Genomic DNA, 231,124 nt, shown 5'->3' on the forward strand with positions numbered 1-231,124 from the left:
ACGAACTTCTTTTACCGGCATGGTTACGTACTTGGTTGATAATACGTGAAACTGCTAGTACCCCCAAACCCGGACAGACCCGGCATACTATTACGAAATATAACTGGCTTTATCAGTGGCCATACTCTTCGGCAGCTTTTGTCGCTTATTGGTAATTGTCCACAGGCACCTTTGCCCAGAATTGTAAACGAAGCTTTAAGCATCAAGAAATTCAAAATAGCATGTCGACTTTCTACTCACGGTAGTTTTATGCCAATGGCGTTGGCGTTGTGAATGTGGAGTGAAATTCTAATCACAATAACACAAAATTGACGTATATGAGTAGAAATTCGCTGCATTTGTAGGTCTTATGTTTGCATATTATGGCTGAAAATCGAGAAGTGATTCTAGCCGACTTTCAGGTAATATTAAACACATAATGTTTCCGTAATATAGTAAAATGATTTGGTTATGTACGTATCTTCAACGATGACATTGACAATTGCTGTAGTCGCTGGAAGCAAAATTTGATCGATCTGAGACTGAGTTCTTCATTACGATGATATAAAATCTGCCAATAATATCTTACTCGCAATTAGTCAGAGTTCGAAATATCTCTTACTGTGCGTAATCGATTAACGATAGTATCCAGGAATCCGCAATTTTTATGATTCGTTTCAGTTTACGCATTCTAACAAATAAATGGATCAATTTTAATTTCTCGGCCTGCTCTCATTTCAATGGAATATTTTCTTCACTTGGTTGAAAACTCTAGAAAATCACACAATTTTTAATTAATAACTAATCTCTTACTATTTCATAGATCAACAACCAAATCCGCCATGACTATTCGAGCAGAAGAAAAAAAAAAACAAACAAAAAGCTCGGAAACCTTACATGTGACTGAAATAATAACAAAGAGTCGTGAAATTTTATTCAATAAACACGCGATTTTAAGCAATATCATTCAACATATAGAACTTTATTTTTAGCAAATTCCAACTAAATTCAGTGTGTGTAATTACATCGTAATTTTTTCATTTTTGTAATTAGTCACTCAATAATGATCGAAATTGACACTGTAATATTTATTTCTAATTGATACAATTGTATAATCATAGGAACATTTACTCATGTCATTCAATATGATATAATATAGATGTAAAAAATTGTATGTGTTTTAATTTGAGTCAGCAATCATTTTGATCATGCCGGTCATAATTTTTGAAAAATACTATGTGTAAAGTTCTACTTTTAACATTTTTACCATCTTTTATGAATTCATTTGATTTGTCTACGATATTGCAAATGTATTCTCCAGCGTGTAATCAACGTCATATGTAGCTTTTTGTAATTATTTGTAGGCATGTACTGGAATTGATGATGTTGGGGAAGCCATTTTACACCTGGATGAAACCAATTGGGATTTGCTGGTAAATTCATTGCTGCCATACAAGTGAAAACAAAAATATTATAATTTTACTCCTACAATGAAATGATTTTATCGACAAATATTTTATTTGAAATTTAGGCGGCAATTAATAGAGTTATGCCAGAAGATTCACAGCAGCTTCCGTCAGAAATGGGACCAGACGTAGAAATGATACAGGAAATTCGTCGGACTCCAGAAATCATAGACATTGTCACGATATCAAGTAATTCAAGTCCACCGAGAACAAGTGTACCAGAAATCATTCGAGCTGGTACAAGTAAAACAAGAAGCAATACGTCAAAAGTGACTTTTCATGTACACTACATGGAAGTAGTCCTTGACATTACTTTACCAGTATCACACTCTGTTGGCAAGTAATTCGTATACAAGTATAGGAAAAGACCTGCATCAAACTTATTTCAATAATTATTTGTAAATAGATAATAGTATATTAATTTGCAATGTTTTTTCCTTAGCATACTTGAAACACATGATTCGTATACAAGCAGGCATTGCACCTTGCCAGCAGCAGCTACATGGCTGGAAAAAAGAGCCACAATCTGATTCTACAATTCTCGAAACACTGGATTTATTACCCGAAATGACATTATACTTGAGACAGATTACAGAAATTGGTGATTCGGCAAGTGATGTGTGAGTATTTACCAGTTACTGTAACAATTTTCGGAAGTTATTATTTTCTGGAAATTAAAAAAGTTCAGAAATTATACAGTAGTATCGCGTTTGTATAATTAGAAAGAACAACTGATCAAAACTGGAGTTACTAACTTTTACTATGGTTTGGCAATGCGTACCTTTTGTACAAATTACAACTCCAATGAAAACTTGGTTATTGTTTTAGTATCAAAACATCCGACCGATTGGCCCAAGAATATGTGCTGAATATTCATGACGAAGTACACAACCGTGGTTATAAATTGAAATTCCCAGGAACACGTACAGTTCTGGAAGTGAAAACTGACGTTTTCACACTCACAGACATCCCTGTACGAAATCAACATTGGATTGGCTGGCCGCCTACGTTGAAGAATGATAAAACAATGTTAGCTCAAAGTGGAATTTCATATCCGGAGCATGATCTTACGATTGGAAAATTACCTGTGAAGGAAAATGAGACGGTAAGTAAAATTGATGATAACAACAATAACTGTTAATAAGAAGAGCCAATATAAACTTTCAATACACTGATATAATATAACATAATATTCATAACAATAGTAATGATAAATTCAAATTTGCTCTAATACGAAATTATAAAATAAGAAACAAGAAACCGCCAAGTACATGTATCTGGGAAATTTATAATTATAATTACCTAATTTCACAGGTTGTTGTAGACACTATAGATAGCGATAGTTCTGTTGAAGAATTCGAAGACGCTTCTGAAACATTCAACATTGAAGATGATCTTTTCATAGACAACGTTCAATCTATGAAAATTCATCATCTCAGTGAGTCTACTACATTGCATTATTCGTTGATATTCACTTGGTTAAATACTTGATGCAAGATTAATTTTTATGTAATTAAAGCTTATGAGTTTAATGTGTTTCGTTTCTCAGTGCCTGATAATGTGGAAGACGAAACCATAGGTACTCTTCAATTTGCTGAACAATTTCAAAAACGATATGGCGCTGCCCATCCTGACTTCTTTGCTGGTACATTTGAAGAAGCCATAAAGGAATCATGTCTCAGACCAGCAAAAGAGGTAAGAACGTCAATTTACTACTTGTCCCATATTCCGTTGTAAGAATGCATCGAAATGTCTGTTGCTCTTAAATTCATACTGATTCTTTGATTATTTATTGATGTACAGTATATTTAATATTACACAGTGTGAACGATCAATGATGACCTGATACTTTATTTTTAACAGAGGAAATTACTGGCTGTTTATTTACATCACGACAACAGTGTTCTGGCTAATGTGTTTTGCACACAATTATTAGGGTTCGAAACAGTACTACAACTTCTATCTGCAAATTTTATAGTTTGGGGCTGGGATTTCACTCACGAATCAAATAAACAGAAGTAAGTACTTTTGAACATTAAATTTAGAATTGCATCGATTATCAATAATAAAGATTATTAATCACGAGTATAAGTGTTTCATTATTTAAACATTTAAAATTTATTACTTTTTATTCATTTGATGTAAAATATGAGTAAATTATTTTTTTTTATAACAACTTAGGTTTTTGTCAGCAATTAATCGAACACTCGGATCAGTTGCTGCACTCACAGTGAGAAATATTGACGTTGACACGTTGCCAGTACTTATGATTATCATGCGGTCAAGATCAAATACTGAAATATTTACAATTGTTCAGGGAAACATGGGAGTCAATGAACTTCTCACTAATTTAATCCAAGCTGTCGACGTTTTCCAAGTAAGAAACTGTATTCGACTTACAAGCTTCTTTTAGTTTATGACATTTATGTGATTCAAATGACCTTATTACTTTTCGGAGCTCATACATTGTTCTAAAATTTGGCACACTACAAACAGCATTGTCTATAAAAGAGATTATTAAAAAGCTTATATTTTTCTAGGATCAGCGGAAAGCGGATATCGGAGTTGAAGAGGAAAGACAAGCCAGGGAGAGAGTGAAGCATGAACAGGACTTGGCTTACCAAGAGAGTTTAGCTGCAGACAGGTAGCTTCGAGTTTGTATGCTCAACAGAAACTTTATTCAACAAAGGAATAGTTTTTCAATCCAATCATCTTAGATTAGCTCCTAATATCTTTCGAGTAGTGTTGCTTGAGAATATTACCCGCGATTTCGTTTCAAGTGATTTTCAAATTGATCTGACAAGATATTTTCTGATATTTGTAGAGCCAAAGAAAAAGCAAAACAAATCCAAGAGTTCTTGGAAAAGCAGGCAAAAGAGCGAGCTGAGAATGAGAGAGTTGCTGGTGAAGCTCGGAGAGAGGTAAAAATGATGTCGTGCTTCAGTACACCATTGATTTGACCAGTATACTCATTTGGCGTTGAAACATAATTTTTTATCACAGGCTCATAGACAAGCGGCAGAATCAAGCTTACCTCCAGAACCTCAAGAAGGAGCAGGCGATGGTATTACAAAAATACGAGTACGACTACCAGAAGGTACATTCTTGGAGCGCAGGTTTCAAACGGACACCCCACTTCAGACACTTCTTAATTTCCTCATCGTTGAAGGATATCCTACGGACGAATACAAAGTTATTTCTAACTGGCCGCGAAGGGATGTAAGTAAAATGATGTAAGCATTATGCATTATATTTTACTTACGTTGATTTATTTGATCCGTGAATGGATTGATTGTCCTAACCGATCTTTTAATTGACGGTGGTTTAATATAAATTTTTTTGCCTAGAAAATTATTCCGATCTCAAAAATTATTTGCCACTTGTACTCATGATGTTGTACATTGATAGATGTAAATATACATTACGTTTTTACAGCTCACATCAATGGATACGAAACTTACTCTCCTAGAATTGAAACTATGCCCGCAAGAAACGGTTATCTTAGAAGAACGATAAAAACCCCAATTCGTAAACCAATTCTTTATAGAAGTTAAGCATGGCGATGTTTGTAATATGTATTTATTTAATAATTTTGAAATAGCAATTAGTTGAGAGAATTATGTGTTTATTGCGTGATAACATTTTTATGCTGTAATAAAATCATTACCAATAGTAATGATACCTACAACAATAATTATTATTATATCTTCGTATGATTACATTGTAAAACAGATGTAGTTCTATTTTATAAAAAGAAATCCTTTCTACGCTGTTTTATCGTATTTTGTAAATTTCCCGTTCCACATTGCTATTAAGAACAATAAACCGACTATCAAGTATTTGGGACTCGAACTGTTCCTAATTTTGTTTCACACTTTGCCTGACCCTTACAATTAGTATTAGATTTCGAATATAAATCTACTGAGAATTTTTAAATTTCCCGTTTCTTTGTTTTCAGAGAAAATAGAACACAAAGGAAGATATTTTACAGAAAATTGAGTTTACACTAGATTGCCGCATTTTGAATTCTGAAGAATCACCTCCGACCTTTTTCGGATGGATGCTGGGTGCGTGTGTGTGTGTGTGTGTGTATGTGTAATTAATTTGAGTTCGACGATATCTTGAGTGTTAATGAACAGATTTTTATGATTTTAGATTCAATCGACGCGATTTTAAATGAGATAAAACTGACTTGATTTAAAGTCTGATCGGTCCAGTAAAAAATTCAACAGGTCATATCTCGAGGACGAGTATAGATTTGTTTGAATTTAGTTTCAATCATCGCGGCTCTTCTTAAGTTGAAGCTGATTGGATTTTGAATCCGATCGGTCAAGTAATTTTCGAGTTATTCAAACAATAATGATGTGTAAAAAAAACTGGTATGGCTGTCGGAGGACGCCCAGAAAAAGGTACTTTTTACTAGACTAGTACTAAAATTAGAACTATACTAGACTAGAACTAGAATCCGCCTGCGATTCCGTTAGACTACTATAGTATAGGTTTTTGAAAAAATTCTTCCGATTTACGAGAGGCTATCGGACGAGAAACTGTTTTGTCGATGTTCACAGTACAGAACGAAAAACGCGAAAGTGAGCCTGCATAGCCTTATTTAGAATAAATGTCCGAAGAACCCCTGCGTTTTAAAGAAACATTTGCAGATTGGAGTTGAAGAAGCCATAGCCAAATTTACTCATAGTCATGAAATCATCTGCGGTTATGCAAGAAAATACCGATGTGACGATTGGTAATATAACGGAAATCATAGCGCATCGTCGAGATCTGCGAAGAGCGAAAGCAGGTAAAGCTCCGAAGAATGCCACTTATCAAAGACTTTGGAATCGTCAGAAATTATCGTCGAACAGGAGAGAACAAACACCGAAGAAATCCTAAGGTGTACCATATGAGGCAGGCGAATTCTAGGAGTGAGCAAGAAAAGTTTAAAAAAAATACGATCTTTTCATTATATACAAACTTTCCAACATTTCATATAAGAAGTATAAATACGATTCTATTACTGATAATTTATAAAAATAAGTCTTTACGGTGATTTTCGGGCAGGAACCGATTTTCTTTTTTCGAAAGTGTGCTTCAAAAACAGTAACAATTCATTTTTTGATTTGTCTATTTGTTATCAAATGTAAAATTATGTTCTTCAAACTTTTACGAATATTTCTTAAAATACTTCAATTTGGTTAAACGTGAAAAATGCAAAAAAGATTACAAATTTTTTCTTTCAATTTTCTTTTTATTGTCCTCAAATTCCTCGTAAAAAACTGCTCCAGAAATTAGTTTACCGTCACCTTAAAACTGGAACGTAATGTACCTGAAAAGTTGGGTGTACACTTCTCTCAATTTTAACAGAAATTATTTAAATGATGATATCTCGAGAATAGATCCAAGAATTTTGATGATTTTAGTCCTGATCGAAGCGGGTTTTCAACTAGAATTGTTTGAATAACAAAATTATTTCGATGTTGTCGTATATATCTCCAAATATCGAAGTCCACGTATCTCAACCGCAAAAAAGGGCTAAACAGCCCCATTGTATACGTAATTCTGAATAAAAATACTCCAACACATTGTCATTCAATGCAGAAATAAAGAAATGACACGGATTCCATGAAATCCCAATAGTAAATTCGTAGAATTCAAAGCCATTACTTTATTTCTGCATAAAATGAAAATTAATTGGAATGTTTTTGTTCAGGATTATGTATACAATGGGGCTTTTAAAGATTAATATGGATAAAAAATACATTTAAAACTAGTTCAACTGTATGTTAATAATAATTAAGATTACAAATACTGTGTTGTCAATATTCAGTATTCGGACGGAAAGGTCAGCGGTCAAAAATGTTTCTCCGGTAATCTCTAAAAAAAAAACCACCGAAAAAAATATATAAGAATGGAATAAAGATCTAATTAAGACTTGACAAATTTTTAAAACAGATATCTTATGGAAGCAAAATTAAAAGTTTAAAAAAATATAAACAGTAACCAATAGGGGTTTCGATACAGTTATGCTAAAATACACGACGTATAATTCAGCACTTTGCGTTAGCAAATCATTATTTTTAATGTGATAACTGGCAGGTGTCTAATTATTTTCTCTCAGTATATAAATAAATAATATGATGTATAATGTGAGATTTTATTTTAGTCCAAAGTTGTTGAAGAGTAACACTAAAAATGATATCAATAACAAAGCCAAAACGAAGCGAATTAATTTTCTTTTTCGAATGTAAACACGAGATTCACAATAACCGTCAGCGATATTCTACCTAAGTATAACTGTGTGCATTACATATATATTAGTGTTTTTATGGCGAGCTCGGATCAGGCGAGTACCTGGAATTGCGCGAGCACCGCAATCACTTATATATGTATATAAGATAGGTAATATATTCGAGGTTGCCCGAGTTATACAAAAGAAAAGATTATTTTAAAGTGCTCGTGTAAAAGTGGTCAAATTTCCAAGCTACGATCACAGGAGTAACGAATTTCATATCTCAATTACTCAAAAAAAAAAAAAAAGAACAATTTCACAAATTTCTCTCGCCAACAACCGCGACCATCCTACAGCTCGCGTTTCCAACTATAAGTATAGGTATAAAATATATACCGATCACCCGAAGGAGTGTAGGCAGTGTGGCCGAGTCCTTACGCAGGATTGGCTGGACTTCTCAAAGGAGGGGGGATTAGCAGAGTGGGGTTGCAGGTTGATCCAGGGAGCGAAAAGCACGCGCGATACCCGCACACAATTCAACGCGCGATTCCGCGCCGCGCACGCAGAATTTGCGGTTTCGCTCCAAATTTTTTCAATTTTTCTGACAAACAAATTTTTCAAAATCGGAACAATGAGCGACGTCCTGCAAAGTGCGACCGACGGAGTTGCAAACATCTCGAAGTCCGACGATGTGACCAAGAGATTGCTGGCGCTGATAGATCGATGCGATTATCAGCTCGTGCAGGAGAACGGACAGCGAAGATTGACCAGCGCGAGCTCGGTGCCGCGGATCAAAGGTGCGGAAGTATTCCTGGGCCGGCTTCCGCGGGATTGTTACGAGGACGAATTGGTGCCGCTACTTTCGACGATTGGACGGGTCGTCGAGCTCCGTCTTATGATGGATTTTTCCGGATCGACTCGCGGCTACGCCTTCGCCCTTTTCGAAAACCAACGGATCGCGCGTTCGGCCATCGAGAAATTAAACGGCTACGAAATACGGCCCGGACATCGTATCGGCGTCGTTAAATCGATCGACAACTGCAGGCTCTTCCTCGGCGGTGTTCCCAAGGACAAAACTAGAGCCGATTTCATGGAGGAACTCGGCAAAATGCTCGACGGTATCACCAACATTTACGTCTATCCCTCGACCGAGGACAAGGCGCTTAATCGCGGCTTCGTCTTCGTCGAATTCAAGGATCACAGGTCCGCCGCGATGGCCCGACGGAAACTTATTCCGGGAAGAGTCATGCTTTGGAATCACGAAGTCGCTGTCGATTGGGCTGATCCCGAACCCGGCCAAGACGTCGACGACGAAATCATGGAAACGGTACGAATTTCTCGGTTATTCTTATTTGTTTCGCATTTGGACGATTAATTCGAAAACGTGATTATACGTAATTCACATACGCATTAAGCTTGTTTCATATTATTTAATTGTTATATACACGCTGGGTCTGCATTCCCGTCCCATTGTTCAAAATCAGGTGTCCGCGTTGTTCGTGAGAAACTTGAACCTCGACACTACAGAGTCCGAGGTAAAAAACACGATCCAGCGTTCGACAGGCGTTCCGATAATGAAGATTAAGAAAATCAATCACTTCGCGTTTCTTCACTACGAAACTCGAGCACAAGCTCAACGTGTACTCGATATAATGAGACGTAAGTTGAACGCAACATGCCAATTCTTCCAAATTTATAAATGTACAGTGTACATACCTACAAGTCAAAATCTACTCTACGCATAATAAGGTATTACTCGCGTAATGCAATGTGTTTCAATTCATTTTTTTTAATCTTGCCTCGCCTTCTTGGATATACGACTTCGTACATATTTGAGCGCGTAAGTAACTGTTTACACCAAAATTGTTCGATTTGAATTTGCTCGACTCTCGCACGCGCGTAAAATTGCAATAAAAAATTATTCCACGGTCTAATAGTGCCTGTTTGTTGATTTCCCTTTTATATTATTTACGCAACTACGCACAGAGCCTGGACGTCCCTTGAGCGAAACATCGGAGTGGGAATTAGCTTGGGCAAAGCCGATACGCAAGTCGGAGAAGCTTGAGGAACGGTTGCGTTGTGCGAAGAACGGAGGGAGTAAAGCGGCAAGCCACGGAGGTTCGGAATTTTCGGCTCGAAAAATACAGGCTGCGAATTGTAACGAGAAAAACTTGGCCCTCGATGCCTCCGGCAAAAGGATATCCGTTGTAACGACCAAGAGTACCAAGATCACCGATTCGAAACCGCCTCCCAGTCACTCGTACTGCAACGCAATGATGAACAACGACATGCCGTCGGGTAACGTAGTCGTCCCGTGCCTCGAGAGCTGCTGCAATCCGTACTATCGGCCTTTTCTTACCGACCGCAACACGGTTCCGCTGCGGTATAACGTCGTAAACTACGATCTCTGTGCGAAAGCCCTGGTCGAACTTGCTGCTAAGGAGTTTCAGGCGAATCTGCGCTACGAGTGTTTTGCCGACTCGACGAAAGCCCATTACTTTTGCAAGGTTGGACGATACCGATTAATTTTCACTTTGCAAAGAATAGCAGGTGTCGATCGAATTTTATCGCATGTTTCAAATGCAGTAGTTAACTGCGCAGAAGGTTTTGACTGTGAAAGCGTGACAAGAACTAGCAACGAAGAAAAGTTAAAAATCATCGAAGCATCGATTAATTGAGTCCACAAAAATAATCTAACACGACTCGATTAAATCGGTAAAAATTAATCGATCAATTGATTATTTCGATTTTTTTGAAACGGTACATATAAAACCGAAATTTCGTAAATTTCAGTATGTAGTCTTAATACCGGAAAAGTTTTTTAATAATTGATAATTTCATTCAAAACAGTTTTCAATTTCAGGTGAAAATATTCATTCATCTTTCACTTATTATATCAAATAGGTACTTAGTAAGTAAGACGATGGTAATAATTGATACTCTAATCACATAAATTGATATTGTATTGCATCGTTCATGGGAGTGAAAAACAAGAACCGATTGTGAGGAAAAATAATCGAGTCGGTGGATTAATCGAGTTTGCAAATTAATCGATTATTCTCGATTAATCGGCAAAAAAATATCGAATATTTTTCATCATTCTTAGTGAAAACAGCTTCGACATTGAATTATTAAATTTTGCAGATTATACTCGAAAGAAATGGATACGAATTGATGAACTACAAAGGCGATCCCGCGGCAACGGCAGAACAGGCATTTCGGTTCACGGTGAGAGCTGCCTACGAGTCGCTACAGTCAATGCTGATATATGCGACGGAGTACAATAACTGATCTTATAGGTTGGTGAGTTACACGGATATATAAATCGTATATGTTCGATTGTCAAACGTCACGGTAAAGCTTGTATTCTCTGTATTAGACAAAGCATTATATGTTAAATGAGTTAACGAGTGTACCAAGACTAATTATTTGTTACTTGAATTTATAGTACAAACTGGATATAATTATGTATGTATATTGAGAATATCGCATGATATTTGTATATGCATATGCATTAGTTCTATGTATGTTATCGATACTTATGTAGGAAAAACAATTCAGGGAATATATTATATATTAGTTGTAATTTTTAGTGCACTTTTGAGAATGTATAATACTTGGACCAAATCAGTGTCAAAGTTTCTAATAAATATCTAATTTGATTATATTGAATTTTGCACAATTTTTTACCTTCATTAATTTTTGAGCAAAGGAATGAAATGATGTTTAGGGGACTGTTAATTTTGGGATTTAACAATAATGCCGCGTAAACGTAGTTCGCTTTAATACATCAAAGCTCGTGTAAATTCAACAGTAACAAAAGTTTTATATATAATTGTTTCTCTTTTTCATTTTGTTTTCTCCTCCGTTCTTAAATACTAGGAAAGATATATATATATATATATGCTATATATATATGTGTGTGTGTATATGTTATTAGCAAAATAAATTCACGCACGACGATTGCTATGCAAATTCTTGAAATCAGATTGCAACTCGTAAGTAATTATACTTAGGTAGACATATATACTTATAATAAATAATACTAAAATCTACGAGCTCAGGCACAACACAATTATGAACAAATCAACAACGCAAAATTTTAGGCCAATCTTTCAACAATTCATTGCACATGGAGTTTTTACAAGAACCTCCCCGATGATTCTTTCGACTTTATTTAATAACTATTTTTATCATGCGAATAGAAATAAAAATACAAAAATTACACGTGAATATGTTTCTTTCTATTTAATGTCGCGTATAATAAACGTGTACGTAAGCATTTTCACGTGCAAAAATAATGACGTAGGATGTATCATAATATACCTACATAAAATAAATGTTTGCAGCCCGTACGAGAAAACAAAACTTTTGAAATAGGCGTACATTTCGGATCGATTAGTACTAATTATTAAATGCACGTTAAGTGTCTATTAGATATCATTTTGGCATGTGTTAGGCAAAAAGAAAAGATACCTATACATGGTTCGTTTGCTTTCTTCCATTATAATATAAACATCAATCAATTAAAAATACCTAGGGGCACGGTAAAAATATTGTTCGTTCACATAATCGTTCGTCCGCAATGCAAACCTTTTTTCACAACTAATCGTTTGTTGTTTTGTTAAGAATAATTAAGCATTGCAGACATGCAGCAACGATTTAATAATATGCAATTATTATACTAATAATTGAACAAATCTGGGCACGATTATCTTACCCACAATTGCGACTATTATACCCATACGTACATTGTACGTAGAATGTCAGTAAAATATCACTGTATGATGGATTGATAGCACGTTTTATCGCAATCCACAGGTAAAATGATCTTATGGATAAAAGTCACAAGTCATTTATCGCTATAAAATGCTTTTACAACACTCGATCTGTACCATATAAGGTATTGCATGCAAATTGACAATTTACCATTATTAAAATCTGCTGCAATTAGCATATATGTATATTATTCGCGTTGATGTCATATCGAAAAACGACAAAACAGCGAGGTGCGACTAGAGTTAATTGAGTTCAATTTGCTTATAGCAATATTTCCTGTAATTGTTAAGAATCAAGATTTACTACTATTACGTAAATAAATTCTTCAAATGACTCGAGATGGATTTTTAATTAGGTACACATACACATACACATCTTTTTTTTAATTTATAATGAATAACCTACTATGGTTTTATTTACAATATTATTGTATTCATTGCAAGGAGATAAATCTAAAAATCCGTCTCGAGTGGTTTTTAAAGAATTTATTTGCAAAAAAAAAAAACGCAGCTTTAGCAATTCAACATTACGGGATATGTTTGGCCAACTGATTTGCTCTAAACAGACTTCCACTCAATTTCCCCTTCTAAAATGGCGCATCGCAAATTTCAGCAAATTCATCTCGATTAATTTCGATTGCGATTCATGCGCGTCGCAATTTTTCTACAGTTTCAATTTTTTTCGACTGTACCGCCGACGGTACCAGTCCGCCCAACAAATCCTTGAATCTGATAATCAAAGAAGATCACCTCCAGCGAGATACCATTCGACCAGCAGTCCTTGAATTACGAGTAAACAAGAGCTTGAGTGTCCACCATCGGGCAGGCTTCCAGTTTGCCGGAGTCGATGCGTCCGATCACCTGGGTGTCGGAGTTCAGACCTTGGTGGTGGTGAGGAGTTTAACGTACCGGGCCCTATGCGTGATTTCGAATTCCTCAGCGGGCAGGAAGCACTGGCCCTGTATCCGTGTAGGCCTGGTACGGTGTAGAAGACTCCTTCCGGCCCAGAGAGCGGCGACGAGGAGAGCGCAGGCAACGACGATTACAGCGAACAGGACGATTTCGAGGCGAGCGGATTCCCGCACGCCCCGAACCGTAACGTCGACGCACCGGGTCCGCGGGGCAAGCTGCATCTCGGTGTGATCCGTGCCCTGAACTACCGTAGCGCAGACTCTGTAGGGACCCTGGGCGAGGTCGGCGATGGTCGCATATCCCCTGGTGCAGTTGAGCTTCCGCTCTCGAACGATCGACTCTTCCGAAAAAACAACAAGACTGAGATCACAGTCGGCCGGGTCCCGCGGCCCTCCGCCAACGAGATTCACGTCGACGTAGAGAAACCCGTCATCGGAAGCGTTCGTCTTCATCCCTGCGATCCTGGGACCAGCGGCGGCCGGTGTCTTCAACGCAGTATTCCGCTCCAGGGTGAGGATATCGCTGCATCCCGGTACAGGCACGACATGGTCTCCCGATTGGATCACCGCGACGCAGTAGCGGTATCTGTGACCCAACTCGAGGTTCAGACTCGCTGGGATCGTGACGGGAAGAGTGCAGGGGTCCAGCATGTCCGCGGACTCGCAATGAAGCGGCCGCGTCGCGAGGTGGACCTCGCTGTCACCAGTCCACTCGTTCACGATCACCCTGTCGCAGGTGTACGGTTTAGAACAGGGTTCGACCTTCCAGACTAAATTTATCGTCCGCGATTCCTGGTAGTAGACACTCTCCAGCGTGATCTGGGTGTCGGGAATCAGGGGGAGCGATGGCGCCAGGGTCGCGAAGGGGGGTATCGGCTCGCCGCACAGCAAACTCCCCGGGGATACTTGAGCCAGGATCCCGTTTTCCAGAGCTGGGGGAGTCGCGCAGACAGCTGAGGCTCTGTCCTCCTCGGTTAGGCTCGTCGAGTTTGTCAGCCAGCTCGCAAAGTCGAGGAGGGTGCAGTCGCAGTTCAGGGGATTGTCGGCCAGCGATAGTCTCTTCAGTCTTAAATTAGGCGTCAACACATCGCTCGCCACCATACTGATGTCGTTGTCGTCGAGATGCAGCTCTTGCAGGTTCTTCAGTGGTAGGATCAGGTCCGCCGTAAGGGAACGGAGGAAGTTATGGGTCAGGTCGAGGCTCGTCAGTTTCTCAAGATGCGCGAGCGAAGCGCTTGACACCGCTACTATTCGGTTGTTGGCCAGTTCCAGCTTTGTCAAGGTCGACAAGTTCCTGAACGCGTGGTCCTGCAGTACGTCGATCTGTATTAACATAGGAAAGTAGTGAAGTAAGAAGTAAGACCGTTTCTGCGTACAGTTCCCGATACCGATATTTTACCGACATTTTTTGCCGCATCACAGTTCGGACACAAACCTTTTTTTTTAGAGTGGAGGGTTATCCCCGCTCTGGTCGAATACCTCTCACCCTAAAAAAACAGGGTTTTTGTTCAAGCTGTGATACGTCAAAAAATATCGGTAAAATGTCGATATCGGGATCTGTACGCACAAATGGCCTTACTTCACTACTTGGCAATTAGTTATATAAGCCGAATATATTATCTATCGAATTTTCGGTAAGCTAAAAGTGTTTGCGAAGTATACACACAAGTTCTTACATCGGTCACTTTCCTGCTCATAAACGAGATAAAAGTATGAAAATATTTTATTCATCATGTCGTTTCTGATGAAGGACTAAAGACCCGAGAATTCAACTTTGCGAACCTCACTTTCATAAAGTATACGATCGAACGATATCTGTACTATTATTCATAGTTCGTGATTAACTACCCACACTTATTAAAATAACTTACCGAGCCTTTAGTTGCGAAGTGAACTGAATTCTTATAACGCTGCATATGCCTGTTATTTAAATTCCCTATAGTAGATCTACATAATTGCGTAAGAGTAAACTTGTCCTGAATTTTGACTAAAGGCTTGGCTTGGAATTCGTATATATAGTACCTAATTTCAAAATAACATTGTACATATAAATGTAGTGCATACGTGATTATTGGAAAGGCTGAGGCAGGTGAGATTTGGTAGACCTTGAAGCGCGCCACGCAGCACCGTGTCGAGTTGGTTTCCTGATAAAGTGAGGAATCGAAGCGTGGGCATCCGCGGTAGCAGGTTGGGCGTGGCAAGGCCGATCAGTCGGTTACCGGATAGATCGAGTTCCTCGAGATTTTGAAGTCCCCTGAGGGCTGAGAGGGCAGAGACACTCAGTTGGTTGCCGCGCATCCGGAGCGATCGCAGAGATCCGAAACTGGGAAATGCTTGGGGTGACAATTGCGACAGTAGGTTGTCGTTCAGGTCGAGATAGGTCAGATTCGTCAAACCCTGAAACATCGAACGCCCAGCCTTAATAGAGGCAAGATAAACCATGTATCGGCTCTAACCAATTAATTTACAAAATGACCCAGATAAAGTTTTATGTAATATAAGGATTTACAGACTCGAAAGTAAACTTCGTACACCAAGAAAAATTCCTAAAGTAGTATTACACGGTCCTTGTTTATTTCCGTTTTTAACGATAACGAAGATATATGAGTTTCGCAACAAAATAAAATGATGAAGAGTTTGGTTCATAGCAATCGTTGGTACTCTTTTTGGATACAGCACTAGTAGGTGTACTATTTTTTCTGACGAATGTTGCGATAATTTGGTGATGGTGAAGTCCACTTCTTATTAAACCAAATCAATGTAGTAAACTGAACAAATACATTATTGCTGCGTTGATACCAGAAACTGCAGCATTGAAAACTATAATCGCACCGAACAGTAACAATTGTACCACATTTTTGTAAAATCGGAATATTCAGCCGTTGTTGCACCGATATTCATTTGGCTATAATTTCTTAGCAACCAGAGCAAAAATGGAATCTCTCTCACAGTGCGTAAGGAAACATCCAAACGACCAAAGCCAAAAGTGTACGCAGAATGTCTTACTTACCGCGAAAGAATCCGCCTCGAGAGTGGTAAGTTTGTTGTGGGAGAGGTCGAGCCTCTCAAGGCCGATCAAGGGCCTCAAAGCGAGGCTTGGCACGGTCTCGAAAAGGTTGTTGGGAAGGCCCAGAGCTTGAATGGACCGCGCCAAGGCGACGAATGCGTTTTCATTGACACGGCGAAGTTCGCCGGTAGATACGACGAGACCGTGCAGAGGTACGCCGTCGAGGAATCGGGCCGGAAGTATCGATATCTCGGACACAGTTATGTCCAGAAGAGAAATCGTCCCGGCTGGGAAAAGGCGCAGTCGTTTGCCGATCACCTGAAGGCGTGTAGGTATAATTAGATAGTTAAGAATTTATTACTTCGGAATTATTTCAGGAATATTCGTCGAGGGTTGGCGAAGACGTTAACGTATTATATACATATATATATGTATACGATGATGATGTCGCACCTGCAGAGCATTTTTGTCGCCGGTGCATCTCAGGGTGTGGGGAAAATCGCAGGAACACTCTACAGACGGGTGTTTCGTTATGTTGGGACACTTCCATTCGTTTTCTATTATCACGCCCGAGGAACGTGAGTCCTCCGAAGCGATTCTCGATGCTGTCAACAGAACGCAGATCAGCACCTGAACGAGCACTCGGTTTCCGGGCATCAAGGCAGGCATCGTGCTGGAATAATTTAGCCATCTTGAACCACCTGTTTCCGTTTATTTTGGAAACTGTCTGTAGGTTGAGGTGCGTTTATATTAAAGTAGTTGCAAGTTTCAAGGAATTTTATAGATTATTTTATTACGGGATATATTGACAGGGTACTGCTAACGTCAGATTGGTGAGGCGGAAATCGCGTTATTCGTCTCATTAAAATGCGGTAGTAACCTCGCAACAGTGCAGGGCCGGAAAAATAAACTATAAATATTTGAAAAAGTGTTCAAAATTCCAAGTGCAGCCCGAAACCGTGTGTATAAATTATACAACGTTAACTGTCATGTCTCATCAATTTTACTCCGAGTTATGGCTCGCGACGAGGGAAGATGTGGAGAAACTTTTACGGACGGATCAGGATGGACTGCAGCAGGAAAAGAAAGGGGGGAAATCGAAAGATAAAATCTCGGGTCAGCTGTTTACGATGTACATCAGGTAATTGGTTCCCACGTATATACGAGTTATGCAATCAGGTACATATGTACACTACATACACTCGAGTACATAATAGCCTTATGTATATGAAGTCAATTCTTCGCCCAAGTCATTCATGGGATATACATATTCATTTACAAACGTCGATTACAGATATAGGGAATTAATTCGTCGCCTAGCTCTATGTCACGATCAAGTTTGTCAGTACCAGAAACGCGAGCTGATAACGCAGGTGCTTAATTGTGCCATTGGACGAATGTTGGAGTATAAACGACAGTTGGTCCTCTACCAGAATACGGAATCAGTGCAAGTTCAGACTTTTCCACCTTGACGCAATATAATTCTCTTTTTTTTCTTCATATCATTCCAATGCTAATCGAATGATGATCATTTCGAGTTTGTTGGTATACCGAGTGCTTCATACATCTACAGCTACGCTGACGATGTTCTGATACCGCTGAAACTCACTCCGGACGACATTGGTTGGCGAAAACCATCCTACTTTGTTACGGACCGACAATCTCATCTCGACGCTCGCAAGAAATATATAAATGACCTGATCCGGCAGGTAGATAAGCTTATCCTATAGAAATGCATAATTCAGTGAGTCTATATAGCTGTGCGCTGTAAGCTTACGGACATTTGTACGTACCTAAAGACATGGCATACGTTATAAGTGTACACGTGACTCTGATCACGTTTTTCTAAGACTGCGTTTTGTCCTTAGATTTCATTTTCTGTACACCTCATAGCTTATAGCCTCTGAGCACTATCCTGATACTAGATTGGAGAACTCTGCGGAACTTGCTACTTTTCAAACGACTCCTTTCACACGAGCTTATAGAAACTGGCGTCTGCAGCCCCGCAAGATTCGCGGCGAAATTCAACCGTTATCCCGAGCCGGAGCGAATCGGAAGGGAAAATGTCGCGAAAAGCTTCGCGGCTATCTCCGCGTGTGACTGAGGGGGAAATCGAGGTGAACTTGAATCTTCCGATACGGGTAGAAAGCCCGGAAGAAGCTGCGGCGAGGATCGCCCGTGAGGAGCTAAATTCGGCCATTCTGCTGATCCAGTCCCATGACCGGGCCAGGAAGGCCAGAATCGTCGGGGCCGAATGTGAGGATATATAATGCCTGCATCTTTTAACAGCGCGATATAATTCTAATTCTTATGCAATATTCTCCGAATACAACGTTATTTTATTACAGTAAAGAGAACGAGCGATTACAAGAAGAAGCTTGCCAACGGTGAATTGGTGGAAGTGAAACACGACAAGAGAACCAAGGTCAAAGCGGTCGTCACGATGCAGAAATGGTGGCGAAGCTACGCGACGCGAATCCACCTTAAGGAAAGGACCGACCGCCTCGAGGCGGTCCTTGGCATGTCCATTCCCAGCTGGAAACCTCATCAAGTATTTGACCGGGACGCTGAAAACTTTAAACGAATACAATCGATGCAACCGGTATACGCCGCAGCCACTCTTGCGGCCACTTACGCCGAGAACGCCAGGGTATATAACTATATAATTTGTAATTTTATTACTATACTAATAATTGTAAGCTCACCGAATTATTGTGTATTATTTAGGCCTCTGCTTTCGGGATTTTTTCAATGTCTCTCCTCTTCAATTGCGTCGTAGTTTTCAATTGTATTTACTCTGGTAACGGGGTCCAGGGAGGCTGATGCACTCTTGAGGGATCCCTTCGAGGGAGCCCTTCTCAATCGTCTTCTTAACGCATCCGTCTTCTCTCAACCACGGACGCATCTTTGACCTCTAGAACTCTGCTGTTGTCTAGCTATGGAATTTCAATTCAGATCGATTAGAAATATCTGCGTTATATACGGTTCAGAATTGGAGAAACAAACTTCTGTTTTACAGGATGATGAATATTTCATTCGGTAACGTCATCAAGGACACGTCCTATAAAATAAACATGTCTGAATCCAGCCGAACCAAACTTGAAATTTATGAAAAATCAGGCAACATTGAGGTGATCTCTAATTGCCCTTCTAGTTAGAGGCTTCAATTTTCGCACTATATTATTTTTCCTTTCTGTTTCAAAAGATAAGTGTTCTGCTTTGCTGAATTTCGAATCAGCATGTAACTGTTTCCAGTAGTACGAGTCAGCGTGTGAAACACCATAAGCGTATAAAAGAAATCAATTCAAGTTACATAGCGCGTGATGAGTGAAGGGGATTTTATGAACGATTGCGAATGAAACATGCACTTGAGTTTGTTTGGTTAGAGGTATTAGATTGTACAAACAGATCGGCGAATGATTGACCGTGATATTATTGCAGCTGTGAGGAACCGATTCCGGAACACTGTAGTAAAAAATTAACATTCTGAAAATTCGCCCGTGCATCGAAAATTTTCTGCTGCACCGTTGAAATTTGTCAATTAATCAACTGTATTGCAAATCATAAATTTCAACAATTAATCCGTCGTGATAGTGTCTACACCATTATATACTTATAAAAGTTTTCCACGAGTTTTTGGGTCAAGCGTGTCACTTCAATACCCACATCGCCGTTTCACCCACACTAAAATGTAAACGTATGTATGAAAATATATGCCGTAGCCTGACCTCAAACGTCGGTCTCGTATTTCTTTCCTCGCAGAGCCAAACGCTACGCCTCGAATAAAATTCGTCTAATTCACTGGCACGTTACGAATCGTATTAGCGACCATTCAGGCATGCGATTTTAAAGGATGAGTCCGCAGTTGACGCGTGACGCGCATTCCTCTACATGTATAACTCTTGGATCGGATAAATCAAGCGATGAATGACAAGCGTGGAGAGGCTGAGAATATAATATCTACACCACACTCGCAGCAATCGCTTGATCGCTCGATATGCATCACAGAAGTCAAAGAGGAAGTAGGTACCAAGCCTCACGCAATTTTGTTTCCCACTTATAGTTGCACCAAATTCGGGGACCAGGACTGATGGAGGACATAACCGACGAAGTCAAGGAATGGTTTCTGCTCTGGTACAACGAGCTAGGATTTTTCGACGCTTATCCTTCGGCCCTAGCAGGAGGCAGTATCCTAATAGCAACAGGGCAGACCCGCACCCCGGAGGAATATCACATGGAACAGATGAGGAAGGCGGAAGAAGCAAAGAAGGGAAAGGGAAAAGCTGCGGCTGCAGCCAAGGCGAAGCCGAAAGTCAAGCAACGCGGCGATAAAATGGAGGAGCCGAATACCCTCAAAGGCCTGAGGGAGGCGAACGACAACTTCCTCGCAAATTGGAGCCTCCGGGATGAAACCGGGAACCCCCATCAGCGTGAATACCTTGACCTCATCACTGACAAACTGTCCTACGAACTCCAGCTCGAGATAAGGGAAGTCGTCGACGAACTCATGCGCCTCGAACTCGCCACCCTTGAAGCCGCCCTCGCGAAGGACGAGGCCGAAAGCGACGGGGGCGCGAAGGGACAAAAAGATCAGAAACGTAGGTCAATTGTGTTTCACTGATTCGTAGGTGTTGAGTCTACCGATACTCGTTCTGCCACGTGCATAGAATTCAAAATTATCGGATGAACTTATTCCAAGACGACATGTATTATTGTGATTTTTGCACATTAACCATTTCAGTCACAGTGGGATGCTCCGCGTCCTACCTGAAAAATGTCGATGTCCTAATCGCATCACAGTTTATTTACAACTTCAAATGATTTTTGTTACTTCGTATAACCCCAAAAACCCCCGAGTAACAAGTTTCGGGCCCAAAGCATCGAATTTTTATATTTGTTTAGATTTTACACTCGCCATACAGGATCCACCATCCTGGATTTTGAAATAATCAAATTCTGACTTTAGATTCCTGATCAGCGACCCCAAAGTCCCCTGAATAACAAGTTTCGGCCAGAATCATCAAATTTTGATAGTTTTTTCGATCTTACATCCGCCATGATGGATCCACCATCTTGGATTTAGAAATTATCGAATTCTGAGTTCAGATTTGTGATCAGCGACCCCAAAAACCCCCGAGTAACAAAATTCAGGCCAAAATATTGAGTTGAAAAATGTATGCTTAAGAGGGTTAAATCCGCCTGCATTTATGCAATGCAGGAAACATTTTGCCGATCGACATTTGTCTCGTGGCGAAACAAATGTCGATCGGTAGAATCTCTTATCGTTACTTGCCGAAGTGTGCAGACGAATTTCGATAAAATGTGGACTGAATTGCATAAATGCAGGCGGATTTACCGCGAGTTTAAATAATCCGCGGAACAATTGCACGAATTTAACCCTGACACGAAAAGAAGACAATAATCCTCCGCCTGTGGAGCAATGATATATTTTTGTATAATTACGTGTTTGGAGAGGCGTATAAATGGTAAAAAAAAAAAAAAAAAAGGACAATGCTACGACTGTATCGAATCGTGACAAAAATGCGGGTAATAGAGAATTGCTTCATCCTGCGTGGATATTAATAAATGAGCGAAGTGTCTAAAATTACGAGCCGAGCAGAGTCAGTGAATGAAAAGAAGAAGATTCCTGGCGAGCAGAGTGAGCCTGGCCACTACATCGTGGGCGTCGCGGTTTGCGCGTGGGGCGCACCAGGTTCGTTCAGGTATCGCCGAGCTCGCCACCTACTCGTGTAACCTGACGTCATTCACCGTGTATGCTATCGAATATTATATACCTACCCGTCGTGTATAAGAATAATACAGGAATATATTACAAGACTTTGCACGACGGACGTAGCTTCGCGAGAATACGTAGGTATACGTAGTTATATCGGCATAGGTTAAATACCCACACACGTGCAGCTATAATAATGTAACGCACCTATTGTTCAGCAAAATAATTCGTCCTGGTCGAGCGATAATAACAGACACCCGTTAATTTTATTACAGATATATTATGGCACGGGCAAGATTTTTTCGCAAATATTGTTTTAAAAAAATTCAACCTATATAGGAGTGACTTTAAGCGGATATGTAGCGTCAAAAAAAACCTAGATAACATAATTAATGTCAATGTACAGAAATATTCGACTGAATTGTTAACGTGGTGTGAAAATTTGCCTGATTATGTATTTTCGTAAAAGCCGTCCTACCATTCGACTTCAGATGATTCTTTGACCTTTCGGTTGGTTCAAGTGAATTCGAATATAGTTTTGGACAATCTTTCATGCGATTTCGGTTACGTTTTAGTCGATTATTTCAATTAAAACCCGATGAGACCACTGAACTTATCTTCGCATTTCGAATCATATTGAAGTTAGTAACGTTATCGTAACGATTCATTCTGGGGAAAACCGTTATTTCGCCATTTTGGAATTGTCCGAAATTAAGTAAACCGTGATGAAACAAAGCACACTAATATTTCGAAAGCTTAGTTTCTTAAAAATCGTTATATAATTAAGAAAATGGTGATTTTTTCCCCAATGTATCGTTACGATAACGTTATACTAAATTCAACCTCGTCAATTCGAGAATTCTCACGACTGGAGATTTTTCAAGTTACGAATGTATGTGCAAACACAGTTCAGAAATAGTGAGAAAAGAAAGAGGGCACCAAAGCAAGGTATAGAATCACATTTTACGGTACATTGCTAATGGATAGTCTAGCGCTAGATCGGTGCACGATGTAACTCTATATAAAACGTTATACCTACGCCGCACCTGCTGCAAGACCCGAGCTTCACGAGTGCAGCCGCGCAAGATTGGAAGAACTGCAAATCAATCTTCCCTTTTAAAGCCCCCGCTATATGGCGGGGCATGCAAGTTGTTCCTTCGACGGTGCAGAATTCCTACGTACATGTTTCCCCGACGCGTTGTCTAAAGCCTATGTTAAAGCAGCTGAAGATTATCTGCTCAATGTCGCAGAATGCGGTGTAACTCACAAGTACCATAATTCAGTTTTCTTTACTTCCAGATAACAAAGGGACGAACAATAAAAAGAAAAACAAAGACAAGGCGAAGGGCACGGGTAAAGCGGGCAAGAAAAAGGAACAGGGACCGACTCCAACGATTGAGGAACTCTTCACCGAGCTGGTGAACACCGGGATAATCCGCGAATATCCGGATGTTAAAATGAGCGATTGGAAGGGCGACGTGTCCTACCAGAACACGGAGGCTCTTAGGGAATTCAGAGAGCCCAGAAACTGTCTGGGCGACGTGGTCCAGCCGATAATGGAGTACTGCGTGCTCCCGGTTGGCTCGAAGGAGATACACCAGGTCGCTCCTTTAGTCCGCTCCGTTTCTATAGTCGGACTTCCCCGCTCGGGCAAGTCTTTTCTGGTAAACGCGATTTGCAATGAAATCGGCGCCCTGCTTTTCGACCTTTCCCCGAAAACGGTCGCGCAGAGCTACCGGACGAAAAAGGACCTGGAGAGGCTCGTCGGTTCCATCAACAAGGTTGCTCGCGCCTATGCGCCCTCTCTCCTCTTCGTCGACGCCGGACACCAGCCGTGGTGGAAGAAAGTACCCCCCGAGGAAAAGCAAAATAATCCGAAACTTCTCGCTGGACCGTTGACCAAACTCGTCAAGGGAATCCGCCCCGGGGATCAAGTGAGTTACATAGATTTTATACCTACTCAGGGATATTTTGGAGAGCGTCAAAAATATTATTTTCTCACCGCTCTTAAAATCTTCGAAATTACTGGTGAATCAAAAAAATTACAGAACTTAAATCGAAGTCCAAAAATGTAACCGCATGATTCGCGATAAGTAAATTTCCGAGGTACTACTGTTTCATTCAAAAAAAAAAAAATAATAATAAGTCTGTGGGTTCGCATCGTAATTTTTTCGACATTCTCTCGGCTTTAGATTTCACGGACCTCTCTACTAGCACTTTTTACTCTTTAGTGAAAATAAAGGTTAATCTTTCCTTTAACACTTCAAAGTCTGTATACAGCTGCTGCCGAAGCGTAATTATGTATAGGTTTAAGGAAGTTGTACGGTCTTATAACACATTATACACCTATATGTGTAGCTACCGAATAAAAGAGAAAATTAACGGAAGTCCCACACGCGTCTCGTGTCTTTTATATTTCAACTTTATTATACCTGACAGCTGAGCAAAGAACGAGCAGGTTTATCATGTATATATATATACATATATATATATATTTTCCGTTATTGTGCTGTTTGGTGGAGTCCGTTTCCCAAGTGGAAGTGGTGGGTGGTATACCTACCGGGAACAGGGTTACAATGAGCGACACCTGGTCGCCTCGCGAACGATATATCGAATCCACGTACGCATTACGTTACATAGGTGCAAGAAAACCCACAAGCTCGGTTTGTATATCATGGTTATAGCTATGTACCTACCGTTGTTTTTTTCTATTTCAGATCCTATTTCTCACGACAACGGACCAACCGCAAAAAGCCGGAAAAGGGTTCATGAAGCTCCACGACAAGTTCATCCTCATACCGCTCCCCGATTACAACACGTTGTACCTCATCTACAAAGAGTTGCTGATGCGGTATCACGGGGTGGACAGAAACTTTGACTGCTCGAGTCTAGCCAGCTTCTCGGTCGGACTTCCGCTGGAGGAAATTCGCAATGCGGTAGAGAACGTCCTGACCGTCGAGCGCCGAATTAGCCTGAAGAAGCGAACCCTTCAGCCCCAGGAGATCATACAGTATCTGATCTCCAACCGGGTTCAGACTGGGACGAAGGAGTACGAGAAGTTGCTTAAATGGGAGAAGAAAACTCCCCTCGGTAAGCGACATTCGAAAGTTGAAGCCGAGGAGAGGGCAGCTCTTGGCGGCAAGAAGATGCAGAAGGTGCAGGAGAGGCAAAAGTAGACATTCGCATTATTCAATCGGTGTAAGAACTTGACGGCCAGGTTCGTGAAGAAATGGAAGCCGCGACACCGCGGGGGAAAAAGCGGAATTCTTTTCGTCCCGAAGATGCTCTCGGCGACTTTTTTCATTATACCCATACAGCGGAAGGAACTGTCGCGGTTTCGTCGGTCCAACTGAACGGCATATGCACGCAACACGTAAAAGTATGCGTGTATATGCGTACATCCGTACCGTCATACGCTACTGCGGTCGCTACACCTACGCACGTTGCACCTACGCGCGTTGCTTCACCTACGCATTACACCAAGGGAGAGCGGTGGATGGGGGAAAATTTTCAACAGGAAACGAAAATGGAACACGGATTATCGCTAGGAGCGAAATGATAGTCACACGCAATTAGTCGTTTACCCGGATTTCAAAAATCCACCCGGTTCCTGCAGAGCAATGCGCAGGACCGAGTGACGACTCGCTGCAGCGCTTACCTAAGGTCGACGACGATGATGATGATGATGATGATGATCAAGTTCGTCTTCGCCGTTTCTGGAGCAGTTGATCCTCGGTCGCAAAATATCTGCGCTAACTTGGCACTCCGGACATGAGGGATCTCCTTTTCATCATACCCGCAGTTAGTGTAACGAATACCGTATGAGACGAGAAACGTAGGTGGACTGTAGTTAGTACTTAGCTTTATTGTTTAACGATCATTGTACCAATGTTTCGGCGATTCAAATAACGAATAGCGATTATACGTATACTATTTTGATTTTCGCCAGTTCTCTTTTTCCCTTGGATCGTTCCGTTCCTTATGAATGGAGCCGGCAGCCCGGGATTATTCGAACCACGGTCTCCAGTGAACTTTTCGCGCCACCCGCACACACCACGTCGATATTGAGAAACGCCTGTAACGTCGATCAGTAGCAGCGCGCTGGACAAAACGTCGCGCGAACCTGCAGCAGCTCGCGGGTATTAACTGAGAAAAACTGCGAGCCTGGAGCGCCCGTCGGAGTATCAACAGCGCGGAGCAGCAAGTCGAACTCGCGGAAGAAACGTGGGACTTGGTATGATGAGGGAGGGAGTGAGGGGCGGAGAGGAGAGGAGAGGAGAGGAGAGGTGAGGAGGAGGAGAGCAGCCCGGCCTCGGGTCGCGGAGGGAAGAGGAAAGGCGAAGAGACGACGGGAGGGACTCACTCGGTGGGGACTGTGTCTCTTTCAACATAGCATAGCCATGTATGGAACCGAGAGACAAGTACGAGGACGAAGCAGAAGAAGAAGAAGAAGAAGACGAAGAAGACGGCGGGTGCACTGGGCAGCCAGTCCACGCTTCTCCGCTATAACAGCACACCGTACCGCTTCGGTGACAACTACACAACGCAAACGCGGAACCTCGACGAGGAGACGAAGACGACGAGGACGTCGACGAACCTCACGAGACGCCCACTTGTCGCAGTCCAGGCGGGACGAACGCCGCCGCAATCCAGCGACAGATATTACTTGGGCAACTTGTTTCGTTCTGCACCTACGCGCGGATCCCATGGATTCGACTTTCTCGATTTTCACGACTGCTGCAGATGGGCCCTTATTTCAATCCGAATAACATATTTCTCGCTGGGAACTTGATAAGATATACCCATCAGTTCAACTCGTTATTTATTTTTAATTTCTTTTTATTCCGCTCCTTCTTCGTGTATTTTCTGTATTGAATTACAAGTTGGTTTTTTTTTTTTTTTTACACAGGCTATGTAAAGATCATGCTCTGACGGCACGCTGATAGAAATATACCGATATCGTATTTAGCAGCGACACGCTGATTAAGCATGTATACAGAAATTTTACCGGAAAAAGTCTCGAGTTAGTTTGCGGCTGGATATTGAGCTGAATAAAAGGCAAACTTAATTGACGTGGACATTTGAATGATGCACTGAAAAACAGCGTGAGAAAGTATAATAATTTGAGATATTATATCGCGTGAAGAATGGATTAGAGGAGAATGATTGATTCCATGACGTAATGGTTAGGGAAGTAAAAATGAATGAAATGTAATTGAAAAGAAGGAGTATAAATAAATACAATGTCCAATGAAGACTTAAAAAGAGTACCAAAGTAAAGTCCGGTTTGTGTATATAGCGCGGAACAAAATGCGCAAATAAAAATCAATAAAAATCCCGCGATATTTGCTACTGCAGAATGTTACATGAATCGTTCGAAGAGAGTATATAGGTATAACATGTACAAGCATGGGGTATAAGATGTGATTTACGACGCGCTACCTGCACCCGCAGGTATAGGAAAGTTGAGTGCATGATGTATGTACTTATGTACAAGTTCAAATACGATAATGAAGAATACACGTGCGGGTAGTTTGCCTACGGAGTCGTGCGGTTTTATAAATATACGGAACACGAGGTCGGCGTAAAAGCGATACGTTAAATAGATAGCCGCGGCATACGGAGATCCGAACGATTGGATAGGAAGGAACAGCACGCTGGCGTGAGGCGGGCGCGCTCGATAAAGCCACGTGAAAGTCGAAACCGGTCTGCGGGGCTGCACCTTCGGCCACCGGTAACTCTCCGCAGGTTTCATCAATGGCTGAAGCAATTCGGACAGAACGTGAGTGTTGTAATCGGTCCGCACCGCGCCGCGCAGAACGAAGCGTGGGCGGACTCGCGCGCTGTAACCAGCCAACGGACGGTTACACCCGTCGCGTCGCCCTCGGGAGATGCCGCCGAACGAGTCCCGAAACCCAAACCAGTGATCGCTCTCCCATTGAAAGAGAGATAAAACGATCTTCCAATAACCATTACACCTAATGATCCTCATTTTCCTCGCTTTTCAATATCGCCTATTCCCTCTGTACAATTCATTTAATTATCTTGAATTGTTGTCTGATACCCAAATCAATTGCCTTTTTCATAAATTATTTCCTTACCTTTCAATCTATCTGTATAACTGCCGCTGGACGTATCCCATACGAAGGAAATACTTGTAGGGCGATAAAAATTATAGGAACGTTCGGACGTGTTAGCATTAACAATTGGCGAATTAATTGATATTTGTTTTCTTGAAAAGTTGTGTCATGTCTACTGAATTTTTCCTTTAACAATGGAAGAAAGTTAGAAAAATAAAAAAACATCGAATGATTTATACTTGATAGTATTAGGAAGTTTTGGATTCAATAAATTTGTACGAGGCATGTTTATGCTAGGTGTGAACAAACGGTAGCTCCAAGGTTTACGATTGTTCTTAGAAATTCTACTACTGTAAACAAAATTTTACATACATATACCGCATTATGTATACAGTATTCGAGCGTATGTACCTAAACCTACGTATACATAGTAATATGATAACTGTACTCGAAAATTTCGAAACTTCGTGAGATCGAGTTTTCTACTCGACAACTTGACATTCCGTTCATAAAATCGGGTGATATATCTCGCAGGTAAAGCCCACGCCGCTTCCGTGGGAAGGCCCTTTACGAAAATCAAGAATAAAAAATCAGACGGCGCTGTTAATTAGATATAATTTCTTCTCCACGCTTTACGCCTACCGGCCTATATTGATAACCGATAATCCAAACCTTAATTATAATTGATCCTATCAATCTTCGTCTGCCGCAAACGTGACCATGTTTCTGTTCGTCAAAGTTATTCAAAATTGGTATAAGCGGTATCCGGGCTTTTTTTTCACTACAGCATTTCTAAGAAGGTGTAGTTTCAAACTACGATGTCTGTCCTCGTGCTACTGATACTACTTCGGGTTGAAAATTACAGACCGTAATACGGTAGAATAAGTTTCGCCGATGTTCACAGGTGTGGACCTTTCATGTCATGTATCATATGAAAATTAAAAAATGAACACATATACATATATCTAGTATAAAAATGTACGTATTCTATACTTTTCTTCTTAATTAACTTATCTACAATTAACGTCATTATTGCCACCATATTCCAAGACCAATTTTTGAACATTTTACAAGTTGGAAATAAAAATCAACTTACCTAATTATCTTGTAAAATTCACGAACACCTTGAGGACGCTTGGCATCGAGTTACTTGCTTCTAAAATCTGATATAATAAACTAGAGTTTGACAGATAAGTGTCATTTTTCGACAACTAACGCGATATACTCCTTAACGGCGTCGATCCATCTGGTCAAGAATCTGTGATCCTTTTTCACACCGGTGATTAATTGCTTGATATCTTTTTCTCTAAAAAAAAAAGAATATAACATGTAAGTACAGGGTTCTTCATAAATCTGAATCACTTTTGTGCATTATAATTGCATATATAAGCGATATAGATTAAGGGTAAGGACTTCTCGTGTGATTCAAGTGGATAGAAAAGTGTGATGAAAAACTTACTTTATGTTACCTAAAAGACATTCCACGGTTACGTCATTTGGCCTAATATCTTCAAATTGCTCAAGATCTACAGTAACTTTTATCACCAGTTGTACTTTGTAGCTATGAAGTTGAAACGATATCCTGTGAGATAAATGTAAATCTTTATTGCACTATGCGCCGATTTTAAGCTTAACAGGAATAGCTATTTTTCTCAAGTCATTTCCAAGATTAAATGATTTTCTATATTCACCTATTTCCCGATCTTGTTATCGCATGAAAATCCCGCAGCTTATCAAACTCGTACATAAAATCTATCAGTAATTTCACTTTGTTTGAAATCAAGTCTAGCAAAGGTAAAATACCCTGCGTTGTTCGATGTACCAATTTCAAATGCTCAGGATCGAGTTTTTTTAATAGTATATTATGGACCAGAGAAATATCATCGTCTGCAGAATCTGTATCAAATATATTTTTAATGCGAATTGTTATCGGTTTGTTTATATTGGAGATTTGTTGTCTTAAGTCAAATAAAATTCCAACGTACCCGGGAGAAGTGAAATTATTCTAATATGTGTAATTAGATAAGGTGCAGTCAACTCTTTATTTGCTTCAAGATTTATTATGACGACGAGGGATTTTGAAATAAAGTCGATTATGACTTTTTCTGTATCCAGTGACCTTATTTCCCAAATGCAATTATCTCTGAAATCGAAAATGTTATTTCAATAATTAATTATCAATGCAATTTCAGTTTCCTGACTTATTTTTCAGGTCTTAGAGCATCGTCGACTCACCTTTGAGCATACTTCGCAAGTTCTTCACTGAACATCACAAAGCAACAATTGTCATTGTACTCCACACATTTCTTTGGCATCAAGAAACTTTGCGAACTTTTATCACACTCTACTGAGGCTGGTTTCTGTTCCTCACAAACATGCGGCAGCTCCGTAATTTCCAAATCTGAATCGGAATATGGGTCTGTTCCTTTTGCTTCTATGAAAGAATATTCCTTCCCGCTGATGACATCTTTAGTCTGAGTCAGTGAAGCTGCAGGTTTTGAATCGTCATTCTGACTAATCATCAAGATTTCAGGATCTTCACAGAAATTTGGAGCAGGAATTGTAGTAGTCATCTCTTCGCTGCTTTTTTGCTTTTCGTCAGCAACATCACTAACACAATTGCTTCCGATCGTTCTATCTATAGATATTGTGCTTTGTGATTCATGCATAACTGTATTTCTTGATGGAGGTGCGTTGATCACTTGGAAACTCGTATTTTCCTGCAACTCCAAGTTTTTAGTGACAGAGTATTCTTTGGTGAATACACAGTTTTCTTCAGCATTGGGACTTGCTATCTTAAGCCGTTTAGACCTCGGAGTAATCATATTAGACAGACTGTCGTTACTTGTATTGACCAATTCGTTATCAACTAAATGCTGTACTAAGCCATTCTCAGAGTTTTTGTTTAGCAACATTTGATCCGATGATTTGCTTGTTTCCATAATTTCCATACCCTCATCCGACTTCCTCTTCTTACTGAATTGTGGTTCACTTGACATGATGCCTGTGTTGAACGACAAATCTTGCTCTTTTACGTTCACTTCGGCGTTAAGATTATCCAGAGCTATGCTCGGAGAGCTGATGATGCCAGCATCGTGTTCAGCTCTTTCGTTCTCTGAGGAATCACAGCGTTCGTTGTTTTCAATATTTCTCGTGCTCTCTCTAGGTATTCGGTTTATTTCATTCTGTGGTTCTTGAGTTTCAATTTCAACAGAAATTGAATCAGTGCCCAAATGCGTGATTTGCTCTTCTACATGTAATTCCGGATTTATCTGGGTAGTATCAATATTGCAATTATTAAATAGTGCAGGATGATTGATTTCCAATATAAGATTTTCATCTCTGTCATCTTCTATGTTTTTAGCTGTAGTAATTGCTGTAGTAAATTCCATACACGAGTCATCGCATGAGTTTGTCTGATCCTTATTTTCAACTACTAATTCCGGTGCAGATTCTATGCTGCTGGGCTTACTGGTAGAAAAAAGATTGTCAGATCTTTTAAATTTCTGTAACATTAAATTATTTTCATGTTGTTCACTCATAGGCAATTCAAATGGTATAATATGCTGTATGTCATTTATATCGCTAGAATTTCTATTCTGATCTGGACCAGTTCTCAATGTATCGATTGCTTCTGTCATTTCGCAGCCAATGTCACTGAAGAAAATAGTTTTATCCCTTAATTTTGCCATATTTTCATGTTGTTTACTCACAGGCAATTCAAATTTCATGACACGCTGCACATCATTTGTATCGCTAGAATTTCTATTCTGATCTGGACCAGTTCTTAATGTATCGATTGCCTCTGTCATTTCGCAGCCAATGTCATTAAAGAAAATAGTTTTATCCCTTAATTTTGCCGTATCTTCTTCAGACTTTTTAGACATTTTTAACTCCTGATCACAATGCTTTGACAGTATCCTGATGTCTTTTGTCATAAAAGGTACATTGTTGAGTTGATATTCAACAGATTTGTCCAGTAAAGTCTTACAGGAAGTCTGACATTCATTAGACACAGGCGCCATTCTTCGTGATGCCATCTTATCTTCAGATAAATTCCTGACAGGCAACAAGTGTCTTACATTACCGATAGCTTTTGTTATGTCGCAACTAAAATCATTGAAAAATACAGTCTTGTTGATGGCCCGAGCAACTTCATGTTCGTTCATACAACAATTGCTTTCTAAATTATTCTTAATGTGTTGCTCATCATTATGAGTAACTTTGGAGTTGATCGTCATATTATTTTCTTTATCTAAGCCCGGATTTGAGTGTGATTTTGTCAAAGTCAGATCCATCCCTGAGTCATCAAATATTATAGTCTGATTTTCTATAGGAGATTCTATATTCACCTTTTCTGAATGTGGAACTATCTTGATAGGTGTTGAAAACTGCATATTTTTACCACTGATAACTTGGGTGAACTTCATCTCGCCGTCACTGTCATTAAAAAGCATGGTACTTTCATGTTTTTTAATGTCTTTCTCAATAGCTGTATATGTCGATTGAGAGTCAATGGCTCTTCTGACAGAAACTGTCTGCTCGATCCCACCAACCATCTCAGTTGTGTCCAAATCAACATCGTTGCAAAATATTGTTTGAGACATTAAATGGTTCAGATTTCCACGACTACAGGCAATGACATCGGTAAATTGAATGTCCGTGGCTGAGTTGGAAAATACTTTGGTCAAAGAATAGATTGGATTATTTTGATCCATGGTTGTACATGCGTCGGTATGCATTGACTCATGTTCATTGCAAACAAATGCAGAACCCATTTCTCTCATTCCGATCTCTACACTTTTGTTGTTTTCTATATCCAGATTGTTACTGTTTATATTCTCATTTGTAGTTTCCATCGACTTTGAGATATTCTGATCAGCTTCTTCGTAAGTATTATCCCAAATTGTACCCTGCTCCTTGTGGTCACAAAATTCTCTGCACAAATAAACATCAAGTAACCATATTGCAACTCCTATTTAATGAGATCTCATTTAAATTCAGATAATTTATGTTTGGTAACGCTTACTTGACGTGCTTCTTTTCGGCAAAGCTTACACGTCTCTTCTTTATACTATCTGGACTTGTCTCAGATGATGAAGCATTGAAATCCAAATCTTGAAATGGCTGTCGAGATTTTGGTGGCTTAAGGATCTGTTTGAGAGAAATATCAAAATGAGTAAATAAGAACTACTTATAAACTTATCTCTTTAGCCATCGTGGAATCAAAGTGACAGCCATGAAATAGTTACCGAAGATCGTCGTTGGTTACTACCAGCAGAATTTCGGGTGAGCCTGTAAAAAGAATTATATTTATTGCAATCATAAACATATAGAATTATTTCAATACGATTATAAATATATAAATTTGGGCACTCTTGAAAGACATTGATTAGGAGAGATGTTTCTTTGAAAGTAAATTATAAAATTTATTACCTCCCAACTTACAGATATTACTTATTGAAAGAATAATCCAGTCGCGAGATTTTCAATACAGATGAACGATTGTCTGAGAAAAGTTTTTCACACACGAAGAGAAAGTTAAATAAATAAATATACCTCGTAGACTGATTGAATTGATGGATGGGATTGCTTATTTGTCACAAATTATACTCACATTATTTTGTTCTTTGTGTTTCGAATTGCTCCTGTTTTAAAAATGTCACAATTTTATCACGTGATACATAAAGAATTCTAGGTCTCCAGATACCTAATAACAAGAACTATTGGCACTGATAAGCATGGAATATCACAAAAATCTCGGCGAGAATATTTTAAATTTGAACCGTTGCACTTGCCAGATTATAAACAACACTTTCGACTCTGGAATTTTTTCCGATTTTAGGTGGTATCACTGTTTAGGATGCTGTGAGTCATTGCTGCCAACTGTTCTTTAAACCTAGCGAGCCTGGCAGCTGGCGACATTCACTGTGAAATGTCAAGTTGCGCTGCGCGCGACATTGAGAGAAACCGATAAGGTAGAGTCCCTTTTTCTGTAGGAATTCAGTGGGGAGACACACCATTATCGCACCATCTGTAGTGGTCACGACCGTGGTAGTGGTTCAGTAGAGCATGTGTCTATACGTTTGGAAACATTTGGAAAATAGGTTGTTTTTTTATGATTTTAACTAAGATTTTCTTTCGCAAATACGGAACACTCTCGCACTTGATTATAGCGCGGTACACCATTTACAGATTTTGTGTATTCTGAACTTGCGATTAGCGTTCATTAGCAATGGTAAGTTATTTTCCACCTCGCATGTATCGACCAATTTTTTAGGTTACGACCAGAGTACCACTTCCCTGTGATTTTAAAATACTACGTTTCACCGAAAAAAAAATTTGAATTTTCACGAACGTGGTTAATTTAACTTCACAGTTCTTGTTCACAATTGTTTTTAATGTAAGTGAAAGAATTATTGCATTACTGCTTCCGATTAAGCCATACCAAATAGACTCCACCTTGCATGATATGTACATACATACATATTTAAGATACGTCAATCAATTTATGGAATATTTATTTACAGTCTGTTGCGGAATTTCTCAAAGGATTGCCGTCACATGATGAAAACAACTTTGCTAATTTTCATACAGATAATGGAAATCGAACTTGTGTCAAGAGACCATCGGTGTATCTGCCCACTAAGGACTACCCATCCGAACAAAGTACTAGAATATCTACTTCATTATTTTTCCAAACAATTCTCTATAAAGTGAGAAATACTTCTGACATGGTCTCACTCTGTTAACAAGTGAATTTTTGTTATTTGAATAGAAACGAGAAAACAGAAAAATTAATTAATCAAGATTACTACATTGTAACTTATTACTACCAACTACTTTTGAAATACTTACTCAGATTCGCGAATGCTAGGATAAACTTTTTCGTATTCGAACTAAATAGATTTTCTAATTTTTAGTCATTGTGACTGAGAAGACAACTATTCTCCTGAGGTATCTTCACCAACAGTGGGACAAAAAGGTATTACTAATAACGTATAGATAAAATTATTAGCATTGAAATATATTGGTTTTGATCAAGTTGCTGTGACATTTTTTTTTGTCTGTACCGTAAATATTTGCTCACTAAATGAGTGTCCCGCAGAGTGCCGATAAAAAAAGAGAGCTCTTGTCCGGCGGTGGAGAGTCTCAAGAAGAAGTAACAGCGACGCGCAACAAGAGGCCAAGACTTGACTTGAACAACGCACTCTAAATCTGCAACTGTACCTATTAATGTTGAAATATACAAAAAAAAAAAAGAAGAATTTCTATCTTGACAATTTGTATCATCAATAACATTAGAGCTAAATGTAGTTATGGTGCAGATAATGGTTGAAGATTGGGTCGATATTACCCAGAAAGATGTAACTTATTTTGTGACACCAAATTATAAATCTCATTTCGTATCGAAATCCACTGCACACATGTGCATGTCACACGTCCCTATTAATTATCTATCTTATAAATAATGAATTGATAACGTTTTATTTGTTACGTAGTATAAATATTACCAACGTCGTATTTTATATTGTTTACTATGTGTGTAAAGTGTAAAGCCAATCTGCAATACGTAGTTTAAATCAGAGCCATATTCCAATATACTTACGTATTTGATTTAATGATAATAATTGATATGAAAATGAGAAACTAATTCTTGTAGTCGAATGATGTAATTATTTTATGTATGTACATGTTGAACACGGTTGATTAACTTGTTCATAAATTATTTGATAATTTCCGATATACATCGCAAAAATGTTGCCAGATGATTTAGAGAATTTATTGTCTCGAGCCTTCGTAATACTGAAAGTATATACACATGCGGGTTTGACTACAATTTGAAATAATGAGAAAATTGTCGAAGTGTGAACAATTCGCAATACTATTGGCTGCACTGTACAAATACAAAGACGTCTTTACAAAGTATATTGTAAAAATAATTTTTCCAACAATCGTGATCAGAAATCTTGTCAATCTAATGAATATTATGGACAAGCAAAAAGAAAAAAACCAGATGACATTTTCATCGACAATGAATTATAATTACACCCCCCTCTGCATGTGGTTAATAATTTGAATTGATTCTTCATTTTGTGTATTATAATAAGACTGGATCACACGAATAATTTGAAAAATGTCGATGCTTTGTGTTAGCGACATTGACAATGACAAGAAGCAACAAACAGGTCGCATTTGCATAAAATCTCAACGAATCTGAACAAGTTAGTTCTATAGACTATTGTATATGTAGCATCAACTAACGAAAATTTCGTTATATTATTACGTAATTTATATCACCATTGTTAAGTATTTATTCAGCTTTATTATCTCGTGAAATTTTTTCGACTCAGACGCCAATTTCGCAATAAATACTACTATGTGCGAAATTGTTCCGAATTATATTTTTTTACTATTACCACAATCCTATCTCTCTCAATTTCGATGGATGTCGACATGGATGAAGAGTAGCAAATAATTACAAAGTCATAAGAATAGATCTAATTATAACTGGATCTCGCAACCAATACATAATTTGTATCTTATTTAAAAAATGTATTACATAGGTATATTTAGTCATTATGAGTATTTGTTAAAGTTTGATTTAAGTTATCGCGTTTTGACTTGATTGATTGCCGTTCTAAACGAACGTTTATGCTATAATAAAATTTTTTTTTGTACAGCTTAAATCAATTATTTTTAGTTTCAAAGGGTAATGAGGAGAAACAGGTGCAATTGAGGGAGTTTTAGCTATCTTTGCAGTGTCATTGTGGATAATATTCGGCAGTCGATCCTATCATTTGTGGAGTGTGATTTCTGATGACATGCGCATGCGCGAATGTGCAGTGCACCAATGATTACATTTTTTCACGCATTTGCATTATTTATGCATAGTATGTGCATGAATCGACTTTGCTTTGAACAAACTTTGAGCTTTGCTTTTAAACTCGAAAGATGATAGTGATCATTCATAGTTGTCACAGAGAAGTGAAGAGTTCTCGTCTCCGCAGTTGTAAAATGTAAAATTTGATCGACATGTTGTAACAAGACTTGCTTCGTATATTCTAATCTATCTACTTAGATTTCTTCGATTATGTGCCATACATCGGGAAAGAAAAAAAAGTAAACAACCTAACCATTGCGCACATGTGAATGACCCAGTGAGAATAAACAAAGGTAACGATGAAACTGTTTTCAGTGAAATTATATTTCAACGTAATGAATACCGATTTGATAGAACACCATAGATTGGGCACATGTAACATTTTGACAACCTGAATGTGTGAATTACGCCGCATATATTTATAAATACATGCCTATGTGTGCGTGTGCGTCACAGGGGCATTTGGGGTAGATATCACCGCAGTTCTTAATCGCTTATTTTCTTATCATGTGATGTCTCAGCTCCTTGATATTGCTCTATGACCAAGTAGCTTGTCATAGAAATACAATACAATCTGCTCGTATTTTATCCGCGAAAATTTATACGACTTTTCCGATAGTTTCCCGTTTACGTGCATAATTATATCTATAAAAATCCCACAGCAGAGAACTGTCAACATGAACTACTTGAGAAGAGATAACGAGCGCCTGATCGGCAATGAAATTGTTCTCACAACGGCACCCAGCGCAAACACTGAATCTAGCCAAGAATGTACCGTAGGTATGTTTATGCACTAAGCTTACGCTAAGGAGTCCCATACACGACATTGTTTCTGATGAATTTGATATCTGGCATTATACATATCCCGCTACTTATTATATTTTTCTTTAGGTGCAGGATCGTTGGCTACAATCTTTCTAATAGTCAACGCTACACTGGGTGCTGGTCTGCTAAATTTTCCACAAGCATTTGATAAGAGTGGCGGTGTGATAACCTCTATATTAGTGCAGCTGGTCTTTCTCATTTTTATTACAACTGCAATAATAGTTTTAGCACATTGTAGCGATAGCACTAATAGCTCGTCGCTACAGGATACTTTAGCTGGAGTATGCGGACCTAAGTCATTAACATTCTGCGCTATTTGTGTAGTTGTTTATAGCTTTGGCTGCTGCATTACATTTCTAATCGTCATAGGGGATCAATTCGACAGAGTTTTGGCAACCGTATATGGCACCGATTTTTGCCACTATTGGTAATTTTTTCTATTATTAAAGATACTTGTTTGCAATTTTTTAACGATTGTTGTGTGCCAAAGGAATTCGTTCATGATTCATTAGGTGTTTGCGATATAAGATTGCAAGAATTCACTGCCCTTATTTGAAACATCCACCCTTGATAAGAAACGATCATTTAAACTATAAATTGCAATTGACTTCCAGGTACCTTTCAAGAGGATTTACATCTACTCTAACCTGCTGTATCCTCATTCTTCCATTATGTTTCTCAAAAAGATTGGATGTGTTGAGCTATGTAAGTTCTCTTGGCTGTCTGGCAGTAATCTATGTTGTATGGTTGATAGTTTATAAAAGTTACATAATAAACGGCGAGCCCTCAAAGCCGATGAAAATGTGGCCCATCCATTGGACCGAAATATTCCAAGTGGTTCCTGTGGTATGCTTCAGTTATCAGGTATGTACATAGGCGAGGACCCAAAATCTTTGATAATAGATTGACTATAAAAGTTTAATTGTTATTGCTTATTCTACAAAATATTTGAACAAATTTTTGTTATCTTCATCATTCAGTGCCACATGTCTGTGATACCTATGTATGCCTGCATGAAGGATCGAAAACTTGGGAAGTTCACTGTTTGTGCAATCGTCAGTATGCTAGTTTGTTTCATAGCATACACCATAGCTGGGATTTTTGGCTACTCGACATTTGGAATCGGAAAGGTACCCGATGACATTCTGCAGGGATACTCGGATGGTGGGACATTTTTGACAGTTGCAATTGTTGCGATCGCGCTTAAAAATGTTACAACTTACCCAATAATCTTATTTTGTGGCCGCGAAGCGTTCCTTGGCCTTTGCACCGAGTACATTCAGTCGCTTTTTATGTCCAGAGTAATTTTATCTCTGGTTTGGGTTGCCCTCAACTTAGTCATAGCTATCACGGTGTCTGATATTACACCAGTTATAAATTTGATGGGTTCCTTGTCAGCAGCTTTCATTTTTATTTTCCCAGGAATTTGTCTGTTACAAAATACTCTAATAAAAGATCCATACTTGTACCTGAACAAAGATAAGTGTATTGTCATTTTCTCGGCATTTTTGTTAGCCGTAGGCGCGTTTGTTTGCGGCGTTGTCTTTGTAGAGTCCATACAGGATATGGTCAGGGAAAAATCAACCTCGTCACTTGTCACAGGTTTCAGAATCGGAATCAGAGATAGCTTGTGCGTTTGAAATTGAAATATGGCTTTCATAGAGCATTCCAGAAGGCCGAAGGCAACCAAATGATAATACTTTACTACATATACTTAAGATAATGGTATACTTGCAATTTGATGAGAGCTGAAAAAAAACTCGTTGCTCTATAAATATGCACGATATCATTGCAAACGATAAAATATAAGTGATTTTATTGGTAATTATAATATTATAGTGTGAAACTTTTTATAATAATTATCAAATTCAGACTGACATTTTTGTAATGAACTATAGAACCATTGTGATCTCACTACCTACCTATTTTGATAATAAATATTTGCCTTTCATCACTCCGAGTATTATTCATCCAATTTTCTTTGAGACGCTGAAAGGAATTATGGATTGCTGATCGAGTACCTTGGTGGGTAAAATTTATTTTTGCTCATCTAATTTATAAACAATATTTGCAACGACACCCACGTCAAGCCAGTCATGAAATGTAAAAAACTATATGAGAAATTGTATGCTTGGATAAGTTTGTTCTTTGCATACAATTTATAAACATGTCACCTTATTTTTTATCATAACACCGCAAAATTCAGGATCTGTCAGTGGTGATCTTTTCCAGCAAGTAGTCACTAGTGAAGTCATGTAACAATTCCCCTTCAAGATCTGTAACTTGGTTTATGGTAGCTTTGCAAAAAAAACATTCTCTACTGTTCAATAAATGGTGAGCGATGCAGGCTCGGCATGAACGGTGATTGCATGGTTTGAATGTCGCAGAGATCGTATACGCGTAACAAATTGTACAAATATTCTCGTCGTCGGTCAATACTTTGGTCTCAGTTAACATTGTTCTATTCAAGTCCAAGTATCTGAGCATCTCCCTTACACTGTTTATCTCCTGTTCGGTGACGTCCTCTTTATCTAAAAAATGTCAATGAAATGTGATCAGTGAATTTTTCAAATTCTTTCACCAATTTGAAGTTACTAAGTCTTAAGGTATGTTTGAAACAACGGATTGATGAAAAATACCGAGCATCGAATATAGGCGTATTACTTAAAGTTACTCACAGTTTTGAAGGCAAAATGGCTTTATATTCTTGATCTTCTGATTCTTCGGTTTCAAGTCTCCGAGGATAAAGTAAAGCGAGCCAATTTGGAAGCTGGGCTCAGTAAGTAGGGCTCTAGTTACTTTTGGAATTTCTCTGCGTCCGGCTGTAAGTACAATATGCAGAGTGTGTCTACTGATGGTTTTCGATAGTTGATTAGCCTCAGTTCGTACTTTATATTTTAGCAATTACTTTTGAATGTTGATACGTCCTCCTTGAGCAAAATCAGCAGAATTCCAACAACTGCGGTAAGAATTGGGAAGTGGTCAACGGTTTCCAAGTCTGGAATATCGAGTAGCACAACGTGCTGAAAGCAACCGGACTGCGAGCTGACACGATTCAGTATTTGGCAGAGCAGCTGCGAGTGTCCAAACCATAAAATTAACGATTGAATTCATGCCTGTAGGGGATCAAGGAATAGGAGATGAAATATAATTTATTGACGGTGTATTACCTGGCACAGCCTGGCAAGTAGATTTTCACTGGAGGCTTGAGAATCGTCAGTAAAAACGCCGGGTGCCAGAGTAGCAATCATCTCCAGCACCCTCAGCAAAGAAATGGCCAGATCGAAGCAGGTTGCGCATATTTTAAGTTGGCGTGACTCGATTAGGACGCGTTCTGGTCTTGAAGACACGTTTTGGATCTCTTGCAGCATCCCAATGAACTCTGAGAAAGCCCAGTTAAGCTGGTTCAGAAGCGAGTTCAAAAACTGCGTCGTTGTTGTTGGATTTGACAAAAGAGCGTCCCTTACGTGAGCCTGGTATATCAGAGAAGGACATGGCTCTGTGGAAAAGAAACCGAAATGTAACGAAACTTTCTGACCAGTTCTTTATCAGCCATTCAATAATACGTACTATCGCTATAAACTTACTTATAGGCTGCGATATTGACTCTTGCTGAAGCATCTTGGGTCCGATCTTTTTCGCGAGATGTGGACTCTTCTCGTATCGGAAAGCGAATCCGCAGCCCTGCCAGAATCTGACTAATACCCAGTTGGACTGAGCCCAAGCTCTGTTCTCATAGGGCCGTAAAAGACTGTTTACGACTTTGACCCTCGACTCGATCGGGACTCTTTCGAGGGGTCCAAGAGTCAGAGAGTTTGAAACGTATCCTGCTAAGGTGAGGATGAGAGTGTCCTTTGCATTCGCGTGAATAATCCGTGGATCGAGGAAGTGATCACACAGGAACCGTGCAACCTCGACTAGCATCTCTTGATACTCAGGAATGTCTTCAATTGGGGCGGTTGGATGTACATGGTTCCTGATCCCAACACTGAGGTCGGTCATGGCCTCGAGGTAGAAGTCAGGCACGAAGCTGAACATGTTGCCCTCCTCACTCGCGGACGTTAGAGTCAAGGTGACCACTCTCAGCAGCCATGCAAGCTGCGCTTGTTTTTCCTTGGAGTAAACGGCCGCCCTGACCCACGCCATGTGCCTCGCCTGCTCGGCGAGCTTAGTGTCGAAGACTACCATTGTCCTTGCGAGTTCGCGGTTCATCGCAGCAGCATCGGGGTCCTTCGGCTGCTTCTTGGTAATCTCTAGACGAGCCTTAACTTCGGCCATTGCAGTGATGTACTCGGCCATGCTTTCACGAAGGCTGGCGACCTTAGCAATCTGTCTCTTCGCCGCGACGTGATAAAATAGTATTATCCCATCGAGAAGCTCTAGGAGGGACATTGCTGGGTTGGCCGGCCCCAGCCGCAACGGTGTCCTGTCCTCCCGGCTGTAAGGGAAGTAGCCAAGCCTTTCCAAGATCATGGGACTCGCCGGGCCCGACGAATTGACTGTCACCATTCTCGCAAAGGCAGGGATTGCAAGAGGAAGTTCACCTAAACGTGCTGGTCCACCGGAAAAAGGATTCGACGGATCTTGTGCCTGCTCCATTGCAACTAGCACCTCGTGTTCAGGACCGAGAAGATGCAGAAGCTCGTTCTTGTAGGTTTTGTTCAGGTGTGAAAGGACCCCACCGAGTCTGTCTATCCCCGCGAAATTTATAGACGCGTCGTAGAAGGCTCTGCGATAAAGAACAGTCTTAGAGTATTAATGCGATTCAATATATGGGGAGTTTTTACCTGCATGGCACGTATACTGGATGCGAAGCGATTTCTGCGTCCCACAGCACCCTGAAGGCAACCAGCAGCCGGTGGAAACAGCAAAGAGTAATGGGCAGCGGGGTCTGGAGCACCGGCATCGTCTGTAGGAATTCGGACTGAATGCTTGGGTTTATACAAGCCGCATTGCGGCGACTCGCTAAAAGCTCCGACTTACGCGACTTGAGATCAAGTTCTCTTGGACGAAGCGGCGAAACTTCTTGAGGAAGATTGTTCGCGACGTAGGCGAGTATGGAGTTCCGTCGTTGTTGTCCAATAGCGTGACAAGCAGCTCAACCTGAAGTGCCTCGACCTCTTCAAGAATTAAAGGATGACAACTAATCAGTCTTCATGCTATCGGTATAATACGGGGGTATCAAGTGAAACCATGTAACATTTTTTTTCTAGCCCTCAAGTGCATGAGTACGCTCATCGCGGAAATGGTCAATCACTATGCGTCCGTAGCCGTCTTAAGATGTTCAATAGAAACACCCACATTCGCACAAGGGACAAGGGCAACTGCAGAAAACGTTGCCCATGTGTAGTGGGACTATATGCAAACCTCAGCTTGTCGATTTGATACCTGACCGACATCACCCGTCTAACAATCTTGCGAGTAGTCGCTCAGGTCCTCATCGATACGCTGAGGATTTGAACTAAAGTCCTCCCGTTCAGCAAGTCTCGAACGCTACGTGCTACGCTACTACGGTCGGTTCATCACACTTCCCAAAAAGTGAAAGACCAGCAGCATCAAACACACTTTTCAACCGTTCTGAACATACCGGAAATAGCGCTCTTGATGCGGTCACAGGCGTGAAGATACTGCTTCCTATTGACTTCTACGGCCCCATCAACGGGGTCAGTTTCCCACCAAGTACTACCGACGACCTCTGCGAGTCCACTCTCATCCAGAGGCTTAACATGGACGAAGTTAGCAAAGCGAACCCTGTCGAAAAGGATGTGCTGCAAAAGATGTTGCCTCGTCGCAGTGTGCTGGCAGAGATTCGTTAGAAGAATCAGGCTCCTGCACTGGTCAGGATACTCGAGTTGAAGGGATACGTGCCGAAATGAAGAGAGAAGATAGACCACGGTGCTCTCAAGGCAGGACTTCATCTCTTCGTCCTCCAGGAACGTCCAAAGAAGATCGAGGCAGATTCGGACGCGACTCGAATCGGCACCTTTTGCCGGACTTTCGCCAGCGCCAGACAGCTCCCTTAGAAAGCGAACAAAGACGGCCTCTGTCACGTAAGGTATCGCCAAAAGTGGTCCTAGATTTTTGAGGATAGCTCTTGCCAGAGAGGCAAGAAAAGCGTTGCAGCTCATGGTCTCGGAGAAGGGCACTTTACCCTCTTCATCATCGTCATCTTCGACCATGGACTCACGTCCGTTATCGATCAGAAGTATCACCTTCCTGAGCCACTCGAACACAAGAATTGCTTTACTGACTTGATCGGCTGGGGATGCCTGAGGAGTTTCATATCCTTGAACCGGGTAACGCAGAGGTGTCGAGCCAAAGTTAGCCGTCAGATTTTCGGTGAACGCCAGGCTGACTGTGGGAAAGTAGGCCATTCCAGCACCCGTGCAGATCCCCCCGAACGCTTTTCCCATAGACCTCCCGTTTCTGTAGAATTCCACGTCTCCCTGGTCAAGGTCCAGAGCGCAGCCGATTATATCGCCGGAGAGCCAGGGCTCCCCATACTTGTGGGTCGTTACGTTCCATCTTCGAACCCGATTCCCATCGTAGGCATACGAGTTTATGGTGTCGCCTAAAAATCGTACGGAAATCGGGTTCAATTACAAATTGAAAAATAGACGCCACTGTCTTTCGCTGGCTCGCTAGACTCTCTCGTCGCCGTCGTCGCCGTATGATTACCATTCTGTCAGTATTGAGGAGTAAAACCGCCTCGACAAGAGCGACCGAGAGAATCTGACGGATGCTCGCGAGTAACAATTAGGGATATCGAGGACCGTGGACTATTTCACAAAGTTTGGCACTATAGCTAGCGACAAAGGTGGCGTAAAAGTAGCGTTATTCTTGCGTTTGCCAAGGTTGCCAACAATCGGTTATTTTGGATGTTCCTCACGAGAAGATCGCTATTTTCGCGTCGACTTTGCCGTTATAGCGTTAATGAACAAGCCCGCAGAAGAATCCCCGGGAACGCACCGACGCCTGACTCTTGGCTAAACTTGCACTGAGCCGTTCCCCAGCCCACCTGCATGACTCCCTTCGAGCCTAGCTGGAGTTCGTACATCCACTTGCCGGCGAAGAGACCGACGTTTGCCCTCATCGTGCTAAAGTTACTCTGAGAATTGACGCTCAATCTATCCGGAGATACGATGAAGAGACCGTGGTGCGTGGAGACGTCGAAACGCACAATTCTCGGCCCTATTCGACCGGGTCTCGCGTCTTCCTCTACCATTGACGATGAGGCCGACTCATTTTCACCCGACAGCACCATTTTCATGAAATCATTCGCCGTTCCAAGATACCGAACCACCCTAAGTTGTGTGGGAAAATATCATTAGCACAGAATATCTTTGTAAAAAGTGCATAGCGACATTTATTCATCGCGCATAAGTACCTCGCATATCCCGATTTCTCCGGAAGCTTTCCGCGATCTTTGGTATCCTTTGCCGCGCTTTCCTCGGCTAGCACACCTGGTCCAAATACGTTTCGAAGTATCTCTGCCATGTTCATTTCGTCACTCCGTTCGATCGTGCCGATCTGAATTAAATCGCTCCTTTGATCATTTAGGTAAAGCTGATCGTGAGATGCTGTTGATTATTGTACAGTTATTAGAGACTCACGATTCCTTATTGTTAGAGGAAAATTTCTTATAAGCAAAACACTAGAGTACGAAAAAACTACGCTGTAGTTACCAGATTTCACCGAAATTTTGCCAGTTTTAAAAACGCAACATTTACTTCAAGATGATTGTGCGGGGGATCAAGTCTGTTACTCTTTTTTAAATTTGTCACATTATAGATATGCGCTAAACCAATCGGAAAGAGTTCCCACGTATGCTTTTGAGATAAGCTGCATCTCATTTACTTGTTTACGCAACATTGAAATAACGAGAAATACGTTACCTACACAATATTATTTATTTTTTATTCTATAATCCCTAACACCGATGGACGTATAAATATTATACTATACTATTGCTCGAAGCACTGTGTACATATATTCGTAAAGCACTGTAGATTGCGTAAGCATAAGATTGTAGGGTCCTAAAACCTTAATGATTATAAATAAAAATCACAAGATAAAAACACTTGCCTAATTGAGGATCGTTGGAGTTCTCTTCATTCAGTTTTTGAATTATCTTCCAAAAACCTTATCAATTTGTCGATGTGTATTAGGTTCCTCGTGTCAACGGCTACTCGTTAATTGGCATCCTTTTTTTACGTTAATTACTTTCGGATTAGAAAAGCTCATGTAGGCGTAATCGGAGGTGTTTCAACGCCGGTGTTTGTCCGTGATGCTTTTCCGGCGGAATAATTTACCGCGATTTGGGCAGCTCGCGCGTGGATGATTTTGCCACCATTTTAGCTCAAGGTGACAGCACACGAAAAACCGAATATAAAAAAAGAAAAATATCTCGGTCGTAATCACCAAACGTCGAAACGCTCATGCGCAAATCGTTCTGGCGCCGACGCGCCCGAAATTATTTGCAGCTGTATGGATATATTCCAAGACGCATGCGTACCTTAGACCTCTTGGTAAAACGCACTGTTTCACTTTTGAATTTTTTCTGCTCTCACCCGCATGATATTCTAGATACGAAAATACGATACGATTTATCAATTACGGTAAAGAAATTTCGTTGTTTAGTTGGACACGAATGAAATGATAATTCTTTGAGAAAAAAAAAAAAAAATGTCTTTCGACAATTTTTAAAATCTACTAATGCTTTTCGTATACAGCTGGCAAGTGTGAAAATCAAAATACAACTCACTACTTCTCTGGTTGAGTAATCCATATAGTCTGCGTACGTTTGTTTATTATAATTATTTCTGGCTTTGTTATTACCACTATCCATAGTATTGTTGTTATTATTATAACTATAGTTGACGAGGCTTATGATAATCGTAGGGATACAAGTATGTACGAATATGGTGCATAATAACATATATAAATATAGATTAGGTTTTCTCACTTTCTTAAAATCATCAACACGATGTATAATAATTATAGTAACTGGATCATGATGATAAAATTAATTTACTTAAAATCAATGCGGTTTATATTATATGCGTATGTAGTTTTAATCACAATTAAAACAATTCAAGGTGTGTAGAAAAATGACTATACAGAGACGATAATTATTAATCAAAATTTATGAATTATTAAAATATGAATATTATAAAGACTTTTCGCAGAACCGATAAACCAGCCTATAACACATCGAGTCTTTATTGGTTTTGGTAATGATCTTGACGAAGGGATGAAAAGTAGGAAGGGTATAAGGGCTGTGAATGAGTGAGAATGAGCGGGTCTGACTTTGGTATGTTTTCAACCAGGATTGGTCATCAGTTCTTGCACCCACGACAATATTTATACAATTAATAATAATTATTCAATTTAAAAACTGTAATAGTATTAATAATAATACATGTAACGTATTTTCGTATGCAAGTTATAATTATCATTAATTATTAATGTAGCTATTGTTAATTTAGACACAACTAGTAATTAGTTGAACCTTATTCAATTGCTTGACTGAATAATCAATAATTATTGAGTAATTAATTAGTCAATGAATTAACTAATACACTTTTCGTGAATATACTTACAAGTGTAGGCGATTACGCTGTATACGATACGAGTATAGGTACTGTGATTTGTGTTATTAAGGATTATTAATGTTATTACGTTGTTTATCAGAGGGCGGTATGATTATAGTATAATGTAGCTGTTGTAAGACAATATAATAATAATGATTCGTTTAATGACAGTACGCCAATATCGCGACGCCCACTATTGTTATACAATTAACTAATAGTTTATAGTGTACGGTATACGGAGTATATTGTGTGGCATTCTTAGTACTCGAGAAGCATGATAAATGTCTGAAGAATTTTTAGTAAAATTTATGAGTATACATTTTCGTAGGCAGAAAAATGTTATTGCAATTTTGAAACTCTAGATCAGCGAATTATTGTATATATTATATTTCGATGACGTGACTGTCTATGTATTACGTTATCACAGGGACGAATTGAATGAGTGCTCTGACATTTCACTGTAATTTCCCCCTAGACTATAACCGGCATTATAATCGTCGAATTTTTCAATGCTACATTTCCACATATCGAACGTATTACTCCGCATCGAACATTGCAGCAATTACGTATACAAATACTTATCTACTTCTATCTAGCATGTATTATTCCTAGGGACTATTATACTAATTGTAAGTATAATATTTGTGCGTGATACGCTTAATCTCTTTATCCTTATTGTTTTTAGCCTAGAGGCTGACTTATTACACAGAATTTCAGTAAAACGCCGCATCACAGTCACACGTGGCATTTTCCGTACGGAATAGAAATATTGAGTACTGAATTTGAATTTCAATCTCTCATTTATAAAACATACAAAATATACATACAATTTCAATTTTTAATAAAATTGTACAATTAAAGCGGAAAATTTTATTACGGTAATTGCAGCAGTGCGCAAAAATTTGAGTAAAATTGTTTCAATTCTTTTTTTTTCATCCAAGGTAAGAAAGATTAAGTAATTTGTGACCGTCATGTGGTAGTTTAACGAGACTCTGTATGATTTACCACCAAATGGAGCCGTGAAGACTCTTGATCCGTTTTTTGTGTCCCTGTATCGATTGAGATCTTATCACGACATTGATAAAACTTTTTACTTATTGTTAAAATACGAACGCGAGGGTAATTATCTACTCCTCTATCCAAGAAATTAAGGAACATCAAACGCGTCTCAACTGAGAATATGATATAATAATATCCATAGATTTCATAGCACATTTTAGGAGGTGTCAAAAATTCTCCCGTAGTTGTGCATAACTAGAATAAAAAACTCGAGTCAATTTTGTAATTTACACATCTGATGTAGGTATTATTTTTCTCTTCTCGACTTGAAGACGATTTACTTGAAAATTTTTCATGATCCTATACTAATTGGCCAACTTGGTATTGACGGGCACAATAATTTGGAACTTCACATGACAAATTATAATAGTGTTTTTTATCTGAATATATCACAATTTGATGCACTGGTTCTTTAGAAAAATAGTTCGTATAGATAGTCACCTTGAAGAATTTCGTCTGGGAATAATTATAATTGAAACATTTATGCCACGTGAGTTTTTCTCTTGATTACAAGTACCGCAGCATCTACTTGAATAGTATAAACTATTGCCCTTCATTACAATGCCAGCCAATTATTAACCACTCAGCGTATACTAAAAGTAATTTAACGAATTTGCGATAAAATAAATCTTACATCTGAAATGCAAATTCGTTTCAATAACGTATTAATAACGTTACTACATATTAATATAAGTTCGCATATTATGCATAATAATATAACAGTACTAAAACCTACTGTAATTATCGTAACTCGTTATTAATTCTAAATATTTATTGTATAATGTACTTCGATGCATCCTCAACGTACGGTATACCGTTCGCGCTTCTATCTTTCACTCCTTTTTCTACTCGAGTTTAATGACTAGAACGTCTAACAGCGAGTCATTTGGTAAAAAATAATACGTTCAACGGAGGGAGAGTAAAATACCTAACTATAAGTATTAGTTCTTAAAAGGTTTCAAACAGGAATCAAGGACGACAAAAATCAAGAAAGAAAAAAAAATGTAAAATTGGGGTACGGGAAGACGGGATCGCGGACGGAAGCGGACAACCCAGGCCGTAACGACTTGTATAAATCAATTAGCCTGTTCGGTGTTTTGTGCCTGCTTTTCAATCTTTCTAGCAAGTTCCGGGCTCATATGAGGATGAGGAAATGGTAATACCGGCTTCCTCAGTATTGTCGGTTTCACTTTAACTTGTGGCTTGAACGACGACACCTGACTTCCTCCTGTTAGATGCATTTCAGCAAATTTGGCTGCGATTATTGGAGTCGATCGTGGTGGCAACGGGGAGCGAAGTGGCGTTGGAACGTCTCCCACAGCGACTTGAGTCGAACTAGCCGACCTAACGATTCCCTGATTCTCTGCCGGGTCCTGTCCCCCTGAGTTTACACAATCCTCAGTCTCTCGATCCTTAGGCTTCGTGCTTCCCAATTCAGATGCAGATGTTGCGGCACTGCTTTTAGTGTTTTTTTTCAACGTACACTGGTTCTGTTTGGCGAATCTCTCTGCAGCTGTACTCATGTCCGGCGACTCAGGGCCTCCATTCGGGGAAGTTGCAGCTTCTGTACGTGAGGTTTGAGGAGGAGGGGTAAGAACACGGGGCGCTGATTCGTCGTCCGAACTACTCAGGCTGCTGGAAGACGCAGATTTGTTGTCAGCGTCCTGAGCCGATAGTGGAAGGTCCATTACGAGATCCGGTGTGTGTTTCTGTCTCATTTCACGGAACTCTTGCTGGGAGGACCGGAAGGACTTGATGCCTGAAATTGGAAGGCCAGAACTGAGATGGGTTTGGGAAGTTGCACGTCTCTGCCAGAGTTCACGATTCGCAGAGAAGGTGGTCCTCTCCCTGTCTTCATCCTGGTCTTCGTCGTCTGTGACGTTCGCCTGCAGTGGCAACTGACTGGGACTTGTCACATCACCACTCATACTCTGTGACTTCCAGTGCTGCCTTCTTGCTCCCCCTCGTTTTGCCACTTCCAATTCATCGGCAGGTGTGTGGTGACGGTGTCCTGATCTGAGATGGGGGTTGTGATTTTGCAGCTGTTGATTCTGGGAATCGTCTCCTATTACCGTTACAGGATCAGACTGATCTTCTGGGTTGTAGATCTCTGATGGCGTGAGTCGAATGAGCTCTATCGAGTGGTCAGAAGGCAGCGCAATACAGTCTACATCGTCATTGGTCCTTGGCTCCAAAATGGACTTCGTAGGCGTCTCTGAGTCCTGTCGGAGTGACGTTAACTTTTAGATTAAGTGCCAGGATCCGTTTTTAAAAGAGGTACATGTATGTGCAGAAATAGTAGGTGTAAGTGAAACTTTCTTTGTCAAAAATGCCTGTGCCGTAACCATTGACTGTTTGCTATCTGCTCGTCAATTCTTCAAACATTGAAATAGTTATTATTTGAAGATGATTCTTTAATTCTAGTATTTGCTCGTACCCGTGACGAAGAAAGCTTGACGTGTACGTGTTACACACTTAATCTAATCGTAAGAGTTACTTTGGAGGATTTTCTTCGGACTGGTCCAGCCACCTTGGTCGAAATCACAACTATAAACTTGTTTGTACCTTTGATGTGTAGGTATGTTCATGAGTGAGTGACTAGTTTTGGACTGAGTGATAGCATGGATTTGTATTTATGTTGTATAGAGTGCACTGAAAGAAAAATATAGTTCAGTAGATTTTATTTGCGATGGGAAGAACCCCGAAAGAAAGGCAGGTAACAAAGTTAGAAACCAAATTTACAACGTACATAACGTACTGATGGCACAGCACGTGTACATCCCTAGACCAAATCAGATTAGATATACGAAAAGAGAAACGTGAATAAGAAAAAGAATGATCCAGCAGGAGAACGGTAATTAGTTTGTTAATAATAGTATAATAAAAAAAAAGTGTCCATTATTCAATTCTTAATTGGACTTGTTAATTTTCTCCAACATATTTCCAACAACTGTCCAATTCGCACGCAATTCGGCTACTGACACGTGTCGTATACATTGCTAGAATTGAAATCTTTGTACTGTTTTCAGTATCAATTAACCAGTTATTTTCAAATCGAGTTCAACTTATACAGTAGTTAAACTCTTTTCCATATACATATGTAGTCTTTATACATATAATGTGAATGGAATATTTTGTTTCTTTTAGATTGAGCAGGTAGCCGATTAATTATGAGCTGTTGTCAGAGTAGTTTATTTGCTCCAAATATGTTATTACGGTCACTATGCGTATTCTCAAGGTTGTGTTAGCTCTTATTTTCCAAAAAGATATTGAATGTATCTAATCGTAAGGTGTAGAATTAAATCCATTCTAATAGGAGCATCTTTGTATAGTGTATCCACGATTGGGATCAGGCATAGGATTTATCTCCCAATCAACCATTAACTATACAACATGTAATTACAAACTAATAACTTCACAATGGAGACCAACAATACTACTGCCGAACATGTATAGTAGATCCGTAGAAACTGGCCAAGGAAATTTATCCTTATTTTAGCATGGAATAGAGTTTTAACTGCCAAAAAGCAGTCACGATACATTAACCCGTGCATCGATTACAATGATAGAAATTTGGATTAGACATCAAAGGATATAGCATAGAAATAAAGATACAATAAAAAAAGATATAGAGCTATCGTATTCTCCGATGTTTTTCATTCAAATTGCACAACATCCTTCAATGTCTTATCAGGATTTTCGGTCAGGCCGACTTATTACTGTTGATTAAACTTGAGAATATATACCGTGAGTACTTTTTGCAACTACTGAGAGGTACCAGCTGCACGTTACTGACCTAATATCAAAGTAGTATACGTGTACCAAATTCATGCACCAATATGATTTTACTACACAGATTAATAGCGAAAAATTAACATTACTTAGCAACTCCAAAATTACTGCTGCCAATAAATGTATTGCATGAACGTGTAATTATGAGTAATAAAAAAAAAATAATAATAATATAATCGCATTGCACGATCACTGCATAATCGTCATTTCTAACGAGGTACGGCGACGGGATTCATGTTGTTTACGCGAATGTTTATTAACCGATTGTGGATTTTGTTAGGATGAATTTATTTAAGCAGTCTGTCATGATTTTGTACAGGCGAATTTAACTCTCACGTGTACATAGATCTGCGTTTTGGAGAAAAAAGAACTCGTGCCATTATTTAGATGCCCCACTTTTTTACTTGTCATCGCTTGTATGAGAGATAAAAGAATATAATACTGCTTTGTACTTCTTTTTTTTTGAGATCTCGTATATGTATATTTGGCAACACGGAAATGTAGTTAGTCGCGTTGTGCGAGGATGGGAAAATGTAAACAATCGAACGAGGGAGTTTTTGATGTTCGTCATATTACTCACCTAATCTTTAAGAATTCCCATCGCCTAATAGAAGAGGTCTGTCTTCCTCAATCGGCGTGGTTTCCATTGGCCTTGTCAACAACAGACTGAGATTGTTCTACGGGACTCTATGGGATTCACAAACCAACCGAACTGTCAAATCAACACTCCTCCAATGTAAAATCAAACACAAACACGACAGTAGCTGCAGCAGCACACGGGACGTGACAACCAGCACAGTTTCTGATTTTCGATATTTCGTTATTTCTTATTTTGTTTGTATTATTATTTCGTAGTTGTTTTTTTTAATTTATATTTAAATTTTAAATAAGCAATCTTTTGAATTTTTCAAAAACGTATTACAATCACGACGAAGGTTGCGCCAGCAGTAGGTTTTTTTTTTGTATTTGTTTTCATTAAAATGTTTTTTTCTAATGTGTTAATATAGCAATATCATCACGACAAGATAAAAAAAACAAACAGCCGCACGAGGAGAAACACTTCCGAAAAATTAAACGTAAATCTGTAAAAACAACAACCAACCCAGAAATTATAACGATTAATTCTCAATAGTGAATTTTTAGAACAAAACGATTATGATATGTAATATGACAGCAATATGTGATTGCAGATATCTGTGTACTACAGTGTCATACTTCACGACAGACACACTTAAGAGCAATATTACATTACATTACAATTTACAGTCAACATATCTAGCAGAATGTGATAGAACACCACTGAAAACAGTCACAGAAAGAAATACTCGTGTTTATGCTACTATAATAGTTGAGGCAGCACAAGAAGACAAGAGATGAAGGCACATGCATCAACAAATGTGTGTATTTTGTATTTATATTTTATTTACAAAAGTCATTATTGTACAAGTCCAAGTGTACTACTACAACTCTAAATCTATGTATGGAATTTGAGCAATTTACTTTTTACTCAATGATCCCGCTTTTCCTCTCTTCTCATCTCTCTTTTCCTCCTATCCCACACCACTCAAATTTTTTCTTCTTCTCACGTTAAAGCAATTACTTGTATTTATTTATCTTTAATCAAAGGGATTATATTTTTAATAATATTAAGGTAAAAGTATTCGTATTTCATCTCCGGATTAAAATCCCGATTATAACTGTAATAAAATAGTTACAACACGTATATAGATTAAAATGCGAAACCCCCCCCCCCCCCCCTTCCCGCCCAAAATTTTCCGTATGCAGATCATTGGAGATCTCGAGGTGGGCTCTAACTTCAATTTAGTCAGTCTTTTCGTGGCTACAACATGTATTATGTATCGTACAAGTTGTATAATTGTATAGTTTGTTGTGCACACCTCAATATATATGAACTATTAAAAAGTTTAAAGCAAGCTGTGAAGAACATTGAATTCATAAATTGGTTGCGATCAAACTAGGCAGGGCATGAGTTGGCAGGTGCTAGGTGCAAAAAGTGTGTATAGCAAGCAACAGTTCCAACTGCACACGTTAATTGTGAAAGTTGATATACATTATACGATATACTTTAAACCGATCATTCAGATATACTTTAAAGCGTTCATGCACTCCTCGAAACACATTTCATGTTATGCAATGTCTCTACCGCTTTTTGGACTGTCATTTGCTTATGTCATTTAGTCTTGAGTTAATAAACTCTCGAAATAAAATATATGGTAAAATTTGTTATGGCAGTTGAAACATACACTTTCTGTATACTCAAATACATAAACGTGAGTATAGTCAAGCGAATTGTTGAAAACTTATGCAAAACGCCGACAAAAATTGAAGCACATGACGAACGAGTATTCGACTTGCGTAAGCACGATACGACGCCCTGACACAAAAACAACCAACAGTATGAATAAAAACAACAAAAACAACAACAAAAACAACAACAGTAATAAAACAGGAAACTTCGCAAATTATCGTTTAGTGACAGGTATGAAAAAGGGCTCGTTATTTGCTATACGGTGGTTTCCAATACCTCTCGGCTAATGATGGGTTGCGAGCTCGTCACACAAACAGCAATTCCTGGTACCAGAGCGTTTGCTTCCTGTTGCTGCAGCAGCTGCTGCTGAGTATTGGTGCCATTGGTGTTGGCTGTGCATATTGATCCTATTCCAGTTGAGCTAGAGCCTAAAAGTGGTGAATTTCCACTGGAAAGTGCACTGTCTGCAGAGCTGGATGCTCGTCTTCGCATCGATTCTTCGCTGGAAGACTTGAGGAGTTCCTTATCCCGGTCCTTGTCCTCATCCCTTCAAAAAGACGCGAGGATTGCATTTGGGGTGAAGCAAGAAAAAACGAAGGGCATAAAATGCAGAAATAGTTTTTTCATTAGATTAAACTTCCTTTTCGTCACGGTGTGTATCAAAATTACGACGTGATAGATTTAAGTCTTCTACTCACTTTATCTTGAGCATTACGTATTTGTCAGGTATTAGTCCTTCACGACCTGCCAGAGCGCCACGCCACCAGTCATTGCTAACCTGTGCATACAGCGTCAGTGTGTCACCCTTTTTGAAACTCAATTCCCTTGCAGACCGAGCGTTAAAGTCAAACTGCGCGGTGGCTTCCAGATTTTCTGATTCTGCACACGAAAAGAAAGAAGATGTACCGTGGACGTCCAGTATGATTGAGTTTCTATTTTAATTTTAAATTTAGAATAAACTTTCCGTTCAGGAGAACCGTCTCCGGAAACTTTATGCCTCAAAAATGTCACCAATTGAAACAGAATCGTTTTTGTATCGAAGTACAAATTGATTCCTAAGCACTGTTAGAACTTACCATCTTCCGACGGATACACTTCAGAATCCATATCTTCCTGAACTTGGTCTGTTGGCGAGTCGCCTACCTCCCTAAAAAGCAGAATATATATTGTGTCTTCTGCTGCATGTAGTTTACTTACGTTACTTGTGCGCAATATATTTTTTCTTACACATCATCGGGCTCTCTGCTGATGTACTTCTCATACTGAATTCCTCCAATGTCATCAGGGAATATTTCTTCGCAGAATGTTATGATGTTCTTTATTAGATCGTTTACTTGATTCTGGTACTGGACCTGATCCTTGTCTTCAGGCACTGGGACCAACGTTGGTCCGAAGCAAATTGCCAAGTTATAAGGGTCCATCATATTCTCATCAGAGAATTCTGAGAGGCTGAAAGATTTTTAATGTTCAGTTTAACGGAGGAGCAAAAAATGCGTCAATTTTATCATTTATGTTCGGAACATAAAAACCAAAGGCTTGTATTAACAAATAAGGACTCACTGATTGAGAAATGCAAAGAGATATCGCATTACAATGACAACAGGTCGAGGTAAGCTGGAGATGAGCTCCTTCATCTTCAGTACAAATTCCTGCTTGGATTCAAGCTGGGCAAGTTCCATCAGATGCTCAAAGTAGATGATAGGAAAAAGTGGTTCTCTGAGCTCCCTAAGATATAGTTTAAGAACCCCAGCAACACTGTTGATGTCCGACGCGTCAGTTACGTCTGCAAGGGGATCCTCGCCTCTCTCGAAACACTCCCTGAAGTTGTTTATCTCCACCTGTGATCCCGACACCCTGAATATACCCTGATGATGGAGTCCAAAAAGGTTTATCACCCTGACACAACTTTTCACAATTAACGGTATCTCCTGGTTTGTGCTCTCCAAGTATTCTTCTAGTGAACCACCAAACAATTTTGGCTGACCGTTCATCTGCAAGCGACCGATTCGCTTTCGTCTAGCTTGCTTTTGCTTATTCGCCGTTATTGACGGATTTGGACTGGATGCTGATCCGTCGAGCAGTGTTTGGCGAATGTATTCTTGCTTGGCATCAAGTCGTGCTATCCTCGAGGTTCCCAGAAGGTATTCGCGGAATTTCTGAACAGCAATGAAAACGAGGCACGATGAACATGATCGTCATTTTATAGTTCAGAAAAATACATATTACCAGAATCAATTTCTGAAACACACAGTATTGATAAGATGTTGAAAAATGAAAACAACCAAATTTTACCGTTAGGTAAAACTCCTCAGTCTCCTGTCTGTCGGCTCTGAGTTTTATTTGAAGAGTCTCAGGTGGCCTGGAAGTTGGGACAGCGTTTTCACCAAAGTACCTGGAGCAATCGTAGTCTTTTGCAGTGAGCATCTCGAGCAGACTGGCCTCTGCGGTCTCAAGAGTTTTCCAAACTTCTTCAGACTCTGTGCGCAGTGATGTAACGCGCTGCTGCAATTGCGTGAGCCTCTGCTCCATCTCCGTGTGAAGAACTTTCTGCAGTTCCGGCTCAGGCACCTAATTAATAAATATACATCTCCTATTTCTGGTTGCAAATATAATCGTTAATGCGGCTTAAGCCAGAATTCACATCATTCAAAATAGGAAACAGAGAGAAAGAACAAAATACATAATTCATTATTCTACCTCATCGCCACGTTGACCCTGGAATTCAAACTTCTTTGGAATCATGAAAGCCACGTGATGGGATTCGAGAAACCGTTGTTTGTCTGCCCTCGAATCAAGCGACCCAACACATGCAGCCAACTGTTCAGCACCCTGCTGCAGTGATCTTTGCCTACCCTCCTCTGCACTGCAGTGCATTAGAAGAGCTCTTGCAACACAATTGTGGAAGCCAAAATCCATGCACTGTTCAACAACAAAACAATGATTGTTGTTGATGTTTTAAATAGGGTCAGGTGAGTTTGACTATTACATTCAAAATATATTATTATTATTATTGAAGATGAAATTAATCGAAAATTCCGGTCAGGTAAACTTCTTTACCTGACCGGATTTAATAAATAATGCGATTATTCATTAAATGGTACCGAGTTTGGGACTTACGTCAATGAGATCGGACAAGTCATCGACGAAATACTTGTGTATCGTCGTATTCGAGGCCTCGAGGCAAAGGATGTATTCGTTCCGCGCCTTCAGAGCTTTCAGTTTAGATTCGGTATGCTTGGCCTTTCTCTGAAATCACATAATGCAACGAAATCCGTTATGACGGTAACTAAAATTCGGTTTATACATGTTGTCAATCAAGGAGGGTGGGTGTTTTTTTTTTCTCTTAATTCGAATATTAAACATCGTGATAAACGAATGAACGTTTGTTTCCTTCTAATTTAATTATTTTCTACTCTCCTTGGATTTTATTCCGACAGCAGGGTAAGACTTGTCAATCTTTTTTTTTTTTTTGTCTATAAGCATAAAGCTCGAGTGATATCGGATATAGCTGATGTGTGCAGGGAAGCCGTTGGGCAGCGACACACGCGCCGTCGTTTACCTCCACCTCCATCTCCACCTTATCCTCATACTCCTCCTCCTCCTCCTCCTCGAGAATCGGGTTGCGTGCCATCTGCTTTGCTGATCGAGCTTTGCGGCCGGCGTTGCGGTTGGTTTCTTTATTTTTCCACGCAGTAAGTTTGTGGGCGCCGCAAAAAACATACAGATGTTTGAATCTGTTATGAAGGTCTGTTTAATACGTCTTCAGGATTAAGGCAAATAGAAGAAACGATGAGGAGAAAAAATTGTAAAACGAAAATACGTAACACACGTACACGTACACGCACACGCACACGCGCGCGCGCGCGCACACACACACACACACACACGCACACACGCGCACACACGCACACACACACACATTCGAATGATCTTTGAAATTAAGTGCAAAAAAAAGGCAAATGCCTCCGCCAAACGGCGCCATCCAGACATCGATAAATGCCACGCCTAGCTGATTACTACCTTGGCAAAGAAGCGGAGAAGCCTCTTATGCTGTACACACTACATTCACACACCGTACATGACAACTTGCGTACACAAAATTTTATGCTTATTTTGTGAAACTGTAAACTAATCTCGAGACTGTACCCGATAATCAGGAATCTCACACAGACAAGTGATATTTGTTTGACAAAGGCGAGCATAAACATCGTCGAACTCTAGGGATAATATAAATCAAATCATGAAATTTAGACACGAAGAATAACCGTGTAAAATCAAAGGTATGTGTAAGTACGTAAAACAACGCGGACAAGGTAAATAAATAAATCTTCGCGAGCTCATTGTATAGCTATTTCGAAAATTTATATATTTAATATGAGGTATTCAGGACTGCAGGTTAATCGTACGTGGTGTACGTCATTATTTTTACCTGTGGGACCCTTCCATGTTGTTATTATAATAATTATTATTATTGTTGATGTTTTTGTTGGCTGCACAGATGCACAGAAAGCAATTAGCATGAAAGAGAAAAATGGGATGAATTTTGAAAATAGGACACGGGGTAGTTCGGGCGCTATTCCATACCCTTTCTTGTCTAAGTATATTCATGGAGAGTTTGATATATATCTATAAAGATCATCATAACGGTGGCAGAGGTGGTAGAACTGAACTGCATTTCTTCTTCCCTAAGTATATACAAAACTCAACGTGTCTCCGTCTGTCTGTCCGTACGTTCGCTTAGAACTCTAAAACTAACGATCCAACTTTGATTTTTTTTTTCTGTGGATAGCTTCAACGTCTGGCCAAGTTTTAGGCTATATTTCGTTACAAATACCTAGAAAAACCCCCAGTAGCGTTCTGAGATAAGTCTGCCTGCAGGCTGCAACTGCTGCCACGACGTGTCTACTTCCACATTTGCATTATTTGAAATCTTGCATAAGTTGCTGTGAGGAAAGATTCTGCGTATTGACTCTGTATAAAGACTCCCCGCAAAGTCTGTTTAAATTTTTTCAACTTATGGCAACGCTACTAGGGAATAATTTCAGTGACATAAAGATATTTGTAGGCCAAGGCGAAACGGGATCACATATTGACACGCCTAACGCTGACTAAACCCTTACAAATGGAAGAAAGTTACGGTCAAGATTTTTCAAGCTCTCGACGAGAACTACCAAAAAGTCCGGGAGAGCATGTGGTTACGTCGAATAGTTTCGTCGCAAAAATCATTAGAAAATATTCGCGGCCGCTAGTTTAGTCCATATAACATAGTAACTATTATGTAGAGATGAACGATAATCACGAAGCGCGACGTCGCGACGACCGGGAAACAAAAACGAGTCGTCGCCGTTGTCCACATCGGGTATATATTCTGACATACAATAGGTATATGTATACATAGACACTTTATATACACGTACTTATGTAATACATACAGAGAATGGGGATAATAATTGGCACGCAGATGACGCAAATACCTAATTTGGACATCCTGCCGTCGGCGAAACGAACTTATAACCCAAATACCCATAATGCATTATTCCCTCTGACTTCCTGTAACGTCTCAAACACGACACCATATATAACACGAGAACTCCTGCTGCATCAGAAATTAACGTTTTCTCATACATTATCTAGGCAGTTTTACAAACGCACAACTCTCACCTTGTTAACTTCCTTTTCGATCAGCTTGTACTTCTTGCTGCGGGCAAGTTTTTCCGGCGGCGCAATGGCGACCTCGAGTTTAGTCCTCTGCTGTTCAGCGACCCGTAATTTCGTCTCGGCTTGCCTGGACTCCGCCTGGTAGGCCTGATAGGTCTTCATCGTTGTGTGAAGTTCGTGGAGAACCCGGAGAATCTCTTCATGGGTCTCGTACCCGATGTCGCGACACTGCAACGCGTAAAGAAAAGCTCAAAGTTGTTGTCAATCATCGTTACGCCCGAGTTAAATGACAAGATGATTTAAATCTCATATATATATATACCTATACAATTTAATCGCGGACTCGAGCTAGACGCGCTTCTTTTCCTTCTTTTTATACATACTCTACATTTTTCTTATTTCCGACGAGCCATCAATACCAGTCGTTTTTTTTTTGCTTATTATACCTACACACGCTGGTGCAGTTATAGACACATGTCGTGAAGAGGCTACAAAAAGAAGACCGAACTGCACCATTTAATAATAACGATACCGAAAGAAAAAAAGAAATAAAAGGATTACGGATTCTTTTTGTATAGAGGGTCGAAATCTTGTACGCCATATTTCAACGGTTCGAATTTATTATACTTCAATTACTCGTGCCGATCGTTAAACCCGTAGTGACGATAAAAAATTCTCAACCATCAAATCGTCCTCGTCAATATTTATTCAGATTACATCCGTTTGTTATTGTATACAGTATATAACGCGTGTCGTGTCATCCATCTCTTTCAAAATTTAGACGTGCTAAATTGGCGTGTATCAAGCATCACACTCGACGCGGTATTTAGACCTGAGGATTAACCATCATCAGTCGAGCACTGTGTAATAATGACACATTCTGAAGATTAAATCCGTCGTCGTCGTCAAACTTTCGCTTATAACATCAGTTATACATAGTCAATTCAATTTTCGGCATTACTGTACGTTGCTAATAACCAAAGAATCATTCGGTATGTATGTTAATTGAAAAATTTTTCAAAAACAGTCGTAAAATTCTAACCAAAGTTATAAAATTATATTTTTCCATAAAAACTTTGAAACACAGCAACGAACAATAGACTAGAAATATATTGTACAAGTAACTCGATCGCATAGCGCAAGCACAGCGATGACTATTATTACAGTGTCAGTGATTTCAAGTAGAACCTCGTGTGATATATATTCTTGTCCTGCCATCAAAACATCCTTAAATAAAACTCACGGTAAGAGGGTGAGATGTTACCTAAATTCGTTCCCTGGGTCTATAAACGCTGTGGCCCGTAGGTTTCGCCTCGCATTGTCGTAGCTATCCTACTATAGATATACCTAGATAGAGTAGTACTAGGTATAACGTATTAAGGGTCGTGCGGTTAGTCGAGACTCACGCGGCGATTGATGCGCTGAACGTCCTCCATGACCTGGTTCAGCCTCCCGACGAGATGGGTGCTGTAAACTTCCGAAAGAGCAGCGTGATCTCTGCTCAGAGACTTTGTCTCGTTGACTAGCTGTTGCCAGCAGGCGAAGCTGGAGAACAGAGGCCACTGTTCTCTTCTGAAAACAAAAAAAAAAAACATGAATTAAAATTATTACTTCGGTTAACGAATTTCCTTTGCTCTTTTCCTCTCTCTTTCTCGTGTTTTTTCATTTCTCTTAAACTAACTCTATCCGTTATCTCTAACTCTAATTTTATATTTTTCATCTCATTCCTATTTGTACTTTCCACTGTAATCTACTTTAACATCTGCTCTGTATTTTGTTTTCTGATTTCACCTATTTTAAGTTATATTTTTTTTCTGTCTGCTTACTTGCTGTTTCTGTTTCTTTTTCTTTTTTTTTCTTTTTACGAACTGTAATAATTGTATTAATTTTCTGTCTTTAATTGGTACTTGACCAATATCGCTATGAACATAATAAATTATCTACCTATATCTATCTATCTCTCCATACATTTGGATACCATTTTCTTACTATCTATTTATTTGTTTACTCATTCTTTCAACTGTCTACTAATCAAATTTTCAAATCAAAAGCTATTTTTCACACTCCGTTACTTTTGTTTCTTCTTCCCTGCAGCTTGTATATCATAGTTATGTGCACCGTTGTACGATTTTATAGTAGTATTCGTAGACTTACTTCTGCTTCTGTTCTTTGTGTTTCAGCTGAATAGCTCGAGCCATTTTGTCGAGGGATTTGCTGTAGTCGAGTTCGAGCTCGGCTCTCCGTCGAAAAAAGTCCTGGAGTTCGGCAACCAGGGCGACCTGGGCCTCCATTCGAACGTCGAGACATCTCAGCTGCTCGTTCAGCTGCAGTCTTATATCTGAAACGATAATCAAAATACTTTAATTATAGCTATCATATGTTATTCACGCACGGCGAGAACCGTTTTTTTTTTCTTTCCTTTTCTTTTTTTTTTTTACAACTGGATTACGTAAATCCTTGGTCATAATTTTTTATACACACGTGTCTCGATATTTCGAGAATTTTTTATACACATGTAAAGAAAAATCGAAACCACTCTGAATGTTGGTATTTTCAGTAAAAACCAGTTATTTTCAGAATTTATTTACACGCGGTGCGTTGAAAAAAGAAACAATATTTCGGGGATTGAAATCCGGGGGAAAAAAAAAAACAGTTTCCACACTTTTGGAGAGTATATTTCTATTCGAGACGTTTCAACTGTTCACTGATCTGCACTACGAGTGCATCTGCACGAAAGTTTTTACTTAAAATATATAATCATTTGTGGTAAATATTAATGCATCGTATATAATAGAATATGCATAGTACGGTGCGCAACTGGCCGGCAATAAATCGTCGTTGCTGGAAAGCAAGAGCAAGCGATGTTAAAAAAAAAAAAACCGAGTAGCGATTGGCGATTTGGCGATTAGGCGATTAGACGACGCTGCACGACTGATAGTGGCATGTGAAATATATCACTGTGGTGACCTAGACAATACCTAGGTGAGACTTTTATTTGCAAACGCAACAATATTAATTTCTTTTTATAGATATAATAATAAAAGACGAAAAGGTTGGAACTCGTAAAATATTATTATACCTCTCTATTCGAATGAAAACAAATTTAGTAGATTTGTATAAGTACACTTGTAATATAGGGATCTAGTAATAATAAATAAATAGCTAATAAACGAGGCTGACACGATAACTTATGGAAAGAAAAACAGCAAAAAATAAAAATAACAAACAACATTTATAAAAGAAAGTTTGTTAACGATCGATAAAAAAAAACTGTTTAATATCCAATTCGAGAAACGGAAGTGTTATGTACACCGGAAAGTATAGGTCAATCATCTGCAATTTACGATGTTTTTAAACTTAGATAAGTAATAACGTACCGATTCATGAATATCATAAATAACACGTCCGATACTTATTATCGAGTTTTTATTTCACGCAGCGTGTAATTTTGGACCACTTTTTTAACTCCTTAATACATTTGCGTTTATCAATTTATTCTTCAGTAAATAAATTTAAAAATAAATAAATATCAATTTCTTGCAAATTTATTTGTTTTTGCTATAACAAGTGGCACTGGAATGCGAGTCAAATTGTATGCACTTGCACGAGTGTGACAACGATCAGCGATTGCCATCGAAATATCTAAATAATTCCGTGTACACAATGTACATACTTACTACACACTTATCGTGTCAAATGTTGCGATAACAATTGTATATTATAACAAAAAGTGAAGGATCAAATTATACCGCAGGATGATTGTCGGACATAAGTGGAGATCATTTATCATCACATTTCATATACTGCGCGTCGAATGAAATAATTATACATAATATATAAATGTGTATTTTTTATATTCATTGGCGAAAGACTCCATTTTTTTAATTAATATACATGATTCATTATTTTATAAAAATTATTATCCAAAGTACGTTATAATTCTTTTGATTTTGAATAAAAGTCTCTGCAAATGTCCTTAGTTTAAAACAGTACCCTGATTTTTTTCGATTTTTTGTTCATTTTGCACGATTTTGAAGAGAACATTGTTTGAAATTCAGAAAAAATTCTCAAAACTTTTATTTTACACTTAGAACATTTCTAGACTGGTTTCATTATAAAGTTGACAAAAAAAAGTTGCACGTGCCAAAAAAATGTACAAACGGGATGTACGTAACGGGATCGGTCTAAAAATGTTCCAAGAGAAAATGGAAAACTTTTCCGCTATTAAAACTACATACTGAAATTTACCAAATTTTGGTTTCACATTCACCGTTTCGAAAAAATACAAGATAATCGAATGATCGGTTAATTTTGACCGATTCAATCGAGTCGTGTTAGATAATTTTTTTCGACTCGATTAATCGATGCATCGATTATTTTTAGCATTGTGGCCGTCGCGTTAATAGCACTTTCGTATTCCATGAGTACCGCAGTGCGACGCGACGTCGATCGAGAGTCTGGACAAGCTGTGATGTTTGTTTCTGCTGCTGCTACTGCTGCATTAGGCGGCATCATCGTCGTCGTCGTCGTCGCGACGCCACTCTGCAGTGCACGGCTTGCGTTTCCGGCGGGAATCTAAAAATAAACACCACGGGGCGCGGGGTTGTTCTTCTTCTTCTTCCTCTTCTTCTTCTTCATCTTGTTTTTCTTCTGCTTCTTCTTCTTTCATGGTATTTTTCCATCATTTCGACTCTGCCACCCCCCTCCCCGCTCCTTTTTTATTTCTCTCTTCCACCGCTCTGCTCTTTCTCTCGCCTCCTCGACGAGAAAAATCTAAACAACACAAAAAGACACGGCCCGTTTGCGTTGCGAGTATTATATTTAGGGTCGCACTGTTTCCATCCGTTTTTATAATATTTTTCGTCTATAACCTCAAATTTTCACTATGAACTAATTATCTCTTCCGCAGATACATTATATACACAACATTTTTCTCTTGAAAATGTTTCTGCCTTGTATACGAATAAATAAATATATACATGTATGAATGATATTATTATACCGAAAATCAGTCAGAAATATTTTTCATTTCACGCATTGTCAATTGTATTTTATTACACCGACACAATCGTATCCGCATACCTTATAAGTTGATACGTTGCCAAGTTGTATGCCAATGTATAAATAAGAAACGTTCGCTTATTATGAAGCTAACACGATAAAGCGATAAGACCGCATGTAATAATGCCGCTCTGTTATCGCGATTCATATAATCACCCATTCACACCAAATTATTAATTATGCCCTGCATATAACGAATTACGGTAAAAGCACCAAATATGATTACTCGCGTTATTGTACCGTTTGTACGATACTAGAATTTTATTATTGTTACAACGTCTATAATCATATATAACTTGTCCGTTATACAGGAAGACGTAAATGTGTCAGTTATACAATATGGATTGAATTAAAAAAATTAAAGAATTTTCAAATGTAATTATAAACGTTGAGAAAAGCTTATGAGTAGGGCCCTGATAAATGTGTATTAAAAATTACAAATTACGTACGTATAGTGTACTTTTAAAAAATTAAAATATGGAAACTAGAAACTGCATTTTCTGGCTCCAAACATCATATTTTACGTAGAAAACGAAGTAAGGAATCGAAATGATTTAAATAAGAAATATTTATTTACATATAGGGCCCTCTACTGATGAGAAATAATCAAATTTTATCTTGCACACTCGAATTACTTACCAAATATGGCTGAATATATATATGCGTGTGTGTATATATATATATATATATATATATATATTTGGAAGATTCCCGGGAAATCAAGCACCGTGTAGGTATATTATCGATTTATATTCGTTTGGTATGATTCATCATTCCCAACATGGGTATGAGATATAGGTACATACATACATACGCACACACACACACACACACACACACACACACACACACACACACACACACACACACACACACACACACACACACACACACACACACACACACACACACACACACACACACACGGATACCTGTATACATTTATATGGGATAGGTAGGTGAAAGACGCAATGAGAGCGGGAGAAAAGCTACCCTTGCAAGGAAACGGGTCGAAAGGCATTAGTGCAACGAAAACATAAATACATACATACATACACGCGTATATACATACCTATAGTAAATGGTTGGTGCAGCGGAAAAGTGCAGCGTATGGTTACAACACACGCGATACTACACGCATATGCAAGAATACAAGTGAATGCGTCAGCGGTTTCGAGAGAAAGAGAGAGAGAGAGATTGCACTGCATGCGTGATATTTTTCCTTCTCTCTTCCTGCCGGCACTCGCTCATCCCACCAAGGCAGCAACAAAAACCCATAAGCGAGACCGCAGGTATCCATCGTGTTATAGGATTGTCGCAGCATTAAAGTTCTGTGACATGTCATTCAACCACATATTTTTGGTGTGTAAGAAAGGAAGTGTGTGCGAGAGGAGTTAGACAGACAGACAGACAGACATATAGATAGATAGATAGAGAGAGAGGGAAGGCAGGTAAACAGAAAATCCTTATAATTCAACGGTTTTCGAAGTCCGAATACACACTGAAGCATCTTTGTTTGCTTGCTAAATATATGTATAAATATATACAGTATGCCTCGGAGAGTGATGAACCTAAATTCATCCAATAAAAATACGATCTCGTTATATGAGTCACGAGTTAATTTCCTGCCGTACAAGATTATACACGCGTCACGAATTCGGATGAAATTAATAAAGATTTCTCCGAATTATGATATATACACTATTATACGTATATTTTTATTATATACACAATACAAGTATCATACATCTAGGAATTAAGTGTATTACATGTGACTAAAGATTATCTCTTTGTGTCAAGTGTGTGACAAGAAAAACTTTGAAATCTCCAACATACATTATTATATAGTCCGAGTGGTGATAAAAATTTTGTAACCTGACTGCAAAATAGTTAGGCTAAGGTCCGACGGACAAGTTAGACACATACGTGTATGAAACGTCCTCTTCAAACAACCGACCTTCTATGGCCGTCGCTATTAACGGGCGTCAGTTCGTAATAAGACGCGTAATGTGAAGAAATGTAAAAGCCTATTATCCATGAATAAATATCATTCGATGTAATACATGGAAATCCTGTGGGATATTATTTGGGCCGGACGGGAGAGTAACCTCTTAAAAGATGGTACAAAAAATATACAGACATTCATTCGTTGATATTGATATAATATAATACGTTGGATCATTACTGGAAAACCATTTTTTATAAAATGATTTTCTTTTAAATGTACTCCAGCGTATGTATGTATGTACGTGGTTAAAAATAAGTTCGGGAGAGAAAAATGAAAGAGGGTGGAAGAGGAAGGGGAGAGTTTTATACGCCTGCCTAACAACAAGAAACCAGCTGCGTTGGTCGGTCGCTGTACTTCTAGGGACTGGGAATACATCGTATATCTAGATGGGCGTATAAAACTCGACGTCTCTCTGTTTGCCTCCGTGCGTTCGCTTCTAACTCCAGAACTACTGAACCGATTTCCATTTCTTTTTTCCCCATGGATAGGCACAACGTCTGGCCAAGATTTAGGCAATATTTCGTTACAACCAGATCAATAGTTTTGAAGATACAACGATATTTGTAAGCCGATTCGGAAGGGGATGCGAACACTTATTCGAACGCTTACTAGGTCGCCGATTTTAGGTTATATCGGATATTAACCATATTTATGAAAATATTCTCCACTGTGAGCAAGATTGTCTTGCCCTAATAGAATTTTCATGTAATAACATTAAATTTGGATGGGGGTGAAGCCGCGATAAGCTACGGCATTTGAGACCAGACAGGTATAACGTAACACCTATATGCAATTTCAATGATAACATCGGTCAACACGAATTTTCAATCTGAGTTCTAGATGTCAAATTTATGATTTCTTCCACGTAAGTAATAAAAGAAAACATACTTTTATCAGATAAAGTTTGCTTTTTATTTAAACGTGCCACGACCCGCCGCTTATACTATCGCAACCCAAATTTTCAAGACTTATTTATCACCGTGTAAAAGGCAAAATCAAACTTTATATAGGTAATAAATGAAGGTTTTGTTTATTATTCGATGTATAGAATCAAAATTTGTCCATTTAAACATAAACTCGAGATAAAGATAATCATTAAAAAATGTTGACCTGTGTAATCGAATCCTCGGCAGAGGACAAAGACGATCCTGCTGCAGTGTTCTGAAAACTGTATATAGGTATGATACACGTATACGCTTGATGTTATAAGGTTGCAGTTGAGTTCGTCTCTGTTTGTCGGTTGCTAACGAAGGTCGACGATCGGCCGAAGGCGAGAGGGAACCGTAATTGCCGAATTTACTGAGGGCGTCGCTCGGACGGACGGCAAGCCGTCGGCATTCAATTCGCATTAAATCTTGTCACAAGTTCGACGATCTCTTTTAACCATCCGTAATTTATGCCAATTCGACTGACTTTTCACAACCTTATACGTATACGAATCTTATATTTGATACGAAGGGTTAGTTAGCCGCTCTCGTCAGTTTGTTTGCATAAATCAGATTTCATAATTTCAAAAAAATTTTAATATTTGATAGTATTTCGGGGATTTTTTTTTGCAGTGTCAAAGATTTCACGGGATTTGAATGAATTCAACACGTGATTTCAACATATCTTATGGAACTTTGACAGAAATAGTGTAAATCTATTGTGCAAAAATTCTGGACACAATAAAAATGATTGCGTTCTCTTCTTAATTCTAAATTTAATTTCTCTCTACCGAGCAAGTCAGCGACTAAATAGCTCACTTCAATGACCGGCCTTCAACAAATACATATAAGTACAGCAACTATGAATAATCGCGTTAATTGACAGCAATTATTAATAACATATTTCACGTTAGTTCTCTTTGTTCGCACTTGACGCGTCATTACGCAAACGGAAGGAGCAAATCTCCATGCATAATCATTGTAATGCGAGTTGAATGTGTGTGCGTATGTGCTTATCCGATATGCAAGTTCATATTAACGATAATATTGTACAATTTTAAAACTGAGAAAAATTAGTTCCGGTAGCGAAATAACTGTACTCAACTTTTCCATCGGTCATCAAATGATACCAAAATTGCATTATTTTGTTATACTTTACACTTTTCAATGTTGTATTATATGACATATTTTTGACTTCGACAAATGTTTCCAGGTGTTATAGACAAATAACCTAAAACTGTCACTTTGACAGCTGCGTTAAAACTGTTTAATTTTCACTTAATTCTGTAAAACAACAAATATTGTATTGTTAAACATATTCCATGCTCTCAACTCTGATTTGTTTTGTTGAAGCATCCTATTTTTTGTTAACTATTTAGATTTTATTTCCTGAGGATGGTCGGCAGGGCCCGGCCGAAACGTAGATTTTGTATATTCACGTTTTTCAACTATTAAATTTCTTCTTCTTCCTGACCGGAACTTCGACGAATCCTTTCATTTTCAATAGACAAATAACGTCCAAACAATTAAAATAGCACTAGAAATAAAAAAAAATATCATTACGAAAAGGAATTGTTTGTTTACTCTTCACATATCGGCGAGCACTAACAATGTGGGATAAGCGGTAGTTTTTCGCTGAACGAGTTAATTAGATATATATTATTTCCTAGAAATATGTACTAAATTTTTATGAACAACCACAATACGGCGGCTTCAAGACGTCGCGTATACTATTTATTATCTATGAAACCTCGCTCAAGTAATAATTCGATGAAAAATCTAACAATTTCCAGGTAAAATATCAATCGATATTTTTAATTTCCTTGAAATTTTTTTTTTTTTAATTATTGCACCAACAATGGATAATTATACCATAAACGGAAGAAAAATCTCACGCATATTAAGGATGGTGATGTTTCAAGAATGTTGGGCTACAAATAAAATTATGACTAATATATTTTTCCCCATACAATAAGAACACCGAAAGGCAAAGCTTATTTATTTGCCGCATTTGTACAGATGGGAATTGCATATATAATTGCTATACGAATAAGAAATCGCATAATCTATCGTTACACTTTTTTTTGTGTTCAATTTCAGCGAAAGTTTTTCTCATTCGAAACCGTATCATACAGAATAATAAACTCCGAGCCCTTCTCAAGGTTGGATTTTTATATTTTATTTAAACAAACAACTACAATTGGCCGGTGATTATAAAATTTGTCAACATCGCGTCTGGATCTCAGCGATAAATTCTGATTACAGTACATGCCGAGAGTGTAAGTCGCTAGTGTTAGAACGGTGTAAGATATAGATAAGTACATTATTGAAATGTACGAGAAGGCTCGCGTGTTATACGTTATAAGAAAAGAAAAGAAAAGAAAAAAAAATACAAACAAACAAAGTGACCGCGAACGTGCGTGAATGAAATAAACATATTTGAAAAGTAAAAAAATGTAAAATACCTTTCGCCCATGCTTCCCACTCCTGTTTTCCAGCAAGCTTGAACATATTCGCAAAGTGAGCTAAGCTGATTTCACACTTCTTCTCCTTCTTCTCTCTCTAATATTTTTCCGACACGCACCGTTCAGAATCGCATTTGCCGACTAATGGCACACATCCGTCTTCTCTACATCCACGCGTGATGCGTATCATCAATGTAGCGTATTCCAAACCTACGTAAGTAAGTATGCGCAATAACTCAATCGGCATCTGCGGTGTATGATAAGGTCTGCGTAGCAGGAAAAGCGTCGCTGATTGCTCGTCGATTCGTCGGTGATGGTAGCGGCGGCGGAGGCGGCGGTGGTTTGTTTGTACATCACCGTAAATTTAGCATCGCAGGATTAAAAGAGTAGCAGCGCAGCCCCTCCTTCAAACATGTAATCCAGTCTAAATAAGATTTCACCTGGAAGTCATTGGGGGGGTCGATTTTTTTTTTAGTGTTAGGGAGATCCGTGGTGTAAATCTCGATTTTTGGGTAAATCCCCCCATTGCGTTTCTCGCCATCTCGATTTGAAGCAGGATTTGTTGTTTTTCGAATAACTCGCTTATTTTTAACTTCAGAGTGAAAATGATAATAGCCAAAGTTGTGGGAAATTTAATTCCCCATAAGTGTAGTAGTTATAATTTTTAGCCAAGGATCGTATTTGTAAAGTTAGACGGCAAATAGGACTAAAAATTTTTTTTTTAAAAGTTGTCTCGTTTATTATTAAGTTTATTGTAAAAATGGTAATCAATAATCAGGTAGGAAGTTTTATTTCCTGTAAATTTGGTTATTAAGATTTTTACGATGAACTTGATAATAAATGAAATGACTGAAAATAAAACAAAAATGTCCACCCCTGAATTAAGTATACGTCCGAAAATATTGATCCTGGGGTAAAAATTATAATCACCAAATCTGTGGGGAATCATAATTCCCGCAACTTTGGTTATCATCATTTTCACTCTTAAGATGAAAATAAGTGAGTTATTCGAAAAACAAAAAAAACCCTTTAAATCAAGATGGCGGCAAACGCAATAGGGGGGGATGTTCCCGGAATTCGAGATTTCCACTACCGACCACATCCCTCTGAGTGTAAAAAAAAAAAATCGCCACCCTAATTGTTTCCAGGTGGCCCGATTTTTAGACCTATCTCGAGTGGACTAATGTGCTGGAATCCGGTATTGCGCACATCACTATTTCATACACATGTGTGTTTATAAGTATATATATAAACAATAAAACAGACGTCGAGTAGCAACAGGAATTATTTGCTCCTCCTCTACGCGCGTGTGAAATATGTATTAAGGAAAAATTTACACACCGTAGCAGCGGAACCGAACAATATATTATTGGTTTTCGATTTTATGGATTTATGCGACGTGCAGTCGGGTCGGAAAGTGTTACAACAAAAGTATGAGAAAAATGCTAAGCTATGGATGCAACTACTGAGAAAAGCCACCCTGATAATATTACCAATTTTTTCAAAACACTGAATTTGAACTGTAAAATAACCTCATTGTACCAACATCAGAGATCTGATGATTTTTCCACAAATAAACCCATACTACTTCGACATGATTTATTATTCTATGATCGCCCGATTTTAGAATTTCCAGAACAGTATGATGAAATATATTTTATTCTGAAACTTAAGTTCGTCATCTGTAATTTGTAACAACTTTTATACACATCGATTCTTTTTGTTGCCAATTCATGAGCTTGCGAAAAGAAAAAAAAATTATTCCCAGAATGATTCGTCATAGGGAATTCGCTTATAAATAAAATGAGCAATATATCATTAAAATCAGGTTACATGTATTTTTTTGGGTGAAATATAGTAGAATAAATGTGATTTCTCGGAAGTCGTTAATAAATATATGTTTCAAATGAGAATCAACATCATTAGCCTCACTTTTAATTGTAACGTTTTTAAAACTTTTATTCTTTCACATTTTTCTTTGGAACAATTTTGACCCGCGTACACTCGTTCCATATATCCCTAAAACGCGCGTATAATAGATACGTTGATACAAGAGCACCGTGAAGTTTCGCACTTGATAGGCAATGAGTAAATGTACCGTGGTAGAAAAAAAGGATAAGCCAGTTTCCGGTTGGTCATCGGGCTATTCAACGAGAATGATCCCCCCCTTGCAGTCAGAATTATTACTTTCACCTCTGAACTCGCGCACGATCAGTAAGTGTAAAAACAAATCGTTCCGACCCCCGAGGGCTGCGTAGCGTCGCGTCGTCTGCGCCGTTCGACTCGCGGTGAAGCAGCAGCGACAAACTAACTCGAGCGCATTTGACCCTCGATAAATTAACCACAATTAGGTGCGCTGAGGCGAGGCGAGTCGCGGTCCGTTCCTCGTTCCCCGTTCCCCGTTCCCAGAAGCCCCCGCCGATAATACGCGGACCCACGGAGCCTAGATATAAGGAGAGTTACGATCGCCATAGGCGTTTTGGCTTTATTTGCGGCCATAAAAAAAAAGGAGAAGGATCATTTCCTCACAATGTTCACCAGGGTAGCGCTGGTGACGTTAATGTCAGGTTCACGGCGTTCGTTTGTTATTGTTTGTATCACGGCATTCCCCCACTTTCCTCTTCTTAGATTTAAAAAAAACCTGACATTAGCAACTTCAGCGCCTCTAGTGTAGAAAAGCCTTGCTTCAAATTTTCGGCCGTTTCTTATGTACATTATGACCGTTCTCCTTATATCCAAGCTCCGTGCGCGGACCACAATATGTGTTATATACCGGTGGTCCGTTTCCCGTTCCGCGTTTTCCGTTCCCGTCAGCTCCTGCCGATAATACGCGGATGATCACAATACGTATACCGGTCCGTTTTCCGTTCCCCGTTCCCAGCAACCCCCACCAATAATACGCGAACCCTGATTGCGATGTGGTTCGCTGGGTACATACGTGTTATTATTGCAATACCGTCGATGCGCCGCGTCCGCTCGTCGCTCTCGGCACTCGGTGCTACACTAGAGGAGGTTGACCGACGGACAGCGATCGCAGCTCTAACAATAAACGGAGGCGGAGAAACGAGGCGACGGCAGTTATCAGCGGTCCGATCATCGTCGCTGGTCGGTTCTACCAGTTGATCGCGGGGACTCGTGTTCTACCGCGCACCGTCACATGTCAGACGACGGTTTTCCAGGATATCAGGGACTTCGGACCCCTCGACGTTACGTGTAGAATGTGACATGCATGAACGCCGGGGTATAATGGAATCCTGACGGTGGCTGACAATGCGAGGAAAATGCGAAACGCCCATCCAAACAATTTATAGATTGTATAAATCTGGGGTTACTTTTTTTTTCTCCGCATTCAAATTCGGAAATCGTATAAAAATTGTCAATTCGTCGCTAATTTACATACACATCACGAAACCCTCCCAAAACGAGGAAAAAAAAATATATCGATAATTGGCCTGAAAAGTAAGACACTATCGGCATCCAGATTTAGTAGAGAAGCCAGAAAATTGTCCTAATTAATAATCCACTGTCCATAATATATTTTTTTTTCTCCATTCTTCAGCAATATGATTATAAACTTGGTAATGAATGTTCGGTCTCAAACCCCCTTGCAGAATTCCCGAAAAAGTTTCTCAAAGTTGACGGCAAAATTTTATGATTAAAATCGATAAACATGTATTTTTTTTTTTAAATGGCAATTTCCCCAACGCGGTAAATTTGCTATACAGCAGGCTGCGCTGAGTAAAGTTGTTGAAGAATAAAAAGACAATCTCATATTGGTAGAGAAATAAAAACATCGATTACCGCAAACGCATATTCAGAGTTATATTTTTGATCAGGAGTTTTTTCATTCATAACTGATGGGCATGCATGGGACCCATCGTATTAGTTATGAATTATACCGATCGTGCTCGAAAGCAACGAGAGGCACGTGCAGCGGCGGCAAACAGGTGTATGTATGTATGTATATATATATATATGTACCTGCTGTACATGAATATATGTTTACATGTATACTTACATACAGTGAGAATTACACATTACATATAGCGTCGAATCGTCGAGCATCACTAGCGATTTGATACGTGACACGAACCTTTCTTCCACCGACTTCCTTCCTCCTTCCTGTCGAGGCCTCGGTTCACTTGGTGTATATGCCATGTGTATTATATAATATGTGCATATAAGGAAGCCCACGAAAAGTACGGTAACTAAAACGTCATCGTCTTCCCAAATCTATTTTTCCTCAGCCTATGCTTCTCAACCACAAGAGGATAATTTTGTTACCGAGTCTCAAAGTTTAAATTTCCGGTTTGACTGTTCTTTTCGGTTTCTTTTCTTTTTAATTTTTATTTAATTACGCATGCACCGGTACATTTCAACAACATATTATATTCATTATTTTCACAACAACGCAACAAGCAATATTTTCTAAAAACCATATAACCACACTCGAAAGCGGCGTTGTTCTTTCGATCATTATATAATTCGTCTCTCCGCTTGTTGAATTGTAATTGGGCGTGATTCGAAGTGAATCGGGTACGATGAAAGGCCGAGAAACACAAAAAAAAGCCTGCATACATGCGTTTTATCCGTATTAGCTTTTTTTTCACCCGCGCATGACAGCTTTTATACAACAACACTTTGACACAATAATCGTTTAATGCTCCGTGAGAGAGGAAAGAAAGATACAAGGATGATTGCTGCGAATGTAGGACACCATTGCACGCGCGGACGATGCGATAAGGAAAAACCGGACTATACACACGAAGATCACCGGGGAAAATGGTGATACGATAAAAAAATGCAGAGCTTCCTTTTTTTATTTGTTATACGTCTATACAGAGTTTTTATTACGCATTTTGCGTGTTTACATGTATCGCAAGTATCTGACTTAAGCACGATTTTCCCAACACCACCGCGCCTATTGTATATGTATATATGATATATATAGTGCATTCCCATCACGACCCGCGTATGCGCAATCTGGACTCTATTAGATAGAAAACGTGCAGCTAACATTAAGTACATATACGCACAGCATTGATGTTTTACCGCGGCATCGCAACGCTTTCAGGGGTCAGGATGTATTATTTGTGTAATAGTTACGATGCCGCGTCGCATTTCAATCAAATTTTTACATTATACCTATACCTCCATGCATCGAATCCCGCTTCATCGTAAACGGTCTGAACTTCATACGATATATTTAAGCACTAAAGGTACGATATTTTTCTTCTTTTTCTTACACAAATTTCATTAAATGGAAGCAAAATTTATGCGACATAATAATAATAATGATGATGACAGTAAAATGGTTGAATAAAAAAAAAAAAAAAATAGACATAGTAAGGAAATTATTTTTCGGCATAACTTACATAACCAAGATAGCTGAATTTACGTTTAAATGGGTGGAAGAAAGAACTTAGTTTGTAAACGAGAGAAGTGCGAAAAACGATATTATAAGCGTTTTGCAGGAGCAAAAGACGGACACTAAAAAATTTATACAGAGACGTGTTTGAATGCTGGTATTAGTACCGTTTTCTTACAACAAATTGTACTATTCATATAATATAAGAGTTCAGAAAGGGTTGGGGCAGGTCAGGTTACCCGAGGTTAACACAACTGGCCTCCTCGTAATCCTGCAGACGGACCCCGCCGCGTATATTTGACTGCTAATTGCTTCAGAGAATATGTATATACGTATAAAGTCAAGCGTCATTGTTTGTTACTGTTCATATATTACGATTGCAGTGAGATAGAATTGAGGGTGCATGGCGTTGATGAAGTTGCGTATATGAAATTAAGAGCGTGTCCGTTCACCAAATTAATGATAACCGCATTACACATAAATTACTGCTCCTTTTTTTGCCACTAAACGTACATGAGATAATATTTTCTCCGCTAGCGGCGAAAAAGGAGGTCAAATTTTAGAACGTAACTTTGGACAATTTGTTCAAAGGAATTGAAAATAAACGAATTTTATAACGTCGTACAAACTTGTGTGGAAATTCGGGGCGGGATTGAAATTCCGAATTTGAAGTTTTTTGCTTCTTGATTTTTTACACCAACTTGTTGAGTAAACTACGCCGTGTGAGTACATCTTAATTTTCAAAATTTCACTCTATCGTAACTTGAATTTTCGGAATCTTGAGCCGTCGTTTTTCGAACCATTCAAAACTTTGTTGTTTCGTAAAAGTGTGATTTCTTTACACTTTAAGTTTCGCCACCAAATAAAATTCGGAATCAAGCGCCTTCGGAACTTTTCCAATTCGGAACTTCAACCCCGCCCCAAAGAATCGATTCGAAGAATTTCATAAACAGCTAATATGCATAAAACACATACAACCGGGGGTACGCAAAATGTTTTTTCCTCTCTTCAACCATTGTTCGCCGCGATTATTTCTTCTAAATACATATTGCATTCTGCCCAAATATGCGGAGTTCCAAAAATGGGCCGTCCAGGCGATATTTGTTTATCTTATCAACGCACAATTCAACGCGAGACATTGTCATGTAGATATAGGGTTATGCATTTTTATTAATCGGCGAGTCCATTCCAGGCGACATTGTCGTCGATGCCACATTTGGCTTTCTTTATACAGGGTGTCCCTAAATTGCCTCCCACGGACTAGCCAGCATAATACCTCGTTAAAATCCAACCGAGAATTTCTTTTCCGGAAGATCGTCCGACGCATAGTTTTTGAATTATAAGCGATAGCGCTAGGCCAATCAGAGTGCACCATTTCATCTAGATTTGCCGCCACGGAAATTGCTGTTTTGTTCGTCTGGGTGAATTATTATTATTTGTTTACGAATTAAATATCGGCACCTCCCCTCTTTCGCTGCTGTACCCCTTATGCTTGAGGATGCGCTTCTGTTTACACACACAAGTGTGCGCCCATGGATGTGCGGCCGGCAGCGTATGCCGCGGCAACAATACCGAGGTCAGCGCTCGAGAAGGGGTACAACAGGGAGAGAGGGGAGGTGCCGATATTTAATTCGTAAACGAATAATAATAATTCACCCAGACGAACAAAACAGCAATATCCGTGGCGGCAAATCTAGATGAAATGGTGCACTCTGATTGGCCTAGCGCTATCGCTTATAATTCAAAAACTACGCGTCGGACGAGCTTCCGGAAAAAAAATTCTCGGTTGGATTTTAACGAGGTATCATGGTGGCTAGTCCGTGGGAGGCAATTTAGGGACACCCTGTATACTCGACGAGGCTGAAGTTAGTAACGTTAACGTAACGAAACGTCAAAGAAAAAAATGATTATCGTGCAATTTCCGAATGACTTGCAAGGAGTTGACTTTTCGAAATATATAAGTATCTTTTTTTCTCATCATGGTTTACTAAAATTCAAACAATCCTAAATGTCCAAAGTAACGATTTTTTCTAAACATGCATCTCGTTACCGTAACGTTACTAACCTCATCCTCATTATACTCGAAGGTCCGCATATAACACGATTGGAAGAACAATTCAAAAGACTCTTCGAATTAAATGTGTGCATATAAATACTCGTTGTGAAAAATTTCAATTTTAGATCATTTTTTTTCTATCGAGATCTCCGCATAATTTTCAGTCACGGTACGCATTGCTCACAGTTATTACATATATTCGTTATTTATTACACTTATATATCTTTGTTCGTAGAATTACTCAAAATCAGTCATCGCGATATATTTACTTGACGCATATTAGTTTTCTTTTTTTTCCCCCCATCAACGTCATGTGTAAAAATATTGTGTCAGAAAGCAGACGATACTGCTTATTCGTCTAAAATTACACATGTACAACATTCTCACGTGTGTACATTGACTGCTGTATGCGACTGATATTAAAATTGACAATTGGGTTATTGAAAGGCGTGTGAATTGTTGTTAATTAATGGAATGTAATTACACCCAACTCGTGTCGAATAAATTTGACAAACTTTATGTAAAAGTACATTACGTTTATCAATCTTTCTTTAAATTTTCAAATATAAATTCAACAGAGAGTTTATACGCGCGGAAAAGGGATAACACACATATCACAGCTACCAATAACGCAGAGTTAGACGAAAATATCGATGTAAAATTGTCACACCTTCGATATTCATAACGGGAGATAAATCATTCGTAGAACGACTGAAGACCATGAAGATGAAAGATACGTAGAAAGGAAAAGAAAAGACCGACGCAGCGCCATGATGAAATCAAAGTGTATATATATGTAACGAAGAATCGCGCAATAGCTCGAAAAATACAAAACCGTATAGCTGTAGATATTCAATTATAGCACCAATGCACAAAGTACACAATAATAAATACAATTCCAAACATGGTAGAACCCAGACGGTCGTTTTATACGTAATGTGAATATTGTGTGTAAAATATTCGGTACCTGGAAATACGTCTTTCGTGTCAGGACTGTAGGGATGAATCCATCCGTTCCTTTGCTGAATGATACACTGAAACATGTTGCGTTATACGTTCACTTCGTGTTTACATATATACAACGTATCTTTGGCGCGGTCTTTGTTTCTCCGTGCGCACAGATACCGAGTAATTCCCTTTTTCTTTTTTTTTTTTTTTTTTGTTACATCCAACTTTCTCACGCTCTCTCTTCTGTAATTCCTTTCCCTTTTTTCTCTCCTCGTTCTTTCTCTCCCTCAATAGAACAACATATACACAAATATCTCGGGACCTTTAAACGGGATAAAAAATTCCGTCGACCGAATAATAAACCATACAACATAAATAAAAACAATAATCCCCCAAGTAGTGAATTATACTAATCCCTAAACACTTTGATGAAAAAATTCGTTGCACTCATCACTGCACCATCGTCACAGAGAGCTGCTGCACCCACCGTATAGAACTCAAGCCGCACTCTCTCTTCCCTATATTTCTAAATGTGTGTATATATATACATATATATTTATAAATCTTTCAATTCGTTTCGCACGTGTTACGCTTGCACGCACGACAACGCACACGTTGTCAAATCGGAAGCACAATAGTCACATAATAATCGCGGATATGGAATGGAACGAATCATCGCGGTTGTCTCGAAGTCAGAATTCGGCTGATCAGCATGTAAGACGAGAGACGAGACGGACGACGCGTAGCTTCTGACACATCGTAGCTCTTAGTTAGTGTGTGTGTGTGTGTGTTCGTAAATGTGTCTGTGTGTACGACTTGTCTCTCTTCTCTCTACACCTTCCGCGCTCCAGGATCGGAGGGTGATTGGGTCTGAAACCGCCCCATCGTGTCTCTTCCTCTCTTTCCTCCCCCTCCTCCTCCACCTCCCCCGCCCCGCCGCCCCCCTCCCGCCGTCCTCTTCCGCTTCCCTCCCTACTTCTCTCGTCATCGTTCCGCTCTGCCTCTCCTCTCCTCTCGTCCCTCCCGCCCCTCTTGGTGTATGCCCCCGCTCTCCTCTTCTGCCGCTCGTTGTATGTGCATGCGCGTGTAAGATATGTATTAGGCTACTACTCCGGTCCAAGTGTAATGTAATAATCGTACAATGAACGCATAATATAAAATCGAGATATGCGTCAAGCTAATTGTTAAGATCTGCAAGGTCTGATGATCTTCGCGGTTGATTTTTAGACACGGGGATGATCGGTGAGTCCTGGCGAAAGATTCGATTTGATATTATAGGTATGTGTCGACGTATATTACTTTCTCATCCTGGCCTGCTCATTTTGAGTTAGCAACTGCGGTTGCGTCTCTGCACAGGAATCTCTCCATCCATCCATCCATCCATCACTCTCTCTTTCTCTCTCTCTCTTCATCCAAGACGCAGTAGCGGCACCGTGGAATCGGGTGAGGGTGAAGGGTGAAAAGTAGGGATGGAGTTTCACTCGTCGGACGGGATCGAACTGGAGGCTGGGATCCCGGTCGCCAGGCAACCGGATTTTCCCTCTTCCTTCACCCCCTCTGCGCCGCCGCCTTCCTTCTTCGGCTTGAGCGGACACCGAGAGCGAGCTTCTTCGAGTTCCCGCACCACCCGCCAGGCCATATCATCTATACGACACTGCATAGAATCGAAACTGAACTATACTTGTGAAGAATATCCGGCGCCACACCGCGCCGGCATACAATAAACAACGATGCACATGCTAGTCGCTGCGCTGCGGTATAATCGACGTCCCTGAAAGAAAAAAAATCTCCCGTAGTTTTACGGTCTCGACCATTCTTTCCTGTTGGTCCCGAGACGAGCGTAGGACGGGGAAAGCGAAAGAAAAACAAGATACTAGACATAAAAGCTAACATAAATAAGTATAAGGAGTATAACGCAGGATGTGCCCTGCAAGTGATTCGCTCTACATAATATTACTTCTTTATCGGTTTCGGAGTCCCGTACGTCCATCGTCGCGCCGCATCGCCTTCTCCAAATTCTTCCTCTATGGCGATGCGTGCGCGGGTGTTGCCCGAAGGGCGTCGGTGGAGGGTGAGAGGATATTTTTAGGTGGGGGGTAACGAGCGTCCATTGATTCGCTCGGCAAAACGCGAACGGAGCCTCGGAGAGCGTGGCCGTGACTCTGACTTGCTCTGGCTCCCCAACCGAGTTTCATGACTGATCGAGGGGGGGAAGGAAGAAGAGGACGACGAGCCCGTAGGGCGGTTTCAGGTGTGTGGATCACCGGTGTATGCACGTACACTTGGACGCAGCGATGATTCTGAGATGGTCAATTTCTTCGGCGAGTCGGTTACGTTGGCAATGCAGAATTAGCTTGCAGCGCCACCGTCGGCCGCCTGCGAAACAGACTCAATTTTTGTAAACATATAATAACCCATGACCGTCGAACCTAACCTAAAAACGCAAAATTCTACACGGAAAGAAGAAACAGAGCAGATTTTACTCAAAATTGCAGGAAAAGAGGGACGCATCGAGATTTTTGGTAAAAAAAAAAAAAATATCTATGTCATTTATATATAATTACTATAAATGTAGCAGATTTTATTCTCCACGCAGTGGTTCAAACTGTTTCTAGAGTAAATTCGGCATTTTACGAAGAATAGGTATTTTTACCAAAACTGACGTGTCCTTCTCTTCCTCCACTTTCGAGTAAAATCCGATCTCTTATTCTCTCCGCGTACGATCATGGGTTACGTTATGTTAACAAATATTGAGCCTGTTTCACGAGTAGTCGGCGGTGGCGCTGCGGGTTAATTCCGCATTGCCAGCTTGACCGGCAAATCGAAAACATAAGACGTCTCAGAATGAGTGCGGCCAAGTGTACATTGTATGAAATAGTCGGCGGATGCAGGAGCGCTGGCGGCGTCACGCGATCCACACTTAATAATATACACCCGATACACGTTGCAGCTACCGCACCCCATATATCCGTCTATACGAATATCCACTCTTAACTCTTGAGCCACAGCTCTTCGCGCTCGCCTCATTGTCAGCTCTTGTCAACAGTCAAGTTTGGGCAAGGAGCCTTTCCGTTCACCACCTCTCATTCTGCTTAGTATATACTTACAGCCCTTACAGGATCACTTGAACCGAATGCCATCATGCACTTGGGATCTCGCCTTACTTCTGAATCGCCTGCCTGCTCCGGTTCTATGTTCCGCGAAATATACGTAACACGTACGATCATGTGTTCATACGTCATCGAATGGTGGAACGCGTTGAGCTAATATACGTTCGATTTATGATTATTTTCGATGCATTTGCGTAAATCGTCATTTCTGTCGAATCGTTGCAAAACCATATTTATGTAACATGAGCATGTTTTTCTACGCATTTTTTCATTCGTGTTCACCGTACACAAAGTATCCGTTTCTATGTCGATAGAGTGAGTGCGCGAATGCGCACGTGCGTAGTACAGAAAAGACCACTTTTCAGTCCTAGGAGTTGAAAGTGGTTTTTTCTGTTCAGTGCGCATGCGCTGTCGCAAACAAATCTGACGTTACGCGATCACAATTTTGTGCTTTGTGAAAAACCGCGTAAGATACTTTTGTTATATAAAGAATCGCGTGCAACGAGAAGGCCATGGTCTTTTCCCCTCGTGTATTTGCAATATTCGTCCTCGACTTCACCTACGACTTATATTGTAAACTTACGCTCGATCCGTAAGACCGATTTTGACTTCTTGTTACACAATAAGCTATTGACCAAGGATCGATACGTTGGAGTTTGTATGTTATCTTCGTTAGCGTTCTGTATAACTAATACATAATTGTAGATTGGAATTTCCACGCGAAACTGCAGCATACCGTGAATAGAGAAGTGAAACTGACCGACTCACCTTTACTAAAGACTATTCTTTCTAAGCCGACACGTGATATTCGAAAATTTTTATATATGTATATATAATACACATACAAGTAATGTGAAAGTGAAAGGGGATTCGGTACGGCGTCAATTAACAAATGGAAATGGTCTTTACACATATACCATATATATATACACCATATAAAGCACCCCATACACATGACACAGTTGTTACCTCGGTTGATGTTATAGGTATGCGTACAGCAGCGTGTCACTGACAAGCATTAGTTATATATTGTATTTCATGCAGCATCATGGTGCTACTATTGCACCAGTTAATAACGATAAGCGTGAGACCAAATTATTGTTTTTAATATGCGTTATAGTATAATATACGTATAATAGTATGTAGGGCGTGGGTCCCACGGACTAGATTTGGACTTTGGGAGTGCTGCAGTACCTTCTTGCTGCACATTAACGTATTTACATATGCATAATTCATATAACAGTTAGAATGCATACATTGACTTTGTTATATATTCACAGTTTACGCGTAGAGCAGTGCCTATTGCCATTGCTTACTCAATATACCTAAGTATAATATACCATACCTGATACCTATATATAGGATGTATGATGTTTCTTTTCCGAATGTTCCTATCCTTCTATCAGCCTATTTTTAACGTATCGAAGAAAGATCTAAACGTTTTTCCCTACAGCTGTGGTTGAAGATATTTACAATTTTTTTTTTGCTCTCAGTTTATCATCTTTTAAATAAACACAACGTATACAATCTATATTGTAGCTTTTTATGTATATAATACACGTGGCCCGGATCTATCTCGATGAATCACGATTGAGATCACGATTCGGATCGAGGTATAACAATTCCAAATATTTGGCATAATCGCGGAATTTCAGTGTGCTGTAAAAATTTGTATCTATTATACCCCACTCATTATTTTTCACATGTCATTCCGTCGAATGGAAAATGAAAAATAATATTTCTAGCAGTAAGAAAAATTTCTCCAATACCGTCAACTCAATACCTGTTGCCATTGAATCCTTTATAGTATACTATATGTCTCACTGTTCTTGATGAACCTGCTGCCACTCAACTGGCAATTCAATCAGGGTTTCTCGTCGTCAGCTCGACTTGAAAGTTTTACAACCACCAGCACCGCCGCCTTGTTAAACCCGGACGGCGTATTAAATTCTAATTTGGGAGAACGGCGAAGAGCGGCCGTGACTTTGACCCTGTGAGAATCTGCGAAAGGCATTTGAGGGGAGGACGAAGGGGCCCTTCAGAGACACCAGAGGAGGGGTCAGGGTAGGTTTTTGCTGTTGCGCGGGTTAGGGAAAATTTACACTTGCACGTGTACAACATCTATAGGTATACCCACCACCACGAATCTTTACTCTTCGGGTAATGACGAGGTCGAAATTCACGAGGTTGAAGTTAGTGAAATTACTGCAACGAAACATTGGGATAAAATCACTATTTTCATATTTTTTACAATGATTTTGAAGGAACTAAGACTAGAAAATATGAGTATGTTTTGTTTTATCACGGTTTATTGAATTTCAAACAGTTCCAAAATCGCGAAATAACGGGTTACGGCTTTCTCTTCGACATAAATCGTTACGGTAACGTTACTAACTTCAATATGATCGAAATTCCCTAGGGCTATTAAAGCGTGAGAATAATCTGTTTTAAATCAATTTTTGCTCGGTAGTAGCTCAATGTGTAATACGTAAGGTTTCAAGTGCAGATAAACTTCAGCTACGCTACTTTAAATACCACGACAAAAGTCAGAGCGGAGGGCACTGATCGTGGTGTTTAAGTAGGTGCATACAACACTGGCTCGTCGCAACCGATAACCGGTTATACGCGTGTTCAATGTTGTATAGAATGTATAACGTAAATTACACGAAAATATCGACGTAACGTCGAGAGATGCACAAGTTAACCAGCTTGTTAATTCGTTGTACGAAACGTTGAATAAGTATGTCTAATTTTCGTGTAGGTATGTACAGAAACCTATTTTGTACATACCTTAAAGCAGTCTAAAAATAAAAATTATAAAGGACAAATTATCGAATAAGTTACTATACGTAAGAGAAACAGGGATTCTAATATGGAAAAAAGTATCATTCAAGTTTTCAAGGATGTTCTGGTGATTGGAAAATATAGATTGTTTAAATATCCGGGGTCTTTGGGTGATTCCACCCGTAAAATCCGAATCTGTACACTTTATAAAAACAACCACGCCTGGTATCCTATACAGAGAGATTCTCGCGAGCCTGCAGCAACACCAGAGACTTTTAGACGGAAGGTTAAGAGAAGGTGTCTATAACATACCTACGTGTAATAAAGGTGAACATTCTCTGTCTGCATGCATGCATAACACTAGCACGCGTCTATAATACGCGTTATACGTACACGACATACGTATGTGATCATCTACTTCAGTAATAATAACGCTGTTACGGCTTTACGCAACATAACTCACCTTGCTGCACTCATTCGTTTATAATCTACCTGCAAGAGACAAGTTATGTATACATGCTGGACGGTATAACGTATTACGTACGAGTTGTAACGAGATCAATAAAGTTGACAAAAAAATACACGAATCTTTTTGCATGATAAAAGATGTCGAGGTTGTCAATTACAGTTTTATCAATGAAAAAAAAAAAAAAAATTATCGAGCAGCATTTTTGCGGGAAGCTAGAGGAATTCTAAGATTCCTATTTCCAAAATTTGTTTAATGGCAATCGGACCTTAAACATATCGTATTTAATATACACCTTGTGTCTTCTCCCAAGTGATAAAATCTCTTTCGTAAATTTGAAAAACGATACAATTAGGTTTATGTTCGCACCGGTTATTTTACGAAAGAATTTTATGGTTCATGAAAGCATGGCGATAAAAAAAAATTGCTACGATTTGCCGAAGTGGTGCCTCGGCGCCCCGACACATTTCAACTGCATCGTCATATCGTGTTTACATCGGGTCAATTTACACTACAGACAGCGGCATAGCATCGAGCGATCGTCGAAGGTGAAATTCCTCCCGCTGCAAGGATGCTGCATCCCGGGGTTCAGCGTCCGGTAAGTTTCGTCGCTGAATGGTTGTCTATACACATACCTCAAACGCGTAGAGTGCATAGACCGCTCATACGTACCTAGATGCACAGAGTGATGCTGCTGCTGGACTGAATGTCGGATACACTCAAAGACAAAGGGGAGGTGGGGAAGCTCGTTTGAATTCGACCGTGCTATGCCGGAAAGCGTCGTTTGATCGCAGCGGGATTGTGGGAACCTCGTGTGTGTGTCAGAGAAACTGGGAGGGTCAAGGGTGCGGTGGACTCTCGTGTCGCATGGCCGTTTCACCGTCGTTTAGTTCCCGTCGCCGCATGATGAACCCAACGGCATCAGGGCGTTTCCGTCCCTCGAACATCCGATATTTATACCACGACTAAATTTCCCCCTGCATACATACTTTATACACTTTACTTAGTTTGATATACTTTGTTAGGTGGCAATAAATAAATAAATAAATGAATAAATAAATAAATAAATAAATAGATAAATAAATAAATAAGCAACGATAACAATATGTCCGATTTACGAACCGGTGAGATATGCAGCCTCCGTATTTCGTTGAGAGGTTTCATATGTATACCGGAGATGTGATCAAATGCATGACGGATATGATTGTAAGCTGAGGAGGATTTATGCCGTGTACAAACAGACGCTCTCCGAACTCGGCTGGGGATCGAGAAAGAGTAAAATTTAATCCGTCGGTCGGTCGGTTCGGCTCGGCTCGGTTGCGACCGGATCGGATCGGATGGGCTCGTGGAAACCCGGCGAGAATAACGAACTTTACAAAGAAGAGAACCGATTCCTTTCAACGGGATTGTCGGGATTAAAATATGCACCTTCGAACGGTATTGCGGAGATAAGTTTATACCCGCTACGCTGATTAGTATCCTGCAGGAACAAGAAAGTTCATTCCCTGAATATTTTATTGGAAATTTTCCTCCGAACGTCAGAATCTGGTTGTCGGCGCCATTTTATCACCACATAACCTAACTTTTTAATTTCAATGGCGGCAAATCGTAATTCTTGAGCTTTCAAACTACTCACGTCACATAAATTAATGAAATGTAATCAATAATACACCAGTTCTACTATCCACACGCGAAAAAACACTGTCAACGGTTGCAGCTTTCAGCCTGGTTGCATTAGTTTGATTTTTTTCCACCAGATGACGCATTGCAAGACGACAATCTCAATACAGTATACCTGTCATGTATGTCGACATAAATAAATAAATAAAAATAAGAAAAAAGAAAGCAATTTCATAAAAAAGAAATTAAAACCCTTTCTCGTGATCATATTTACCGAGTCGGAAGATATTACGCTACAGATCTAACCGGCTGGCGTCGCAAGACGTCCACGCTAGCGTTAAACTCCCGCTCGAGAAGGAACCGAACTTAGGCGCTTTGTTTATCTGAACCAAAGTAACGTTAACGCGAACCTCTCATCTCTTTGTTGCAATACGTGGTATGTAGATTGTAGATGTAGCCCGTTTGCCTTTCATTTGAAATCGAGGAGGATGATGAGGAGGGGAAAAATCCCGCGCAGCATCTGCTCTTTCCGGCGCGTCATTCGACAATCCGCTGCGTGTCCCCGACGCCATCAAACCTATTATGTATATACCTACCTATCCTAGGGTCATATATATATATAAGTCTGGACAATAGGCATGTACATCTACCACTGCACACCCGTGCAGGTGTACAATGGGAAATCTTTTCCGTTTGAGACACTTGGAAGACAGCCTAAGCTTTACCAGCAACCTATAACGGAAATTGACTCAACAAGGTTTTTCCAATTTTTTCATCCTATATTAGTATCCTTTCCGATTCTTTCGGTATATCTTTGGACTGTATAGCTCTTTTGCAGTCTTTCTCGAATCAGAAGCTATCCCTGATTAATTGGTCAATAATAAAAGTGCATTTCAAAGGTAATTGTTGCTGCTGCATTGGCTGACGCGGTTAGTGTGCAACTGCTGCGGCTTGTTAATCTTGCGTGTCGCAAGTCCAGAGCGAAAGTATAAACCAGGGTATAAACATATGCCACGTTGTATGTATAAGTTATGCGGTGTGTAAATTACTTGTAGTTTGATACATGCTGTATATATTATTAAAATTACGTACAAGGAGTTGTGGAGTAACTGAATGTGTGATGATAATGCAATTATTAAATGCATGTATGTGTACACCTATCTATCTTCAAGTGTGAGATATCAATGTGCCTACATGCTTTCGAAACATTAATTTCGGACTCGTTTTATCTACGTATGAAAAAAAGCTGCGCCCGAAAAATTCGAATTTCGTTACATTTCATTTGTCAGTTTATTCGATCGGCGTTGTTCTTGACAATGGCGATATTTAGCTAATCGTCAGTAAAAATATAGACCTGTTATACCTATATGAGAAGAAAACAGAAGAGGCGAGAATTCTGTACAACGACAAAAAGTTTTCATTGCAAATGTTTACGTAATTACAGTCATACGTGAGGTATGCGAATCGCTACAACGTGACAATACGTCAGACAATACCAATGTAAATAAACGGTTTCTTTATTGCTACGTATTCTTGGGAATATGTTGAGTTTTCTTTCTCAACTCACGATCGTATAAACATGGACAGGTTTGCAATGTCATTTATACGTATATAAATAGTAATTAAAAATTATGCAAAATTACGTTTGTGCAGCGTAAATTTGTGGTTGACTCGCACAATCAGGCACACATAAAATTTCCCGACGGACAAAACATCACCGGAGCCAAATGACAGCGGAAAGACGTTGAATGCATATTTCGTTGTCCTTTCGGCTACGATGTTGTTTCAGCGCTGTGTGATATTTTATCACTTACTGTTAAAAACGAGTAGCTTCCTTGTCGATCCAAGCCGTTTGATCGGCGATTTGATACCGTCGATCTCCTCCTCGTCCATAATAACCAAGTGATCGTGAAATCTTCGAAAACTTCCGACTTCAGCTCGTCGATGTTACGTGAGCAAACCTCTGGCAATATCCGTACACATACGTGAAATACGTAAACAAAAAATATGAAGATATAAACAATCCACTTGTCACAGATTTGAAAGCATTCTTTGGCACAGGCGATCAGTAAGGTTCATCGGTTGACAAAACCGGTTTAAGAAACCAGGTAGAGATTCGAAATTATATACGCACTGCTTGCTGGCAACCGTTGGAATTTTCTTTAACTCTATTTCTACCGTATGCAAACTGCGCGCTCGGTACCGCGTCCACGCACAACACACAATCAACACATAACAAACACATGCAAACGTGCATACGAGGCACTTGTCTTACAGTTACGCCGCGCAGCAACGCGTTGGTCAATTGTTTTTAAAGTTCTGTTCCGGTCGCCGTTGAGGGAAAAGTCGAATGGAAAGTGGCACCACTGACGGCCATGCGACCGACGTTCGTAGGTATACTGTCGTTACTGGTAATAGTGCAGCCGTCGTAGGTAGCCACTTCGAGGATATTCCTGGACTCGGATATAATGTATTAATTCAACTTAGGGGAACCGCCGCGTCGCTTTGTTGCTTAGCAACTGTTGACTACGCAGAGTCGACTGCTCGAAACGCGTGCACCACCTTTCTCCGTGGACTAATGCTACCCGGCCACCTGTTGGGTGCCAGGGAAACCAAGGTGGTACCATTTTGCCGATAACAAAGAACACTGTCGACAAGCTGCTAGCGGAGTTATGACATGACGTGGAAGGGGAGGTTGTGTTCCAATGAAATACCGTTTCCCCAGAACATATGACGGCCATCTTGGATTTTCAACCAATCGCATTTGAGATAATTTGGTGCACATTTGAAAGGGTGGAAACTTCGCACTTTTACATCATGACGTTGTTGCGGGGTTTACATGGCAACGCTAATTTGTACACAAATAAGAATTCGTTCATACCTGGTGAGCATATGACTACCAGGCAATTGTCAAGTTCTACACCTGCAAATCTCATCCTTCTTAAGAATCAATTTTACTGAATTGCTAATCATGGACCTTGATAGACCTACAACTGGTAGAGGTGCTGAGAGACCACTGACGCGTTGGAGAAGAGAGCAGGAAGACGTTTCCAGGCCGCAGAGTAGAATCGAGAGACCTTCTTCGAGGAGAGGGGCCAAAATGGACAGCCAGGAAATGCCTGTATCGAGTAATTATCGCGCAGCAACTGCTGCAACTCCTGGTAGAAGCGTCGTAGGCCGACCACCTTCTGCTTCGGCATTCTCTGCTAGAGTACTTAACTCCGCTAGCTCCCGGGTCAGCGCTACCAGCGGTGGATCTTTTGCTGTCCAAGGAAGACTTGGAACTGGCCTTCCATCTGCAGCTCAGGTCAATCTAGTCGACAGACCGATTACGCAGCAAGGAATCGCCGGACTTCGGCCTGGGACTAACAGGGGACTGCCCATGACCAGGCAAGGATTTTTGACGGTATAATAAGTTATTAAGAACACAGCGAATATCGTGATATACTTTAGATCGTTGCTTTAAATGTTGCAGACAAGTCCAGGATCGAAGATATTACGAAGGTCTCCTACAATTGAAGATACGAGAACTTACACAAGAAATTGCAGTCATAACGCGGCAAGTCGACAGTCAGAGTAGAGAAAGAGCAACTTTTCTTCACTACGATAAACGAGCCAAAGAATTGGCAGCGGAGCTTACAGAATTGCAGGGGCAACTGGCCGACTATAACATTGTTGTTGATAAAATGACTTTAGACCCTGACAAAAACTCTCTGGAAATGGAGGCTAAATCTTTGGCCGTGAAAAATGACCAAACTATGGCTGAGATAGAAAATTTGTTTGCTCATCGTCAGCAAAAAGAACAAGAGCTTCGGGCCATCGAGAGGGAAGTAGAATTGGAAAAGAAGAATGCAGAGAGAATAGTCGAAGGAATGACTATTGAGCAGCGTGCTAAGTACGACGATTTGACAAAACAAAAAATTGAACTGCAGAGTAGCATAGATGTTATGCAAACAGAGCTGGATCGACTATCTAACGAAAAATCGACCATGGAAGAGCAGATTGCACTTTCACAGGCTAAGCAGGAGGCTGTCAAACTTCTTGTTAAGATTTCAGAGGTTGAAGGAAAACGCGATAAACTACGAGAAGAAGAGAAGAATAGACTGTCGCCAGAAGAAGAGCGAATTCAACTCCTGGCCAAGGTAAAGCAGGATAATGCAGATGTCGCTGCAGCTGAGAGGCAAACAGCTGAACTTAAACGACGTATAGCTGAGGCTGAGCATGAGCTAGAACAGTTGGAAACAGATCTCGAAGAGTGCCAGTCAGCAAGGCATGTAAAGTACAAAGAGATGAGAAAACGAGAAGAGGCAATGGAGCAATTCATGGCCACCTTTGACAGGAGCAAACATGAAGAGCTTGAGAGACTTGATAAACTAGAGACTACAATTGTCGAGCATTTGACACAAATATCAAACTGTGTCTCTAGCGATACTCACTTAACTCCTGGTGATGAGTTGGCAATCCTGAACATCCAACATGCCATCAGCGAAGACCCGGACGTTCCTATTAATGTCGACCAAACTATCGAAGGATTGAGCAGCGAGCACACAAGGCTGCAGCAGAATTTAATAAAAATGCAGAGTCTCGAAAAAAGGCTGAAAGTCGAGTTAACGGAACTGAAAGAAAAAATAGGTAAAAAACAAAGTGAGTTGCTTGTCCTTGAAGATTTGGATGGATTGAAGGCAAGGTTTGAACAAAAGCGAGAAGAGATGATCGCAGAACGGGCAAAACTTCGTGAGCGCGAGCCGTCCATCAAACAGGAACTGGCTTCTGTACGTGGAGAGTACGAGGAGATCAAGTCACAGCTAGACAAAAATGAAACTTATGTACAGATAAGCTCGCTGGAGGATAAACTTGAGAAATTGAAACAAAATAATGAAACATTACAGAAATTCATCAGGGAAGAACGCGAACGAGTGGATTATAACGCAATTAAGAGCAGAGCACTCGAACTGGTGGATCGGTACAATGTTAAACTAAGGGAAAGCGTCAAAGGAATACATTAGTTTATGTACAATATTTTTACTATTTAAGATAATTTCAAATATTGTTAGCGTTTCTCTCTTTTCATCTTTGCTTGTAATTCGTCTGGTAATGAAACTTTCTGCGAGTTCAAGAAGTTTATTAAATTTTCAGTAAATTTTGGTAGTGGAATAATGTCCTCTGCCTGCATTCTATCCCATATTTCTAGCGCTGTTTTGTAATCACCAGACCTACCTGTATGACCACAATAAAATAAAGATTAAAGTCATAAATTGTGATCGAAAAATCTGTCTTGAATTATTTCTCAATTTACTTACTGCACAATGTCAAGATTAGATCGTAAATAATCCGTGTGTCCAGCTTCATCACATTTCTACACGCTTTCAAAATCCCTTGTAAGGCTGTTAAATTTTGCTCAGTCATCAAGTTTTTTGCACTGACTTCCATTGTTTTTTGGTTCACAGCTGGCATCTAAAAAATAAATCGAGTTATTTTAGTACAAGAAAGGTAATTGAATTACTACGAGAACTGATTCGTGTTATAGCAACAGCGATTAGAAGGTCACAATTTTTTTTTAAAATTCAGATTAGTCTTACTTTAATAAATGATTGGAGTTCCTTGTGTTTATTCCTTGCCGCTAATGCCGTGAACAAATGAGAGTTTCCTGCTGCTTCTCCAGAAATACTTTTTATCACCATTAGTACATCTGTCAACTGTTTTTGAGCATCAGGGTTGTCGGTAGAAATATCTACAAGAGCACGTAGCAGTTCTTGTTTCAGAGGTGTCAGTTTATACACAAGTGCACACTCTTTGAATTGTTTAATAGCTTCTTCCAAGTTACCATTTAATAAATTTGTCCTGACCAATGGACTGAGGACATGAATGCTCACTTCGCAATACCCTTTTTCGAGTAAGATATCCAACGTTTTTTTTGTGGCTTCCAGATTTCCATCTGCAGCAACTGCATTCAAAAGTCTCCAGCAGTTTCTGATAGTTTTGGGTCCACTCGTAACATTTTCCTGTTCTCTGAGTACTTCCAGACCTTTTTCGAATTTTTTATTCTTTACAAGAGCTGTAGCATAATCAATTACCTTGTAATCATCGATTATAAAGTCTTTGTGATTTGTCTTCAGATCTCTGAAATATACATCAGCCTTATCGATCATATTATTTGTGACATATAAGGAAAACATGCTGGAAATCATTCCGGACGTCCATTCAAATCCCTTCTCCTTAAACAATTCTGCAGTTTCCTCAGCTTTCTTAAAATTATTTTTTCTACAATAAGCTTGAAGGAGTCTTCGCAGAGTACCTCGTGTATTCATACCCTTAGCCGTTAGGTCAATGAGATGATTCTCCAGTTGTTCAAGACTCATTAATTCAGGGTGAGGTATCCATACATCCGGAATTTCATCATTTGTACTTGTTTCAGCAGTGACTAATTTTTTGAGCGTCTTCATTGACCTCTCAGGTTCCGCTAATTGCAATATTCTTAGCTCCAAAGCGTCTGCAACTGTTTTAGAAATCTTGAGATTGTGTTTGTCAAAGGCAAAAATAAGAGAAGCAAGTTCCTCATTGCTTGCTTTTATTCTTTCATTTGCCATTAGGTCCTCAAAGAATTTTCCATTCTGATCACTATCCGTGTTGATGTTTCTCAAAAATTGTACTGTTTCATTAAAACTTTCTGTCACTCTACATCCACTGACAAGTCTTTCTATGACAATGTACAGATCAAGTTTTACCTTGATTTTTTCTGTTAGAGCTATGGCATCCTTCAGGTTTCCTTGGTCTAAATAATTTGTCAACAAGACTCCGAATAGATCGGACATTTTCAAACCACAATCTTGCAATTTTCTAATAATCACCAGGGGCTTTGGTGCGCATAAAAACGGAAATACGTAATGACACAATGTCTCATCATCTAAGTAAACGCCATTCTCAACCATGTGCTTAACCAGCTTGAGCACATCAGTCTCACCTTTGGTTGAAGCTGTGTTGACAAGTAAGGGCCAGTAAAAGTGAGGTCTTATTTCAATGCCTTGATTTTTCATGATTTCAAACGCTCGCAAAGCAATGTCTTGCTTCTGCAATCGAAGAGCAGCTTCGGTAACTCTTAGTAAAGGTGACGAATTTTTCGTGGAAGACATTAGACTTTCACAAATCTCAAATACTTCTACGATCGATGTTTCTGCCTTGACTATTTCGTACAAAAAGATATCGGTAAGATCATTCAACGATGTGTCAGACGCCCCATCCAAAATGCGGAAACAGTTTATCACCTTAAAGGCATCCTTTGCCAACCCAGAATAGGTCAATTCTACAATTGTGTAGGAAATACTCTTGAAGGTTATATCAGTCATTTGTGGCAGGTACTGTATAACACGGGAAATGTAATCCCCGTTACCAGAAAGGCTTAATGTTCTAACGATAGACATGATTTGCGTTGCATTCAGATTACTAGTCTTCAGGATACGTGTTAAATTTTCTATATCACCTTTGTAAGCGTAACCCCGTAACAGAACAAAGAAGGTGTCCGCACTTGGCTCAATCCCGGCAGCTTCCATCGTTTTCATAACAGCATGAGCCTGGTCAATGTGATTATTAATTGAATGTGCTAACATCAGAGAATTAAACGTGGCTTCAGTCACTTGATATCCCATGTCCTTAATCCTTGTCATAATCAACAATACTTGGCTGTAGTCACCGATCTCAGCAGCTGCGTCAAGTAGCAAGTGATAGGTGTCGCTGTTGGGAGGTGCTTTCATATTCTTTAAAAATTCATCCACATTAAGATACTGCGAGTTCTGTTTGTAGATGCTCAGCAAGACGTTGTAATGATCGACGCTCGGCGGTTCGTTTATATTTGCCACTAAATGCCAGATCCGGTTCACCAGATTAAGTCGTGCAGATATTGGAGCATCCGGAATCATATCGCTGCAATATTCCAGTAGACACAGAAGAGTCGATTGATCGACTGATTTTTTCTTACTTTCTTGATCGATGGCTTTCAATACTTCTGCATAACACATGCCGCTGGTTTTTGTGTCAATTGATATCGCTCGCAATTCACTGGCAGTTTTTGATTCTGGCTTTGCGGAATCACTGGTGCTTTGATTGCACGTAATGTTTGACGGTATGCTCGCTTGACCGTGGGATTGGTAATGCGAATTTCTCCTCATTTGCATATCAGGACGGTGAACATAACCTCGATTACAAACGTTGCTCTCGTAGGTGATACAGCTCTGATCTTTCTCCCACAATTTGACGAATCTCATCCGGGTTGGCAGGAGCCATGCACTTCTACGTAGGAGTGCCATTCCAGAGCTGTCAAGATCGTTATCAGTTATCCTGCAACTGGAATGTCGATATTAAAACCAAATTTACCACAGACCCGAATCCGTGTGTTTCGAAGCATCTTTCATTACATAAAGAAGTTGGCGATATACGCAGATATTTTCACCAAATCAGTGACTTCTTAGATGTTTTTTATAGATATCACGAGGTTAACAATCAGTTGTTATTCAGTACCTTCAGTACACACAATCCTACTCCCCTAACCTCACCTGATACAACCTGACCTACCCTAATATACATGACTTAACCGATATAATGCGCGCGTACTTTGAACACAACTGAAAAATAATAAGTTATGAATTTATACTAATTATTCTAGACCGTTGATACACAAGTAGGATGGGAGTTAATACAGTTAGATTCTGAATAACATGAACAGTCGTATTAATCTTTATGTATTAAATTGGTGAGAAAGCTGGTCAATAAAAGCATAAATGAAAGCCTGCTACTTCATAGCGGAGATGAGTGTGCATGTGTTCCAATTTTTTGCAGGTAAAGTAAGAATCGCATTACTGAACAATCGGTTGTTCCATTTCATTTGAATGAATTGATGACTTTCTGTCAAAAGAATAAATGATAATAGAAGATTTATCGTGGTCAAGAATACTGTATGAGTACAACCGACGACGCGAGGGTGAGTGAGAAACTTTTATAGTGCAAGCATTATTATAGGTATATATAGATGTCGTTTATTGATAGTTAATTATTTTAAAATTTTTATTATAATTTTCAATAATAATCAATTTTTTATTCAATTCAATCATAAGTATATATCTCTGTCTATAAGTTTCTACGCTCTACAGGTTACAGGTGTTTCACGGTAAATTGACTATTGGCTATAATAATTCAAATCACTAAGGTCCATATCTACAAATTAATTTTATAAAGTTATCTGTACTTTAGGTATAATATTTTCATTTAATATTATTCATTAATACTATACGTAGTATGTACCATATGGTAATAATGTATAAGATAATGTTTCATCCCCTTAGCGGCATTCGGAACCGCGGAACACATTATATTATTATTATTCACGCGATGCTATATATCGACTACAATAACGCCGAAGTATTGAAACGAACGTTTGCCCCCACGGGTTGAAATATTTTTCCGGCAAAAATGAGTTTACTATAATAATAGTGTACGGAGGTATACATTAAAGGTATAGAATTATTATTTGACACATATGATTGAGGTTTTCGAGCTAGATTATCGCTGCTCAGCTCGCGTCTCACAGCCTAGAGGTGATTTAATTTATTCCCAAATTGCGTATTGTTTCTCAGTTTTTTTTTGTTTTTTTTTTTTTTTTTTTATCTCCGTAATTTACAAACGCAGTACTCGATATACAGTTACAATAATTATTCATTAACAGCGAGTGTTTTTCGCTGTTTCTTCTACAGATCATATACCTAATTAAACATACATACATCATAATTCATATCGTGTGTGTGTGTATATAAATTATACGTGTACATACGTGTATTGTAGGTATCCTTGTGCTGTAGTTTATTAACAAATACGAACATGCCATTAATCGAAATTAAATCACACGTTGGTGAAATTAAAATATATCAAAAAGCAGGCTCGATCAATTACATGTAGAGAAGTAATAATGTGCCGAGTGAACGCGCAAAGGCTGAGGAAGAAACACGGAAAAATTATCACAAAGATGTGAAACAGAATAATTAATTTCATGTGAATCAGCTGTATTCTTGACATTGTTTATGCACGCATTTTTCATCTATAAACTATCTACACAATATAATAACATTATACACATATATTTATATACATATGTACTGCTACTATTATATGGCTAATATTTGGTAAAGGTGGCCTGTTCGACAGCGGCAATGCAAGATGCAAGCTAAGCTTTACTCGTTCAGCGGGCCACTTTCACCATATATATACCCTGCATAAAGTAGATGTGTATACCTATATATAAATATACTCTTTAACACATAATTATTTCGAACAATATTTGACAGACTTTGTAAATTTCAACGTTCAATTTAAAATGTATAATAATAATAATAATAATCTTTATAACGCTGCAATGCCTATTATATAGGCATGTACTTATATAAAATACATTCGTAATCAATAGCAGCTGATGTAATTGTTTTAACGCATTTAAAATGATAAATTATACAAAATATAATATAAATTTATCTTCATTAATACATTAAGAATTTATTAAATTTCTTCATTTATATATAACACATACGGCTTCATAATCACGGTATCGTAATGAATCTACGTGTTTAATTAGAAAAACTGCAAAATATTCTGTCATGATTTTTCGTAATATAAAATAACAAATAAAAATTAAACACGGAACAATCAACGATAACATTATAACAGTAACAATAATAAGAATAAGAATAAGAATAAGAATAAGAATAATAATTTGACATGTATAAAAACCACTTTCATTGACTGGTAATGATTGTATCGTAATATGTGACGTTGACTTATTGGCAAGGTAATGTAAATGATGTGGGCGAGATTCATTCCCTTGCGGATAGATAAGCCTGATAAAAGGATCAAGAATGACGCAGTGACTACTATTCGAGATTTTGCCTCTTCTTCAACTATGTGTAAACATAATAAAGAAATATGACTTGGAATATCACGTAAAATTGCAGTGATCACGACTGTGTTAGAATATAATTTTAAGGTGTTTGATTTTCAACGTGTGTAAGAATTATTCACGATCGTTATTTTATATTATTTAGCGTATTATTTATGTATGTTCATATTTATGTCTATATACATATATATATATATAAATAAATGTTTTTATATATATTTATATATACATACATATATAAACACACACCCATAATTTCACTTATATTATAACGTTTATTAGTATATTATACTCATAATTCATTCGGATTTAAGTTTCTTATCGCAGTAAGTTTTTTCTTTTTTTTTTTTTGTTCGTGTTCCTAGCTATACTATTGCTGAAAAGTTCGTACACTTTACATCGACAAGATTTCGTTTATAGTACGTACGTCTTATACTTCTGAAATATATTTATTTATATACTTATTGAGTAATTTAAACTTGAATTAGAATTTCTCTTAGCCGATTGGCTATCGTCATACCTGGTTAGGGCTTGCGATTAAAATAATATATAATTATTTTTATATGTATAATATATATTTTTACCATGTTATATTAGAAATTTTGCTTGACTGCGGATACCGTTATTATATATATGTATATATTTCAAGTAGATCCCAATGCTCTAATAATCATATAATTATGTGATCCATAACAATTGTCTTTTTCATAGGTAACTACTAGAAGAAATCTTGCGACTGAGTTTCATTACTACATCAGATTCGCTTCACATAGAAACTAACGGTGACGCGGTCAATAATAATCGAGCGCTGAGGTACGCTGCGTACGAATATTGGTGTAACAGTGTTATTATAATCATATACTATAACAATATGATGGCATGCAAACGACACCGAATTGAATTAATCTTTATTTCATTAATGTCCTCTACTCGTTTTGACGATAAAATTCTAATTCCTTACCTGTGTGAACACGTCGCATTTGACTGATTTCGCAATCTGACTTACAGTGGACGTTGCTCTTGGTTTGCCAAACCGCATTTCACAAGATGTTGAATTTTTGCGCAACGGATACATGTATTTAACTATAATTTATAGACGAGATTTGATTATTAGTTAGTCAAGGTTATTGTTACAGTATTATGGCCGGTAAAGTTCACGGTAGTTATAGTACAGCGAGTGAAACAATAGGATGAAGATGAGTTCGCGTATTTAAATATAAAATGTGATAGATAAAGAGTGATTAGGAATAGACGGAAAAAAAAAATAATTGAGTTGTCTTGATGAAAATCGTAACAACATCGTAAATAAAATTTCAATGCTATCAAGTATCTATTATCGTTAATAAAGCATACTTGGACATCCACTATATGGCATGGCTATGAGACATATTCCTAATACTCTTCTAGACTTTATAGATTCTAGAGACTAGATCCTAGACACCATTTACAAGCAGTAGAAGTCTAACTACGTGTATCGTAATAATATAATATTTTACCATTCTAACGACAACGCATGTAGAAAAGTGAGCCTCTCTTGTTCATGTCTTTGGCTAATTCCGAAGCATTTTCAAGAAGTCTGATGCGCATATACATATTTATAATACAGTATATGTATCACGTGTTTGCCATGTATACATACATCGTGGCTGGTTTTACAAATGCTTCGACCCTGGCCTCCGAACAATTTTGATTTTCGTTTTAGCGCGAGCATGTACAATGTACTCGAAACGAGTCGAAGTTTAAAAACTAACTATTGCCTAGTTCGGGGCATGTATCAGCAGCGGGCGACCAGCTGCGTTACAGCCGAAATTCGCACAGTAGTAAATTGACGCTATTACAAAATGCGACGTAAATTAGTAGTCCTCTTTTCAACTAGATTGTCTATTGTATATATAACTTCGTATAATTCGACGGAGTTAACATACTACTACTTTAATAACTTCTACTGCAATCGTGAGAAATAATCTCGTAAACAAATAAACAATATAAAAACAATACGAAGTAATCGTATAGTACGTAATTAACTTATAGTGCGACGCTACGCGTGACGACATCGGTACAAGTACGAGTAGTATCATTGTAAGTACGGTTTGAAGAACAAACTTTCTCAGGGCTGATATTGGTGAAAACTTTATTGTATATCTGGTCCACTTCTCCAGTTCCGTTCACGAGTATATGGTGATCACTTCTCGGCCCCCACCTCGCACCATCAACACTCTCTCAAGGCCTTCTGTCAATACTTCGAGGAACTCCATATCTAGTTTCGATCAGGAGTACAAAGTTAAGGAAGCCATTAAATTTCGAAAAAGAATAAACCTCGGTTTGCTAAACACAGTATATTCAAGGATACAGTTTGACTCCCTCTCCATCCTCGTGTCCCTCGGTGGACCAGGCAGATTCAAGATCACTAACTGAGCGTCGTGACTCTTGTTGACGATCACTTCGTTCAGCTTCACAGAGGTGTGCATTCGTCTCACATTGCCCTCATCTCTGAAACATTTTTGTTCCGTGTTTTTGTTTACATTATCCCGACTATTTTAAATTTTTTTACATGTTTATCCATAAATTATACAATAGATTTGATACTTACGGAACATATTGTTCAGGCTCTGTGTGGTCTGGACTCGCTGTCTTGGTGTCAGCTTCGCATTCCTTTGCCTCTTTTGCGTTGTTTTCTCTGTTATCTTCTTTGGGAGATCCCCCGACGAGGTGAGCTGTTTCCTCTGCGTTTTCCTTGACATCTTCATCCTTTTCTCCTGAATCTCCGGCTTCTAGTTCCTTCGTGTTCAGTTCAGTTTCCTGTACCAATTTTTCCTGAGCCTCATCGAGACCATTGGCTTTATTGGCTGGCTGGCTTGTCGGCTCTTGGAACCTGACCTTTGTAGCCGTTTTAACGTCGACATTGTGATGGTGGTCGACAATTGCTTGTACCTAAATCATGTACAAATCGGTTAGTCTTTTTTGACGCCTCGCTCCGATACTTTTTAAGGATTAAACAAGCCCAAATTGCTAAATGATTAAACTGCAGTTTGAAAGCAAAATGGATGAATTATTGCTAGATGGGAAATAGAGGCGTGTGTTTGAGTGATTATAAGTATTTTTTATGCAACACATTTCGAAACACTAGAGAGTCACAACAGTATAAGAACCAAGGAGTCGTTAAGGGGATAGATAAAGCAGTAGCGTAACAGATATCTTCATTTTTTACTGTGGGTTACATTAGATTCATCAAGATCTTGAATATGCTAAGAATCTTATTGAAAATCTATTGATTGGTATTATTTACCTAATAATTGTTATATTCTAGGCAAAGTGTAACCCATGCAAAGTGACTATAAGAGCTCTGTCGCCTCACTGCTGCCTATAGATGATGAAAACAGTGGTGCAGATCTATTCCCTTAATTAAGTATTCAATCAAGTGTTAGTAATTCTCATACAATTGAAAGGCATTATTACGGTAATAGTGGTTGGCAGAAAATTGTCCAGATTACAAATTATGCTCGGCATATTTTCACGACTGGTCACTCATCGAAATTTTAGCACACAAAATTTCTCCAAGTCTTGAAAAACAATTGTTTAGTAAAATTTTCAGAAAATTCCTCAACATATTATCATTTAAATTGAAGTTTGAGGAAATTTCGGTTTCGTCAGATTATTTGTTTCCGGTTTCGCACTGCGTTTTTTTAAACATTATAAACTTAATCGTTCATAAAGAACACACGTGCCAACCAAGCTGAAGTTGGAGGTGATGATGGTATGAAGTTTGTTTCCATCGAAATCGAAATCAGCGGATGATTATATACCAGAAAGTGTAAAATCAAGGAATTTATAGACTTTGCAAAGCCCGACAAACCTGTAGGAAATTTTGAATCTGTTATATCTGCTGTTCGATTTCTTTTTTCCTTCACAAATTTTTTTCTTTTTTTTTTTTTGGTAAATGATAATTTCACTGACGTGAAGCAAATTATAAGACATAAAGAAAAATGCTAATTATGAAAAATCAAATATCATGTGTATTTCATGACTGTAGTATTGAGCAGTGGACATATGATGACAGAGGAGACAGTCCGTGTGAGCGTTAGGAAATTTCGGGGTATCTGACAAACCGGAGGTAAATTTTCCTCAGTATGTACCTCGTTGAAGTCCACCAATGTCTGCCCCTTATGTCCGTCACGGGCGCGTAACAAACAGAGATATTCGGATCAGCATCTCCGTCTAATCATCTTTTTACAAATATTGGATAATCTATGGTGCATGCATGGTACAATTTCACAGGAATATTGTACATGCTTGTATCTTAAGGGGTAACATCACTAAAAAAACCTAAAAAACGCACTATTTTTTTTTTTTTTTGAATGAAAGAATAGGTAATAAGATAATAATATTTGAGCAAGTTATTAGGCATATATTTAGGTATAATACAAAAATTGTCATCAACTGATATTCATAAATGGTCATACTGGAGCTATTCTCACGAGAAATGTGGCACGCATTGTGACTGGTGAAAATTTGAATTTGGAAAAAAAATCACCCAATCTACGTATTAATAGATACATAAATACGTAGGGGATTTTCGATAAGTTAATTTAAACATTATTTATTAACAAATAAGTGCCCTTCTTTGGTCGAAAATTGACGATTTTCATTCAAATACTCGATCATATAAATATTAATATTTTAAAAATCCGCAACCTATTTCTCTAGCTATAGACATGTAGATTAAGTGGTTTCTTTTTTCTAGATTCAAACATGTCTCACCGTAATTGCACCAGTGTCACCATTTTTCAATATTTGTTGATATTAATTTTTAGTATTATACTTAAATATACGCCTAATAACTTCCTTAAATATTATTATTTTATTACCTTTTCTTCCATCCAAAAAAGTGGTCAAAAAGCGCTTTTCGTTTGTTTTTGGAGTGGTGTTACCCCTTAATCTGTCACTTAATGATTCAAATATTTTCACCTAATATATCTGTATTTTGAATTTAATTACTACTCTTATCAGTCGGATACTTACGACTCCCAAGGACTCCTTTTTGTTCAGACGAAGTTCTCGCAGCATTTGGTACCTCTGTTCCATCATCAGCGTACGCTCGTAGGTATATGCGGAAATATCCGAGTCCATCTGGAATTGTAAAATATTTGAGGGTGTATCAGATCTGCAGTCGATTCCAAACGATATCTCACTCAAAGAATTATGGAATGAAGACTGAACAAGTGCATTATGCAACTGGGGTTAATAAAGTTTAATTAGGTTAAACCAATGTTCCCGCAACGTGAATAAAAGAAGAACCAACGGATTTTTACGGAAAAACATCAATTATCAGCATTTTTTGAGACATCGTACTATATTCTACCACATTCAAAAGGTTTGTCGTACATTCGATTTCGATAAATTACAGCTAGTTTATTCGTGCGAAAATTCAGACATGAATGAAAATTGTACTGTATTGCTGAAAAAGTTTCCTAATGGATCCGGTTCGACTAACGTGACCTGACAGGTGCTTTCGACAGTGAAGCCAGATAAATGATGACCCCAAACCAACCGCGTTGGTTTATACATACCTATATACGATATATGAAGTACGCTTATATGTATACCCCTTAGCGCGTCGCGCTATTTGAGTCGTTGGATTCTAACAAGTTCAAAGTATCGCAGGATTACTTATTTGGATTTCAAATTTGACATTAAGTGAAGTTCTAAGTGTTTCTGGATAAACAAAGGAAGTGAAAAGACGTATCGAATGGGACTGAAAATGGAAGAAAATAAAAAGAATGTTATCATCACTCCTGCAATCATACAACGTACCATTTCGACAACTTCGACCTCAGCCTCGATTCTTAAATGATACAAGAACATCTTTAGATCCTTTTTCATCTGTATAGAATTGTCCTCCATCTGTGCGACGGTGAAGATCCTCATCTTGCAATTTTTCCAAGTACGATGCTGTTTGAGAAGGAATGGAAGCAGCATAAGAAGACCACCGTCGTGAACGATCCACCATACATCGATGTTTCCAACGACCTTTTCCGTCGAGTCAGGGAAGAAGTTTATCCCTTTGGGAACGAGCAGTGCCATGCGAGCAGCGGTGACGCTGCGCAACGTCTGCAAAAATACCTTCCAGGTCTTCTCGTCCTCCGACTGTCTCCAGCCGTAGGGCCAGCCGAGGATGACGGTGTTGGGTTTCATGCCGCCGAGTCCGGTGGTCTGAATGAGACAGCTAAGCCCGTCGACGACGCTGCGGGCGACGAGAACATCGACGAATCCCTTGACCTTCTCCTCGTCCATGGTCTTTCTGAGGCTCTGTTTGGCGGCCATCGCCTCGCCGGAGGACCTGGCGTAATCGCCGCCGATGCAGCTGACGCAAATCGCCAGACCCTTGCCGGCCTTCAGCTGACTTGCGAAGGCGAAAAGCTTCCTGTACTTCGGAACCAGGTCGTCGGTCAGTTTAGAGAGGATCAGGATCTGCGGCCGCCAGTTCTTCGTGTGCGGTGGTCCCTCCTCGAGCCGGAGAAGCGAGTACCTGGCGGCGGACAAGGCGAGACCCCGGATACCATCGCCCCACTCCTTCTCGGCACCGCGGTACTCGATGTACTTGTAGATCAGGCCAGCCATCCCCATGGCAAGTAGGGCGTAGTACCAGCTGGTCATGAACATAATCGCGATGCATAACGATAGCCCGAGGAACGAGAGGCTCCAGTGATAGTACTTGAACCTTGGTCGCCAGTTCGGTGTGCGGAGGAGCGTCTGGAGGGCGCAGGCGAGGTTTACGAACCCGTAACACATGAGGAAGAACATCGAGAGGAGGGGGGCCAGGTAGTCGACGTTCCCGAGGAGGATTCCGCACTGGCATATTACCACCGTCAGCAGCAACGCCCTCGTCGGCTCTCCTCTGCTCGAGCTGGTCGCGAACGGTGAAAGGAACGGGATTATCCCGTCCCGGGCGATCGCCTGGAGTAGTCGAGGTGCCCCGGTTAACGACTGTAGACCGGCCCCCAGAGTCGAGAGGAAAGATCCGACCAATATCACCCACTCGTTCGGCCAGGCGATGTTCGCCACTACTAAACGGCCCCCGATACTCTGACCGAACTTGTCACGCAGCAGGAGGTTGTCCACTGTACCGGCGAACAGAAGAACGGTCGAAAGGTAGACCGTCGAGGTTGTCAAAATCGCGCATATCGTTCCGATCGGTATCGACTTTTGAGCGTCCGCAAGATCTCCCGATCTGTTAGATCCGGCCATTATACCTGCGGACCGTAAACACGTTTAAGGATGTATCATGTGTGCAGTCTGGTATGTAAATAGTGTAGTAATGGAAACATTGAGGAACGCAGGTTTAGAATCAGTAACCGAATTACGTTGTGATTGGCTTTAGAATAAAACTATCAGAAATCAGGTGCTTTTTATAGCTGCTATAATTAGGGATTACTGGCTATTTGTATGAGGCTTGTCCGTGCCCCAATTCTTTGTCTCTCGTTTCTTCAGCGTTTTCGACAAACGTTATATTTCTTACATGTAACAAAATGAGGAGTCTTTTGGTTTTGCGTCTGTGCATGTCGAAGCCGTTTTTCGCGAAATCGATTTTCCAGAAGAGTTTTTAGTGAGATATTTCTACTTAATTAGGTAGGGTTTCTAATTAATAATTGGAGCATCAAATCGTGTTGTAACTCTTGATTGGGTTTGACATAGATTTAGTTTTCGATATGGCTCTGCTAATATTATTCACGTGTATTTGAGAGGAAGATTAAATTTCATTTCAAGCACTTCGCAAAAAGTAATCAACGTCGCTCGAGATGTTTATGCAGTAAAATCAAATGCACCACAAGTAACTATGACGCAGCAGCTACGAATAAGAGAATTATTTTTAATGGACACGTTCGTTACCTCGGCCTGCTCGACACGATCCTTGTTAAAATTAAATTGGTCTGCTCTACTTGGCCAAGTGCAGGCTATTTTGTATGAACCGTGAAAAAATTAATTCAAATTCAGCGAAAAGAGCGTTGAAAGAGGAATAAATAACAAATCATTTACCTTTCTTCATCTCTGTAGCAGATGAAGCCGAGTTTTAATCAACGGCATGCGAAACAAGGTGTGTTTAATTTTTACCTGTTACCGAGGGGAAGAAAATTCCAATTAGAATAGTGAAGGTCGTCGTGAGGTCGGCCTGAATTTGATTATAGCTTGGACCACCCAGGGTGTTGACGTGTTCCGGCTCGTTATCGTAGGCAAGGAATTGGCCTTCTTCCAGAAAACTGTCCCATAGATTCTCTGAAAAACATTTTCAAACTGTCAGCTTTTGTCCTCCGTGTAATTGCAAACAAAGTGCTGTAACGCTATTACAGCTTATTAAATTGGACCGCTCTATAGGAAGTACACTTATTGCTTTTTAACTTTCCTATATTGGTCCCAATACTAAGTATCTCGGCGTTTGATCATCAACCAGCAACAGCAGCAGTAACAGTGTTACTTTCAGCGATCCATTCGGCGGGTCGTTTCATGAAAACTTGTTACTTGACCATTTTCCTTTCCATTTTCCCCTCTTTTCATCCATAAACTTAATTGTATGTAATTCCCTCTGGAAATTCTCAATTCATTGGAGAATTAAAATATGATTTTCTAACCAGCAGTGAAGAGATGATTTTTTAACCAAAAATGACCTCAAAGGATGAAATTATTCGGGTCAAACAGTGCGCGCGGTTATCTTTAAAAGAAGGCGTTCCACAAAAACAGCTGTGGATGTAAACAGAGAATCGACTTTATGAAATCAACCCCAACCAGTTGGGGCGAAAGAACGCGGCTACTCAGTAGCAATGTTTGACTTAGCTCGCGCAAACTATTCTACAACAGGTTGTTCTGTTTGTAGAAGAGCTCCAAGGCTACGTGAGGTTGTGTACTAGGGTGGTTCATTTATTAACGTTTCTTTCTTTCTTTTCAATGAGTCACTGGAAAAATTTGTTACAAATATTGCATGAAACAAAATTGTCGTAAAATCTGGTGGAGGTAGAAAAATATTTATAGGTCGCTACAAATTATTGTTATATTTTTCATTTATTTTTATAACAAGTAAAAGTAGTAAGGTGGACACGTATAGAAATAAATAAAAAATGTTACAATAATTGGTGCCGACCTCTAAATATTTTCCTACCTCCTCCGGGTTTTACGACATTTTTTTTTCAGTACAGGTCAAAAATTTTTCGAGTGGCACATTAAAAAAAAAAGAAACAGGTTTAAAAATGAACCACCCTATTGCGTACACAGTTTCATAGGATTTCGGATTCATTCTTGCCTCAATTCCGCAACCTGATTTAGAGAGAAAGAGAGAGTCTGTAGTATACGTACCCATGAAAACTCCATCGGCCAATCCGCGGATTCCGTTTTTTACTTCGGCCTTGTGAGCTTTATAATACGGATCGCAGCCGGAACTGTTGCAGAATATAGCGTCCAGCTCTCCGTCTGGTCCAGACTTGCAGCCTCCCGTGATGTTCTTCAGATTTTTCAATAACCGCTTGCCGAGCACGCACATCCTGAAATTATACAGAAGAGAGGTGCGCACACAAAGAGTTGTACAAAGGGTCCGCGGATGGGGATTGCAAGGGACGTATGCATGCATCACAGTCAAGCTTTGAGATACGTCAAAGCGTCGAGATTTTCACGGTGTCCAGTATAATATCCGTAACAAGTTCAAGGACATTTCCAGGACCTCAAGGACTTCCAGGACCACTGGAAACCGTGCTTTCCCACCCAGCCAATATCCATTTTAGCATAAAACAAGGATGCACGCATTTCCCGAGCCCAAAGGCCGCAGCTTTTTCCCAAGTCTGATGGTAAAAAGGTTGAATGGGGTTGAAAACCGATTTCGCGCATTGAGCCTCCCAGCTTTTTGCTAGTTAAGCCTTCGCTCGATGAATTTCGGGCTCTAATCCTTTCAGGCATGCCGCTGTCCGGGAAAAACCGCTTCATCCAGAATTTATTGGCCTTTGTTATATAGGTATATATCTATACGTGCATGTATACATATATACCGAGCGCCTCTTACTATCTCACTGCCTCCGAATGCCTTAATCGTCTGTCTATTTCTCTTCTCTTTTCTCCCTTACGAGGAGGAAAAGAAAGAAATTGTGTAGCGCAGATTTAGTGAAAAGGAGGAAAACAACGCGTGTTGTCGAAAATCGACCGAAAGTGCGTATCTGAAGATTGTTAAACGCCTTCGCGAGAATTATTGAACGCGAGAAAGAGGGTCGGAATAGAACAGTAGGGTTCATTGGGAAGAGATTTATCGGACCCAACCCGATTGGCAGCAAGAAATGGAATAAATTGAGGAAGGTCCGAAAGGACGGAGAAAATTAAGTGATTCCAGGGGAGCTCAATTATAGATGCGAATCCGGTTATATAGCTTCGACGAATTGAATCGGTGGACGAGTTTTTTTTTTTTTACGTGCAATTCTCTTTTTACCACATCACACATATGCAACTCGGAGATAGTGAAATAATGAATTCGTCTGATTTACAGGACTCGAATGATAAACCGATGTACCACTATGACTGATTCATTTTACGGTGTTATAAATTCGTCAAATTTTTTCTATCGTATACTTTGTATGACCGCGAATGAACACACTTTGACGTAATTCAAACTTGGCGACTTTAACTGCTGGTAGCAGGTGTTACAGCTACGCCAACGGTGAAAAAGAAAACTGAGCGAACATGATAATGTATACAATACAATTTGCGTGACGGATAGGATCAATGACAGGATATTATGCCGGAATATAAGAGGCACGAGTACCTACATGATTCATGCTTAAAGCTAATCTTGGGGTGAGGGACTTACTTGAGAGCTTCGCTTCCGTTGAAGTTGTAAAACAGACCGACGTAGACGGCGATTATCGAAAATATTACGCAGGCCAGAGCGACCGTGGCGAATTTGTTTACAAATTTAACACCGATAAACACTATCGTTCCCATCACCATCAGCAGCCCAGTACCGTAGACTCGGAAATTGTTGTACATTATACTGGCGTCTTTCGTAAAATCCCCGAATATGCTCATCCCCGGTGCCATGTATGTCTGGAATACCACATTTATTGGATTCGAGTAAAAATGAGAAACACTCGGCGTTACCTATGTTTTTTTTTATTTATTGTATTTTGCCAATTTCTGCGAAATTCAAAACATTCATTCGCGAATAGATGAGTCGTTGAACCAAAAAAAAAAAAACATGTCAGAAAGTAACAATCGTAATTTTCCGTCAATATCACTTAAAGCGTGAAAAAGTGTCGAGTTCGCCGAATGTTTGTGAATCCTTTAATCCCTCATGTGGGCTCATATATCGTTGGTTATTAAACCGCAAGCTTAGATTATCGTTACGATCACATCTCATATAGACGTATCTCGGAGTGACAGGGATGATTAAATTTTCCACGTCATAACGGTAGCAAAATCACAGATTAATTAGCTGATTAGGGACAGTTTGCCGTTCCAGAGTTGAATTTTTTACGGTTCTAGTTCAGCTTGGCACCGATGTTCCGTTTTAATGAAGGTGTACTCTACATGCTTAATTTCTCACGCGTTGTCGCAGATGGTTGAGCGATTAATTTTTATACCAGGGTAAAGTTATAACGCTGTCGATGTTTTATAAATGCATGCGACGACGCGCTTACCAAGACGATTTCAACAGCACCAATGATGTACATGGCTGCCGCGAGGGTGGTTCCCATGTAAAAAAGCATGCCGACCGCGCCTCCGAATTCCGGGCCCAAACTTCGTGATATCATGAAGTAAGAACCGCCAGCTGGAACCACGCCGTTGGTGGCGATGGCGCTCATGCTGATTGCCGTCAACATTGTCTACGAGAATAAGAATTGAATGGTTGTTCGGGATAAGAAAGTATTAATCGAAGGTTTTGATAGATTGGTCGATCATTGAGAATGTATCAGGTGTTCGGCCCAGTCGAAAAAGATTGGAAGGGAAAAAATTAGGAACCAGAGGGAGGAGTGGGGTTTAAATTCAATAACTAAATTAGGTTCCGACATAAGTTTTAACAGAAAACAATCCCCACGATGTTTTTGAGGAAAAATAATTTCAAGCCATGAATTATGATACTTCTATTAATCGTAAGGTTAGTAATTAATCATCTAACGATTAGATAGCTTGCGGGATCCTATATTACGATGTTTCACAGTCAAAAGTTCGTTATACTTGAACTCTTTCGATCGCAAATACAATGATGATTTCTTTGATTCTTCACTATATTAAGAGGCATGGTTTCGATGATGTAATTCATGGTAACTTTATTGGATTAATCTGAGCTGCATTCATTTTCAAATCTATACTTCATAATTCTGCCCCTGAACAGTTTTTGACCGGACTGTCCACCTGATAGATCGTCAAGCCTGAGTGACAACGTCAGGCGCAATTGCAGCGCACACTGTCGCCGTGGCTTGCTTGACCTTTGACCAATCCAAATCCGGCCGCACACTTCACTGATCAACCTTTTATTTCCGGCCCAATCGATGCCATCGGTTTTCACCGAGTTCGGTTTCAATGGTTTACATTATGGATGGCCCACTTTTTCCTTAAAAAGGTAATTTTTGAATTTCGACCGGCTCATCCTCCAAATCGGCTCTAGACAATACAAAAATAATTCCCTCATTTTTTCAGATTGTCATCTCAACTCTAACCCGTGCACCAAAGAGGGTGGATTCCATTCAAACCTTTCAAGGACACATCAAATCCACCCAACGGATTTAGATGAAACTCTGTATAGGGTGGTTTCTTGGGTCACTGACTACGAAATTGAACTCAAAATTTGAAAATTCAAAATGGCGGATCCAATATGGTGGAGCGAAATCCAAAAAGTCATTTGATTTCGATAAAACTCGGTACTCGGACATATTCGAGGTCGCTGATTGTGAATCTGAACTCGAAATTACAAAATTCAAAATAGTGCATCCAATATGGCAATATCAAGTGACTTTTGGGTATTTGGTCCACCATATTGGATCCACCATTACGAATTTTCAATTTTCGAGTTCAGATTCGTAATCAGCGACCCAAAAAATGCACCTGTACCAAATTTCATCTAAACCCGTTCGGTAGATTTGCTGCACGGCCCGCTTCTTGGGGCACGGGTCAGAGTTGAGATAAGAGTCTGAAAAAAATTAGGGAATTATTTTTGAATTATGTCAATCAGGGGAGCGAGCCGATCAAAATTCGAAAATTACCTTTTTAAGGACCATCCTAGTACACATACAACCTGGACCAAATCCAATCCCATGATTGCGTGGAAATATTTGGTAAGTTGTATTATACTCACGACACAGCAGCAGCAGAGCACTATGAGGAAGCCTTGGATTGCCCCGGCGGTACCAACGACCCATGTCAACCTGATGAAGAGTATCACGCCAAAGATGTTCTGGATGCAGGGAAGAAAGACGCCGATCAACGTCCCCATTCGGGCCCCACCACCCGCGGCCTGTGCCGATTTGCTGTCAGGGTCCGTCGCCGCTGGTATCGTGTTGCTGTAGTTCGCGAGACTGTTGAGCAACGTTGATATCCGCGGCCGGTCCTCCATTTCCTCCTGGAAACCGCGTGTTTGCATCGGAATTACTTACTTGCCGAAAATGGTTGATTCGAAAGGCTCCGTTTACAGTTATTAGAGGAGCAACTCCTGAAGTAGGAGCAGTTGTTAGGGATCGGAATGGTTAGACTAGTCGCTATTCTTCCAACGACTCGATGACTATGCGTCCGGGGATTTTCAGTGACGATGCGAAGCCGATTATTCATCTCGTTATACCATGGATGAAAAAACGTCGACTCTCGTCGAGAGCAAAAAAGAAATTCGTTTACTTTGACCGAGTCAATTTTGCTTCTTGAGCAGTTGCGCCACGCCTTATCACTGTGCAGCAGATCGGGGCGACCGTAACGAGCAAAAAAATACCTTGGTTAAATATTTCACAAGCCTGACCGTCATGATTTGACGTCGTTACCTTGAACCGCCTTGGAGGGTTGAAAATGCGATAATTTTTTACCAAAATGAAAGTCTCTGTAGGCGGGAGTAAAGGAGAAATGATTTCGTGGATCTCGAGATGGTGCAGTTTGTAAAAAAGAAGCGTGGTTATTATTATGATAATTGGATCCTTCAACGCGTTACGCAATTCAACCGTCGAAAGGCAAAGTTGTAATCAATTCTCTTTCGAAGTTTCGAGACTGAACGAAGACAAAGTGTATGACGATACAACTAAGTAGCAAGGTGTGAAGACTTCATTCGTCTGAGACGTGAACCAATCCGCCGAGGCAAAGAGGACACAGAGGGCGGCGAGATTAGTTCCTGGGGTGAATTTCATGGATGGAAACCTGTCGCCACAGCGGCACTGATTTAGCGGAGGTAATACGGTGAGGAGGATCCATAAACCAAGACGAGGCTTTCACTTTAGGGGTTGAGGCGGAGACGACGTGGGGTGCTCGGAGGAAACCACTCGAGTCACCGAGATATAAATTTGTATCTTGTGTAAGCAATCCGCGAACATAAATGTACCCAACCACCTAAAAGAGAGCCGCGGCCAACGGCGTCGACGAAAAGGAAAAGCGAAATATACATACCTACACTACGTACGTCATTAACGGCTTCGCGCTTTTCGAGCACCCCACGGTTATACATACACACATAACGGCATTTATTCACGATAAAAGGGAGCCAGGGTTCCAATATAATTAGTGGCGAAGAGTCTCCCGAATCCGAACCGCGTACCGTGCCTCAAAATTCGTTCGAAACGGTCCGTAGAAGGACGTCAAGTACCTTTGATTGGGACTAAGGGATGTTGGACCTTCCATTGTTTTACCAACACAAATTCGGGAATCATGGTTTCGACATGTTTGTTTTTCTTCTTAGCGATAGAATTACTTTAGGTCGATTTATTCCCGATTACAATTACAGGGTTCTTGTCTTTTGTCTGTACCACTGATCTATGTATTAACTGGATGGCTGAATTGGCAGCTTGTGCCGATTAGAAGCCCCAAAAACCGACACTAGCCCTGCAATACGAGGAAGTTAAATTAGCGGATCACGTGGGTGATGGCCTATCAGAAACAGATTAAGTCACATGGTTCTGTCATGTTAACCAATGACATACACGGTGAATCACGTGATTGGTTAGTTCCATCGAGGCTATTGAAGCGCTGGTGTCGATTTTGTCTGCTTCTGATCGACTCAGGTCGAGGACGCTAATCAGCCATCCAGTTAGTACAGAGATCAGTGGTTTGTACTGAGATAGATTTGAAAAATTCAAGAGTAAATAAAAGAAAAAATGACGGTTTATCTATCAATTGGTGGCATGTCATAACCTCAAAACGAGTGATAGTAAGCTGCACGTGTATCTTACACAGTATTTCCATGAATGTTCGGAACTTTTCGTAATGCCTGTTCTCTATATCATTTCCTAAAGTTCGAAAGGATTTCATCGCTGTGAAGAGAAATGAGTGTGAGGTAGGATTTGCTTACTCGGTCGGTGCTCGTTAATATTGAATTACAGTCCGGGTGAGAAGCAATCTACACGTATGCAATGACATTAATTTTCACTTTTTAAAATGAAGAATGAGTCGAATTAGGTAATTCGAGAACTTGCACGTATTCAAAATATGCCCAAACGAACTCAAGCCCTCCATGAACTTTGAACTTTGAAGAGTGTATGTTTTTGCAAGTAGAGTTTTCCCTAGTTACGCCAAAATCCGTGAGCCAGGGTATACGTACAGCATAAACAGTTGTTCGAGCGATGTTTTGTCGGAGTTTCTGTCTAATTTGGGAAAAAGCGTGTTATGCGAAAAGCATTTCGCGAACAGTTATCTTCGCACCCCTCGCCGCTTGCGCCTCTATATCAACCCTCGCTCTCCTTGTAGAGCCGTATTCAAACCGTTCGTGGAAATTTACGATTCTCGAGGTAAACTTGGAGCGCGATTTTCGTATAATTATGAACGTCTACGTCAGAAGAGGCCATTTTCATCAGCGAGTGTTCGAGAACTTGGAAGTTATTTTGTTTTATCAAATTGAACAACTCCTCTCGGCTGCCGGGTCACGGTGGTTGCTTTCCTGCTTGCCTCCCGCCTGCTAATAAGTTTCTTCAACTTATGGAGAGTTACTTGTTAGCTACCTGTTACTCCTACAAAGGATTCATATGTGCCTACGTACTTCGAGCCAAGTTTTACGATGCACTTATCGTTAAGACCAAGTTGCAAAGTAGTTCTCAACTTCCAGAACCGCCCGGCACCTGCCATCGATGGTAAACTAAATCACAATCTTATTTTCTCACTATTTTGAACCTGTGCTACGGAATAATAATTCTAAATAATGTTCCAGGTCGGCTTCAAGCTTGTCTGGAATTATGAAGTATATGTTTTACGGATATTATATACGTAATACAAACAGCCAAGTCATTCTGGCATGAAATCGAATTCGCTACCGTTGACGAGCTTTTCAGCGTTTACAGTTCGGAGATTTGCTTTGCGAACGTTTTGATCCCGGCATTCAACGGTTATCGAACGATATTCTATATGGCAAACAAAATCACAAGCATAACATGAGAGTTATACAATCCCGCACCTTGTATCGAATTCCGAGAACCAGAAGTCACCTGTGAATGTTATACACATTATCGAAAAAATAGGTTTCCCACCAAAATAAGCCATTTTTGAATGAAATCGAATAAGTTTCCTGAATTTTTAACCATTTGACCAAAGCAGTGTCAAGTGAAAATTGATATCTGTAAGTCTTTGTTCGTAACTTGAGTGATTCTTTGTTTGAATCTTGAGGAAAATCATCGTAATCAACCGTACGATTATCAAAATTCGATAAACACTCGATGTGCGACTGTGTCTCGTAATCAAGTGGACAAAGAATATTGATTTTCGCCCCACCAACCTCTTTAAACAATAATTTGCTGTACGCGCAAATACCATGCAATGTACGAATATTCTGTATATACCCAACCACAAATGCTGCCTCGCGGATGCTAACTGAGAAGCATTATTTGACCTGTACGAAACAATTGTCTGGTCAACGAACGATAGTTGGATAAATCAGCAACGTCGACCATTGTTCAATCGACGATTCGCATCGCTAGGAAGGCGAAGGAAAAATGTTCGTGACTAACTTTTCCTACTATTCTTTTCTCGCACCTAGTTAAATATGCGACCCTTGTAGGTGATACTTTCATGTTCCCATCGTTCCTGATCCCCGACTTTCTTTTTCCAATATATTACATAGGTCAACAAGAATTTTGAGTCTGGGTTTTGGATGTCAAATTTTGATTTCTTCTACGTAACTGATAAATGAAAAAATAGTTTTATTAGATAAAGTTTCTTTTTGTAGAAACCAGAACGATGTTTTGGATTCAATGAAAAATTACCTATCTTCTCAAACATTTATTGTAAATAACAACCAAGCAAACTTCAGTTTGGCATTTAAATCACGTTTATTAAAAAATAACAATTAATAATAAACTCGAAATGTAGAAGAATTGATAAACAAAGTTTGAAAACGAATATTTCTCGTACTTCTATTTTCGTATGAACTTTCTCGTATCAAACCTCAAACCTAATCTCCCATCGTGTTCTCATTATACTGCCCTTGACAACGTTAATAACGATAAACTCCATCACATCTTGGTAAAAACGTTTTCCTATTTCTTCCAAATATACACCAGTATTAACTATCAAGCAAAAACTTCCAGAATTATTGATCAACGTAAAAGTACAAATCAAACTTTACAAGTAATAAATAAAGATTCTGGTTATATTCGATGTATAGAATCGAAATTCAACTATCTCAATAGAAGCTCCAAAAAAAAAAAAACTTATTAACCTGTATTATCCCTCCGATCCCCGACAAAGCCGAAAAAATCTCTTTTGTCACGATATACGATATACGGTATACTATGAGCGACAAGGATGACAAGATGCGAAGTATGTAATAAAGTTATAACACCCCGAATCGGACACGTATACAGCCATGCCTATAACCATGCCAGGGCAATATCAGAAGCTATAACCGAGCACAACGCTGATGGTTGTATAATACATATATCGCGTACACCCCTATGTACGTACGTACATGCATTATACATATAATACGGCAGAAATATTCCTCTTGTAATTCCATAGGTTCGCGTCCTTGCACCGTTCACATCTTACCTCGGGTAGACATATTTCTATCATCGACCTGCGCGAATGCTTCGAGGGGATTTCGTCAGGGTATCGAGGCGAGGAGGAATACATGCATAAATTACCTATGTAGGTGCGGATGCTGGTGGCGGGTAAGCTTGCCGACATCTCGATGAAGACGTTATACCCGACGGTAGCGGGATTTAAGCGGATCCAGCCAGATTTTTGTAGATTTAAACCGGGGGTTTCAACAGGCAAATATATATTGCGGGTACAAACAGACCGTCAGACGGATGTTGTTCACCTTATGCTCCTGGATTTTGTCAGTTTTGTCGTAAACATATATTTGCCTCTTGTTCTTTCCTCTTTCTCTGCACATATGTACAACTACTCTTCGAGTTTAACCTCATATTTAACCTGCATTGCACTATCCCGTTTCACATGTATCAGAATTGGATCCTCTTTTCTCGGACAAGAATGTTAATATCGTACATCAAAACGCATTACCTGTGTCAACAGGTTGCAGACCGCGTTAGGTAACGACAATTATGATCTATTCTCGTCGGATAATTAATATACCTATCTATGCGGACGACGTCACGCTTTCGGGTCGAGTGAAATTGTTCCTCTGATTTGGATAGCATACGTACGTAGGTATACAAATTACGGTGGTTTACGAATCCTTTCCTCGCACAATATTGTGTCCTTATCCGCTGCTGGTCGAAAAAGGATCGCAAGCGTGAGAAAAACGCGACATATTGACTGCCGAATTTCAACTTTTGCAGGCGAGGTTGTAGGAGGAGGAATAGAAGTGAGGGAAAGTCGGACGAGAGTCAAAGAAGAACGTGCAGGATGGCTAAAGCTTGCAGGAGCGTGGCAGGAGGAGGATGGTGATGCAGCAAGGCTGTCTCTGATGCTCTGGTCTCATTTCCAAGTGTGGAATTCTACGAGATAGAACACACAGCTCGGAGAGCCGAATCGAGAGCGATCCGTTACCCGATATCTCGCTCGATACCTAGGTATGAATCCAGTATCACGTACGTCACACGTATACATCCACCAAGTACGTTACATTATGCAGGTACATGTAGTTACATACATAACAAGTACAGATAGAGAATTGACCAGGGCGAAAAGGGGACGGATCTTATCAAAGTTCTTGTTGTTATTAAAAACGACTTTCTACAGTTTCGCAAACTTTTTTTATCGTGAGTAAAAACGAGTAGGAAAAACCGATTGTCCTAAGAGGAGTAGTCCTATGGTACTTTCCATTATTTCCGTTGTTTCCAAACATAAGAATTTACGACTAGAAAGATTTTCATCCTCATCCAATTTGGTTAACCTAAACGATCAAATTTCATCGGTGTTATCGTCGAACAAAAAAAATTTTAATTTTTACAAATAACTCAGGAATGACTGAACCGATTTCGGTATAAAACTGACCGGTTCTAGGCTAGGATTAACTGCGACGATTGATATCAAGATCCCCAAGATCGGTTGATTCGGTGTCGGGATATCGTGAGACGAAAAATTGATCACAAGTCCAAACTTATATTCGAAAGTGGTTGATTTTCGGTTTGATTATAACAATGTCCCCTCATAGAAAAGCACGAAGCTAAAGACCGAAGGTCTCCGATCCTCGGCACAGGACGTTTTGTGCCGAGAGCGATGAGGGTAAATTAGGAAACTGGAGGATGGAATTAGGAAAGGGTCGTGCGGTGTAACGACGCGGTGAGACGACGAGGGCAAAAGTTACGTGCAAGCTTACGCCTCTTCATTAAGAGGATGCCTGACTTTCGACTTTAACCGACGAGTCCAGCAAAATCGTATTTTACCTGTTCGCCACTGTTTCCATCTCCTGTGCGGAAAATCGATTGTCAAACTTTGGGAAATTAGAGTTGGGGTTCGCAGTCGCGTTCACGTGATTTGCACTAACAAGGAAAGTATCCCAGGTCGGTCTCTCAGATTTGATTTCTCTTGTAATATGTTTTTGTATACTTAAAACTAAACGACGGATATTTTTTTTAGACTTCTGGCATTAAACACTTTAAGGGGGTGAAACCTCCCTCCAAGGTAAGGCATGTCAAAGGATGAATTGGCAGTTTCATCCGCAACAACATAATATTTGTCAACCAATTAAACTGGAAAAGTTTTCTCATAACGAGAAATGAATAATGTAATTTTATCAATTGGAGGAAAAAACAACAGCCAAATCGCCTCTTGACATGCCTCACTTTGGAGGGTGGTTTCACCCCCTTAAAGTGTTCAATGGCAGACACAAAAAAATACATGTCACTTAGTTTTTAGTCCACTGTAATATATTACAAACGAAATTAGCAAGAGAGGGTAAAAAAATTGACGAAAGAATATAAAAACTATGTAATTCGGTTATGGAATAATGAAGCGTGTGACAATCTCAAAGCGAGTGAAAAACAGCGAATTACATTTACGCTGTATAGTCGGTTAATTTTTTCTCGATGACAATCACGAGTAAAATGGTCAACTCCACACGGTTTTCCAAAACTTCGAAACGCTTTTGTTATACTCAAGAGAAAATAAAAGGTGTAAAATAAGATCTGATTACTCGGTCGGTACTCGGCATACAGCCATCCCCTTAAATCATCGCCTTGTAAAGACACGCCACGGGGCTCGACCTCGACCGAGTCTCCCGCTTTTAGACCCCTCCACCCCTTTTATTGCTATCCCAACGGTCTCGTCGTTGTGCACGTCGCGGGGATAAGGACGGGCGACGATGACAACGACGGCGATGACGGTTCAAGGTGATACAGTTCTGCGTGCACGCACATTTTACCCGGTGGTGGCTTACAGGCGTCGGGGTATTGTGTATACACAGGTATTACAGCTATAACAGCGACGTATATAAATTACGTGTTTAACCCTCTGGGGCATGGCTGCTGATACAAGAGACGTCTTTTTTGAATCGGTTATTCAAGATTTATATTCAATTTTTAGATATCGCTGTCATTTTTTTGCATTATTGGACTTCCAAGATGTCGATGTTGATGCTTTAGGAGGAATTATGATTATTTCGCGAATATAGTAAGCGTTATAAATAAACAAAGTGTTGAAAGTTGGTGGAAGGTTATAAAAAAAAATAGAACTCGGTAATCTTGAGTTTTCGGAGTTGCTAACAACGAATTCGATGTTCAAATTTGAAATTTCAGAATAGCAGATCCAATATGGCGGACCGAAAATATAAACATTGATCCGATTAGCTTGAAATTTCTTACAGGGAGGTTTTCGGAGTCGCTGAAAACGAATCCGACGTCAGAATTTCAAAATTCGAAATGGCGGCCTGAAAATATAAAAGTTGATCCTATTCGCTGATACTAGATCCGTCATTTTGAATTTTGTAAATTTCTCAGATCTGACCCCGTTATTTAAATCAGCGACATCGAGAACCGCTATACGACCAGTTTCAAAGAATTTCATTGCAATGAAAAATGTATGCTTCAAAGGGTCAAGACTCACACTGTAGAGGTAGAGGTTCGTCTCGTAGCCTGACATCTTCTCGGCATTGTTGCTACCGACGAATGGTTCACCATCGCCAGCTGCCCCGCCTCCGTCGCCTGAAATTTTAAGAATATCCGATAACCAAGTGTTATAAAATACACCATTAATCATTCGGGGTGTTGTGACGGGTTAGATTGTGGGGTGCTCGAGGCAAGAATCAATCTGCAGCATCACATCGACTGCGTAGAAAAATCTTAGGTGGTTTAGGTTATAATTTACAAAAAGTACAAGATCGTTCCTCCGGGGTGGTAAAGTTTTTTTTTCAACCCTGTATCGGTTATTCTTGACGAAGAAATATCGCAAGAAGAATGATAATCGAATCGCAGTAAGCGTATAAGATCGTTTCTGTGTACAGATCCCGTTACCGACATTTGCCGACAATGTCGGTAACATGTCGGTATCGGAATCTGTACGCAGAAACGGTCTTATATACGTTATACTAACTCCAAGTGTATAACAGTGGCGGTTGAATTGTAACCCGATAAAACGTTGAAGATTTTGAAAAATCGTTAAGTAATAAGTTGCACTTCGACACCGTTTAAGGAAACTCATGTTATGTTATGTCCATTCAAGACCGATCAGTGGTCACCTTGGCCACTGGCCAAGCCTGTCCCAAGTAGCGGTTATCGAGTACCTATTTCCTTTGGGGTTGAATGAAAATATTTGAAAAGAGAATCTTCTAACATTACGCATCCACGGTCGTCCGACTCTACGTCATATAATGAAACGAATAATCATTGTATCAATTTATCTCTTGAAGTGTCAGTTACAAGTGAACAAATTGCTGATTCGATGGAATTCGTGGTTCGAATATGGATGATATTATGATTAATTCCGGAAGTATAGCAAACGGCTCAAAAAAAATCTCAAGATTTCGTAGAATGGAAAAGCGAATCGTTCTATTTCTTTCAACTGAAATGAGAAATATCGAAGGTTTGAGAACGTTCGTTACGTGCAGTCGTCTGCAGTCTTCACGATACAATACCGCACACGTTCGTGAGTTTATCGCGGTTACACGAACCACTGCAGAGGTGATCTGTCCTAAATCCTATAACGGTGAAGTATCCGGCAGGCCAATTGCCAATAAGATATATCGCAAGTTGCAGGTACTGCGACAGACTTGATGCAGGTGAGCGGGAATTGTGCGTCACAGAATTGTCAGATGATTCCCACTCGCAATTCATCTTGACCTCTGACTATCGGGAAAATCGTATTCTATTATTTTTCACACTTCTTTTTCAAACGGACCTTCGGCAAAACGTTCTTTTGCAAGATGATTGAAATTCATATTTCCGTGCACAATTACAATAAGATTTTCAGATTCTATGAAATAATTCGATATTACTTGACTCTTGAAAGTTGGGAAATAAATTTCATCAATAATTAAACAGAGATTTATTGATTTTGCCAAATTATTTGTCCGTACAATTGTGTCAAAGAAGTGAAATCAGAGGTACAATAACCTACGAAGTGATTCTATAAAATCAATTTACTCTTGATCAATTGAAGGAATTGATCGAGTCAAGTTTTTTCGAGCTGCAAATAAGTCTGAATTATTTCGTACATACATGTATACACGGTTAGAAAATAAATATCCCAAGTCCGCTAAAATTTTTGGATTGATTTGGAAAAAATTACTAAAATTTGTGTCATATTTGTTAACAGAAAAGTAACAAATAAAACCAATATAAATCCGATCTGCTGGAACATCGTGTGTTTAGTGAAACTTTTTCTAATAGCGCAGAATCAAGGAATCACAACCTATGAATGATTATCCTTAGTGTGTATTTTCCCAAGTATGAAATTTGGGGAGATCTCCTTAATAAAATTTACTCTATCACAATTGAAAAGTCGACCTGCCTGTACAGCAGCAGCGAATGCAATAACGAATCGGCAAAAAACCTCCTGGTCTAACATTGGCCTGCCTCTGGTTCGCGTAGGCGTAAAAACCGTGAGCCGATCTTTCCGCGTCAGAATCTCCGCCGACCGTCTGGCCGCAAGGCGTAGTCAGTAAGAATCTGCCGACCGTCATTTTCTGTCCGCTGGACATATTTCGTCTGATTTTTTCCTCCCTCGCAGAGCAGACAAACGTTAATGGGAAAAAATGAAATGAAACTAAGGATGAAGCTGCGATTATAACCTCTGTATCACGTGTCGTTTCAACTGAAGTATAGAAAGCGTTCGGTGCTAATAGACAATCGAAGCACGCGGATCATCGGAGATCATTATTATGTAGAAACACTGCGGAGCAATGTATTGAAAAATAGCACAAACGTGAATTTGGAATATATTTATACGTGTCGTGACTAACGTGTATTCGTACGTTGTTAAGCACGGATGAATAACGCGACAGGAATTGGCGCTGGTCTATTATCACCGCAATCGTTGTTAATCACCGGGAAATTACAGTAGCCGAAGGAAAACGAAGGGATGTAAAAGAGAAGGAGAAATTTTTTATTAAAATGGCCGACGTAAAAAGCCATTTAGCAACTTTTTGCTGAAGCATTCGTAAAAATATGAAACTCTTGGAAGTTTATTTATAAAAAATGTTATGTAAAACAGGTTTACAGCTAATCTCCTTGTTATTGTGTAGTATACCTTAAGTTAATTGTTTTTCTCTTATTTATTCATGAATGGAGATTCCCGGTACGGTTTACGCAGAATACATTTTACAGTTTCGTTTTATTTACGTGTAATATGTATTTATTCATTGTTTCATCGGTATTTAGATTCAATCGACAACTTGTATGCATGTTTCAACAGAACTGTCTCTGCTGATCGTGAGTAGAGTGACCGAATGCCGTGTGTCAAATATAATTTATTTCTTTAATTACAGCCGCTCCGCTGCAGTGGTAGAATCGAATTAAATGCACTTACTCAACCGGGCCATTTTGTAAGTTTTTTTTTTTTTTGTTTTTGTTTTTGTTTCTTTAACCAAGACTGCCAATTTGATGAAAAATGACAAGAATGAATGTAATTAAGCGAAGCTGATACAGTTTTCGTTACTTTTTTTTTCTCTACATATAGCGATAAGAATTTATTATTAGTCGTGCAAAGTTGAACAGAGAGTGATAATATTCAAATTGAGATATAAAAATATCAATTCGTCGATAACACAAGTTGAAAATTAACGAGGAAAAAAAAAAAAATGATGGAATTTGAATTTGAATAAGATCTGCGCCTAAATTATTGAATAAAATAAAATCGAGTTTGCAGAATTTCTTGAATATTCCTTTAATTTAACGGATCATTTGAAATTCCAGCGTTCGATCGGTCGATGAATTCGTAGAAAATTGCATGCACTGCGAATGACGAAGAGTAGTTGAAAGCGAATATGGTAATTCGGTAACAATTCATGCGTTAAATTGAAATTCAAAATTCGTCCATATTCATTATTCATTCATTCCAATTCTACCGCAGACAATAAAACTTTGTTCCTGGTGCACTTCTCTCCTGTATGCAATATTTTTACGCGATTCTTGCAGCCTGCACGTCGCAACATATTTCATATGTAGTTCATGTAATTATATAATAGAAGGTGAGCTTTTATGAGATCGTATAACGATTATTGCTCCGCAATATCTAGACCGTTTAATCTAATAATTCCTGCAACGTATGAAAAAATATCACTCGTTACACTATTTTCTCATCGTGTAGATATAGGTATATAAATATATGTATAATTCGATCGATATTAAACGTAACTGTATGTTATAATAAGGTTATATAAGTTTCTATACTACAAAGTACCGAATTGGGTATGTATAATAATATTCTACAATAATAATTTACATATGGTGAAGTCCATGCCAAGTTGACCCGGTTTTGAGTTTCTATTATTCAAATGTTTAATAATAATGTGGCCGCACATACTCATAAATTCTCAACAAATTGGAGAAAAAGTGAATAAAAATGAAAACAAAATAAATAATAACGTAGTAAAAATCAATTACCGAATCATCTTATCTATATTACAGAATTCGTCGTTTCTACAAGCTCTGGAAACCATCATCGGCCGAATAATTTTCCAACCAAATTTAAAAGACATCAGATATGCAAAACGTAGTCCAGAAATTACCATAATCGCACTCAGCGGCTTGTCCCAAAATCATACACAGCTATAATATTACTTCCGCAGTTGCCAAGTTGCAGAGTTTAGAAAATTTTCATATTATACATCGAGCGAGGTATCGAAGGGGTGTGGGTGCGAGGATGAGGATATCGAGAGAATATTACCGCGAAACTTTATATCAAGGAGCGGCAAGTTCAGATCCTGGGGGGTGGATCGAGGCGCCGACCACCCCCGGCGCCAGGCGGAGCAAGGCTGCACGCTCTCTTACGTAGAGATCCAGGCACCTCGCCTCACCTCACCTCACCTCACCTCACCTCACCTCTCCCACCCTGGCGCTGCCTGCGCGGAAATTCAAGTTAAATATAGGTCGGTGGGTCGCCGTTGGGTACGTCAGGGCTGCGGGGGTGGGACGGGGGTGGTATGGGGGAGAACCGGAGGGAAGCTGGAGCCTCGGCTCTCGGCACTCCGCATTGATCTCTCTCCTGTCCTGTCCCACCGCCGCGCCACGGCGCAGCCAAGCCTCCCCGTTTCTCTCCTTATTCGCCGCCCCACCCACGACAACTTCGCGGCTGTATGCCTCGAGGATTTCGTGCATGTATCAAACCCCCACCCCCAGCCCCCCACACACACACGCGCGCGGGAAGAAATACGCGAACGTATAAGGGCCGTTGCGATTTTCACCAATCATCCTCACTGCGGACGCTAATTGAGCTACTCGACGTCCGGTATTCGAGAGAGAGAGAGAGAGAGAGAGAGAGAAGGAACTCGTTATCAATTGAGTTATTAAGACCGTTTGAAAATCAAATTATAATTACAAGCGTGATAATGATTATAATAAGAATATGTATGTAATAATCGGCAGGAGGTGGTATATAATTTATATACTTGTAAAAATATAATGATGTAATATTTTTAGGAACGCGGGGCGTGGTTAGCTTTTTTTTCTCTTTTTTCTCTAAAGTACTCAGGATAATTACATACCTAGAAAATACTCCGTCTAATTTTTAAGCATGTGCCGAAATCATTTATTTATCGTTCTGTGGAAATTAATTCACTCAATTATTGTATGGAAACGCGGTTAACGTGTCGATATCGTTCGGTTCTTTCAATTGCTTGTACAAGAGGATTGTTATGTTAGTTGGTGAACGGAAGAAACACAAACGCGTTGTAAATTTACGTGTAAATGATTAAACGTTTTTCATTCAAAGAAAGGTATAAAAGTAACGTTATAGGAGCTGAAAAAGCGAATATCGAATACATGTATTTATATCTATACAAAGTTCTGCAAAATCTATTTTTCTTTACTCATCTCTGATCACGCTGTGTAATCGCACCGATAATTGTCGCTATTATACAAAATGTATCACCGCGATAACGATTCGCGAATTCCTAATACAATATAGCCGTACTTTATTGTTATAAAAAAGTATACCTAGAAATTTTATTTCCCCCTTTGCCAAAATTCACTAGTATTGGTTCGTACTCGAGGATAGCAGAAATCGTTTGAAAAGAAGAAAATGATAGGCGAAAGAGCTTTGCATTGTCTCACTGATAGCCGAGGATCGGGGTGAAAGGAGTTTGAAGTCCGCGTCGCGGTGAGTTTGCCGATTTGATTTATTGCTGGCGGGAATCGAAAGAATCTCTGATCTCTTGTGCCGATAAACGGAGAAGATCTTTTTCCTCGTTCAGGTGGCTGGCTGGCTGGCGAATGTCACACGATATTCCCAACCGTCAAGACGCGATCGACGGACGGACGATCCGTCCGCTAATGGCCCTCCTCGTTACTCGAATTGTCGGTGTGAAGCCGACGCCGCGTTTTCGTTCAGCAACCCGATTCCGGTGGATAATACCGACGGTATGGAATCGACGCGAACATAATCTGCCTTTGGCGGTTAACTCTTGTACGCAAAAGGGAGAATCTGGAAAACTCGGGGAATTTCAAAAATGATATTGGAATTTTGAGTCTACTGAAGAAATAAACACGGTTCTTATACGAAGTACTACCGATATTGAGAAAAGAAAGAGATTGCGCTAAAAATTTTGTTTCGTCGCGTTACTTTATACGTCTTATTTATATTACTTTATGCCGAAACTTGTTTCGTTATTTTTTTTTTTTTTTTCTTACGGAAAATCGCAGGCTATTGTATGTAAATTTATATTCGGGCGGTAAGATGGTTACTGGGCAATATTAAAGTATAAAAGAAAAAAATGTTTCATTAATCGGCGTCATATTTTTTGAACGGTTGTTGAAACAATCTTACTTTCAGGTTGGAATATCTGGAAAAGTCAGAAAATTTCAGATTCCAAAAAGCGTACGAACCCTGGTTTAGGAGTGCGAAAATATGGTGCAAAACTCTTTCTACGGGCGAACGTTGATTCATTTTCAAATTCTTTTCAGACGTTTGGGCAGTTTTTGGAATCGCGAAAGGAAGAAAGAAAGAAAATAGTGTATAAAAAAAGACTTTGTTCGTTAAGAACGCAAAACAAAAACTTCGGTATTTCGTTGTTGATTAGGACGTTGAGTTACAGTTATATTATCGATTCGTATTGTATGCGTACGAATGTTTTCGTACACGGGGAGAAAAATCTGTGAAAAATTACCCTGCTGTTACTAATCGTGATGTAAAAGACACCTATTGCAGTTTTTATTGATGCATGTTACAAAAATTATGGGTTTTTATAAAAAAAATTACTACCTTGCTTAGAAACTATGTGTTTCGGTAGCGCAAAATTTAAAATGTGACGACGCATTTTTCTGATGCAGCACGGTAAAAAATGCATTAGGTGTCTTTTACATCACGATTATAGTAACAGCAGGGTAATTTTTCTCAGATTTTTCTCTCCGTGTACGAAACGGGTTCAACTACGCAGAAAGAAAAGTGCCTAAAGCTTCTAAAAAACAAGGTAAACTCAATACTTACAGTGGTTTGATCAAGTTACTAAAAAACTTACAGCGAGGTGTAGAATTAACAGTCTTTTCGTGTAATTTCGATTCGTGATGCTCCAGAGGTTGATAAATTGGCACGAGGAGTGAAATTGAGTTTAATAAAAGGCGGAAATCCGATCAGCGGCTTATCGCAAGATCTGTACGAATAAAGCGGAATCTTAGAAATTCGGGGCCACTTCATTGAAGGAAAATCAAGAGGAGGCGAAGAAGCCAGTTTCGAGAAGAATCTCAGAAACCTCTTTGATCCGAGCAGATATTTTTTCGCCGTCTTCTGCCACCGACGGCAAAGACGAAGAAGAAGCAGAAGAGGAAGAAGAGTGGACTGGAAAATATAAGCAGCCTTCGTTGATTCATCCACGCCTTTCAATTTGTCTCAAGCACAATATTATACGCGCGTGTATAAATCATCATCTCCTCAATTCATGGACACTGTCAATCGCAATGAACGTTGCGGATAATATATCATGTATGAATATTGTGCAGGTCATCACCGAAGAACGGTCGCACTGACGTTTTTACAACGAGCCAAACTGTCGTTGGTAAAATTTTAAAAGCTCGGGAATTCAGCGCGCCTGCACTAAATTTTTATCATTTGTCAAACGCAACACAATCAGTTTGACGACTACAATCAACGATCGCACTACTGTACCCGTTGAAATTTGAGGTTTCGTAACTTCTCGTTATAATACTGTAAAAAAATTGCGAAGAGACGTGACGAGATGATCACTGTACAAAATTACATCTATGATACAAAGTTACATGAAACGTTCAATTAAGTTTCTTCATATTTTTGCAATGGTTTTTTCGACTGTCAATCTACGGTACGAAGATTCAAGTGTCTCCAATCGCGCGTGTCTGTTTTTTTCCCATATTTACTCAGCCGCAAACGGAGGCTTAAGCCAACAGCCAAACGTTCTAATGTACATTTGAATAAGGCAATGAAGTTCGAAAGTCAATAAAACTATGACGATAAAATTGAACAACATTTTTCTATTTGCAAAGAGTTTAACACATTTGGTATCTAACTCTGGCTCTCAGCTTCAGCTTCACTGTCCACGGTATTGGCAATAGAAAAAAAAAAAAGTTAACAAAGCTTCCACGAACGATAAGAAATTTTCGGACACAGTTATCAAGTTCCATAATATTTCTGTACCGACCGGACGTTTTGACCGAGCACACAATCGGACTCCGAGACACTTGAATCTCATCCTTGATGAAGCAAGATGCGAAAGGCTGACACGATTCCTACAAACATCGACGATGATTTTTTAAACCCGATAGATGATCATACCGGCCTCCAGTAGAGTCGCCGACTTGACCTTAGACTTCGCTGGTACTCCCTCGCTCATGGCGCGAACTGATTCCTCTTGAAATTGTCGTTAAATCTCGTTTTTCCACTATCCGCGTTGGTCCTTCAGCCGTCTCCTCCTCGTCCTCGCCGGATTCCCCGGAGGTCAAAGAATCGGTCAGTCGAGTACCGTGAAAACCGCACGCGACGCAAACACGACGTAGGACTTGGTTACAAAATCACTCTGAGAGCAGTCCTGGTGCTCTCCGGACAGTGTACATACGTATATATGTACAATATATATATATCTATATATCTGGCGGCGGCGCCCGGTTATACGGTCAACACTTTTAAACGTATCTTGTGCATGATCGGCACCGCATCTCAGACGCAACCAGGCACAGCTCGTCTCTCTGACCCTTCGACGCGACCCTCGATCACCGGGTCGCTCGCTCGCTCTTCGTGGCTCTGCAAGCCGGGCTTTAAAGCTGCAGCGTCGGGCAAGGAAGGCAGAGGCTTGCGACACCCGCGCGCGGCCTCGCGGTTCTCGGGCGTTGAGCGCGTCCCGGGCGCAGGGAGCTGCCTCCCTCCATCCCTCCGTCTCTCCAACCCTCGGCGACGCCTGCGCCGCGACGCCTTCACCCTCGGCTCAGCCTCCGGCTCTCCCGACGCCCCGTGACGCGGACGCTGCCCGGCGAGGTGCTTCAGGTGACGTCCGTTCGCGGAGTTTTCTTATTCCGTGGGTCTGCCTCGGCGACCTTGAGGACGGGCCGACTTACTTCCGGTTACCCCCCCGCGAATCGCCGAATTCTATCGGGGATGCCCGGTGAAGCCGATCTCGGTTTCGACCTGAGGACCGCCGTCTCACGATTGATTTTTTATTACGATGGGAATGCTCGGGCAGATCCTGAAGCTGTTCGGTACAATGGTAGTTGGATGAGGCGAGGATCGGAGGGTCAGGAAGGCGGTAGATTTTTAAAAACGTTGATTTATCATTCGGCGGGTTTGAAAATGTGTAAGGATAATTAGATCAGAGTATACGGGAGGGATAATTCGACGTCGAGGATGTTGGCGAGTATAATTGGCTGAATTTAAGATTCAGAATCATAGAGAAGTGTGGAAATTTTGACGATACCGGATTTTTGCTTGCTACATCTTTCCGCCTTTTTACACTTCTGTATTTCTATTATTTATGTTATTTTTTTCCCTTTTCACTCAAACGTCGAAATTTTAATGCAAGCATAAGTAAATATCGAAAAATGAGTCGAGTTTAGAGTAGAAGAGTTGAACTGTTAGAGTAGTAGAAGTTGAACTGTAATAGAGTTGAATTGGAAAACTTACAAAGTCGAAAAATAAGAGACCGCTGATTATGTGGAAATGCAGAGAAAAGTAGAAGCTTGTTTTTTTTTTTTTTTAAACATTCTATAACGTTTCGGCTTTTAATTTTTTTTAGCATTCCAGAGGTTCGACGGAACGAGTGTAGAAATGTGGAAGGATACTGAAATTGTGACGATGCTGATTTTTGTTTTCTTTTGTTTTTCTGTCTTTTCACCTTTCTATACCTTGAATTTTCTATTTTTTCATTTTCTACACTTTCAAATCCTCCGACATTTATTTTCGCCCATGCACTTCTATACGACCATTGTATCGTAAAATCGTTCAACCTTTTCACTCAAGCGAGACGGTAAGTCGATTCATCCGACTCTTTGTTTTCCCGAATGCAGTGACTGAATATCTTTTGTATCCAGGATCGTTGTTTTTGAATATCTCTGTATAAGTAACAAAGATATATCACTGTATAGGGTCGTTAGCCTTCGCACCAACTGACTAACGATAAGAGAGTTCAACCTTCCTCGTAGTCTGAGCAGGTGAACTTCCCTCTTAAAAATACGAGCCTTCTCCTGCAAACCTCAACGACGCCCTTCAGACTTTCGCGGACAAATTCGCAAGCGAGAAACCTCGAGAATTTCGTATATTGCAGGATGAGTGAACACACGTGGATAACAAATACGAGCAGAGGTTGCGGGTAAGGTTGTAATTATCTTTTAATATCGAAGAGCGGTAAGGCGGTGGTTCTATAACTTGTAGCTGCAGCTGGATCGCTCATTTATTAACTTTTTTTTCCCAAGTTGCCACTCGAAAAATTTGTGGCTAATAATGGAAAAAAAATTTTTGTAAAACCTGGAGGAGGTAGGAAAATGTTTAGAGGTCGCTACCAATTACTGTTATATTTTTTATTTATTTTTATGCGTACGCCTTTAGAAAATAAAAAAATTAAAAAGTGAACCACCCTAAGCTGCAGCTGCCTCGCTGTCGGAAGACTAAACTGAGAAAGCAATGCGAGTGGAAAAAAATTATTCCAATCACTTAGCTGCAAGATGGTCACGTCAGGTCATATATCAGGTTTTTTTTTTTTAATCACTTTATGGATCTGACAAGGTTCTGATATTACTATAGAAAGATGATGCGTCATATCGTTGACAAATCCACCACATTATGAATGTGGAAGATGTGGACATGGAAACGACTTTAACATTATTACAACTTGTTACTGATTCTACTTAAAACAATTTTCGTAAATTTACGTAACAGCTGCAGAAAATCTTCGTCCTTGCCCAAAATTGATGGCAAATTATTTCTGGTCCTTTTTTTCGTTGTTGTTATTGTTGTTAGAGATAAAGAGAAAGACGATCACGATTCGATATGTCTGCGTGAAATCTATCAAGGAGCTATACTAACATGGGAGATGAGAGAAAACAATTTCAACACGTCATCCGTTATCCGTACACTTCCAATTTCCTAATCAACTGTCCCTCGTCTCTCGGAACAATTAGGCACCGCGTATATCCTGCCAAGAAAAATAATCTACCTTCCGACCTTCGAAGAGACCGTTTAAGGATGTACCGGCGGTACATTCGTAACTAAAAGTGAATCTTGTCGACAATATTGAATACTTTTTGATAAGACGAAAGTCGGAAAAGAATCTACGAAAATAAAAACGATAAGAAAATTAAATTTGAATAATAATAATAACGTCCAAAAGCCATCAATAAATTGTTTAAACAAAACATTCTTTAACAGATTTGGAGGGAATGTCTTTTTTTTGTTTGTCATGTATAATGAATTCGTGAACTTTTCTGAACACGCGTAAATCTTTAAAGAATCATCTAACGGTTTGAAATTTCCGTTTGCGAAAATTTTCAAGCTCGAAAAATGGAGGAAAAATCGTGAATTTTGTATAAATTTTCACAAAAACGTTGTACATTAAAATTCAGAACTTCTCAAGGCATTGAACGAGTAGTTTCGTAAGTACAGCCTTTGCAAATTTTTGAAAACAAAAACTTTAAAATACCGATCAAATTCTTTAAAAATTCATGTGTGTTCAGAAAAATCACCCTATTCATGTTACATGAAAAAAAAAAAACATTCTCTTCAAATTTGTTAAACAATTTATTGATAACTCTTAGCCATTGTTATTATTGAAGTTTAATTTCATCATCGTGTCTCTTGTGCTTAATTTTTTTCCGATTTTTACCTCATCGCAAAGTATTCAATATTGTCGAAGAGACTAACTTTTGATTGAGAATGTATAGCCGGTACATCCTTAACCTCAACCGCAAGGACGTAGCTGGCTGGACCACCTCAATTTTCTTTCTTCTCCCATGAGACACGAGTCCGTGTATATAATGAATAGAACTGCCGTTCCTCCTTTGTCGAATTATTTGGACATACAGCACAAACGGACGACGAAAAAATCCGCAACGATTTTTATTTATAATTCATGCTTCGTAAGCAAAACTCGCGTTCCTCCTCCTCCCCCCCCCCCCTTCTTTGCGAGAATTGCAGGCCGGAAACCAGCCCCGCCATCTTGCTTGTTAGGCTCGAATTGTACCCAACGTCCATTATTCTCATCTGCAAGCCTCGAACGTCCCACAGAGCAAGTGTCGCTGAAGTGGAAGACCTTGGCTCGATTTCTGGGTACATCGATACCTCGATAAAATACCTTGGTGCATATACATTTATGTATGTATATACCGGGACAATCTTTTGAAACTTGAAAATCAACCGCGCACGCGCCAAATAATCAAATCTCATTGGTCGGCGAAATCTTCCCGCAGCGATATTCTTGTCTGCGATGCAGGCGGGCCAACCTAGGCAAAATGTATACGTTTGAATTTTCAAAGAGCGTAAGCGTTAAATTCCGACCGTTCTTTGCAGAATCGACTATCCGACCCAACAACAAATGCTTCCCAAACCTTTCCGAGTCACTGCCTCGATAATTTGAGATTCTAACCTCGAAAATTCGTATCAACAGCATCGCCGTCAGAAACAGTTTGACAGCTGAAAACTCGGGATGGCCAGCCTGCACGAACAGCCGATAAAACTCGCGCATGCGCGGTTGATTTTCAAGTTTCAAGAGGTTATCCCGGTATATGATTACATGATACAGCTACGAGGCAGAAGTAACGCGGAGTCGTGCATCGCTTTTGTGTTTTAGTTGATAACGGATTATACGTATACGTACATCACATCTGAAATATGTATAATGTATTATAGTATATGTGTAATAAATATAGACTAGACCAGGGGTTTAGAGAATTTTTGTCGAGAAGTTTCGATCCGCGGTGAAGTTGAAGCACCGCGAAGGCCTTTGTCTGAATTGACGCCCTTGTCTTGGCGTCAGCAGTTCTTCATCACCTCCCTGCCTCCCTCCCTCTCTTCCTCTCTTTCCCCTATCGCCTCTCGGAAGAATCAGTTAGTCGACCGTTAGAGAATTATTATATACGAAAATTTAGGGTCCGACCACAAAAGGTTCTCCTCTCTTTTTTCAAATCTCTTTCTACCACCTCCGCGAGGCTTTCGTGCCGGCGCTTGAATATCAATTAGCTCACCACCTCGGGGTGATTGAATTAGTCACGCGCGCTTTTGTATCTCGTTATATTATCGCTTCTTTGAAAATTTTCTAACGAGAAATCCTTTTTACGCGGGTACATTTTTCAAAGTATACCGATTATTTAATCACACATGTACAGAAATTTGGCAGCAGCTCGCGCATGGTGCAAGCGGAGAAAGTTAGCAGTTTATTAATTGCCCACTATTAGTTTATTTCCGGTAATTCAATGTCACGGAATCACATTTTCTAGGTCACGAAATTCTTCCGTTGTCATTTTTACTGAAAATTGTGCGAACCGAAGTTAAAAAAAAAAAAAAAAAATTCGTAATCAATCGTGTAAAAGTTGTCCTTAACTCAGCGGATGGAATTGTATTTACCTTTTATTTATATTGATTTAATTTCCCGGACAACATATCTCTGTTTACTTGGTCAAGGTATCCGGAAACAAGAGAAATATTTTCTATAGGTACCGGAAAACCCTTACATCAGAGATTTTCGTCTTACACTTTTACGTAGCGTGACTTGAAAGCACTGTAAGTCAACTGTTGTAACAAAACTGGGTTAGGATAAAAAGATGGAGTAAAGATATACGTTACAAGTATAGGTATAACAGTGCCGTCGCGTCGGTGACACAGAGATACATATATACCTCGTCTCTTCTCTGTATGTATAAAAAGCTCGTCTGCACGGCACGGCTTTTACCGAATTGAATTGATGAGGAAAGGATCAATCTACAATCCTGATAATTAATTCCGCTCTCAGCGAGTGTTTAAATTTTATTTCATTACGTGTACCCGAAGATTGCGCCGGTGGCTGCTCGCGTTCAGAATATATCCTAGAGTGTCTGTCCGTCTGTCTCCAGAAAAGTTCCTTAAAGAAACCCCCGCCCCCAATTAGTCACCCCGGCTGGAAGGCGTTCGCGAAACGGCAACTTCCGGACCTACTGCGGATGAGAAAAGGGAGTAGAGGAAGAGGAAGAGGGACGAGAAGACCCTCGAGGAGGATGAGACGGAATGGGACGAAACTGGGGCAGTCGGTGGTTGCACCCTCGGCTCTTACGTAACGCAGCTCGGCTCTCCTGCTCGTTGGTTGCTTACGTGACGGGGTGAAGGTGACGTCATGTGCCTTGCTGCGAGCGACCTGCGAAATCCTCGGCGCCTCTTCATGGGGTTCGTTCGACCATGTGTTCCACCCCGGAACCCTGCCGACGACCTAGAGCCAATCTAGCGCGAGACGCGGCTCCGTATCCTATACCTATGTTGCGGAGTTACTGCCCGAGAAAACCGAGGCGAGTGACTCGAGTCCTCGAAACTACGTTACACCTGTCAACACGAATTTTCGGAGCTCACTGAGAGAAATTTTTAGTTCCGGTTAACGCTCCGTCCTTGACTATTTTCATTTTTTACCATAATCGAAAAATATAGTTCTAGGTAGAAGATGAAAATTAGTTTTCTAGCTGTTACCGGAAAGTCTGGTATCCGTTACTATTCTTTCTCGTTACGATCACCGTTGCTATATTTTCTTGCAACTGTTGCGAAAATTTGATGCTTGTGCAACGATAAATTGACGTTAAAGCCGTATTTAACTAAAAAAGTAGAGTAAACCTCAGAAACTGATTTTGCGTTGCAATAAATGAAAAAGGATCGACAATAGCGCAAAATGGTTAGGCGTACCTCGTTTTTAGGTCTGTTACAGCTTGAGGGAATTAAAATCAGCCCAATATGTACGTCACACATGCAATCCTCGATTTGGAACCCATTCCATTCCGCAAATCAGTTACGTCTCTAATCTTCAGACCGACATATTAACTAGCAAATATTTAATTGCGGTGAACGCTGATAGGATAACAAAAAACAAACCCCTTCGCGTCCGGAGTTAATTAAGGGAGAATTTTGGGGGGCAGCCCCTTTTCCCTTCGGGAAGTATTGACAAAAACGTGTTAATCGTTCAGAGGTAGGGGACGACTGTGGGCTTGTGAAAGGTATAATTTACGGCTGGGCACTCGAATTAACTACCGATGTTAGTGATCCTAATTATCCAGACTCGAAGAATAATATTATTGACTTATCGTTAGGCCCGAGCTTTAACGCTGATGTTGTTCAACTCTGGAGTGAAACTATTCCTACGTTGTATAAATCATCTTGCCCTACCTATCCTTACGTAAAGATGCGGGTGTTGGGAGAGGAGAGCTCCCTCCCTCTCTCTCTCTCTCATTCTTGCAATGAGGCAAGTTGTTTTAGGCCAAGCCCGCGTTTACTTTTCCACAAATAATTAAGACGTTTGCTGTTAAGATTATTATTATCAACGTCTCAAACTCGGGGAGTAATTATACACCCTTTTGTCGGTTTTCCCCTCTAATATACATATATAACATGGTGCCGCTGCTATTTTGAAAGTCACGACTGCTCACGGATGATAATAAACATCTTGTACTACATGACCGATAATTGTCAAAGAATTTCTCACTCTCTGTGTGTTTTTTTTTCTTTTTTTTTATACCCTCCCTCTCCAACGTTTTTCATACCAGCATATTTCTTTTGTCCTCTTTCCTTTGGCTGGTAAATATCACTGCAAACGAACGTTTCTCCCCGTCGACGATTTGTTTTTCATTCCACAGCCCTTGGTGCGGTATATTTGACTTTTTCTGTCGGGCTTTAGGATAGTCGTAAACAATATTTCAGCACAACTTTAGGACAGTTTGAATTCGTTCCGAAACTCCGTATTTTATAATAATTAGTACAACGCGTTATCTTCAATTGCGTTTATGGCATATTTAATTTCTCCTCCGAGTTCACTAAATTGAGAGAAATTTTCGGGACTAAATATATGCAAATACAGACACTTCGGGGGAGGCTTCCAGCCTCAAGGAATGTTCGTCTGAGAAAAAAATATATTGAATTAACCAAACATGGTGGATCAACGATTGTTAATTGAGATAAACGTATAGTTTACCTTGATAACGCAAATTATATTATTTTTCCAAACATTTTTCTGTGCAATGAAAATATATTTGTTTCGCGATAACTGACCGCCATATTTGGCGAAGTCAACAAGTCTTTTCTGTATGTCATAATACATACATTGAGAGAAATTTTTCATAAAAGTTACGGTTACAATATAGTTCTATAATATCTTTATTTTTATCAATAAATGACCTTATCCTTTTATTGATAAATAAATTAACGATAAATCTAATTCCAGGCATAAAATGAAAATGAGTTTCGTAGGTGTAACTCGTACCATATATTGTCCTATAACTATTGCGCTGTTTTGCTTTTCGTGCAACGATTAATAGATTTTAAGATCTTATTGAATTGAAATTATACATCCAGCCAAACAAACAGCTTCATATACTTCTTGCAATAACCAAATAATGTATTGTAGTTGACTGTAATCAGATTAAACAGTTGCTTGTATAATCACAATTTCCCGTATAATAATGCCAACAACATTTAAACCGTTACTGTAAAAAGAAACTCATCTTACTATACGAGGTGTCTAGCTGTTAGGAAAATCTGGAAAATCGGGAATCGGCAGGAAACTCGTACGTAAAATGGTTTCGTGTACCTCGTTTTTCGTAATTCCAACAATATTCAAACAGTTTTTTCAACGATACTGTTTTATCGAATTTTTCTAGTCACTGTAACAAATGAAATCTTTCTCAGTGTACGTTGTACAGAGAGCTCTGCATCGTGGAGGCATCAATTTTTTATAACGCAAAGTCACGGAGTCCGTGAAATTCAGGGGCGTACGCGACGTAGTTACACCCATGGAGGCAGGGAGGCCGAGACCCGGCACGTCGTTCCTGGTCTCCGTCTGAACCGCGACGCCGCCGCCGCCGCCTAACCGGCGAGAGGGTAAATCGATACAGCGGAGTCTGCGTCTCCTCCTGTATCCAGCGTTTGTACACAAAGAGAGAGAGAGAGAGAGAGAGAGAGAGAGAGAGAGAGAGAGAGAGAGAGGGAGAGGGTCGCTAGCCAGACAAATCGGGCTTCGTTATTACGCGCAAAACCGGCGCTGCTGGGCGGTTTCGGAGCGGAAAACTGGGCCCGGTTTGCGTCGCCGTGCGTCCGGAGGCCGCGATGACCCCTGAGGCCGATCGCCTTCCTGGTCCTGGCAGTTCGCCGCAGGTCAAATCTAGGACCCGGGCGGGCGTTATCCTCCTCCTCCTCCTCCGACTCGTCGATACTCGGCCCGGGTCGCCGAGGACGGATACCGTGCCTACTGCCTACTCGACTTTAGTCAGACGAGAGGAAAATTCCAACCGAAACTGATTGTGAGCTCCAAGGACCGGCTCAACTGTCGCCTAATAAAGCTGCGAGTGACGCCCGAGGAGCGTTTTGTGTCTGCGCGCTCCGTTTGAAGTTGCAGGCTTCTATTCCTCATATGTGACGAAACACTGACAACGAGAAACGTCACTGTGTTGTAGGCTGGTCGTAAAATAAAAAACAAAGCTCTACGGTTTATAGGCAAGAAATTGAAAATAACAAGTTTCGATCCAAGACCGAGATTTTTAGAATGAATTAATCCATGCCGGTAAGGTCTCAAAGATTCCCCTTTAATAAATATGCATTTTTACGTATCTCGATTCAAAAATTCACTGCTAGACTAATTTTGATTAAAAAAAATTTCAAACTATACGAAAGTACCAGGTATGTCTACTGCTGTATGGAGAAAAATCGAGGACATCATACCGTTTATTCTTGCTCATGACGCTTTCATTGTATAAGTTTCGAGTGGAGTGATGAGCAAATTCAACGTAGTTTGAAATTTTGTTAATTAAAATTAGCCTCACAGTGAATTTTCGAATTGAGATCCGTAAAAATAAATGTGTTTTACACGGGAGAATATGATTTCAAGCTCTTATATCACCTTTGTATCGTATACCTATATACAAAATGTATAGTGAGTAGTTTTACTTTGACTTGTTGACTGTATCCCAGAAAATCTTACAAACTTGCCTCATACAAATGTCTTACGTAATTAACGTCACTAACTGAAACCCCATTTCATCAAGGACCGAATCCTCGTTCTCCTTTCCTGTTCGTCCCTTCTTCTTCCTCCGGACCACGCAACGGAATCCGCTCCTTTGTACTTAGCAGGCTTAGGCATGTAACATCCCGAAATTCTACTGGAATTAGGACTAATTAGGCCACACCATGAGCACTTCCTTCACCGCGCAGATATTTATTTCACTCCAAGGTTATCTGGCGGCTTCGTCGACGTAGGTATAAGGGTGGGTTTCTAATTATACACTGTTCGATTTCTTTCAATCTCGATATTTTCCAAACAAAGGTAGGACATCTACGCAGTCCCTTGAGGATATACCACGTTTATACAGTTCACTCGGAACAATATCATAAACGAAACGAACACTTGACAAGTGCAACTGAGGTCCAAACAATGTCCTACCGCTATACCGGTAAGGATACTAAAAAATAATGACTCCATTTTAGACTCCGTTTTTTCAAACTTATTTTCAATTTTATATAATAAATATAAAGAATATAAAAATAAACCTTTAAAAATTTGTTTTCCGTTATTTACAAGTGCTTTGTTCTCAGATTGAAAAAAATCAGACCGATCAGCATATTTTAACCACTTGAAAAAAAAAATCGCGAAAATCAGCCACTTTTCGACCCGTCGCACCATTCTATCACGCGTTTGCATAATGTTCTCAATTAGGGGATGTTACGGCTAATGCAACTCCTATTCCGTTCCATTTGTTTCTATTCCGTTCTACTCTGTATTCCATTGTATACTAGCCTGTAATTGCAGACATTCATTAAACCTAGATACCGCAGTGGAGTTTCACCTCTGTGGTGAATCCGACAGTTCATGACTCTCGACGGGAGATCGGCCGTCATACAGAGCTACTCCAGGACTGCTAATGTTCCATGGCTGAACGTTCAACGGGGTCTCATTAACGGAAACTACCCGATCGAGTAGGGTATCAATCGGTGCTTGTTCAGGCTTTACACGTTTTGGCTTCCAACGATCACGCAGTTGATGCCACACCCACCGTTTCTGGCCACATACATATTCCGAGCGAAATGTGACCGGCCGAGGTCAAAGGGGCGGCGACTTATTGACATCGTATTTCCATTTTCGGGATCTTGGTCCTTTGACGGGGCGGTAAGACGTCGTAGAATTATTTTCTTACGTTTGAATAACCGAGACGATGTCAGGAATTGTTGCTGCAGGTGTTATAAGCGCGGGAAAAGTTGCTTCATTTTTTTTTTTTTTTTTATTAGAAAGAGCGATGTTAAATACACATCGCGGTTTTCAAATTACTGTCCATAACTTCTTTCGCGGTACGTTCTATAGTTGAGCACCCGCCGACGTTGATATGAGAAATCTTGAGAATAAGTGGTTGTTGGGGTAAACGGGACGCCTGCCTTGAGTTACTGTAATTAAATGTACGGTGTAATCTTGTATGCAAATACCAAACGGCGTATAATCCACATAACACTCGGGGTATGTCAGTACAGGGTTAAAACGGAGTATGGGTATGCGTACGTTATGTGTGCCGTTGGTCTGGCATGGTTAATGAAGGGCGCTGCGTAGTTCTGGCCTGAATTCGTGCGGAGCAGACGCGTTAATTAATAACAAATATAAGGCACGTGAAATGGACAACAAACGTATGTGAGACGGTGGAACACGGCTTTCGTTGGCGCCGCATATCTGGACGGCCATACTACATATATATATATATCTTTGGAAGACCTTATACTCAGCGAACCTTGCCCCGGAGACCTTCACCTGAATCACCAGCCCACCTCATAAAAGATGCAGCTACTTCGATCCTGCGGAATATAATTACGCCCAGCACGAAGGTGAATTCTTCCCAGTACGCAACACGTAGCTTATAGATGCCAACGCCGTCTACCCTCGAAGGTAAAGTTCAAATTACACACAGGGGCTCGATTAGTAATGGAACGTAAATGTCGGTGTAACTGCTTCGTGGAGACAAGTTTTGCAAATAGGTCTACATATCTAGGTAGCCATATACATAGCTAGACATGCCAACAGACGGATCTTGGATGTGAGGTCAATGAATTGTTAGTGCTTATTTACAAACATACATGCCAATGAAGTAGTTAGACATTATTGCGTGAATATAGATACAAATAAACGGATCAACGCAACGTATAGTTAGACACTAGAACGAATGGATTTACCTAGACGAATGAATACTTGGACGTTATATCCAAGTAGATAGATGAACTTTCCCTCATATTGTTAGTCGTCAGCTTTGTGTACTCCGAACTTGTACCAAAGTAGTTGATGACAATAAAAAGTATCGAAAATATCAGATGCTCCAACACTACAATATGATTAATCATACCGAAGATGTGATGAATGGATTTTTCCTAGCCTATTCGATTTTCCCCCATCCTCTCACACTTCTCTCTAAATTATTGTCTTCTTCTTTCTTTTTTCCCCACTTTATTTAACGACTCGTGAAAGCCCAGTTTAATTCAACGTCCCGTAGCTCCAGTCGCCGTGGGATGCGATCAGCAGGGTCGGAAATTAAGGCAGGATGACGGAAAATTGGCCGTTAATGGGATCGCAATTCTGCTAACTTTGAGATTCCATATTCCATGGACAGCTAGGTTATGCATCCTGATGTCGCCCCCTCCAACCCATCCTCGTCGTCTGTCCCCAGGGCACCCTTCAGACTTATTTATCCAAGAACCAGACGGAAATTTATCCTTCAAGAGAACCGTCATCACAAGTTTCACCGGACGTTTCCTATAACGTAACGTAACGTAACAACGTACGAGGTAAAAATTTCGTCGCTTTTAGAATACGGGCGAGTGAAACCATTCGAACGAAAAATTACCAATGACAAGAGTCGCTTAGCATAGCGGGAGAGAATCTCGAACCCTTTATTAATAATAAACAGCGAGGACAATAACAAGGATAATAATAATACATAATACAGGATAATATAATCAGGCGGGTTTATTCATAACGCTCCGTCACCCCTGCACATACTCCTCTTACAGATTGTTTAATATTCCTTAACCGATGAATATCGAGCGAGCTGTTTTCAACAAGGGTGAACGGAGCTGAAGAGTCCAAGAGTGCGTGTTGACTCAGAATAAAACAATTATACGAATGTCCAAAACAAATGGGGGCGAAACTCTGTGCAGGATTTTGAAAGTATATTCGCGGGATCTGCAATAATCCGGCAAGCTTGGTGAAATCTTACGCGAAAACCCGGAGCCGATATACGTACGTAACTACATAGTAGGTATAGGGTCATGTGTGGATGTGCGATACATGTGTGCAAACACCTGTTTTATCGATTACCGGACGAAATGATCCGGAGAATACTGCCCAGGTCGGTAAAATCAGTCTGATAAAGCTTTCGAGAGCGAGGGTTGAACGAATCGAGGTATCGATCTGCGATTTATCCGAGGATCCCCAATCTCAAATGTACTATAGTGTCGGAACAGTTTCCGGCAATCGGCCGACCCTCCAAACTCTTATCGTGTAGCTGTGTGCATACCTATACTCTATAGATGTGCGTGCATTGCGATGCTGCGAAGTTAGTAACGTTAACGTATCGAAACGGTGAAACAAAAAATCATATTTTGAACCCTTGGAATAATCGAAGAAGATGAAGTTGAAAAAATTAGTTTGTTGATAATTTATTAACGGTTTACTAAATTCCGGGTAATCCTAAAGTTACAAAATAACGGCTATTTCTAAGGATGCGTTGTTACAAGGACGTTACAAACTTCAGCCTGATTGTACGTCGCAACCAAAGAAACTAAACTTGGCATTTTCTTTGGACGATGGCACGCCAACTCGTATAATTATTATACCTCTTTTCCAGTACCGGCGTGACCCTCAAATTATTATTATACCACATTGAGCGGAGATCCGTCGGCTGTTGGGATGTAAGTCTTTGTTGAGAAGTTTTCGCAGCTAGTTTCAATGGGTGGAAGGTAAAGAAAGCATGGAACAGGTTACGAGTCTGCGGAGGACAATAAATTATGTAACGATTTTTGGGAGGTGGCGTACTGATTGTGAGTATTTTTCAAATTCACGTTCTCGTCAGCTATCAGTAGATATATAAGGCTGGTCCCACGTACATCATCGATATCATCGATAAAGTTGACCAATGTGAGGATGACCTCAACCGGAAATAAAGGGTTTGTCTCCGAGCTGTAGAGTGACTAAAAATGTCGGTAAGATGTCGGTATTGGAATCTGTACGCAGAAGCGGCCTTACGTATTTACAGCTGTCGTGATTTTCATAAGAATACACAAGAAAGAGAAAACATTCGAATTGCGCACAAAAGTTACGTTACAAACCTTTGACTTGTCATTTTTCAAGTTTGTATTACGATCAAAAAATTGCAACATTGGATTGACTGATCGAAAGAAATTATGAATTTTAAAATTTTAGTGAATTGTGATAATGTGTTCTCGAAAAAATAGTTGGCGGTCTTGGATTGAAATCGCTTGAATACACGAGATATTTAATAATTTTACGTTGGTTTAAAGTCAGAAATCGATATCTAAGTTCTTTCTTATAATCTTAAATTTTTTTCTTTTACTCAGGTAAATTGCTGTAACATACAAGTACGTTGATTCGCTTATTGCGAGACTATCTCATGATCAAGTGAAAAACAAAACATTGATTTTCTACTCGCCAACCTCCATAAAAAGTAAAAGCAATAAAAAAAATCAACTTGAATTGTCAAAGTTTTACAGTAACTCTGATATATAGCTAGTAGTAGAAAAAACGATTAAAAACGAACAAGTGAAAAACAAATATTGTCGATAAAAACCGTTACGTATATCCAAAGTTTTTATCTCTACGTACAACAGCCAATTAATGTGCAAAAACGATAATTTTATGAATTCATTTTCACGTGAGCGTGCTTCGCACACTTAATTAAATGTTTCAAATGCTCTTTTAAAAATTACAAAAATCCCGTTCCACATCCATTCAGGCCGGCCTCGTTACCGTCGCCAGGTGCAGATTCGCATACATTGATATATAACATAGAGGTATACAAGTTCACCTACATCAACGTTCACATAACTCGTATATGGAGTGCAGGTAAAGTCGAGGTGATGTGCGAAATTGTATTTCAGCTGGTCAAAAATTCAGCATCATGAAATTTAATGGCTGGTCTTCGGAAGTGCGCGAGAGATCGGAGCTTCGGCGTGTTATAGGCTCCGGAATCACATTTGGCGTGAAGCTCCCGAGAGGTTTTCCGATTTTCATCAATTTTATGGAACCCGGGACTTTTCCACGGTCGAACAAATTCCCCTAGACTAATACTTATACGTAATCGACTGTACGTTAACAACAACAAAATAAAACCACGCCAAGTCTATTTATACATAGAGCTAGCTACACGCTGAAAATGAAAGATATTTCGATAAAAAATTACCGAGCGTGACGTAAATCAGCATCAGGATAGAGAATTGAACCTGTTTTCGATCGTACATGAATCCAAGGTTGATTTTTTGAACCCATCTCAAAAACACCCAAATTGATTTTTGTGAAATAAGAAAAAAAAAAACATTTGTTTCATACCTGTTAAAAATCTATTACAATACATACCGCATCTCCGATTTGATTACTGATTTTTTGAATTGTTTCTCCAGTTCTAAAACACACTTGTGATTTTTATCAAAATTTCATCATAGATTTTTAACAGGTGCGAAAATAGAAAAAACTATTAAAAGAATAGAAACAACTAATCAAACAAATAGAAAGAAACGACTTCCCACTTTGAATCTTGCGTGAAAATGTTTCATTTCGGAAACCAAATATTTTTTTTCACTTTTCAAAAAATCACCGGCTACCAAAGTCGAGTGATTAAAAAAATTTGCAAATTTTTCTCGAAAGCTTTTCAGAGTTCGCACTGACGTAGGAAAAATCCTTGGTGAAATTAAAAAATGTCACGGTCAACCGTTTACTCGTGGAAACGATTTCTCGTGGTATGCCCCATAGATAATAATATAATACATACCTGATTACGGTTACAATAATGCAGCGTATCGCATAGTAAAAGAGCCTGGCATGGAGAAATAAAATATAAGGCACGACTCGATTCGCAGGAACGTTCTATGTGTATATACCTATATATTATATTCGCGATCAGCCCGCACGTTTAACGACCCTGTACATACATATAAATACCTATATGCATATAAATATCTATATATGTGAGTGTGTGTACATACGTAGTGAAGCCTCTATAAGAAGATCCGATGACGTATACGTACAGGTATATAATGTTATCGAATTACAAAGTGCAGAAATAAATTAACGGCATAAGGTATAAGGTATATATATATATATATATTGTACATAAGTATGTATGTATAGCATAAAGTTCATCCACAGCCCAATAATAAAACGCGGAATTGCAGATCGACGGCGCATAGAAATTCCGAAGGATACACGAACAGGTTGAATTAGCCACCCCTGCATTCGTATAATGAGAGGCGTACATTTTGAATAAACTCGCGGGGTGGGTATACATATATACATGTGAAGATTACGATACGTAGGTATACATATACACACATACATAAATACACTCTAGATATCTCGCAACTGGGTCAACGAAATTATACATTACCGGGTAGGTATAGGTATAAACTCCGCTTGACCTTCTTATTAACAACGCTTCTTCTACATCGATTTCCATCAGTCGATTTCCTGCACTGTGTCACGTAAGAAAACGTTTGATTAATGCATTATACGCGCATGCAACGAGGAACGTCGCGATTTATACGGGTGAATGAAATTTCTGACTATCTCCATTCGTTTTCAATTACATATCACCGTTTTGGGTCTTGCGCAAAGTTGGGAGCGTCTGAGTTAATGTTTTTTTTTTTTAATTGTTGACGATCCGTTGAATACACAAAATTATTTCCCAAGTAAATTTTCTTCCTCGTAAGTTTGCTTGGTTAAATATCGCTGAAAAGCCTGAGGCGCGTTAGGCAAAAAGGTAAACATCTTGAAAGTTTTCTACCGCCCGAAACTCGTAGCCTAATCAGCACCGCCATTTACCACAGACTAAGCGAATTAAATAACTTCTAAAAGCCAAATCACACAATTCTTCGAAAATTGTAACTCGAGGTTCTTACGCAAACTTTTAACGGTGAGAATAAAAATAAAGAAATAAATAAATAATGTCGCACAGGTTTTTTTCGAATTTTAAAACTCTTTAAAGATTCACCAAAGTCAATAGCAAGTTCGAAATAAAACTCACCTCATTCTGAACACGTACCACATAAAATTTATTATATAATTTTACAGATGTTAAACGAACAATGCAGTGCAAAAATTCCTGCCATACCTAATTCGGTATTCCTGTCCATAAATCCATAAATTTATGATCAGTAAAATAATTGTGTACCGAAAGAATTCCTTACGTATAAGAATTAGAGACGTAATAAACGAAATTCGCGCAAATTCCTTCCTTCTAAGTTAATGTCGCGTTTCGTTGTCCAATTCCGGGCTTTCATTTCTGTTAAAACCGACGAAAAGCGTCGTAAAAAAGTATACAGGTATACAGAGGTATAAAATATACCTAGATGGAATATAGAAGGGTGTGTAAACAGAGCGAAGCCAGAAGATAATCCGTGTCGAGGGCATCGATGTGCGAGGGTGTGGAGAGATTAGGAAGTAAAGGTGGGTCTAACGTTTTACGGTTAAAAACCGCAAAGCGGGTAGTCTAGTATCGACTTTGAAAACTTCTCCGCCGAAGTTATATTGAAAGATTGATGGCCGACGGAAGCTGGGAAGAAGTAGGCCAGTCAAATCCTGATCAAACCGAGACCCATATTGCCGAACCTTCTACCTCCACCTCGGCATCAAAGTGTAAACACTTGATGGAAGCCCGCAGGTACGTATATAATGCTAAAACGAGCAAATAACTTATCGGAGATAAGTTTTCGAGGGAAATCTACGATATTTCCATAATCCCATCAAGATGATTGTAGCTCATCTATGAGAAATGAATATTCGTCGTGATGGAAGTGTTCCAGATGGTTGGAATCTTTACCGAAGGATCGATATTCGTTCGACTTTGATGCAAAAATTTATCTAAATTTACTAAAAGATTTTAGATGAAAATAATCCATACAAAAATTTAACCAAGTTTAATTCGTTTAGGAACGAGACGAGCTGTTGGTCATCGGAATTGAACAAAAAATTTGGATTTCTCGGTGAAAAAAATACTAAAACGATGCGATTACTCTTACTTTGTTGAGACAGTTTTTAAACATCTGTTTCGTCACGTTTTTTGCAACGAAATTTTTTTTCACCCACAACTATGGGTCCCATATACATCCGTAATCGTAATCGTGGACAACAGAATGAGGCATAGATTACCGATGACACGTTTCATGCGTTGATTGATCATTCTGGTAATTTCTAAATCGGTCTTTTCACGGTTACAATATTTGCGCGTAGGGTGAGTCAATAATTTCGGGTGTCAACATATAGCTTTGTGCTTTGTGTTACGTGGAGTATTTGCACACTCATTTACACACGATGACCCTTTTTTTGTACGAAAAGAGATCGACAGGGGATGATGGGTAAACAAAGAGGGGAAGAGATCTATGCACTGAATCATTTTTTTTCTTTTTTTTTTTTTTATAATATTTTATTAATGGCAAGTTCCAGTCTACTCACCGCATTATATTGCATAAATTATATTGAGGATAAAAATTAATTTCATTCTCTTTTTCTGCTGACTTCTGTGGTCAAACGGAGGTATAAGAATAAGGTATAAGAATCTGCTGCCGGGTATTTCCACTCAACCTGATTTTGTTGCTATTTAATTATAAAAGCATGCGATTGGGTTTTTTTTTTCTCTCCGTTGTGGATGTGGTTTAGAGTTATTCGCTTTTATTCCGAGATGCGATTGCCGCGATTGTTGCAAAATTGGAACATAATCTTGGATATAAATCTCATCTTATCGCTGCTACCGCGCGAGTGAGACAATCGACGCAGAGAAATTATACGCGTATTATAACGTTCGTGTGTCTATTCTTCATGCTTCTTTAACATATGCATATGGGGAATTCCACGCCAACTCAGTAAACGGTTGACCATGAAATTTTTTAATTACACCAACGCTTTTTTCGACGTTAGTACAATCCCTGAAAAGTTGCCAAGAAATTTTTAAATTTTTTTGGTCACTCCTCCTTACCCTATGATTTTTTAAACCCATCTCAAAAACACCCAAATTAATTTTTATTAAAAGAGAAAAAAAAAAAAAAACATTTGGTTTCCGAAATGAAACATTTTCACGCAAGATTCAGTGTCGGAACTCGTTTCTTTCTATTTTTTTAAATCATTGTTAAATTATTAAAAAAATCGAGAGTTTGTTTTAGAACTGGAGAAAGAATATAAAAAATCAGCAATCAAATCGGAAATGCGGTATGTATCATAATAGATTTTTAACAGGTATGAATCAAATGTTTTTTTTTCTTGTTTCACAAAAGTCAGTTATGGGTGTTATTGAGATGGGTTTCAAAAATCATAGGGTTAAAGACGAGTGAATAAAAAAAATTTGATAATTTTTCACGAGGCTAGAAAATAAATGTACAAATAATCCTGCTTGTATACAATTGGTTTTTAACAGTTGCCTCCTTATCCATGTTATTCGTGTAGTCATAAAAGAAGCTAAAAAATAAAAGAAATAACAATAATAATGTCCGATCTTCAGCAACGTTCCCTGAAAATTGAGTGCATGTGGGAAGCAGAGCGAAGAAAATATATTACAACGTCTTGGAACGGCGACCAAAACCGTGAGAAAAACAACGTGAAGCTTTATAATATAACGCGAGTCGTACGGATTGTATAATATATACTTGCCTTCGACGATGGTGTGGTGACCCTTTTTCGCTAGAATCAGCGGAGTAGCGCCGGAAGTGCTCATCCTTTCGGCGCCGGATTGGCGAGAGTCTCAAGCGTCACTATTTATATTTATATATATATGTCTCTCTAACCCTCTTTGCGCGAACCGAGAAACACTCGAAAAGAATGGAAATTTGATTTCGTATAAAATCGGCACAACCAAACAGCCCTACCGAAACGCGTGTAAAAAAATAAAATAAAAATAAACCTACAGCGTGAGGTCAAGGCCGCGCACTTATTATTTATGTAGGTTATCGGACCGTACAGCCGGTCGAGAAGGGTGGAAGCCTCGTCCTCGTTGGTATAAATATCACCGCACCGTTTCGAAAATACCAGTTCTCACCCCCGAATTAATCGATTCGATCTACCCCGCGCGGCTTAGGTGGCGGCGGTCCCTCGATTCAACCGGAAGTCGTGCTGACGTCGATCTTGGCGAGTGCTCGACGGACCGGATAAGACCGCATCTCATAATCCCCTCAGAGACCCGGGGAATTCCCTTAAAACTGACGGTCGGCGTCTGGTCGGAGCGGCTCGAAGCCGACGCGCATTCCGATCAGCAGTTCTCGACTGCAGTCGGTTCGTCTCCCAGGATTTACGGAAGCAAGCGCACCACTTAACCCCCTTCGACTAGTCGTCGAGCAGCGAAGCACCACCTCGTCGCCCCCGGCATTTACCCCCCTTACTATCCCCCCCCTACGTCGCCTCGCTGCTTGCACCTACCCTCCTTCGATTCGGCCGTGCGATCGATTTATTTATATTTATTTTCTTTACTTTCTTTCATTTATAAACGGGCACGCGTCTACTTTCCGTAATCTAGTTGCAATGCTCGACGCCGAGACGTGAAACGAAGGACGCGAGTCGACGTTGATCGGGGTTGAGGGAGTTGCGAGGGTCCCTCGTGAGATTCCGTTTTCCACTAGGACGAGGACGAGGACCAGGACGAGGAGGACCTCGTGCGTTGCTTCGACTAATACTGGGGCTGCAGGGTGTGGTGCCGCGGGTTTTGGCTACGTGGTGCGGGGGACAAGTGGAATATACGGGCGTTCTGACTGGGAACCACCGACGAACCAACGCGTCGACCCTCCACTGGGTGGCCGGGTGCCCCACCTGCAGACGGCAGGGCGGGTGCGCGAACAACCACCGACGACGACGACGACGACGACGATGGCGACGACTGGCATAGAACGACTCGACTGCCGCTTATGTAACTCTTTTAAGGTAAGTGTACCAGTTGTTGACATGTTTGGACCCAATTATATTCACCCGTTTATTTTAAAAAATTATAAATTTACGGCTTGGTTTGGGAACTTCTCGATTACTGAATGGTTGGATACTACAGATTTATTTCTTGCCAATTTTAGAAGAAAGGTCAATAATTGGGAGAGGGTCAGTAACTGGTACACTTACCCTAAGCGATGGTTTATAACTTGTAAGGTGGATGTGTTTCCAGGTAAGCCACACTGGATCCTCTTCGAGATGCCGCGAGATCATCGTTTGACTATTCAGACTCAGTGTCGAGTCGAATTTTACCCAGGTAGCACACTCGTCGAAACGACGACACTTTCGTCCGACTTATTGAATTTGCCGGCGTGAGATGTCAACAGGCGAAAAAATTTACTCAGGGTTGACAGAAGTCGGTAAGTTTTCGTCCTGAGACGTGGCAACATGGTGTCCAGTGGACCTGGAAATGTCCTTGAATTTTACTTGTCCTTCGAAAGTCCTGAAAACTATCCTTGAATTTTTCTCGTCTCCTGGAAATATTACACTTTCAATGTCCTTGAATTTTTTACGGAATTCTTAGTGGGCACCATGGGCACTGACTGTGAATAAGCCAAAGGTCGGAGCCGAGTCCAATCGACAACCTAGCGGACATTTGCGAACGTATGGTTGCCGTATCGTCAACCATTGGCTTCAAATGTCTCCGATAAGTGGACTTCATGTTCTGCCGACAATAAGTGAAATGTGCTACTCGGGTATTATACTTACGAGATAAAAATTGACGACAATTTACCGTCTACGAATGATTTTAAAAACGTCGAGATCAAGACAAAGTTGGACCATACAATAAATATCGTAGATCACTAGTCGGAACAGTGCGCGTTATACAGAACGAACTATATGTTGTTAACATTGAAATTTAAAAGTTCGTGTTGAGTGTTGTGTCATTTGTTGACAAGTGAGTTTTTAAATTTTGATCGAGAATGTATCAAGAATATTCTCCATTGTGGTGTAATTGGCACATATGGTCAACTTGTACAGGCTTTGAGCAGGTATTTTTCATGCGGCTTTGATCGCTCGACTTCATACTTTCTGCCCCTAGTAAGTCAAATATGAACCCTGTGTGGGCTACGCGGGAATTATGAATCGTTATTCGAGGGTTCATCACTGTTTACTCAATATAATCATGGTTTGCACGTTCCGGGGGTTCGGAGAATCACGTAAATGAGGACGTTTTGGGATTGGGTTAGGGTTGGATTATACTGTTAGCTTTGGGTTTGCGTGGAAGGCGTTTTTTCGAATGCTAGGGACCCCTGGGTTGTTCGGGTACCGGAATTACTTAACGAGACTGCGAATATAGATGCAACATTATACCTACACATGCAGTGCCATTGGAAGGAAGTGTAAGGTGAAAAAAGGTTTCAAGTCTATAACGCAGTGTGAAAATTCACGACCTCTGATCATTTGACCAGAAACTGACTTTCACACGATAATCACAATGAATACGGTATAAATTTTGTCAGGGAAAAAGAGTGATCATAAACCATGCACACGTCGTTAAAATCTTGATTAACCAGTGATTACATCGGTCAGCTCTAAAATCGTTTCGCGATACGAAACTTGAAATTTCCCACAGGTGTGAAAGAGCAATCGATACTGTTATAGCTTTCGTTTGTGCTTGATTGGTTATTACGGTACGAATCCCAACGTGAAACCCGAGGGTGGGGCACACGGCGGCCGCCAAGGCGTGAATACTTTCGTATGTACATACCTACATACCCACATACCTACATGCCTTCAATTCCAACATTCGGGAGCCAATAATAACCTGCGCCCTCACACTCCCGTGCACGTGGGAGAAAAATTGGCATTTCACAGTGGACGAGTGGCGACCGTTATTATCGGTTGAATCGCGCAAATCCCTCTTCGACCTTAAAACCCATCAGATGACAAATATATTACATTAAAAAGACCTCCGTCTGTCCTCCGGAGATTTTCGGGGTTCGAATCGTCAGACTCGAAAGAACACGTTAACGCGTTGGACTTTAAGCTTTGACTAAAACCCCGTTTTACCATAAATTCACTTTTTGTGTTCCACCCTCTTGTTTGTCATGCGACGTATGTACGTATATACGTCATACGTTTCATCATCGTCGTCGTCACTGGACATATGGAAGTAGAATTTAAAAACATGGAACAAAAACGTTGGGCGCTTATTTTTACCCTCGTAGGTAATTACGAGTTGAAGAGTTTATGTTGTTATTCACGAATTTGTTTTCACCTCGTTAATCAACGGCTCGTTGCTGAAATTCAGAGTGAACTTGTCAGATATTTCACGACCGGGCCAGCTTTTCACCGATTTTCTTCTACCACACAGCATATATTATCTCGATCGGGAACGATCGACGATATTCTGCGTTATACATTATACACTGTATTATTATACAGGTAGGTATAACAATTGTAGAATTGTGGCTGTCGTGTCACGTGACACGGCGGCATCGTCTGACCGTTTAAATCGACTACAGGGCTAAAAGCTGCGACAGGACGCAAATGCGCTCCGGAAATTTTCCTCGGCCGGAAGTGTCCTGCCAAATCGAGTCTCTGTACAAACTGTGAAGAAGAAAAATGGGTTTTTATACGGATTCGGCAACGGTTATCATCTCTCGTTATACCCCCTCGAATTTCTGGAACGGTGCTCTTAGGAAGTATTGTCCCGGAGTAGGAATAAACACCGTTTTCTCTCTCTCTCTCTCGATTACTTTAGACCAACACATGCAAAAGCGTTACTTGTCAAGTTGAAACACTTCGGGTTTTTCAAATCGATACAGACATTTTTCCAGGTGTAGGTCCTGTAACGATCAGAACTCCACTTTTCGTCATTTTAGGTTGAAAGTATTTATCAAAGTCTTTTTCGACCTTATTCAATTATGTGAGTGTAGATTCTCGGTGTCTTAGGTCCGATAAAAGACTGTCAATTACTTGACGTTTCGACCCTTTGAGGAGGGTCCTCCTCAGAAGCTAAATAATATATTTACACAGTATGAATAATCCAAGGAAAAGATCGTAAAATAACCGGAAGAAACCAACAAGAGGCCAAAGACGGCCAATTTTTTCGATACGGTCATTTTTATATTCATGTTTCATAGCCTCTTTCTCGCGCTTCGAACTCGAGTCAAGCCTTGCTATCAACGGTTAATCGTCAGGGTTATTACAAAGTGGAGGGTGAAAAACGTCCATCCCATGACGGAACGGAACGACTTCGAAGCCAGGAATTCGTACATAGCAAAGTTCCGCTGGTCGCGTGCCAGGAAACGGTTAACCGCGGTGGCACCCGGTGAGTGCCGACCTTCAGCTGGCTCTTCGCGAGGTCTTCGCGACGTCGTTCAACGCGGGTAACCAAGCCAAGGTCAACCGACTTTCGGCTTATGGTGCATCCGGTCATGACAGGGGTTGCATTGCACTTCGAACAGGTTGTACGTCGGTCGAAGATCAATAACTTTTTGGAAATTTGTTAAAATAATACGAGATGGCCACTGAATATACCTTTTTAAATTAGGATCGAGATCTCTGATATGGAAATTTCATTCCGAACCGCTTTGGAAATGAGAAAAATTTTGGTAGATTCGTTCGAATTTAGTCCGCGATGTTTTATTTTTTGTTTGGTAAACTTTTTTTTTTCCACAAATTTACCAGAATAGATTTTCATTCCTCTAAATAGGCGTTGTATTAGCAATTAAATATTATTGTTTGTAATTTCAGTCTTATTTGCATTTCTAAGGGAAACACCCGTATAAGCTTAGGATTTTAATAGTACATTATGTAACAAGGGAATAAAGTCGAATTTTATTCCTGTGTTACATATAGGATTTTATTTCCGACTCAAATCTGGCCGCAATATTTATTTGAAAATTGGGATTTTTAGATTGGCCTCATATTTCCCGCTGATTTGGAGTTGCGGGAAAAATATGCCACTTTCGTCCCGCTTTTGAGGTCAAAAAAGTTAACTTTACGGTTGAGTGGGGAATAATAATTTGATACAACACTCGACGTGTGACCATCTTGTAATAAAATAACCAAAAGCGTGTCGATGTTCGACTGTACAACCCCCTCAACAAAAAACAATCTGAAACTTCTCATGGTTATATTACTACAAATTTTTACAGGTATACACAATTACCACTTCGGCCATTAAAACTTCATTAATATACGTATCTTTATTCTCATATCTCATATCATACAACATGCGGTATAAAATGGCTAAAATTAATATGTATAATGGATCAGACTCCCGGTGGCAGCAGTGCTAACTTTTTGAGCTTATTACTTGTAAATGTAAGAGGTAATTTCGTTTTCCGTCAGAGTTTCAAGTCTGTTAGGTATATACATTTACATATATGTATACGTATACACAACGATAGTACTTGATAATACACACATACAGGTGAACCATAATCAGCTTGCGATTCCTGCTTCGTACATTTAGTCGAAGTTTGTTAATTATATATATGCAGTATAGAAGCGATTTAAACACCGATAATGAATTTCATCGTACGTTGGTAGAAGAAAAAAAGCGAACAAACGAAATTAAACGAAAGAAAAAACATATGGCGGTAACATTTAAAAAATAATTAATCCAGTATTACACGATTATATAATATACCTACCTACAGTTGCAGATTAGGAAAAACGAGTTCGAGGTTTTACCAATACAACAATAAACGCTGTACAGAAATTTTGTAGAGACTGGTTTACTTGTGATATGTATGCGTGTGCGTGTGTGTGTATAGGGCGTTCCACGTCAAGTTAGCAGCCCATGTAACTCACCCCCTTCGATTCTAATCATTTTTTAGTATGATGTTCTTACCGAACCCAAAGGGTCGCGGGAATTTTTACAGATTTTTTTCAGCCACTGGTGAAATTTGTACAAACTCGCAAATCCAATTTCGAAAATGCCATTTTTTTTTATATCCTGACAAAATCACACCGATTCTATGATTTAAATGTGATTTTTGAGCAATACACGATAATGGGATCTCAATATTTACAATTTTTTTAACTAAGTTTTTAGTTTTTCCAAGTCGGAATTGGTTTGGCTTTTTTTTTTTTATTTTTTATAAGCCCCGATCTAAATAAATTGCAGAATCACATTATTTTCATGATTCCGTGATCTATATAGATCGGGGAATAGAAAAAAAAAAAACAAAAAACTCCAAACCCGACATGGAAAAATTAAAAACTTATGAAAAAAAAGTAAGTATCGAGATCCAATCATCGCGTGGTGTTTAAAAATCACATTTCAAATCATAGAGTCTGTGTGAATTTTTTCATATTTTAAAAAGTGGGATTTTCTGAATTGGTTTTTCGTTTTCTTTCATATTTCACAAATGGCTAAAAAATTCTGCAAAAAATTCCAAGACCTCTTCGGGTCGGTATGAACGTCATACTAAAAAATGATTAAAATCGAAGAGGATGAGGTAAACGGGTTTCTAATTTGACGTGGAATGTCCCATATATATGTTTACGTATGATATTACGCTTGACAAGTTGTGCCTAATCCGTTGAAAATACACGTGTTGCGCAATCAGCAATTCAGAAATGTCAATTTATAAAGTGTTGTACGTGTTATAATAGACTTTCAACTGTTGTCAGCTTAGCAATTGACCTGAAACACGGTTAATAAACTGGATATTATTTATACGATTAGTATTTTTAATCACAGGCGTACCAATACTGTACGTATTCTTTTATTTATTTATTTAAATTTTTTTCTCTCTTTCTTTCAATCAACTCCGAATAGAGAATTCGGTCAATATCGACGGTTAATTTAATCATCACGGCTAAAACCCGTGCCAATAAAATTGTTCTTACCTCGTACATTATACCCTATATAATATGTAAAATTATATTATAATTCAACTCAATGACCCAACATCAATCCATACCATTTATAGAATTTCTAGCGTTCAATTGTTATTGCAAACGTGCAGTAAACTTACGTTAGTACAACAGCGAAAGGTTTTGCGCGGCCGGTAACGAGCAATGCATATACCATACATGTACGTATATAGTCTGCAGTATTCCGATTGCGGCGATGAGGAATACTTTGGTAATTTTCGTCGCCATTCTTCTTCATCCTGGTTCTTCATTCCGTACGAAGTAAGTCGAGTACTCCTGCAGCCTGATTACGAAGGTGTATAGGTCGAGGTTGCCGCGAAAGTTTCGTTAAGCCTTTGAAAATCCGCGGGATAGGAAACGCGCCACCGGAAGGAAGAAGCGAGCGGAGCCGCCGTCCATCGTCATGACGACGCGAGGATCGACCTACGACCTTTTATTCCACCTCACACATACAGCGTAAAAAGGCCATCCGACGATGCTCTTTCTATAGATATACGGACGGCCCATCCATCCATCCATCCATCCATCCATCCGTCCGCGTATCGCGTATCTTTCGATTCAATTGACGAATCGATTTTTACATAAGTCCTCTGTCGCGTGTGTGCATTATTTTTATTATTATTATTATACCATTGGCGACGTCGTGAGCCGCTGAGTGCGTGTATCCGTACAGGTATGTTACACCTGCTGAGTTATAAAACTAACTACTTGTGCAACGGTATCGGTGGTTGTAACTTACGCATTTATAAGCATGTAAGGATAATGTGACGAAGGAAGGAAAGACTTGGAAGCTGAATTAATATGAACGCATCGGGTGTACAGTCTAGTCGAAAAGTTTAAGAAAGACAAAATTTAGGTATGTAATGCGACGAGGGTGAAGTTAGTAACGTTACGGTAACGGTATAATGTGTTTGGGAAAATTGATTGCCTAGCATCTTTATAGAGAAGTCTGAAATTTAGTAAACCGTGAAGATAAACGAAACGTACTCTCATTTCGAAAAACCAACTTCTTATAAAAGTTGTTCTAAAATTGTTGAATGTGTGATAATTTTTCCCTGACGTTTCGTTTCGTTAACGTTTGAGTAATTTTAGCCTCATGTAACGCAGAGGTTTAGTATCAATCGCTCATAATTTCAAGTTGTGACAAATTTTGTTAGTAAACGGTCTTTATTGCAGGAGGATGAAAAAAATTCACAATGCGAAAAGCGGAAGCTCACTTTGTTCGTAAATGAATTCTCTACAAGTCACGCGACTGAATGGATTATTCATGGGATTGACATATCTCGAAATAAATCATTAGTTTATCAGGTGTATGTGCGGCAGTTCTTATTTACATCGATTTCACTCGTTTTTTAGGTTATAAAAACCGAATAGCTGAATAAGAATTCAAGTCTTCGCGATTCATCGACAATCCGTTGACCACGAAAACAAATTCTGATTTATTGAAATTGTTTATACGGATATATACTTGTTTCATTTTTGAACAAAAGTCAAAATACTACGATGTTTGAAAATTGTTGACGACCCAAATCTTTCTATGCAAATATACTCCTTTATACCCGACTCAACCATAAACGTAACTTTTTTGATTTCAAAAGCGGGACGAAAAGTGGCATATTTTTCCCTAAATCGAATTTTCGGGAAATATGAGAGATCATATTTCCCACAAATCCAAATCAGCGGGAAATACGAGGCCAATTTAAAAGTCCTAATTATCAAATAAATATTGCGGCCAGAGTTGAGTCGGAAATAAAGTCCTATATGTAACACAGGAATAAAAGTCGAAGTTATTTCCTTGTTACATAATGTACCGTTCTTCAGTTTCTTTGCATCGAAGAAACCTTGTTTTTATCTAATTGAACTCGATTAACGTCAGTTCTTCACTACATCCTTTTCGGCATCGTTTCGACTCGACTTTCTTTACCCTAAGCATCTCAATTATTAAGTCCCTAAAAATGGGCCTCTATGTATAAATTAACTCGGGTGATATTTCCTGACGCCAGCGGTTTCGGTGTACTTTCCCAAGAACGTTATCACATCGAACGCTTCTTCCTCTCCTTGTGCCTGTCAGATTATGAAAAACGTGACCAAGTTATGCGTCAGCTCGATTCTTCGAGTTCTCCGCGTTCTCCGCGTTCTCCGCGTTCTCCGACACACAGCAAAGCTCCAAGTCCAACCTTCCGCTAATTGCAGCCGTGGCTCGACTTTCGATAATCACCTTTGTAACCCCTGAGATCGCGTGCCCTCTAAACGCGACGAAGAATTCCCCATTTTCCGAGTCCTGCAGGATCAGCAGCAGGGGACCACCCAGAGGAGGACGAATTGTTTTATTCCCAAAGTGTCGTCGTCGTGGCGCATGGCGGCCAAGAGGGAGAAAATAAAGACAAGATGAACGGCGGAGAAACGGAGGGTGGAAAAAACGGGAGGATGTCTAGCTCTTTCATTGATACCGTATACACGCACGGACAAACGACAGGGTCACGAGCCGGTCAGTCCCAAGGTCATCGCAAAGAAAACAAAAAAAAAACTCCCGAAACTCAATCCTCCAATGTAATATCAAAGCGCGATGCGCGGAGAATTTTTTCTTTGGTTGCTATGGAGAAAAATTCGAAGGGAAAAAGCAGGGAGTCCCGGCTCCGTGTTGTATAATCGCATGATATATCGTATATATATATACACTAGGGTGGTTAATTTTTTAACGTTTTTTTCTGTTCTTACGTTTTAATGTGTCACTGGGAAAATTTGTGACAAATACTGGATACAAAAAATTGTCGTATAACCGTGAGGAGGTAGGAAAATATTTAGAGGTCGCCGCTTATCCTGGCCAAATTTAATCCTTCACGAATCAACAGCAAACCGCGCCTAACAATTTTGCAGTTGGCCGTTCTCCTCTTTTATACTAAAGATTAATCGTCTCGGAGAAATTTGGATAACAGTTTTTCTTACCGAAATAGGAGTATCTCATCACCTTAACCTCCGTATTTTGTTCTCGGTACTGATTTTTATGAACAATGATTAATTGAATCACGATACGAAAAAAATAATCCGCACAAATTTTCAACTTACATTTTATGACTTTTTGACTAGGTTTTTAGGTCGATTGAGAATGAAGAACGAGTCGGTTAAATGAAGTATCAGCGTAGCTTTATTTCGTACAAACATGTAACCTGTTGCGATGTGACAAAAAAAGAAAAGGTTACTCTCAGCAACCATACAACTTCCTTCCACCATAAAGCACGCACCCATAGCCGAGCAACGCCGTATTCCCGGCCCTCTACGTGAATTTTCATTCATTCACGATGTAGAAAGTTTATTGAACTTTTCTTGATTAAGAATCTGCGCGAAGTACAGTCAGGTGAAAAATGTGTTGAACCAAGAACGTACATGTGATAAAAGAAAAATTTCGATAAGGTGTCTCTCCACCGAGGCTCGTCTAATTACATCTAAGGTAAAAGAAAGTCCCCGAGTCAAAACGGTTAACTTTATACAAGTCGTCTGACAATGAGTTAAATTTTGAATATAATGTTAATAAATTACTATATACATAGATAGGTGAATTAATTCATCGGTTATACAATAGACGTACTAATATTATACGTTCATATAATAATGTGATAAAATTGACACTCCGCGAACTTTTTATACGTATATAATATTATTATACTACTATCAAATTCCTCCGAGTTTATTGTATTACAAACGTGCGATATTTTCGACATTCTTTCTTTATCAAATTCAATTTTATCATCCAGATACACGTCTATACGAGAAATACGAATGTGAAATCAACGTTTGTCAAGACCTTGTTCACAGCGTGCAATGACAATGATAATAACAACAATGACGACAACAACAATGATAATGTCAACAATGACAACAACAACGATAATAACAATATTGACGATGATGATGATAATCATAATAATGATAACGAGGGAATTTAGGTGAGACCTGTACAAGAGGCGAGGAGTTGCTGACGGCGTAGTCCGCCTATAGTCATAGACTTAAGCTCACCCCCTGCAAGTTTCTCACCCCTCTGTACGGGGGCCCCGCCTAGCCGATTGGTCGATGAAACCCCGCGGATGAGATGATATACCTGCTATCTACAAAGATAACGCGTATCTCTACACACGCTTTTTACAGAGTTATGTTCACCTATACATATGTAATACGTAAATTCCCGCGAGCATAATTTACCCAGATATTATCCAGCGGCATGCAAGTTCGGTGCAGTTTTTAATACGAAGTGTAATAAAATACTACACGATATTGAAGTCAGTGATCTGGGGAAAAATATAAATATTCTGAGGCTGTTCTGGGTACGCAGATTTTCAAGTGTGTATGAAATTCTTAAACTACGAAATAAATACGTACATTGTACATACGTGAATTAAACATTCTTTAAAAGACAACGACAGAATTGACATTCGATGAAACGCGATCCTGCGGTTGCGCAAATGATAGTCAGTAATGTGGAGGATTGCTCGTTTATGGATCAGTTGCAAGTGGGTGTATGTGAAAAAAAAAAACTGTATTACACGCATGACTAGTTGCTTCACCTTGAAATGCAGAGTTGGAATATAGCGAGCACCCTTTCGTACCGCTGTGCGTATACACTATATTTACACTGGTATAATGGCTTAAGGCCAATTTGTCGAATTTTCGTGACTCGAATAATGCCTGGAATTCACGCCCGCCGTTTGAATTTCATAGATTTGTTTCAGAAGAGCGTACAGGGTAAGTTAAAAGTATACGGCTTACATGCGGATCGATTTGATAAATAGAATTAGTCCCTAATACGTGCTTAATTTTAAGGGAAACAATCGGTGACATTCACTTGACATTGCGAAGTAATCTGATAATGAAAGAAAGTAAGAGAGAGAAAAAAAAGAACGCGCTTCTCTCTCCTGAAGGTTTGCCAAAACTTGAGTCGAATAAATAGGAAAATAATAATAACAATACCGAATCATTTTCTTTGGATGTAACGTAGAGAGTGAATTCCTAACGACTGCACGCTCTGCCGTATGATAAAATTTAATGCGTATGCGCTGCAAACCGGTAGCAATTGTTTACCAGGGCGACCAACTGTCTCTAACCTAAAAAATTTTGACAGTCACGAATCGAACGCAACTGCCACCGAAAACTCTCAAAATTTTTCACGTTACAATTCAGTGTTGCACGACATCTATCGATATTTACTCATATCGATAACTAGAGGTCAAAATATCGATATTTTACGTCCTCGATAATCCGTATAGTACCGATACTTTTACTGCAATACCAAAAAGAATGTATCAAAATTCTACCTCTCAAAAAATAAACTGAGAATAATTCGATTTTAAAACAAACCTGAAATAATAATATTAAATGGAGTTTTCTACCCCAAGTGTATCGTTGTAGGATAAATTCAATTATCGAGTTATTGTAAATTCTATTTAGCCAACGATATGAAACTTTGTGTACGGTAAAATGTTATACAGGCTAAATAATTCTAACGCCAAAATAAGTCTCAAATACATAACTGAAACTAAAGCAGACGTGTAGCTCTTATTCCAAGTAATATATTTTCGTCGATATTTTGTATATCGATGTTTGAACAGCAATACATTGACACATCGATATCGAAGAACGCGATACATATCGATATGAGACATCGATGTTTCAGAGAATATCGTGCAACACTATACGTTACATACATCGCGGCGAACTGCCGTCTGAATTAATTACGGTTGGTCCCCCTGACGAACAATCTCCTCTCGAATTACAGCGCGTGCGCATTGAATTCCAGCAGACGACGGAGCATGCAGTCGTTAGGAATTCACTCGGTATCTAACACGCTAAGAGTTCTGTGAAAAATATAACAGGTCAAATTGTCTCGTTGAATTTTGCGGAATTGAGGAGTAGATATTGCACGCTGCTATTACACAACCGTAAATTTTGCTGTGATGCGACATATTATGTACTATAATTGCGTATCGCTATCTCGCGTTCGTTACAGGTAACCATAGGTATATAGAGGCGATTAAAAGATAGGAAGAGGAGGGGTGGTGTTTTGTTTCACGATATAATAATTTCCACCTGATCCCTCGATTGCACGGCGATCGCGTTGAAAGACGGATTACGGCGTCGGCGATACATATCTTTATCATAATCATGGCTTGGCTGCGGCGTACTTTACATTTTCTTTTTTTCTTCTTTTCTTCTTCACATGTATATATTAGGCATATAATTCATTGTCCATGTAATTACACAAAGGTCTTTTTCTTCTTGTAACATACCGTTTTTCTGCCGTGCAAATCGAACGAAAGTTATACCGCGTTGGCTTCCATTAAAGAAGAAAAAAAAAAAAAGAAGAGAGAGAAACACAAAACACGCCGTATAATACTTTAACTTTGGTCTATATGCGTATTACGACAACGCCGTTGTAACTCATTCGACACGTTTCTAACAAGTTTTATAACAAGTGTAGTTTGTAGATGCCAGGGTTGTTGAAAACTTTTCATTTTCAACTCGTTGACATTTTATAAATGCACTCATAAAAAGTACAGGTAGAAAATTTTCGTAATACCTTTTAATTGAATTTTCTCTCGCTCTCTCTCTCTCTCTCTCTTCAATGCGATGAATATATTTATACCATATAACGTCTGTATTATAACAGGCATATAGTTATTATAGGATGTTGCTGTATGATAAATAATGTTTAATTATTCCCACAAGTTAATATAAAATAATTAACGTTCCATTAATTTTCCCCCCTCAATTATAGTCGATATATATTATTATTATTACCGCGCGACACTCTCAACTATAATATCCTTTCACTGCATCCACATGTTCCGTTATTTACAAGGAATTTGCGAACATACGTATTACAGGCATGAAAAAACGAAATGGCACGTCTTGTGGGCGAAATTCAAGCTCATACCCCGCTGCAGGTACATGGAATCGATACAGGTATACCACTAATGCATTTACCGGTAATGTATTAATGTATGTACATATAATCATCCATGTCTATACTTACACTTGACACATATGTATACACGTATGCATAATTAACCGAGTCCAACGACTTATTTTACTGCAGGAATAGAAGTTAGGTGTGAGGTATATATATATATATATATATATAATATATATAAGTAAATAAGTTCTTAAATTACGCAACTTCGCTGATTACCGGCAGCCGATTATACGCACTTGACTGTTGTAACTTTTTTTACAGTGCAAATTTAAATGCACTCACACTCAATGTATAAGAATAATTAATTCTGCCTTTCGCCTGTTAGTGAGTTTACAATCCGACAAATCGACGGAGCTGAAAACTCGGATCAATGACAATTGTGACCGATCTTATAAATCAGGCGATGCGTAAAACATTGCGAAAAATAATTTCATACGTTTATGATTCAAATCGCCGGGGGCATGTTGACGTGATTCTTTTTTCCTTTTCTTCTTATACACATCGACTCGCGAAAAAGATATTTTATCGATAAATTCCGTGTGAAAATTGCCTTTCGATACTCGCCTCGAAATTGATGTACCCGCAAAGGATATAAAACGCGAATGGAGGTGTTGGGTGCTAGCTACACATTTGCATACATGTACGAATATCGTACATTCAGCGTATGTACATTGTATTAAAGGTACGCATGTACGTGTAAGATTTAAACGAGCTGTTCGTCGGGCGTAAAATTTGACGGAGAGACAAATTTTACACGTTGTATTTTTATTACCTTTGTTTCAACGTGACTTGCTTCTCTTTGCTTTGTATTTTTTTTTTTATATTTATTCACCGTCATTATTATAATTATTATTACTATATCCTTGTTACTCCGCATATATTCATCCATTGCTCGAACCATATCAAGCGGAAAATCTTCGAATGTATGTATACATATATACATACAAGTGTTTATAAATAGTCACTTGGCAATTGGAGAAGATATTTTTTTTTTTAATTATAATCGTTTAAATATGAAAATAAAAACGGTTAACGGAACACAAATTTCGTCTCCGTTTTATTTGACACTTAATCGAAATATTTGTGAAAGGATTTTTTTTCTCGCAACTGTGATAAATCTCTATGCACTTCACCGAGGAGCTGCTTTTTCGGTCACCGGACAAGTAAAATTCGTACGCGGTCTGTGAAGATATATTTTTATCACCAGCTAGCCAGCTACCAGCATGTGTTTGTTTTGACAAGACATTGAAATTATCTCTAATCTTGATTCTTCTCGAGAGAATTCCACCGCTCAGACTTTGTCTGTCAATGTGGTCAAGTTATGTTCACTTCACGGTTTCTACGCAAGTTTCTAAATGGAATAAAATGATAATTGCGATACGTCAGTAATCGATTCTGTGATTATTACATTAAATTCTCTGAAATTCCACTGTATATACGTGTAAGAATCATCGTTGCAACATCAAGAATCGCAAACATTATCATAAAATTACGATGTTTTTCGATAACAACTTATGCGGTTATGCAAATGAAAGTATCTTGTCTCAAAAATAGCAGAGTTCATTGTATTGATCTTTTTCCTTTTTTTTTTTTTTTCACTCCTGTTTTTTAATCACAAATCAGGTTGATGGATCGAGAATGTATTGTACATAAAACGGGATGGACTATAGTGGAAAAAAACTGGCTCGTAGAGTGTACGATAATCTTCAAATCTATAGATCGGGTCTCTCGTGTAACTTAAAAAACGTGTGCACTGTATATGTAATATATATTCTTGTTTTCCACGACTAATTTGTATTCGAATAAAAAAAAAAACCACTTAATCAGATTTTTAGGTACAGAAAGGAATGTCACGTATACACCGAAAATAAGTAAGAAAATAATATCTAAGAGAGCTGACATTGTTTTTCTCTCTCCTGCAATGGGTTATTTGCTTTTTTTTCAATTCGGTCATTTCTTACACCATTCCTTAATTTCGATATACACGTGTACCTAATAAAGGGAAAAAAACAAACAACAATTGCTCGCCGGTGCGAATCGCGTGTGAAAACACTAGAACGTACGGTACACGTAATAATAGTAATTGGAACAATAATAAAGTAATTGTTATGGTCGCCTCCGTGCAATGCAAGAGCAACCGCGCGGCTACTGAAAAGAGGTTACGCAATCCATCGCTGCTGCAGAATAGTGTGTATATACCTATATAATACGAGTTGTACGAAAGCAAGTTGTGTAGGTATGCTTATTGACACATATCTAATGCGTAAATATGTGTATATAATATTAAAGACTGGGCGATTGAATTCGCGAGAAAGAAAGAAGGAAAGAAAAAAAGGTTACAATTGCAGACAACTGACATACCATACGGTTATTATGACAGGCACAACACAATCACCGCCTAGGAATTCCATCATGCGTGTACACGTGCATACCGACATGTACGGCACATCTCATTGCGGGTTGAAAAACTTTCACCACGGCGCTAAGGAATTGAACTCAATTAAACTCAATTCCGTTCTTTCGGGGAATAAAAATTGTAAGTTTGTGGGTATTTATTCCACTGTAATGTGTAAATTACAAAGTGGATAGATATACTGTACGCGTGCGTGGTATACGATTGTCCGCATGTGTGTAACTTGATTGTCGCCCAGGCTTGGCAATTGAGCCTGCATGCATATATCTACTAATTGTTATTGCGGAGGGTCTCGAGATGCGGGTGGCGGGTGAACGAGTCAGTTTTAATTGCTCTCGGAACGATCGTCGCCGCTTGAACTACGCCGACGCTTGTCGTCGCTTCGTGGGAAAGATCGCGCTCGTTTGTCATTGCTATACGGAACTATAATACGTACGCGCTGATTAATTAACGTTCTTCGTGCCAATACAGAATCGCCTCCGTCGAAGTCATGTGTAAACAAACGAAACGAAAAGAGCGATGCACCGTAGAAATTTCATGAAGCTGAAGCTAGCGGTCAGAGTTTAGCTTTATCCTCTTCATTCTGTAAAAGTATTGGGTGCTACAAAGTGTTGCAAAAAATTTTGATTTTCGGTCTTCGCTACCTTATTTGAATGAACATTAGAACGTTTTGCTCCTAATTCTGGCTGCTAGCTTCAGCTTTGTCGAGTTTTCAACTCTTTCCGTTGTCGTTCGTCTACTTCGTATATAGGAAAAAAACAGGGGGAGTTTGCTCGGTCGGTAAGGGTAGGCGTACTACATGACCTTAATGCACGTTATCCAAGCCATCCACCGGTGGGCTGGACAACCTCAATCAATCTCCATTGTTTGCTATTTTCATCGTTTTTGGACATTTGCCGAGAGCCGTACGAACTTTATTCCAAGTATTGGGATTGTCACTTTACAATGCGTCATCTGATGGAAAAAAATCAAAACTAATCCAACCAGGCTGACAGCTGAACTTTGGCCGTGTTTTTTCGCGTGTGGATGGTAGAACAGGTGCATAGATTACTGATTATGGTTAATTAATTTATGTGACACGAGTAATTCGAAACACCAAAAATTACGATTTGCCTCCATTAATATTAAAAACTTGGGTTATCTGGTGATGAAATGGCGCCGACAAACATGCTCTGACGTCACGAGGACATTCGCCAATAATGCTCTGCACAGTGCAAGCTGCAGATTTCACTCATTGACTGCACAGAACTAATTCAAAGTCAAATTGATTCCAGTCGCCTGAAAATATTCCTTACGTCCAAAGTCAGTAAACGTGACCATGTTATATGCCATCCGTAGCTCTTGACGGTCTCATACGTCATCGATTTACAAACGATAGTAGGTAAAATTTGACCGCAATGCATAATTGACTTGTATTCTCATCGAATAATTATCAATTATATACAGTCAACGGAGGAGATGAACTATTCAGGCATAATCACGTCACGACCGTTTTAAAAGTAAGAGTTTTTACGAGAATCTATCGCATTCTTTGCTAAACCTTTGAACCGATTTGGAATTTATCATAAAATAATGGTGCTATTGTCGGAAAGTGCGCTCTGGTCAGCTAGGGCTGAATAAATATCGTGCAGATTTGTAATTCTCTTATTACGCCGCGAGGCGGGCTTTGAGGTAATATTTTGCAAATTATTCGATTATTAAATCATGTGATATTTATCGGTTGTTGCTGACCAGAGCGAATATTCTTACATCAAAAGGATCACGTCGCAAAAGATTTCAAATAGAATCGATGTTTTACGAAAGAATAATTTGAAATGGATTCCCGTAAAAGTACTTAATAAACCAACCGCGTGTAATGTCACATGTTTTGACTAGTATCAAAGCCTACGTATCACTGACACAAAAATGCCGCAGTCAGCGCGATTCTATGTGAAATGCCGAATACAAGTACCCAAAAAAATTAATTTTACGCAAGAATTATGCCAAGAAATGTATTTCCATACTCGAATTACTATTTATTGCAGAAATACATTTCCTCCAGTTATTTTCGCATGAAATGCAGAAGTTTTTGGACAGTTTTGTTTCGCATTGCGTGCAGATAATTACACTGGCTGCGGCATTTTTGCATCATTGCTGTATAGGCTTTGACAATAGAGAAAATAAGTAATTCATTTTACTCAGTCACTAAAGACTAATTACAGCAGCCTCTCAATCGTCTTCGTTACACCGGTTTCAGGTACGTGCAATTTGAAAATTTCTCCACTTGCTAACTTCCGTATAATCGAATGTAGTCAAATAGTGGAATGATTGTGGTCGGCATCTTCAGGCGATTCGGTGCCAAGTGCAAGGGTTGTTTGTGCACGACGTTATCTGCAAGAAGACTTTCGCTTTTTGTAATCTCAAACCTGAGAATCAACGCGCTCGTGTAAACACAAAGCCAATGAAAATAGTGCATTCGTAAAGCTCTGATCAGCTGCTGCGACGACGCACATTGTGGCAGCGTGCCGCAGGTCGCTCGTTGTAACGCGACGTTGATAAACATAGATTTGGTCCGTCGGGCTGGCAGAATGCCACCGGGAAGTTGCAGTCTCGAAACTCGTCTCGTCACCGCCCCCGACTTTCGTCGTCGTCGTCGTCGTCGTGTTTACCTTCATGCAAGATCGGCCCTGTTCGACTTCCTGCAGGTCTGGTAGCGTGGCTAGACTCTGCGCCGAATGCTGGCGGGCAGATTCCGACACGTAATGCTTACGCTTTTTAGAATATTATGACGCGCGGATCTGGTTTCGCAAGGTCGAAAAAAGATGAAACGAAATTATTGCGGTGCTCTCGCCCCGTTATCGACCCGATTAACCCGGGTCAATTAACTGATCAACGGTCTTCTTCTTCACTGAAATGTCAAACAATTTGTACGATCGGATTATTTTCGGTTCTCAACGGTTTTATTTCAGAGGTTTGGGTATTGGTAAAACGCGTTGCGGGTGGGTGAAACCATAAAAACACGATGTTGCAAACGGCGTGCAGTCTTTCGATTCCGTGCAACGCGAAATAAACAACTCTGATATAAATCCCACGACACGAAACCTGCACGAGACTGCGTCAAGTCTCGGAGATCGAACGTCGATCACACAATTCAAATTTTTTTATAAATCCTTAAAATTCGGATTTGAAACGATCAACCAACTTATAACAAGCAAACCTAAAATGACGTTCTCATAACCAAATAACAAGCGTACGCAAGACTTTTACAGTTCTCACAGCATCGTTCCAACTCTCATGCGGCAGCGGCTCGATTTCAAAGAGAACCTTTCGCACTTTTCACCACCCAAGCAAAGGTGGCGGAAAAGGAGAAGGACCGAGGGCTGAGTTATCGATCATCGGCTCAGGCGTTATTACTCCATAGGTACATGTACCATCCACTGGCAAAACCATGGAGTACGAACGCGTTCCCGACCACGCGGCGCAAGTCGCACAGGTACGTCTCGTATTACGTAGGTATACGTACGATGTGAGTACCTGTAAGCTTGCGGTAACTCCTAGACGGTTCTCGCGTGTAATCGCACGTACGGAGCGGGTTTAAGCTTTGAAATCGGAGCGCCGTGCCCAGATATTATTCAAACCTAAAAATACAACGAACTGGGGTCTCCCACAACTCTGATCGCAACGCCGTCCAGGCGGCGGGATGTCAGCTTCTCCTGGCTGGTTTACAATAACTCGGAAAAAGTTCCATCTCCGACCACCTCGATGACGACTCGTTTGCGCCCATGCATGCATGTATACATACTTAACGTCTATGTACACGCACGTTATTTACATACATGTATACACAGAGTGTACCGCAGTCCAGCGGTTACAACACGTGCACAGGCAGCATCATTCTGCAATCGCATCACACCCGTTGCTTTACACGCTGTTATCAAGCAGACGCGGATGCCACTGACTATAGACTGTACAATAACGCGTGATTACGCAGGTCTGCAAAAAAATATTTTTCTTCAGCTGCACGAGATGTTTTTGGTAGATTTTACGTTTTCGAGTCTACTGAATCCAAAAATCACTTCCATTCCCCTTCGTCACGTACAATGTTTTTGCAAAACACAGGGTGTTAGTTCAAGAAATAACCTGACGCGATGGAACTTTTTGAGTACTTTTCCCGGTTTCAGTGAGTGAAAATCTAAACGAAACAGTACAGAAAACGTGTGCTGTTCTTTGGTTGCAGACCTGTGTTACTTGTATTTTCCTCGTTCACCGTATCGCAGAACGGTCGAGCGGTAGTCCGATCGGCTGAATTGGGCGGTAAAAATCCCAAAACTGTGCTGCGAGACATCGCAAAGTGCACACAGATTATAGATTCTGAGAGACCCGATTCTCGCTGTAGTTTGTTCATCACACCTACCTCATAATCCCTGTTTCTACGATACACAAGCGTATCGATCGTCGTTGGGGTCCACCTATACACGCAAGGCGATACGATGCAGGAGCGAAGGATAGGAGTAAAGTACGAGCTTTATAAAAGACGGTCTTGAAACTCCGCGCAATGTTTACATTGCGGAGCGTCTCCGCCACCTCGATCTGTACCGTCGGGTGATTTGCGGTTTCTTTTCTTTTGTTTTTTTTTTGTTTTTTTTTTTAACTGCCAATCGATTACTCACCGAAACTCACATCGATAGAAACGGGTTCCTTGGGTGGAGGCGCGCTGGTCGCCGGCGTAACCGTGAATCGTTCCGGCATATCGAGGTCCTGTCGATGGTCCTCCTCTTCTTCTTCTTCTTCTTCTTCTTCTTCTTGTTCTTCTTCCTGCTCCTCCTTTTCGACGACTCCGCACTCACTTCCGTTTCCACTTACGGCTATGTATTGTTTGTATGCCCTACTCCGCGTCGTCGGGGTACCGCGTTCTTTGTACGACAGGAAAACTCTTCTACGGGATTATCGCGCGTACTGTGCCCGACACAGTGAAACGTCGAACGTTTTCGCAACGACTGTATACTGCGTATAATACTCCGCGGTCGCTATCGGACTCCCTCCTTGGTCCGCGAATCGAGCCTAACTAACGAGCTTCCTCGACGCGTAAGGAGGAGGTGTTTGTAGTTTAAACGAAAAAATCTCCCGCACTTTCCTCCTACCACCTAATCCCCCTCCCGCCGCTCTCCCCTTTCCCTCCCTTCGCTCACTGCCACTTGCGTTAGCGCCCGCTCCGCTTTTGTCTCTTTCTTTCAAGAATTATTAAGCCGTTTGCAATGCCGGTTAGCAGTGTAACGCAACGCTCGAGCACGCGGCGCTATCAGTATTCAGTAGTAACGCGAGATTGCTGATAGTCGGAATCTCTTCTCGCGAATACGCGTCTAACCCGACGTAATAATTTCCCCGGTATATGTATTATCGTTAGAAGAACCGCAAAGATCTGCGACCCTGCGAGTAGTAGCTGATTGACGACAGAGGTTCCTCTTCCTCTTGGGTTGCCGACACTCGGGACGCCACGCGACACGCGCCGCACTCGTAACCGTGGCTTCCTTTATTCTAGTCGCCAATAATACACGTGCGCAATGACGGCAACACACGTTAACTGCAAGCAGACGAATACGCGCCTTGTGCGTGTCATACATGAGACTCCAGGGGTTTCCATGCCGATCGTTGTTGCATTGCACGCGCGTTACGCACCAACCGTACACTCTCATATTCATCCGCGTGCGTCGTCGCCGGCGTGTGTTTCTCGTTTCTTTGCACGCTATGCATGTGCGCGTACATTGCACATACATATATACGTAACACACGCCTACGCTTGCATGTGTGACCGACGCACGAGAGGTGCTTCACCCACCCGTCGGCCGTCGCACGCGTCCTGAGCGTCCTGGTATATCCAAAGGTGGCGAAACAGTTGTAAGCAGCTAACTGCAGCTTTTTCCGTTCCGCGTTTCCAGCCGCGATATGTAGGTGGCGGTAAAGCTCGGTCTTACCCGTCTTACCTTACCTTACCTGCAGCCTTCGTTGCTTACCCGGTTACTTACCACGAATGTCGTCGCGCGTGGTTCGTCCAGGTGGTTTGCAAGTAAAAATATGAAATTTTCAACATCTTATTTTCATATTCATTCATAATGTAAAGATCGTTTTATAATTTCTTGTGCCAGTCATGCTATTACTTCCATCTAAGAATAGATTGTGAAATCTTCGGCAGTTTTCATTTGTAACACGGTATGTCACCATCTAAAGTGTATCATCAATCACACTGATCGCGAGCTCCGATTATCTCATATTGAAAGCATGAAATTCAACCGCATGGTGAAACCCATGGTAAAACCGTCAATTGTTTTCCAACAGACCGAATGTCGTTCGTTACAATTTTTTACGTACGGACCCAAACGGTGGCGACGAAGGTTTCCACATCGGCAAATCTGAAATTTTGGTAACAGTCTCATTGTCAGCTAGACGAACGTTTGATTTGCGAAAAATTTCCATCAAAACAGACAACACGTGCGTCTACTTCCCAGCAATATTCGAACACGACTGATTGCGAGCCGGTTGTGCGCGCGTCGAATTCGAACTTGGCGTCGCTGACGTCACTAACGTCACGCAATGGCCGTCCACGAAACGTGAGCGGAGACTTCGAGTGTGTGGCGGTGCGGCAAGGCTAGCTCAGAGAGTGGTGATTGCGCGAGGGACTGTCCATCGCGGAAAAGTTTTCTTTACAAGCTGTTTAAAAAAAATTCGTCAAGCTGTGGACCCAGCCGCAAACAATGGGCTCGAAAAAGCACAAAAAACACAAACGGGAACGAATCGAAGGTAACAGTGAATCACGTGATTATTGTCACTCGTTCTTTTGCGCATCCGTACGCCTCTGCAGTACCGCTACTCGTAACCAGATTGTTTACTTTTCTCTCCTGCTGTCATTTCGCATCTTTCGTATCGATAATCGCAGACAACGCTGGCCGCCGGATGCCGCACAATTTCTATCGCTTCATTATCACAGCTTCCGATTAATAACGGTCTATAATAACGATAATAGAATATTGACGTTGTTTCTTGAAAATAAAAAGGGCGGCCGCTCTGTCAGAAGCATTTTTCGCAATCGGGAATCGTCGCGTTTCACACGCTCAAGGTGTTTCCCGTGCTCGATTAGATTTTCTGGAATCGCGCGTCACTTGTTTATTTCTAGGATACATGCTTCGTTTGACGATCGACTGAATTTTCTCGCAAATTTATATTTACTTGAGAGAGGATAGAGAAGATTAAGTATTGATTATTTGTTTTACACAGAGGGGCATTACTCGACCCCAGATAGACCTCCGGCCTTGAAGCTGATATTGAAGGTCGGTGGGAGCAGCGGGACTCCTGAACATGCGGCAGATTCGCCTCATCACTCGTCGATACTTCAGCAGCACTATCAGCAGCAACTTGGTGTTAATTATTCCGTGACCCAGGGCGAATCTGAGTACGATCGTTACATGGGTCACAAAAAGTTGAAGAAGAAAAAGAAGAAGAAGGACAAACGGCATAAGCATCATCATAAGGAGAAAAAGAGACGGAGGGAGGAATCCAGCCAGGAGTCTGTCGGAGAAGACAGTCTCCTGGAACCACCTAAAAAAATATCTGCCATTATGCCTCAAAATCAACAGCTTATGCCCCCCAGGCCACCCGAGATCGAAAACAGAGTAGGCGTATTGGCCTCAAGCTCACTTTCTCCCCATCGTGAACCTAGAACCTGTGTTCTAAGAAAAATAGCTGAGAGAACTCCGCTTCAGAGGCTACTGGAACACCTGCTTAGGTCGATGGAGAAACGAGATCCCCAGCAGTTCTTTGCTTGGCCGGTAACGGATAATATTGCGCCTGGATATTCTCAAATAATAACAAATCCAATGGACTTCAGCACAATAAAGCAGAAGATTGACGACGGAAATTATCAGAATTTGAATGAATTTATAAACGATTTCAAACTGATGTGCAGTAATGCTACTACTTATAATCACCAGGACACAATTTACTACAAGGCAGCCAAGAAGCTTCTTCACGTCGGCCTCAAAATGGTTACTCCCGAGAAGCTCAGGCAGCTCAGATCCGTTCTTACCTACATGTCAGATATTACTAAGGAGGAACTTGGGTTCGAGCTCGGCGCAGAGGATCCGAATAATCCTGACGTCATGGTGACAGAAGAGCAGATTGAGAAGGAGAGGGAACAGGAGGAGAGAAACGAAGAGGCGGAAGAACTGAGGAAAGAAAACCAGCGGAAGTTGCGGTTGGCAAATTTGGGTAGGTACGAAGCGATCCCGGACGACTTGACACCCGATGAGATCCTTAAACAGGCGCAAAGTGCAGCTAAACATGCCGCAGAAAAACTTAGCTTCAAACGAGTCAATTCTAAGATGGGCTTTCTACGCCAGAAGAAGGATGGAACTACAAGTCTGCAGATTTTGGTTCCTGGGGACGGTGTTATACCCGGCACAAACCAGAGGCCTGTTTCCTTAGGACAATTAATTGGAAAGTTGAGCCATGGAACTGGCTCGCTGGCTGGTTTCAGAGAAGACAGACGCAATATGTCAAAACCAGCAAAACCGCTATACTACGGAGCCTTCGGCTCCTACGCTCCCAGCTATGACTCGACTTTTGCCAATCTTACCAAGGAAGAGACAGATTTGGTGTTCCAGACGTACGGAGATGAAACTGCGGTTCAGTACGCAGAGTCTATTTTAGATTTTGCCAAGGACTGTGACTATACCTTGACCATGGTTGACAATTTGCTCGATTTGTTGACCAATGGGGATCACAAGAAAACTAAGAAATTTTTGGAGGAAAAGCGCAGGCTTCGAGAAGAGGAAGAAAAAATAAAACACCTCCTTGAAAAGCCAGCACAGGATGGGAAAGGAGCAGAATTTTCAGCGGATAAGGTTAAAGTTGACCTTGACCAACTAAAGAGCCTGGCTGACCTTGGCATTGATATAGATTTCTTGAATAATATAGGTAATGAAATTCATGTTACATATAAGATACTGACCCTTTTTGAGGTCTTCCGAAATTCATGTTATATATGACATATTGACCTTTTTATAAATTTGAAGTACTATATTGTGATATTTATAAATTTATCTTGATGTCTCTTCTTCGGTTATTGCGTTCAAACATTGTCAGTAATTTGATATGTTACGACGCACCAAGATTAAAAGACCATTTGGTACTATCAGCCACAGACTGCAGTCAAAAGTCATCAAAACCTTAAGGTGACCCGTGCCCAAAATATGGGGTTATCTCCTGCAGTGTTATCACTTAGGCAACCCGAGTTGGCCATAATTTCATACTAGCTCTGCTATTACTAATATTTCTGTATTTTTTACTGCCATGAAATTTACTCTACAACTATTTTTCATCCCCGTGTAGCAAAAAGTTTTCACCGAGCCACTGAATTCCATTTTACTCTGAACGTATTTTACTCCCCAGGAGAATTTGTATTATTTTGATCCCAAATGCATTTTATCACTATTGTCTAATCAATGTTCTTTATTTCTTTTCATATTTGGAACAGAAGAAGAAACTAAAACGACTGAGGAACGAGCGGCGCTCCAAAGTGAATTGGACGATACGACACAGCTCCTGGGTCGTTTGCGTCAAGTGCAGCATGACAGACTGTCTGCACAGCCACCAGCGCACCTGTCAAACGTCCCAAAGGCGCAAGAGACAGAAACAAGTCTGGCAGAAAAGATCACAGAGAATCTGACTGAGATTGCCAAGAAGCTTCCACCCTCTGCTATTGCTCCAGTAGACGGTCTTCGGCGGGCGATGGGAATCGCCCCGATTTCACGACCGACTTCTGCCCCTGGAGCCGTTCCGGCAGCTGTCACTATCCCCCGACCAATTCCAGGAGTAGTTTCCAGCAGCGGTAATGTTCCTCAGCCGGAGCCGATGGAGGTCGTCGATACTATTGTTCCTTCACCGCCGTTGCCACTGGGAAATCAGAGTCTCAGTCAATCTCTGAATATAACGAGCTCAGGACAGACATCTTCCATGCAAGTTCAAATCGGAGAAATTCCTCCGCAGGATCAGACTCAGACTCAAGTGAGCGGAACTGGTAGCGGAGCTAACGGAGGACTCCTTGCTACGCAAGAAAATTCATCCGGAGTTCCTGACCTGGAATCAGAACTTAGAGAGTTCCTGGAAAGCGATCCTACTTTGGGACACTCACCACTCCACGACGACAAGACTCTTGAGGATATTCTGTCAGAGTCGTAGCCCCAGTGCAATGCTCTTGCATGACTAATTATGGTTTATCAAACTCAATGCAAAAATTCAGAACGTACAATGTTGAAAATACCTAATAAATAGTTTATATCTAACTTATATTTTCGTATCGGATATCTGTTTGCCATTAATCGTTCGATTTAATATATTCAAAGCAAATCAGCGAATCTGGAAAACCAGGGAAATTGGTAAATTTCGGGAATATCATCAAAGATGTTGACACCTTCAAAACAAGTCATTATCGTTTGACAAATACACGTACCCTCGTTACTATTCACAATACATATTAAATCTAAACAAGGCTGAAGTTAATAACGTTAACGTAACGAAACGTCAGTGGAAAAAATCTGTCGTGTAATTTCTGGATGACTTTCAAGGAGTTACTTTTTGAAATATATGAGTATTTTTTGTGTATCATCCTAAATGTGCAAAGTAACGTTTTTCCTAAACACGTATCTCGTTACTGTAACGTTACTAACTTCATCCTCATAAATCTGAACAATCACAAACGCTTTTACGAGATTTTGTCTCCATAATGCACACTGTTGATTCAAGTTTACTTTGTTTAGGTGAAGAATCACATCGAGAGTTACTTTGGACTTCCATTATTTGTCTGCAGCAACTCTTGAAAATAAGACATACCTTTTATCTAACGAGTAGGTAATTGAATTTCTCTGATCGGTAATCAAACGCCAAAACTTTCCTGTTCCCATACACGTTGGACCATGCGATTCGCCGTGCACAACTGATACACAAATGCCACAATATCGATTGATGCAGCTGCGGTTCCGCAACCTGACTTTTAATTACCGTAGGGACGTATACAGTTACTTGCAAAGTGCACTATCGAGCTTTTCAGAGTCGAACCATCGGATCTACGTGACGGCTGATGCAGTTCTATAGCACGTACGCGGCTATACCACGTAAACGTACCAGTATCAACAGAGCTTAATCTAACTAACTGACATAATTAACGAGAAGGAAAGGGGTGCGAGGGCGAAGCAACGGAGTAGCGAGATGACGACTCGTTTCACCTCCTTCTGTCGCTCTATATCACTCCTGTTCGCCTCCCGGCGCCAATGAATCTCTCCTACATATCTCAATTCTCGCCCCGCATTCCCGGCTACACCTGTTACAATACATATGGAACACATGCATACGTTACAACGCCCCTAGGTTATGCATTACTAGATAAGAATTTGACCAGGGTGGCCACACCCCTGGAAAACCTAGAAATGTCAGGGGATTTTTAATTTGGTTATGAAAAAAACTGAAAATATCAGTCCTCTGTCATGGACATTAGAAATGATTTTTTGAGGTAACAAGTTTACTTTGTTTCGTCCAGAAAACAAACTGGCTTGAACTGACTGTTTTGGAAGTTATATTTTTCTTCAATTCGAATTGGTTTTATTAACTTACTAGAACTGGGAAAACGTCAGGGAAAACTATGTTTTAAGTCCTAGAACACCCGGAAGTTTCATGGAATTTTTTTCCAACAAATTTGTGGACACCCAGTCGAAAAATTCGAGTTATCGGAATCATCATGATCCAGCACTCGAGTGTAAATTTATTTATTCAAAGCTTTGTAATAAATCTTGTTGCACCACTGATTAGATTTGACTGGCCCTATCTCCTACTGCTTTAAATCATAGCTGACACCGCGCGTTACTCTGCACGCACTATGATGCCTGCCTGTTAAATAATGCGGTTCGGGAGCCGTCTGTTTGAATTTCCGAGAAATATCGAGAAAACTTTTCTGCCTACAGGTGCAGGACTCGAATCGTATACGCCTACCAAGTATAAATCCTTAGGTCGAATTCTCCCCAGACTACGGTCGAAGTTTAGATTGCGGTGTAAACATTGTCGTTAACGGAAACTTTTGTTCCTCGGGTAATCTCCACGGTTTGGAGAGCGGCGATTATGAGTCGGCCATATTGGAGTAGGTGGTAGGATATTAGGGTTTTCGCAGCTTGCACGCTGCGTAGTTTCCGCACAAAGTTACCCGCGAGCTTTGCGTGATTCGAAATTACGACAACGAGGGGTTGCCGTAGGCAGGCGGTGCTACCCCTAATGTCATCAATTAAAGCATTAGCATAGACCAACGCTACAGTGCCGTTGGTATTGTACACGCAACTGTTGAGGCGTGATTAATGGAAAAAGTAAACAAGAAAAGAAGAAACGCGGGTGTGTAAGTTTTGAAGAAAGTAAAAACTTGTCAAGAGCTGGAGAAGAAATAAATTCAAACAGAACTTCCATTACTTTTTCTCTGCCGCATATAGTTCCAGATTTTATACACGTATTTATCGACTTCGAATCCAAGCTGTTACATGATTTATATTGCGCGCACGCCGGAATTCTCTCTCCCTTTCTCTTTCACAAGCTTTCATCTTAACCGAGGGGCGGTTAAATTGACTATACGTACATATTTAGGATTGTCCTTATTTGCGGGACGGATAAATTTTCATTGGGCCCCCCAGATCTGTTGTACATCATTCAAAAAGAAATCCGTGTAAAGTTTTAAGCCTCTACATCGACTGGAACATGTGCCTCAAAGCTCAGAAAGCTTTAAATGTAAAATACACGTAGTTTTTATAATGTGTTATTTCGTTTTGTACGACTTTGGTATAAATTGAGGGACCGATTTGAAACTTGGCAGAGTTGTTGCGTATAATAATAGGAAGAGACCCCGAAAATTTCAAAATTTTATAATTATTGTTTCCTTATATATAAGCCTAATAAAAGTGATGCTATTCAGCTTTGTATATAAAACGAAATATATTATAAAATTATGATAAAATGTTGAAATTTTCAGGGTTTCTTCCTATTATTGTAAGCAACAACTTTGCCAGGTTTCAAATCGGTCGCTTAATTTATACCAAAGTCATACAAAACGAAATAACTAGTTATAAAAACCTCGATAAAAACTACATGAATTATACATTTAAAACTTTCCGAGCTTCGAGGCACGTGTTCCAGTTGACGTAGAGGCTTAAAACTTTACGCAGATTTTATTTTTATTTTTGAATGATTTGGAACAGATCTGATGAGCCCAATGAAAATTTATCCGACCCCCAAATAAGGACCACCCTAGTGCATATGCACTATTATACAGTGACAGTTCTATTGTTCGAACGCGATTGTTTGGCACGTGCAAGTAATACGTGTATCTATTTACCCTCACGTACGTCTTCGCGTATGGGTGATTCTGCCAAAGAACAGTGTATCCATCGATTCTTTTCCCCTGTAAAAATATATTAATTGGCAGCGCGGGATTGAAATGCTGTACGGTGGATTAGCTTTTGTACTCACGTTGTAAAAGAGTCGTTCGTCATTTTCATTTTCTTTAAATTGAGTAATGTCGGACTAACTATAATACTGTATATCACGCATGAGTGTACATCAGGCATAATGTCGTGCAGAAAATTAGCATAGTCTCAAGATCCGTGGATAAGATTACGCTGAACGTTACCGCAGGTATGGTAATCAGTGTTTAGCAAATAAGTGTATAAAATTTGTTTCCATATCGCATAATTTGCGACCATGCTGCACGAATTCATCAGCCTCGTGCGGTTACCGTTACAGCTTTTGTATAAAAAAACGAATATGCAGCAGTATAATATAGCAAAGAATCGTAAGAGCTTGCGGTTTACCCCGTGATTTTTCAAATTTTTGACTAAAGTTTTGTCAGAATATCGTTAGTTTAAAATCGGTTCACTGTGTTGAGAAATTTTCTTCCCTAGTTTACGCGACTGCGTCGACATGAGATGTTGTGAAATGCCATTGTACATACTTACTGCCAGTTTGCCAAGTGATGCTTTCTTTCTACGCGATACAAACCTTAACAGTAACTTTGTTATTTGCTTTTCGTGTTTTGGCGGATTTCAATTCCACCGTATCTGTACAGCTTCGTGCGCATACACGCGAGTATACGTACTTGCGGGCTTTATAGGAATGGTGAAGTGAGCGGGAATTCCCCAGGGAACTATTATTGTAGCTCGCAACCGCAACTACACACATATACAGTAGTCGCGACACTGCGTTCCGACCACCCCCCGCACATGAAATAGGACAGAGTGTCCGCATTCGTTCAATATATTGATCGATCCGAACCTGACGTTCTCGGCCTGGCTCACGGTGTAAGACTCCAGGCGTAGGTGTGGGTGTAGGTGGTGCGGAAGGTACGTACTCTACCCTTTACCGCATGTGGAGCCCACGCGTCGCGGATAACTTGGGTCAGGATGGCGACGTGACGCTCGAATGGGATCACGACGGAAAAGAGAAGGGAAGAAGATACTGGGGGTGGTTCAAGGTTGACGGATGAGGATTGAAGGGGAGTAAGGGAACGAGGACGGGGTAGGGTAAGGGAAAGGGTGTGCGTTACAAAGCGAGCAAACAACGCAGACGTGGAAGAGCCACGGGAGCAGCACTGCGATACTCGAGTTAAACGCCGTCGGCATTTTGCCAGAATGTCTACGGGGCAAAGGGTCCTCCTCGCCGGAAGATTTACGAAAAGACTGGGCTTAGCGCTCCGCCTACTCCGAGGAGCTGAATCTCCCGATATTTGCGTCCCGGCTTTTGCTCGTCAGAGCGAATGGCACGTGAAAAGATATAGAGCAACGCCCTGTGCAGGATGCCAGGATCAGCCGGTGGGGAAGTCGGGAAATGCCAAAGTCGGCTGCCCCCCGACTACGTCGGATATACTTATATATGTATAATACTTCTTGATACGGTATTATTTGTTAACGGAATTAGGAAAATGCGCAGTGTTAACTCGCGGGACTGCTTAACTTCGTTTTTCAACAATTTATAAAAACACACTTTTCTCCAAGGGAACGTCAAACAGTTTCGTCTTTGAAGTACTCGGGTTATATACCCGAAGAGCCCTCAAGGGGAAATAAGTCTATCGATTTCTATGAAAATTTTTAACGAACTTTTACCAAAATTTCTATGCAAAAGTGTATGCATAGTTTTTGAACCTAGATTTACGTAAATATTTGTAATTTGTCGTAGTTCGTCGTACTTTTTCACTTCACAGATTATAATATCTAAGATTATGATCTACGAAAAAGTACGATACTATGAATCGGTCCAAATCCTATTCTTTCGCATAGAAATCTCCGTAAAAATTCATGGAATTACTTTCACCAGGGTTCCTGGTTTAGTAGGATAACATGAATGTCAGTTTTTACGTAAGACTCACGACAGATTCTCTAAATCCCGTCTAGACCATACTCACGATCAGAAAATGAGAAGATCAGTCTTCGGACATAAGCCCGAAATTTTTCTAGGAACTTGACTTACGGTAATTATGATCGTTGGTATCGGTATAACGTATATGGAACGCTGGAATGGAACGCTAAACGAGGAAAAGCTAGTCTTTGTAATAGGTAATTCCCTGCTGAAGCATGACCAATGTCGTGTAAGGACGTGTACATTTCCACAAACGGTAACCGGGAAATTCTCTGATAAGTATTTGATACCGCATGTGCTATAAAGCTTTTTTCCTACCAGCAGGAGTTGCAGTGTTGAATATTATACAGAGAAAGACGCATCCGCGGGTCGATACTCGCCCGTTGAGTCCGATGTGAAACGTATTATACATATGTGGACACACATGTGTGGAACGTATATTAAAACACATACCCACCACATTGTCCATGATTATACGTGTTGTGCACAGGAGGACTCGCTGGAAATTTATGCGGAGAAATTGGCTCGTGGATGGATCGTGTATAATGTGCAGTGAATGGCATGTAAACTGAAGCCACTGTATCAGTAGCTTACTCATCACTTGAATTCTCCACAGGCTTCCCCTACGAAACTATGCTGATTAAGCTGATACTGTTGTAACCATTGTATCGATCACGTTCCACAGTCTGCGAATGCAGTCCATACCTACAATAAACGTCGCAGGAATTCTTGGCTTTCGATATAATAGATAGGTGTACTTACTCAAATTGTTTGTTGAATTATCAAACGATATTCTCAAGTGAAGATCGTTCGGCACGAATTGTCAACGAACGATGAAGAAACGTGATAATAAGGTTATAGATTTCATAACAATGACACTCAATTTGCCAAAAACTTGACCGTGACGTGTACCAGTTTAATTGTAACCCAATCGCTGATCCTTTCATTTTCTAGAATTATAAATTGACGGTTCAAATTTGAAATTTCTCGATGATTAAAACCAATTGCCAGAGGGTTAGACACTGCAAATTCATTTATTGATAATTTTCAATCTCTGTATCGAAACAGATACAATCAAAAAAAAAAGTCAACAACTGGTACACTTGCGTACACAAAGTCATTTGTTGTGATGTCGTATATAAATAAAAGATGATGCCTGCCAGGTACGAGTTGCCTTATGGCGTGGCAGATATAAAAAGTTGATTGGTATCTCGCAGCTAGACTAATCCTCGGGCGTTTGATTGCAACTTGTACACACATACCTACGGCTAGGTACCGACCAGCAACTGTGTATATTCATGTTTCCACCCCTGCGAACCCAGAGTATTCCTTTCTCACTACGAGACTCGCACAGCCTTAGGGCAATTTCGCGGGTACGTATAAATATTTCAGAATATTACTCTTAGGCGCCTTGGTCCCGGGATCTTACAATAAAACTGCTCCGTCTTTGTGCAAACATGCTCCTTTGTCCTTTGGCTCTTATTATAGTATTGTAGCTACCCTCCTTATGCCTGGATATACATATATGTATATATATATGTATGCGCGCAGGGGTATAACGTATATACCTATACATACACATGGCGCAGTATATAACGACTTATACAAATATACATAGGAACATCCTTTATAATTAGTCAATTAGCGTTATCACAGCTGCTCAGCCAGCTCAAGCTCTTTCCACAGCATGGAATCAACCGTTCCACTTAAATCCTCCGTTTCTCTCTTTCGTTTAATCCGTCCACTGGGAGTAATATGTAACGTGGTCAATATTGGGGTGACAGTGGTCGTCCAGCAGTGATGCGTAAATTAAACCAATTGCTCGTTTATCCTCCAGTAATATGGGTTATACGTTGTTACATGCGTCACTGGCCGTAATTTTATACATCAACAGAATTGCAGATTTAAATGTATTGTCCCATCCAGACGACGAATGAAAAATGTGCAGGTGTACAGTCTGTGCAGAAAAAGTATCAGAACGGAAAAATTTAGATACATAGGCTTCGAATCAATAACCGAAGTCAGTTCTAGTTTAATCAAAAAATTACTCTTTCATTGCATGGAGAGAAATTAAAGACCGTGAATTTTGATTGGAATAGTTCACTGATTAATAATTTAGGCTGGGATTCATCACCGAGCAGCTTTCATTAATGCCAAATTCGTTTTATGACTTGCCCAATTTTAACGAATAATAGCTCATTTTATTCACAAGTGAGCTTGACACAAATCAGCTGATATAAATTGTTGATAAAATGAATGAATTTTGGAATCACGTATCAGTTTACTGCATATAGCCTGTATTGATCTCTTATGAGGCGTTTTTTTTTTTGTCACCTCTAGAGCTAAATAAATATTCAAGTTCAAGCAATTTTGTGAATAATTCATTTACAAACCAAATCAGCTGTGCCTTGTTGCAATTGGATATACGATCCAGTTTTTCTGTTAAACATAAAAGTAAAAGAGTATCATGCTTGAACAAAAGATGGTGCACAATGTTGTAAATTAGTTATTTCCCTGGAAATTTACAAGGAAGTTATCCCAGTTCAATCTCGTCGATTTCATTTCTTTTGTAATATGTTATCGTATACTAAAAACTGAGCGACGCATATTTTTTTTATCTGCCATTAAAAACTTTAAAGGGGTGAAACCACCCTCCAAAGCAGGGCATGTCGAGAAGGGACGATTTGGCAGTTTCACCGACAATAACATTTTTTGACTAATCCAACTGGAAAAGTTTTCTCATAACGAGAAATGAATAATGTAATTTTCTCAATTAAAAACAGGAACAAAAAAACTACCAAATCGCCACTCGACATGCCTTACTTTAGAGGGTGGTTTCGTCCCCTTAAATTATTTGATGGTAGATTAAAAAAATACGTGTCTCTTAGTCTTTGGTCTACTATAACACATATTACAAAAGAAATCAAATCGAAGAGATCGAACTCGGATACCTTTATTGTTAGTTATTTTTTCCTTCTCCTTATCGAGGAGCTGATATTGTTTTGACCTAACTCAACTTGATCAACCACATCTACCCTTGTCCGGTACTTACTTAGTAGTTCTTTGATAGTTTGTACACTGTTTTGACTGAACTGTACACCCCATAAATCCTTCACGATTACCACAATCTCTGTTTATACCACATCTAAATATAATCTATGATCTCTCAAAACTTCCGGAAAAGCTCGAACTGGCGCGGTGGTGATGGTGATGGTGGTGGTGGTAGAAAAGTGGGGCAAACAGAGTGTCGAGGATCCTCGATCGGAGCTCTTTTTATTCGAATTGACACCGCTGCAGCGCTGTGACGGAGACAAAGGCTCGGGCGGGTCCCTTTCTGCCCTTCAAGTCACAAAGAGTGGATACCAATTATCCCGTTCTTCAACTTCAGCTCACTACACCCTCGCCCGTTCTATGGAAGGGAAGCACCGACGCAACGTCACATCTAACGCGAAATGCTCATCGTCAGTCAGTAACTCGAGTAGGTACGCACATTTCGCACTCGAGTATGAGGATGCTGTGGCCGCTCTGATTATATTCGGGTTTTCGGCACGTATACCTGTACAAATTCAGGGCCTTCCACCAATTACACGGGTCAACAAAAAAAATTTTAGCCTTTATCGAGATGTATAAATTTCGATCCTATGCATCAAATAAAAACCAAAACCTTTATTTATTACTTGCAAGGTTTGTTTTTGTCCTTTTTACATTGATAAATGAGTCTTGAAGTTTTTACTTGATAGCTAACATGGGTGCCTATTCGGAAGAACAAGGAAAACGTTTTCACGAAGATGTGATGGACTTTATCGTTATCAACGTTGTCAGGGGCAGTATAATGAGAGCGTGATGGGAGATTATGTTTAGGGTTTGATACGAGAAAGTCCATACGAAAATAGAAGAAGTACAACTTCAATTAATTGTTACTTACAATAAAAGTTTGAGAAAGTAGATAATTTTTATTAAAATCCGAAATATCGTTCTCGTTTCTACAAAAAAAAAACTTTGTCTAATAATAATGTTTTTTCATCCATTCGTTACGTAGAAGAAATCAAAATTTGACATCTAGAACCTAGACCCAAAATTCGTGTTGACCGGTGTTATCGGTACACCGTCGCGTCTCCAAACATGAATTTTGGATTCTGGTTCCGTTCGGACAGTTTGCCTTACAGAATCCCAAACACGAATCTCAGCGAAAGGAAAATTGACCGAGAGTCCTCCGGCTCGACTCCTGTATACATCATGACCTTTGTCTGATGGAATTATTCACGAGGAAGTGCAATAAACATTTTGAACACAAATAAAACGCAAGTTTTCGCTACCGAAGACTTGTGTGATATCCAAAGCTGAAAATCGGAATAATTTTTAAAAACCAAGGTATCCATATTACCATGTGCCCATAGTTTTCACCATGGTGAGGTAAATTCATGAGGAGAACATATAAGTTACGTAATTAATGGGTATAGAATCTAACTTTGGTACTGCGGGACAATTTTTTACCGAGAAATGGAAAGCAGCAATCATTGCGATATATTCGTATATCATAAAATAACCATAGACACGTGTCTGTGAGTTGCGAATATTATCACACGTCCGAAATTGTGGTTAAACCAACATTTGTGAGCACTTTCTAACGTCTATTAACACTTGCTTACATTACGCTGTATCAACAACGGTTATACCTGTGTATAATTTCCGTATATAAGAAGCCGCGAAGCGGATCGAATGATGCCATTCATGCTGTTATTACACCTATTCTGTTTAGCAGTGTAATGGAATTCATTCAACCAAGGCACGCAATACACCGTCATTATAGTGATAACAATCCGCGTCTGTGTTCACACGCTGAGACAAGCGTTGTAGGGTATAAAGGTATAGGCGCAAGAGAGAGAGAGAGAGAGAGAGAGAGAGAGAGAGAGAGAGAGAGAGAGAGAGAAGAGAGAGAGAGAGAAAGAGAAAGAGACAGCTTTTGTTGACGAGAATTGAACAAAGTTGTTGTCTTCAGTCAAGCAAAGGTTTTCAGAACCATAGTAGCTGGCACTAAACGAATTGATTAATCGACGTCGATAATGGAATCAAACTTCACCGTATATACAAATTTACTAAACACATTGTGGTGTTCGCAATGTTCTTACTGGGTGAACTCGGTGAGCAATATTCAAGACTCTTCACTATGATCTTTGAACAGACCCCTGTTTTTAAACGAATTATATCACGTACATAAAGTAGGCATGTACATGCATAGATGGATACATAAATAAATACCCATCTTCATAATGGACAACACAAGGGCGCTGCTTGACGTAAATAGTGAATGGCTCGAAAACAAGGCGATAAAAGAAGGCTGGACGTATACGTTACACCGTGCGGGCAATAAGGGCTTCGCGAGGGGCGAAAAAAAGGGAAAAAAAGAAAAATGAAAGACAACACCACAAAAGCATTGCGGTGGTGTGCGGCGACAGTCAACAAATGCTCCTACACTGTCACCGCAATTCACCCACGCACGTGGAGAGCTCGTACATCAAATCTGTAAGCTTATTGTATTCTGCATACCAATTAGAAGCTTTTTCACAAGAAATAATAATAAAAATATACAAACCCTCCGCAGGGTCAATAGCTTTCTGTTACAGAGTTTCAAGTGTATACCAAAAGCAGTCTCTCTGCAGCGTGGAATTGAACATTTTTTTCAGTGATCATTATCGCCGATCTTAATCGTCGTAAGTAGATATATACCTATATACGGCCGCTTCTGTGTACAGATTCCGATACCGACACTTTACCGACATTTTTAGCCAGTCCATAGCTCAGACGCAAACCTCACAATGGTCCACTTTGTTGACCATCGATAAAGTTGACCAGTGTGAGGATAAACTCTATCCGAAAAAAGGGTTTGGAAAATGGAAATGTCAGTTATTGGCTGTACGTGCTGTTGTTAGATCTTGTCAACCGTGAACCAGTCTGAGCATCGATTCGCTTTACTATCATTTCGAGCATCTTACGACCTACACAATAGAGATTTGCCCACATTGATGGCAATTTTGCGCGTAGAACGTGAAAAGGAGCGATTAGTGCTCGCGGCTGTTATAACATGAGGCGATTAGCTACCCGAAGCTATCACCGGCAGTTTGCTCTTAAGGCTGTGGGTCCTCTGACAAATAACCGATAATTGGCGCACTAACGTGCGAGCGGTTGGAAACCCTTGTAATTAGTCGTTTTAGGTCGTAGCAAGGTCTGGGAAGATTTGTTGCCTTCTTAGCCGATGGATGACCAGCCCGCATCACCTTTCACAGCAAACCTACACTAACTACAATCTTCCCCACAAAAGCAACATATAGGTATATAGTACCTACATATCCAATATGCGTAGGTGTATACCAATATCAACACGTGGTTGAATGGAGAACCGTCAGTCACGTTCATGCGTCTTACATGTATTTGTGTACGTATTGTACCGTGTCACCTCACCTGTCAACACGACCCTGCACCCGTCACTCAAACCATAGAGCAACCACTGATAATTAATGATGAATAAACGCGAACCCGCCGGCCCGCCATCATAATATTACCTTGCAAGCCTCGCTGCAAGCACATTTTCACCAGCACTTGCCACGTTGCTTGCATAATACATGCCAAGAGTGTACAGACAAAAGGCACGAATTATAGATGAGTAACGTACGCTTCAGGCATAGCTCAGTACGGTCTCCCGCACAATTTTCATCATATCCATACACCGCGGCCGTTCGTTATACCCAGAGATTAACGTCGGCAAGCTTCAATCATGTGGGGTCCAACCGTAACAATTTCGACACAAATACTCAAGCTGTTGTTTCATTCGTCACGAAATAACGACGAATAACTATCGCTGGAGCTGGGGGAGACAGGAATCGTACGGCTGACCTAGAATTGCGACCTTTTTAATGACAGCCATCTTAAAATTTCAATAATACCAGTCGTATGATTTCATCTTTGACCAAATGTTGTAATGCCTCTGAATTTAGTCTGTGAAATTTATTCAGTAATACACGGTATTTGCTTGAGACTCTGCACTATGTAAGTGGGGCTACATAACGTGCCTACTGTAACGTTCGTGCGTATTATAGGCATAGAGGGAGGAATCGGAGGGTGATCGTAAATGTGTTACACGTGTGTATGTATTTATACACACCCATGTGTCGGTACCGCGGGTTGATATTACCCGACTATTCATATCGGGTACATATCGTTCATGTGTATACGTTGATTGGCACGTTGAGCAGACAATGGAGACAGTGTGAAATGTGGCGGCAGTGACAACCCACGTGAAAATTCCTACCACTACTAATTTTCACAGAAATTGGAACATTTCGTATTATTTCTTACAAACCTGCAACTATGCATAGTTTTTCGTAGAAAATTGTTCATTTACATTGAAAATTGCGGTAGCTTGTAGATTTTTGACTGAAAAAATACAAATTTTCATGTAAATCTACAAGTTTTTATGAAGAACTATGCATACTTAGAATTTTGTGGGAAAACGATTTATTGCACCAAAAATAGTACGAAATATCTCAATTCCCCTAAAAATTGATAGAAAATCGTAGAAATGATTTTCACCAGGGAAAGCTAGTGCGTGTAATAATTCTTGCCGAATGAAAAGACGACGACGACTTTGATGGCGACCTGGTTCAACCATCTCCCCAGCGTACATGTGTCGTAAGGGTTACCCGAGAATAGGCCAACCGGTTTTATTCGTTTACGGAGGACCGTGCGGGACGCAATCAGTCCGGTCGAGCAGCAATATTGTTCTCTCGAAGCAGGAGGGGCTCTACCCATGAGACGAGATACAGATATACACGATGGCCTTTAATCAAGGGTTGATCTATGTATAGGGACGCACCGCGTCACGCGTATAGGTACGTATGTACAACAGGGCGATCCTTATTTAGGCTGCAGACAAATTTTTCCCGTCCCACCTCCCAAATAAACTTCGAATAATTCAAAAACAATTGCCTAATTTTTTAAGAGTTTTACCTTTACTTTAAGATAGTCTGGTTCGTGATCGAAGTTTCTTATGGAAATGACGTGGGACAAACTTTGGAAGGTGGAGCGGCAAAAATTCGTCATTACACTAAATAAGGACCATCTTAATGTAGAATGTATTTACGTGCATGGTTTACTTATGTGAAAGTTGGAATAGTATTCTTAACTGCAGGATTACAAAGGTGATCCAATCTTGCAGCCTCCTTGTTTCCATCGATACTGATTTTTTCGGTACATTTGTGCTAATTTTTAAAATCTAACGTATTTGACAAGAATCAATATAAATGGCTCAGCTACTTCCTGAAATGTTCCATTGTGAAAGGGGAATGTGGCTGCTTCCGGCTTAACCCGAACTGCGGCGTATAGTTATAAACAGTTTCGCGAGTGTTGATATTTATTGTCATAAATCACCGTTAATTCTATCCGGTCTTGTTCTGCGAGGCATCTCGACACGGCCTCTGAGCCATTAAGACACACGATTCTCTCTTTTTGTTTAAGTACGGCTACGATACGCGATGAACTTCACCTCAGAAACCTGCCGGCTGCGTAAAAGAGATAAGACGGAGTTTAAATGTTCAATATACGATATAACTGTATGTGTTGGTACCTAAACGTATAGGCAGACGTACGGAAATCGTTGTATACTTTGAAACTTTGTAATTAACTTAAAGCCTACACGCGGTGTCGATCCACCGAAACATTTTGAAAATTGGCTTCGAATTGAGAAACGTCACCGAACAACAAAACTCGATGAATTACTGTTGGTAGTGTAACCTGTTACTGGATGTTACTCGGCACTCAGCGTTCTCGCTGCAAAATAGAGTTTGTCAATTTAATTGGCTACTACCGATGATGCAGATTTCAAATACAAAAGTTATGATGAAAACACTCAAACCACTCAATCACGTAATTAACGCGCGGACTATTCGGGGCGATGAAAATATGCAGGATTAACCATCTTTCGGCTGATCCGCAGTCTGTCGCGACCGTTATTGCGGATGTATGCGTCCGCGGAGTTGAGATTCTTATAGGTTTACGAGCGTGGATGCATGCGATTCGACCTTTAGAATCCTGAAGGGATTCTGCTTACGCATTTTTCGCGGTAAGCTTACAGTTGGTTTAGGAAAGACGTAAAGCTGGGACTCTACTCGAGTGGGCAAGGTTATTTACATATTTACACGGTCTACACAGACACCTGGCTATAAAGGTATAACCCGCATATATTTTTACGGGTGCTGGAAGCCGGTGAGCCAGCGTCTGCGGGAGCGAAACCGCTGTCAAGAAGCTCAATACGGCTTTATTCCGAAGACACGCGGCTTCACAAAAGACGGTGATTTCGTTAAATCGAACTCCGGAATGGAATCGTTTTGCTTGTTGCTCGCCCGCCCATTGAAAAAGGCACGTTAAGCTGATTTCGTTCGAAATGCGTGCGCACCGAAGGGTCTCCCGATCTCTGCATCATTCGAATCCTCGAATCCTGTGCATTCGATTTAACGTACAGATATACACCTTGGTGTGCTCGACTCTCATCCTCATTGAAAACACTCATTGCCCAATTCCGAACTGGGGTCACTAGGGTGGCTCTTAAAAGGGTCATTTTTGAATTTCGATCGGCCGGCCCCCGAAATTGGCTCCACATTATTCAAAAACAATTCCCTTATTTTTCCAGATTCTTATGTCAACTCTAATCCGTGCCCCAAATAGGGTGGATTTCCCCATTCAACCCTTTCACGGGCACATCAAATCTACCGAATGGGTTTAGATGAAATTTGGCTTAGAGGGGTTTCTTGGATCGCTGATTACGAGTCTGAACTCAAAATTTGAAAATTCGTAATGGCAGATCCAATATGGCGGACCAAAACCCCAAAAATCACTTAATACTGCCATATTGGACCTAGCATTTTGAATTGTCGAATTTCGAGTTCAGATTCGCAATCAGCGACTCAAGAATTTCCCCGACACCAAATTTCATCTAAATCCGTTGAGCAGATTCATGTCCTCCTGAAAGGGTTTAATGGGGAAATCCACCCTCTTTGGGGCACGGGTTAGAGTTGAGATAAAAATCTGAAAAAATTACGGAATGAATTATGAAATAACCGAAGCTGATTCCGAGGGCGAGCTGTTCGAAATTCAAAAACGAGCTTTTTAAGGAACACCCTGGAGTTCACGATCCTACACGCTCGGGGTAACACGTGAACCGGAAGCTTTCAGTCCGTAAGTACGTCCGTTGCATCTATATGGACGGCACAATAATTTCATCAAACAATGTTTGAAAATTGGATTCAATGACGCATCGTGTACATTCCACGTCTCGTGTGACGTGCTTTCGTGCATGGAAAAGATCCTCTGTAAAGTGGTGTAATCGATTTGCGGGGTCATCTACGCTTTTACTCGACTCCAGTTCTACCGTCAGAGGACCTCACACTTAGTTGGTGCCCATTGAAGTGGTAAATTTTTGAATACCTTGTGGCGGTGGTCGCCTGCAGTTATTGGTTCACAGCTTCCGCTTCTGCGTCCGAAGCGTACAAATACTCGAGGACACAGTACGCAGAGCTAAAGCTGATTGAAGCAATAATTTTACTGCACATCCGCAGTGTCATGAAGTTATATGAACTATTTGATAAAACGAATATTTACTACCGTACAGCCAAAATCCAAATTGAGGACAATTTTCGGTTATGTACTGCGGATTTGCCTTTCGAATCGGAATCTCGAGTAATTGGCTGCGTCTAAATTGACGTTGCAGAGGTATTGAGGATGGCTGTTGGGTCAGAGATTAGCGTGAGTTTGACGATTGATTTCGGTGTTCTCGATCTAGAATTCATTACGTTGGAGGAACGGAATTGGCGGAAGATACGATGGAAGATAACTTTGTTGTTACGAGTATTGTCTCGTAAACGTTCATTGTTCGTTGTCAGATCAGTCATCGTTCTTAACGTCACTTCTGCCATCCTGACCAAGAACGTAAAACGTCGAGCCTTACGAGCTCTGAGCCGAGGGCTTGATGCATAAACGTGCCGTGCAATGAATAATGAGGAACATCCTCTGATCCCCGGGCTGACTGGGATTTGTGGTTGACGTAGATTGGGGGAAGAGTGGATGAGCCGTGGGCTTATTTTTGGGTTTATTAACCGTGAAATGTGAAAAAATTTGGACGTAGATAATTTGCGATTGCAGGTTGTCTAGTCAAGCTTGAGATCAAATTCAGCTGGGTGGAATCAATAACCGATCGCGTATTCCGATTCTTTATTTTATCATCCATTTGCCTGGACTCGTTTTTCGCTCTACTTGATGTACAAACGCTGACAATTAGAATTTCGCGAACACGATCAACCAATCTTCCGTCATACAGTCGCCGATGGCTGACTCAAAGTGAACACATGAAAAAATCGTAAATTGTAAATTTACCGACATTTCCATACAGGTTTAAAAGCTTTCCGGTGTTATCTCCTTTTCCAACAGTGTGCAGTCAGACGTAAGATCCGACGATTTACGTCCGACTTATGTGCTTTCTTCTCTCTTTTTCTCTCTTCAGCAAGCTTTCCGGTGTTAACGATAAAGATAATTTACACCTCTTTAACGGCACGCCAGAGTGGAACCCGTATGTATAACAATACCAGATTTGTACACAGAAAGATTTTTAACTTCCGGTTTCTCTGTGTTCAGAAAAAAGTTTAAAAAGTTGTTACATAATTTACTCCGTGAAAGAAAAGTTTGTCTTTCACTTGATCTCCGTAGAAAATGACCTTCGACCATTTGTGGATCCATACGGACGCTGGTATCTCGAGAACGACGATTCAATGGATTATTATGTCTTTGATTTCAGTCGAGCCAGTTATTCTTACATAGCTGTTGAAATATTTGCAAAACTCTACGTTTCACTCTCTGATTATAATTCAACTCAAAACTACCCAGATTTTGAACAAAACCCGTTCAGCAATATTAGAGTTTTTACCGAAAATGAAATCTTTTTGTCCGATATTCTTATTTTCGAAAATAATGGGAACCGTAGCGGGGAGTTTTTTCCAGCCTCCGCCCGTTGATACGACCCGGTGCAATTTACAGGTATTTCAGTTATTGCCGGATGAAGAAAAATGAACTCAACTATTTTCGGTCAGAGTAAAAAGCCGTACTCAGCGCCAACATTTGACCACGTAGGTACATTTCAACCGTAACTTCGCGAATGTTGTCCAGATTTTCGATTTACAGTCGACATCATAAAAGTTGACCGCGAAGCGACTTGTCCGTAATAAAACAATGGCAAAGAGAAACTTTGAAGCGTAAACGAGATGCACGAGAAAATTTTCTCCATCCTTGTAATTCAAACCTTGTCTTGATCTCGACATTCGTTTATTGAAAATCACCCCAAGCATTCTTCAAACTATATTTAATGTTTCGGCAAATGGACTTTTATGGCTTTGTTTTTTTTTGCTCAAAATCAATTCTGTGAAGCAAAAAAAAAAAAACACAATTTTTTCCAACCTTTTTCTGCGATCCTTAAACAATACCTAGATATTTTTTTTTTTTCAGATTCTTAGAACTCATTGCCGAGGCACTTTTTTCAAGCCAGGTTAAATTTAAGTTGCAGGTACGATTCTACCGAAGCGTGAGACCAATTGGGGTGAAATTTCTGAGCCCCCTAGCCGTTGAATCGACTTTGAACACTCGAACGCTATCCGGCACGGCATCTCGACAAGTGGATGATCTTACGGATACCGGTTACTAAATTCTTCGGTCCATCGGCGATCCGTGCGCCCGACCGAACGTTCGTAGGTATCTCCTCGATCGCCGTCCCGACGCGCCCCGAGGCTTTCGGAAGGGTGCCTTGCCTGCCTCTCGAGGTACCGAGGCACGCGTGCGCCCAGCGTCGAGGGTGCAAGCTCGGTCGGCCGGGGCGCCGGGGCGCCGGCAGAGCGGCGTCGGGACGCCAGCGTCGCCGTCCGTCGGCGATAAACCAGCAGCGAGCAGCAGTCGCGCTAGAATACACTCATCGCGATCAGCGTAGCCATAATATACCGCGTATTAGGTATAAGCTTACTCACCTTGCTTGATTACCGAGACGGACGATCCTGAAACTGTAACGCGTAACTAACAGTAAGCGACGCGTCGTTCTCACCGAGTGCCGGTCTATTCGGTAATTTGTACCTTCCATTCTTTCTTATCTCTCTCTCCTATTCATCTTATCCTCAAATTTTTCATCGCCACATCGTCAAGTGCATGTGTTCACGTGAATCTGGTGATCGTGCTACGGTGAATTCTCGTACGTGTCCATTCGAATCTTCTAGTTTTCATCCGATCGAGGAGCCAGGACATCGTCGTCTGCAGTCCGAGGGCTCGATATCGTACGTATGTTATGTATAATACATCACGCATTCACTCTTCGTGTAACAGGCGTAATTTCCGTGGATTTGAATATTTATGTTCAGGCAGCAGCTTCGACGACTCTTTACACGCAATTATACATAATTATCCGATATTCGACTCTTATCTCGATTATGCCGTTTGCATTATACATCCGTCCTGTTAACGGAGAAATTTTTAAATTCCGTTGATGCGGCTTCTCATTTCATGATGACTACAATGCCTTTGTTGGGGGTATCGGAGAATGCGCGGGGAATGCGTAGGTGGTGTAATATAGCCTCCACTTACCGATCGCAACTTTTCCTAAATATCTATCCATACATGTATATATATACAAAACGTTCCCACAACCTGCGTGTACTACTTTAAAAACCATTAGCCGAAGAACAATTTTGGTTGGAAATGCGATGCTATCAAATCGTTATAGTTTCATTCATATACATATTAAATACATGTATTCCCGGTATCCTGGCATTTTCAAATTATCATTCTTTCTATGTACTTACGCGTTGATGTCGTCGTGAATCATGCAATATTTAACAGGCACGAGACACCAAAACCCTTTCACACGATAACAGTTCGTGTATAATTTAGTATGCAGACTGACTGAGCAATCTGATCACAACGTACGTTTTAGCAAAAGTTGATCGCAGAAACAGCGATATTACGTGAAAAACGATACAAAGTTTTCCATTTCCATTCTGCTTTGTCAAATTACAGAGCAAATCGTGAATTAGAAATTATTCCGTCTCTTTATTTGACAATGTACATCCGATGCTTCCCAGTAGATTTTTCGCAAATTATTCAATCATTTCTCACCCAGATATTCACCGAGCTGCACATCGTTTACACGTACTGATTAATCCGGTGAACTCGAATGAGCAGCAGCGCAAATACGACAGATTCTCCACACTAGATGAACAACTGTTCAACCGTGTTATTCCGAGGTTGAGAAAATACCGTTTGCGGCATTCGCGTTGGCTTTAGTCGTGCAAATTTATCGCTACGACGCTTCGTCGGTATCTTATGTGCTTAGATGTATCATCCATCGGATTAGGAATGAATAGTGAATTGCCACGTTGTCCTCGATGATATTGTACGACTCAAATTCGACGGGCATTAACGTTTGACGTATATTTTTATTTGGAAGGGTTTCCCGCGGGGCCTCGACAATTTTCAAGCCGGATTAGATCCGGGAGGTGAAAAATGAAGAGAAATTTTAGTTGGTTGAAAACGAAAAAAAATAAAATAAATAATTGGCGTAAAGCTTGCGAAAGGGGGGCTTAAGCTGGGGCAAAGTAACGGGAATTGTTATTGTTATTCTTTTTTCTTTACACCTATACAAATTTTCGTTAAATATATAATTCCCACGGCGTGTTTCAAGTAATCACCTTAATTAGCGACGCGAAAAGGTTCGCGACTCTGAATTTACCTCGGAATTCCGAAAATGTTGTAATATTTTAATGTTTTCTACAAAAGAAAAAATAAAGAAGCTGAGAGCCTAGTGTCTCCGCGTTTAGTAAATTATGCTCGGCGCGAGGTGCATGAGCCGGCAATTAGAAATTCTTCTGCGACGTGATCACAACTCGTAGCTCCAACGAGAGGGAAAATTTTAACGTTTCGTTTTGTACGCCGGTGTGATATCTGTGTGCTATGCACTCGCCTACCTTATAATACTTTGCGAGGGGGGGCGTATAAAAGCGGTTATACGACGTTGTTGCACCGCGGCAATTAATTTTTCCCGTAACGAAACGCCGCCATTCTTCTTCCGGGGGGGCTTGAAGCACACAATTTGCACGTATAAAGTGTGGTGCCGTAGTGGATACGGGATGAAAAAAAAATGAGTAGATAAATAAAGCCCGAAAGCACCGCGCCAGTCGCGCAACTCGATTATTCGAAAGCCATCATCCTAGTTTATTGGATTATAATATGAAACGCTCGCCTGTTATGCGTTTGTAAGCGATTGCGTTATCGCATTAGATCCGATCAGCAGCCCGTTTGGCTCTATGTGCAGGACTTTTGCGGATCCACAAATAAAACGGAGGGTACAGCTTGAATCGTCTAAAATCATACTTATATTTAGGAGTTTGTTTTTGTGTTTTTTTTTTTTTTTACAAAGAAAATGCAAACACTTGAAGCAATTTGAGTTTGAGAGCTTTATTATTTATAGCTTTAAGAACGTTTTAGAAATTTCTCATTGAAATTAATAACAAAATGGCTGCATGGCGCATATAAACAGCGAAAGGCTCCGGACTCCAGAACTTTTTCGGTGGCTCATCTCCTGACATCACTGTCGAACTTGTAACACATAGAAACATTTTTTTGAGTTAAAAAGAGCCTTTTGTGTCCAAGCTCGTAGCCCTAATGGTGGAAAAAAAATGTTTTTCAAATATATACGATTATGAACAGCAAGTTTCATTTTTCGACCAAAATAATTGTTGACAAAACTTGTATTAGAAAATGTTGGGATTGAAATTCTAAAATCTAACCACGAGCTAGAATCGATAAGCGAGTTTTGAAAATTGTGTCAAAATCAAGTCGATCGGACAAAAATTGACCGAGAAATCTGCGCCACCGGATTGAAGACGTGGTCGTTCGCTACTTATATGCGCCGTGCTGCCATTTTGTTATTAATTTTAATAAAAAATTTCTATAATGTTCTGAACTTTCGTTTTCTTTAAAAAAAAAAATCCTCAAAATAGGTACGATTTTAGAACATCGCAGCTGCACCCCCCACCCTCCTTAACGCTGAAAAGATTTCCAACTGACAGATATTACCGATCAATGAACGAATCGCAACGTTTTCATGTCCGGCTAACCTTCGTTCTTCATGTCGCTGATTTCACTCACCGTTAGTATATGGCACTGCATGAAAAATTGAGTTCACAGTATCGGAAATAATTAGAACGATACCGAAACTGTATCTTTTTCCCATTTATCAAAGTCAGCTCTGCGCTCTGGTTCGCTTAAAATGCCAGTTGAAATATTACACAAATAAAGCGAAGTCAAAGAAGATTGGCACGGTGCAAAACGATCTGCAGAATTACAGCGATCAATCACGTGCGAGCCTTTTCAATCATTTGCCGAGCGCATTTAGATTCGCGTTTCTAAAGCCGCGTGCAATCCGTCGGCCGCCTTTCGTCTGCCAAAACTTTTACACTTATCAATTCTTAGCCATATGTACGAAAAAAGATACCATTGCATTCGAGTAATTCAGTTCCACATCGTTACTTATTCTTTCCTGCGAACGCAGGTTTTGGGAAAGAAAATTAACGAAGCTGGAAGTGAAAATTTTTATCGCATTTTGAGTCGTTACCTAATTTTTTTCAAATATTTCGGTATACATTAAAAAGTTTCCCCAGCGACGAATGTTGACCGTATAATCGTAGGCACGTATTTAATTGTATGAAACTTGAAAGTTTCTCATCGGAAGACTTGTTACGAAATTGGAAAAAGTTATACGAGCTTCAATAGATGGCAGATTAATTTCCAGAGTTCGGTACGCAACGTTGTTCATATATTTTTTCTACTTTGGTAGAGAAAATTTTAGGCAATATAATCGCGAACTATCAGCCTCGTTTCCATTAACCTCGCGAGATTCATCCGAAAACAATAAGATCGGCTGAACATTCGATAAAGGTACCTTGTGCACGGTATTGAATATTGATGAATCTCTGGAGCGTAACAACTGACGTAAGTTGAGTGAGACCCTCGAGCAATTTGTGGCTGGCTCGACGGTGAAGAGCGCCTCGTATTTTCCTGGTTTTTGTGCCGTTTGTGAAAGTCGAAATGCAAACAATAGCGGAGGGAGGAGTATCGAGTCACGTCGTACAATACCTTCGTGTTGTAGGAACTGAAGCTATTTCGTCGGAACGCACATTCAAAGATGGAGATTATCTCTTCTACTTATAGGAGATTTTTTTTTTTTTTTCAAAGAAAACAATAACACTAGAGCAATTTGCGTTGCAGGGCTTTGTTATTTATAGTTTCGTGAACATTTTGGAATTTTCACATTAAAATTAATAACAAAATGTCGGCATAAAAGTAGCGAACGACCACGTTTTGAATCCGGTGGCGCAGATCCCTCGGTAAGTGTTATCCGATCAACTTGAAATTTTGATACAATCTTTAAAACTTGTTTATCGGTTCGAGCTCGTGGCTAGATATTTTAATTTTAATCCAAAAATTGTTTTCTAAACAATCTTCCAACAATTTTTTGATCGAAAATTGATATTCCTTGTTCGTAGCCGTATATATTTCAAACAAAATTTTTTTTAACGAGCTCTAATCCAAAATTTGGGTGTTATTGACTTTAAAAAATATTTCCATCTGTTACAAGCTGGACAGTGATGTCAGACAATGCGCTACTGCAAAAGCCGTCGAGTTCGGAGTAGCGCTACTTGTATGCGACATGCTGCCATTTTGTTATTAATTTCGGTGAAAAAATTCTAAAATTTTCTTGAAGCTGTAAATAATAAAGCCCTCGAACTCAAATTGCTTCAAGTGTTTTCATTTTCTTTAAAACAAACTCCTAAAAATAGATATGATTTTCGACCGTCCGACCTGTACCCCCGCCCCCCATTAAGAGATTGGGTTATACATCGAGGAAAAGATACGGTACTTCATTTCCATATCCGACACATTGCCATCGTCTTATTTATTTAAATCTTAGTTATTTAAGGTCCTTGTAAGAATATATTTTCTAAAGGAATTAAACGCTCTACAAAAAAGATCTCCTATCATGTTACAATAAATCTACTCTTTCAAAAATTATTTAAGGTCCAAAAGTATTTAAGGACCGTAAGTAACTTTTTAAAAAGTAGATTTATCATATAATGATATCAGACCTTTTTCGAAGACGGTTCGATTCCCTACAAAAATACGTTCTGTTCTTATCAGATCACTAACGCGTTGACGAGTTGACATTGGCACCTCTAAATATTAATGAATTGCTTGGAACAATGTGCGCGACTTGAATTTTGATTAAAAAATAAAAAAAAAAAAAAAAACAGTTGATTTTTTCGATACAGTCACCGACACTTTGCACGTAATTTTTGCGAGTAATAACGATAGCTCGAAAAATATTCCCCGGTGTAAAGTGTGAGGAAAAATTGTAAAAAGATACGTCGACGTGGTAACGGACGGCGGTGGAAAGCTTGAGCCACGTAGCTGCATGGTGAATGAGACTCGAGGCTGAATGAATGCGCGATTAGCCTCCCTCGGCGTCGAGGAGTTACGGAATGCCGGAGGTGGCAGTGGTGGGAGTATCGGCGGAGTTTCACCCGGGGCCATAATCTCGCTCATCGCCGAGGAGGTTCCGCGTGCAGCCCACGCGCCTCGAGGACGGGCCGCGTGTCTCTTCCGTTTCCACTTTTTCTCGTCCCATGGCCGGGAAATCGATAGCGAGAGGAGGCTAAGGGAGGAAAGAAAGAAGGCTGTAGAAGGAGAGAGAAGGAAAGGCCGAAGGCGAGGCTGCAGGGGCTGGTTGAGCTCGGTTGCGGTCGAACTCAATCTATTAGATCGACGTCAATTACTCTCTGGTACCACGGTGGGTCTTTTGCACCGCTCCTGCTTCACCGGCCATTCAACGCGGATGGCCGCCCGTTTATGGCGAACCGATGAAAGAAAATGGCCCCTTAAATTTGGCCCGGAGAGGCTCGCGATGCAAGTTCGGAATCCGAGATTCTCGTCTGTAATACCTTTCACCCCAAATCCCAACCTTTCGTTTTCTCCCCGGGTGTATAATGCAGGGGCTCGAGGATATTGGCTCGACTGGCGCCGTCTTGCCTTTCTCCTCTCTATCTCTCTCTCTCTCTCTCTTTCCACTCTTATATTCATTCTCTCGCGATCGACGCCGTCGCGGCTCCGGCCCGATGTCACGTGAATCACTTTTCATCCCCTGCAGAAGATCAAGACGAAGCCATTGAGTGCGAAGATGAGGACGCCGCCGAGTTTAGCTCGGGACTTTTGGTGAGCGGTACCGACGATGAGGAGTTTTACCCACGACAAGGGTGCCGCCGACCGAGTGCTCGTTACACCCTTGCAGACTCGGGCGATTCACACCCCCCAGAGTATCCGAATGCCTGCCTGCCTCTCTCTCTGCCTCACTCCTTTTTGCCTGTGTCTTCGTTTGTTAACCCGGAAGCTTATTTACTGGACAAGGTCTTACACCCAGCGGTGTGAAAATAAGTCTTCTTCACGCCTCAAGCTTTTCGCCTGATGAGAACAATCATTTTCAGACCCCGCGCACCCTCTTCTCGGGTAATCTTGACCCTTTTACTCCCCACAGATCAATTTGTGTGCCTTTTCTCTTTTATTCTATTCTATTCTATTCTCATCTCACTCGCAAATATTGAAAGTAAAGTTCCTGTCTTTTGTATTTGTAGTAAGAACTCTCAGATCGCTCGAACGATATTGCAAATCCTTTTTCACAAAGACAATCATTCGTCGAGAATGTATTTAGTGAATAAAAACTTTATGTGTCAATATTCTTGAAAATTTAATATACTGAATAATGAATATCTTAATGATAGGATCTGCGGTGTCGAGAGAGCTGTTAGTCTAGACATAATTGTCCAAAAAATATATAATAATATCATTTCAAACAATTTGCCTAACGTGACATATTTCTATACAGTAAAATATAAAAATGGAAAGATTCGATTCTATATTTTTGTAGCAGCAAAATGCCCTTCAATTTGCTCTCGTGAAAAAAGGTATTGAACTCACATTTTTTTGGGAAGTATAATTTTCGTGCAAAGTACAGGCAAGAAAAATTATGTTCAATTTGCGGTGCGTCGAAAGGAGCGCGACGTATCCACTTGCCTGAAAAACAAAAAAATTAACGCCACGAGTCAAGGGTTAACAGCGACTAAAGTGATCTACATAAAAAATACATTATAACTTGTTAACGCTGGCTCTCCCCGGTTGTTGAACTTAATTCCTATCCTCCGATTCCCAACTTTTCGCCGTACAAAGTGCAAAACCTGCCTGAAATGGTACCCAGCAGTTTATACTTTACTGTATAGTCAAAGGAGCCCCCACATTTTTCGCCTTGGGGTGAAAAAATTGCGCATAGGGTGAAAAAATAAATTCTACCCCTAATCTGACTTGATTTATACATCAAGAAACGAGATCCCCTCCCACGGTCCCACCTTTACCATCTTGATAGCGGATATAAATATAGAAAGAGCGCGTTACACAATCTCACGCTTTGACTCACACAGGTGTAAAATGTTTATTTGTCTAGATGCATGCATATACATAAATTACATCCTCATAGATTATAGGTAGGTATTTTAATGTAGCTCGCGCGTTAATTGTGTCGGTTAAATATCTCAATGAATAATAATCAAGTCAGTCCTCGGTTAAATTAAATCCCAGTCACTCACGAGCTCTGTAATGGGATGGGTGTGATGTAAGGTGTAATGATATTGCAGAGTCGGTGAAAACATCCTATAAAGTGTAGGGGGTAAAGTTAATACCGTTGTGCAGTAACTTGAACTCCGGGAAATTCCATGAGACTCCTCGCCTGCCGCGGCACGATCACTTTTTTTTCTTCTCTTTCGAATCTTTTATTTTATCCGTGCATTCCGAGTCTCAGAAGGTTATCACGTTATATTTATTCGAGGGGTTGAGAAGAGAATATCGCAGCTAGATTCCGTTTTTGACGAATTTCATACTCACTTTTCAGTCCTGCGAACAAAGCGCTTACTCTCATGCTTATCGTTAATCGATGTAAAACTCGCCCCGTAAATTATATATCAATTTTCGGCTTTTGATTATACCTTTTGAACCTCGCTGATATACATGCACTGTAACCTACTTTTACATCCTTGAAACGATCATAAATTCTCAACATTCTTGTCGTGGTTTACCGTTAGAGCACCAGCTCGAGTCGTAATTCCTGCAGTAAAATAGTTTTCAGGTTACACGACCGCATCGAGAAATTCTCGGTTAGCTAATGAAAATTGATCAGAATTCCTGAAATTGAACTTTTCGCGTGTTTTTCCCGTCGCTTTATTCTTCATTTTTACTTCTCTGATTTCCTTTTTTTCCTCCTCTTTTTCACGTCTCTGTTCTCGTTGAAATAACAATTGAATGAATTTTACCCCTGAAGTATTATTATGTAAAGCGTGAAAAATATATTCCGAAAATGGTGATGAAAATATTGGACTGATATCGCCCACTTGAATGCCAGAATTTTGTACAACGTCCCTTGGGGTTTGGAAATGATAATTTTTCTTTTCTACCAGCTTTCTCGTTACCCGTTTCCTCGGAGCCAGCTGACGCACCCCAACGATCGATTCCATACCCCGTCTAACCTCAGACTCGAGTTCTCACTCTTGGGTTTGCTTACCTAAGAGACATGCCGGGATTATATACCTGCACAGAATTTTCCTCTACTCGTATCACGCGCTCATGGTTCTGGATAACGAGTTTTGTTTTCTATTAACGGAACTATGGATCGCTTGGGGGCGCAGATAAATCTTGACAGGATCCATCCCCTGCCGCCAAGAAATATAGCGGCTTATACCGCCGCGTGGAATTGCAAAAAATTACATCATCAGCATCCAAGGCAAATTCGCAAACGGTGGTTCGGATTTTTACTCATTGCTTGGTGAATAAAAAGAAAAAGAAATCAAGAACGAGTAGACGGGTACGGTATAACTCAAGGTGGTTCCACGGTGAAATGAAATTTCACAATAATTATGGAACAGGCTGACTCGACACTTTTAGGGTTACATAATACCACTAACCGAGCTTTTGTCAGCCCCTGTAATTTAAGTTTTTCAATTTTGTCTCGTCTATTTTCGGACAACATTCGAGGACCGAAGAAATTCCGCCTGTGCTTATCGATTCGACGTTTTACATACATTTTTATGATGTACAAGTAGGCGTCTAATCAACGAGCTGCGTACGGAATGGCGAAGAGCTCGGTGGCTGCCTGTTGCTCTCCCCGGCTACGTTCGTTCTTGGCAGAGCGGAGAACGGATAGCCGTGCGAGTCGAATGCAACAGTTGGGCACCCCTATACGAGAACTACCATCGTCCTCCCGTCTATCCGTCCGTCCGTACGCCCTTCCCTGCAAGCTGCCTCGATCAATACTCACCTGCCTGAGGACTTGGTACGTCGTCCGAGGTGGACGAGTGTAGGTGGTGCACGTTGTGGAGCTATCGCATCGCTGAATGCACCTCGTCGCGTGAACTCTGACGTTAGCGGTCGTGCCAAAGAGATGAAAGCTCGCAGCCGTTTTCACCATCTCGCGACCTCATTCACTCCCACCTCCACCTCCACTTCCATCTTCAGAGGGATAACGACCAGCAATTACAAATTACGAGCAAAACGCTCGTTCATTCTCTCGTTTGTTCTCTTTCAAATAACTCATAAGAGCCAGGCACTTGTGTCAGGTTAAAGTCTGATGAATACAGATTCCAACTTCCAAGACGTACGTCATTAGAAGAAAAATCCCTCGGAACAATTTTCCAACGTCAATATATCTTCAGGAACTCGAATGAGATTCCTGAATCCTGGGTTACTATCGACTCCAAAACCTGAGTAATCGCTACGAATCAACAAACTCCCACACTGACGAGAAAACCAATACCAGCAAATTGACTACCGAACAAACAAAATCCTGGGGTGCACTTCTTCTGATTCGATCTACTAGGATCTGATTAAATGAGCACAGTGGTATACCGAACGAAATTTTCTCGGGGAATTTGTGATCAACGCATCGCGATTATCCCTTACTTGTCACAGTGGTATCGTTTTCGTACGTCTATATACACCAATCTTTGAACAGGTCGTTAATCCGGCACGACGCAATAACAGGGTCATATCAGAAATCCACCGTACAGTTTAGATGTAGGGGCACCCTTGACATCATCTTAAGCCAACGCGTCTCGTGCACCTCGTTAACTTTGAAATGGAACGTCTGAAAGACCTGCGCTGCCTACGTCAACAGCGTCGGTCAGGTCATTACGAGATAAGCAAAATGAACCAGTACACCCGGCAACGACCACAGTAGACTGGCCTTCGGATCATCGAAATCGTAATAACGGTGTGAAACCCTTACAGCATCCAGCAGCGTGAATTGAAGCTGTTATTTGGTACGTTTGATTTCAACGATCGAACTGTCCAGGGCACTGGAAATACATTCTCTACAACGGCATGGACTTGACTTCGCATCAGATATTCCCGACAGTTCCCGCAGATCTGCAATGCTGTCTTACCTTGGGAGAATTCGTCGTTGAAACTCCTGCTACTGGAAGATTGAAACAATTCAGTAAAAGATAGGGTTCAACAGGTAGATAGGCAGGAGGTGTCCCCGGGTTCGGGTTGTCAGCCCGGGCGTGCAGTAAGCGCGAACCTCCGCCTCCATGTATCTTGCAATATACCTATGGCTATAGAACCGTACCCACTTACTCGATTCCGGAGTCAGGGCTGGTTGAACTGCCGCCAGAATCTCTCTAGTCTAGCTTCGAGGCGGGTGTAAACCGATATAACAAGTTGAAGTTAGAAAACCGTGAAAGAGAAACGATGCCCAGCTCTCACGTGCAACAGCTTCAAAACTATTGCGAGCACAATAACAGGCATATGCACGGTGAGCATATTTACCTTATACACTTCGACAGGTTAGATATATTACTATATATTTGTCCTGAATACATGAATCTCATCGTCACGTAGTTAGTGAATCCAGAGTAGTCTCTCAGCTTCAAAGTTAATACAGCATTACTGAGGACCGAAGATCCTCGCAAATTCCCCGCGGGTGGAAACCGTCTCAGCATCGCTTACATCCCGGCATTTCGGGGTCGTCGCGGTTGATAAGGAACGTTGAACGACGGGTGAGGACAAATTGTAGGTACGTCCGGTGCTGATGGTGTCTTGATTGACGCCAGGTCCACCCTCCTGGTTACCAGGGTCACCCGGGTCGCCAGCTGCCGAGGCTGATTCGACCTTTGACGTCATCGCGAACGACGATGACGACCCATTACAACATGGTTCAAGGTCCACAGGGATCAGCTCGTGGTCAGACTCTGAGCCAGCATCGGAAACGCTTTCGGAACTAACTGAAGATGATTCTGCGGTGTCCATTTCCTTAAGGTCATGCAACTTTGAGCTGATTTGAAGACAATTAGCTGATCGAGTCTGCCGGTCTGAAGCCAGGGCGAGACGTTTGATCAGTTCGCGAACGTACGCGAGAGTGTGAGCATCGCCAGCTTCTTCCCCAGCGGATTCCAGGCTCCTCAGCACGGTTGCAGCCTCGGCAATTCTTCCCAGTTGAGTCAAACTCTGGCCGAGAAGAAGCCGCCCGTGAAACGTCCACTTTTCGGAACCGGCGGCTTCGGCAGTATCCAAGCATCTGGTGGCCAGCTCGACGGCTTTCCTGTGATTTCCACTTTCAAGGTGACACCTGCCGATCTCGTGGAGCAACCAGGCTCTAGGTATCGGCTCATAAACATAGGGTATCAGCCTCTCCCAGGCACGGGCGGCCGCGTTGAGGTGGCCAAAGGTCAGATGCACCTTGCCCAGGGTGACCAGGGCCTGCGTCATCAGAAGAGGAACATCGATGGCTGACGCAGCTCGCGTCATCTTCGCCGCTGCAGCCGTGGCACGGTCGTGTCGTTTGAGAGCGAGGTAAGCTAGGGTGATGAGGCGATTGGTCGTTGCTTGGCAGCGGAGCAGCGTTGTCGAATCGGTATAGAAGTCGTGGTCCAGGTTGATTCGGACCTCGTCACCGATCCGGAGTACCGTGACCAGATCACCGTTTTTCAAAGCCATCTCCATTCTCCTGATACCTTCCGTCACTGTCACTGCTCTCCGCTCTACGGTGGTCACGTTTCTGCGTGGCTGTGGTGGCGTTTGAGGCTTGGGAGTTCGCCAGAAGTCAGTGCGCTTATCGAAGAAGCCAAGGATCTGAGGGACGACGGAAACTGGGTCCGAGGATTCGGCGAGGATGCGTGAAGCCCTCAGGGCCGCAGACTCGGGACAGATCACCGCAGCCTGTTGAGCTCCGTTTTTGGTCTTGGGTAGAAGCATATTCAAGGCTTTGCTCGGGTGGGTTAGCGCGTTTATAGCCGCGGCTGTACGTCGTGCTGCTACTCCGTGGCTGCTGTCTCTGGGGCAGACGCTTGCCGCACGGTGATAGAGAACCAGAGCAGTCTCGTAGTCGCCTTTGTAGTGAAGGTTGTCCGCCTCTCTGTGGAGTGCCTCGGCAAATTGTCGATCCGTACCTCTGAGCAGACGCGAGCCATTCCTCCGCTGACGGATGCGGGCGCGAGCTTCTGCGTGGGCAATCGTCGTTTCCTGGGGTTCGTCGGATGTCTCGGTGGCGGTTTCACCTCGTAGAAAGACGTCCGGTAAGGGATTGAACCGATGTTTGGGGCGGCACAACGGCGTCCTAGCACCCAGGGTGGAGTCCGCGAACCAGTCTGTCATCGTCGTGATGGGTCACGTGCTTCGTTGAAACAACCGCGAGGACATGCCATGCGTGACGTGCATCAAAATGGCGATGACAGGACAGCCGCGGCAGCGAGGTATATTTGCATAAGCTACGCTCTGAGTCGGTCCTGGGATTGTTGCGGACCTTTTAGTTGGAGGGATGAGATGACCGTGTCGAGGGGTAATCCCAACGGACAGCGTTGAACTGGCTATTCCCCGTGCTGTGTAGTGGATGTAGGTTCAAGAAGTCTATTAGAGTGTTGGGTTGACCCGTAAGTGCTGTGTTAACCCACGTAGGAATACATCAGTTTTGTACGTATTACTCATGTCGGGATGACCCTATGTCCCGACTTGCTGTCACACCGAACTGAAATACACAGTCAGCATTTCGGTCAAAAGTTTAGCCGCGCGCCAAAGGCAGTCCGTATTGGAGACTAATTACGACTCGTAATCTCATCGCATGGTCTCAAATTCTATTGTCGACAGGAGTAGAAGTCTACTCGTCTTTTTAAATTGCATACCACTATAAATTTTCCAGTGCGAGTTTGAACTAATACTAAAACGGAAGATATGTTTTAATACCTCTTACGTCAGTTGAATATCTCATGAGGAAGGTTTGCGTTGTAAAACAATACGTCCTCAGGTATTTAGCACGTTATCTATATGAACGTGGTGGCAGGTTTCCTTGGTTTACTTTACACCCTAATTCGCTTATATAAACTACGTTTTATTAACACATTTGTTACATTATTTCCACAAATACTTTTGGTTATCCGCGATTATTTGCACAATTGGCTGGAACGGGGGAATTCGAGTTGGATTTGAATTGGTTGAACAGTGGCACAAAAATAAATGTGAACCACTCACGTAACTGCCAAAAATTTCGAAATAACGATTTTGCATCAAAAAATAGTATTACTCCGTATTTTGCAGAAGAAAAATTCATCCCGAAGAATGAAGATGACAGTTCGTTCTATGACGCCATTTAAGAAAATGGTAAAAATTCGTCAACGTTGAGGGCTCAAAACTGTATGAATTCGAGGAAATAAATAACTTTTTAAGGTCATAATCGGATTTCTTGGCCTCAAAAATATTTTAAACTCATACTTTAAAAAGTAAATATTTATCTGAGACTCAGAACACATTGAATTACCTTATGTCGCCATTGCGCAATTTTTGACAGTTCGCTTAACGCCGCTATGAGTGGTTAAACTGCCTGGGCTCTACTAAAGTGAGTGTCCCAGTTATTGACTCTGTCCCAATATTGACCTTTTTTGGTTGTATCTGTTTGATCCTTAGTTCTAAAATTATCAAAAAACAAATTTATAATATCTAACTCTCTAGCAATTGGTTTTAGTCATCCACAAATTTGCAATTTGTGCCGTCAGTATATAATTTTTGGAAAACAAAAGGGTCGATAATTGGGTGTAAACGTCGCAATAATCGGTACACTTGCCTTAGTAGTCCTCAAAGTCCACCCAGCCGAGGGCACCGCGAGTGGGAGCGTACTGCTGGAGTAAGGCATTCCGGGCTTCCTTTTCGGGATCTCTAGGTGGTGCAGGGAATATCGAATTTCGGCGACAAGGCATGGGGAATTTGTAATTGAAGGCCTTGCAGCCTGGCATGACAGAGAGTCGGCGTCTGGCTGGGACGACGTTCATACTGCGGAAAAGAAAGTCCACGCGGTTTTTCAACTCCTCTGGCATTAGATCGACGATAAGCATCTGTCGTTTTATGATGCTGTCGACTCCGTTTCTCGACTCGAAGTCAATTTCGTCGACCAGCCAAATCGCATTCTGATAAAAATCGACGAGGTAATCGATGCCGAGGCGTTTAGCGTTCAGCATGGCGACCTGAGCAGCCTCCCGCGCCTCGTTTCGATTGTGCTGCACAACCTCAATCCTGAGGAGAATATGATTCGCGTTCAAGGCCCAATGCTCGTTCTTGGCATTGGCACTCGCGTCCCGCGCCTTTTTCGCGTAAAAACGAGCAAGGTCAAACCGCAGTGTCTCGAAGTTGAGCTTGCAGAGATCGTGAAAGAGCCAAGCGAGTTCAAGGGGTTCCGAGGCGAGTGAAAGCCGGTGACGAAAGACCTTGAGAGCGTGCTTGATGTTCGTCGTTGGTACCCACCCAAGATCCGAGTCCCGCGGTAATTTGGCAACTCTTATTCCCAGGTGATGTTTCAGATAGCGTATCTTTGTCTCACCTTCGAGGCAAGTTAGATTTCTCGGGTCTATGTAGGCCCAGGCAGCCATCTTGTATATAGTGTTCAGGCACTTCTGTTTGAATGGAAACATTCGGTTACTATAAGACTCGAACTTGTCCTTTGCGCGGTCGAGGTACTGGAAGAAGAGTGGGTAATCTCGCTTCATTCTCGCAGCGTGCAATCGTAATAGCAGGAAATCCGCTTCAATAATGATATTGTCACGACGGATCTGCTTCAGATGCAGAACGTTTCTCTTATGTCCAAGCGGCCAGGCTTTCCGGTTAAATCGTCGGGTGTAGTAGGGTTTGCGTATGCGGAGGACGTCTTGTCGATAGCAGGACTTCTGGTATGACTCTTCAGCCAAAGCGTAAATCTCCTTGCTGCTTTTCGCATTCGCTGACCAGACTGCGCTAGAGTTGAGGGTCTTTTCCATCGTGTCTTTGTCGTGAGCCATCAGCCCTAGGTAGGTCTCAGCCAGTACGCGATGAAGCTGTCTCAGATAGGCCTCCAACTTTGCCACCGGATCGTTTACCTTCAGCCTGGTATTCTCGTCGTCGATGGCTAGAGGAAAAATATATGTCGGACTCACTCTAGTCATTCCTGACGAATTGAAAGTTGTCTATAAGATGAAACGTACCCGCAAACTCGTCCTCCTCCTCGCCGAGCTTTGCAATCAGTTCCATTTGTCGCTTCTGGACTCTTTGAATCCACGGGAAAAGTTCTCTAAGGGCAATCGGCGAGGTGTTGCGTCCAATACAGTCGAGGACTGTTTCGTTTCCCTGAAATACTCCCAACTCAAAGGGGAACTCGTGCTGCTGCATTCCTTGGTGCGCATGTATCAGACTGTAGCCAAATTCCGCGATCTCAAAGAGTGTTTCGACGCGTCTCCATTTCACCCGCAGGTTCTGCGGGTCTGGAAATCGAGAAACAGTGTTTCGTCAGCCACACAAGTTTGCGAACCCATCTCCCAAAGCCTAACCTATTTCCATGCACTTGTCGATGACCTCAGCGGCCTCATGGTACTTCGTGTGTCGACTCAGAGCCACGCTCAGTCCTAGCAGTGTCCTGAGGTCACTGGCTTCCGCGTGGGCTTGCGACGCGTTGAAAGCCTTGATGGCGTAGGGATATTCTTCAAGGCGGGTAAATCGGTAGCCCCATTCTCGATAAAGAACCGGCGCCCCCAAGATGTCTTTAGTGCTGCTACCCGCGCCTGGATTCGGGGTTTTGCCGGAGGTAGGCATGTTCGAATAATCTCTGCAAATACCGGCTCCTAATCAGTGTTGATCTAATTTTCGTACGGCCACACCCGAATGCCTAGGTTAACTGTGAGCACAGGTGCTCCAAGCGTTAATTTTCTCTTCGATCAATCGAGACTGTTTCCCCCATTCAGTAAAGTAGCCGCAAAATTGACCTCAGGGATATCTTCAGCTGATCTCCTGCACCAGGTACTCAATGGAACCCACATAGAGGAGGATTTGTTACTCATCTACTGTAATTTTGACAATTTACATCTTCCCTGAACCCGAATCCAATGTGTCAAAATCTTAACAACCACGTTCACGAGACGAGCATTTGTTCATTTATTCGAACCGACGTCTTCGTTGATCAAATCTCTTGAAATTAAACAGTTTGTCTGAGCAGACATTGATTACACTTCACTTTGAACGCGAACAGGCTTTATTATTTAATCTGCCGGAAGAATGTACGAGTCAACCTCGTTACTACGACCCAGTAACATTCGTTTAACTTCCGATGTTTGTGCAAAGACCCATTCAGCTCAGAGCTTATAGTTATTACTTGCTCCAAGACTCGAGAATTTTCGCAATGTGCCGTAGCTCCTATTGTGTAATTTAGCAGAAAGCTGTTTGTGACGCATTTACAATTAAATCACCAAGCTGAACGTCGTAATGCTTGATTTCACAGCAAAAAGCTGTTGAGCAGAGGGTGGCACTTGAATCAAAGGACGGGCTGAGGGCCCGGGATCAGGCTGGGACGTGCGGGGGTGCTCCAGGCCTGCATCAGGGCGCGAGATCTTCACCTAAAACAGCAGGAATGCGGTGATGGCTCTTCTGTACAGATTCGCGCAGCTGCCCGATCGCGGTGGTACGCGGGTCTTCTCATTCGTCGTAACGAGGAGCGTTGTCCGCGACCCAGAACGCGACGTAACCAGCAAGGAACTCGTTTGCGGCTTCCAGCGATGGGCTGTCGCCTTCTCACGCGGCGACAAGGTACGTGCTAAACCGTTATCCCACAACGATTCTAACGCTGCTACATACAGCCTCTAAACCTCTTGACGTTCATCCAATGTGTCCAATCCTGAGATAACCAAGGTGCTATTGATATTCCTGAAATTAAAAAATTGGATAGCATTTGTACACTCCATATTGACTTTAATGCCGAAATCGAATCCATTGATATCCTATACTCGATGTGCTACCATTTCACTGCAATGCTTTCTTATCGTTTCACTCGACTGATTTCGTTTCCACTGACCACAGGTCCTGGGTGTTTACCTGGTATGGCGAGGAGCTGCGCCGGGTTTGCGAGTCTACGTCGACTTCACGTTCACCCTCCTTAACCGGGAGCACTTTTCAGTGAACGAAGGCTTCTCCGGGAAGCGGGTCAAGTTCACGTACGACGCCCCTGCCCAGGGTAACCGCAACTACATTCCAGTCTCGGATCTCTACAGTCGAAACTTCGCTGACCCCAACGGCGAATTCCAGCTCGAGTTGTCGATGGCTAACGTCCGCACTGTCTATACTGCTGAGCTGCGAATACCGACAGGAGTCTTCTCGGCGGGACAGCAAAAACCGGAGAAGCTGGAGACCGGGTACTTCACATTCGGCGGGTTTGACTGGAATCTCGTGATCTACCCGTTGGGAGACAAAGATGCCATCAACCACGAGACTAGCGTTACGGCTATTTCAGCTTCTGGTCCGGGCGCCGCAGCCTCATCTACGGGTCACGGCAGGCAGGAGGGACGGCTGAGCGTTTACTTGGCAAGGCTGACGGGCTTCGATCACCGATGCCGAGTGCGTTACAATGTCACCCTGGGTGAGGGGGACCGAAGGATAGAGTCCGGGCACATCGAGGACCTTTCGGACGCCGACGGCCGCGGTTTTGGCTGGCATCCGCGGATCCGGTGGTCCGAAATAGCCCATAAGGGCGTCGTTCGCGTTTCGCTCGAGATGGTCGAGGCGCGTACCGTTTCCGAGGTGGGGGTTCAAGCCCTGGGGCTGCCGGTTTTGCCGGCGGCGCCGTGCTACGACCGTGACAAACAAGCCTGGGCACTCAGGGCGGACCTTCATTCGGACACGGTGAGGCTGCACCTCGTCTACAAGGACATCCACAACGTACCGAGGAACCATCTCCGGTATGTCGGGTGGACTGCGTACTTGATGAGAGGCGAGGAGGCCGTTGCTCTGCCTGGAGCACCGTTCGGCCGGTACTACGCTCAGGAGGCAGTCGACGAGGGTATAATAATGGAGACCAGCCTCGGTGTCACGGAGGTCAAGGATGTCGAGTGTCCGTTCATAACTGACAAGGGGCAGCTCAGGGTGCGGCTTGAGTGGAATGAGGGCCATCTGCTCTTTCAGGCCACCTATCACAAGTACGACGACGTTTGTCGTGTTCACAATCAGCAAATGCGCAGAGAGATCGCCGCCCTTCAAGCCGAGAACTACTCCCTCGAGCGGCAGCTCTTCAGCTACCAGCAGAGCCTCGCCTTCGCTCAGGCCCAGGCTCAGGCTCAGGGACAGGAACCGGACGTCGTTGACCCCGACCATCATCCCCATCATCACCATCATCACCATCTCGAACGCTCGGCGTCAACCGACACGGAATACGCCTGACGCGGGGCTGATGCCAAGACGCGCCACGTCCACCAGAACCGGCGATACACCGATAATAGAGGGAATCACGAGGACGAGGATGAGGATGAAGAGGATGACGTCGGGCTTGAGTTTCGGAGGGAATCGGAAGGGCTAGAAATCGCCGCACCTGCGCTTTGGAGGGAGACTCCCCTCCTTGTGGATCACCATCGACGCAGCATTGTTCAGCAGCCAAAATCCGCCGCTGGTTCGCGAGGTGCACCTACCGGAAACGTTGGTTTCGACCACGGTGTCGACGGGGTCGCGTCGAGGCCTGTCAAGCCACAGAAAACCCGAGGAACTACATTATGGGAAACACTCACCGGCCTCGTTTGTTCTCTAGGCGCCTTGGCCACCAGGGCAGCTAAATTGGCGACGCGTCGAGGGGGCGAGCCTCTATGAGACGAAGCCACCTTGCTAATACCTGCAAGTATATATTAAGTAATAGTGAAAACAGGAATCGCCTGTGGAGCTGGGATCGCAATGGCAATGACGACATCTTACGGTCCCGGACTCCAGGTGTCCTGCACACAGTCAGTCTACGTCTTTATTTATAAGTCTATAATCTACTTGTCAATTTACCAAAGAACCTATTTTCCTCTAAAGACTTTTTCACGTATCGTACTCGAATAATACTATATCGTAACATACATTAACGTTCATGAGTAAAATGCGCGACCCCGCTATCGGAAAAATGATAGTTAATACTCACCTTTTTTCACCTATATTATAAACACGTGCCCCATGTATTCAAAGTTGAGTCTAAATTCGCGATTTTTCATTGTATAAATTGTACGTTACATATTTCCACTCAGGAATTTTACTCGCGAGTCTACCGAACCGCTCAAATCCATTGAAAACTCAGCCGTCGGATAACCCATCAGTAATCGATCGTATCGGAAGGAATATTTGATTTCTTCGGTTTACGGTTATCTCTCGTATGACCTGCAGGCAACCAGCCGTGGTGGCGAATAATTGTACAGCCATTCAGTATCCTCTTCAGTAGTATAGCAAGGATAGTTCTACGTACAGATCCCGATAGTGACATTTTACCGACATTTTAACCGCTTCACAGTTCAGACACAAGCCCGTTTTCAGATAAGGGTTATCCCCACTCTGGTGAACTTTCTTGATCATCGGAAAAAAAAATTTTTAAATGCGGAGGTTTTTTTCTGATGATCAAGAAAGTTAATCAGAGTGGGGATAAACCCCACCTGAAAAGAGGGCTTTTGTCTGAGCCGTGAAACGGTTAAAATGTCGGTATCGGGATCTGTACCCAGAACTCTCCTTGCTGTACTACTCTCTGTTTTTGAAACAAAAGCTTTTCCAAATGAGCACCCTGCGAAAAGCACAATATTTATCAACAAAATTGTGCATTCTTTATGTCCTCTGCACGGGAATAATCTCGGCTACTCGACGACTGACAAGCAATATGAAAATAAGTGAGAGGTTGACCATTCTGCGAGAGAGTGTATATAGGCCTGACTTGAAAATCGAAATAATTTCAATAACTTGAGAATTTGAAAAAAAACATTACATCGTGCAAGAATTTTAAGTAATTACAGAGGAATTCAGGATACTGCTGACTAACAATAAGTATACCTACACTTGTTTCAAGCATGCTTAACCTTTCGAAATAAGACTGCGATCCGTAACATGCATCTATAATGAGATATTATACGCAGCACGGAAATTGGTGTAAACGCCGGGAACCCACCCGTGATCTTTCCCCTTTTATCTCGGATTATCCGCGTGGCTGTACTTACTGGCGAACTCGGATCGTATCTCCTTTACAACGTGGTGTGGTTAACGCCGAATACATTCGATATCAACCCCGCGGGGTTTGCTGAAGCTGAGGCGACCCTCATCTCGCGCCATTGCAGAAATCCCTCCTCTGACTAGCAGAGCTGTATACTTTGTACATATATATACCTGTACCATAGATATATACATGCATACACTTATACTACATAGTCGAAATACTATTCTTACTCCATGAGATACATACATACATACGTACACGCAACATTATACACTATTTCATGTCTATACCTGCATCCAAGTGATTGGTATGGGCATATCTATCCTACGCGTGGACACGTGACGAGTACTTCAACGCCTATGTGCAGGACAATCGATTTTTACAAGGGTAAAAGGAACCAGAGAGGCTTCTGCACCTTTTACTGCCGTTGTGAAGCTCAAATGATTAGATGGAACAAGGTCGTACTTTCAATTAAAGGTGAGAATGTAGGTACATCCTTCTAAACGGTCGCAAAGAATCAGGACTTGCGCCACGTCGATCTGTTTGTACTCTAAAAATTGATCAAGAGACCATTCTATTCTACCATATCAGACAAGCATAGTCAAATATTGATGGTCCATACAAAAATGATATTTCTTTATAGGAATCTGTAAATTTCTATCAATTAATTGTTTGTGTATCAAATTCATCTGTCGAAAATTGACGTCTCAATAATTGCAATTTGATTCTTCAGATGATGCATCCCGTTTCTTGATGTTAAAAATTTTCTCGCGCGATTAAGTATCACTAATTCATAAATAATCACTAATAAACAACATTGAAAAGACATGGAATTAGTAATAAAATAAGTATATGGCAGTTGGCTCATGGGCCGCAGAAATTGTTTTTTTCACTTCGTAACATACCCAGAGTCAGAAGAGAGAAATCACGTTCCTGTGGCTCACCCGATCGTTAAAATACTCGAGGCAGACGTGACGCGCTTTGTACCTACATCCATATAATATTAATGTTAATTACTGCACAAATTACACACACGCACATCAACTACATTTAAGTCATAAAAACACAATACACAGACACAAAACTCACGTCAAGTGCACAATTAATATATTTAAACATTACACATTAATTACGTCCTGCTTGTACAATCCACTATATATTATCGAGATATTATATTATGATAATGTGTTAATTCGTAAAAAAAAAAAATAATATATATAAACATTTTTCATTGCCTATATATGTTATATACATATACATATATATGTATCTATGACACATTATACCTGCGTTAGAATATATTTCACGACAATTCTCTTCTATTAATTGTTATAGTTACATGGTGTTGAATTATGCATATTGTGTTGAATTGTGTTCTAAATCGTACATTGTATTGTATATCGTGTATAATTGTATCGTATCGTAACGTATCGTAAAGTATCGTAAATCGTATAGTACTCTATGTAGTACCGTACCTACTAAATAGGCAGCACTGTCAACCCTTGACTCTTATCAAGTAGGTATACATGTGTAATCGTATGTATGCACTACATACGTACATAGTATTTAGAAATTGATCCTGTCACATATATTGTGGGTATTTTACTATGATAAGACAGAGTGACCGAACTACAAAATTTCAGGATAAAGGATTCGTCAATTGCGAATGATTTTCTTATTATTCTTACTTTAATTTCATTCACTATAACTTGGTGGTACATGTGTTCTGGAACGTGCTGAAATAACTATCGCAAATTTTCAATTATCATTCGATTATTGATAATAAATGAATTGAAATGATTATTTTGACTGAAAGTATTTACTTATTCGTATGTAAGGAGACTTGGATCTTTCGGTGAGGTTCGATTGCGTTTTTATTTTTCTTTTTTTCCTATCGCGTCAGGTTTTCCTGATAAGGTGTACAAATCGAAGTTCGTCGTGACGTCAATGCGACGTCACGAATCTATCATCAATTCCATTTCACGGATCGAAATACGTACACATTAAGCACACCACTTGTATTATACTGTATACTTATAGTATACTAAAACAGGAAAAAGATAACAGTTCCCTGCACATATAAACTTATCAGCATTTTGTGATTTGGTCACTTTCGCAGTACGTATGTACATTCACACGTAGTCGCACTCATACCCACAATATCATATTTGCTAGGGGATGGCTAGCTATTTTTATTGACTAAAAAATATTAAGGATCATTCCTATCGCGAGAATATTTTGAAAAATTGTCATTTTTTTTACGAGGATGAATGTTGCTAAGATCAATGGAATAGCGGCCAACCCTGCAAACTATAATACATTGAAAACTTGAATAAATTAAGATCACTTTTTTCACTGCAATTCTATACGCAAGCTAAAGCGTATAGTGGCTCTGACAATCGCGCACACTTGCCTCCTACTCTGCAAAAATTGCACTCTTATTATACATATATACATTAAGTACATTATATTATACATATAATTAGCCCGTCATCAGCGAAGGAGGCATCCTGTATGCGTGCATGTTTTCGTTCTTTTGCACTTTGATGTTTATCTGCTCGAGTATCAAAGAATCTGACCCACCGTACCTAACGTTCCGTCAAACTTAAAACGCTCGCGAACACTGTCAGTTTCTGTTCATATTATCTTGGAGATGATTCAATTTGCTGGTTCGTTCTCGCTTCAATTATATCAGTTTTATGCTATATTTCATTCGGTGTTTAAATGAAATAAAGAAACCGTCGAATTTCTCAAACTCATCACTCGGAAAATGATATTTAACTTACTTTCTTGTTTGAGAGTTAGAAGCAGAGAAAAATTGCAAAGCTTTCAACAAAAAGTTTCGGTTTGAAATAAAATTATCCACCGTATTGCCATATGGTTTTTTGGTTTAGTTGCCGTGATATTTTTTTTTTTATTGACTCATCAGGCTGCAACATGCATAATTAACATTTTAAGCGCAAACATTATCGTTGTGCGGCGGGGTTGTTGTGTCAAAGTTTTGTTATCACCTGTTGGCTGATAAAAAAAATACGTTATGAATGGCATGTTTGATGAAATATGTATTCAAATCTGAACGCTGAATAACGACAAAACGACATCATTTAAGAGCCCGAAAGTAATTGTTGACAGGTACGAAATTCGGTAAATAACAAATATAAAGACTGATATATCTGTCATACAAAAACACATCAGTTCGAATTGGTGAAAGTACTCGCATGGAATACACAGAAAACTCTGACTTTCCTTCGCAATAATTTCAACAAAACATGTACTATAATACACGTATAACGTCTGTGAGTCTGCCTCATCTTTTATAAAGTTCTTGCTACATTCACACGACCTATAATTTATTTCTCGCTACTCTATAATATAATACTCTCCCTACTATTATTCGGTGGATATACACAAATCGTACAAGCTCCGGAAAATATCACGCTACTGCAGCGTCTCAGCGACAAAACTTTTGGTTGACTCGTTGAAGATTGTAAACTATTTAGCTCAACGCTATAATTAACGTCATGAAGATATGTGAAATGAAATTTGTCAAGTTCAGGCTACTCTGAATCGGGACAATTCATTTTGTATCGAAAATCCCACGAATACAAGGAATTATTGTAGGAAATATGTGATTAAGAATCGAATCGGTCAACCCGCGGGAGAACAAATGAATTCGAATTCATTGTAATTACAATTATCGTCTTTTGTCTAAGTTTTTTTAGTACAGTTTCGTTTACCCGAAGTATTACTACACTCATACTTGTAATTAGAGAGAAGCCTGAAGAAGTCCGTGCGAAAAATCATTAGTACCATCTGATGCGAAATATGTTGTCTATGGTAAGCACATGTCGGTAAGCGAAGTAACCAACTTGGATTGAGCATAAAAAAGCAGTCGATAATTCTGAGAATATTCAAAACACGAGATAAGCCATCAACTGTTGTTGTGAAAAGCTTTTGAGAATCAAGCGGTTCGTGTACGATATTAAAACTTGCAAATTTGATGCGCGCTATCACTTCGGAGGTTGAATAAGGAAAATGGAACGAACGCGCCTTATGCACCGCATCACGCATTGCTTTCACGATGGTAAGTGCGTATCAGATGTCGGTCAAGCAGATTTCTATTCTCGCAAAAGCTCAGCGCGCAATCGCAGTTGGCTACCAGTGGCTACTCGACAGGATTTGCAGACTGGGTTATTGCATCAGTTATCGTTATGTAGTCACGGCCTGTGTGCCGAGGTATGAAAAGTGGGGACGAGTTCACGCGAAATATTCGCTGAGTATTGCACGGCGATGAGACAGACCGTTAATCTCGGTGAAAATCGGCGAGTGTTAAAAATCGATCGGCTGCCGGTCAAAGTCGAGGCACATCTTGTCCGTCGGATCTCGTTAGCTAACCGCAGCCGCTGCCTTAACCTCATTTTTATCCCACCATCGTCACGTGTTTCAGCCACGACGTTACTAACGCTATTTAATTGATAGAATTACCATTAGTTGAATATCTTAACCTCGATACGTATGACGCTCGCTCAACGCTTCAGCAACAGACGTCTCTTGGTAGATGCTCTCGCCCTAACCTTTGGCATTGGAGCATGGATCGGGGTCAACGGAATTTTCGTCCAACTACCCCTGCTCGTCGAAAACGCCCCAGAGGAATGGCACCTTCCCGTTTACATGACGCTGGTCGTCCAGCTGGCAAACATCGGTCCGATACTTTACAGCTTTTATATCAAGTAAGTTTACACAGTTCGCCACCCATCTACAACCGCTCAAGTTATAACAGGTGACAGCTCTGCTATCTTAGTGCTCCTGGATCTTGCAATGACTCGGTAAAACAGAGAAATTTTTCTCATTTACGATTCTGTTGACATTCAAACGGTTACGTCAGCAGGGAAGTGGGATAAAACCCACTGATCTCAATAGAGATCAATAAATCCTAACAGATATCGAAGTAATCTTTTCGGCGAGGGAATGTAATCTACACTGCAGGGGAAAAAAGTGAATCTAGATTTTATATCCGATGTGGTGAATACATGGGCAGCAATTTTTTTGGAGTCAAATCTATGTAAATTACGGTAGATTTAACTCCAATAAAGTTCTGTGTCCATATATTCACCACAGGAGATGTAAAATCTACATTATTTTTTTTTCCGTCTTCGTGCGTTATATTCGTTTTGAAATCTAGTTGTCATCCGGAACTGGTTATGCCCATGCGCACAATTCGAACGAAAAATCTAATAACGTTTGCGTTAATTATTTTATTTAGCTAATCTGAATTGGTGAGATTTTTTACAGTTGAAACAAATTAAATAAGCTATTGAATTGATCAAATTGTGCCAGGTTGAATTCAAAAATTGAACTCGTTTAGAAATTGCGATTCATTTCGTCATGCGTCATGTTTTCCTTGTTAATATCATTTCTAAATGCAAGCGTACGCGGAAACCGGAAGCCCTATCGCAAATGTGTAGACACTCTTAGATCAACCGTGCTGCGAAATATTTATATCGCTAGTTTACGATCAGCAAAATGATAACGAGCGATCGTTAGGCCGGGGAATCAGACTTAACTGTAACATGTACAATATGTGTAATCTACGTTGCGCGCGTACCAACCGCTACGATACTTGATCCCGCGGTCCTCTCAAATCACAGTATATACGTGTTATATAATGTACGTACAGCAGAGCCGTTACTCACGTTGGAATAATTGTTTTCGTTTGAGTATACTAACAATAAAGCTTCTCGATCGTGTAGAATATTAAATCTGTCCAATCTGGCAGTCATTTATTAGCTAAGTCATCGGATGTTCGACATCAGCGTGCCACTTATTGTTAATTGATTGATTAATTCTCATTACTATACTGGTATTTCCAATTGACCAAAAATTTCGGAACCTCGATTTTTTTAACGGACGAATAAACGTAGTGCGAAACTAATCACCTCATCAAATTTAGGTATTAGTCGTAATGGATGTCAGGATATAGTATAAACGATGCATATTGCACTTTTGTACACCTTCAAGTCTTCCCGACAGCCCCAAAGCTTTGTCTTGTAATTTGATTCATTTCCTCCACCTCAACAGTGATTGCCGAGTAATGCATATTTGAGCTTTTCTCTCTCTCTTAGTTTTCACACCGATCAATCAATTCAGTAATCATTGAACCTTCGCATTGATAAGCCATATCGTAAGAAGTGGCCGTTATTTTTTCCTACCAACCATGTGACGAAACTTTTATTAGCGTAAAAATCTTTCACGCACTTTCGCAAATTGTTTGTTCTCTGTACACAATATTGATGGTAATTAGTTCCTTATAAATACGTATGAATCTCGTACGCTTGGCGCTTGGTTGCGTTACTATTGATATTGCACAATTGTTTGCTCACAATCAATAAGAAGCCTCTAGTACGTGTCGTGATGATACTTTTGCATTCGATGTATATTGATGATGAACGAAAACTAATGAAACAGAAAACGTTTGCATTCTACCCTAGCACCAAGGTTTCACCTAACGGTGGTGTACTCTTTTTTATTTCCAATATTTTTCAATATAATTCATTATTAAGAACAAATGACCAAATTTGGCACTGGTAAGTCCCACTGTGAATAGACGGATCGAATTGTCGAAAGTACAAATTTTCTGTTCTTGATCGGAAAGATTGAGGCTTGCAACATATTATGTAGGTACATGATTTATGGTTGGTCGTCAGCAATTATTTCGATTACCTCACAGTCGTATATTGCGTACTTTTACCGGCCTTCACTCGCGAATGAGACAATGTTTCTAGGCATAAGTCCATTACGCTTGTAGATTATACCTTGTTCTTTACCATTCCACAGGTACATGAGCCGGGCACATGATCATCTGTTAATATACATTCTCTTGGGCGGCGGTACGATTGGAATGATTTGCTTGATCTTTGTTCACGAGAACACGTCTCACATATTCGGTAAAGAGAGTTCCACGGCTCTGCTGAGTCTGATGTTCGTTGCGGCGTTGGTCGGCTGCACCAGCTCGGTTCTCTTCATGCCCTACATGCGTAACTACAGAGAGATATACCTGGTCTCTTACCTCGTGGGCGAAGGGCTGAGCGGATTTTTACCCAGTATCATAGCCTTGATACAAGGGGTCGGTGGTAATGCACAGTGTGTCGAAACGGCGAATTCAACCGCCGATAACCCCAGCTACACGGAGTACGTTCCAGACCCTAGGTTTTCGACCTCAGTGTTCTTCACCCTTCTCAGCGTCATCCTGTTCCTAAGCTTCTCCGCTTTCATTGCCCTAAATACCCTTCCCATCAGCCGCGGCGAACGCGTCAAGCCACCCGGAAGTACCGAAGCCCTTCCAACCGACCCCGACGCCGCCCCGACCTTCAAGATTAATTCGGGATGGAAAATGCCGAGGCGAACTTACATCTACCTCTTGGCCATGATGGCCGTCATATGCGCCCTGGGAAACGCTGTGCTCTCAGGTGTACAGCCCTACGCCTGCCTGCCATACGGCAACGTGGCTTATCATTTGGCCGTCACTTTGGGGGCGATAGCCAGTCCTCTAGCCATGTGCATCGGCTTCGTCGTCAAGAATCCCCGAGTCGACGTCCTGAGCCTTTTGACGGCGGGTATCCTCGCCCTGGCAGGTTTCGTGTCTTACTTGGCAGTCAAGTCGCCTGCACCACCTATGCAGCACATGTGGATTGGCGAATTCGTCGTCGTCGTTGCCTGGATAATCGTCAGTGGACTTATCGGTTTCGTTAAACTCGCCATTACTACACTGTTCCGACCAGATCCTGGCAGGGGATTATTCTACACGGGGGTGGCGACGCAGATTGGCTCGTTAAGCGGGGCTGTGCTCATGTACTGTTTAGTCAAATTCGCCGACATATTTGTGAAGTACAATCCTTGTGATGACTTTGCAGGCGTTCCCAGCAGTTAGACATGATTCTCACTCATTCAGGATGGACCTGGGAAAAGACTCTCATAATGCAAGATTTTACACCGTGGAACAAGTAAAAACCTTCAGTCGTCAGTATTTTTTATTCGTAATGCTACCCGGGGACACGTTTGTTATCAATATTTACTTTATTGTAATTAGGGATAAGCAATAGAGCAAACACTGATGCCAAAAGTATCTCTGTTAGATAATTGAAATACCAAATGTCTCGGACCATTTTTTCGTCCATCTGGAGATGGAGTATTAGATAAATCAATTTCCAAGAACACACCACGCCGCTGCGTCTTCGCTGTTCACGACAAAGTGCATGCACATCATGGTATGCGCACACGAATGCATGTACTTGATTTTTTCTCGACACGTACGCGGACGTATGTTATGTTCATAATTTCATGTAGACAATACGTAGATGAAGTTTATTTATAATTTGTAGCCTATACTAGTGCGCAGTTTGAGATATGTCGGTCTGCGGTGTGCACGAATTTATAGTGCGCGTGCACAGGGTAAAATATTTAGGATATATATTAGGATTTTCATAATTGCCAATTTAGCTGGGGACAAAAATGATGTGCATATGTATATTTCATTATTAGCGAAATCGGCAGGGGTAATGTTGGGAAATTATTATTCATGCCGAGAGAGACAAATTACGTAATCAAGTCGGATAGGCGTATTAAAAAATGTGCGAGTTATGTACTTTTGGCAATGGTTTTAAAAATTTTAATTTTCGTTATGGAATAAATTTTCATAGTTTAACACATGTATGTGGATGAGATGAGATCGTAAAACGTAACATTCATCGGTTATTTTTCACTCGACAATTCGGTTTTACCTGGAAAATTTTTTTCGTATTTAAAAAATTTTATCATTAAAGACCATAAGGATGTTCATAGTACTTAAAGCGTCCTTAGTCGTATTATAGATAGATAATAAAATTATTTTCACGAAGGAAACCTCTGGATAATACATTATTTTTTGTTGACCAGTTTCAGCAATAAAGACATTTGTTATTGTTAATATTACGGCTGTTTTTATTCGATTCCATACACCAGCTGCACTAACTTTTTTCAATGTCGGCATCGTTCCTTTTTTCTCCTATGCGGACGACATTCTTACGCACAATAATATAGTTGAATGTGGTTCTTCATAACACCAAATAATTTGCTGGCAATATTCTGTAGTTTTGTTGCATTAGGATTGTGTGATACAGTACAAGTGCCTTTGTTTCTCAACTCGTACCACTGCACGAACGGGGCTGATAGGCATATCACGCTTATTGTACAAAATGTGTTCTACATACCTATCAACGACATTGTGACAACGTGTCATTCAGAATTACTTGACTACAACAAACTTCGACATTTGTCGCGATAAACGTAAGTAGTTTTTATTTTTTTTTTTCACCTGTTCTCGTTGTATTTCAATTCGGAAAAAGACTGTTTAAAGTTTAAAATATGTTTATTTACCGAAATATTAAACTTCCAGTATCATCTTTAAGGTGAAATTATGCAGAAGAATATAATACCAGATTACGTAATGCGATATCCACACGCATACACTTTGTCTAAGAATATGTAAACAAACGTCTCTACGGTATGTTTTTTTTATACTTGAACTCGAGTAACCTTTTCAAAAAGTGTTATACCTATCGTCTCTAATTTTCGGTTGTTAATATTGAAAAAAAAATATAATAGTAGAATAGAAGTGATGTAACAATAGCACCGTTACACAATACAAATAAACAGGATGTGGTCAAACGGTCTGTCGATTAAAAAAAAAAAAAGCCTTCATCAAAGACAACGGGACTGTTACAACAACCATCAATAATTGGTATATATCTCGCTATTCCATCTCAGTTCTTCATTTAATATCAATTTCAAAAGACACTTTACAGTGTACACCTGTGAGCCTAGTATTTGTCCTACATTCTCTACTATTCTTTACACTTCCATTGTTGTACCACTTCTTCAGATAACATTTATCTAAGTATACACATCTCATTTACTTTACTGTTTCATAAAGATTTGCAAATATTAGCCTTGTCTACTTGCTTTCTAGGTTGTTACAATTCGGCAAGGTGCAGGGACAAAGTTAATTTATAAAATCTGAATTTCTCACAGGCGATTCTGAGGTCTTGACGCTGATTGCTAGTTGCAGTAGCTATTGCCTTAAAAGCAGAATAGATTGAATTTAATCTTGGAGTTAAGCGCAACATTATTTTAACTGGTTTTATTGTATAAATCTAACGGATCGATCAAGGTTCTAAAAACTGTGAGGATTCGGCTCTTCGTAGGCTGCCATTCATTCATCTGCAAAACTTGACAAGTTTCTTGCTGAATAGGAGAAGTGCACAAAAAAAATTATAATTTATATCAGTCGGTAAAGACATGAAAATTTATATTCTAGACTGCACATATTTGCCTCAATTTGCTACTATTATCAGTACTACTTCAACTATCTCTCGTTGTTTCTACAAACGGTTTTGGTAAGCTGCGTCACGATCGTAAATGTTGCCTTCCCGCCGGTGCCGGAATCTTATTGTTTCACAGATAAGTGGAAAACCGGGAACTAGACGGTTACTCTGTAGTTGCATTCAATAAGTAAGCTAATTTTGCGGCCCAACTGTCGCCACAAACGAGAAAACTCCCAGAAAAAAGTGTGTATTGCAGTTGAACACAGAACGTGAAGTTACAAGGTGGAAAATTGTCGCACCAGTGAGTGAAACTATGTTAAACCATTTTCATATTATGGTAAATCTTCATTTCAAACTCAAGTTCAAAGTAAAACGTCACAAATTCAAAGTGACATTTTGGTATTATTTACTTGTGGATAAAGCTGTATTTTTAAAACATGCGAAACTTGCGATTTTCATAGCCGAATAACTATAATTGAAAATCGGATTGAAAATCTTCTCAGAACTATATATTTTTTTTTTTTTTGTGTTTCTTTTTCCAGATGGTAAAACTAGTTACTGGAAGAAAGAACTCACTTCTCGTCGATCTGTGGAAATTTAATAAGTCTACATCCGGAGTTATTAATTAAATTTCATTTTGTCAGGTTGCACTTTTATACGAGCAACGATATCATTTCGACAAAGATGATTAATATGCAAATATTATCAATGACTGCAAAATAGAAAGGTAATGTAAACTCTGTTAGTAATCATACATTACAATTTCTTCTGTGTACTACAATGCCTGACAAGTCATGTCTTTCGTATTTTCGTTGTTGTTACCCTTTCGACAAAAAAAAGAAAGTGCTAAAGTTACACAAAAATCAGGGAATAAATCTTAATTGAGAATGACGTTCAACGAGTTTTTTTTTATTAAATATAAGTACGTTTCGTTTACCATGGCTTAGTAGATTTCAAGCAGTCGTAAAGGTGCTAACTAACGATTTTTTTTCAATATGCAACATTGCACTAACGCTGCTACCTTCACCCTATCGTAAAGTTATGTGAGTCGGTCAGTTAGTTTTATTAACTAAGGAAAAGACAGAACAGAGCACATGCTGTTCAAATTTTATGCAAGACTTTTGTACTACATCGCTTATATCTTGAAGGGATTGAATGAAATTTTATACGCAAGGCATGATAATTCACGATCTATTTCAAAATTCCAAGTATTACCGTATTTCACAGTGCTTTTTTAATTGCAGGAACAATAGAAAATTAGGCAAAAAGAAAAAAAAAAGCACGGAACCACGAAAGACACCATAAAGAGTGAAAAGCTACGACCTCTGCGTCGCAAAATGCCACGTCTAGCAAGGTGCAGCGGAAATCGGGGAATGACTCGACGTCGATTCCTAATCGACGTCCTGATAGTAATGTTTGGGATCTCAGCGTGGGTTGGCGTCAACGGAATCTACGTCCAGCTGCCTTTGCTGGTGTTGACGGCTCCCGAGGGCTGGTCATTGCCAGCTTACATCGTCGTAATCGTACAAGCCGCTAACATTGGTCCCGTGCTCTACGCCTTATCCCGGAAATTCTTCCCCAACCTCTGCAAAGAGTCAGCCTGGATATCAAGCCTTCTCATTCTTGGAAGCGTAGCCATGGGCACCCTGGCCTTTGTCTACGAAACAAAGACCAGCATCAACGGGACCGAACACAGCGTAGCTCTTCTCGCTCTCATATTTTTTACCGCCTTGGTGGGCTGCTCAAGCTCCGTCCTCTTCGTTCCCTACCTCAGGAACTTCCACGAGGTTCACCTTGTCTCGTTTTTCGTCGGCGAGGGGCTCAGCGGGCTGCTTCCTAGTGCGGTAGCCCTCGTTCAGGGCGTTGGCGGCAACGAAGAGTGTAAATCACCCGAGTCGAATTCAACCAACGACACCGCATCGTCCAATCACGAAGTTCCCCACTTCTCACCCAAAATTTATTTCCTCTTCCTGTTCAGTTTGCTTGTTGCTTCCACCTGTGCCTTCTGGATACTCGAGTGCTCCTTGGTCTCTCAAGACAAGAGTGACCCGAAGTTATCGACGGTGTTCCGCACCCCGTTACCCCATTGCAATCAGTGTCCATCTCACGAAAATCTCTCCTCCGGAATTCCGAAGTTCGAGACCCGTATAGCCGAAGAAGTCACCGAAGCGACCAGCCTGCAATCAGACACGACAATTGCATACAACGGTGTCGTCAGAAGTTACCTCTACGTCTTGATCGGTTTAATCTGCTTCGCGGGAAATGGATTCCTACCAGGGATACAGTCGTATTCGTGCCTCCCTTACGGCAATGTCGCTTACCACTTGACGGTCACCCTGGCCCATCTATCGAATCCCATTGCGTGCGTTCTCGCTCTGTGGATGCCTCCGCCGGGTCCACGCGGCATCACAAAAGTATCGACCTTGGCAGTTATCGCCAGCACATATGTCACTTGGCTGGCATTCTCGTCACCGACGCCACCCTGGCGCGGCACCACCCTCGGCACAATCCTCGTCGTGCTTGCCTGGATCGCCCTGACAGGCCTCGTGACCTACGCGAAACTCTCCATCACCGCGATATTCAGACGAGAATCAGGGGCCACCTCGTTGTTTTACGTCGGCGTCGTCACTCAGGCGGGATCCGTTGCTGGTGCCATATTCTCTTTCGTTCTTACCAACTATTCTACCCTTCTTACTCCATACAAGTCTTGTATTCCTTCCTCGTGATCTAATTATCCGGAGTGGGAATATTTTTGTCAAGCACTAAATGATCTGGAAGAGAAAGACATTCTGCATAATTGTTCTCACGGGTATAAGACTTTAGTGAAATAAGTGCTTCCTGTATTTTCTTAGGTAAATCATAGTGTACAATTTTTTTAGTCACTATTTTTTACCTGTAATACGGTATATCTAATCATGGACAGACATTTTGGCAAATTTTCTCATTGCCATCGAATTATTGAGGAATCAGTCAGCTCTAAGATATCTTTTCAAACGTCTGAAAAATTATCTCTGTTCGTCAAATGAAAAGACTTTAGAAACTTCTGTATCTGACTCAGTGAAAAACAAATTTGCAATAGAGTTCCAATTTCAGAAATGATTGTTATTTTTTCAACGAATTGTTTGCAATAACATTCTACTAAAACCAAAACGATCAAGTTCTTCGTTTACGTTTTCTCATGGAGAGCACCATTTATGTATGTATAATATCACTCTCGGATTTATAAGTATATTAAAATATACTATGTTCATAAACATATTTGTTCAGGTGACTTTAATATTATTGGCAATCCATTGCATGAGACAAATTATTATCTCCAGATACCTACTTTAATGACGGAGAGTTGATGATCACGGGTGAGATGAAGGAAAATTCGCAAAATCAACACCTCATCTGCAATAAATGATAGTTCAATGTTATTCGAATTTAAATAACAATTCATTAAAGAATGGTAAAAGTTATACTTATTTAGTGCGCGCACCACATTAGGCGCTTTCTTTTTGCGTCAATTTTCCGACACAAATCGGCACTAAGCATGGTGATCTTATTGATCGGGTCCAACGGAATAAGCCAATGGAATCATTGAGTGTCGTGTTGTGTCAGAAAATCGACGTAAATGGAAAACGTCCGTTGCCAATCCTGACAGTGCTGCACTCTGTGCAGTTTTAAGGCATATTAAAGCAGGTAGTCAATAGTTATTCTAGGCAGGTAGTACCGCAGCAACACTGTTGACTGCATCACGGTGCATTACAAGTTCGCGCAGCTGTGACACATTGATAAAATGATAAGTGATATGTCAAAGTGAAGTTTACGATAATATTTCTGTTTTCTGCCGTTCCCCATCTGCGATTGTAAAGTCGCCTGCAAATAGTTTGAACGCGTGATTGAAGGCAAACCAAATATAAAATCATCGGGTATCAGAAATTATAGAAAAGTTTGGTTGCATGATTTGACAGAATTTTGAAAGCTGTAATATGTGTGATACCGAAGTCTCTCCCCAAAACACAACATCGTCTTTGTCATTGCTTGACTTACCAGTCGAGGTGTGTACTTACTTCTCTTTCTTTGTTCGACTAGTGAATTCTGGAAATTTCATTTGTATTATATTCTTCTTCTTACAAGAAGCGATGAATAAATAGATGATAACTGATTGAGTAAGTAGTATGTTGGTTGAAATGCGTGATACAGTTATTTAATTAATTCTTATCACTTTTCGTTTCAGATACTGCTCCACATTTGCTCTTTTTTGGATGCGGCGACATTGGTTCACAGCCTCAGTCTAGTTTGCAAAGAATTCAACCTGATTCTGAACGATGATTCCATGTGGAAAGCACGAATCAATCAGATTTGGCCACACTGTGGTTATCCTATCCTGCCTTCCGGTTAGCTCACAATGCTAGCGCCTTGCACGGCCAATGGTTACTGTAAATAAATGAAATAATTCACCTTTTACTAATATACATACCTCGCTAAAGCGACACTCGAGTACCGAATCACTTGAACTCTGCCTGATCCTGCCTCTGAATAATGATTTTTTACTTGAGTATAAAATATTAAAAAATTAACTCTGCCAATAATGAAACATCTAATTTAATGCTGCCTTCTTCGAGCTTTACTATTTGTGGGCTATTCGGTACTTTTTATCTAATCTGCTAACCTGTAGTGACTGGTCACCCTTATGTATGAATCTCAGTAATAATTCACTCTAGAATTTGAACTTGAATGTAGATATCGCAATTTGGACTGTTGAAATAATCTTTCCAACTTGTTCAACTATTGTTTATAGATGATGACAATGGACTGTTTTGGAAGCTTTCCTGCAGTGCGATTGAGCGACAAAATTTGCTGTGGGGTAAAGAGCAGGGAGAAACAATGGAGAAATTATCACTGCATAATATTCATTATTCAACCATAGATAGTATCATACTCTTAAATGTAAGTATGAGCTACAAGAGCATGAACAAAGTAAAAATCAATTATCTATTGTAAAATTATTTGTACGGAGTAAAATTTTTACACAGAAAGGAAATGTCTGTGTCTCTGGAGCAAGAGACCGGTCCCTCGTGTATTCAGTCTTGCCAAACAAAGGATGTGAGAATCCCGTATCAAAGACCACGAACAATGCCCACGATGGATGGATTTGGGATTTGACTGCCCTAGACGATAACATCTATAGCTGTAGCTGGGATCGAACCATCAAATCTTGGAAACTCTCGGATACTGGGCTTATTCCGCTGAACATTTATGAGATGTAAATGGCTATGCGTTTCATGAAATATTCGCTCTTCTGTGATCTGATGAACTAAACAAGGAAGAAACACTGACTTACTTATTGTATACAAGACGACATATGTTTAATCAATGTGGCTCGGAGTCAGAGCTCAAAAAAATACAAATCATAACAAACTTCTACAATCCAATCATGGGATGAATTAAGTTTCTTTGAGATCTATTAAATTCACAAGCTTCCTTGACTGGCTATAAAAATAATGAAATGAATTCGATAGAATTATAATTTTATTAAATGTTTAATATAGGTGTATAAATTTCGTAGGAAGGTTACTGCACCCCTGTTGTGTGTGACGTCATCCCTACATTTGGGTTTGTTCGCATGTGGATCATACTGTAAAACAGTTTTGGTATACGATCCACGATCCCGGTCACAAGTAGCCACATACCAACCGCATCAGCGAGCCATTGTCAGACTAGCCATGAATTCTAATTATATTCTCACCGCTAGCGAGGACAAAACACTATCTATTTGGGATCATAGGAGCAGAAAAACAGTGAAAACTATCAAAGTAGAGCAACGCTAATTTTTTTCTTTTACAGTTAAAGCTGACACTTCACCGCATTCCTAGTCATATTCTGTTACAGATATCCAACGAGAATTTTCCCATGAGTATTTCAATGCAGAAGAGTACTGTTTATGCAGGAGATAATGGAGGGAAATTGCACGTTCTTGATTCGAGCAAAGATTTAGAACTGGTAAAAAGCTACGAGACTGGACACACAAAGGCCATTACTGGAGTGTATCAGACTCCAGGTTGCCTGATCACAACTTCTTTGGATAAAAGTGTACGGATATCAAGTCCTACAAACCCTCCAAAGCTCCTTACTTCTCTAAATTCCACATACGGTGAAATAGCCAGTGTAAGTATTCAAATTCTAACAGATTCATTTTAGAAGTTAAACGGATAAATGCTTTCAATATAGTAATTGTTCAATGAAAAATTGGTTAATTGCATGAGTTGTTTAACAGTATTAAAGCAAGTGATAAGGAATCTTGAGCCAGCAATTTTATTGTAATTATGCTATGCAATATTTTTTCTATATATCAGATGGATTACTTGAACGAGGTACTAGCTATATCAGGTACGGACGGGATACAAATCTGGAGACCTAAAAGCAGAGTATAGCTTGCCGTATACAGCATCAGATATCAATAGTAAATACCCGGCAAATGGAAATTATAGCACTGGAAAGCTCGGGAAAGATAAAACAAATTTATAAGTTAAAAACAGTGGTAATTCAGTGTCCATTGATATACTTGATAACAGTCCTAAGTCGCAGCCTTAATAAATAATTCATTCCACTAATTCTGTCTCACTTAGCGGACATTCTATGTTTTTAATAATAAAAATGTGTGCTTTGCTATATAACATGATACAAATTTTACAAAAATCGTTATAACTTATACTCACCATTTATAAATTTTTTACCAAAAATCTTTCTCTATGATTTATTATTACCCTCAATTAATTTAAAGCGTAAAGCAAATTTGCAAATAAACTCATGATATCTATGTACTTCAACACAAACTTTCAAATCGTGATCAAAGTTTTGCAATAAATGGAATTTAGGTTTGTCTCGAATTAAATTTTTTTCTCGTTTAGAAATGTTTTAATTACTTGATAAACATATATAAGTAGAGTCATGTTTTAAGAATTGGGAAGGAGAAGAAGTAAATCAGCATATTAAATTGATCATCCTTTGAATTCCCTACTTGCCAGTATCATGGATGCCGAACTACATGTAAACAAATTTCTACCTAAAATAAAATTACACTAATGGCCCGAATCACTGAGTCCGTATGCACCGAAGACGGTGTTTGAATTGAAATCTTTCTCCCAATCACATTGCAAGATTGGTTGATCTTTGGCATCCCTACAACCAATGACGTTACGGTGCGAAAGTAACACTAGTGACACTATTGGTTCAAAAAAATCTACTGTGCTGGGAGAAGCTTCAATTCCCCCCATTTCGGCCAATTTCAGATCGGTCGCCTTGTGTAATCTCCGAGCCAGTATGTTTCACGTAAGGCATTCTTTCGCGGACCACTGGTATAAGAACCAAGGTTTACCAGAACGATACTGTGTCACGTAAACTATACTCTG

General features: G+C 40.3%; 19 protein-coding genes and 1 long non-coding RNA gene across 46 annotated transcripts; 12 read left to right on the forward strand and 8 right to left on the reverse strand.

Annotated features, from left to right (window-relative positions):
- Positions 1-242: 242 nt before the first annotated feature.
- Positions 243-5,284, forward strand: casp (Fas associated factor casp). Of its 3 annotated transcripts, none has more exons than XM_046625001.1 (13): positions 243-401; positions 1,344-1,412; positions 1,511-1,781; positions 1,888-2,065; positions 2,274-2,550; positions 2,760-2,883; positions 2,995-3,140; positions 3,309-3,463; positions 3,627-3,822; positions 3,986-4,089; positions 4,270-4,366; positions 4,449-4,678; positions 4,881-5,284. In XM_046625001.1, the coding sequence occupies exons 1-13, from the start codon at positions 363-365 to the stop codon at positions 4,912-4,914; spliced, it is 1,920 nt and encodes a 639-aa protein (XP_046480957.1). In that variant the 5' UTR covers positions 243-362; the 3' UTR covers positions 4,915-5,284. The 3 variants fall into 3 exon arrangements, with proteins under 3 accessions (XP_046480957.1, XP_046480949.1, XP_046480950.1); XM_046624993.1 differs by having other exon boundaries at positions 4,449-4,664; XM_046624994.1 differs by lacking the exon at positions 243-401 and adding an exon at positions 1,028-1,060 and having other exon boundaries at positions 4,449-4,664.
- Positions 5,285-8,230: 2,946 nt separating this feature from the next.
- On the forward strand, positions 8,231-10,989 carry LOC124220581 (RNA-binding protein 47). Its single transcript, XM_046629704.2, has 4 exons — positions 8,231-8,998; positions 9,156-9,330; positions 9,658-10,178; positions 10,816-10,989. The coding sequence occupies exons 1-4, from the start codon at positions 8,303-8,305 to the stop codon at positions 10,960-10,962; spliced, it is 1,539 nt and encodes a 512-aa protein (XP_046485660.1). The 5' UTR covers positions 8,231-8,302; the 3' UTR covers positions 10,963-10,989.
- Positions 10,990-11,115: 126 nt separating this feature from the next.
- On the reverse strand, positions 11,116-25,898 carry Lrt (Leucine-rich tendon-specific protein). Of its 2 annotated transcripts, none has more exons than XM_046629663.2 (6): positions 25,760-25,898; positions 19,073-19,303; positions 16,821-17,040; positions 16,371-16,685; positions 15,425-15,757; positions 11,116-14,683 (listed from the first exon to the last, which is right to left on the reverse strand). In XM_046629663.2, exons 3-6 carry the CDS (start codon positions 17,034-17,036, stop codon positions 13,325-13,327), a joined length of 2,223 nt encoding a protein of 740 aa, XP_046485619.1. In that variant the 5' UTR covers positions 17,037-17,040; positions 19,073-19,303; positions 25,760-25,898; the 3' UTR covers positions 11,116-13,324. The 2 variants fall into 2 exon arrangements, with proteins under 2 accessions (XP_046485619.1, XP_046485629.1); XM_046629673.2 differs by lacking the exon at positions 25,760-25,898 and adding an exon at positions 20,096-20,132 and having other exon boundaries at positions 19,073-19,299.
- LOC124224867 (IQ and AAA domain-containing protein 1-like) lies at positions 17,357-25,843 on the forward strand. Its single transcript, XM_046637069.2, has 8 exons — positions 17,357-17,508; positions 17,662-17,814; positions 17,941-18,076; positions 18,353-18,623; positions 18,716-19,017; positions 20,431-20,965; positions 23,401-24,035; positions 24,819-25,843. Exons 1-8 carry the CDS (start codon positions 17,357-17,359, stop codon positions 25,275-25,277), a joined length of 2,643 nt encoding a protein of 880 aa, XP_046493025.1. The 3' UTR covers positions 25,278-25,843.
- Positions 25,899-27,741: 1,843 nt separating the features above from the next.
- LOC124220522 (uncharacterized) lies at positions 27,742-34,055 on the reverse strand. Of its 2 annotated transcripts, XR_006883612.2 has the most exons (9): positions 33,799-34,055; positions 33,434-33,476; positions 33,211-33,335; positions 30,417-33,119; positions 30,167-30,324; positions 29,873-30,077; positions 29,641-29,763; positions 29,278-29,487; positions 27,743-29,093 (listed from the first exon to the last, which is right to left on the reverse strand). XR_006883612.2 is itself a non-coding variant. In XM_046629567.2 (8 exons), coding segments are annotated over exons 1-8 (3,468 nt in total). In that variant the 5' UTR covers positions 33,801-34,055; the 3' UTR covers positions 27,742-29,378. The 2 variants fall into 2 exon arrangements, 1 of the variants encoding a protein (XP_046485523.1); XM_046629567.2 differs by having other exon boundaries at positions 27,742-29,487.
- A 139-nt stretch (positions 34,056-34,194) lies between these two features.
- On the forward strand, positions 34,195-35,504 carry LOC124220598 (DET1- and DDB1-associated protein 1). Its single transcript, XM_046629738.2, has 4 exons — positions 34,195-34,419; positions 34,712-34,850; positions 35,105-35,166; positions 35,290-35,504. The coding sequence occupies exons 1-4, from the start codon at positions 34,417-34,419 to the stop codon at positions 35,395-35,397; spliced, it is 312 nt and encodes a 103-aa protein (XP_046485694.1). The 5' UTR covers positions 34,195-34,416; the 3' UTR covers positions 35,398-35,504.
- Positions 35,505-37,056: 1,552 nt separating this feature from the next.
- On the forward strand, positions 37,057-39,841 carry LOC124220587 (sodium-coupled neutral amino acid transporter 7). Of its 2 annotated transcripts, none has more exons than XM_046629716.2 (5): positions 37,057-37,358; positions 37,728-37,845; positions 37,957-38,317; positions 38,505-38,754; positions 38,871-39,841. In XM_046629716.2, the coding sequence occupies exons 2-5, from the start codon at positions 37,743-37,745 to the stop codon at positions 39,528-39,530; spliced, it is 1,374 nt and encodes a 457-aa protein (XP_046485672.1). In that variant the 5' UTR covers positions 37,057-37,358; positions 37,728-37,742; the 3' UTR covers positions 39,531-39,841. The 2 variants fall into 2 exon arrangements, with proteins under 2 accessions (XP_046485672.1, XP_046485680.1); XM_046629724.2 differs by lacking the exon at positions 37,057-37,358 and adding an exon at positions 37,377-37,532.
- LOC124220480 (E3 ubiquitin-protein ligase RNF123) lies at positions 39,411-46,527 on the reverse strand. 5 transcript variants are annotated; one of them, XM_046629443.2, is made up of 11 exons: positions 45,976-46,527; positions 45,278-45,420; positions 44,860-45,194; positions 43,478-44,461; positions 42,874-43,010; positions 42,678-42,814; positions 41,478-42,619; positions 41,061-41,389; positions 40,799-40,964; positions 40,569-40,712; positions 39,411-40,421 (listed from the first exon to the last, which is right to left on the reverse strand). In XM_046629443.2, the coding sequence occupies exons 2-11, from the start codon at positions 45,391-45,393 to the stop codon at positions 40,093-40,095; spliced, it is 3,819 nt and encodes a 1,272-aa protein (XP_046485399.1). In that variant the 5' UTR covers positions 45,394-45,420; positions 45,976-46,527; the 3' UTR covers positions 39,411-40,092. The 5 variants fall into 5 exon arrangements, with proteins under 5 accessions (XP_046485399.1, XP_046485416.1, XP_046485408.1 ...); XM_046629460.2 differs by having other exon boundaries at positions 42,678-42,781; positions 45,278-45,470; XM_046629452.2 differs by having other exon boundaries at positions 42,678-42,799; positions 45,278-45,470.
- Positions 46,528-46,657: 130 nt separating this feature from the next.
- On the reverse strand, positions 46,658-89,603 carry LOC124220499 (SLIT-ROBO Rho GTPase-activating protein 1). 10 transcript variants are annotated; one of them, XM_046629517.2, is made up of 15 exons: positions 72,820-73,112; positions 71,855-72,020; positions 70,722-71,161; positions 62,416-62,599; positions 61,668-61,833; positions 60,265-60,489; positions 57,721-57,849; positions 57,301-57,522; positions 56,896-57,171; positions 56,164-56,759; positions 55,831-56,052; positions 55,680-55,750; positions 55,302-55,482; positions 54,880-55,150; positions 46,658-50,764 (listed from the first exon to the last, which is right to left on the reverse strand). In XM_046629517.2, exons 3-15 carry the CDS (start codon positions 70,765-70,767, stop codon positions 49,619-49,621), a joined length of 3,735 nt encoding a protein of 1,244 aa, XP_046485473.1. In that variant the 5' UTR covers positions 70,768-71,161; positions 71,855-72,020; positions 72,820-73,112; the 3' UTR covers positions 46,658-49,618. The 10 variants fall into 10 exon arrangements, with proteins under 10 accessions (XP_046485473.1, XP_068989132.1, XP_046485463.1 ...); XM_069133031.1 differs by having other exon boundaries at positions 72,654-73,112; XM_046629507.2 differs by lacking the exons at positions 71,855-72,020; positions 72,820-73,112 and adding an exon at positions 73,660-73,727.
- Positions 61,117-62,592, forward strand: LOC124220602 (uncharacterized). Its single transcript, XR_006883629.2, has 2 exons — positions 61,117-61,253; positions 62,442-62,592. It is a non-coding gene; the product is annotated as an uncharacterized lncRNA (long non-coding RNA).
- Positions 89,604-89,656: 53 nt separating the features above from the next.
- On the forward strand, positions 89,657-92,342 carry LOC124220569 (intraflagellar transport protein 74 homolog). 2 transcript variants are annotated; one of them, XM_046629693.2, is made up of 3 exons: positions 89,657-89,957; positions 90,059-90,463; positions 90,549-92,342. In XM_046629693.2, exons 2-3 carry the CDS (start codon positions 90,174-90,176, stop codon positions 92,077-92,079), a joined length of 1,821 nt encoding a protein of 606 aa, XP_046485649.1. In that variant the 5' UTR covers positions 89,657-89,957; positions 90,059-90,173; the 3' UTR covers positions 92,080-92,342. The 2 variants fall into 2 exon arrangements, with proteins under 2 accessions (XP_046485649.1, XP_046485641.1); XM_046629685.1 differs by lacking the exon at positions 89,657-89,957 and having other exon boundaries at positions 89,966-90,463.
- LOC124220551 (Leucine-rich pentatricopeptide repeat containing 2) lies at positions 92,063-95,622 on the reverse strand. 2 transcript variants are annotated; one of them, XM_046629634.2, is made up of 4 exons: positions 95,482-95,613; positions 92,653-95,410; positions 92,374-92,527; positions 92,063-92,290 (listed from the first exon to the last, which is right to left on the reverse strand). In XM_046629634.2, exons 2-4 carry the CDS (start codon positions 95,371-95,373, stop codon positions 92,124-92,126), a joined length of 3,042 nt encoding a protein of 1,013 aa, XP_046485590.1. In that variant the 5' UTR covers positions 95,374-95,410; positions 95,482-95,613; the 3' UTR covers positions 92,063-92,123. The 2 variants fall into 2 exon arrangements, with proteins under 2 accessions (XP_046485590.1, XP_046485579.1); XM_046629623.1 differs by having other exon boundaries at positions 92,653-95,622.
- Positions 95,623-96,113: 491 nt separating this feature from the next.
- Positions 96,114-169,415, reverse strand: kcc (solute carrier family 12 member kcc). 5 transcript variants are annotated; one of them, XM_046629584.2, is made up of 13 exons: positions 168,953-169,414; positions 119,655-119,752; positions 111,325-111,588; positions 109,670-109,855; positions 108,841-109,076; positions 107,349-107,533; positions 106,116-106,277; positions 103,818-105,256; positions 103,026-103,133; positions 102,140-102,166; positions 100,597-100,937; positions 100,357-100,496; positions 96,114-100,263 (listed from the first exon to the last, which is right to left on the reverse strand). In XM_046629584.2, the coding sequence occupies exons 1-13, from the start codon at positions 169,029-169,031 to the stop codon at positions 100,172-100,174; spliced, it is 3,357 nt and encodes a 1,118-aa protein (XP_046485540.1). In that variant the 5' UTR covers positions 169,032-169,414; the 3' UTR covers positions 96,114-100,171. The 5 variants fall into 5 exon arrangements, with proteins under 5 accessions (XP_046485540.1, XP_068989212.1, XP_046485549.1 ...); XM_069133111.1 differs by having other exon boundaries at positions 168,963-169,018; XM_046629593.2 differs by lacking the exon at positions 168,953-169,414 and adding an exon at positions 147,769-148,437.
- A 1,434-nt stretch (positions 169,416-170,849) lies between these two features.
- Positions 170,850-174,620, forward strand: Brd7-9 (Bromodomain containing 7/9). Its single transcript, XM_046629648.2, has 3 exons — positions 170,850-171,077; positions 171,552-173,249; positions 173,809-174,620. The coding sequence occupies exons 1-3, from the start codon at positions 171,032-171,034 to the stop codon at positions 174,510-174,512; spliced, it is 2,448 nt and encodes an 815-aa protein (XP_046485604.1). The 5' UTR covers positions 170,850-171,031; the 3' UTR covers positions 174,513-174,620.
- A 17,989-nt stretch (positions 174,621-192,609) lies between these two features.
- Positions 192,610-216,706, forward strand: LOC124217426 (uncharacterized). Its single transcript, XM_046622963.2, has 3 exons — positions 192,610-193,066; positions 209,662-209,966; positions 210,237-216,706. The coding sequence occupies exons 2-3, from the start codon at positions 209,799-209,801 to the stop codon at positions 211,587-211,589; spliced, it is 1,521 nt and encodes a 506-aa protein (XP_046478919.1). The 5' UTR covers positions 192,610-193,066; positions 209,662-209,798; the 3' UTR covers positions 211,590-216,706.
- Positions 203,823-205,529, reverse strand: LOC124224868 (outer dynein arm-docking complex subunit 4). Its single transcript, XM_046637070.1, has one exon. The coding sequence runs from the start codon at positions 205,527-205,529 to the stop codon at positions 203,823-203,825; it is 1,707 nt and encodes a 568-aa protein (XP_046493026.1).
- LOC124224869 (outer dynein arm-docking complex subunit 4-like) lies at positions 206,990-208,979 on the reverse strand. Its single transcript, XM_046637071.1, has 3 exons — positions 208,718-208,979; positions 208,376-208,651; positions 206,990-208,299 (listed from the first exon to the last, which is right to left on the reverse strand). Exons 1-3 carry the CDS (start codon positions 208,977-208,979, stop codon positions 206,990-206,992), a joined length of 1,848 nt encoding a protein of 615 aa, XP_046493027.1.
- An 861-nt stretch (positions 216,707-217,567) lies between the features above and the next one.
- On the forward strand, positions 217,568-222,331 carry LOC124210746 (solute carrier family 52, riboflavin transporter, member 3-A). Its single transcript, XM_046609037.2, has 2 exons — positions 217,568-218,099; positions 220,204-222,331. Exons 1-2 carry the CDS (start codon positions 217,885-217,887, stop codon positions 221,294-221,296), a joined length of 1,308 nt encoding a protein of 435 aa, XP_046464993.1. The 5' UTR covers positions 217,568-217,884; the 3' UTR covers positions 221,297-222,331.
- A 2,733-nt stretch (positions 222,332-225,064) lies between these two features.
- LOC124210745 (solute carrier family 52, riboflavin transporter, member 3-A-like) lies at positions 225,065-227,300 on the forward strand. The gene has a single exon (XM_046609036.2). It carries the CDS (start codon positions 225,065-225,067, stop codon positions 226,451-226,453), a length of 1,389 nt encoding a protein of 462 aa, XP_046464992.1. The 3' UTR covers positions 226,454-227,300.
- Positions 227,301-227,628: 328 nt separating this feature from the next.
- LOC124210747 (F-box/WD repeat-containing protein 9) lies at positions 227,629-230,457 on the forward strand. Of its 3 annotated transcripts, XM_046609039.2 has the most exons (7): positions 227,629-227,770; positions 227,950-228,109; positions 228,514-228,662; positions 228,749-228,978; positions 229,282-229,528; positions 229,605-229,880; positions 230,069-230,457. In XM_046609039.2, exons 1-7 carry the CDS (start codon positions 227,702-227,704, stop codon positions 230,144-230,146), a joined length of 1,209 nt encoding a protein of 402 aa, XP_046464995.1. In that variant the 5' UTR covers positions 227,629-227,701; the 3' UTR covers positions 230,147-230,457. The 3 variants fall into 3 exon arrangements, with proteins under 3 accessions (XP_046464995.1, XP_046464997.1, XP_046464998.1); XM_046609041.2 differs by lacking the exon at positions 227,629-227,770 and having other exon boundaries at positions 227,987-228,151; XM_046609042.2 differs by lacking the exon at positions 227,629-227,770 and having other exon boundaries at positions 227,987-228,145.
- Positions 230,458-231,124: the final 667 nt, after the last annotated feature.

Source organism: Neodiprion pinetum, chromosome 1 (genome assembly GCF_021155775.2).
Source record: "Neodiprion pinetum isolate iyNeoPine1 chromosome 1, iyNeoPine1.2, whole genome shotgun sequence".
NCBI classification, from domain to species: domain Eukaryota; kingdom Metazoa; phylum Arthropoda; class Insecta; order Hymenoptera; family Diprionidae; genus Neodiprion; species Neodiprion pinetum.

What these genes read in the sequence shown, in the direction of transcription:
- casp (XM_046624993.1), top strand. Translation starts at nt 363, where the DNA reads ATGGCTGAAAATCGAGAAGTGATTCTAGCCGACTTTCAG. An exon ending in TGATTCTAGCCGACTTTCAG is followed by an intron (nt 402 to 1,343) that starts GTAATATTAAAC and finishes AATTATTTGTAG; the next exon opens with GCATGTACTGGAATTGATGA. An exon ending in CTGTGAAGGAAAATGAGACG is followed by an intron (nt 2,551 to 2,759) that starts GTAAGTAAAATT and finishes CTAATTTCACAG; the next exon opens with GTTGTTGTAGACACTATAGA.
- LOC124220581 (XM_046629704.2), top strand. Translation starts at nt 8,303, where the DNA reads ATGAGCGACGTCCTGCAAAGTGCGACCGACGGAGTTGCAAACATCTCG. An exon ending in ACGACGAAATCATGGAAACG is followed by an intron (nt 8,999 to 9,155) that starts GTACGAATTTCT and finishes GTTCAAAATCAG; the next exon opens with GTGTCCGCGTTGTTCGTGAG. An exon ending in TGTACTCGATATAATGAGAC is followed by an intron (nt 9,331 to 9,657) that starts GTAAGTTGAACG and finishes AACTACGCACAG; the next exon opens with AGCCTGGACGTCCCTTGAGC.
- Lrt (XM_046629663.2), bottom strand. Translation starts at nt 17,036, where the DNA reads ATGCCTGCCTTGATGCCCGGAAACCGAGTGCTCGTTCAGGTGCTGATC. An exon ending in GCGACAAAAATGCTCTGCAG is followed by an intron (nt 16,686 to 16,820) that starts GTGCGACATCAT and finishes ACACGCCTTCAG; the next exon opens with GTGATCGGCAAACGACTGCG. An exon ending in TCGAGGCGGATTCTTTCGCG is followed by an intron (nt 15,758 to 16,370) that starts GTAAGTAAGACA and finishes TCGATGTTTCAG; the next exon opens with GGTTTGACGAATCTGACCTA.
- LOC124224867 (XM_046637069.2), top strand. Translation starts at nt 17,357, where the DNA reads ATGTCTCATCAATTTTACTCCGAGTTATGGCTCGCGACGAGGGAAGAT. An exon ending in TAAATGACCTGATCCGGCAG is followed by an intron (nt 18,077 to 18,352) that starts GTAGATAAGCTT and finishes ACGAGCTTATAG; the next exon opens with AAACTGGCGTCTGCAGCCCC. An exon ending in GAATCCGCCCCGGGGATCAA is followed by an intron (nt 24,036 to 24,818) that starts GTGAGTTACATA and finishes TTTCTATTTCAG; the next exon opens with ATCCTATTTCTCACGACAAC.
- LOC124220522 (XM_046629567.2), bottom strand. An exon ending in GTAACCAACGACGATCTTCG is followed by an intron (nt 33,336 to 33,433) that starts GTAACTATTTCA and finishes TCTCTCAAACAG; the next exon opens with ATCCTTAAGCCACCAAAATC. An exon ending in GCCGAAAAGAAGCACGTCAA is followed by an intron (nt 33,120 to 33,210) that starts GTAAGCGTTACC and finishes TTATTTGTGCAG; the next exon opens with AGAATTTTGTGACCACAAGG.
- LOC124220598 (XM_046629738.2), top strand. An exon ending in GGACTACCCATCCGAACAAA is followed by an intron (nt 34,851 to 35,104) that starts GTACTAGAATAT and finishes TCTAATTTTTAG; the next exon opens with TCATTGTGACTGAGAAGACA. An exon ending in ACCAACAGTGGGACAAAAAG is followed by an intron (nt 35,167 to 35,289) that starts GTATTACTAATA and finishes AGTGTCCCGCAG; the next exon opens with AGTGCCGATAAAAAAAGAGA.
- LOC124220587 (XM_046629716.2), top strand. Translation starts at nt 37,743, where the DNA reads ATGAACTACTTGAGAAGAGATAACGAGCGCCTGATCGGCAATGAAATT. An exon ending in ACCGATTTTTGCCACTATTG is followed by an intron (nt 38,318 to 38,504) that starts GTAATTTTTTCT and finishes ATTGACTTCCAG; the next exon opens with GTACCTTTCAAGAGGATTTA. An exon ending in TGGTATGCTTCAGTTATCAG is followed by an intron (nt 38,755 to 38,870) that starts GTATGTACATAG and finishes TTCATCATTCAG; the next exon opens with TGCCACATGTCTGTGATACC.
- LOC124220480 (XM_046629443.2), bottom strand. Translation starts at nt 45,393, where the DNA reads ATGAACATGGCAGAGATACTTCGAAACGTATTTGGACCAGGTGTGCTA. An exon ending in AGAACTTGATCTCAAGTCGC is followed by an intron (nt 42,815 to 42,873) that starts GTAAGTCGGAGC and finishes CCAAGCATTCAG; the next exon opens with TCCGAATTCCTACAGACGAT. An exon ending in GCCATTTTGCCTTCAAAACT is followed by an intron (nt 40,422 to 40,568) that starts GTGAGTAACTTT and finishes GACATTTTTTAG; the next exon opens with ATAAAGAGGACGTCACCGAA.
- LOC124220499 (XM_046629481.2), bottom strand. Translation starts at nt 88,966, where the DNA reads ATGGACGAGGAGGAGATCGACGGTATCAAATCGCCGATCAAACGGCTT. An exon ending in GAAGCTACTCGTTTTTAACA is followed by an intron (nt 62,600 to 88,887) that starts GTAAGTGATAAA and finishes TTATCGTTTCAG; the next exon opens with ATATAAGACTGCAGCTGAAC. An exon ending in AACCCATCATTAGCCGAGAG is followed by an intron (nt 50,765 to 54,879) that starts GTATTGGAAACC and finishes TCACTCCGACAG; the next exon opens with GACTCAGAGACGCCTACGAA.
- LOC124220569 (XM_046629685.1), top strand. Translation starts at nt 90,045, where the DNA reads ATGGACCTTGATAGACCTACAACTGGTAGAGGTGCTGAGAGACCACTG. An exon ending in AGGGGACTGCCCATGACCAG is followed by an intron (nt 90,464 to 90,548) that starts GCAAGGATTTTT and finishes TAAATGTTGCAG; the next exon opens with ACAAGTCCAGGATCGAAGAT.
- LOC124220551 (XM_046629623.1), bottom strand. Translation starts at nt 95,373, where the DNA reads ATGGCACTCCTACGTAGAAGTGCATGGCTCCTGCCAACCCGGATGAGA. An exon ending in AACTCCAATCATTTATTAAA is followed by an intron (nt 92,528 to 92,652) that starts GTAAGACTAATC and finishes TTTATTTTTTAG; the next exon opens with ATGCCAGCTGTGAACCAAAA. An exon ending in TCTAATCTTGACATTGTGCA is followed by an intron (nt 92,291 to 92,373) that starts GTAAGTAAATTG and finishes GTGGTCATACAG; the next exon opens with GTAGGTCTGGTGATTACAAA.
- kcc (XM_046629584.2), bottom strand. Translation starts at nt 169,031, where the DNA reads ATGCCGGAACGATTCACGGTTACGCCGGCGACCAGCGCGCCTCCACCC. An exon ending in TGCTCTGCTGCTGCTGTGTC is followed by an intron (nt 109,856 to 111,324) that starts GTGAGTATAATA and finishes TTATTCTCGTAG; the next exon opens with ACAATGTTGACGGCAATCAG. An exon ending in AAAAGGAGTCCTTGGGAGTC is followed by an intron (nt 102,167 to 103,025) that starts GTAAGTATCCGA and finishes GACGGACATAAG; the next exon opens with GGGCAGACATTGGTGGACTT.
- Brd7-9 (XM_046629648.2), top strand. Translation starts at nt 171,032, where the DNA reads ATGGGCTCGAAAAAGCACAAAAAACACAAACGGGAACGAATCGAAG. An exon ending in CAAACGGGAACGAATCGAAG is followed by an intron (nt 171,078 to 171,551) that starts GTAACAGTGAAT and finishes TGTTTTACACAG; the next exon opens with AGGGGCATTACTCGACCCCA. An exon ending in AGATTTCTTGAATAATATAG is followed by an intron (nt 173,250 to 173,808) that starts GTAATGAAATTC and finishes TATTTGGAACAG; the next exon opens with AAGAAGAAACTAAAACGACT.
- LOC124224868 (XM_046637070.1), bottom strand. Translation starts at nt 205,529, where the DNA reads ATGACAGACTGGTTCGCGGACTCCACCCTGGGTGCTAGGACGCCGTTG.
- LOC124224869 (XM_046637071.1), bottom strand. Translation starts at nt 208,979, where the DNA reads ATGCCTACCTCCGGCAAAACCCCGAATCCAGGCGCGGGTAGCAGCACT. An exon ending in CGACAAGTGCATGGAAATAG is followed by an intron (nt 208,652 to 208,717) that starts GTTAGGCTTTGG and finishes CTCGATTTCCAG; the next exon opens with ACCCGCAGAACCTGCGGGTG. An exon ending in GGAGGAGGACGAGTTTGCGG is followed by an intron (nt 208,300 to 208,375) that starts GTACGTTTCATC and finishes TTTTTCCTCTAG; the next exon opens with CCATCGACGACGAGAATACC.
- LOC124217426 (XM_046622963.2), top strand. Translation starts at nt 209,799, where the DNA reads ATGGCTCTTCTGTACAGATTCGCGCAGCTGCCCGATCGCGGTGGTACG. An exon ending in CCTTCTCACGCGGCGACAAG is followed by an intron (nt 209,967 to 210,236) that starts GTACGTGCTAAA and finishes CACTGACCACAG; the next exon opens with GTCCTGGGTGTTTACCTGGT.
- LOC124210746 (XM_046609037.2), top strand. Translation starts at nt 217,885, where the DNA reads ATGACGCTCGCTCAACGCTTCAGCAACAGACGTCTCTTGGTAGATGCT. An exon ending in CTTTACAGCTTTTATATCAA is followed by an intron (nt 218,100 to 220,203) that starts GTAAGTTTACAC and finishes ACCATTCCACAG; the next exon opens with GTACATGAGCCGGGCACATG.
- LOC124210745 (XM_046609036.2), top strand. Translation starts at nt 225,065, where the DNA reads ATGCCACGTCTAGCAAGGTGCAGCGGAAATCGGGGAATGACTCGACGT.
- LOC124210747 (XM_046609039.2), top strand. Translation starts at nt 227,702, where the DNA reads ATGTGTGATACCGAAGTCTCTCCCCAAAACACAACATCGTCTTTGTCA. An exon ending in TGCTTGACTTACCAGTCGAG is followed by an intron (nt 227,771 to 227,949) that starts GTGTGTACTTAC and finishes TTTTCGTTTCAG; the next exon opens with ATACTGCTCCACATTTGCTC. An exon ending in ATAGTATCATACTCTTAAAT is followed by an intron (nt 228,663 to 228,748) that starts GTAAGTATGAGC and finishes ATTTTTACACAG; the next exon opens with AAAGGAAATGTCTGTGTCTC.